This window comes from Notolepis coatsorum (genome assembly GCF_963971535.1).
Source record: "Notolepis coatsorum genome assembly, chromosome: 8".
NCBI lineage: Eukaryota > Metazoa > Chordata > Actinopteri > Aulopiformes > Paralepididae > Notolepis > Notolepis coatsorum.
In genome coordinates this window covers 17,009,387-17,297,744 of record NC_140172.1, presented here as the reverse complement: position 1 = coordinate 17,297,744, position 288,358 = coordinate 17,009,387, and the positions used below count along the sequence as shown (strand labels likewise).

Below are 288,358 nucleotides of genomic sequence, written 5' to 3'. Positions count from 1 at the left end.
CTGACTGGGGCTTTGTCTCCATAGGTTGCTTCTAGCACTCGGAACAGGGCGTCCGGTTGCTGGTGCTCCTCTTCCAACATGAACCTCACCGTCTGCTTGGCCTCGCCCTTCAGGTGTAGTTTTAATAATTTAACACTCAGTAGGGAGCTTAGAGATAGGTCTAAAATGTTAAAAGACAGAGCTAGTGTTTACCAATGTTAGGACATAGGGTCCAATGGTGTCCCAGACCTCTTAAAAACGAGGGGGGAGAACATCAGTGGGAGAGCCAGTTGGCTTCATTTGAGCAATAATCTTCTTCAGACAGGGGAGTGACATTGGCTCAAAATGACTAAAAACTAGAGCAGTTTACAGGAATAGATGGGTCATAAGAAGGAGGTAAAATACAGGAGTAGTTGCAATCTTGTCAACAAAGACATTTTAAAACACTTCACATATTTGTCCCATCAGTCCTGTTCGCTTAAGAAATCTAATCAAACACTTCCTGCCTTGTCCACTCCCTCCACACTCCAATATGTCCTTCAAACCTGCTCCTGTCAACCCTGCTCTTTCCATTCCCTCAATCATGTCTCCCCTTTCTGATGAATATGTCTTGCACTTAACCACTACATGCTCCACTGACTCCTCTACCTGACAAGTCACATAACCCTGTTGGATGCTTCCCCATCATTTTAAGAGTCCCTTTCAACGTACTGTGCCCTATTCTTAACCTTGTCATCACAACCTCCTCTTCCCTATTTCCTCCCCTGATTCTCACACTACCCACTCTGTTTTGAACTATATGTAATTGTCTTCCCCTAGTCTCCTGATCCCACTGCAGCTGCCACTCATTATTCACCCAGGCCGGGTGATCAGATCATGCACAGGGGCCTATGAGGCCACCGTCCACCTGGAGAAGGCGGGGAACTATGTGAGGATGCTGTTTGTGGACTACAGCTCAGGGTTCAACACCATAGTCCCCGCCAGACTCGACACCAAGCTCAGGGAACTAGGAGTCAACCCCAGTCTGTGTGACTGGATCCTGGACTTCCTGTCGGATCGACGCCAGGTGGTGAGGATGGGCCCTCACACCTCCGCCCCCCTGACTCTCAACAGCCCCCCCCCCCCAGGGCTGCATCCTGAGCCCTCTCCTCTACTCACTATACACCTATGACTGCGTAGCCACGCACAGCTCCAACACAGTGATTACATTTGCCGATTTGCAGTGATAGGCCGAATCACCAAGAGTGATGAAATGGCCTACAGGAGAGAGGTTGACAACCTGGCAAATTGGTGCCAGGAGAACAACCTCTCCCCCAATGTGGAAAAAACAAAGAGCTGGTCATAGACTACAGAAGAGGGGGAGAGAAGCTGGTCATAGACTACAGGAGAGGGGGAGAGAAGCTGGTCATAGACTACAGGAGAGGAGGAGAGAAGCTGGTCATAGACTACAGGAGAGGGGGAGAGAAGCTGGTCATAGACTACAGGAGAGGGGGAGAGAAGAATAGAATAAAATAGAATACAAATGGGATAAAATATACAGTAAATAAATACAGTAAAAATATACTGAAGTCTACCGTAGGTGTAATATTGCACAGTGCTGTTTCAAAACTAAGAGTCCAGGAAGATGGTAACTGTCACTCTGTGCTCACTGATGCAGTGAGGCACAGTGATGCACTGTATAGTCTGATGGCTGTTGGAATGAAGGACTTCCTGTGCCGTTCAGTGCTGCATTTAGGTAGTGTGAGCCTGGCACTGAACATGCTCCTCCTGTCAGCCAAGTCTGTGTATAGTGGGTGGGAGGGGTTTTCCCTGATGGCCTGGAGCTTATGTAACCGGTCTTATTTGACATGCCCCGAGTGGGAGTTGAACCCCGGTCTCCCACGCCGCGGGCGGCATCACAGACCACTATACCAAGAGGTGAATTCACTCCTTAGTAATGGGTCTGGATGCCTCTGGGGAGTGAGTTTACTTGCAGTACCGCTTAACGTCCACAGCCACTTCACTATACACAGTCCATCGTGACTGTGGATAGACACCTCTGTTACACTTAGCAAGGCTCCTCCTCTCCGCCACCCTCACTAGGGAGTCCAGCTCCACCCCAACCACGCTACTGGCCTTCCTGACCAGCTTATCCAGCCTGTTTGTGTCCCCTGCTCTCAGTCCGCTGCCCCAGCAGGTCACAGCGTACAAGAAGGCGCCCGCCACCACCGACTCATAGAACATCCTCAACATCCTTGTACAGACATTGAAGGATCTCAGCCTTCTGAGGAAGTAGAGTCGGCTCTGGCCCTTCTTGTACAGTGCCTCTGCGTGTTTTGACCCGTTCAGTTTGTTGTCGATGTGCACACCGAGGTATTTGTACTCCTCAACCATGTCTACATCGACTTCCCTGATGGAAACGACTTCCCCTGAAGAAGCTGGTCATAGACTACAAGAGAAGCTGGTCATAGACTACAGGAGAGGGGGAGAGAAGCTGGTCATAGACTACAGGAGAGGGGGAGAGAAGCTGGTCATAGACTACAGGAGAGGGGGAGAGAAGCTGGTCATAGACTACAGGAGAGGGGGAGAGAAGCTGGTCATAGACTACAGGAGAGGAGGAGAGAAGCTGGTCATAGACTACAGGAGAGGATAAGAGAAGCTGGTCATAGACTACAGGAGAGGGGGAGAGAAGCTGGTCATAGACTACAGGAGAGGGGGAGAGAAGCTGGTCATAGACTACAGGAGAGGAGGAGAGAAGCTGGTCATAGACTACAGGAGAGGATAAGAGAAGCTGGTCATAGACTACAGGAGAGGGGGAGAGAAGCTGGTCATAGACTACAGGAGAGGGGGAGAGAATCTGGTCATAGACTACAGGAGAGGAGGAGAGAAGCTGGTCATAGACTACAGGAGAGGGGGAGAGAAGCTGGTCATAGACTACAGGAGAGGAGGAGAGAATCTGGTCATAGACTAGAGGAGAGGTGGAGAGAAGCTGGTCATAGACTACAGGAAAGGAGGAGAGAATCTGGTCATAGACTACAGGAGAGGGGGAGAGAAGCTGGTCATAGACTACAAGAGAGGGGGAGAGAAGCTGGTCATAGACTACAGGAGAGGAGGAGAGAAGCTGGTCATAAACTACAGGAGAGGAGGAGAGAAGATGGTCATAGACTACAGGAGAGGGGGAGAGAAGCTGGTCATAGACTACAAGAGAGGAGGAGAAGCTGGTCATAGACTACAAGAGAGGAGGAGAGAAGCTGGTCATAGACTACAGGAGAGAAGCTGGTCATAGAATACAGGAAAGAAGGAGAGAATCTGGTCATAGACTACAGGAGAGGGGGAGAGAAGCTGGTCATAGACTACAAGAGAGGGGGAGAGAAGCTGGTCATAGACTACAGGAGAGGAGGAGAGAAGCTGGTCATAAACTACAGGAGAGCTCTGCCGCGGCATTATGCAGCCATAATCCCCCCTGTTTTAACATCGACGGTTAGCTCAACTCGTTCGCCGCCTTGCTCTGGAGCCTGTGGTGCGTTGGTGACAAGTTCGAATCACTTCAATTTTTTTTTTTTTTTTTTTTTTACATTTACTTAATTTATCATCTCTCTATAATCTATATAAACGTGCATTCTTTCGCCGGTTAAGTTTAGGCATTCTTTCGGAGTTGGTTAAGGTTAGGGTTAAGTTTAGGCATTCTTTCGGAGTTGGTTAAGGTTAGGGTTAAGTTTAGGCATTCAAGTTCAAGTTCAAGTTCTTTAATAGTTGTCATACAGAAGTACAGAATACTTTCATACAAAATGCTTCTTACTGTTACGCTCCAGAGACTGTGCTAGACAAGATAGTATCAAATAACATAATAACATAATATAGCATGAATTTAGAAGAAGAAAATGAGGTCACAGTGTTCGGTATAGACATATGTACAATGTTCTGAGTTACCATATAATATACAATACACAATACTATGCAGTGTACTAATGTACAGTACTATCTAGTGCAAAGCAGAAATGGGATGAGGTACAATTTTAGGTACAATTTACAGTAAGGTGTACGAGTTGTAGTGCAATCCTTCATCCATAAATATAAAGTGTGGGGAGTGGGTGCTACAGTGTGTTTGTTTAAAGTGGGTGTGTGCTATAAGTGTGTGGAGTGGGTGCTACAGTGTGTTTGTTTAAAGTGAGTGTGTGCATGTGGATGTGTGTGCTATGTGCGTTTGGTGGTTGTTGTTGTGTAGTGTTCATTCATTGTTCGTTTAGCAGCCTGATGGCCTGGGGATAGAAGCTTCTTCTGAGTCTTTCTGTGCTCGCCTTGAGACTCCTGTATCGCTTGCCTGACGGCAGCAGTTCAAAGAGGCAGTTGTTCGGGTGACTGGAGTCTTTAATGATTCTCTTAGCCTTGCCCTTGCAACGCTTGTAGTAAATGTTCTGGAGGGTGGGGAGCCCCCCTCCAATTGTGCGTTCGGCTGAACGTGTCACTCTTTGTAGTCTGCTTTGGTCTTGTGCAGTGCTATTCCCAAACCAGGAGGTGATGTTGCCGGTCAAGATGCTCTCTATTGTACATGAGTAGAAGTTCTTAAGGATCTTCTGGCTGACTTGGAACTTCCTTAGGCGCCTGAGGAAGTAGAGGCGTTGTCGTGCCTTCTTCACAACACTGTTAATGTGTGTGGTCCATGTCAAGTCCTCGGATATGTAGGCTCCGAGGTACTTAAAGCTGTTGACTCTCTCAACCGGCATTCTTTCGGAGTTGGTTAAGATTAGGGTTAAGTTTAGGCATTCTTTCGGAGTTGGTTAAGGTTAAGTTTAGGCATTCTTTCGGAGTTGGTTAAGGTTAGGGTTAAGTTTAGGCATTCTTTCGGAGTTGGTTAAGGTTAGGGTTAAGTTTAGGCATTCTTTCTGAGTTGGTTAAGGTTAGAGTTTGTCGCAGAGCATGGCAATAGAATGCCTGTCTGTCTTTCTTGACGCGGAGGCAGCAGCCTATTTCCACTCTACCGCGGTCACATGGGCGTCGTGGCCAATCAGAGAAACACGAAGCACTCTTGGGCTGGGATTAATATAGACGCGCACCGGACCCCATCACCATAGACGGGGCTGCAGTGGAGAAGCATCCATCTGCAGAACGTCAGCCCCAGCACTCTCAGTCCCCGCGCTGTCAGGCCCCACGCTGTCAGGCCCCTCAGGAATTTGGGTCACGAGACCATCACAGGCCCACTCAGCAGCGCCACCCACCCAATGGCTGAATTGCCAATGGCTGAATTGGAGTATTGCACTGTGCGGGTTTGATAGATTGATTGAAAACTTTATTAACAGATTGCAGAATGGGTAGAGTACAGCTCAATACATACAATTGTTAAGGGGATGCAGACCAGAGAAAGACTTTCATCTTGTTTACATCAGGGTCCCCCATTTTCAATTCATCATAACATATATGACACACACGACATACAGATAGACAGTACTGCTACATCTATACATTTATGACATACCAGATTTGCAAATACAGTACTGTTTGTGATACAACAAGTGTCCAGAAAAGAGTGTATATACATTTGACGTAGAAACTGTACATTGGAGGAGGTTGGGTAGGTGGGGTGGGGTTGGGTGGGTGGGGTGGTGGGGGACTGTACATTGGAGGTGGGGGGGGGGCGGTTGGGTAAGGGGTGGGTGGGGGACACTGTACATTGCAGATCCGCAGGCAGATCCGCGATGCGTTTATTTAAACTTTATTTAACAGATTGCAGAATGGGTACAGTACAGTAAAAAACTACCTGTGGGTTGTCCAGCTTTGACAAATCGCAAATGCAGTTACTGGTAAGATACCGACACACATCCCAATGCTTTTGTCCTCCAGACACACGCCGTTCCAAATATTATTAAAGATATTTCCATTACTCCAAATCAAGAAAAAACAAATGAATACAAATAGACATAGTGGCAGTGTAACGATCAGATCCTAACCCAACCCCCTCCAATGTACAGTAAATGTCCTAACCCAATAATACACAAGACCCTCTTCTTGGGACCAAGTAAGGTTTTGTCGATAATCCAATGTACAGTTACCCCCCCCCCACCCAACCACCTCCAATGTACAGTTTGTCCCCCCCACCTACCCAACCCCCCCCTACACCCCACCTCCTCCAATGTACAGTTTCTTCGTCAAATGTATATACTCTCTTTTTTAGACTTTTTGTATCACAAACAGTACTGTATTTGTAAATCTGATGTCATAAATGTATAGTACTGTCTATCTGTATTTCATGTATGTCATATGTTATGATGAATTGAAAATGGGGGACCCTGATGTAAACAAACTTTGTTTGTACGAGGAAGTCTGAGGTAAGCGACAGCTGTGATTGGAGGATCAAGAAAAGTGGGCAGGGTTTTGAGACAGGTCCATTGTGTGTATTGAGCTGTACCGTACTGTACCCATTTTGCAATCTGTTAATAAAGTTTTCAGTCAATCAATCAATCAAACCCGCACAGTGCAATACTCCAATTCAGCCATTGGGTGGGTGGCGCTGCTGAGCGGGCAAATTCCTGAGGGGCCTGACAGCGCGGGGACTGAGAGTGCTGAGGCTGACGTTCTGCAGATGGATACTATTGCTGCAGTGGAGAGAGTGAGCAGCGGAGAGAGTCAGCAGCTTTAAGTTTCTCTGTGTCCACATCACTGACAAACTCACCTGGGAAGTCCACACTAATCATGTGGTAAAGAAGGCCCAACAACGCCTTTACCACCAGAGGTTGAAGAAGTTCGGCATGACACCCAAGATCCTGAAGGCGTTCTACAGGGGGACAACAGAGCGCATCCTGACGGGGTGCATCACCGCCTGGAGGGGGAACTGCACCTACCTCAACCTCAAAGCGCTGAGCAGAGTCATGAGGACAGCAGAGTAGTGAGGACAGCACAAAAGATCTGTGGATGTGAGCTTCCCTCCGTCCAGGACATCTATTAAAAAAGCCTGGTAAATTATCAAGGACCTTAATCATCCCAACCATGGACTGTTCTAGCTGATGTGGTCGGGAAAGCGCTACCGCAGCCACACAGCCAGAACCAACCGGCTTCCCCCAAGCCATCAGACTCATCAACAGAGCCCATTGACACGCTCATCTTTATTTTAGTCATATTTTATTATTATCTATGCTAATTTTATTGTATTTATATTATTGGAAGCTGCTATGGTCGAGGGACCACAACAATATAATTTCACTCTTTGCTGTAAGGTACTGAAAATATGTGACAATAAACAAATCTGAATCTGACACGCTGTTGCTCTCGTTCACGTCTGTGTAATAAATGAGAAGCAGGCAGCACGTTCCCCCTATAGGTAGTTCCTAGCAAGGCAAATATAATCGAGCACCCATCATTGATCACTTCTCAGACCCAAGTAATAGAGAACAGCATGAATGGCAATAAATCGTTTGAAAATAATATACTTTACACATTAAATAATAATAAATAATAAATACGATTTTCACAAGCCTTTATTTACTTCAATTGTATACATAATATTATCCCAAACCTGGAAGTAGATTTTGATTGGGATGCAGTCTGGGAAAATGTTCGGCTATCATCACGCAACCCAGATCACCAACAGATTAATCTTAACTTTGTTCATAGGACTTACCTGACCCCTACACGATTGCACCTAATGGGTCTCAGACCGGACTCTCGATGCTCCTCATGTTCAAACGATGCTATTGGTACATATATGCATATGTATTGGGAATGCCCTCCTGTCAAGACTTTCTGGGAAAATGTCACCACTCAATTATCAGAATTTTTGTCTCGGACCATACAGACACTGCCTTCTGTATTGTTGTTGAATGATGTTTCTCAGTTATCGATCTCTGTACATGTAAAGAGACAATTTTGGCGGGTCTTACGGCTGCCAAAAAGTTGATAGCGTCACGCTGGATTCAACAATGTGATAAATCGATGTGATTTATCTAGAGATATCCACTGCACGAATTTTAGGTGTTAATGAAGCCAGCATAGCAGTCTGGGTAGCTGTGGTGGATAAGATAAAGGAACGCATATACATTTGGAATTTTCTGATGTTGAATGAAGTAGTGGATGTATAGTCCAAGTGGGGGTCCTGAGGGGGGGGCGAGCAAGAGCCCATGTATTGTATTTATTATTTGTATGTCTTTTAATCTTTTAATCTACTTTCATTCTGATTTAATTACTGGACTGTCATTATTGTTATTATTATTTGTGTTATTGTCCTGTGATTTATCGTTGATTATAAGATAAGATAAGATATTCCTTTATTGATCCCCTTGGGGAAATTCAGGCATCATAGCAGCATGGGGGGGAGGGGGGAGGGGTACAGGTAGTAAAACAACACAGTATACAGGTAGTAAAAGACAACACAGGCAGTGTAAACAATTTGATCAATATGGTCAATATAATTTACTATCTGACTAGCTGAGGAATATTCACATTATTCACAGTGTCACATGAGGTGCAGTATGCAAGAGGTAGTGTTATAATAATTTACTATCTACTGAGTATCCATTAATCAAAGTACCAGGGTAGTCTACTTTGTCCCCCTTGGGTTCCTATAAGTCCCAGGTCAATGTCTGGTAGCAGTCGCTGTCGCTGCCCCCTGTTGTGGGGCCTGGAGGCTGCTAGTCGCTGCCCACTGTTGTGGAGCCTGATGGCCGCTGGTATGAAGGACTATTACTGTTACTGTATTGTTTGTCTTGTTTCATGTAAAAAAAGGGAAAATAAAAAACATTTGTTAAAAAAAAAAAAAAAATGTATACATAATATAACATGTTTTATTTTAAATAAAATAAAGTTTTTCCTCAAATTTTTACCCATTCACACACCGATGGCGGAGGCAACAATGCAAGGTGCCAACCTGCTCATCGGGAGCAATTAGGGGTTAAGTGTCTTGTTCAAGGACACTTTGACACACTGCCCGGGAACCTCCGGATTACCAGACGACTGCTCTACCTCCCGAGCCACTGCCTCCCCAAATTATTAGCATATCATACGTTCTAATGTGTTTGGATCAATTCACTTTTTAATTCAAGATGTCGATTTTATTTCAAATATTGTACAATTTCCATCATGAAAAGGTTTTACTATCCATCTATGAATGGCAATAAATCGTTTGAAAATAATATACTTCTTACACATTAAATAATAGATTATAATAAATAAGTTATATTTATAAGACATCCAGCTAGAAAACACATTTCAGTCACTACCTGACGAGCCTCCATCACCAGGAGGACGGGGCTCAGATGTCGGTCCCACTAGAGCAGCGGTTCTCAACAGGGTTTAAGTTTATTTGGATCCCCATTAGCCACAGCAGTGCTGGGGCTATTCTTCCTGGGGTCCATAACACATAAAATACAGTTACAGACTTATACACTCACAACATTTACATGTCATACAGACAATTAAAACAACAATAAAAACCCTTATACATTCATAACATTTACATGTCATACAGACAATTAAAACAACAATAAAAACCCTTATACACTCACAACATTTACATGTCATACAGACAATTAAAACAACAATAAAAACCCTAATCAGATTCATAATACAATATAAAAATATATACTCCTTATGAATGTATTCATAATACAATACAATAATACCTACTCATAATTAATTCATAATACAATACAGCATAATATTTGACATACATTATCTATGTTCATATCAGCCAATTATACAATATTTTAATAATATATCCCTATCAGACACATGCCTTTTCATCCATATATACCTATCTCTTTATCAGACACATACATTTTCATTTACGTACACACTATCTATTAGGGAATGTCAATTTCTTTGGTTGAAAATGTTGTTTTACCACGATTTTGAAACGACATTTACTATTCTCCTGCTTAACATGTCTGGGAAGAGAGTTCCATTCCTGCATACCACGGAACATGACAGTTCGCTTCATTGCATTCGACCTCACTTTTGGAAGTGTAAAACCTCGTGCAGAAGCATGTCTGGTGGAATGGTTGTGTCTGTCAAGACTTATTGATAAATTGTTATATAAAATTGAGGGGATCTTTGTAACAAGAATATTCCTAGTGAATACAAGGAGTGAGCAGAGTAATTTATGTTTGACAAGTAACCAAGTTAAACAACTGTGCATCGCTGCAACATTAGTTCTGTACTCACAGCGAAGCGCTATACGTGCTGCTTTGTTTTGTACCATTTGTAATTTTTTCAGTTTATTCGTCATTACATTCGACCATACTGCAGGACAATAGTCAAGATTTGACAAAACCAGAGCTTGAATTACCTGTTTGATAGAATTTAGTGGTAACAAATGAGCACATCTTTTAACAACAGAAATCCCTCTTCCCATTTTCACTACTATATTGTTTATATGGTGTGACCATGACAATTTACTGTCTAATGTTACCCCTAGGAGTTTAGTCTCCTGGACTTGATTAATTACCACATCACTTATCAAAAGTTTCAAGACTGGGTTCGTTCTTAGAGTATGGTTTGAACCGAAAATGATGCTACTTGTCTTTAATATGTTTAGAACTAGTTTGTTATTCTTTATCCATTCCATCACTGATTGCAACTCTGCCTTTAGGACCGTATTTAATTCATTGGCTGTTGAGGCTGATGTGTAAATCGTTGAATCATCCGCATACATAGAAATATAGGACTTATTTAGGACAAGAGGCATGTCATTTGTAAATATGGTGTAGAGCAGGGGTGGCCAACCAGTCAGAGACTAAGAGCCACAAAAAAATGACTGTGGTACCACAAAGAGCCACACCATATACCAGCGTTTCTCAACCTTTTTTTTCAGTCACGGCACCCTTCATGTGTTTATAGGTCTCACCCTCTGGCCTCTGAAGTTGCTAATGTCTTTTTTATTTGGGCCTCACAGGGTTAAAAGTACCCTGTGAGACCCACGGTTGCAAAATTACAAAATCACTTGTAGCCATTTAAAAAAATAATGTTTATTTAAAAAATGTTAAAGGGGAACTATTTTACTATTTCTTTCACTATTTGGGCACTTTTACACAATTCCTGTGAGTCTATGGAACACCTAGGTTTTTTTCAAAAAAAATGCATTGTTTTGTATTTCTAATCAAGTACTAAAAACCGCATTTTTCTACCTCAAGATCTTAAGCCGTTTTGAGGCTGGGCTCCAACCACTGTGTGGCCTGGTGCCAACTGCCACATCAACTGCCACATTATTATGCAGCTGAGAAATCTCTGACATCACAGATATGCACATTTTCAGATGACTCAGTTCAGTGAGGGTGAATATTGTGAGAGGAGAATTGGAAGAATTCGCCAATATGAGAATTAGAGACATATATCCTATTAATATAAGTCCACATAGCTAAGAAACAATGGTAAACACTGAAAAAAGCCGTTTATAAGATAGTTCCCCTTTAAGCACATGTATAGTCAATTGGTCCTGTTGTTGTGATAGTAAATGTGTTTATATGTCCCACCCTCTGGCCTCTGAAGTTGCTAATTTCTTTTTAATTTGGGCCTCACAGGGTTAACCTCTTAAGCCCGAGATATACAGTAAAAGTGTATATTTTCAGCATTATGTTTGTTTACCAATTATTTGAACTGTTATTAGTGAAATATAAGATTATAGAAATCTCAGGGCATTGAGTCGGAAACCGGCGCATATTGACAGGAGGAAGTGGCACAGCCAAAAGTGAGTGTAGTCTTTTGAAGGAAGAGACTCAGGGCTTTCAAATTTCGAAAAACTACCCTACCCAGCTCACACCAGCCCCTGTCAATCATCTGACTTCTGGATTTACTTTTTAATTTCTCTTATTTTTTGGGATTATCTCCCACAAACCTGAACGTTATTGCCATAAAACAGAACGCAGTTAGTTTCTCTACCTTTCTGTGAACGTCTTGCAAAAAACGGTGTTGCAATATGATGAAAAATGGTGGAGAAATTTACATTATAAAAAAGATGGCAGAATTCAGTACTGTATCTACAAAACCTTCTGTTTAATCATCTTCCCTTTATTCATTTGCTTAGATTTTTCAGGTCTGGTCAATTTTAGCATGGTGTTATTTACAGTCAAAGATAATTTTTTTTTTTAAATAGAATTGATATTCTCCTTTGGTTCATTACAATTTACTCAAGCCTAGTAACAGACACACTATTTCTGACACTGATCCATATATGTCCCTAGATTCAGATACCAAGAACATGCAAATGGACCATTTAAAAAAAAATTGTAAATGTTTATTCTACGTCCTTATGGAATGAGTGACATAAAAAAAAAAAAAGTAAAAAAAAATAAAAAAAGTAAAAAAAAATAAAAAAAAGCTTTTTTTTTATGGATGGAAGAGCCGCACATTGACGGGCAAAGAGCCGCATGCGGCTCGCGAGCCGTGGGTTGGCCACCCCTGGTGTAGAGCAAAGGCCCAAGGCAACTTCCTTGGGGTACTCCACACCTTACCGTTTTAACTTCTGAGTAACTCCAATTAAAAAAAACTATTTGTTTCCGGTTTGCTAAATAAGTTTGCATCCAAGATAGTGCATATGAGGAGAAACCGTAACATTCAAGTTTTTTAAGTAAGAATTTGTGATCTATGATGTCGAATGCTGCAGTAAAATCAAGCAAGATAGCTCCAACCATTTTTTTTTTATCTATCTCTTTCAGCCAATCATCCGTCATTTGGGTTAATGCAGTCGCTGTTGAATGTCCTTCACGATATGCATGTTGAAAATCAGTGGTCAATGTGTTAAAAGAAAAGTAGCTTTTAATCTGTTCACTTACTATTCTTTCCATCAGTTTACTTAAAACTGGCAGTAAACTTATGGGACGACTATTAGATCCTGAGAATGGCAATTTCAAATTTTTTGGCAGTGGTATTACTTTGGCAGTTTTCCACTGTTGCGGATACAAACATTTACTAAAGGATTGATTTATAATATGACAGATAGCAGGGGCAATTAAATCAGGGACCAATTTCAGAAGTTTCCCGTCAAGACCGTCAACACCTGGTGGTTTGTTTTTAGTGGTACTTAACATATGTTCTACATTACTTATAGTCACACTATCAAAATTAAATTGACAATTTTTATCTTTCATTATTTTATTCTTTATTAATAAATAAGATTTTTCATTATCTATTGTTTGCATATTATTCCTTAAATTATCTACTTTTCCAATAAAATAATTGTTAATATGATTAGCAATCTCAACTGGTTTGGTGAGGAATTTTCCTTCCGTTTCTAGAAAGGATGGGGTAGGTTTCTTATTCCTGCCCATTATTTCATTTAGAGTATTCCATAATAATTTACTGTCATTTTTATATAATTAAACCTATTTTCATAATACAATTTCTTCTTCTTTTTATTACATTTTGTAACATTTCTTAATTTACAATATACCTCCCAGTCTGATTTATAACCTGATGTATTTGCTATTAATTTAGCTCGATTACGTTCTATCATATATTCTTTTAGTTCATCATCCAACCATGGTGTTCTGACGCTTCCGACGGTAAACTTTCTCAATGGTGCATGTTTGTCAACAAGTGGCATAAAAATGGTATCAAATTCCCAGAGATTTTTCAGGATCTTTTTCCCTCAACACCTTTGACCAACATAGATTTTCAACATCCTTCACAAAGCTGTCTTGATTAAACATTTTATACAATCTTTTGTAAATAATTTTAGGTCCCAGTTTTGGCATTTTAGTCTTCCTTACAATAGCAATTAAGTTATGGTCGCTACAACCAACAGTTACAGATACCGCCTTGGAACATAGCTCTGCATTGTTAGTAAAAATGTGATCAAGGGGTTCTGCGGCACACAGGGGTGCCGCGAGATGCCTGGGAATGTTTCTTTAAAAATATAGAATGACAACGGTCTTATTTTGAAAATCCTGTAGCGGGTCTCATTTCTGCCCAAGCGCAGCTCCAGCTATAATAACTAGGCTCCGACAGCTAGCAACGTTCAGTTCATTATGATACTCTTATTTTGAAAATCCGTGGTGTCGTGACTCATATCCGCTCTACAGCACACAGCCAATAGGATGCATCTCCACACAGCAGTAGCATCTCAGTCAGTCAGTAGCAGTAGCGTCTGCAACACGCACATTGCAACAGAGCAAGGATAGTGTTTTCGCGACCCAAAATAAATCCCTGCTGTTTTATTCCGCAACGGGTCAAATGCATATAACATGCTTTGCAATCCTTGCCATTCCTTTATGACCACGTCGTGTTTAAGACCGGAATTAACGCTCCTTTAGCATAAGCTAACAACAAGCTAAAACCCTGTTCAGAGCGACACAGCAGAGTGGGGACTGGGAAGGAGGGGGGGCATTCTCCCTCTGTGTGTGCGTTTGAAAAGATATGATGAAGTCATCAGACGAGTATATTATATTGATAGTAAATGTACTGAGGGTGGACAGACCGATGATGTTGATATTTAAACATAAAAAATACAATATATAATAAATGTATGCATGATCATCATGCAACATAAAACAATTGCAGGAACGGTTTGGGAGAGGAATGGGTTTTAGGTTGTGTGTTCCAAAAAATTTACTTAAAGTTTAAAGCTCAATATATCAAAACGTGGCACTTTATAGTGAACAGGAGGTCTATTTGTATTAAAAACAATACATAGTTTTTCATTTAAATGTCTGGAAGAGCTAAACAATTTTTTTAATGTAATTCCTTACACGTAACGTGTCTGGCTGTGTGACGTCAACTTGTCAGCATGAAAATGACAGCCAAACATGGCACTGCAACTAAATAACACAAATACAATAGGCACATTTGTGACTGTTACAAATATAACACGTTTTATACTTGTGCTACAAGATTTTGGCCTGTGCTACAAAACTATCAACCTCTGTAGCACCAGTGCTATGTGCAAAAAAGTTAACGTACAGCCCTGCAACTAAACAAATAGTCTATCTAGTGCTTCATGAGTATACAATAATTGCCTAATCTAATAACATGAACTAAAAAAAAATCAATCACACGTTTCGTAAAGTTATTATAGAAACTTCACCAACTTAACGTCCGCGGCAGGCGTCATTACTTTTACCAACAGATTTTCCAACGCATTTCCAGAGCAGTCGCATTCGTCTTGCAAAGTGGCTATCGCAATCGTCGTCATGATAATAATCACTAAATGCATTCAGTGCTGGATCTAATCAAATGGATTTATCGAGAGACGTTATGGAAAGTTCAAGACCGGACCACACAGCTTCTGAAAAGTGCTAATTACACGCTTCCGACGGCGATGGTCTACTCGCAGAACAAGTGAGTGTATCAGCCGCTGTGTTATGATTATGATACAAAATGTAAATGATGAATGAATGAAAACTGTATTTAACAGATAAACAGTAAAAGGCACTCTGCAGGGATGTGATGTCATAATCAATCGTCACCTCACTAGAATAATATTTCCGTGAACCGCATAGCTGAATTTTCACACAAAATGGACACGTTTTTAACTCGTCCATCGAAACAGGTTACAGTTACCAATTCAGTACCTTCCAGTACCAATTCGACCGCTGAGATTGCCCCAGTCAAACAGTGCAGCTGCAATGTTGTGTTCTCATGCTAAAACAGACTGTTCTCATGTTGTGTTCTCATGCTAAACCAGACTGTTATCATGTTGTGATCCTTTTCTGTATTTAAAAAAAAAAAAACATGATTTTCTGTTTGAGAAATGGTCACACTATTGCTATATTTATTTATACATTTAGACCTGAAACGCCTGCTAATAATGCATTATATAGCCTGCATATACACACAAATGTGTTTCCCAGTTTCAATGGGTTAAATAAACGTTATTTTGAAAGCAAGCACTTTTGTCATCATTGTAGCAAAAAAGACAGGACCGGAAAAGTCTTTATCGTATGTAGGGGTGCCCTGGAATATTTTATTGGACACAGGGGTGCCTTGGCAGCAGAAAGGTTGAACCCCTGCACTAGAGGACATGAGCAGGACGCGTCTATACTTCCCGCAAGCAAGTTGTCCTTTTGCGCGATCTGATTGGCCACTGACGTTTCTGGTCATGTGACATGTGCGCCAATCGTGGGACAGCAAGTTCTGCCACCGGTTAAGCTTAGGCACTCTTTTGAAGTTGGTTTAGGTTAGAGTTTGTCTTAGAGCAGGCCGATAGAACACCAGCCCTGATTCCAAACTCAACTTCGAAAGAGTCGCCTAAACTTAACCAGTGATAAACTAGGCGTTAGGTCGTTTGCAGGCTGTTTGACCCGGAAATAGGCGCAGAACTTGCCGTCCCACGATTGGCGCACATGTCACATGACCAGAAACGTCAGTGGCCAGAGCAACACGGAAGGACAACTTGCTTGTGGGAAGTATAGACGTGAGCAGGACAGAGGAGCAGCAGCAGCAGGACCAGACTCACTGGAGGAAGCGGCTGATACTGATGTGACGTTCAAGAACCATCTGGTTCTTTTGAACGGCTGTCTCCACCAATCACAAGTTAGAGATCCCCTCCCCCCAGGAATGCATGTAATACAGGGGTTCTCAAACTTATACCACGACCCCATTTTATTTAGGAATTTTTTTTGGTGACCCCACACTTAACACATTGGACGCCAGAGGGTGCTATGAGCATTGGGCTGTTGCATTCCAGCGCTTTGTTCAATGAGGAGAATGCCGTGTTTGCAGTGCTAAAAACTATATAAAATATTATAGCTATGGATCCAATAACGTTGTCGATTGTCAGTACGTTTCTTCCAGTCAACATGCAAAAAACTATTTTTTCATCCGCACATTTCCGTTTTATACCGTGGTGAATGAGTAGTTTGGGTGATTCTGAGTAATCCCAGGAAAAGACACGAAAACAGCCCTTTAGTGAAATCCAGTTATCACGTTGTAATTTTTCACCCGATTATCGAATCATCCCGAAATCGCTAGATTATTGGTATTATCCTTCCTCATGCAAGCATAAAATGTGGTTTAGAGCGGGGCGCCCATCCGTGCCGTGATGATGACAAACAGGACACAGCACACACACATTCCACACAGACAGGCTTCAATGGCGGGATCAAAATATCGGATCAACAAGATTGGTAATATATAGTCCTTACCTCGTCTCTGATGTAATGCAAAAAATTATCCAATTATCTGATCGCCATTCCAAGTACTGGTCGCGGCAGTCCGTCCCACGTTATCCGGCATTGCATATGAACGAGGGGGGGCAGCCTAGTTGATGCATCGTTGTATGCGCTAGTCTTGCCGGATAATTTTGTCGCCGCCCACACAGCTCGGCCCAGAAAACAAACTACATCGTTTCAAATAGAGTGCAATCTGCGATCTCAGACACTCGGAACAGCCCGCCAGATGAATTATGAATGGCAAAAGCGAATAAAAGAAATTATTAAAACCCGAGATATCTCGGGTTTGGCGCCCAGCGCATGGCGAGTTACCCCGAGACATCTCGGGTCTGGCGCCGAATGTGTTAATGTATTGCGTAATTTCAACATGGAATATCAAAATAAAAGCACACGTTGTTGAACTTGATCATGCATATTTATTAGAAAATTTTATTACAGCACTGTTATCAATGGAATGAATGAATATCATCAACAAAAGCAACAGAATTGTTTCTGTATACACATTTATAAAAATGTTTCAAGAATAAAATAAAAAAAAAATACTTAATGGGAAGGGTGTGCTTGTATAGTTGAACATGATATGCGGCAACAGATTTAAAAAAAAAGAAATTATCATTGTTGCACTTAGAATAGATGAAGCCTTTCATACAAAATAGGTTAAAATGTAATATTTTATTTTCATACTTCTTAGTTAGTTACTTCTAAGTTCTAAGATCAATTCACACCTTCCCACTTATCTTGCGGTTTACAATTCATCCATATTATTAAATGGTAAATGGCTGCATTTATATAGCGCTTTTATCCAATCGCTTTTTTTTTATTCTCACATTTTTACCTATTCACTCACAAAAAAGGACATCTATTCCTTTAATAGAATACCAATGAAGACAATACATGGAACATTACTCTAAAACAGTGGTTCTCAAACTTTTTACACCAAGTACCACCTGAGAACGTAGCTGGCTCTCCAAGTACCACCATATGACCGGCGTTAAAATACAGTCTATTCAGCTATGCACAGTTCACGCAGGAGGGAAATGTTTTCCTAATACCATTATTTATTGTTAACTTTTGTCAGACACAGCCACAATGTACAAAGGGATAGCACTAGAACTAGCAAACGCTTCCACACAACTCATACAATGCAAGGGGCATTGAGAACATAATAACTAACATTCTCACATAGCAAGTGAGAAAATTAAGAACTGTATTTCAGCAAATGTACTTAATTCTCTCTCTCTCTCACACACAGCAAGCAATTGTCCGTCATTCTCACACACACACAATTATTTTGTTACAAAAACTTAATTTCCTGCATTCTGGTGCAGGAATTTCTGAATTTTTACCCTTTAAATGCCAGTATTTGTGATGGGCATCAGAGATTATTGTAAAAAAGAATAGAAAACACATTCAATACATTTGAATGTTTACCCTTTAAATGCCAGTTTGTGTGATGGCATCACAAATTATTGTTAAAAAAACACAAAAAGTAAAATATTTTCAATATATCAAATGCAAAGTACATTTTTCTGGGGGGGGGATTATTACAGGCTAGGCATGCGTCAATGATTAGCAGCAACACAGATTTTGATGGATTTTTTGTAATGTCAGATTTAACACCAACTCTTTTCAGAAAAGTGGGAGTATTTCATTTTTTATCTGACATTACAAAATATCTAAAAAGATAAATAGTTATGATCAGGGCTGAAGTTGAATTAAAGATGTATGACTGTTTAGACTGCACTACTCTCTGTCACAGTGATCTCCTGGTTGTTCCCCACTTAGGTTATCTAACTATCGCGCCACCGCAACCAGAAACACTGGCCTGGCCTGCTTCTAAGTTCAGTGGCCTGACTGCAAAAAAAAAAAAAAAAAAAATGTTTTAGCTTTTTTGTAAATGTTTTCAAGTACCACCAGCAGTACCACTAGTGGTACGCGTACCACAGTTTGAGAACCACTGCTCTAAAATAAACACTTCTTGTGTAGTACTAGGAATGTTGACAATGTGTGACATTGGATAAAAAAAATAAACACTAGCATCTACATAAATATATAAAAATCCATACGAGAAGCAGTTTTCCCCTCCAGTGTGTACAAAGTGTGTTTGTTAACCATCTTGGCTTTTGGCTGGTCACCCCATACTGAGGTCAGAAAGTTCCTATGATCCCAGTATTCAAAACACCAGAACAATGGTGTTATATTTTATATTTATTAACTTGACCTTCTCTCCCCAGCAACCTCCTGCAAAGCCTCACCTTCCCTCCTCTTTCTACCTTTTTTACCCCACCCTCCAATCTCATTTTCTGCAGCCCAAATGCATCCCCTTGCCCCACTTTCCCTTTTATGTCTCCGTCTGTTTGTGTATTGTATGTTTGTTTTTGTTTTGCTGCCATTTTGGCCAGACTTGCTGGAAAAAGAGATCATTGATGTCAAGTGACTACCTGGTAAAATAAAGGTTAAATAAATGTGTGTTCACTCTTATACCATGACATATCGCCCCAGGAACATCCACACCGTCTGTCTCACTCCTCAGAGCGACAGAAACACAACTGTGGTCGTCGTCAATGAAAACCGTGTCTATGTTAGTACTGCTTCTCTCTCACAGAGGCTTCTGTGCAGGTCAAAAGCTCTTGGTAGTAGTTTTTCATTTAAAAAGAACGCCAAATATTACTACCACTATTATTGTTATGATTGTTGATGGACTGATAGCTGTAATGACGAATCTTCTCTCTCAAGTGAATTTTCTCATGTTTTCTGAAACATGCTAATGTACTGAATCTCTTATCACACAAACCACAATGATGTGGCTTCTCTCCTGTGTGGATTATCTGGTGTGATTTCAGATGACAGATGAGTAAAGCTCTTCTCACACTAGTCACAGGAGTAGGGCTTCTCTCCTGTGTGAATTCTCTGGTGTGATTTCAGACCACCCAGTCGACTAAAGCTCTTCTCACACTGGTCACAGAAGTAGGGCTTCTCTCCTGTGTGAATTCTCTGGTGTGTTTTCAGAGTAACCAGATGAGTAAAGCTCTTCTCACACTGGTCACATGAGTAGGGCTTCTCTCCTGTGTGAATTCTCTGGTGTGATTTAAGGTGACAGAGTTGACTAAAGCTCTTCTCACACTGGTCACAGGAGTAGGGCTTCTCTCCTGTGTGAATTCTCTGGTGTGTTTTCAGAGCAGACCGTTGACTAAAGCCATGGCCACACTGGTCACAGGAGTAGGGCTTCTCTCCTGTGTGAATTCTCTGGTGTGTTTTCAGATGACCCAGTTGACTAAAGCTCTTCTCACACTGGTCACATGAGTAGGGCTTCTCTCCTGTGTGAATTCTCTGGTGTGATTTCAGACCACCCAGATGAGTAAAGCTCCTCACACACTGGTCACAGAAGTAGGGCTTCTCTCCTGTGTGAATTCTCTGGTGTGATTTCAGACCACCCAGTCGACTAAAGCTCATCTCACACTGGTCACAGAAGTAGGGCTTCTCTCCTGTGTGAATTCTCTGGTGCATTTTCAGATCAGACTGTACACTAAAGCCCTGTCCACACTGGTCACAGACGTAGGGCTTCTCTCCTGTGTGGATCATCTGGTGTGTTTTCAGAGTACCCAGATGAGTAAAGCTCTTCTCACACTGGTCACAGAAGTAGGGCTTCTCTCCTGTGTGAATTCTCTGGTGTCTTTTCAGACTACTCAGTTGACTAAAGCCCTGTCCACACTGGTCACAGACGTAGGGCTTCTCTCCTGTGTGGATCATCTGGTGTGTTTTCAGAGTACTCAGATGAGTAAAGCTCTTCTCACACTGGTCACAGGAGTAGGGTTTCTCTGCTGTGTGAATTCTCCTCTGGTGTTTTTGCAGATCAGACATACACCTAAAGCTCTTCTCACACTGGTCACAGGAGTAGGGCTTCTCCCCTGTATGAATTCTCTGGTGTGTTTTAAGAGTAGACCGATGACTAAAGCTCTTTCCACACTGGTCACAGGAGTAGGGCTTCTCCCCTGTGTGAATTCTCTGGTGTGATCGCATATGACGTTGCTCATTAAAGCCCTGTCCACACTGGTCACAGGAGTAACGCTTCTCTCCTGTGTGAATTATCTGGTGTAATTTAAGATGAGACTGTTGCCTAAAGCTCTTCTCACACTGGTCACAGGAGTAGGGCTTCTCTCCTGTGTGAATGCGTTGGTGTTTATTGAGATTCATCTTTGAACTGAAGCTTTTTCCACACTGGTCACAGCAGAGACCTTTTCTTCCATCAAAGCCTCTTGGTTTCTTCTCAGGCCTGACAAGACGGATATCTGGATGGAGAAGAGTGTCAGGAGAGATTGTGATTTTATTCAGATTTCCATGTAAGAGGTTTATAATGGTACATAGCTGGGTTTTATAGTTTAAGAACAGTGTATTCCAGAGTCGTCTACAGTTCTAGACTTAAACCACTTTGTTTCAAGCACCAGTTAGTCAACAGTTTCTGGAGCAGGAGTGGTTACATCATGGCTATGGTTAAGGTCAGTTTAACTTAGTCCGGGACTAAAGTCCAGATTTAAGTGTCACCTTATGGATCAAATTTTATATCAAGCTATATGAAATATATCTAATCTCAGTAACAATATATATCACGATATAGTATGTTTTCTGTAAATTGGATGAAACATTTGTCTTAGGGATGCCCCGATCACGTTTTTTGCCACCGATAACCGATCGTCGTGAGCCATATCGGCCGATACCGATACCGAACGTTTGATAAAAAATTCTCTTTTAATTATTTTATATAATTTCTCTCTTTTCTTTTTAATAAAATATATATATTATATAATTAGACTTGTACTTGTATTATCTGCGAGACATCGCCACCACGCAACAAGCTCCACTGTGTGTGTACTCGAGTAGCCTCCAGCTACGGCCAGGATTCTCCGGAGCTGCAGCTGGACCCTATACTCGAGTAGCCTCGAGCTACGGCAAGGATTCTCCTGCGCTGCAGCTGGACCCTATTGATATAACGTTACTGTGCTTTGGTCATATCACATTCAACATGCCCTCAGCTCGAATACGCGTCGAATCAGTGTTATAAGACATTGATATCAGGAGCTATCTGTAGCTACTGCTAGCCGGATATATAACGTTAATATTTAGTTCAATGGGACATTTCGTTTTGAACAGTGAACTAACTTGCACTAACGGGAGCTAACAGGTATCATACACGTCTCTACTAGACTATTGCTGGAGCATTTGTTGATATCAGTAGCTAGCCGGCTAGATACCGTTCGGTTAGACAATGCCTCATGATGTATTAAACTAAAAGTGAATAGTTGACTGGGTCATTTTGTAACGTTAGCTCAGGGAGACGCCGTCCTCCCGTCCCACTAGACTAGACCCGTGTTTACATGCGTGCGGGAGGGGCTGGAGGGATGAGCAGACGCCGCCACCCGGTGTCTGAGACAGAACTCAGCGAATGAGATCGGTTTTGACGATCGGCAAAAATAAAGCATTATCCCCGATCGCATATTTATACTGATTATCGGCCGATAACGATCGGGGCATCCCTAATTTGTCTACAAAATAAGCATATAATTCAGGACTACTATTCGGGGAGGCTGCGGAGAGCTTCATGACGGCGGTGCATAAACTCTCACAACACTAACTTTGGGGTGTTGCGGGAGGAGTTAATCCGGGACCGCATTATTGTCAGGATAAAAGACGTGGCTCTTTCAGAGAAACTGCAGCTAGACTCTGAGGAGGACGTGGCAGATTCACCCAATCAAAAGACCCTCTGATTGGTTTAGCTCCGAAGGGTCTCTTCCGCCTTGTACATTCTCTGCTTCGAAGTGGTTATGCTTTGGTCCTCTTTCGAAGTGGGTTATGCTTAGAGTTATGGTTAGCCCTAACTACTGAAGAGTCACTTTAACAGAAAGCAGGGCCAGCCCTGTTACATTTGGTGCCCTAGGTGAATTTTTATTACATTTATTTGAATAGGGACAATGCACATTATCCAACAGTAATGAGACAAAGTACCACCATTATATGGGTACTTAATAAGGGAGGGGCCTCTCCGTGGCTCCGTGCTGCTGAAGCGCGCAGCCACACAGACCAAGCTCTGCGCTCATCATGGCGGAGAGAACTAAACGAAAGTCTGGGTACACTTTACGAAAGTCGATGCCGACAACGCATGTTGCCACAAGTGCAATAAAACATTTGCAAGTATGGGTGGCAATACAAGCAATTTGTCAAAACATCTGTTGTCAAAACATAACATTAGTCTGCAGAAATGTGCCGTTTTCGACTGCTTTGCTCGCAGTCTTCCATCTCCATGCACATCCACTGCAGCAGGTAAGCCAAGATAATACGGAGTTAGCTAGGCTAATAACGAATTATTACAAATAGGCTAATAAATAAAATATAATTGCTTAGCTAATTGTTTAGCTACAAATATATTTGAAAGATGACAACTTTGTATAGATCGTCACAGCCACCATGTCCCAGCCCATCCCTCCTCCCTCTACCACCACCGGTCCCAGCCAAGCCAAGTCCCTTCACCCTAGCAGCTAGGAAGGATGACAGAGGAAAGGGTGAACGAGTGTCACAGGGCTGTGACCCAGTTTGTTGTCAAAGGCCTGCACCCTTGGATGGCCAGATAATATTGATATTTAAAGTGGCGGTTCTAGACCCTTTTTAGGGGGGCTAAATGTAATCTCAGCCCCCCTAATATTGGGGGAGAAAGTATTAAAAAAAATCTATTTACAATTAAATTGTTATTTTTATTCTTGTATTATTATTGTAGTAATGTTTTGGGGTTGTGTGCGTGTCACTCTAGTTGTATGGTCTGACGCTTGTAACGCACCAGGGGCACGTGCAGGTTTCGTGCGAGAACAGCTTGTGTGGCCGTCCACACCGAGTCAGACTTCAGAGCGGGCAGAAGCGCACGGATTTAGTCTATTATGTGAAGTAAGTCCCCGTTTGAAGATTTTTTGAAGATTTCCAGTGTTCCATCGTCCATTTTGCATGTATAACCCGTTATCTCATTAATTAGAATTAATTTTAGAATGATGAAATCAGTGCGACTGTACTCCTGAAAAAGTATAGCAGGGCTTTTTTTGCACATAGCACTGGTGCTACAGAGGTTAATAGTTTTGTAGCACAGGCCAAAATCTTGTAGCACGAGTATAAAATGTGTTATATTTGTTAACAGTCACAAATGTGCAGTCACAAATGTGCCTATTGTATTTGTGTTGTTATTTAGTTGCAGTGCCATGTTTGGTCACTAAGTGGTGCTCCATTGTTTGTACCCGAGGCTTAATTTGATTTAACCTGAGCCAGTGACTTCCTCACTTCCTGTTCCACCTGACGTCCCGACAGCAGCGTCAAGCGTCAGCTTGTTATAGTAGTTTCTCTAGTCACAATGTGGCTAGTAGTTGTTTTAATATAGTAGTGTATATTGAATAATGCCGTATGACCAAACATCATATGGCCATAGTCCTTATTGTATATTTTTGTAAATAATAAATGGGTTTGTGCCAAATCCCAAAAGCGACAATGTCTGTTAACCTCTTTAACCTGCACCCCCAAAATTGGCCATTTTAGTTTTCGTTTTTGAGGACTGCATACTTTCTTTGCAAACCAAAACAAACTTTATACTTATAGCACATGCATGAGCCTGGTCTCTTTTGAAAGAGGGCATTCTGAAATTTCTGATTCCAGAAAGATAATTCACTTTTAGTTCATTCACTCATTCAGCGCCAGCGATTACCCCCATCCCTGTAGTCAATGGGCCACGCTTTAAAAGATGGGCATTTTCACTGTGCGTCACGATGTTTGCAGAGCTACATCTATATTCTCATTCTCGCTCATTTGACAGTCACTATCTCTCGTCCAACATGTAAAAAAATAATTGTTAATTTCTCTCATGTATACGTTTGCGTGTTATCCCATGGTGAATATTTTATAGTTTCTTAGTGATCTGGGCTAATTCCTGGAAGCAGAGTTATGGAGCGCTATGTGCATTTTGCGAAAGTCGTTTGCATCTCCTACGTAGGAAGGCACTGATCTGCCACCGCCCGCCCACAATCAACTGTGATACGTTGAAATTATGATCAAAACGGAGCGAGTGGAAATAATGCGGAAGCGGTTTCCCTGTCAGACAGCACTTCCTAAAAAGAGAGGGAGAGAGAGAGAGACAGATGACTGGCTCATATGGTGAGTCTCGGAGCGATCTCTCCTCTGTCCCTGCTTTTTACACACGCGCTCTCGTCTCTCTGTCTGTGTCTGTCCAAAAGGTATCTGCCAGTGCAGGTGGGTGACTGTCATTCAAAGCGCATTGCGAGTATGGGTGGAGCCCAGCCAAAAACAGCTTGGAACCTGGAAGGGCAGAAAGTGGTCCACCAAAGTACTTGATTAAAAATACATAGAAATACATTTTATTGAAAAAAACCTTACAGACGTGTTCCAGACTCACAGGAAGTGTAAAATTTACCAAATAGTGAAAACAAATTGCTAAATAGTTCCCCTTTAACTCTTTCAGTGCCAGCAGGGGGCGCACAATTTAGTGCTTGAATGCCCACCATCCACTTCAATGTTAGCGTTAAAAACGCCTAATCTATATTTTTAATTATGGCTATGTGTCTAATCTGCCCGTCACTTATCAATGACTCGTTTTCCAGTGAACATTGTCAAAGCGGATTGTTTTTTTATCGGTTCATTCTTGTTTTATAGCATCTTGAAAAGCCCTCGTATAAGGAAAATATAAAGATTCCATGATAAGACATTTACTGGAATATTCTAGAATACACAAAAACGTAGTAATTTTTCGGCCTATTTATGAATCGTTTTCAAATAAATGCTAGATTATCGATAGTATATGTGTACGTATGCACGCTATATAGGCAATCTGATATGATATATTTCCTGATCGCTCACACAGCCAAATCACCTTTTAAAAGTGTTAATTGTGGTGTTGCTCGTCTTGGCTAGGGCGCTCTTGTAAAAAATTAAAAAAAAAAGATCTCAATGTGAATAATTTTTTTTAAATAAAGGTTAAATAATTTAATATATATATTAAGAATGGGTATGTATGTTTTATAAAGTATGTAACATTTTGTTTTTATTATTAACACATTGGACGCCAGACCGAGTATAGTCGGGTTAACTCTCCGCCGCTTGAGTGCCAATCACAAGTATAGTTGGGTTTTAATCGTTATTTCTTTTATTAGCGATATCCATTCATTTTCATCCATCCAACCTGATGTCATCGTTGGGAATGGGTCCGAGCTCACAAAAGGGCAAATACCGTAGCCTATCGTCTCCCGGATGGTATTGCACATCATTGGATTGGATTGGCTGGGGATGTGCATCAAAAAAAAAAAGTCCATTCCAGGTTTTCCTTCTCGGGCATGCAGTATCGTTATACCACATTGACTGGGGACACCGACCAGCGTGGATTATGCGTTTTGGATATATAACGTTGGATCAATAAACACGATCAATATTTGGAATGGCGATCAGGAATTGGATTAATCTTTTTGCAGGACATCAGATTGAGGTAAGGACTCCATGTTACCAATCTTGGGTTAATCAGATGTTTCTTTCACAGCGATCACAACGTATCTGTGTGTGCGTGCCGTTGGCGGCGACCAAGGCACGGATAAGTGATTTGTCAGCCCGCTTCTGTATCGTGCATGAGGACACATAATATCGATAATCTAGCATTTATTTGAAAACGAAATCAAGCGACAAATGACGTGTTTAGTGGATTCCACTAAAACGATATTATCGTGTCTTTTCCTGGAATTACACAGAAGCACCCAAACTATATTCATATTCAAAACTGTATAAAACGGAAATGTACCGATGGAAAAAACAATGCATTTTGTACATGTTGACTGCAAGCAACTCATTGATAAGCGACTGGTGTATTAGACCCATAACCATAATTTAAGATATATTTTAAGCACTCGCAAATATCCCCGTCCTCCCATTGATTAAAGCGGTGGCCATCTAGACCTATATCAGGCATATAGCTCCGGCGCTGAATGTGTTAAGATTTATTAAATAATTTAAATTGTTATGGAAAAAGTATCAAAGCCTTTTTTGTACAGCCTATTTGATGTGTTTTTAAAATCAGGATTTAGCAGTCGTTTACATTACTGTATATATCCAGAATTTCTCTTTTCATTGAAGCATCATGGGACATATTTTTTCCTTATGCTTTAATGGGACAAGGGTCCATTTAGTAGTAATGGGGAATTGGAAATGGCTGGAAATTTATATGGCTGGAAATTATTGATGGGCCATTTATTTGTGATATAATGCAAATCTTATATAATAAAAAGATTAGCATTTCATGTGAGGTTTAAAATAAAGTTAGATTTATTGGAATATGGAGATTTTCTTAAGATTAATCACAGTATTATGTCACCTTGAAAATGGTAATGAGAATCATGGAAAATATGCATAAAAACAATTGGGGATATAGTTTGAACGATCACCTCGTCTTTGCATGATTTATTTCAAGCATCTGTATGAACACTGAAGATGGATGTACCCTTTAGAGCCTTACCTCCTCCTTCATTCACAGTTCCTTTAAGTCCTGGTGTTTTAATGCAGTCCACCAAGCAGACAGATGGTTCCTTTAGTCCCAACAGAGAGAGGTGACTGCAAGACGCCATCTCCTCCACTGTACTGGATATCAGTGTGGCGGCTGTGGCCTAAAAATACCAGATAAAAAACAGTAACAATAAGAGTCTTAGAGTCTTGTGGTCATAGTTCTGACCTGCAGAAGTTTTAATCACCCACAGCAGAAAAAGGCCTGCCTAATTTTCTATGCTTCAAGACCCAGCATTTAGTGACTACGTCACACTGAGACTAGTTCAACACATCATGTCACTCTGAAGCATTTAGTGACTACATCACACTGAGACTAGTTCAACACATCATGTCACTCTGAAGCATTTAGTGACTACTTAAAGAGTCCAAATATCCAAACTATCCCTTTAACTCACAAGTCAGACAAGTGGTTGGCCATGCCAAGTTTCCCCACATGCTGGGGTACAAGATGGGCCAAACAGAGTATTATGCTGCTTGGAGTTTAATCAAATCACATGCTCTCTTGGTGTCAGATTTTAGCATTGGGGGAAATCCCCCCCCAAACGCGTTACCCCGGTTTAGCCTGGCATGGCCCGATACCCGTATCAATGCATCCCTGGAAGACAATAGTTCACTAGGTCCAACTTTGAATTTGTTCATAACATATTCACTTATGCTCAACCAATGTATTAGAGTATACACTTTGGTTGGATTGTAATAAGGGGTTAATTTGGAAATTATTTTGATACTGATATCAAATACTACTTTTTTTGACAGCAACCAGAGAGGTCGCCATTTCGCAGCAGCAACAGGTTCCCAGCACTTTTGCAAACATTTGCTTGTTTCTATCACAAAAAAACATTCTGAGAGAAATCAAACATCTTACTATCAGACTGGATTTGTCAGTGGATGAAACCATCGATGATTTAGAAGCGTTTATTGACGTGTTTTATGATATGTCGGCTAAAAAGGCCGCTGGACGGGAAATAAAACGCAGCAGGAATCAGATGGGCTCTAGCGATAGAGTATCCACTTCTTCTTGCAGAATTAAAAGTAATGCGTGAGTCTATGTCAACTATGCAAAAACAGCTGGAGAAGTTGGATCTTTTAAAAAAGCTAAGTGACGACATGGAGGAGTTAAAGGAATCGGTGGAATTCAATAACTCCCTAATTGGAAGTCCTAAAGAAGGACAACGCTTCTCTCAGGGCTGACGTTATTAGACTACAGAAAGTCACAATCGAGCTCCAAGAAGACAACTATAAAACAGCAAATGATGTCCTGGATCTTCAGAACCGAAGCATGAGACAATATAATTATACATGGGCTTCCTGAACAAAGTGGTGAAGAAAGGGGAGGTAAGGGAGCTTACATAAAGTCGGAGCAGATCGTTCGGTCTTTCTTGGTGGACAGTCTCAAGATGACAAAGCCAGACGCAGACGCAATCCGCTTCTGCAGAGTGCACCGTCTTGGGCAATCCAAGCCTGGGGTCCAGAAGTCTCGTCCCATAGTGGCGATGGTAACTGAGTCCAGAATGAAGCACACCATCATGGAGAGAGGCAGAGAGTTGAAAGGCTCTACCTTCTCGATCACTGATCAATATCCATCGGAGATCATGAGGAGACGACGTTTACTACATCCAATCATGACGGACGCCAGAAACAGCAATAAAAAGACCCGTCTGTTCATCGATAAACTCTTCATCGATGGACAGATGTATCGCAACTCCGACATCACATATTGGCTGACGGGCGGTGATGAAAAAGCACAGGCTGGACGCTAACGTGTTTCACTGCAGTAAACAATGGCGCAGGATTGTGATGATACACACACGCGACTATGGTTGCTAAGGTAACAGTGTCACACTCTGTTAATCTGCCAAAAAAGGGTATGTTACTTGCTCATTTGAATGTGTGTAGTCTGAGGAACAAGATGCATGAATTATGACACTTGGTAGAATCAAATAATATACACATACTTGCTATCACAGAAACACACCTGGACTCATCTTTTGGTGATTTAGAGGTTGCAATGCATGGTTACAATCTGTTCAGAAAGGATAGAGATAAGAATGGTGGCGGAGTTCTGATTTATGTACAGAATCATATTCCAGCTAAAGTACGATACGACTTAATGAAAAATGAAATAGAAGCCTTATGGTTACAAATACAATTGCCACATTTAAAACCCATATTAATTGGATGCTGTTACAGGCCACCAAGTGCCAATTCAAATTATCTACATGGTATATGTGAAATGTTAGAAAACACAGCTGATTGTAATAGTGAAATATATTTCATGGGAGACCTGAATATCAATGCCTTCAATGAGAAATGCCCCATGTGGAACAAGATTGCATTAGCTGCCAACATGTGTAATATGACTGAGGTAATGACATCACCAACTAGAATGGCCACAAATAAACATGGGGCCATTACAACAACCTGCATTGATCATATATATACTAACAGGCCAGAGCTCTGCACTAAAGTGTTGTCACTTACAGTTGGTTTTAGTGATCATAACCTAGTAGCCATTGTACAGAAGACTAAAATACCTAAAGCTGGCTCCAAGAAAAATTATAGAAGGTCTTATAAGGGGTTTAATCCAGCACAATTTGTGGAGGAGGTAAAGAATAAGCAATGGTCTGATGTTTGCCATGAAGAAAACCCAGAAAAAGCACTGGGAGAATTTATGAAGTATTTCATGGGGATAGCCGATCAGCATGCTCCAATGAGAAAATGGTCGGCACGGTCAAATTGTGCACCGTGGTTGAATAATGAGATGAGAAGTCTGAAGTCCAACGAGATGATGCAAAAAAAAAAAACGCAAATAGAACAGGCAATCCATGTGACAAACAACATTACTGTAAACTAAGAAACGCGGTAACAAAATTGAATAAATGTAGAAAGAAGGAATACTACCGGTACATGCAGAAAATCAGTGATTCTAAAAATGATGGAAAAAAATTATGGAGAACGTTAAATAACATAATGGGGAGGAACTCAAACATGCATCCTTCCTTTATAGAAACAGAGGGTAAATTCCTTACCAAGCCAGCAGATATTGCAAATCATTTTAATGATTACTTTACAAATAAAGTAGACAAGCTGAGAAACGCCATGGGTGCAGTCAATGACAGTGTCACATAACATTAGGGGTGGACGGTATAAACGGTATACGGTATAAACGGTATGAATTTGCTCTACGGTATGGATTTTGAGTATACCGTGTAACCGGTAGTGCAGCTCTAAAATAGCAATGACGTCATGTAACCACAGCGCGACTATTTCACTGGCATTTGCCCCTAAAAATAGATAGAATTAGTCATAGATAATAGATATGTGCGAACTGGAAAAAGTTATTTAGGAGGCTTCGCGCAGTGGGCGTGCCAGCCCCTACCGCACGCATGTAAACACGGGTCTAGTAGTCTAGTGGGACGGGACACGGGAGCTGTCGGCGTCTCCCTGAGCTAACGTTAGCTTAGCTACCGTTACAAAATGACCCAGTCAACTATTCACTTTTAGTTTAATACATGATGGGGCATTGTCTAACCGAACGGTATCTAGTCGGCCAGCTACCGATAGCTCCTGACATCAACAAACGCCCCACAAAGTCTAGTACTAGAGACGTGTATGCTACCTGTTAGCTCACGTTAACACAAGTTAGTTCACCGTTCAAAACGAAATGTCCCATTGAACTAAATAATTCACTGAGGCGTTGTATTAACGTTATATATGCAGTAGCTACAGATAGCTCATGATATCAATGTCTTATAACACTGATTCGATGCGTATTCGAGCTGAGGGCTTGCTAACGTTATAATACCAATACAATAGGGTCCAGGTGCAGCGCCGGAGAATCCTGGCCGTAGCTCTGCTCGAGGCTACTCGAGTATAGGTCCAGGTGCAGCTCCGGAGAATTCTGGCTGTAGCTGGAGGCTACTAGAGTACATACAGACAGTGGAGCTTGTTGCGTGGTGGCGATGTCTCGCAGATAATACCAGTACAAGTCTAATTATATAATATATATATTTTATAAAAAAAAAAAATTATATAAAATAAAAAATAAAAATTTATCAAAAACGATGATACCGTGATATATACCGTTACCGTCTATGCTTCAAATTATACCGTGATATAAATTTTAGACCATACCGTCCACCCCTACATAACATCATTAAAGATTGTATCATGAAGGAGAGGCAGTGCATGTTTGAGTTCCACCATGTTAGAGGAAAATGTTGAAAATATGCTTTTACACCTGTCTGATGATAAATCTCCTGGTATTGACAACTTGGATGGTAAACTGCTCAAAATGACTGCCAAATACATATCTAAGCCATTAAGTCACATCTTCAATAAATGTCTAGAGCAAGGTGTGTGCCCTGAGATCTGGAAGGAAGCCAAGGTTATCCCATTACCTAAGGACAAAAGAAAAACCTTTGCTGGTTCCAATAGTCGACCCATAAGTCTCCTCCCAGTGTTAAGTAAAATAATAGAAAAAAAATTGTATACACCCAAATTCAAGACTACTTTTTAAGTAATAGTCTGATAACGAATTACCAACATGCATATAGAGATGGTCACTCTACAAGCACAGCACTTGCCCAAATGACCGATGAATGGTTTAAGAGCATGGATGATAGGTTTGTTGGAGCTGTGATGTTAGACTTTAGCGCAGCTTTCGATGTGATCGATCATAGTCTGCTGCTGATGAACAAACTCAAATGCTATGGCTTTGGCTCTGTTGCTATGTGTTGGATGGAGACCTACCTGACTAGGAGAAGCCAGAAAGTATTTTTCCAATGGGAGCTTTTCTGAAAGTAAGGTGTTGCAGTGTGGGGTCCCACAGGGAAGTTCGCTTGGGCCTTTGCTATACTCAATATTCGCAAACGACCTCCCTTATGTATTAAATAAATCTAGGGTAATCATGTATGCTGACGATTCGACAATGTACAGTACAGCATCAACATGTAGTGAGCACACTCACACTCTCTTCCCAGGAGCAGTCGCATTTTTATCTCCTCTCCCTCCTCCAGAGAAACACCTCAAGGCCTCTCTCTTATCGGTTTGGAGACGTCCGTACCAGCCCTTACAGCTCGTTTCACCGGAGCCTAGATCTGCACTCGCTGGAAACGCTCAGACGTTTTGACCTTTTTCTTCTTTCTTTTTTACAACAGAATCCTCAACTCAACTCGACTTTTGACCGTAATATGGATCTAATAAGCTGGGCTTTTACAGCGATTGATCGCATATTCTCTACAAGGAAGCAGAATGCGGATGACCCATTATGCCCTCTTGGGAGCTATCAGGCGGGATACACCATAAATTCATACGGGACCTGGCTCGCAATATGCTTTTTCCCGCTGGAGATAAACGACGTTGAGGACGTATATCTTCTAATTGTCATGCTGCTCGGCCTGGGCTCCGTCAGCTGCTGGATCTGGTACTGCCTGAAGCTAATTCGGAAGAAGTTGATTTCCCTGGCCAGGGATCTGGCCGGGATCAAGGAAAACCTAATGGAACTGTTTAAGAAAATCGCTGACCTAAGTACCCTGCGCGGTGATGAACAATTGAGCTCCAAGACCATGTTGGAAAGAGGCGAACTCTACCACGTAGACGAACAGTCATGCTTGAAGACAATTCTTGAGAGACTTGCTTCTAACCATGCAGAGGAACTTTCGCGGTCACAGGCCATACTGGATATCACGTCGGAAATTAGGGACGTGAAAATAAAGATGCCACCGTACCGTAATAGGGGATACGACGATGGTGACGATGATTAGACAAAATTGACCTGATTCTGACTGATATCTCCTGGGGAGAAGTTTCTTTTTGGAGCTGCCCATCTCTGTCTTTCCTGCATCACAAGTAAGTATTCGGATGTCCATCTCTTCCAAAACAGCTCTGCGATATACTGTACTTGCTTCCATTTTCTTCTGATGTACAGGTCACTCTTTTCAAAGAGTCCTGGGGGAAATATGGGTTTTCCTTTCAGCAGGAGAATATGGTTTGGGGTGAGGGCCTCAAGGTCATTAGGGTCATCAGACACTTTTGTGAGGGGTCTATCGTTTAGTATCGCCTCTACTTCACAAAACAGTGTCTGCAGGCCTTCATCATCCAAAACCTGCTGTCCAAGAACAGAGGTCAGTATACTCCTTACTGATCGAATGAGACGCTCCCAAACGCCACCTTGGTGTGAGGCTGTTGGCGTATTAAAGCTCCACTTAATTCCATCCTGAATTAAGGCATCCTGGATCCTTGCATTATTCAAAGCAGCAAGACTTTGCTTCAATTCTTTGTTTGCTCCAACAAAATTTGTGCCGTTATCAGATCTTAAATTTGACACAGGGCCTCTTCTGCATATGAATCTCCGCAAGGCGTTAATGCAAGAGTCTGTGTCAAGTGAATGTGCCACCTCCAGGTGTATTGCACGGCTGGTCAGACAAGTGAAAATCACTCCATACCTTTTTAGAAGGCTTCTTCCTCTTTTCACTTCTATGGGCCCAAAATAATCAACTCCCACTTTAGTAAAAGGAGCCTTGTCTGGCACAACTCGCTCTTCAGGCAGGTCTGCCATCTTCTGTTCCCCAAGTTTTCCTCTGTGCCGTCTACACACCATGCACTCTGTAATAGTCTTCCTTGCAGCTGAATTGGCATTGATTATCCAATACCTCTGTCGAAGTCTGTACAACATGTGGTTCCTCCCAGCGTGTCCTAGTTGTTGATGGATATGACGTAAAATGAGCTGGGAGACATGCAGGTCTTTGGAAAGAATGACAGGGTGCTTGGTTTCTGATGGTAATGCAGACCTGTTCAAACGACCACCAACTCTGAGGATGTTGTCCTCCAGTATGGGGTCTAGTTTGTACAGTGGGCTGTCCTTGGAGACGATATTTAAGCCATGTTTGAGGGAGGCAATTTCACTCTTGAACCTGTGTTTCTGAACAAAACGAATTATTGCCTTTTCTGCTTCATCACAATCGTCTGGAGTCAAATGTTTTCCACAGAGTGTGGCTTTGAAGATCTTGAGTTTCTGTTCAACTGTACTTTTCACTCCAGCATCTTTGTCATCTTCGGTAGCTTTAAGTTCCTTTCTTTTTTTACTCAGAAGCAACAGAAGTCCTTTAAGTTCAAGGAACCAGGCAACAGATGTTTTAAGCTTCTTCCAAGATGAGAAGTAGCTGATGAGATGGTCTGTTGGATTTTCTGAATCCTTAACAATGGCATTCACTGCCGCTTCTCTTTTGACCTCCGGGTCATCAATGGGAATCACTGAATCCATTTCCAGTGTAGGCCACTCATTTTCAGGCAAATACAGGAAATCTGGGCCTTTAATCCATTTTCCGTGTGTGAGAAATTCTTCAGCTCTCAATCCACGTGATGCTTCATCAGCAGGATTGACCTTGGAGCCCACATACTTCCACTGGTCAACATCTGTAGCTTCTCTGATTACAGTGACTCTGTTGGCAACAAACGTATGAAAACGTCTGGTTTCATTGGAGATGTATTTGATGACAGTTGTGCTATCGGTCCAAAACACTGACTTCTCCAGTGGCCACTGTAGTTCCCTTTGAAGCATGCCATCCATTCGGACAGCAAGGACTGCTGCTGTGAGTTCCAAACGAGGAATGGTGATGTGCTTCAGAGGTGCAACTCTGGCCTTTCCGGCAAGAAATGAAACATGCACCTTATCGTCTCTATCTTTATCCTTCAGTCTCAGGTACGATACTGTACCATAACCAGCTTCACTGGCATCAGCAAAATTATGAATTTGTGCTGTCACAGATGTTTCAAAGTTCAGGGTTTTGATACAGCGTTCCACCTTGAATACACTCATCCTTTGGAGGTCGCTCAGCCAATCAGACCACTGTTTGGAGAAGGAGGGGGAAATGTGTTCATCCCACTTCAGGTTTTGCCGGCAAAGCTCCTGCAACAGTAACTTGGCTGGCATTGTAAAAGGAGCCAAAAATCCTATAGGGTCATACAGAGAGCTGACCACCGACAAGCTACCTCTCCTGGTTTGTGGGCGTGGCTGTAATGAAGTCCTAAAGCTGAACTGGTCGGACTCAACGCACCATTGCAGTCCAAGTGCTCTTTCCATAGGCAGGTGATCTTTGTCCAAATCCAGCTCTTTCATCTCTGCTGCTCTGATGTCACCTGGGATCGATGACAAAACATAACGGCTGGTTGTCACCCATTTTTGAAGGCTGAATCCTCCCTGACTACAGAGCAGAGTCAAATCCTTTACAAGCTTAATTGCATCTCCCTCCGAGGATGTAGACTTCAGGCAGTCGTCTACATAAAAGTTGTGATTGACTGTTTTGATCACTTCAGGAGGGAAGTGAGTTGCATTGTCCTCTGCAGTTCGCCTCAAGGCGTAATTGGCGCAACTGGGGGACGAAACAGCTCCAAACAAATGTACCCTCATTCGATATTCCCTTGGTTCCTGGTCAGTGTTGCCCTGAGGCCACCAAAGAAAGCGAAGAAAGTTCACATGTTTATCAGGCACCCGCACCTGATGAAACATGGCCTTGATGTCAGCCATGATTGCGACAGGCTCTTTCCTGAAGCGAATGAGGACCCCCATAAGAGTGTTGGTGAGATCGGGGCCCTGCAAGAGCTGACAGTTCAGAGATGTTCCTTTGAATGAGGCTCCACAGTCATATACAACCCTCAGATTTCCTTTGGTGGGGTGATGTACTCCATGGTGGGGAATGTACCACACTTTTCCCTCATCTTGTTCCAGCTGTTCAATGGGTACAACTTCAGCATAACCTTGAACCAGCATATCATTGATAAATGAGGTGTACTCCTCTTTAAACTTGATGTTCTTTTCAAATTTCCTTTTCAGGCCTTGAAGTCGCTGCTCTGCAACACAGCGATTATTTGGCAAGACCGGTTCCTCTTCTCTGAAAGGTAAGTCAATGTAATAATGTCCATCTTTCAACTCTGTTGTTCTTCTCATTATCTTCATGAATTGAATGTCCTCCCTTGACATTTCCAATGACCCCTCTGATGTTTTTTCATTAAAATCATGGTTGTATTGCTTCATGAGCATTTCTTCCAGATGTTCCACACATATTCGATTTGTTGTGACAACAGAGCAGCCAGTCTTAACTCTGCTGTTACTTCCACTCCTAAGTGGTCCATTTATGACCCAGCCGACTCTTGTTCTGACTGCATATGGTCCTTCACCTTGGCTGTTGATCAGCTCCCATGGTTCCATTACTTTTGCTGCATCAGTTCCGATGAGCAAATCCACATCTGCATTCAAGTCGTGCAGCTTTATGTTACTCAAGTAAGACCATTTTTCCACATCATCCTGACGTGGAATGTTCACACGTGACACTGGCATAGCTCTTTGGGTTAAGACATTGGGCAATTCAATAAAATCCTCCTTATCTATGCCAGACACTTCCAAGTGAGACAATACATTGGTGCTCACAATTTTCTCTTGCCCCATTGTTCGTAATAGAATATTGGCTGGCTTGCCACTTAGCCCCAGTCTCTTTGCCAGGTTATGAGTGCAAAAAGTACTGGAACTTCCGGGATCCAAGAATGCATATGTCTGCACAACTCTGTCAGTCACTTGGCTTTTCACTTGAACTGCAACAATCGAAAACACAGCATTGTCCTCATCTCCGGCCCCTATACGGCCACATGTTTGAGACTGAACAGATGTTACACTCAGATGGCTCACAGGCTCTTCTGCCTTATTAAAAGGTGTACTTATACCCTTCTGCTCAATGTGTAGGACTGATGGATGCTTTTGCTGACACACACTGCAATCCAATCGACTCCTGCAGTCTTTGCTTATGTGTCCCACTTTCAAGCAACCAAAACAAATTCCATGCTCCTTTATGAAATGGATTTTGTCCTTTTGTATCTTTAACTTAAACTGTGAGCATTTTTCAAGTGAGTGGCTTGTTCGTTGGCAGAATAAACAGCATTTGATGTGACTTTGGGCAGAGAAGGACTTGATCTTACTATCCATGTACCTTTTGTTGTTTCCTTCTTTCATTGCAGTGACACTGGTGGCAAAGGTGCTCTGTTTCCTTTGCCTTGGTTGACTGTCAATGGGGGGTTTGTTGCGGCTGGTACATTTTGAATCCTGAATATTTCCAAACAGTGGATCAGAGACAATTCTAACTTGTTTTTCAACAAAGTTCACAAGGTCAATAAATAGTGCTCTGTAACCACGTTGCTCCTGCAAATCACATGCGACGTTCCTCCATTTCTCCCTCAGCTTATAAGGAAGCTTCATCACAATGTTCCTGAGGTTTGATGGCATGTCCAACTCATTCATTTGCATGATTCTCTGTGTTAAATTAGAGCATTCTCGCAAGAACAGAGAAAATGATTGTAATGACTTTACATCTTCATCTTTAACCAGAGGCCAGCTATCAATTTTGTCCATATAAGCAGAAGCAATTTTGTATTCATTTCCAAAATGTTCAGCAAGCAGGGATTTAGCGCGTTGATATCCCTGAACAGAGGGTAGGTGCTGACAGCTTTTCACCAGGTATCTTGGTTGTCCCCTGGTGTACTGCTCTAAAAAGTGTAAACAATCACTTGCATTGTCGGTTTTAACCTCAACACAATTTTCAAAGGATCTGATGAAGGAATGATACTGAAGAGGATCACCATCAAATATGGCTATATTTCTCACTGGTAGAGAAGAAGCCAAATTTTGCTGTACCAACATTGTAGTGATGTCAGTTTGGCGTTGCATGATATTCACAATGTCATTTTGGGTGTCATTATTGCATGCCATATTCAGGGAGGATGCTCGTCCTGTCTGTTGAGCATCATGAACCACTTGTGTTGGTGCCTGAGTGTATAGTGGTCTGAGGTCCGTCTGTAATACTGCCATTTGTTTAGGCCTGACAGTCTGTGATGCATCTTTAAACCCGATGGTCTGTGATGGTCCTTTGGGCCTTACAGTGACAGCCTGGGCCTCGGGATGAAATTCACTTTGCATGTTATTTCCCTGCGGGACAAATTGACCAGCTTGAGGATTGAGTTGGCCTGTCATTCTTTGAGCTATATTCCTGTCCAGATACGAGTTCATTCCATCCGACCTTTTAGAGTTACATTTTGAATTGGTTTCCAGCACATTGATTTTCGCATTGGCTGCAGCTAGGTCAGTTTCCAGAGCAAACTGTTCCTTTTCCTTCCTTAGTTCCTCCTGCTTTGCCCTTAGTTCCTCCTGCTTTGCCTCCAACTCATGTTTCCTTTTTAAGGCTTTCATCCGCTCTAGTAGTGATGCTTTGTCAGCCTCCGCCTTTAGCCTGGTAGACGCGGTGGATGATGTCTTTGATACACTGGAGTGTGGCTTTTGTTGCTTTTCATTTGTACATGAAATGTTAGAGGCACTGTCCTCGGGATTGATATCATCAATAACAACACTTTGTTTAGATTGAGCCTCATCATCATCTTCATTTGTTTCAACAACATCATTAGTTTCATTGTCAATATTTGCATTTGATTCCACCTGAGGGTGCCCAGCAGCAGACAACCAAACCCTTACATCCTCTGTGAAATTACAAAATGTCATTATTGTTGCATTGAAACATGTATTTTGCCTTTTAACCTCTTCCTCAGGCAAATCCATATTTATGAAAGACTCATGCATGTCCTTAGCGTCCTCATAACAATTGATGAAGTTACTCAAATGAGCTTGTACATAGTTCACATGGTCAGTAGATTTCAGCAAGGTACGTATTGGTTCAATGTATTTCTTGGCCCGTTTGATTTTTGCAGACCTCTTTTCTTGGCATGTTTGCATGTAAAATGCCAACCCTTTTGCGGTAAACTTGATGCCCCGTTTTACAGAGGGCTTGGGCGGAGCAACATTCTCCACACTTGCAACGTTTGAACCAACCACAGGCGTTGTCTCATATGTCCCAACCAGCTGCTCCATACTGTCTGATTGGTTCATACAGCCAACTTCACGTCGGAGATTTATGAATGAATGTCTTTACAATGAAGTTCAACAACTCCCAATATTCATCAACATCATTTAGCGTCGCGAGACAATAATTCAGTCACTCCAATAAGTTTGCCTTTTTCCAATAAAGCTGAAGGATTATTCTTCACATACCAATGATGTTGTTTTGTTCGAGTGCGACATCCCGTGTGGTCCTCCGTTCTCCGATCGTGTCTTTAACAGGTTGATCCAAGGCAATTCAAGCTTCACAAAAGTCACTGATCATAGTCTTCGATCTCCAGACCAAACGCTGGAGCGCCAGCATCCATGTCCTCTGATGAATGATCCTCCGTTTGAGCGTGGTGTTTCCATGTCCAAAACGTCCAACGGCAAAAATCCAAAACAACAATAAAAAGTGTCCGCTTCAATAAGGAACGGTTTTTACTTTATGTAGTGGCTATTTGTCAACAACAACTAATAAAAACTAAAAAGCCACTGAAGCACCAGGGCAGCGAATCTCACGCAGATCAGGAAGTCCATTGTCCAGACAGCATTTGACAGTTTTGTGGCGTTTATTGTCTGTTAATCAAAGAATACAGAAAAATTATGTTTGATTCTATATGATCTCCTGACGCTGGTAAAAACCATATACCTTCCCTGATGCCCACTGTGCTATTGCCTCTAATTACCTAAATACACCCAGCTGTGCTTCCCAATTGCCCAGAACCCCTTCAAAGTAAAAGCATTTAGCTGCGACTCATAATAACTTAAATAATATGGCCGTAAACAAATTGATACTACAAAATCACATAACAAATAAATGTAAAAATAGTTAATAGCTCCCACACTGACCATATGCGGCATTTCTGCCTCGAGCTGCATTTTATCACCCCCCCCCCCTCCCCCTTCCCACACCCTCCTTATCCTTTCTGCTGTGGAACGAACCGAGGCCAAGGTCAACGCGGAGGAGTTGACTCTCCGGCGATGTGTGATTTCTGGGAAAGAGGAGACAAACTGTACTGTCTGGAAGCGATAAGATTGATGAGGCCCCCCCTACCCCCCCCCCCACCACACATCCCCCCCCGCCCCACCCCCCCCCCCATCCGCCCCTGTTGTCGTAACTCAACTGGCGCCATACGCCGTGGCAGGCTGCCTCTGATGCGCGTCGGTGGGGGCCCCCTTGACTGCTCCACAACCAAATTCCTTACCCGAATCTCCAATGCCCCCCCCCCCCCCTCCACTCCGCCCCCCCTCCAGTTCACCAGGCGCGATCCACTGTGTTTCTACATGGTGGAATGCAGCCGACTATCGCATACAGTGTCTCAGGCCTCCTGTAATGATGACATGTGTCAACAAATGTACATGTCTGTTGAATTTATGCTGTGCCATTGTTACTGTAAAAATGTAATGATTGTGTTGTTGTTAACATCATTAATGAGACGTTGAGCTGTATGTGTGTGTCACGAATTTCCCCAAGGGGATTAATAAAGGAATATCTTATCTTATCTTATCTTATCTTATCTTAAACAATATACTTGGAATAGAGCTTAAAGCCATAACAGACTGGGTTAAAAATAACAAACTGGTACTCAACATTGCAAAAACAAAAGGTATTCGGATCGAGGCACATATTAAGCAGCGATCCACAATTAAGCCTGACTCTGGCTGGTCAGCCAGTGGAACAGGTAAAAGAGGCTAAGTTGCTTGGCATGGTTCTTGACTCAGGTTTAAAGTGGACAAAGCAAATTGACAGTATAATAACAAAAATAGGAAGGAGCATAGCTGTGACAAGAAAATGCACAAAGTATCTAACACCAACCACTTTGAAAGTCATCCAGGCTCTGGTTGTCACATCTTGAGTACTGTCCCGTCATATAGTCATCAGCAGCAAAAACACAAATACAAAAACTACAAATAGCTCAAAATAAGGCTGCAAGGCTAGCCCTCCACTGTTCAAAGCGCACTAACATTGGAGCTATGCATAGACAATTATCATGGCTTACAGTTGAGAAACGTCTGCAATCCCGTCTCATTACTTTTCTCAGAAATGATCAAGTTGTCAAAAGACCACAGTATTTTTATGATCATATAGTTTACATAAGAGAAGAACATGACCATAGACAAGCTACGTCAGGCCATCTAATGGCACCTAAACCGAGAACAAATCTACTAAAATCTTCTGTGACTTACAGAGCTATAATGGAATGGAACTCATTGCCAAGCTACTTAGCTGAAATAGAATCCAAGGTTACCTTTAAGAGGAAGTTAAAGTGCCATCTGCTGATGAGCATGCACTGAGTCATTATGGCAAAGAGGTGTTGGTTGTGTTTAAGTTGATGGCAGTGAGTGCTGCTCAGGAAGCACTATTTGTTTGATTTGAGTTATTTTCACGTTGGTTGTGTTTAAGTTGATGGCGGTGAGTGCTGCTCAGGAAGCACTATTTGTTTGATTTTAGTTTTGTTATTTTAGTTATTTTATTTGAATGCTTTTTTAACTGATGTTGATAGTGATGTACTGTAATTGATGATGTGACTGATGTTGATATTGATGTAATGTATTGATGTTGATGATGATGTAATGTATGTATTGATGTAATGTAATGTATTGAATACTGTTGTACATTTGTGCGTGCCGGACCCCAGGAAGAATAGCTTTTACCTAGTGCAAAAGCTAATGGGGATCCTAAATAAACATAAACACATAAATAGATGTCATATCACATTGTAACTGGTATTGGAAAACTCAATACCATAATAATGTCAAAAGTAGCAAAAGAGTCTACCCAAAAATAGTAGATTCCTGAACTCCTACAGTCCAAGGTCGCTTTCACACCTGAACTCTTTGGTCCACCTTAATCGAGCCCTGGTTCATTTCCTCTGATAGTCCGGTTGGTTTTGGGTGGTGTGAAAGCTCATTCGAACTCTGGTGTGAATCAAACAAGTGAACTACGATGTAGCTCTGTAGCAAAAATGGCCAATATGTGCTCACTCCTATCATTGGAGTGGATGCATCAACTCTGCTCAACTCCAATGGTAGGTATCTCCAGAAACCCTGAAGTCCTGCATCCACTAGTCAAACCTAAGAAATATATGTGCTGTATTTTGTTCATCCACTAGTCAAACCTAAAAAAAGATATGTGCTGTATTTTGTTCATCCACTAGTCCAGTGCTTCTCAAACTTTTTCTGTCAGGCCCCCCTTTGGCGGACCAAAATATCTTGGGGCCCCCCCGCCCCAACAAAATAGTCATGAAATGGGCCATGTTTAAATTTATTGAAATAACACCAATATCGTGACCTTTCAAATTGACAACACCTTCCCTCGCGAGAGCCACCTTGCCTCGCTGTGAAACAGCACTGCAGAATGGTCAGCTCCCATCTCCTCACACAGCGCAGAGAACAGGCGCGCTTTCAGGGGTCGGGTTTTGATGAAATTTACCACGTTTATAACTTCTGTCAAAACCTCATTCAGCTCAGGGCTAAGCTGTCTTGACGCTGGCGCCTTTCTGTGAATTTACAGTGCGTCCATTGCGCGTTTGGCGAGACCCCCATGATGAGCGCCTGTAGCCCCCTCCTTTTCCCTGCCATGGCCTGCGCACCGTCAGAGCAAAAGCCCACACAGTTCTCCCATTTCAGTCCATGTTCTGTCAGGTAACTGTCAATAATTTTGAAGAGCTCATCAGCTGTCGCTCTGTTTTTGACATATTTGCAAAACAGCAGATCTTCACTCAGTGACTGGGAATTTACAAAGCGAACATAGGAAATAAGCAAACAAACTTAGTCTTTATTTCTGTCAGTCTTTGACAAGGCAACACGCATGTCATCCTCAAGGCTCAACTTGGCCCTATATTTTGTTTTCAGAGCAGTCATGGATGAAAAGCCAGCTTAACTGCTGCATCATGAGATACTTGGTACTCAGCACCACACTCTGAAACTAGCTCTCCAGGTGGTATCAGATGAGATTTCAATGAGTTCTTCCAAGAGTTTGGATGGAGATGTGTCAGGAAGCTTTGTCTCAATGTTGTCTGTAAAGTTTTTTTTTTTATCGAGAGTAACTTGGTGATCCTTTTCTGTGTTTTATTAAATAATGATTTTCAGATTTTGAGAAATGGTCAAACTTATCCAAATATGGTATTTTCATGGAGAACAGTGCAGCTGCAACAGATAGCACTTTAGTGATAATTTTCTGTAATAAAAAAAAATTTAATCTCAAGGCCCCCCCTGTCATGCCTCTGCGCCCCCCACTTTGAGAAACACTGCACTAGTCAAACCTAGAACATAAATGTGCTGTATCTTGTTCATCCACTAGTCAAACCTAAGAGATATCTGGTGATATGAGATGTTGTTCATATAGCCCAACCCTAAGCATAACAACTGAAGCATAATACCACCTCAGAGAGCATATGGTGTTGGCTAGGACCGGCTATGTGGTCATCTTTGTCTGCAGCCAGTGAAACAGCTCGGACACGTTTGTTGGGGCCGTCACTGAGGTCATTCTTTCCCTGGGACATCTTCACTGGACACGGCTCTGTAAAAAAAAATCATAATTTAAAGCAGATGAAACATTTCAGTTAGGTTAGGTTGTACTATAGTTATAGCAATTGTACACTAGAAATGTAGTAATGTCATTACTTTTGCAAATGTATGTAATTTCATAAAGTCTGTAAAAAGAAGTTTAAGGTTTCTCTGCTCCCAATTTGTCTCTTGCTCGTCTTTTCCACATGCTTGTTTTGATTCTGTATGTGTGTGGAGGGGGGGGGGGGGCAAATACATTTGTATGCTCCTCTCTTACACATCTTTGTAAACAAACTACTGCTTTCTAGCGCTGCCTACTTAGAGTCGCTTGCCTGTCTGCATGTTTTGTTTTCAGTATTTTATTGACAAATAAGCATCTTCATCTTTGCTGGCAGTGTACTCGTCTAATTTGACGTCATTTTAGTATCCTCCTGATGATCCAACGTGATCCTGAAGTGTAAACAGAGTCAGACAGTCAACGTCCGCTTTTGGCGTTAGCTTGCTGCTCCCCTGGCTACAAAAGCCATCCTAGCCATCTAATATTACAACTAGGGCTGTCAAAATTAATGCTTTAACTCTGGAGATTAATTTAAATTCTTTAAAGCGTTAAAGAAAATGTATCTAGATTAATCTATGGAGTGAAACATTTTCAATATAATATAAGAAAGAGGTCTAGCTGAGTCAATGTTGATGGTTGTTGAACATTTGTATTTCACAGGAGATAAACTGTATTAAAAGAAAGCTATTAAAATAGTATTTGAATCTAAATATACTGCGTGTTGATTTTACATTAATTGCATGATTTTACTCAAGTAAATATCTGTTACAAGCTTCGGTCTTAAGTAGAAAAATGCGATTTTTTTTATGTAGATTAATTGCAGAAAATTGAGAGATTAGTTAAATTGTTTTAATCTATTGACAGCACTAATTACAACTAATGTTAGCTAAATACTAGGGGTGGGGGGGGAAATCGATACGTAGTAGAATCGCGATACTTTGCGTGGCGATACTGTATCGATACAGGGACGCCAAGTATCGATATTTAATAATTCATAAAAAAATTGTAAGTTGCATTGTTCATTTCAATACCTGTAATAGTACAGTAGTCCACACACACATGGAATATGACTGTAATACAAACAGTTCAGTTTGTCAGGTACATGCAACACAGATTACAGTGTTTACATCTGTCTGCTTGAGAAAATACCATGTTCTGCAATAAAAATTATTGAAGTGAGATGAACAGACTGTTGTTTCTAGAGCTGAAATGGAAATGATCATCCATGCTTTTATTTCATCACGCCTGGACTATTGCAATTAAATTTTTACGTGTCTGGATAAATCTGTGCTAAACCGCTTGCAAATCATTTCAAAATGCAGCGGCAAGGCTTTTAACTGGGACAAGTAGGCGTGCCCACATCACCCCCATTTTATCCACTCTACATTGGCTCCCCATTAATTATCGTGTCCATTTTAAAATTCTTGTTTTAACTTTTAAAGCCCTCCAAGCAGGGAGCGAAATTAACTTTTTGACTCACCGGCCAGTGGCGGGTAGATGGGAAGAGTCTACCCGCCAAGCATATTTCTTACCCGCCAATATATATTTTATATATACAATTTTTTTTTAAATAAAATATATATTATATAATCATACTTGTAGTTGTATTATCTGCGAGACATCGCCACCACGCAATAAGTCAAAATGCTTGCTATCTGCAAACAGCTCCACTGTCTGTTTTGGCTGTGTTGCTCTTCTAGAAAAATAATCCTTTCAGGGTTGCCTATTGAAATACTGTACACTTTCCTACTGTACACTTTCCTGATTAATTGAAATGGGGGACCCTGATGTAAACAAGACGAAAGTCTTTCTCTGGTCTGCATCCCCTTAACAATTGTGTGTATTGAGCTGTACTGTATTGTACCCATTCTGCAATCTGTTAATAAAGTTTTCAATCAATCAATCAATCACACCTCCAGTACAGAAACATTGTTTGAGTTTGCGTGTCAGGTAGACCATTGATTGACAGTCGAGTCTGCCAATTACATCACATCGCTTGCACTCCGGTGCTGCAGCTGGACCCATTGCCCACCTCTGCTGTTGATAACGCTAGCCAAGTTATTATACACACAGATACACAGTGGGCCAGTGACTTTGGTGTAGGGGTGTAACAATGCATCGATCCTAAGGGGGAAATTCAACTGCATCGATTTGAAAATGTTAGAATAGATTATCGCAATTTTAATGTGTACACGTTATGTTATTGTCATGTCCGTTACAGCCAACACACCGACATACGCTACTGCATCAACGTTATGATTAACAAAGCAAGGCATTCGTTTTGTTGCATTAACGTTATATTACTATTGCTATCGATAAATCTAGGCGTTCTAAAATCTATTGCTATTGGTAAGAGAGACTATAATAAGTTGGTGTCTCGGAAAACGAGAGCCCTGATCGCGGAGTTTCAGGAAGTAAACAAGAAAAATGAGAGCTTCCGATTGGTCATTTGCTTTATTTCCCATGAAACCAGTCACTTCACTCTACTGTGATTGGACCGTTGGCTTGAGTGCAATGTGGGACTTGTAGTTTTTTAACGATCTCGCAGCGGAGGAAAAAAAAGACGAGAGAGGCTATAATCTGTATTCGCACAGCGTGCGCGTAATTGATTTTTACCGTTCGCATACAAATATTTTTAGGGGCCTGCTTATGAACTACACGTCTACACGCCACACGGCGGGCAGCCCTCTAAGTGTCATGCGCCAAAGGTAAAAACAGACCGCCCCTGGCGGGCGGCGGGCTTTAGTTTCGGTCCCTACCTCCAAGGTAAATCCCCTGTGTACATTTTTTATTTACTGCGCCCCTACTCCCCCAGTCGTGCACTTAGGTCCTCCCACCAAAATCTCCTGGTTGTCCCACAGTTCATAGCGATCGAATGAATCGAAACTGAATGTGGCATCGCCAAAGAAGAAATCCCTTCCAATAAGTTTAAGCCGCTAATTTTGCTCTGCAAGAAGAACGGAGCGGGTCCATCTTATGACAACCACGTCCGATGTGGAGAGATAAGAGACCATAGCCGATTAAATTAAGTCTGATCTGGCAGTGATGATTGACGGGGACACTTCTAACGTTCAGCCATGCATTAGGCGAGTAGCCCACTATTGCGACGTTTCAATACTGTCTACTTAAATTTCCCTCCGGGGATCAATAAAGTCAACCTATCTATCTAATAATGAGACAATATGCAAATAAGATAATACTAATAATAGTCACGGTTCCCCATATGAAAGTGGCTTGCAACTTACTGCTGGTAAAATCACTGTTTATTTCTCGTTTTGCATAGTATTACATTCCTCTTCTATAAACAATCAAAGTCCTACCGTAAGAGCCTCATACAGGTCAATTAAACCTTTTTGATTAGAGTCTTTCCTTCGGGCTAAGTTGAACTGAACATTTCACTGTCAAAAGCGCAAACTTAAACAAGGTTGCGTCGCAACACGGTTTTCAAAATAAAGGTCACATATACAAATACCGTAGTAGGCCTCTCAATTCTTATAAAAAAAAGTCCCGGATATACATAAACATTAATTGGCATAGATCTCGGCCCAACACATTGATCACTTTAGGCACACCCTGAAACCAGTAATATCACAAATATGAAGCGGGTAATTACCCATAAAAATAATAAACCTTTCATGGGGTTATTTACAATAATAATAATAATTCATTTTATTTATAAAGCACTTTTCATTGTGAAACAAAAGGTATGCAGAGTTTCTTGTCCTGATGATTAATGCAATGGTGTGTGTTGTGGTGATGTCATTCAAGGAGCACTACAAGCGCGCACACAGTTTGTTGTTTTTGTTCCATTAGTGATTTACACACTCTCAGGGGGCTCTCTCACTAACCATTCAGGGTCGAATCACAGCCCGATCGCACCAGAAAAGGGTGTGTTCGTCCTACTGAGAAACAAACCTGGACCGCTGGAATAGGTGGTCTCTGGTGCGCGCCAGTGGGAGCGGGGGGCGTGGTGTACAAGCTTGTACCAAAACACGGGAGAGGCTTGCTGTATCAACTTGCTGACACACAGACACAACGTCATTACTGTAATGCTTTCAAGCTTGCTTGAATTTTGGGCAGATAAAAACATACAGCAACAACTGGACAATACCCACAAAAACTATATTTATGGGCAATTTGGCGAGTTCAGAGAACTTCAGACCTCAACCAAACAAGCATGTTGAGCCTCACGGCTCAGTGGATGAAAACATGAAGCCATGTTACAAGCACAAGACTTCCTAGCCCCTTCCGTGACTGCGATGTACAAGGCAGGGGCTTTTGAATATGCAGTCACTCGCAGCTCCATAGTAGCCACTAGCCAGAAACTAACTTTTTGGCTTACCAGCCAACTGGCGAGTATCTGATTTTTTTTACCAGCTGTTGTGAAGGATCAGATTAAACCGAATATATATATTTATTTATGGATATATATTGAATAGTATTTGTATATCGTTTGATATCCCTTGTATATTCCTTGTACATATACACGGAATATCCCTTTAGTCTACTAGCCCATAATAGTTCATTCTCTTATTGGACAGGGACCTGGCGCCAGGGACAACCCCCTTGGAGCCAAGTTCAATGGTACCGACGAAACATGTCCCTACTAGCCCCGGCTCTGCGCAGGAATACGGCTACCGAAAAGAGAGTGGCACTATTTGTTCACTGTGCATATAAATATGGCGCAAGAAATGTAGAAGTCCTCTTATCCCTTAGTCCTTTACCCTTCTACCCAACTAAGTAACAGAACGTGAAGCCTCACCCCACGATACCGCGTGCGGTGTAGTATGGCCTGTTTGGCCTTAGAATAGCATTGAGACCTCGTGCAAATTAATAGCTGAATTGTCAGAGTTTGGCACCGTATTTCTATTAAGTAATAATAGTCTATTATGTATGGTGCATCGTGCGGTTATAGTTCTAAAGTGAGCAGCACCCCCATCGCTTCCTCGTGTTATCTAGAGTCTTAACCAGGTTGGGCAGACCACACGTGGTGCTTTCATCCGAGGAGTTCTAGGCGAGGACCGAGTGGACCTGTACATTGGATTACCTACCCGACGACTGCTGAGCCCTATGCGGCATGGAATATATATTTGCTTTGGTACTTTGATTTGTGGAGCGGATAATCGCCAACACCGGGTGAGTGTTGGATCTACCCCGAGAGGAGTCAAGGTGAGACGGCGCTCAGACCAGACTGAGGTCGCCTCGCTTCTTCTTCACTGTGGAGCTACAGCTACAGCTACAGCCTACAAGAGAGCCAAGGTGTATTCATCTGTGGATCAAGATTCTACTGCACTGTCTTCTGTACGTGAAGTCTCCCTAGACATCGTTGACCAGACGGGATACTGCCGACGGCTCTCCTACCCCCCCTACCGGCTTACGACCGGGAGGACCCCTACAGTATATCCAGCTATAATCATTAAGTGTGCCATCGTTATAATTCCCTAAGAGCCAGGTTGTATACTTGCTTCCTGCGTAACCAGAGATTGGACATTCAGCGTTGATTTGCCTACGAGTACTCATTTGCCTTACAAGTGCATTCAAATCATAAACGTAATAGTGAATGTTATATGTACCTTTTGCTATATATTAAATATTTGATTATTACCTTTGTGTGGACCCGATTTCATTGTGGGAAAGTGTTCATCATATTTAGATATCGTGTACTGTATGGCCAGTAGTTAAAGTACATAAAGCGGTAGTGGTTTAATGATACCATACTTATCAATACAGTCAGGGAATTGTACCCCTCAGTTACACCAGCCAAACAGATTTTTTACCAGACAAAAAAAATCGCCAATTGTGATAATTACTTCTTTGTATGTCTTCGTCTAAATTGATTTTCAATCATAGTAAAATAATCACACCGTGTCTCTACTCTTTAAAATATTTATTAGCATAAAACATTAATCTCTACTCTTCACAATATTAGCATAAAACATATTAACATGAAAGAGGTATCTATTCTGGACTGGGTTGGGCTGAACTGGGCAGTGAAAGATGCTGGGTTGGACTGGGTTGGGCAGTGAAAGAAAAAAACCGAAGTATGTTGTGAAGTGTATAGATAGATGTGAAATGTATAGATGTAGCAGTAGTAGGCCTGCCACGATAACACATTTTGCTGGGCGATTAATTGCCCCCGAAAATATCGCGATAAGCGATATTATTGCGACCGGTTAGAGAATTTTTTTTTGGAGAAATTTATTTCCCAAAACTTTTATTTTGAAGCCCACCGCTTCGTCTTTTCCGGTGTTTAAGACTTTTATTTTGAAGCCCACCGACCGGACCGGAAGTATTGTTGTGATTATTTCAGGTACTTTTTGGGTACCAGAAAAGTCACGTGAAACACTGCAGACCACTGAATAGAGACGCGTCTCTAGGATTTCATAATCATTATGTTTGCAGCAGGCACAAGTGCAATAAACAAAGGATACAGTCACTGTGTATTCTGCCTCATTTATTGATTAAACAAAACCGACATCAACACAATTTGCCACCGAGCGGAGAGTTTAGTCTCGCAAAAAGATCGCTGACTTGTTAAGGCTTGTTGTTAGGTTAGGTGCTAATGTTGTGCTAGCGTTTTAGCATGGCTATCGTACATAGCGTGATCAATATAACTCGCTATTGATTGTTTGTATGAGTAACGTTAATGCTAGTAGAATAGACACAACGTGAGGTAATCACCATCCATTTTAAACCGGTTATTACCTAATGCTAACGTTAGCAAATAGACGCGACTGGTAACGTTACAGCTTGTTAGCCTAATGCTCGTTAACGTTAGCTAACGTTAGCGTTAGCAGAATAGACACAACGAGGGTCTCGTTAATGTTGTTGTTGATTGATTGAAAACTGTGTTTACTCTGTTTGTATGAGTAACGTTAATGCTAGTAGAATAGACACAATGTGCTGTGCTCTGTAGTAAAGCCAGCGGCCCGCCTCCCAACACGGACAGTGACTGACAAGGGGCACTGGGTCCGCCTCATTAAAACAAACGCGCAAATAGCAATTAATCGCGCCCGTCAAAATCATTGCATTCATTTTAATTATCGCGGCAATTAATCGATTTATTGCTTATCGCGGCAGGCCTAAGCAGTAGTCTATCTGTATGTCATATGTTATGATGAATTGAAAATGGGGGACCCTGATGTAGAGCCATATGGAATCCGCGATCACGGAATCGCGGACGGAATCGCGGAATTGAGCAATAAAAATGGAATCCACTATTAAAAAAAAAAAAAAAAAAAAAAAAAAAAAAATTTACTTTTTTTTTTATGTTGTGGAACTTGTACAGCACTTTGTTCAACTTTGTCAGTGCTGTAAAGTTTAAACCTTTTAAAATCTTAGACAAACAAAACACTTTGCTTTCATGAAATATTGTAAGCCGTCATTTGAGGCTTTATAAAAGCAGCACAATGAACACAAATCTGTCAGTGCCGAGTCCGTCATCTTAAATAACAAACAGCATTGCTTGTTGTAGTTAACACTTTGGTTGCCTTGGGTTAAATTAATGATATACCATAGATTGCCAGCGCTATTTGTCTATGGAGAAAGTCCCCTTCTTTGCAGGGCTATAACTTTTTAAATTCTATTGCTACATTGCCATTATTAGGGCCCATTCAAAGTCCTATATGTATTGTTCATTGTGTAGCAACGTTAAACTTTTTCATTCACATATTCATAGTAAAGTATGGTCTAATGTATAAGTATGTTTTCATCTCTTTCTGCAGCTTTCTCCAGAATGTGATATATAGCCCCAAATGCATTATATTGATGATGAAATACAGTTTGATGGCAATCAGCGCGATATAAAAAATTCCAACTAGACGTACTTCTAGAAGTTACTACACGTCATCTGATGTTGACCGGATGGGCGAGGGGGCGTTTATAATTCCGTGGGCAGCGTTATACCAATCATCTAATGTGGGTCAAATGTTGATAAAAGCAGTTAGTATCGAAGATGGTAACGTTACACGCTGAAACTCACCCCAGTCTCCGCGCGCCGTTGGGCGATCATCGTCGAGTAGAAATTTTATCATTATGGGATATATTATTACCCCGTCCATCTCCAGCTTGTATAATGGTATATACGTCCAAATCATGTTGTTTATCGAGTTATTGGCAATCGATCGCTATGTAGAGTGACGAGCTAGAGTGCCGGAACGTATACCGAGTGCCCGGAAGTAATAGGGCCGACCAGCAAAACCTCTACTGCGCTTCCTGTTAAGCGGTTGCGCCGATCGGCCACCAGATGGCGCTCCTGAACCGCCAGAGAGCTCAGTGGGTCCTGCTGGTGGACCTCAGGCCAGCGGAGGGGGATTATGAATCCGATCACAGATTTTTGAAATATTGATATAAGGACGCTGTACAGCGTCCCCCGGCAACTTTAGCATGGCCAGGAAAGACGTCTAAAGACGTGTCCCGGCAGTCAAAGTGTTAACAAAGAGAGGCAGAGTTGATTTTGCAAAAATATATATAATTTTTTTTTTTTTTTAAATAATCAAATTTTATTTTCATATTCGAATCCCATGCCCATCGAACGAAGCTTCGAAGCTTCAAAGTATTTAAGACGGCCCTATTAAATGGACTGTTATATCTTATTAAATTGTGGACATTTATTAATTCCCACTATTTCTGGTGGTAACATGAGCGTACAAAGCAAAATACAGAATTCTGAAATATTAAAACGGAAAAAACGGAATTTGGAAAAAAATTAAATGGAATTTGGAAAAAAATAAAACGGATTTCATATGGCTCTACCTGATGTAAACAAGACGAAAGTCTTTCTCTGGGCTGCATCCCCTTAACAATTGTGTGTATTGAGCCGTACTGTATTGTACCCATTCTGCAATCTGTTAATAAAGTTTTCAATCAATCACTCGCCAAACGTAAAAAATACTCGCATTTGGCGAGTAAAGTGGCCTAATTTCCTCCCCTGTTGGGGTGGGTCCGAAATATATCAGATAAAAAAAAAACTGGCTTGCACATCGCAGTCACGGAAGGGGCTAAAGACTTCCCTGGCTCGCATTAGGCCTGGCAACTTGCCATTGCTATGTCTACCAGCGTTTCCGTTAGCCGGTAATTACCGGTTTTTGACCGGCAAAATCTGTTGAAGTCCGACATATTTAATCTCTCCGGTCATAATGTCCGGTGAAAATAATTCCCTCTAAACACAATTAGATTATTTGAATTGTATTAAAATAGGCTAAAATTAAATAGCCTATGCGATGAACGAAACAAACAATCATTAAGCAGCCGGTCTAATAATGACATTGTCTTGTCAGCGCGAGCTGGCTGCTGATATATTTGCGAGAAGCATCCATCTGCCGGCCGGCAGGGTGCAGTACTCCAATTCAGCCATTGGCAATTCAGCTGTTGGGTGGGGGCGCTGCTGAGCGGTTTCCAGACCGGACCTAAAAACACTGCTGCTCCATGCTTCACGTAAATATATCAGCAGCCAGCTCGCGCTGACAACAGAATGTCATTATTAGACCGGCTGCTTGGTGAAGCAACGATGAAACAAATGATTGTTTCGTTCATCGCATAGGCTATTTAATTTTAGCCTATTTTAATACAATTCAAATAATCAAATTGTGTTTAGAGGGAATTATTTTCACCGGACATTATGACCAGCACCAAGTCGTTGGGAGGTGGAGATATAAATCACGCAAACCCACGATAATGTTCAGTTCTTCGCTTGATATAATTAATATAAATGTCCAATATAACGGAATTCGTTAGCTCATAAAAATGTGATTATAACAGACTGCTGTTTATTAAGGTCGGGCAGACTGCCCACCGACACCTCAAGTCGGCAGCAGCACGAAGTCTCGAGGGACTTATTTTATTTGGAATATATTAATGACTGTATATACGCAAAAGTAGCCTAGTTTTAAGTTAAAATATTATAAATGCCTTGATGATGTCATTCTTTATATAGGCATATCAATTGTTTTTAAGCTCAATAAACTCTGACCGGAATTTATCCCATTTGTCCGGTAGATTGAAATCTACCGGACACTCAGACCTGCAAAAAAAAATTCTAACGGAAACCCTGATGTCTACTATACATTGGTTTCTTGTTCGAATTAATTTATTTCTATAGACCAGTGGTGCCCAACCAGTCGACCGTGATCGACCGGTAGATCAATGACATGCAATATAATTGATGCAAGCAATGGGCTAATGTTAGCTGCTAACTAGTAATAAATAGGCTAAGCGTTAGCTATTAACCCTGGAAAACGCTCAAAGCGGACTCCACGACACCAGTTCCATTCGTGAGAAAAGGGGGGTGGGTTATATTGACGACGCTTGACAACAGAGGTTCAAATATAACTTCATATTTATTGGTTATTTGTTTCTTTATATCAGCATCCAGTTTCCACCACCCTGTGTTAAAACTCTTCCTGTGTTGACGTTAGAGCGTGACATCATTGCCTACGGCAAGCTTACATGCTCAAAAGGCAAACCCGGAGCGCACCAAGACTGCAGTGTGTACACAAACTAGAGCGGGGAGAGGGAGGGGGGAAGTTCGCACCCAAGGACGGAGCGGAGCTGGTTCGACCCCGAATGGCAATGAGAAAGCACCCTCAGTTGGTTCAGTATAAAAGATACAAACCTGAAAACAAAAGCACTTAAATGTTAAATAAAAGGACCACAGTAATGAGGCAGGAGGAACGAATTAGTTTGCACTATAATGGTAAAATTGTTATTTAAAAATGTGCCCCTAAAAGATTGTCTGGGCCCCTAAATTTCTCATTTAGGGGCAAGTGTGCCCCTAGTGAAAAAGCTTAGCGTACAGCCCTGCAGGATGTTGTTCCTCTTGAGGTAGGGTATCAGCTGACTGAGGACAGCCTTTTCCAGGACTTTTGAAAGGAATGGCAGTTTGGCGATGGGCCGGTAATTATTGAGAGTGGGGTCTAAGCTGGTTTTTTTGAGGAGAGGATGGTCACAATCCACAAGGGTAGTGTAAGATGTCTGGTAGTGTAAGACAGTAGGGCATAAAAAAAAAGATTGTTTGTTTCCTGTTGGTTGTCAGTTAAGGCATGGGTAGGTAGGGAATTTATTTAATTTTATTCTTTCCCACGGCGACTATGGATAGGGAATTTCTTTATTTAATTAAAATGTTCACAACAACATGGATGCATGTACTCTGCCAGCATGTTTAATATCCATAATACTAAAGGTTTGACTAAGATTTCTACAGGGTATCTGCAGGTTTAGCCCAGTAATGCCACAAATACCAATTTCACGATAACAAAATGGCAAAAATCATGGGTACTCTCAGTACACTCATTCAAGGGTACTACGACTATGCCTGCACCTCATGGTACCAAAGCAACTCAAAGGCACTAAAAACAAGATTACAAACATCACAAAACAAACTGGTCAGACTACTGCTTAACCTCACTCCTAGGCCTGCCGCGATAAGCAATAAATCGATTAATTGCCGCGATAATTAAAATTAATGCAATGATTTTGACGGGCGCGATTAATTGCTATTTGCGCGTTTGTTTTAATGAGGCGGAACCAGTGCCCCTTGTCAGTCACTGTCCGTGTTGGGAGGCGGGCCGCTGGCTTTACTACAGAGCAGAGAGCACAGCATAGGAGCTCCGTGGGGCAACACCACATAGCTTAACTACATTTCTCAATAGTGTTGCTCCTTTTAACCAAGTAGCGTTATTTGTAGTGTAACGTTAGCGTTTTAACGTTAGTAGAAGTTAGTTGTTCACCAACAATCTCAACATTTGTTTTATCATTAGCTCATGTCGATCTACTAGTAGCATCAGCAAGCTAACGTTAGCTGGCCCCAGTCCACTAGCAGCATGTCGATCTACCAGCAGCATCAGCAAGCTAACGTTAGCTGGCTCCAGTCCACTAGCAGCATGTCGAAGTAGTAGTAGCATCAGCAAGCTAACGTTAGCTGGCCCCAGTCCACTAGCAGCATGTCGAAGTAGTAGTAGCATCAGCAAGCTAACGTTAGCTGGCCCCAGTCCACCAGCAGCATCAGCAAGCTAGGATAATAACAACAATACTTCCGGTCCGGTCGGTGGGCTTCAAAATAAAAGTCTAAACACCGGAAAAGACGGAGCGGTGGGCTTCAAAATAAAAGTTTTGGGAAATAAATTTCTCAAAAAAAAATTCTCTAACCGGTCGCAATAATATCGCTTATCGCGATATTTTCGGGGGCAATTAATCGCCCAGCAAAATTTGTTATCGTGGCAGGCCTACAGTCACTCCTAAAACCCACTTTACCCCTGCCCACATTCAAAACCGCTCTTAAAGAGCACCTACGGAGGGGAGCTCCAGTAGCTCACCGCGTACCTCGAGTGCTATTTCGGCGCCGGGGACAACCGTGCTCGTCACGGATCTGGGGTTTAGCGAGTTCGAATCCCGGACTGCAGCCGTGCCTTTCCCAGAGTGTCTTCCCCCCCATCTGTACCCCCATTCAGCCTGTTTCTGTCGGTCATCCTTGACCAGAGTAAATGCGATAAACGCAAAAAAGAGCCAGCGGAATGGCCAAAGTTTAAAAAAAAAAAAAAGCACCTACGGGAGGCTGCAATTCGAAACTGGCCACCGTAAAAGTCCAAAGCCCCCCCCCCCCCCCTAATGTACAGTCTCATCCCCATCATATATATAATATTTTCTGTTAGGATCTCTGGGTAACAGTACTGTATATTATTTGCATATCGTATATGTCACAAATGTAACAGTACTACAGTATATACCTGTATGTCATGTATGTGCCTATGCCATAAATGTCATGATGTCATGTATGTTTTTACTGTATTTATTTCTGTATATTTTATTTAATTTTTATTCTATTTTACTCTACTCTTATCCTAGGCAACTTGATTGATTTGTGTTATTATTCTAATTCGTGATGTGTCCTGTCTAAATGTTTAAATGTTGAGCGATTTGCAGTGTCAAATTTCCCACAGGATAATAAAAGTATTTCTATTCCATCTATTCCATGTTGTGTATGTCAATATGAATTGAAAATGGGGGACCCTGATGTAAACAAGACAAACGTCTTTCTCTGGGCCCCGTTCCCCGGACCTGGCTAACTGAGTTAGCCGGATAATTTTCAGCATAGCTTGACTTAAGCCAGACCTTTCTGTTCCCCGAAGTCGGATTTTCTAAATCACCATGGTAACAGATCAGAACATTTGAACCTGGTCCGGAGCAGGGTTAAGTTCAGTTAGCTGGATGAACCATGGCCACGCCCTCTCAAAGAAATGCCAGCTCGCTTCCTGAAATATTTCTCACAGTCTAGATCCCATTATACCATTCTGAATTATGTTTGTGCTTCGTTTTCCTAGAGGGGGCTTTGTATATGTATAATAATAGAACTAAATGCTGATAAATCATATTCAGCCTATAGATTTACTTTGTCCTAAATAAAATAATGCACGTCATATACGGCGCTCGGAGTCGCGATACACGCTGCATGTGGTTATTTTAATAACGGCGCATTGCAAATGTGACTCCCGCGGGGATATTTTTAATGAATGAAACTAGGGATGCACAGATATGAAAATTGGCCGCCGATACCGATAGTTCAACTAACACTATCGGCCGATACCGATATTTGTATATTTGTATATAAGTATTTGTAATTTTTTTTTTTTTTTTATATATATATTTTTTTAATGAAACTACTGTATATTTGTATGTGTGTTTGTATTTGTAGGCCTCTTTACTTACTTAAAAAAAGGAAACATCAAGAAATATGTTTATGGTATCACTATCTCTCTCCCAGTATCGTCTTGCGGCCTGCAGAGGGATACTATTTTCTCAACCAGAGCTTCCAACCAATGCAATGGAACCATTCTTGCGGCCTGCAGCGGGATACTATTCTCTCAACCAGAGCTTTCAACCAATGCAATGGAACCATTTTGATTGACAGTCGATTCGGCCAATTTAACGCCACACCGCTAGCACCCACCTCCTGCTGTCCTTACCACCAATCGGCAAGCGTTTATACATTTTTCTACTTCCGGGCATGCCGCCATTGTTTGCGAGAGCAGAAGAACACACTTAACGTAGCTACGTTAGCTGCCCGGCCCGGCGCCCGCCGACCGGCGCTCCACGCATGACCAAATGAGACATAATGATTTTACTGCAACAAATGTTATAATAAAACAAAGCCTTTCTATACATTTGTCTGGTTGAAAACTTTATTAACAGATTGCAGAATGTGTAGTTGGGTACGGAATGAGCAACGGAATGGAACCGAGCTATGAACGGACTAACGGAGTAATGCCTCGTTTACTGCGGGTAAATAATATGCTTGTTATTGAACGTGTAACACTTCATTTTAACAGCAGATACTTTCTTAAATGCCATCTTCCAGAGAGAGGGTGTTGACGGGGAGTTGTGTTATTAATAGCATTGAACAGCTAACCGAAAGCTAGCGTTAACTATTGTTAAAGGTTTAGCCATAACGTTACCTTGGCTAAAGTTGGGGCTATTAATAATGCAGCAATAATGGCTGCAGACCTGCAAGCAAAGTACAGCAAGTTGACAAAGGAGTATTCCAACGCAAATCACATTTTCACCAGTAACGTTGGTCTTGCATCTCCCGGTAGCTAATGAACGGACTCGGAGTAATGCCTTGCTGCTATGGGTAATAATAATATGCTGATGTTATTGTCCGTGTAACACTAACTATATAACGCTAATGCCACAAAACGAATGCCTTGTTAATCATAAGTACTAGTTACTTTGATGCAGTAGCTCAGGGGTGGCCAACCCGCGGCTCGCGAGCCGCATGCGGCTCTTTGCCCGTCAATGTGCGGCTCTTCCATCCATAAAAAAAAATTAATTTTTTATTTTATTTTTTTTTTACTTTTTTTTTTTATGTCACTCATTCCATAAGGACGTAGAATAAACATTTACAATTTTTTTTTAAATGGTCCATTTGCATGTTCTTGGTATCTGAATCTAGGGACATATATGGATCAGTGTCAGAAATAGTGTGTCTGTTACTAGGCTTGAGTAAATTGTAATGAACCAAAAGGAGAATATCAATTCTATTTAAAAAAAAATATATCTTTGACTGTAAATAACACCATGCTAAAATTGACCAGACCTGAAAAATCTAAGCAAATGAATAAAGGGAAGATGATTAAACAGAAGGTTTTGTAGATACAGTACTGAATTCTGCCATCTTTTTTATAATGTAAATTTCTCCACCATTTTTCATCATAATTGCAACACCGTTTTTTGCAAGACGTTCACAGAAAGGTAGAGAAACTAACTGCGTTCTGTTTTATGGCAATAACGTTCAGGTTTGTGGGAGATAATGCCAAAAAATAAGAGAAATTAAAAAGTAAATCCAGAAGTCAGATGATTGACAGGGGCTGGTGTGAGCTGGGTAGGGTAGTTTTTCGAAAGACTACACTCACTTTTGGCTGTGCCACTTCCTCCTGTCAATATGCGCCGTTTTACGACTCAATGCCCTGAGATTGCTATAATCTTATATTTCACTAATAACAGTTAAAATAATTGGTAAACAAACATAATGCTGAAAATATACACTTTTACTGTATATCTCGGGCTTAAGAGGTTAACCCTGTGAGGCCCAAATTAAAAAGAAATTAGCAACTTCAGAGGCCAGAGGGTGGGACATATAAACACATTTACTATCAAATAGCATTGTGAGGCTGAACAACAGGACCAATTGACTATACATGTGCTTAAAGGGGAACTATCTTATAAATGGCTTTTTTCAGTGTTTACCATTGTTTCTTAGCTATGTGGACTTATATTAATAGGATATATGTCTCTAATTCTCATATTGGCGAATTCTTCCAATTCTCCTCTCACAATATTCACCCTCACTGAACTGAGTCATCTGAAAATGTGCATATCTGTGATGTCAGAGATTTCTCAGCTGCATAATAATGTGGCAGTTGATGTGGCAGTTGGCACCAGGCCACAGTGGTTGGAGCCCAGCCTCAAAACGGCTTAAGATCTTGAGGTAGAAAAATGCGGTTTTTAGTACTTGATTAGAAATACAAAACAATGCATTTTTTTTGAAAAAAAAACCTAGGTGTTCCATAGACTCACAGGAATTGTGTAAAAGTGCCCAAATAGTGAAAGAAATAGTAAATAGTAGTATAATAGTTAATAGTTCCCCTTTAAAAAAATTTAAATAAACATTTTTTTTTTTAAATGGCTAAAAGTGATTTTGTAATTTTGCAACCGTGGGTCTCACAGGGTACTTTTAACCCTGTGAGGCCCAAATAAAAAAGACATTAGCAACTTCAGAGGCCAGAGGGTGAGACCTATAAACACATGAAGGGTGCCGTGACTGAAATAAAAGGTTGAGAAACGCTGGTATATGGTGTGGCTCTTTGTGGTACCACAGTCATTTTTTTGTGGCTCTTAGTCTCTGACTGGTTGGCCACCCCTGCAGTAGCTTGTGTGTGTGGGGAACGGCGGGCGTTGTGCAGGTAGGTCGCGAGTGAACTTTTTTTTTTTGCCTTTTGACGCTACACAAATTGATGGGTATTTATCGGCGACTGCTATCGGCACATTTGAGCTTATCGGCCGCTAGGCCGATAGCAGTCAACAAGGCACTTATCGGCCGTTTGGCTCTGATTAGTTTCATATATTCTCCGCTGTAGATTTGCTTAACGGAGCGCCCGGATTGTGTTTCATTCAAGCATAAAATTGAAGTGTCTATGCGTGGATTGTGGTCTTTGTGGATTATGAATTACGAGGAATCTGAGGATTGTTGAATTGTATCATCACTCACACGTTATTGTGATATTGTAACTGGGATTAAAATGTCTGATGAGATGTGCTGTTTGACGGATTTGAGCAATTGAATGAGCCGTTGACGTCACATTAATGCATTTGAGAATAAAGAGATAAAACTTCATTCAAAAGAAAAATATTCGAAATACGGGTCTCTTGTATTGATGGATACACAATGGATATATCCCGTCTGGCACAGTGGTGCAACGGCTAGTGCTCACTCCTGTCAAGCGGACGACCCTAGTTTGAAACCCCGCGTTTCCAATATAATTTTTTTGGAATATAATATTAATGACTATACGCAAAAGTAGCCTAGTTTTAAGTTAAAATATTATAAATCTACATGCATTGAGGATGTCATTCTTTATATAGCTCTCAAAGTGCACCAAATTGAAGCATTTACATTGCAAAAAGAAAAAAATAAATTAGAAAAGAGGGGGATTCGAACGCGGGTCGTCCGCGTGAGAGGCATAAAGACCATCCATCAGACCACGGTGCCAGACAAATAAAACATCCACCATACATCCATCAATGGATAAGAGAGCCGTATCCTTATTCTGAAAGGGTTGAACTAATTATTTTCGCTAGCAAGATCTCATTTGATTATTCAACCCATAAACCTACTGCCAGCAGGCACGTTTAAAGAAATATAATCTGATTGATTGGGGTAATGAGGGACTTAAAATTAGCCTATAGATAATGCATTTAACTTGTCTGCGAGGCTATTGAGCCGTACAGCATTGTACCCATTCTGCAATCTGTTAATAAAGTTTTAAATCAATCAATCAATCAATGCTGTTAGAAAATCAGGATTCTTTTTTTGCAAAACAGAAATTATTAAAAGTCAGTACTCCACACACAATGCATAATGAAACTAACAGTCAAGGTGGCTAAAATTACATGCAAGTACAGAAACCAGACCAAAAAAAAAAGTCTATAATAATATTTTACCGTATACAGTGTATATCCAACGAAATTAACAATTATACAAATGCCTTATACAGGATATACCCCTAATACCCATTTTCTAAAACCCTACACACATATGCTCCAGCTCGAACCCCCCCCCTCCCGGACCCCTCGTTGGATAGTACCTCCATTATCCCTCACTCCTAACCAGACACTACCATTATAAGCTAGCTTTTATTCTCTCCACCACTTCTAACCACATTGACATTTTGGATTCGTTGAGACCCAGAATTCTTGCTGTAGATATTTCTTGATAAATCACATCGAGATATGTAAGAGACCAAACTTTCCGGCACATTTTTTCCGGTTGAAACCAGCGTGATGCGATCAGTTTTTTAGCTACTGTGATACCCGATAAAACCAATCTCTTTAGCTGTGGATTTACTGCAAACTCAAAAACATCATTCAAAAGCAATACAGAGGGGTGTACTGGTATATTCCAAGATACGAGTTTTGATAATTGATGAGTCACATCTTTCCAGAATGCCTTAACTGGTGGGCAGTCCCAATACATGTGCATAAATGTCCCTTCGTCTCCATTTGTACATTGGGAGCATTTTTTGTCTTGTTTCAGGCCCATTCTGTTCAGTCTTATAGGAGTCAAGTATGTCCTGTGAATATAGTTAAGATTGATTTGTTGATGGTCCGGGTTCCTTGATGTAAGACGGACATTTGCCCATGCTTCTTGCCAATCAAAGTCACTTTCCAGGTCTGGTATATCCCTCCTCCAGACAGTGTCTAGTTGGAGGGTTTCATACGAGGACGTTAGTAATTGATAATAAAAACCTGATACAAAACCTCTCAATGTTTCTCTTTCATAGAAGAATTTGTGGTATCTGTGGTGTTCAACTGGTATGTCTAATGGAACACCGTGAGACCTCAAACATAGGCGTAACTGTATGTAAAAAAGCCATGTGGACTCGGTGAGGTTAAACTTTGTGCATATTTCTCCATAACTACAAAAGCCCTGGTTATTAAAAATATCCCCTAATGAGTGTATGCCTTGCTCTTCCCATATAGGGAATCTTATAGGACGTTTTTCCATTAAGAGTGCATTGTTATTGAATATGGGAGTGTGATTATGCCATTTTTGAGGGTTAGGATATTTTTTTTGTGTTTCCCGCCATGTTCGGATTGCATGGGTAATTATGGGGCCAAATTTCCGCTCACAGTGCTTGATTGGAAGTTTAGTGTGTGCTATGTCCTTCAGTCTCTGTGGGGCTACTATGTTTTCTTCCAATTCTCTCCAGGATACCAAAGCCTGGGGATCAAACCATATTGTCAATGGTCTTAATGTGTAAGCCTTAAAATATTGGAAAAAATCTGGAACTGCCATGCCACCGTCTGCTTTATTTCTCAGTGCAGTGGATCTTTTTATGCGAGGTGGTTTGTTATTCCAAATAAATTTGTATGTGGAGGAGTGTAATCTTTCCCAGTAGCCCTCTGGAGGGGGTAACGGTAGCATTGAGCTGATGAAGTTGATTCTTGGTAATACATCCATCTTAACTATTGATCAGGATTTCTGCTATCGACACCTGCTGTCTTTTCAACTGAAGCGGCCGCGCGCAATTATCCTGAGTCTCAAGTCTGGTTCGAATGAACGAGACTGAATCAGCGTTCGAGGAACAGGAAAATCCCGGATTCAAACATCGGGTTAATTGAATCTGGATGATGGGACTCTTGATCGACTTAGTTAAACCAGGTACGGGGAATAGGGCCCTGGTCTGCATCCCCTTATTATTGTGTGTATTGAGCTGTACTGTATTGTACACATTCTGCAATCTGTTAAATAAAGTTTTCATTCATCCAGTTGTTTTGTTTTTGTGGTTTGGTTGAATGAATACTTTATTTAACAGATTTCAGAATGGGTACAATACAGTACAGCTCAATACACACAATAATAAGGGGATGCAGACCAGAGAAAGACGTTTGTCTTGTTTACATCAGGGTCCCCCATTTTCAATTCATAGCGACATTTATGACATGCACAACATACATGACATTTATGGCATAGGGACATACATGACACAGGTATATATTACGGTTACATTTGTGACATATATGATATGCAAATATACAGTACTGTTACCCATAGATCCTAACATACCGTAATTCCTCTAATAGTAACCCTGGCTTGTATTTGTTTCAACTGTAGCGGGTACCAGGCTTGTATTAGGAGGAGGCCTGTATAAGAGGGAGGCCTATATTTCAAATTTTCAAACGGATCATAATGAATAAATCAACATTTTGTGTCAGTTTGAACCCAGTAAAATGTACTGGGTTCATTTATTGAAACCAAGTACTGTATGAAATAGTAAACAGTGCAATTACAGGTGGTCACTGGTCATTTCAAAGTTTTCAAAGTGAAATCAAGTAACTAGCTCAGTATGCAGCTCAGTATATTAGTAACCCGGCTTGTATTAGGAGGCCGGCTTATAATTGCTTAGCTCAAGAGCGCACCCGACCATTAATAGAGACCCGGCTTGTATTTGAGACCCGGTTACTATTAGAGGAATTACGGTATTATATATATATATATATATATATATATATATATATATATATATATACACATATACATATGATGGGGAGGAGACTGTACATTAGGAGGGGGTAGGTGGGTGGTAGAAAATAAATACATAGGGTGGGGTGAAGCTAGGGGTGGACGGTATAAACGGTATAAATTTGCTCTACGGTATGGATTTTGACTATACCTTGTAACCGGTAGAGCAGCTCTAAAATAGCAATGACGTCATGCAACCACAGCGCGACTATTTCACTCTCATTTGCCCCTAAAAATAGATAGAACTAGTCATAGATAATAGATATGTGCAAACTGGAAAAAGTTATTTAGGAGGCTTCGCAGTGGGCGTGTCAACACGCAATTGTCATTTCATAATAAACACATATCACCGCTGCGCACAGCAAGTTTCAATTTCAGTTCCTGGCATTTTTAACCAGTGGAGAAAGGTAAGATATTTCCCTATCGTTTTTCTTATATGAATTATTCTACGTTAATAAAACATACCTGGTGATCAACTACAGTTTGCTGTGAACATTATGATGTGTAGTGTTCTGACGGCTGGGCAGCGCGAGCTGGATGTTGGATTTTGCGAGAAGCATATGCAGCTGCAGAGCCGCAGAATCCACCATAACCCACCCATCTGTACCGGCACTGTGCAGTACTCCAATTCAGCCATTGGCAATTCAGCTGTTGGGTGGGGGGCGCTGTTGAGCGGTCCCCAGATAGAGCCTTAAAACAGCTGAATCTGCTGCGACATACTCTTTGCAAATAAGTCGTTGCGAGGTGGAGAGAGTCATCACGCAAACCCACGATAATGTTGCCATCTCTCTCTGCCAAATTTCTCAGTTCTTCGCTTGATATAATTAATACAAATGTCCAATATAACGGAATTCGTTAGCTCATAAAAATGTGATTATAACAGACTGCTGTTTATTAATGTCGGGCGACTGCCCACAGACACCCATTTGATTTAAAGTCGGCAGCAGCACGGAGTCTCGGGACTTATTTTATTTGGAATATAATGACTGTATACACAAAAGTAGCCTAGTTTTAAAGGAAAACTCCAACATTTTGGGAAATTAGCTTATTTAACATCTTCCCTGGAGTTAGACAAGAAGATACATACCTTTTTTGTCTCTGTGCATGCATTTAGCTTTGGGAACAGTCGCTCCGTTAGCGTAGCTTAGCTTCATCACTGGAAGTGGGGGAGATCCGGAGACAGACGTTCCCTTACACTGTATACAGTCACAAAATACACTCCAAATACAACCCCAAAACGTTCATGTAAACATGTTGTGACCTGTGTATTCACCACGTGGAGAAATAAAAAATAACCCCAACCCTAACCCTTCCATAATGTCCTTCTCAAGTATTGTCCAAAGCGGTTACACTTTGAATATCCAGCAATGCAGGCACGCACAATGTTGGCCATCATGGATCATAATGAGAACCACGAGAAAAAAGCGTGAACAGGCACAAACAGCAGCGGGTAAGTACTATACAGAAAAACACTCCTCTTACCCAGAGGTGTTTGAGTTTTCAGCCATAGAAATGTCGGTAAGATTATATATATTAGGGCTGGGCGATATGGCCTAAATATGATATCACGATATTTTCTGACCTTTTGGCGATACACGATACACATCACGATGTTTTTCTTTTTTACCCCAAACAATTCATTATGAGGCTTACCAAGACAGTATTTGATTTTGCAAGCTAACATTAAAGACAAAATAAAATACCCATGCATTTAGCATTTTTATATTATATATTAGATTTAGATTATTAGATTATATATTGCATATATTTAGCAATGAGATATTATATGATTTAGATATGAAATATGATGAATTGAAAATGGGGGAACCTGATGTAAACAAGACTAAAGTCTTTCTCTGGTCTGCATCCCCTTAACAATTGTATGTATTGAGCTGTACTGTACCCATTCTGCAATATGTTAATAAAGTTTTAAATCAATCAATCAATCAATCAATCAATCAATCAATCAATCAATAGCATTTTAATGAAACTACTGTATATATGTATGTCTCTAAATGTTTTGATGAATTGAAAATGGAGGACCCTTATGTAAAAAAGTCGAAAGTCTTTTTCTGGTCTTCATCCTCCTGTACTGTATTGTACCCATTCTGCAACCCTTTAACAAAGTCTTCACTCGTTCATTCTGACGGAAACATATAATTTTGATTGACAGTCGAGTCTGCCAATTACGTCACAGCGCTTGCACCCGCCCTGCTGTTCTTAGCACCAATCGGCAAGCTCCTAGTTTTTTACTTCCTGAATGTCCTGTGGCTGAACAACGTCAACAAAGCTACTAACGTTAGCTCCCCGCGGCCGTCGAGTAGGAGACCAGTGCTCAACACAGGATGACTAAATGAGGCATAATGATTTTACTACAACGAATGTTATAATAAAAGCCTTTCCATACATCTGTCTGATTGAAAACTTTATTAACAGACCGCGGAATGGGCATATCTCAGCACGGGCTGAGATATGAACGAGTAACGTGTGGACAGATTGACGCGACACAATCCTCTTGGGCAAAACATCACGATATCCACGATACGTTGAAAAAGTGTATCGTTAATGAACTGTACCCGATATTTATATAATATCGTCATATCGCCCAGCCCTACATTATATAGTATATAATTTCTGGCCTAGACGACATACAGTATCATAACTGACCCCATTTGTTAGGGTTAGGGTAAGAGGAGTGTTTTTCTGTATAGTACTTACCCGCTGCTGTTTGTGCCTGTTCACGCTTTGTCTCGTGGTTCTCATTATGATCCATGATGGCCAACATTGTGCGTGCCTGCATCGCTGGATATTCAAAGTGTAACCGCTTTGGACAATACTTGAGAAGGACATTATGGAAGGGTTAGGGTTATTTTTTTATTTCTCCACGTTTTTGTGACTGTATACAGTGTAAGGGAACGTCAGGCTCCGGATCTCCCCCACTTCCAGTGATGAAGCTAAGCTACGCTAACGGAGCGACTGTTCCCAAAGCTAAATGCACGCACAGAAACAAAAAAGGTATGCATCTTCTTGTCTAACTCCAGGGAAGATGTTAAATAAGCTAATTTCCCAAAATGTTGGAGTTTTCCTTTAAGTTAAAATATTATAAATCTACATGCCTTGAGGATGTCATTATTTATATAGCCTGCCTATCAGGCAAAACAAATCATTCTAACGGAAACACTGATACCGTGATATATACCGTTACCATCTATGCTTCAAATTATACCGTGATATAAATTTTAGACCATACCGTCCACCCCTAGGTGAAGCTCTCACTCTCATCGAACATCAACACAAACGTGTCCTTGTTTACATCCGTGAAGAGATTTTTTGGATGCAAGAAGCCAATCCAAACCTGGCTATGTAGGACGTTTTGTCTTTGGCGCATGTTAATGTCTTAGCGATTTCCGAGTCAGGGAACATAGCACGGAATACCTCTCCTAGTCCATCATTGCCAGTGTAGGACTGGTGCTTTGCGACTGTTGAGAAACCACAGTACCTCAGCTTTATCGCTTCCGCTTCGCCTTGCTAACGTTAGCTAGACTCCGTTGCTGAAATAGTTCCCGGCCAACATAAGGACCTCTGTTGGTTCCGCCCCATTCCGGTCTGCGTGATGCTACAACACGGTCAATAAAAAGTCCGGACTTTATCTCCCGTTAACCGTTTTTCCCCAGATTTCATAATAAAACATAAGATGACATGGCATTTTATCTTTCCTGTCTATGGCATTTTTAAGACTTCTGAAAATGGATTTAAGACATTTTAAGACAAACTAAGGCCTTAATTATTGATAAACTAATTTAAGACTTTAAGATTTTTTAAGGATCCGCGGACACCCTGTTTCTATGAAACGTTTTTTTTCTTTTTTTTATATATAATTTTTTTTTTAAACTCATAAAATATATTGGGTTGCACCTAAATCGGCAGGGTCGGTCGGCAACCGGAAACAAACAATATTTTTTGTTATGCCAATAACATTCAGTTTTGAGGTAGATAATCCACGCCCCAAAAAAGGGGGTAAATGGCGGTGCAGAGCTTTTAGCGTCTATAATCGCCTGTAACCAAATACATTTCAGAACCATCTCTTGTTTCTACGCTTCATAATTATATTTCCCAGTCTAAATGAGAAATAATTCATACACATTATGAAAGCCAAGGTGTTTTATTGTGTTGCCATTCTCTCCATTTAACATTGGAGCCCCCGTCATCCCCAAATGACGTCACTGCCATGGAAACTGCGGACAGAGCAAAATAGCCACTCCCACATTGTAGTCCTTTTACGTTGAGGAAATACAGCCGGACTTAGTTAACAATAATTAAATTTACAAGTTGTATTAAGTTTTGCAAATAAGGAAACCGATAGAACATTTCAAAGCACTCAAATGCAATATTTCAATTTTTACCTATATTTTCTGAAACGCGCGCCATTTTTGCGTTTTCTGAGGAATGTTCATTGCCGACACAATCCGACCTAGACCGTGGCGGGTCACATTTATTATGTATGTCGCACTGTACAGCCCTGGTATGGTCCGACGCTTGAAACGCACCAGGGTCATGCGCGGGTTTCATGCGAGAACAGCTCGCATGGCCGTCCACACCGAGTCCAACTTCAGAGCGGGCGGAAGCGCAAAGATTTACATTGGAACAGCTGTAAATGCCTAGGGCTAGATCCACAAAGAATGGATTGCACGGTGCTAGTTGCACCCTACTTACAATTCATTATGAATTGAAAATGGGGGACCCTGGTGTAAACAAGACGAAAGTCTTTCTCTGGTCTGCATCCCCTTAACAATTGTGTGTATTGAGCCTTACTGTATTGTACCCATTCTGCAATCTGTTAATACAATTTTCTTTTATTAACAGATTGTAGAATGGGTAGAATGTTTTTGGGTTAGAAATGTTTTTTTTCCCTCAAACTAAATCCTCAATTTGAATAAAGTGATTAAATGAGTCTTTTTCTTTTATTAAATCAACTTTCTGAATATAACTCAGTTTCGTCAACATAAATAATCCAATAAGGACACGGTTGGTATGAAAGTGATGGTGACGTCTTATAGTATAATATTAGTGTAGCCTAATCTTTAACTACAACTGTGAAGAAAACCCCCATTGGTTTAAACAGATTGAATAGACACGACAACAAAAAGATTAAAAATAAAAAAAAAATTGAATGTCAACATTATGATCGAAGCTTCAAAGCATTCGGTACAGCCCTACTGCTCTGCTCTGAATTTAGGGCTTAATGGGGAATTTCTTAGCTTTTTTGACAACGTTAACACCGAAGCAGCCAGACGCTTGGACATTTCTGTGTGTTGTGAAGCTGTGTGGAAGTGACGTACACGCTGTAGCGTGCCCGGTCATGTTTGCTTTGCACCAAACGTTCCATCTTCTCCCGAAAACCTAATTTCAGTCCAGATTAGGGCAAACTCTGCAATATTCCAAGTTTTACAGTTGATTCCATTTGTATTGGTAAATTCCACGATTCTGTGAACACGGATTTACTGCATGACGGATCGCTACATTATAATTATTACAGAGATGGATTGCCGGTAGTAGCCTGTGGACCTCATTGGTTAAATATATATATGGCAGCAATAACTTAACCTGTTGCACCCAACGAAAATGGCATCTGGTCATAAATCAATATTTTTCAGAGTGTTGCATACATTTTGAGATTTTAATATCAAATGTTTTCAAGTATTAACATCACTAACATGTCACAAAAGCATGTAGAATGTATATTATCATCAATAAGTTAGTTTAGCAATTAGGGGTGGGACGATACATCGATCCAGATCGATACATCGATGTAATTATCAACAATCGAATCGGATCGATGCGATGTAATAAGATCGATTCATATCGATACTCTTATTTTGAAAATCCTGTGGCGAGTCTCATATCCGCCCAAGAACAACAGCAGTAGCTCCGTGTGTGTAGATGTTACAGCATAGCATTCTCCCTTTCTGTGTGTGTGTGTGTGCGCGCGTCTTTGGAAAGACCAGATGAGGTCAGAGGAGTTTGATGTTTAAATGTTATTTAAACATAAACAATATAATACATAATAAATGTAGGCCTATACATGATCATGCAACATCAACAAATTGTTGTAGGAACGGTTTGGGAGAGGGAGGTTGTGAGTTTTGAGTTCCAAAAAATTTAGCTTAAAGTTTAAAGCTCAATATATAAAAACGTGGCACTTTACAGTTAACAGGAGGTATATTTGTATTAAAAACAATAGATTGATTTTCCTTTAAATGTCTGGAAGAGCTCAAAAATACAAATGTCAAATGATATTTTCATTACCTTTTTTTTGTTTATCTAAATGTTACTGATTGTGTTAAATGGGCATATGATATCATCTCATATCGATCGCAGGCACCTGAATCTAATCGTATCGTATTGTATCGTGAGAGACTTTGTGATATCGGCAAATATCGTATCGTTGTCCAAAGAATCGATATCGTATCGTATCATGATGAAACTGGTGATTCCCACCCCTATTAGCAATAGGTTAAAACTGCCTTTAGATAGATTTGGAATTTTTCCAAACTACACTTCCTGAAAGATTATATGGGGTTCAAGGTTCAGAGCTATGTATGAATTATTTCAATAACTGTTATTCGGGATAAGCCACAAAAGGTAACGTTTGACAAATTTTAAAACAGTTAGTTTCTCTTCCCTATTGTTAACATGTAGGAACAATTAGATCTGAAATTAGTTTCTAAACGGTTGCACTGTGGGGAAAGTTTGGTCATTATCATCATGGTGTTATTCACTGTCAAAGAAATCATAATTCATATTCTCCTTTGTTTCATCACAATTTAAGCAAGCCTAGTAATAGACACAATATTTCTGACACTGAATACATTCCCTGAGGTCCATAGATGTCCCTAGATACCAAGAATATGCAAATGGCCCTTGTAGAAGTGGAGCAATATTCCATTTACCTAGGTATATATTTTTTAGGCAAAAATATTCCACTGGTGGAACAGGTTAAGGCTTCGTCAAAGTCAAAGATTTTATTTGCCATGTATGGACGAATCCACATTGGAATACAGGTACAGAGCAAACACTGCGTGTCTACAACTAATCCAATACAGGAGCAGAGTAGAAACAGTACAGGAAAAATATGTAAAAACACAGACAGTATAAAAGGACAAATGCTAAAATTGATATCAACATCCCCTAAAAGTGCATATAGTTAAGTGCATAGTGGCACAAATTACAGTAAAAGTGCATATAATCAAAGTGCATGATGCACAGACACACAAAAACAGCACTTCCACAGAGGATTTCTGCTTGTGCAATAAATGTATCGTCAGTATCACATATTCTCTTATAACGAAGTATTTGGCTACAAGGAAGACTGTTCTTCAAGGCTGGGGTGTGATAACTGGAATAATGCAAGAACGAGTTACGGTCTGTCTCCTTTTTAAAAACCTCTGTGTAATGAGATGCCATCTGGGGCTTTCTTGATCAGAACATCGAGGAAGGGTAAATGATGCATATCAAACTTCAATGTAAACTTTATCGTTCTTCTACAGGTGTTCAGGTACTCGAGGAAGGCAAAAAGATCAGATGCTGAACCACACCAAATAAAAAACAGATAGTCAATATAGCGCATATAAGATTTGACACATTTCTCAAACGGGTTATTATTAAAGATATGATCTACTTCATATTTGGACATATAAAGATTGGCTCCACAATCCATCCACATCTATAGCAGATACCATAACACAAATATACAGTAGTTTCATAAAAAAAATTACAAAAAGAAAATATTACAAAAAAAATAAAATATTTAAAAAATATTTTTTAAAAAATGTGCCACAAATATCGGTATCGGTGGCAAATTTTCATATCGGTGCATCCCTATTAGTAACAGTTTCGATTTTTATTTAAAGATAACGAGAGAGGGAGAGAGCATTTAGTAACGTTACATTTTCAACAAGATTGCTGCTATTTAACACTTTAAGTGCCGAAAACGTGTTTAGGCGTCCTTCCCCGCCATGCTCAAGTTGCAGAGGACGCCGTAACTCGTCTTTAATATCAATATTTCAAAAATCTGTGATCGGAATCATATTTTCCATCCGCAGCCTTCACACACAGTTCTGAGCTCCTCTCAAACCTCTAGCGGTTCAAGAGCGCCATCTGGTGGCCGATCGGTGCAATCGCCAAAGAGGAAGTTACTAGGACGATGTGCTATTCACCCATATTACTTCCGGGCACTCTCTATAGGTCCCGGGACTCGATCTCGACACAATACATAGCGATCCGTTGCCAATAACTCGATAAACAACATGATTTGGACGTATATACTATTATACAACCTGGAAATAGATAGCGTATTTCTACATCCCATAATAGGAATATTTCAGTTCCACGCTCATCGTCCAACGGCGCGAGGAAGATACGGTAAGATTCAGCGTTATTTTTGAACATGTTCGATATAAACTGCTCTGATGATCATATCACCCACACTAGATGAATGATATAACCCTGCCCACGGAATTATAAACGATCCCCCGCCCATCCGGTCATCATCAGATGATACGTAGAAACTTCTAGAAGTACGTCCAATTGAAATTTTTGATCTCGCACAGATTCCTACCAAACTGTATTTCATCATCAATATAATGCATTTGGGGCTATAAATCACATTCTGGAGAAAGCTGCAGAAAGAGATGAAAACATACTTATACTTTAGACCATATTTTACTATGAATATGTGAATGAAAAAGTTTAACGTTGCTACACAATGAACAATACATATAGGACCTTGAATGGGCCCTAATAATGGCAATTTAGCAATAGAATTTAAAAAGTTATAGCCCTGCAAAGAAGGGGAACTTTTCCATAGACAAATAGAGCTGGCAAGGGATGGTATATCATGAATTTAGCCTTAGGCAATCAAAGTGTTAAACACTTCATGGAAACGGGGTAACGTTAACCTTATGGCGACTGTAGTATTGTATGACCTCGACATAACGTTTAAACGTTAACCCATTATAAAGGTGGCCAGCTAAGCTAACGGAGGAACGACTAGCAGTAGCTAACGTTAGCTAATAGCTGTAACGTTACTAACAACGAATCAGCTGTTGATATTATGCGCCATCAGTAGACAACGTATCATGTATTAAACTAGAGTTAATGGTTTAATGCTTCAGTCAGTGACGTTGAAAGAGCAGCTGTCACGAACCTCTTTCATTTCTTTATGGAGATCCACGTTGGCACTGCTCTAACACCGCTTGCAAATGGGCATCATGGAATTTTTAGCTTGTCCTTCGTTGTTTACTTCAAACCCGAAGTACCTCCAAACAGCACTTCTGCTGTTTTCTGGTGTAGTGTGGGTGGGCTCGGCGTGACGTTACTCCGTTTCCATGAAGTAATTATCAAGGTGGCCAGCTAGCTAGCATAAGCTAACAGAGCTAACGGACTAGCTAACGTTAGCTAATAGCTTTGTTTACAAACTGAAGACAGGTCTGACGCGTCTGTGAGGGGGAGGAGGCTGCAGCAGCTTGTATCTGTTAGTCTCTGAGGAGGAGGAGGACAGCAGCGTGTCTGTCTGTCAACAACTTGCGGGAGCAAGCCAGCTGGTATCGATACTGCAGAAAGTATCGGTACTTCGGGAAATGAGTATCGAAACCATTTTAAATATTCAGTATCGGTATCGATACTTCGTTATTTTTGACAACACTAGTAGCTTGTGTGTGTGTGGGGGCGGCATTGTGCAGGTCGCTTTGACTAGGGATGGGTACCGAATTCGGTACTTTTGAGGTACCGAACCGAAACACGTCGGTACTACCGAGTATCGAATCAAGTGAGAAACCAAAAAAATAAAAACTCTCTTCTTTTCATGTCAACGTTCACACGCACAATATATGCTTACCAAGGATTTGACTTGATTCAACAACAAAGCAGTCGGAGCAATGACAAGCCGAAAACTGTCGAAATTGTAGTTATTTGAAGTTTGGATTTTCTTGAGACTAAAGTACCGAAAAAAGGTACCGTTGGGTACCGGTATCGATTCACAGGTACCGGTTCAAATGTGAAAGGTACCCATCCCTAGCTTTGACTGAACCTTTTTTTTGCCTTTTGACGAGACACAAATTGATGGATATTTATCGGCTACTGCCATCTACACATCTGAGCTTATCGGCCGATACCGATACCCGACCGATACATCGGTGCACCCCTACTTGACGGTACTTCACAGCACTGTCGTAAGACCACCGTGCAGTCTTAAGGCACAGTAAGTGAACACCGTTGTGATGCTTAGCCAGATGCGTTTTTTTTGTAGCCGCATTTTGCGGAGACGCTCTCTGATTGGCCACTGACTGACGCTCTCCGATTGGCCACTGACATGTGCGCCCAATCGCGTGACGAGCTGTGTCTTTGCCCATTTCCGCCTTGAACAGCAGCAAACTACCTAACGCCTAGTTTATCACTGGTTAAGCTTAGGCGACTCTTTCGAAGTTGGTTAAGGTTAGAGTTTGGAATCAGGGCTGGTGTTCTATCGCCCTGCTCTAAGACAAACTCCAACCTTAACCAACTTCAAAAGAGTGCCTAAGCTTAACCGGTAGGGATGCACAGATATGAAAATTGGCCACCGATACCAATTGTTCAACTAACACAATCGGCCGATACCGATACTGATACTTGTGGCAAAAAATAAGTATTTGTAATTTTTTTTAATATTTTTTTTTTAATTTTAATTTTTTTAATGAAACTACTGTATATTTGTATAGTATGTTTGTATTTGTAGGCCTCTTTACTTACTTAAAAAAGGGAAACATCAAGAAATATGTTTATGGTATTAATTCCACCATGCCATGTATCACTATCCCTCTCCCAGTATCGTCTGGCGGCCTGCAGATGGATACTATTCTCTCAACCAGAGCTTTCAACCAATGCAATAGAACCATTTTGATTGACAGTCGATTCGGCCAATTACGCCAGACCGCTAGCACCCACCTCCTGCTGTTCTTACCACCAATCGGCAAGCGTTTATTCATTTTCTACTTCTGGGCATGCCGCCATTGATCTGCTTGCGAGAACCACAACAAGCTAATATGTTAGCTGCCCGCCGGCGCCGACCAGCGCGCTCCACAGGATGACCAAACGAGACAATGATTTTACTGCAACAAATGTTATAATAAAACAAAGCCTTTCTATACATTTGTCTGGTTGAAAACTTTATTAACAGATTGCAGAATGGGTAGTTGGGTACGGAATGAGCAACGGAATGGAACTGAGCTATGAACGGAGTAATGCCTTGCTTGCTTGCTATCAGCGGGTAAATAATATGCTGATGTTATTGAACGTGTAACACTAACTATATAACGTTAATGCCACAAAACGAATGTTTGTGTCATTTTAACAGCAGATACTTTCTTAACACTATGGTCGCCAAAAACGCCTTACCACGTCATTCCCCGCCATGCTCATTCTGCCAAAGACGCCGTACCACGTCTTTGATATCAATATTTCAAAAATCTGTGATCGCAATCATATTTCTCCCCCGGAGACTTGAGATCTACTGTTGATCCCCTCTCAACTCTCCAACGGTTCAAGAGCGCCATCTGGTGGCCGATCGGCGGATCGCCCAAACCGGAAACAGGAAACTGAAACTGGTGCTCATTCCAATTCGGTCCGATCACTCGCTAATAGTCCCAGGACTCGAGCTAGACACAATGGATAGCAATCCGTTACCAATAACTCGATAAACAACATGATTTGGACGTATATACTATTATACAACCTGGAGATGGATCGCATATTTCTACATCCCATAATAGGAATATTTCTGCTCCACGCTCATCGCCCAACGCTACGAGGAAGCTACGGTAAGTTTCAGCGTTATTTTTTAACGTGTTCGATACAAACTGCTCTAATGATCATATCACCCACACTAGATGAATCATCTAACGTTGGCCACGGAATTATAAACGACCCCCCCCCCATCCGGTCAACATCAGATGATAAGTAGTAACTTCTGTTTTCAACACAGTTACATTTTTTCAGGAACACTGTCTTTTCGTCTCAACCTGTTTTCTTATACAAACAAATTGTCAGATGCAGTCAGGTTCATTCTTATTTTACTAGGTCAGCTGATGGACAGATTATGTTACCACGTCCAAAATCAAAATGCTTTAAAGAGGACTGTTGTTTATCGTGCCATCAATCATTGGAATAACTGCCCACTGAACATAAGTAAATTGAATAGTAAAGTGTCTTTCAAATACCACCTGAGAATGCACTACTTAAATATGTGAGCAAAATATTCTGATGTTGATAATGATGTCTACAATGTTTTACTGTTTTTAGATTATCATTGTTAATTGTGATTGTCATATGCATCTCATGTTGTTATGTTTTGTGTTTTCTGTTGTCTTTCTATGTGGACCCCAGGAAGACTAGCTCGCTAATGGGGATCCTTTTAAACAATAGAAGCACGTCCATTTGACATTTTTTATCTCGCGCAGATTGCTATCAAACTGTATTTGATCATCAATATAATGCATTTAGGGCTATGAATCACGTTCTGGAGAATGCTGCAGAAAACGATAAAAACATGTATACTTAGCCAGGGTTCGAAATTAACGGGGGCTTGGGGCATAATGCCCTTGAAAATGGACAAAATGCCCTCGAAAATCAGTTAAGGGGGGCACAAAATGCCCCCGACAGTTTACAATTATATATATATATTTATCCGGTAATGGAGCGTCTGTGTGTCGTACGGTTCAGATGACGCGCAAATAAAAAAAAACTTCATTTGGCGGAGCCGGGAGAGGGGGGCACTGGCTGCAGGCAGCAGCAGCACTAGCACTGCAGCCAGGTGCTAGTCAGTTTGTGTAAATGGCAAGCACAATATAAATCAATCTTCATTACGACTTTAAAAACATAGCCATTAACATTACATAGGCCTACACACATCTTGCCATAGCGTTAGCAGTTTGTACTACACAACGCATGTTGAACTATGGTAGCACTAGCCCCAGCTAATAGTCAACGAAATGTTACCGTAGTTAGTGCTACTAGCTAGCAGCCTAGCAGAGGAGGAAATGAGAGTCTGAGAGGCGGGGTGTTTAAAGACAATGATAGGCGTTTATTCAACATCCAAGAAGGCTAACATACAACTGTGTTTTACTAACTCCAACCGGGACTATTGCTGCTTTCGTGCTGCTTGTTGATGTTATGAACTCCAAGTCCTAACGTTACCGGAGCTGAAGGTGCCACACGCTAAAATGTCCGTGGGGACCCGGCGCCAACCCATAGATAGTTCCAACTCAACGAATTACGTAATCCACCACAGTTGCACTCAATATTTAAATAATGTTAGGCTAAATAAATGTAGACAGATACATAATAATTTCAAGCAGAAAACGAATCTTTCCATTAAGAACTGACAATCAGGGAATTTAAACATGGTTGACATTGTTTTTTTGTGTTTATATTAAAGAAAGGAAAGTCTAGTGCTGGCTGAGCATATTGTTTGTTTGCATTAAGTTAATACTTTGACAAATGTAGCCTATATTTTTCAGTCAGTTCGGTCTTTGTGTGCCAAACATTATTTAAGGCTGTAAACACTGTAAACTAGGCCTGCCACGATAACACATTTTGCTGGGCGATTAATTGCCCCCGAAAATATCGCGATAAGCGATATTATTGCGACCGGTTAGAGCATTTTTTTTTTGGAGAAATTTATTTCCCAAAACGTTTATTTTGAAGCCCACCGCTCCGTCTTTTCCGGTGTTTTAGACTTTTATTTTGAAGCCCACCGACCGGACCGGAAGTATTGTTGCGATTATCAGGTACTTTGGGTACCAGAAAAGTCACGTGAAACACTGCAGACCACTGATTGGTCAGAATAGAGACGCGTCTCTAGGATTTCATAATCATTATGTTTGCAGCAGGCACAAGTGCAATAAACAAAGGATACAGTCACTGTGTATTCTGCCTCATTTATTGATTAAACAAAACCGACATCAACACAATTTGCCACCGAGCGGAGAGTTTAGTCTCGCAAAAAGATCGCTGACTTGTTAAGGCTTGTTGTTAGGTTAGGTGCTAATGTTGTGCTAGCGTTTTAGCATGGCTATCGTACATAGCGTGATCAATATAACTCGCTATTGATTGTTTGTATGAGTAACGTTAATGCTAGTAGAATACACAACGTGAGGTAATCACCATCCATTTTAAACCGGTTATTACCTAATGCTAACGTTAGCAAATAGACGCGACTGGTAACGTTACAGCTAACGTTAACGCTTGTAGAATAGACACAATGAGAGGTAACGTTAGCGTTAGCAGAATAGACACAACGAGGGTCTCGTTAATGTTGTTATTGATTGATTGATTGAAAACTGTGTTTACTCTGTTTGTATGAGTAACGTTAGTAGAATAGACACAATGAGGGGTAACGTTAGCCCCACGGAGCTCCGGTGCTGTGCTCTGTAGTAAAGCCAGCGGCCCGCCTCCCAACACGGACAGTGACTGACAAGGGGCACTGGGTCCGCCTCATTAAAACAAACGCGCAAATAGCAATTAATCGCGCCCGTCAAAATCATTGCATTCATTTTAATTATCGCGGCAATTAATCGATTTATTGCTTATCGCGGCAGGCCTACTGTAAACCTTTTTTATATGTGAATGAGAAGAAATGAGAAGCATGTTTAGATTTGAGTGTTATTTTAGTTTTTTATAAAAATGTATGTATATCGAACCGAACCGAAAACCGTGACCCCAAAACCGTGATACGAACCGAACCGTCCATTGTGAACCGTCCCACACCTACCGTTTATCATAAAAATGCAGTGCCCCCGAAATACAAAAAAAAGCCCTGAAAATCAATTAAGGTGGGCAAAAAAAGCCCTTGAAAAAAAAAGTTAATTTCTAACCCTGCTTTAGACCGTATTTTAGTATGAATATGTGAATGAAAAAGTATAACGTTGCTACACCCTGAACAATAGATACTTGACGTTGAATGGGCCATAGTAATGTCAATTTAGCAATACAATTTAAAAAGTTATAGCCCTGCAAAGAAGGGGAACTTCTCCATAGACAAATAGAGCTGGCGTGGGATGGTTTATTGTGAATATAAGCCTGGTGACCAAAGTGTTAAATGCCATCTTCCCGAGAGAGGGGTGTTGACGGGGAGCTGTGATAGGTTCGCTTGGTTGTGTTATTAATAGCATTGAACAGCTAACCGAAAGCTAGCGTTAAAGGTTTAGCCATAACGTTACCTTGGCTAAAGTTGGGGCTATTCATAATCCAGCAATAATGGCTGCAGACCTGCAAGCAAAGTACAGCAAGTTGGCAAAGGAGTATTCCAACGTAAATCACATTTTCACCAGTAACGTTAGTCTTCTATCTCCCAGTAGCTCATGCTAGCTAACCTAGCTCATGTTAGCGTCGTCGCTGAGCGACCACCTCGCGTACACAATTAATGACATGTTGCGGACAGCCATATCGGTGACAATGTTTAGCTTTTAGTGCCAAATGATAAGAGTCTGAAGCAGAGTCTCAAAAGAGAATGTTGAATATTTAGTAGTAGGGATGCACCGATATGAAAATTGGCCACCGATACCGATACCGATTGTTCAACTAACACTATCGGCCGATACCGATACCGATATTTGTATATTTGTATATAAGTATTTGTAAAAAAAAATTATTTTCTTTTTATTTTTTTATTTTTTTTAATGAAACTACTGTATATTTTTATGTGTATGTTTGTATTTGTAGGCCTCTTTACTTACTTAAAAAAAGGAAACATCAAGAAATATGTTTATGGTATCACTATCTCTCTCCCAGTATCGTCTTGCGGCCTGCAGAGGGATACTATTTTCTCAACCAGAGCTTTCAACCAATGCAATGGAACCATTCTTGCGGCCTGCAGCGGGATACTATTCTCTCAACCAGAGCTTTCAACCAATGCAATGGAACCATTTTGATTGACAGTCGATTCGGCCAATTACGCCACACCGCTAGCACCCACCTCCTGCTGTCCTTACCGCCAATCGGCAAGCGTTTATAAATTTTTCTACTTTCGGGCATGCCGCCATTGTTCTGTTTGCGAGAGCAGAACACACTTAACGTAGCTACGTTAGCTGCCCGGCCCGCCGACCGGCACTCCACAGCATGACTAAATGAGACATAATGATTTTACTGCAACAGATGTTATAATAAAACAAAGCCTTTCTATACATTTGTCTGGTTGAAAACTTTATTAACAGATTGCAGAATGTAGGGGTGGACGGTATGGTCTAAAATGTATATCACGGTATAATTTGAAGCATAGACGGTAACGGTATATATCACGGTATCATCGTTTTTGATAAAAAAAAAAAATTATTTTATATAATTTTTTTTATTTTTTTTTATAAAATATATATATTATATAATTAGACTTGTACTGGTATTATCTGCGAGACATCGCCACCACGCAACAAGCTCCACTGTCTGTGTGTACTCTAGTAGCCTCCAGCTACGGCCAGGATTCTCCGGAGCTGCACCTGGACCTATACTCGAGTAGCCTCGAGCAGAGCTACGGCCAGGATTCTCCGGCGCTGCACCTGGACCCTATTGTATTGGTATTATAACGTTAGCAAGCCCTCAGCTCGAATACGCATCGAATCAGTGTTATAAGACATTGATATCATGAGCTATCTGTAGCTACTGCATATATAACGTTAATACAACGCCTCAGTGAATTATTTAGTTCAATGGGACATTTCGTTTTGAACGGTGAACTAACTTGCGTTAACGTGAGCTAACAGGTAGCATACACGTCTCTAGTACTAGACTTTGTGGAGCGTTTGTTGATGTCAGGAGCTATCGGTAGCTGGCCGACTAGATACCGTTCGGTTAGACAATGCCCCATCATGTATTAAACTAAAAGTGAATAGTTGACTGGGTCATTTTGTAACGGTAGCTAAGCTAACGTTAGCTCAGGGAGACGCCGACAGCTCCCGTGTCCCGTCCCACTAGACTACTAGACCCGTGTTTACATGCGTGCGGTAGGGGCTGGCACGCCCACTGCGCGAAGGCTCCTAAATAACTTTTTCCAGTTCGCACATATCTATTATCTATGACTAATTCTATCTATTTTTAGGGGCAAATGCGAGTGAAATAGTCGCGCTGTGGTTACATGACGTCATTGCTATTTTAGAGCTGCACTACCGGTTACACGGTATACTCAAAATCCATACCGTAGAGCAAATTCATACCGTTTATACCGTATACCGTCCACCCCTAGCAGAATGTGTAGTTGGGTACGGAATGAGCAACGGAATGGAACCGAGCTATGAACGGACTAACGGAGTAATGTCTTGTTTACTGCTATCGTCGGTTAAATAATATGCTTGTTATTGAACGTGTAACACCAACTATATAACGTTAATGCCACAAAACGTATGTTTGTGTCATTTAACAGCAGATACTTTCTTAAATGCCATCTTCCCGAGAGAGGGTGTTGACGGGGAGTTGTGTTATTAATAGCATTGAACAGCTAACCGAAAGCTAGTGTTAACTATTGTTAAAGGTTTAGCCATAACGTTACCTTGGCTAAAGTTGGGGCTATTCATAATGCAGCAATAATGGCTGCATACCTGCAAGCAAAGTACAGCAAGTTGGCAAAGGAGTATTCCAACGCAAATCACATTTTCACCAGTAACGTTAGTCTTGCATCTCCCGGTAGCTAATGAACGGACTCGGAGTAATGCCTTGCTGCTATGGGTAATAATAATATGCTGATGTTATTGTCCGTGTAACACTAACTATATAACGTTAATGCCACAAAACGAATGCCTTGTTAATCATAAGTAGTTACTTTGATGCAGTAGCTTGTGTGTGTGGGGGACGGCGGGCGTTGTGCAGGTAGGTCGCAAGTGATTTTTTTTTTTTTGCCTTTTGACGCTACACAAATTGATGGGTATTTATCGGCGACTGCTATCGGCACATTTGAGCTTATCGGCCGATACCGATACCCGACCGATATATCGGTGCACCCCTATTTAGTAGTAACTTTGATGCAGTAGCTTGTGTGTGTGTGGGGGGGACTGGGGGCGGCGCCGTTGGCAGGACGCGACTGAATTTATCGGCTACTGCCATCGGCACATTCGAGCTTATCGGCCGATACCGATACCCGACCGATACATCGGTGCACCCCTATTAGTGTTGTCAAAAATATCGAAGTATCGATACATATCGATACTGAATATTTAAAAAGGCTTCGATACTCATTTCCCGAAGTACCGATACTTTCTGCAGTATCGGTACCACTGCTGGCGAGTGTTCTACCGCAAGTTGTTGACGCGCTGTTCAGAGCGCTCAGCGCGCTTGCCCCCCGGCTCCTCCGAGTCCAGCCCTCCCCCTCACAGAGTCACAGAGCCGTCTTCTTCAGTTAGTAAACAAACATTTTAGCTGAAGATGGTAAATGCAGAGCCTCCGCAACTTGTGCTTGTGGATAAAGAAAGCAGCAGAAGTGCTGTTTGGAGGTACTTCGGGTTTCAAGTAAACAACGAAGGACAAGCTACAAATGCCCCAATGCTATTTGCAAGCGGTGTTAATAGCAGTGCCAGCGCCGATCTCCATAAAGAAATGAAAGAGGTTCGTGACAGCTGCTCTTTCAACGTCACTGTGACTGAAGCATTAAACCATTAACTCTAGTTTAATACATGATACGTTGTCTACTGATGGCGCATAATATCAACAGCTGCTTCGTTGTAACGTTACAGCTACCAGCTAAAGTTAGCCCCCTTAGCTTAGCTTGCCCGTTTCCACCAAGTGTTTAAATAGCAGCAATCTTGTTGAAAATGTAACATTACTAAAATTCTCCGAGCATAGCCTCTCTCTCTCCATCTATCGCTACCTCTCTCTCTCGCTCTCTCTCTCTCTCTCTATCTACCGCTACCTCTCTCTATCTACCGCTACCTCTCTCTCTCTCTCTATCTACCGCTACCTCTCTCTCTCTCTCTCTCTACCGATACCTCTCTCTCGCTTGCTCTCGTTATCTTTAAATAAAAACTGTTACTAACTGTTCAGTTTGTGAGGTACATGCAACACAGATTACAGTGTTTACATCTGTCTGCTTGAGAAAATACCATGTTCTGCATTTGCAATAAAAATGATTGAAGTGAGATGAACAGTTATTTTTAAATGTGTGATCTAAAGATAAACAAAGGGTTTTAAAAGTGTTATATTTATCTTCTCTTAGTACCAGACTCGAAGCTGAGGAGAATCAACCAGCAACAAAAGCTAAATTTGTTAAAAAAAAAATACAAAAAAAATATATATATATATATATTTTTTTTGGTATCGAAATGGTATCGAAGTATCGATACTTTTCAAGGTATCGTATCGAAGTCGAAATTCCAGTATCGTGACAACACTAACCCCTATTAACCGGTGTAGAAACAGGCGTCACACGATTGGGCGCTCATGTCACATGAAGTGGCCAATCAGAGAGCGTCTCCGCAAAATGTGACTACGAAAAAAACACAACGCTACCCAGATGAATCACAACATTGACGCGGCTTGACAACCGAGGTTCAAAGTTAACTTGATTGAAAACTTTATTAACAGATTGCAGAATGGGTACAATACAGTACGGCGCGTGGCGCCATTAGGTGCGTGCAATCCCAGTTGATTTCAATAACGCACCACTGCATACGACATAAGATAGACAGTACTGCTAAATCTATACATTTCACATCTATCTATACACTTCACAACATACTTAGGTTTTTTTCTTTCACTGCCCAACCCAGTCCAGCCCAGCATCTTTCAATGCCCAGTTCACCCCAACCCAGTCAAGAATAGATCCCTCTTTCATGTTAATGTTTTATGCTAATATTGTGAAGAGTAGAGACAGTAATGAATGTTTTATGCTAATAAATATTTTAAAGAGTAGAGACACGATGTGATTATTACTATGATTGAAAATCAATTTAGACGAAGACATACAAAGAAGTAATTATCACAATTAGCGATTTATTTTTGGCTGGTAAAAAAAAATCAGATACTCGCCAGTTGGCTGGTAAGCCAAAAAGTTTGTTTCCTCCCCTGGCCCCAGTTAAGCTAACACTAGCCACAGTTAAGCTAACACTAGCCCCAGTTAAGCTAACACTAGCCCCAGTTAAGCTAACACTAGCCCCAGTTAAGCTAACTCTAGGCCCAGTTAAGCTAACACTAGCCACAGTTAAGGTAACACTAGCCACAGTTAAGCTAACTCTAGCCCCAGTTAAGCTAACACAAGCCCCATTTAAGGTAACAATAGCCCCATTTAAGGTAACAATAGCCCCAGTTAAGCTAACACTAGCACCAGTTAAGCTAACACCAGCCCCAGTTAAGGTAACACTAGGCCCAGCTAAGCTAACACTAGCCCCAGCTAAGCTAACACTAGCCCCAGCTAAGCTAACACTAGCCCCAGTTAAGCTAACACTAGGCCCAGCTAAGCTAATACTAGCCCCAGCTAAGCTAACACTAGCCCCAGTTAAGCTAACACTAGGCCCAGCTAAGCTAACACTAGCCTCAGCTAAGCTAACACTAGCCCCAGTTAAGGTAACACTAGCCCCAGTTAAGGTAACACTAGCCACAGTTAAGCTAATACTAGGCCCAGTTAAGCTAACACTAGCCCCAGATACAGCGGTACCAGCTAAGAAAATACTAGCTCCAGCAGGAAAACTACCGAAATATACCAGATATCGAAAACAAATAGCATCCCCAACAAAACAGGATCAGTTGAAACGAGAGAGAGAGCTAATGGCTGGTTGTGCTAACTAGGCTAACATCAACCACCACGACGATAAGCAGCAGCTGTGGACGCTGCTAATAACAACACAGTAAGAGGAGAACTCCCCTCAAACACTCTCTACATGCAGCTAGAAAACACATGTCAGTCACTACCTGACGAGCCTCCATCACCAGGAGGACGGGGCTCAGATGTCGGTCCCACGCCGAGCAGCAGCAGCAGACCAGACTGACTCAGTGCAGGAACCGCGCTTAGTGATGGGTCGGTCATGAGCGACTCGTTCATACGAGCCGATTCATTGCCGTGAGCGTGAGTCGAATCGCTCACGTCTGGCAATGAGTCGGTTCACGCCCCCCCACCCCCGGCACGCACAACAGACACACACAATGAACTCAACGGATATCGTCGATCGGGGGCTCACCTAGAGTCTGACACGTTTCATAAATTGACAGACATTGACACAGACAACTGAATGAATAGCATACTTATTTGTTTGTATAGGAGCAGGCATGCGTTGTTCATGGGACGGGGTCCCACGGTGTGGGACTTTGATTGATTGATTGAAAAGTTTATTAACAGATTGCAGAATGGGTACAGTACAATACGGCTCAATACATACAATTGTTAAGGGGATGCAGACCAGAGAAAGACTTTCGTCTTGTTTACATCAGGGTCCCCCATTTTCAATTCATCATAACATATATGACATACATGACATACAGATAGACAGTACTGCTACATCTATACATTTATGACATATCAGATTTGCAAATACAGTACTGTTTGTGATACAAAAGTGTCCAGAAAAGGAGTGTATATACATTTGGCATAGAAACTGTACATTGGAGGAGGTTGGTTGGGTGGGGTGGGGTTGGGTGGTTGGGTGAGGGCTGTACATTGGAGGTGGGGGGGGGGGGGGGGGTTGGGAAGGGGACACACACACATTTTACACTGTACATTGGAATATTGACAAAGCCTTACTTGGTCATTTACTGTACAACTAGGTTAGGACATTTGTAGGGGCCAGTTTCGAATTGCAGTCTCACGTAGGTGTTTTTTGAGAGTGTTTTTGAAGGTGGGTAGTGATTCACATTCCTTTACAGCTTTAGGTAGGGCGTTCTACATTGATGTGGCATAATTGCGAAACGTGTTTAGTCCCTTGTTTGAGCCGAATCTGGGTTTTACATGATTTGTGGAGCTCCCTCTGGTGTTGTGATCGTGGTATTCACTGACCTTTGGGAAGTATTTTGACATGTACATGGGTACCTTGGTCGCGTAGTGTATCTTGTAGACCAGGCCCATTGCAAGTTGCTGTACTCTGTCGTCTACTCTAAGCGTCTACACTCGCTATTTGCATATCAATAGCTCCGGTCGTCAGGTGTGTTAAATACGTTCTCAGACACATTCACACCTAACCTTGTTGTGAAGACGTGTTACATTCCATTCGTAGAGGCAATTAGGCACTGTCTTTAGTCTGTGCCCAAGCGAGGGGACATTAAATGCGCATTCGCGGGAGCGCGCGCACGCGCAGGGAGCGCGCGTGCACGTGGTGCGTGTCACCCCAGATGATTTCAATAACGCACCACTGTATAGGAGTCGAGTGGCGCTAATGAGTGTCTTTTGTCGAACAACAGTAGTCTATGAATAATAGGCAGTGTTGCAGTGCTGGTATAACTCGGTATAACGGCGTTATACCTCGCTCACTGAGGCTGAAGTACGCGCAATCGCTTTTTACATGGCATTATCCAACCGGACTCCGGCTATGCTAACGTAACGTGATGCAAATATGCAATTGATCACTTGGCATGCTAACTGGGAGCATCACCTTGATACAAGCATTCCACCTTGCTTCTCCATCAAATGGCTTAATGAAGTCCTGAACTCAACGGATATCGTCGATGAATGAATGAATGAATGAAAACTTTATTTAACAGATTGCAGAATGGGTACAATACAGTACGGCTCAATACATACAATTGTTAAGGGGATGCAGACCTGAGAAAGACGTTTGTCTTGTTTCCATCAGGGTCCCCCATTTTCAATTCATATAGACATTTATGACATACATGACATTTATGGCATAGGGACATTATATAGGTATTTAGTACTGATACATTTGTGACATAAGCGGTATTCAAATATACAGTACTGTTACCCCTAGATCCTGAAAGAGTATATAAATATGATGGGGAGGGGACTGTACATTAGGAGGGGGTGGGTGGGTGGGAGGGAAATATACATACGGCGGGGAGGGAATATATACATGCGGTGGGGAGGAGACTGTCTATTAGGAGGTGGTGGGGGTTTTGGGCATTTACGGTGGCCAGTTTCGAATTGCAGCCTCCCGTAGGTGCTCTTTAAGAGCGGTTTTGAATGTGGGCAGGGATTCACATTCCTTTACAGCTTTGGGTAGGGCGTTCCACATTGTTGTGGCATAATTGCGAAACGTGTTTAGTCCCTTGTTTGAGCCGAATCTGGGTTTAACATGATTTGTTGAGCTTCCTCTGGTGTAGTGGTTGTGGTATTCACTGACCTTTGGGAAGTATTTTGACATGTACATGGGCACCCCGGTCGTATAGTGTATCTTGTAGACCAGGCCCATTGCAAGTTGCTGTACTCTGTCGTCTACTCTAAGCCATCCTAGGTTGTCAAAGTGGGCAGGGGTGAGGTGGGTTCTGGGGTTCAGGTCAAGTAGTAGTCTGACCAGTGTGTTTTGTGATGTTTGTAATTTTGTTTTAAGCGCCTTTGAGGTGCTTTGGTACCATGAGGTGCACGCATAGTCATAGTACCCTTGAATGAGTGCTCCTGCCAGAGTCTTCAGGGTATTCTTGTTTACCAGAGAGGAGATCCGGTACAAGAATCTAGTTCGTTGGTTGACTTTTTTTATTACATTGGATGCCATTTTGTCACAGGAAAGATTTGCCTCTAGGATGGAACCCAGGTAGGTAATTTCGTCTTTCCTTGTGACAATATTGTCACCCACTGTGACTGAGAAGCCGTCGGTCTTGCTGAGTTTGTTATTTGAACCGAAGAGAATGGACTCTGTTTTGCCCATGTGTAATGATAGTTTGTTATCAGCGAGCCATATGCAGATTTTGCCTAGTTCCGTGCTGAGGGTTTTGCCTAGTTCCGTGCTGAGGGGCCGATCGGGGGCTCAAAGTCTGACACGTTTCTATGAGAAACTGAATGAATAGTAGTACTATACCTATTGACAGACATTGACACAGACAACTGAATGAATAGCATACTTATTTGGTTGTATAGGAGTCGAGTGGCGCTAATGAGTGTATTTTGTTAAACAACAGTAGCCTATGAATAGGCTATGCTAACGTAACGTGATGCAAATATGCAATTGATCACCCTCGTCCTAGAACTGCTTTAAAACGGTCTTTTATTTATAGGTGCATAACACTCTGGATTGATTGATTGATTGATTGATTGATTGATTTGCAGTGTCAAATTTCCCTCTGGATAATAAAGGTATTTATATTCTATTCTAAACAATCAAGCGTTACATTCTTTACATTATTTGGCAGTGGTTATTTAGGCTGCATTTTAAAGCTCACATATCTGAATTAGACACTGCTATGGGGTTAAACTCATGTGTTTATGTGTTTACCGTCTAGCCCAGGGGTGGCCAACCAGTCAGAGACTAAGAGCCACAAAAAAATTACTGTGGTACCACAAAGAGCCACACCATATACCAGCGTTTCTCAACCTTTTTTTTCAGTCACGGCACCCTTCATGTGTTTATAGGTCTCACCCTCTGGCCTCTGAAGTTGCTAATGTCTTTTTTATTTGGGCCTCACAGGGTTAAAAGTACCCTGTGAGACCCACGGTTGCAAAATTACAAAATCACTTTTAGCCATTTAAAAAAATAATGTTTATTTAAAAATTTTTAAAGGGGAACTATTTTACTATTTCTTTCACTATTTGGGCACTTTTACACAATTCCTGTGAGTCTATGGAACACCTAGGTTTTTTTCAAAAAAAATACATTGTTTTGTATTTCTAATCAAGTACTAAAAACCGCATTTTTCTACCTTAAGATCTTAAGCCGTTTTGAGGCTGGGCTCCAACCACTGTGTGGCCTGGTGCCAACTGCCACATCAACTGCCACATTATTATGCAGCTGAGAAATCTCTGACATCACAGATATGCACATTTTCAGATGACTCAGTTCAGTGAGGGTGAATATTGTGAGAGGAGAATTGGAAGAATTCGCCAATATGAGAATTAGAGACATATATCCTATTAATATAAGTCCACATAGCTAAGAAACAATGGTAAACACTGAAAAAAGCCATTTATAAGATAGTTCCCCTTTAAGCACATGTATAGTCAATTGGTCCTGTTGTTCAGCCTCACAATGCTATTTGATAGTAAATGTGTTTATATGTCCCACCCTCTGGCCTCTGAAGTTGCTAATTTCTTTTTAATTTGGGCCTCACAGGGTTAACCTCTTAAGCCCGAGATATACAGTAAAAGTGTATATTTTCAGCATTATGTTTGTTTACCAATTATTTGAACTGTTATTAGTGAAATATAAGATTATAGAAATCTCAGGGCATTGAGTCGGAAACCGGCGCATATTGACAGGAGGAAGTGGCACAGCCAAAAGTGAGTGTAGTCTTTTGAAGGAAGAGACTCAGGGCTTTCAAATTTCGAAAAACTACCCTACCCAGCTCACACCAGCCCCTGTCAATCATCTGACTTCTGGATTTACTTTTTAATTTCTCTTATTTTTTGGGATTATCTCCCACAAACCTGAACGTTATTGCCATAAAACAGAACGCAGTTAGTTTCTCTACCTTTCTGTGAACGTCTTGCAAAAAACGGTGTTGCAATATGATGAAAAATGGTGGAGAAATTTACATTATAAAAAAGATGGCAGAATTCAGTACTGTATCTACAAAACCTTCTGTTTAATCATCTTCCCTTTATTCATTTGCTTAGATTTTTCAGGTCTGGTCAATTTTAGCATGGTGTTATTTACAGTCAAAGATAATTTTTTTTTTTAAATAGAATTGATATTCTCCTTTGGTTCATTACAATTTACTCAAGCCTAGTAACAGACACACTATTTCTGACACTGATCCATATATGTCCCTAGATTCAGATACCAAGAACATGCAAATGGACCATTTAAAAAAAAATTGTAAATGTTTATTCTACGTCCTTATGGAATGAGTGACATAAAAAAAAAAAGTAAAAAAAAAAAAAAAAAAAGGTAAAAAAATAATAATTTTTTTTTTTTTTTTTTTTATTTATTTTTTATTTTTTTTATGGATGGAAGAGCCGCACATTGACGGGCAAAGAGCCGCATGCGGCTCGCGAGCCGCGGGTTGGCCACCCCTGGTCTAGCCCATAATAAGCCCACATGGACCTTAGTGTTCATTGTTATGATGAATTGAAAATGGGGGACCCTGATGTAAACAAGACGAAAGTATTTCTCTGGTTTGATTGATTGATTGAAAACTTTATTAACAGATTGCAGTAACTTCAAATACAATGTTGTTTTCCCTCCAGCTTTCATAACTTAACCTAGCCATTTTGAAAATGAAATTTAACACCTGAATATATTGGAATGATGATGATCCAAATAAAATGGCTAGGTTAAGTTATGAAAGCTGGAGGGAAAACAACATTGTATTTGAAGTTACTGCCCTTTGCCTGTACATTACCTGTATAATTATTTAAGGGAACTGTGCAGCAGAGTGCAGTATCTGCTTTTTGGGGGTTAATTAAAATAATTAAGTCATATTTTTGTATGCCTAAAGATTACTTCATTAATACATGTTAAATCTGGGTACTATCATCTATCTACCTATAACACATTTGGATGGCAAGTCAAAACACTTTAAAGCCATTTTTCTCAGTTTCACTTTTTTGAAGTTACTGCGGTCTGCCTTGACAGGGCAGTATGGGTTTTTGCCTATTAGCCTACAAGTTCTCATTTTGTATCTTTAAAAATGGATATTTATTGTATGTTTTTAGTTAATTGTTTTGTTTTTTATTTCTATTTATAGCGTCTGTGAAAGGGTTTGTCATGATTCTAAATCAAAACTAATTTATTTGCCACAAAAACACAGCCTATTGACAGACATTCCATTCCAAATGTCCCAGACATTCCATTCCAAATGGCCCTGGCTGGCATCAGTGATCAGCGCACTATTCAGTACATGCACAATGCATGGGGTAATGAATTGCCGATCGTTTGGACCCTTTACAGTAAACTCAATAAATACTGAGCCCTGCAGTCAGTGTCCACCACTTGAACACTTCACTTACTGAGTGTTACTGTTGCAAGAAGGAACTTGATTTTGCAATTCCAACATGATGAGTCTATCTCTATCGAACAGAAAGAGGAGTTCTGTCTGGGTTCACTTCAAGGAAGGAGCAGCAGGCAATGCAATATGTATTATGTGCAAGAAGAGCCTTTCATACAAGAATGGGTCTACAACTAACCTTTCCAGGCATCTAAAACTGGTGCATCTGTGTGTCCTAAAACTGGCGGAAGCAAGAATGCAAGAACACATCCAGGAAACTGAGAAAAGATCCAGTGAGAGTGCCTCTTCGCCTCCAGTCAGCATGGAGGTTGATGGTGCCACTGCCAGGCCTGCTGCAGCGGCTGCAGACGGTACAGTTAAGAAGCCGAAAGCCTTTCAAACAAATCTCACAAACTTTGTGGCAAGGCCTTTCGATGAACTGGTGCAGAGAAAGGGTGACGATTTTATGGCAGAAGTCATTGCATCTGGTTTCAGACCATTTACGCTTTGTGAAGACAAGGCATTTCGTCGGTATACAAGGTATTTGAACTCCGGCTACTCCCTGCCAAGCCGGAAAACAATGTCAAAGAAGATCATTCCTGACCTGTACCAGAGGAAAAAAGCCACAGTTCAAGACCTTGTGGACAAAGCTGAAGCAGTGTGTCTAACTACAGACTGTTGGACCTCCAGAACAACCATGTCATTTATGGCAGTTACGTGTCACTTCATCGATGAGAAATTTAAGAATGTCTCCTACCTGTTGGAGTGTTTTGAGATGACAGATAGACACACAGCTGAGAACCTGGGAAAAGAACTGGTGCGCATTGCAAACGAGTGGAACATTAAGGAGAAAGTTGTTGCCTGTGTTTCCGACAATGCTGCAAACATAAAGAAAGCCATCGAGGATTGGACACCGTGGAGCTATTTGCCCTGCTTTGCTCACACTTTGAACCTCATTGTGAATAATGGCATTGCTGTGATTAAACCGACAGTGCTCAAGGTCAAGGCCATTGCTGAGTACATGCACAAGAGCTCCATTGCAGCAAATCAACTGAAGGAAGCACAGAAGATGTTGGGACACACAGAACTACGTCTCAAGCAAGACTGTCCTACTCGGTGGCAGTCCGCGCTACTGATTCAACGGTTCAAGAACAATGCGGTTATTTTGAACCAAGGGAACGTGGCATGTGGCTGCTGCCCCGGATACCATAGTTTTTTCGCGACAGCGCTACCTACCGTATTGGAAGACTGATTGATTGATTGATTGAAAACTTTATTAACAGATTGCAGAATGGGTACAGTACAGTACAGCTCAATACATACAATTGTTAAGGGGATGCATACCAGAGAAAGACTTTCGTCTTGTTTACATCAGGGTCCCCCATTTTCAATTCATCGTAACATATATGACATACATGACATACAGATAGACAGTACTGCTACATCTATACATTTATGACATACCAGATTTGCAAATACAGTACTGTTTGTGATACAAAAAGAGTCCAGAAAAAAAAGTATATACATTTGACGTAGAAACTGTACATTGGATTGGGTAGGTGGGGGGGGGGGGGGGGGCTGTACATTGGAGGTGGTTGGGTGGGGGGGGGGGGAGGTTGGGTAGGAGTGGGGTACACTGTACAACTGTACAAACAAAACTGTACATTGGAATATTGACAAGACCATACTTGGTAATTTACTGTACATTGGAGGGGGTTGTGTTCGGACATTTACAGTGGCCAGTTTAGAATTGCAGTCTCCCTTAGGTGTTTTTTGAGAGTGTTTTTGAAAGTGGGTAGTGATTCACATTCCTTTACAGCTTTGGGTAGGGCGTTCCACATTGATGTTGCATAATTGCGAAACGTGTTTAGTCCCTTGTTTGAGCCGAATCTGGGTTTAACATGATTTGTGGAGCTCCCTCTGGTGTTGTGATCGTGGTATTCACTGACCTTTGGGAAGTATTTTGACATGTACATGGGTACCTTGGTCGTGTAGTGTATCTTGTAGACCAGGCCCATTGCAAGTTGCTGTACTCTGTCGTCTACTCTAAGCCATCCTAGGTTGTCAAAGTGGGCAGGGGTGAGGTGGGTTCTAGGAGTAAGGTCAAGCAGTAGTCTGACCAGTTTGTTTTGAGATGTTTGTAATTTTGTTTTTAGCGCCTTTGAGGTGCTTTGGTACCATGAGGTACAAGCATAGTCTTGGTACCCTTGAATGAGTGCTCCTGCCAGAGTCTTCAGGGTATTCCTGTTTACCAGTGGGTACAAGAATCGAGTTCGTTGGTTGACTTTTTTTATTACATTGGATGCCATTTTGTCACAGGAAAGATTTGCCTCTAGGATGGAACCCAGGTAGGTAATATCTTCTTTCCTTGTGACAATATTGTCACCCACTGTAACTGAGAAGCCGTCGGTCTTGCTGAGTTTGTTATTTGAACCGAAGAGAATGGACTCTGTTTTGCCCATGTGTAATGATAGTTTGTTATCAGCGAGCCATATGCAGATTTTGCCTAGTTCTGAGCTGAGGGTTTTTTCAACCTGTAACTTGTTCTTGTCAGAGACCAGCAGGGCTGAGTCGTCCGCAAACAGGAACAAGTTGCAGTCACAAGCTGACGACATGTCATTTGCATAAATTAGGAACAGTAGCAAACCTAGTATGCTTCCTTGTGGAACACCACAGCTTACTGTGAGGGGGGGGACCAAGGGCCGTGTTACCATGGACGACAATCAGAGTGTTTGAGTACCTTGAATGTGAATTTGACGTTTTATTTGTTTAACGTTAACAACCATTCCGAGGTGCGTAGAAGTTCAACGACCAAGGCAAACGTTCACAAACTATTTCAAACGTTAGATTTGTGTTCGCCGCAAACCTTTGTTCAAGTTCAAGTTTTGTTTTATTTGTCACATATAAAGTACTAGAACCTTTGCTTTATCTCTTGGAATCTGAAGGGTGCCAACCAGCCTGTAAAAATGAATAAAGTAATGAATCATCTAAAGCAACTCAGGGGTGACATTTTCTTTTTGCAGGAAACTCATCTTCGGTCGACAGAGGTTCATCGAATCAAGCGCCCCTGGATAGGGAATATATTTCATTCTAAATTCTCAGCTAGAGCAAGAGGTGCTGCCATCCTTATAAATAAAAATATCCCCTTCTAGTTATCAAATTTTATTGAAGACCCTAATGGACGATTTGTGATTATTTCAGGTAGGCTATGTGGTACACCTGTGATTATGGCATGTGTCTATGCACCTAACTGGGATGATGACAAATATCCAATTTCTTCTCCTCCTTTCCCAAGGTAGATGACCACTATTTAATTATCGGTGGTGACTTTAATCTGGTACAGGACCCCACCTTAGATAGGTCGTCGTCCAACCCCCACTTCATATCCAAATCAGCTAAAATTCTCAACACATATAAAAATAGTTTAGGTTTATTCGACCCCTGGAGAGCTAAACCACATTCAAATAAAGCTTTTTCTTTTTTCTCACATGTACACCACTCTTATTCGCGTATTGACTTCTTCCTTTTGGACAACCGCTACCTGTCAGATGTACATTCCTGTGAGTACCACAGTATTGTGATCTCAGACCACGCCCCCACCTCAGTCGATATTACCTTTTCTAGATATGTTCCCCCTTTCCGACAATGGAGGCTCAACTCATCAATGTTGGCCCAAACTCCTTTCAATAAATTTCTTGAGGTACAGATTTCCTTATTTATAGACACCAATGACTTTCCCGAAATCTCTAGGTGCACCTTATGGAAAACCTTTAAGGCATATATGTGGGGTCAAGCAATTTCTTTTATCTCCATCTTAAATAAAACAGAAAGAACTGAACTGACTGCAACCGCAGAACATATAGCTAGGGTTGATAGCCTTTACGCCTCAGCCCCTACCCCGGCCCTTTATAAAGAACGTCTTCAACTCCAATCTAAATTCAATTTACTGACCACAAATAAAACGCAGAAGCAGCTATTCTTGACCAAACAGCGGTTCTTTGAATTTGGTGACAAGGCGGGGAGACTGCTTGCTCACCAAGCACGTGCCACATCCCTATCTAGACTGATCCGCGAGATCCGATCCACGACGGGTGATGTTATTTTAGACCCTGTAGAGATTAATAAGACGTTCCTTGCCTTTTATTCAGAACTGTATACCTCACAGTGTTCTTCAGACATATGGGAAGGGGACAACCCTCTAGAGGAGATTGCCTTCCCCAATATTGATCAAGACCTAGCTAAGGCACTGGGCGGTCCGATTAAGATTACAGAAGTACTGGAAGCAATTACGTCTCTACAGAATGGTAAAACACAGGGCCCAGATGGGTTCACCATGGAATTTTTTAAGTCATTCTCTACACCCATCACTCCAATTCTCCAGGAAATGTATAACGAGTCCTTTTCGAAGGGTCGCATGCCCCCAACTATGTCTGAGGCCTCGATCTCTCTCCTGCTCAAGAAAGACAAGCCATCGAACCACTGGCCATCTGGTTAAGACAAGAAGAGAGGTTTGAAGGCATCACACGGGTCGGAAAAGTTCATAAACTGTCCCTATATGCAGACGACCTCCTGCTGTATATATCTAACCCGACCGCCTCTCTCCCTATAATTCTTAATATACTGGACAAGTTCGGGTTCTACTCAGGCTATAAGCTAAACCTTCATAAAAGCGAACTCTTTCCAATCAACTCCTCAGCCAAAAAAATACCCCGGACTTTCTTCCCCTTTAAGTATACAACAGATGGATTCAGATATCTAGGGGTTAACATCACCAACTCAATCCAAACAATGTTCTCGAAAAACTTCTCACCTCTTCTTGAAAAGTGCAAACTAGACTTCAACAGGTGGACATGTCTTCCACTGTCTCTAGTGGGTAGAGTCAATTTAATTAAAATGGTAGTGCTACCAAAGTTTTTATATCTCTTCACCCATATCCCAGTCCTCATTAAGAAGTCGTTCTTTAAAACACTTGACCGATTAATAAGCTCCTTCCTCTGGGGATCCCACGGATGAGGAGATCAATACTACAACTCCCCAAAGAGCTAGGGGGACTGGCACTGCCTAACTTCCAGCACTACTACTGGGCGTGTAACATACACAAACTTTTATATTGGATGAGGGGCACGACACACAACTTAGGCCCGGTGTGGGTCGACATGGAACTCTCTTCCTCTAGATCAGGGGTCTCAAACTTGCGGCCCACGGGCCATTTGCGGCCCGCAGGATGATATTTTGCGGCTCCCTACTTGACATCAAAGTTTAGTGTTAGTGCGGCCCGCGCGCAACCTTTTGCCGACCCGTTGCGCGAGTTGGCCGTTTTATTTATTTTATCACTTGTAGGCTACCATAGCGCAGGCTCATGGCAGCAACGTTAGTGGTTGAAACGTGATTCCGGAGTGATACCAAGTGGAAGGAAATATATCCTGTCATCAGTGCGTATAGCAGGTATCCTCGAAATTCTCCCCTATCTCCTCTGCAAGCCCCTGTCCGGCTGCACTGCTCCAACTGTCTGTGTCTGTCTACTGCTTTGGTCCAATTATATTCAGCGTCCCGTCACCATTCCCCCCCCCCCCCCCCCCACAGTCTGCGAATCAGAGGCAGAGTAGGGCGGGTCTTCACGGAATGCATGTTGTCTCTTTCAACGGGTCGGAGTCAGAGCGAGAGTTGACAACGCATCTACAGTAGTCTAATCTGCAGGTACTGTAGCTAGTAGCATAGTTTTGCCAGCAGGCAGCTAGTAGAAAAATATGGCATGTTCAATTTGGCCAGTAAAATAAAAGTAAACAGTGAAAATCGCTGCAATTCAAAGGTGAATGGTCAATGGACTGAAAAATGCATTCATCCTCCCTCCAACCAGCACAATGTGCCAAGAAACGGTAGCTCTTGTGAAGAGTGGCAATTTGAAACGCATTTTGAAACGCCAATACGAAACAAAACACAGTTATTTTGATGCAACCTTTCAGCACTAAGAACCACAAAAATAAATGGAATGAAATCATCATATCAAGCTGCAAGCAGAATTATTGTTAAAGTTATGTCACAACGATAAAAAGCAACCAAGTCCTCACTCAGTGGCATGGGTGTTGGCTAAACACAAGAAGCCATTCTCTGATGCATACATAATAAAATAATGTATGACTGAAGTGATGGAGACCATGTTTGAAGGCAAACAAAAGCAAATCCTCCTCAGATAGCACAGCAACCAGAATAACTGAAATACTGGCTGATGATTTCATTAAACAGCTTTGTGATAGAATAAAAAAAATGCACAGTGCATTTCCATAGCTGTGGATGAGTCCACTGACACCACTGAGAATGCTCAGTTGCTGGTGTTTGTGAGGTTTTATGATGAGGCAAAGGGGTAGTTTGTTGATGTATTAATACATTTTTGGAATACTTGAAACACTTTTTTTGTGGAATATTTGATGCGGCCCAGCCTCACCCAGACTCTACCTCCAGCGGCCCCCAGGTAAATTGAGTTTGAGACCCCTGCTCTAGATACTCTCTTCGCTCTCTGCTGTGCTCCCAACTCCCTATGTCGGTTACTGGACTCTCTGCAAACCCAATGGTGGTCGACTCCACAAAAATTTGGATTCAAATCAGGAAAAGCCTCGGCCTCCATAGGGCCTCTGACCTCTCCCCCATTTTTAACAATAATTTATTCCTGCCCTCTTGCACTGATTCTTCCTTTCAAGTCTGGTTTGACAAAGGGATAACCACTTTTAATGATCTCTATGACCAAGGGACTTTCATGTCTTTTCCAGACCTCGTAAAGAAATTCGACCTTCCCAAATCCCACCTGTTTCGTTTCTTCCCAATTAGGCACTTCACACAGAACTAGAACCCCAAATTCCCTAGTCGGCCCCCTGAAACCCTTATAGATTCACTAATGGTTCTTAACCCGGAAAAAAAAACGGCTAATCTCCAACATCTACAACCTGATTAGCTCCGCTACGGATACCCCAGGAACCGGCCCTAAGAACTCGTGGGAGCGGGAGCTGGGAATTGAACTGTCTGATGAGTATTGGAGTTGGGCATTGGACTGTGTCCACTCATCTTCCATCTGTGCGAGACACGGCCTCACACAGTGCAAGGTTATACACAAAGTCCACTACACAAACTCAAGACTCTCTCGAATGTATCCCAACATCTCTGACGCATGTAATAGATGCAAACAATCCCCTGCCGATCACACCCACATGTTCTGGTCCTGCCCCAGCCTTGCCACATTCTGGTCTGAAATTTTTGAAACTATCGGCACAGCCTACAACCTTACTATCACCCCTGATCCTCTTGTGGCCTTGTTCGGTGTTCCTCTGCAACCTCTACCCTCCAAAATGTCACATTCTGTTCTTGCCTTCTCCACTTTATTGGCCAGGCAACTTATTCTTTTTAAGTGGAAACATACTCAACCTCCATCTCACAATAGGTGGGTTAAGGAACTACTATTATCTATTAATCTTGAAAAGCTCAGATTCTCCCTCAAAGGCCCTACTGGCTCCCTGAATACCTTTGAGAAGACTTGGAGACCCCTTTTAAAGCACATAGAATCCTTGACATCCCTGCCTGGTTGTGACGACTGAGTCCCCCCCCCCCCTCTGTTTTTTTTCCCTATTTTTATTTTATTTCTTAAAATGTTTTGTCTTTTCATCTCAGTTATATTAGTATCATAGGTTTTATTTTTATTTTTTACTTTTATTTTTCTGTCACATATTTCTTTATTTTTTTTTATTTTGTATTTTCGTGTATTATATGTATGTTTGTTGTCGCTCTTCGTGGGGGTGGGGTGGGGTTAGGGGATAGGAAAGGGAAATGGGGAAAAAATGGAAGATGTATAATATGTATAACTGTCTGCATAATTTTGAAAACTCTTCCAATAAATAAAGTTATTAAAAAAAAAAAAATGTTATCAGTGAGATTCAAGTATCTTACTGGGTGCATTGACCCTTTAACTCGTCCTCTTTACAGGAGAACATCAGTAGTTCAGGTATCTTATTGGGTGAATTTACCCTTTAACTCTCCCTCTTACAGGAGAAATATCAGTGGTTCAAGTATCTTACTGGGTGCATTTACCCTTTAACTCTCCTTTCTTACAGGAGAAATATCAGTACCCATATATACAATGTGCATCAATCAAATACAAAATACAATATCAAAATACAAAAGGTGAAACGGGGTCAAAAGCCCTTGGAAGTCCTTGTGCTCTCGTTCAATCAGTTCATATCATAGAAAAGGATATGATGGTCCTTGGAAGTTCTTGTGACTCAAGTTCAATTAGTTCATTACAGGCTGTTGAGGCAACAGGGTGTTGAGGCAACAGGGGTAATCAGATCAGGCGGGGGTATAGCCTTGATTTAGATCTGAGGTTCAGTGGGTTGGCTCGCCATCTTGGGTCGGTCCGGCACACTGCCTCGTCCCGCGTGGGCACACGTGATGAGTGGTGGTCGGTCGGGACTCCTGGGAACTCTTCCCGGGGGTGGAAGGGGTGCTAGAAAAACCTGGCCTGCGTTATACAGGCATTCAGAAAATAAAAGCTATTTACCATCTTTCATTGCTTCATCATCTTTTCATTGCTTTTAGAATGAATAATCAATCAGGCTACTTTTAGCTATGCTAAGCTAAAGTAGGCTACCTTATCACAGCACGTGAGAATATCCATCTGTCTTATGCTAAGTTAGACTAAAGTGCACTAGCATATGCGAACGTTCCATATTAAACTCAAAAGCAGTCAAAATGTATATAGACCATGTTCTTATCATACAACATATCAATACAATTAAGTACTTCTGAAATGGTTTCTTTCTAGTTTTCATTTAACCAAATTGAGCAAGGAGCTTCGCTAGCATGACTCAGGATGAAGCTACATTATTAGCTGATTAGCATTGAGCTAGCGATTTTGTACATTCGACAATGAACAGCACAATATTGATGAAACTCACCAAAACCGCTTCCGGAAGCGGTATGCTCTTTAACTGCAACAACTTCTTCGGTTTTGTAACTGGGGGAATCTGTTATGAGTGTTTGATAACTATTTTGTGGCGCTAGTTCATTTCAGTATCCAGCAGCATTCAGCTGCGTCAGTCTCCGTCAATCTATAATCTCATCTGTATGGCAAGGCTCACCTGCCGTAAGGCAAGTCGTGGGCTGTTGTGACACCTATCTCGCGTCATGAGGTAATTTAAAGGGGCAGTGAGGCAATTCAAAGGATTTGGTCAAAACATTGCTAATCTCATATGAATCTACATATGACCCAATAACATTAACTATTTATGTTCTTACACAATAGCATTAACTATTTATGTTCTTATTCAATGGCATTAACTATTTATGTTCCTTTAACTAAATAGTTATGAATCTGAAACCTGGGTTACATCCTCCCCTTCTTTCCTAATGCACGTCCCTGTGCATGTTATCCCAGGACTACATTATCTCAGTCCTATGGGGTTCTTGGGAGTTGGGGTCATCTAAAGAGTCTGCGATTACTGAGCTTAGACTCTGGAATAATGACTGGATTATCGTTACTAGTGGGTTCCCTAGTCTGGGATAAATCAGAACTTTTGGAGGTTCTCTATGTCTTGTCGACCTTCTTGGGTGTTCATCTCTGACATCTCTTTCCTTTTCTTTTTCCACATCATCTTGGACATTCTCCTGTCCATCTCTGACATCTCTTTCCTCTTCTCTTTCCACATTGTCTTGGACATTCTCCTGTCCATCTGGTTCGGTTTCCGGTTCATTCATATTAGTATTGTTCTCCTCTGAACTCATAACTGGTAAGGTCTCTTCAGGTAGGTTGTTCTCGTCTGCGTCTCTTGCTAGTAGGGTTTCCTCTTCCTGATCCATGTCAGGTAAGTCATTTCCCCGATCCGCTGTATCTGGGTCAGGTAAACTGCCTTCAGTAGGTCTCACTGCGGATGGGATATTCTTGTTCAGTGTCGTTGGGTCAGCAGTTGTCCCTGGAGCTCCCTCAGGAAAAATGACTGCATCTGAGGGGTCTCGACAGTGGACACTGGGAGGGGTTGTGTTTCTGTGTTTCTTGTGTCAGATTTGATGGGTTCAGGATTTGATTGTACTCCTGAGGTTTCCACCACTAGACCTCCATGGTTATAATGATAAGTGAGATCAAGATAGTCATCATCTGGGTCTTCTCCCTCTGATTCATTCAAGCTTTCTTCTCTTGGGCTCTGTCGAGTTATTGGTCGCTTAGGTTTGTCTTTTACAGTAGGTCCATCTTCCACAGGGGTCGTAGGAAGGAATCCGCAAGGTAGCAGTAGGTCTCGGTGGAGCGTTCGTAGTGGACCATCTCTGGTTTCAGGTCTCACTACATAGACTGGGACATTTCCAGTTTGTTTCACTACAATGTAGATATCTGCTTCCCACCGGTCTGCTAGCTTGTGCTTGCCTCTGATGTGGACGTTTCTGACGAGAACCCTGTCACCTTCCTGCAGGGTAGACTCAACAACTTGTTTGTCGAATCTTGCTTTGTTACGGTCCGCCGTTTTCTTTGCATTTTCTGTAGCTACTCTGTAACTTGCTTCAAGGTAGGATCTCAGACTGCAGACGTACTGCGAGTGTGAGCCTGGCTGGTAGTTGACAGGTAAGTTGAAGGCTATGTCCACAGGCAATCTTGGCTGTCGCCCGAACATCAGCTCACACGGGGTGAATCCAGTAGTGTCGTTCTTAGTACAGTTGTAGGCGTGTACTAGAGGTTTGACGTAGTCTCGCCAATGGCTTTTCTTCTGATTCTCCAGGGTGCCCAGCATATTAAGCAGGGTCTTGTTGAAGCGTTCAACTGGGTTTCCCCTTGGATGGTACAGGGTGGTTCGTATCTTTTTGATGCCGGCTAGCTCACACAGCTCTTTAATTGTGCGGGACTGGAAATTCGCACCTTGGTCGCTGTGGAGCTTCTCCGGGATACCATAGTGGACAATGAAGTGGTCCCACAGGCATTTAGCGACCATCCACACTTTTTGATTTGCGGTAGGGATCGCTATTGCGTATTTCGTAAAGTGGTCCATAATGACCAAGATGTCTTTTGTGTTGCTGGAGTCTGGTTCCAAGCTGAGAATGTCCATGCACAGCAACTCGAGTGGTCGTGTGGCTGTGATGTTCACCAACGGGGCAGCTTTCTCTTGTGGAACTTTAGGCTGTACACATTGGTTGCAGGTCCTGATCTTTGTTTCTACTTCAGGTGACATTTTGGGCCAATAGAATAGCTTTCGGATGAAGTCTAGGGTTTGGTCCACGCCCATGTGGCCCATGTCATCGTGAAGGCTCTTTAAGACCATAGGTCTCAGGTCTTCAGGCAGCACAAGTTGATGGTGGGTCTGTGCGCTCTCTTGTCTCTTCCGGTACAGGACTCCGTCCAATACTTCTAACCGGTTCCACTCTCTTAGTAGAAGGTAAAGTTCAGGTATTTCCTTTCCGAGTGTCGGTGGAGGTTTCTCCCCTGACTCCACAAGCTGTAGTACTTGACGGATACAGGTGTCGGCTCTTTGCTTTTCTCTCATTTTGGCTGGAGTTATCAGCAGAACGACGAGTAGGCCACCCAGCTGATGATCTCCTTGGAAGCTGTCTGGGATTGCACTTGGGTGGAGGTCAAGTGATACCACCGATGCAATGCTGGATGGTGTCTCTTTAGAGCCGTTGTCGATCACTTCGCGAACTAAGTGTCTTTCACAGATGGCTCTAATGATGTCATCACTCATGCTTGCGTGCTCTGGTTCAGAGAGGTGTCTTTTCTTTCCATCTCTTTTCTCGATATTGGGTCATCAGCTGGTCTGCTGTGTGGTCGTCTGGACAGCCCATCAGCATCTTCATTCTGTTTTCCAGCTCTGTATTGCAGCTGGAAATCGAAGGTTGATAGATCGGATAACCATCTGTAGCTTGTGGCATCAAGCTTAGCAGTGGTAAGGACATATGTCAGTGGGTTTCTATCAGTGACAGCGAGAAATGGTCTTCCGTAGAGGTAATCCTGGAACTTCTCAGTTACCGACCATTTTAAGGCAAGGAACTCCGATTTATGGGCAGGATACTTGGTTTCACATCTTAACAATCCGCGGCTTGCATAAGCGATGACACGCTTCTGTCCTTGCTGCTCCTGGCAGAGGGCGGTGCCGAGACCTAGTGTGCTTGCATCTGTGTGCAATATGTAGGACTGCTTGTGGTCGGCGAAACCGAGAACAGGTGGAGTTGTCAGCCTTTCTATGATAGCGTCGAAAGCTGTCTGGCAAGCGGGGGTCCATCTGTCATCGAAGGGATATTTAGGGTCGTGATACTTCTCGGCGTTCACTGTAGCTTTTCCGTGCTTCTTCGTTGTAGGGTATCCGGCAGTAAGTGTGTTGAGTGGTTTCACTATCTTTGAATAGTCTTTGACGAATCTACGATAGTAACCGCAGAATCCTAGAAATGCTCTCAGTTCTTTCAGTTTGGTTGGCTTTGGCCAGGTTTTGAGTGCGGTTGTTTTTTCTGGGTCCGTTTCGACTCCTTTCTCAGACACTATGTGGCCTAGATACCTTACGGAGGTCTGGAAGAATTTGCACTTTTCAGGTGATAGTTTTAGCCCATACTCTTTCAGATGGCTCAGGACTCGCATGAGCCTCTCCTCGTGTTCCTCTAGTGTTGAAGAGAAAATGATTAGATCGTCCAGGAAGACGAGGGCTTGCTTCAAGTTCAGTTCTCCCACACACCGCTCCATAAGCCTCTGGAACGTGCTTGGGGCATTTGTTACTCCTTGAGGCATCCTTGTTTTATTTGTCACATATAAAGTACATTATTACAGTGAAATGCTTGGTTCTGTATGAGCCCCCTGACAATAGAATAGAATAGAATAGAAATACTTGTATTATCCCGTGGGAAATTTGACACTGCAAATCGCTCAACATTTAAACATTTAGACAGAACAGGTCACAAATTAGAATAATAAAACAAATCAATGTGCTTCATACAGTAAAAAAGTTCAAAGAATAAAGTCCAAACACTATACAAAGTATACAATAAATTAAAGTACAACCTATAAGTAGTACAAAATGCAAGCTATGAAGTACAAAATGCAAACTTTAAAAAAATGCAAGCTTTAAACATGTTTTCAATTAGGTTGGGGTGTAGTGCAAATCTTTCTGTAATAAATTGATTTAAAAGAAATATGGTGTAGTGTTAAAAAGTGTTTAAAGTGTCTAAAGTGAATGTTAAAGTGTTTGTAAAGAGTGTTTGTTTAAAGTGAGTGTGTGCATGTGGATGTGTGTGCAATGAATGTAGATGGATGGGTTAGTGTTGCATAGATTCATTGAGCATCATGATGGCCTGGGGATAGAAGCTCCTTTTGAGTCTCTCTGTACTGGCCATGAGACTCTGGTAGCGCTTGCCTGACCGCAACAGTGCAAAGAGGCAGTTGTTTTGGTGGCTAGAGTCTTTGACTATTCTCTTAGCCTTGGCCCTGCAAGGCCTGGTGTAAATGTCTTGGAGAGTGGGAAGCCCACCTCCAATTGTGTGTTTGGCTGATCGAGCCACTCTCTGCAGTCTGCTGCGGTCGTGTGCGGTGCTATTCCAAAACCAGGAGGGGATGATACCAGTCAGGATGCTCTCTATTGTGCATGACTAGAAGTTATTTAAGATCTTCTGACTCACTTTGAACTTCCTTTGGTGCCTAAGGAAGTAGAGGCGCTGCCGTGCCTTCTTCACTACACTGTCTGTGTGTGGTCCATGTCAAGTCCTCGGATATGTGAACTCCGAGGTACTTGAAATTGTTCACTCTCTCGACCGGTGCCCCATAGATGCTGAGGGGGCTGTAGTCCTTTGCCCTTGACCTCCTAAAATCCACAATCCGTTCAGGGAGAGGCTGTTATCCTGGCACCACAGCGCCATGTTCTTTTTGTCGTTTGCAGAGATCATCCCCTAACTCAGACCCCCCCATCCAATCCAATTGTCTCCCACCTGGACACACCCACTCCCAGACCTATATATAGACCATCATTTTCCCTTGTGAGAAGAGCCCGTTTAGGGACCCCCCCCCACCACAGCTGTGTCATCAGCAAACTTGATGATTGTGTTGCTGTTGTGCTTTGCCACACTCATGCGTGTAAAGTGAGTAGAGGAGGGGGCTCAGAACACAGCCCTGGGGGGCACCTGTGTTGAGAGTGATGGATGAGGAGGAGCAGTTACCTGCTCTCACCACCTGGGGTCTCCCTGTCAGGAAGTCCAAGACCCACTGGCAGAGGTCGTAGTTCAAGCCCAGGTCTCTGAGCTTGACAACGAGCTTGGAGGGGACGCGTGTAGCTTATTGCCAGCGGAAGAGTGCAATAATGCGCCTTTCCTTTCGCCCCGCTCAGACAAATGCATGTAGTACATTGCAACACAACGCAGCATTTCCGCGGCTGTCTTTAACTAGCAGGACGCTAGTGGGCTAGTCGCTCAAATATATATCGTTTTATATATAATTGTACCAACACAGATATTAGGCAGTACACACATTGTCCTGCAATACATGTACAGTGAATGCACAGCTACATTCGCCATATATTTCTATCGCTGCTGCGGTCTACAGTGAAATGCAATATTATTATTATTGTAAAGATCATTACAATTATTATTTTGTGCACGTTGTGCAAATTGAGAGGCTGTGCTCTTTGCACACAACCCTCGTACACTTGTAACATTGCCTCTCCAGGCTGCGATTGTAATGATAATCTTTACAATAATAATAATAATATTGCATTTCACTGTAGACCGCAGCAGCAATAGAAATATATGGCGAATGTAGCTGTGCATTCACTGTACATGTATTGCAGGACAATGTGTGTACTGCCTAATATCTGTGTTGGTACAATTATATATAAAACGATATATATTTTAGCGTCCTGCTAGTTAAAGACAGCCGAGGTTGAGTAGTTTCTTCTGATATCACTTTCAAACTCCAAGTGATTCGTTGCAATGTACGCGGAAATGCTGCGTTGTGTTGCAATGTACTACATGCATTTGTCTGAGCGGGGCGAAAGGAAAGGCGCATTACCGTACTGGCGTGCGGTGACGAATGCGGAAGCATTCTTGCACTCTTCCGCTGGCAATAAGCTACACACGGAGGGGACTATGGTGTTGAATGCTGAACTGTAGTCAAGAAATAGCATTCTCACACATCCCCTGGCTCTTGTCCAGGTGGCGTGTATATTTTCCCTAACGGACTTTCACTTCCGCGTTCGGGTTCCGCAATCTGATTGGCCACTGACGTTTCTCTCAAAGCCAATCGCGTTACGCCTAGATCTCACTGGTTAAGCTTGGCGACTCTTTCGAAGTTGGTTAGGGTTAGGGTTAGTTGGTTATGGTTAGGGTTAAGGTTAGGGTTAGGGTTAGTTGGTTAAGGTTAGGGTTAGGGTTAGTTGGTTAAGGTTAGGGTTAAGGTTAGGGTTAGGGTTAGGGTAACAGCCTGATGGTGCGATTCTTAGGAATAACGCAATTGGCTTTGAGAGAAACGTCAGTGGCCAATCAGATCGCGGAACCCGCACGCGGAAGTGAAAGTCTGTTAGGGAAAATATACACGCGTCCAGGTGTGATGCTGCCGTGTGCAGCACATGGGCTATGGACCTGTTGGGGTGGTATGCAAATTGCAGGGGGTCCAGGGTGTTGGGGAGGGAGAAACAGATGTAGCCCTTCACTAGCTTCTCAAAGCAGTTTTGCAAAAAGATGAATTATACTGAATTATATATTCATAATTATATAATATACTATATCATTATATCATTATATTATATATTTATACTGAATTATACTGACCAGAACAAACAGCTCTGTGACTTGTTTTAACATGATGAATTAAAAATAAGAGTCTTTTAAGAGGAATTGTTGGCACACATGAGTTGTTGTTGCCAACAACAAGAGGACCTTATCTGACCACGTTACATCCCAATGACTTTGCTTCCCCAGTGCTTCCCCAGTGCCCCCCCCTCCTAATGGACAGTCTCCTCCCCACCGTATGTATATATTTCCTCCCACCCACTCACCCCCCCCTAATGTACAGTCTCCTCCCCATCATATGTATATATTTTCTGTTAGGATCTCTGGGTAACAGTAGGCCTACTGTATATTTGCATATCGTATATGTCACAAATGTAACAGTACTACACAGTAAATTCCGCAGAGTACATTTTACTCAAACTGAGTACATTTTACTTAAACTGAGTAAAGTTTTAGTCAGTTTGAGTAAAATGTACTCAGTTTGAGTAAAATTTACTCTGCGGAATTTACTGTGTATATACCTGTATGTCATGTATGTTGTGTATGTCATAAATGTCACTATGAATTGAAAATGCGGGACCCTGATGTAAACAAGACGAACGTCTTTCTCTGGTCTGCATCCCCTTAACAATTGTGTGTATTGAGCCGTACTGTATTGTACCCATTCTACAATCTGTTAAATAAAGTTCTGTATCATAGTTGGTTCCGCTCGGCGTCACTCATGCACTGTCCTCGCACACGTGCACGCGCACTGAATAAAGACCACAATGTACCTTTAATCCCAATATTTGTCTGACCACACCCCTATCAGCTCACCTACATAAGCAGGTGTGTGGTCACCTGCTCTCCTCCTTTCTCGCTTTCACCACAAGGAAGTGCCTCGGTAGATCCCCACTTGACATGATGTAATGGTAGAGAAGAGTTGGAAAACAAGCGATACGTTGACATCATATCTTTATTTTCTCTCTCACTATATTCGGGAAAATATGGCGATATTGTCTTCGTACTGGAGTGTCTGGAAGATGATGATCATTCTAAAAATCCTCCACCGGTTTTCGTATTGGGAGTTCGCGCCGCTACATGCTTTCCAACTGCAATCCTTGCTGTGTGCTGGTTGCGGTAAAGGCACAGCTGGACTGTAGGACGCGCCGCTGTTGTGAGAAGCGGTGGGTTCCAGGTTTGGTGAGTTATGTTTTTGCTGGCGAGCTCCACTTGTCTGTTAGTGCTATGGGGGCTAGTTGACAATGTTTATGAAAACCGGCCCCAGACTAGGGTCTTTTGTTCAGCCTCTTAGGCGACGGCGGAAGACCTTGGTCTGAAGCCCATTATAATTAACTAGTGAGCCACGACCAATAACACTGGTGATCCCTGTGTTTTCTGGACGAGTGGATGTTTTCTCTGTCACCGTGAGGCCCCTTCTGTCATATACAAATGAGAGTATTCCCTCACGAGGAAATATGGGCATGGATGTTCGTTAGCGGAAGATCTGTGTTCAAGTCAGCTACATCCCATGGGAATTGTGCTGGCCCTGCCGGGTGTTGGTAAAATCACCGTTGTAAAACTGTGTTAACATTTCGTTTCTCTTCTCTCTTAAACAGTGAGGAGGGTTTCAGAACGGCGGCCTGTCTGAGTGATTGTTATATCATTGTGTATGAGTTCAGGTGATAGCTGCTTAGCTTACGTGCTAGTGGTGGCCTACTGTTAGCCAGTCAGCTGTTAGCTGCGGCGCTAGCCTGTTGTGATCACTAGGCTAGGAAACGTTAGCTTGCGTGCTAGTCGTGGCCTACCTGGGCTAGGCTAGGAAACGTTAGCTTGCTGCTATCGGCCGAGGCCCAGCGCGGGGTGGCTCCGGCCCCTCGTGCGCCGCCGCGGTTCCCAACTCCCCTCTCCCTCACGGGAAGAGGCGGGGGGGATTCGAAGTCTCCCCTCTGGTCGCGTGCGTCGTTCGCTCTGCGTCTCGCGGGCAGGGGCGGTAGCGCCCGACGGTTAGAGCGGCCGTTAGCTTAATGCTACACTGTTGAACGTGCTTTGATTATAACATGTTTAAACACTCTTGACTACGACGTCATCTTTGACAGAGGATGTTCGTCGAACCTGCCCTGAGCCAGGACGGCAAGGACTGCGTCAACAAGGGGGACCGTAGCGACGGGATGGAGCGGCGACGCTGCCCAGGTCGACAACACAGAACGGCTGTGTTTACTACGGTGCCTTGTTAGAGGCTGCAGTTTCGCTTGATCTGCGCTCAAGGTAGGCAAGGTCTGACCAGACCTTGAGCACTTCTTCTTGCATTCCCTTCTAAATGTTTTGTAAATAACGATGTTTTCCAAAACGAGTGTTGCTGCACTACATTTAGGATACGATGCGAGTTATGTGTGAATTGTCTTGTCACTGGTATTTAGCTTCTCCATGCAAATCGGGTTGTTTGTTACAGATGTGAAAATGATCTGGTTTGTTGTGTTGAGAAACATCATGTGTGTTTATGTACTGTGTACTCACAACTAAGGGGGTTAAACTAACCTATAAAGCTATGCTTAGTGACATATGAGTAAAGAATGATTCTTTTCTCAGCCTGTAATGACAATGAACAGTGTGTTCACATATTAACAGGTTTACCTGTTCAACTGGCCGTATTAAGGGTAAAGTAGGAGGGTTGTGTTTTTCCCCCCAGTTCCCTGGGGACTTCTTCATCCTCCTCTCAGACATGTTGTTACACTACATTGTGTCACTGTGTGGTAGGGATACGATGTAACCCTTAGCTTGATTGCTGATGTTGTGCTAAAACTGCTTGAGAAACTCTATTTTCCTAAAAGAAAAGATTGTTTGGTCGCTTTTCGTGTGTGCTTAGCAAGGCCTGTGGCCGATACTAATCGAGAATTATGTATTCTCTCATTATGAAAAACGGCGTTCCTCTGTAGAGTGTTTTTGCCATTTTTTGTAGGTGATGATGGGTTGTGTGTGTCATGTGACCTACAACTGGATTGGGCTGGCCACAGAAGCACATGTGTAAGTTTGGTACCGGGGCTCTTGGAGAGCCCTCTCTATTCTGTGTTTTTTCCTTAGTAAAAATCAGATAGCAGGTTAGCACATGCGCTGTGTTAAGCTGTTAGATGCTTCATGGAGCTGACTATGACTGTGTCATACTCTCTTTTTGTCATTCCATCGTATCATGGGTAAAGGGGTGAACTGGTAACCTTTCCTCCCCCTTTTTTCTGTTGGTCAGGGGTAAACCCACCTGGCCTTCAAGGTTCCTGTCACGTTGCGTTTCGGCACGTTACAGGGTAGGGGGGGGGGGGGGGAGGGAGTTTCCTGGTCCCACGCCCTGGAATATTGGGCGTGTGCACCGCAGAAATTCCCTCGCCATAGAGTACGTCACCGTGCGCGTCTCTGTTGGTAGGACTTCCGTGTGCTGTTCAGGTCCATATGATGGATCTGTTTAAAACGGGGGGTGGTCAGGGCTCCTCCTCACGAAGCTCCTATTCGGGCCTTCTGTGAGTTGGGACTCTCCTTCCATGTGAGGGAGCCTCCTCAGAGTACAGAGCCTCCTCCTCAGATTGATAAGGTGGGTGGAACCTCAAGAAGGAGTCCTACTCTATTGTGTGTGTATTCGATTCAATTCGATTATTGAGTGTGTATGGGTTCAGTGCCTCCTCCCCGGAGAGCCCTAAGACCAAACTTTTACATGGCTCAAGGTGCAATATATTCTTTTCAATCTGTACAGCTCGCGTGGGAAGTCTCTCTGGGGATTTCCGTCTCCTCTCTATGGGAGGGTGGTGGAATGTAAAAATGTAAAAAAAAAATTACCCCCGGCCGTGTAGACTGGGATACATACTGTTGGTGCTTTCTTCTTTTCTTTTAAAAAGAGTTGGAGTTAGGAAGTATCACACCCCTCTTGTCGTTCCCCTGGGCGCCTTGGGGATTCAATGACGGGTCTAAATAGCCTGTTCATTGATGTGGTTGTGTCCCGACGCATGCATAGTGCTAGCTCGGGGTGTTCTGTAATCAGGCGACTGACTGGCACGCCTTGGTTGCTTGGGGTTAAAACGGCGTTTTTATAAAGCAACTGGGATGGAGGTTTTTCCTCTTCCGACGCCCTGTTTTGGTTGTCGACGGATTCTCGTTCATATCTGGGGGATGATGACGGAATGGATCTGAACATATGTAGAGGGGTCTCACGCCCTGGGGGTGGGCCACCGGGCGCGGTTCGCCCCGAACGTCTGGGTGGCGCCTTCTTTTCATGTTTAAGATCAACACGCATATCTGCCCCTTCTCCTGGAGTAGGCATGTCGGCGTGGTTAGGGCACGGGACTGGCTCTGGTCACGCTGGTCTGGATCAGTTGAACCCGTTGTCCGCCGGGGATGCAGATCTGCTGTTCTGGTACCCTGAGGGACTTGGGCTTTTTTCAGGGGGAAAAATGCCAGGTCGGTCCGGGTGTCACAGGGTTAAGCGCTATGGAGACCCTGGTTGGGTACATTTGTTACTCAGCACTGTCGTAATGGCTTACGGCCATGCCGACCTGTACACGCTCGATCTCGTCAGATCTCGGCCGCTACACAGGTTGGTCCTGGTTAGTACTTGGTTGGGAGACCGCCTGGGAATACCAAGTACGGTGTGCTTGGGGCTGGTTCTCCATTCTTTTTCGCTCCTCTCTCACGCATGGCGAAGAGAGCCCTGTTGGGGTGGTCTTTGATCTCCTCTGGTGACCCTGTGCTTCCCGTATCGCCGGGCCCGGTCCGAAGTAATGTTTCGTCGACCCGTAGGCCTGGGTTAACCCTTTTTTGAAAACTGAAACACTTGTACTGCGGTATAGCCGGTGTATACCTGCAGGTGTGTTTTGGAGTTTTTTCTTGAGGGGTTATAGGAACAACCACCGCATTGGGTAACACCAAGGTGGTTGATTCCCTGGTGTGTTGGAGCAGTGTCAACTCCCGGGTTCACCGGTTGAGGGTGCCCCTGCACGTTCATGACGTGTGCCAATCGTGTCAGCCTTCTCTGCCTCAACCCCTCTGGATGGGTTTTTTTTTTTTAAATGGAGGCTTGGTCATGCAACAACGCCAGCATACGCCCCTTCCGCCGGGGCGGCTGTGTTCAGCTGTCCTCTCTGGCGCCTGTCTCGTCCGCAGTCTCCAGGCTAGGGTTAACAGTCTGTTGCCTGGTTTTTCCCCGGTGCGCTGCCTGCTTCCGTTGGTTAACCTTTTTTGTGTGCTTACGGCCATGCTGACTGCCTGTTCTGCAGGGTCAGTGTGCCAGGCGGTGTACTATTGGGGGGACAGGGCCCGCTCGGCTGAGGGGCCTTTGTCCGAATACGCTGGCGATGTGGGGGGCGGGGTCACTAAGTGCCCACCTGGTGGTGTCTTGATGCTGGCATCATGGACTTCTCCGGGCCCCCATTCCAGGGGGTCCAGTCCCTTTGGTGGGTCTGGGCCTTCCTTCGCGCTCCGCTGCTACGGCCTTGCCACGGGGTTGGGTTTGCCCTTGACCCCGTGATTCTGGGGGCAGTAACGAGGTTGTTCCCTCCGTTCGTTCCCGGGTGGCATGCGGGTTGTGCGTGTGTGTAGTCGTGGGGTCAGGCCACGGTCTGCTCACCCTGTGCGTTGAGTTGCTTGAGTGCCTCTTCGCACGGTCGGGTCCGTCGCCCTCCCGGGAAACCTCCAATAGGGGGGGTGCCCTCCATTAGGGAGGGTCGGGGGGGCTCGGCCCTCCCAGTTCTGATGGTTGTGGGGGGCCTTCAGCGGGGTGTATTTGTCGGCCGGTGGCTCCGCTCGGCCTCCCTATGTGCATGAGTGACGCCGAGCGGAACCGACTATGATACAGAACGTTAGGTTATGACTATAACCAAGTTCTGTTAATAGTGGTGACGCTCGGCATCCGATGCCGCTGCAGCCCTTGATCTCACCTTGTGGTGAAAGCTTGGGAAGGAGGAGAGCAGGTGACCACACACCTGCTTATGTAGGTGAGCTGATAGGGGTGTGGTCAGACAAATATTGGGATTAAAGGTACATTGTGGTCTTTATTCAGTGCGCGTGCACGTGTGCGAGGACAGTGCATGAGTGACGCCGAGCGTCACCACTATTAACAGAACTTGGTTATAGTCATAACCTAACGATTTCATTCATTCATTCATTCATTCATTCATTCATTCATTCATTCATTCATTCATTCATTCATTCATTCATTCATTCATGCTTGTTTGTCCATCTTGTTTCATTCCTCCAGTCAAGAATACCAGTAAGCCACCATTTGTCAATGCCGTTCCTGCCCCTCCATTGGTGGATTACCTTTCCGAACCTCTCCCGATTGGTTGATGGGTTTCGGGATCCCAGCACCCAACCCTGGATCACCACACCCTTCATAAACCCTAGCAGATCATTTCTCTCGCTCTCTCTTGCATGTGATTCGGCCTCTGTTGTGGTTTGGGCCTTTTGTTTGTTACTGTTATTTGGTCTTTGTTGACCTGTTGTTTAGGGACCATAGAGCTGGAGTTATTTGACGTATTTGACTTTGATTGTTTTTGCTTTACATTTAGTTGGAAATTGTTTTCTGTTCTTCCATATCTTTGTATTATATGACTAATGTGTGTTTTTCTCATTTTCAGGAAGCACAGATGGGGTGAGCCGCCATTTCATTTGAGTATTGTTTTCTCCTGTTTTTGTTAGTTAATGGTTTAGGTTACTGAATGTATTTTCCTTTACCATGGGTTTGGTTGGTTTGTTTTGAGATAGTGGTGTTTGTTGTTTTGGCCGTGGCTCACCCTTGAGTTACTGTGCTTCCTGTTATGTTAATAAATATCCTTTTTGTTTACAAACCTGGTCATCATTTCTGTCAACCAATTTTTATGTTACAGCCCTTTACCCTTAGACCTCAGGGATCGTAACAGACCACATCCTCGCTGGTGTCAGTATTCAGGGGTCGTAACAGACCACATCCTCGCTGGTGTCAGTATTCAGGGGTCGTAACAGACCTGGCTGGTGTCAGTATTCAGGGGTCGTAACAGACCTGGCTGGTGTCAGTATTCAGGGGTCGTAACAGACCTCGCTGGTGTCAGTATTCAGGGGTCGTAACAGACCTGGCTGGTGTCAGTATTCAGGGGTCGTAACAGACCTCGCTGGTGTCAGTATTCAGGGGAGCGTAACAGACCTGGCTGGTGTCAGTATTCAGGGGTCGTAACAGACCTGGCTGGTGTCAGTATTCAGGGGTCGTAACAGACCTCGCTGGTGTCAGTATTCAGGGGTCGTAACAGACCTTGCCTGTGTCAGTATTCAGGGGTCGTAACAGACCTGGCTGGTGTCAGTATTCAGGGGTCGTAACAGACCTGGCTGGTGTCAGTATTCAGGGGTCGTAACAGACCTGGCTGGTGTCGGTATTCAGGGGTCGTAACAGACCTCGCTGGTGTCAGTATTCAGGGGTCGTAACAGACCTGGCTGGTGTCAGTATTCAGGGGTCGTAACAGACCTGGCTGGTGTCAGTATTCAGGGGTTGTAACAGACCTCGCTGGTGTCAGTATTCAGGGGTCGTAACAGACCTGGCTGGTGTCAGTATTCAGGGGTCGTAACAGACCTCGCTGGTGTCAGTATTCAGGGGTCGTAACAGACCTCGCTGGTGTCAGTATTCAGGGGTCGTAACAGACCTCGCTGGTGTCAGTATTCAGGGGTCGTAACAGACCTCGCTGGTGTCAGTATTCAGGGGTCGTAACAGACCTCGCTGGTGTCAGTATTCAGGGGTCGTAACAGACCTGGCTGGTGTCAGTATTCAGGGTTGCTAATGGCGTCCGGGGGTTCCAGGGGGTCCCCAACTAAATAATTTAATTCACTAGAAATGAATCCCAATGAATGACAATTAAGATCGTATAGGATTCACTCACGCTGTTATCTGCCCTACAGTAGAGACGGTTATGGACTCATTCTGGACAGAATCACATCTAACTACAGTCTTCTCAGATGGTCCCTGGGATAAAATCCTATCACTATGTACCAATATGGTGGTTCTTGACATGCTGAGACTAGAGAACCACTGTACATTTACAGTGTAAACCAACAAGCCTTGCTATAACATCTCCGCTCCATTAGGTGTCACTGTAGCACTCATTATTGGATTCCATTTTCAACACAACTCAAGTATGTGATGGGACCTATGGATGGGACTTGTCTTGTAGTGTTTCTCTGTATCCAGTAGAAGAACTGTAAACACCATGCAGGACACACATCTCAGCCATCACACAACTGAAGAGTGGACCTTGTAACTGGAGACACAGAGGACCTTGCTGATGGACGCTGGTTGACTGGTCAACATGTTATCATTTTTGTAGGTTCTATTTTGACGTTTTCCTTGTTAGGTTATGGTTAGGTTAAGGACTAGGAGTGTTAAGGTTAGGCTATAGACGAGGAGTGTTAAGGTTAGGTTAAGGACTAGGAGTGTTAAGGTTAGGCTATGGACAAGGTTAGGTTATAGACAAGGAGTGTTATGGTTAGGCTATGGAGAAGGTTAGGTTATGGACAAGGAGTGTTAAGGTTAGGCTATGGACACGGTTAGGTTATAGACAAGGAGTGTTATGGTTAGGCTATGGACAAGGTTAGGTTATGGACAAGGAGTGTTAAGGTTAGGCTATGGACACGGTTAGGTTATAGACAAGGAGTGTTATGGTTAGGCTATGGACAAGGTTAGGTTATGGACAACAAGTGGTAATGTTAGGCTATAGACAAGGAGTGTATAGTGGCAATTTACAAAATAAATAGATTTCTTACTTGCCACTTCCGCTCCGGGAATAACCTAGTCTATAAGAGTTTGATCCATCCGTTTGGCTGTATACAATGAATCCATAATTTATTTCCGATCTGCATAACAAACAAAACTCTCATAATCATCTTAACTGGCTCCCAGTGGAAAAACGGGTTATTCATATTAAGTTGGGCCTTACCTGTTGAATCTAGAGGGTGTATGTATGGTTGTAACTAACTGTAACTGTCCTCTACTGCTCCCATGACTGCATATATATCTGTGTCCACTGGAGGGCACTATAGGCGGAGCTTCTACAGTCTACGCCAGGTTGGGAGTATATAAGACTTGGCTCCCTCCTATTTTTTATTCTTCCCACAAATGCCTCTCCCGGAGGCGTGTAGCTTATTCCCAGCGGAAGAGTGCGTCGCGTGCTTCCGCGTTTTCCCTGATTGGCTGCGACGCCCATGTGACCGCGGCAGCACGAGAGAGCGGCAGTGCGGAAATAGGCTGCATCCTCCACGTCAAGAAAGACAGACAGGCATTCTCTGTGACAAACCCTAACCTTAACCAACTCCGAAATAATGCCTAACCTTAACCCTCCCTAACCTTAACTTAACCCTAACCTTAACCAACTCCGAAATAATGCCTAACCTTAACTTAACCCTAACCTTAACCAACTCCGAAAGAATGCCTAACCTTAACCCTCCCTAACCTTAACCAACTCCGAAAGAATGCCTAACCTTAACCCTCCCTAACCTTAACCAACTCCGAAAGAATGCCTAAACTTAACCAGCGGAAGAATGCACGTTTATAGCGAGAGATGATAAACGTAAAAAAAAAAAAAAAAAAAAAAAAAAAAAAAAAAAAAAAATTGAAGTGATTTGAACTTGTGACCAACCGCACCACAGGCTCCACAGCACAGTGGCATACCAGTTGAGCTAAGCGTCGAATGAAAATCATCTGGGATTACGGCTACATACTGCCGCAAGCTCTGCCGCTCCGCTCTGCGGCTGCCGCGCTACCGCGGGGCGTGTCGCAGCCAATCAGGGAAAACGCGGAAGCACTCGGCAGCACTCTTCGGCTGGGAATAAAGAATAGGCCTCCCGGAGAGGAGCACACATGAGCTGTGGTGGTCTGAGTCAATGTGAATAAAACACTGCCAGCAGAGCAAGGCCACAGACGGAAACCATGCCTCATATACATATTATTGTCGCCCCATAGCCATTTCTGTTAACATTACCCATAAAATAATGTACAATAGGGTCTCCTCATATTTATCAAATTATTTTATGTGCTTTAGGGACACCAACTCCTATGCAACCAGGGGCAGTTTAACTTTAATTCCAATTTCAAGAGCTCAATGGGGGGGAAATACCTTTCGGTACCTTTTGCAGCCTGTGAGTGGATTAAACTGCCAGTGTCCATAAAAAGTATTGACTCAGAAAGAAAAAAGATATGAAGAAATGGCTTAGTCACACAGGATAATGATATATGCAGGTGTGCTGTAGACATTGTGTTTGTTTGTGTTATTGCATTTTCTATATTCATATTTATTTTCACAATGCTTGGAAATTGTATTTATATGTCTTATTTGTGCATCTTGTCCATTGTCCATTGTGAGGACCACAATGGAAGTAAACCGTAAGGTTTTATTATGTTTTAATCATCGACGATTTTAGATTATGTGATGGCTGTACATGTTGTGTACCGGTATTGTATGTAATTTTAGATTGTCAAATAAATTCAATCAATCAATCATCTCATAATGCAGTAGAAAAGGTGTTTTGCTTTCCAGGTCCTCCTCTCCCACCCAAGCCACCACCCTTTATCAAGGTAAACCATACAGGTGAATAGCTCAGGTACGTCTCTTAAAGGGGAAGTACACATTGTTTAAAATCATAGGAATTACAATAACCATAATCAGTGTAAATCATATCATGACTTGTCAATCAAATAATCAATCATCAGTTTTCATATTTCATAAACTCTGCATTTTTATAATTCATAGTTCAAATGATTTCATGATACAAACTCAAAGATGAAATAACAAAAAAAAGCCTCCTACAGAGTGTTAAGGTTAGGTTATGGACAAGGTTAGGTTATGGACAAGTAGTATTATGGTTAGGCTATGGGGGTGTCCCCCAGGGCTCGGTCCTAGGACCCTCTCCTTCCCTCCCTCAGATATCCACGTCTCTGAGCGGATCTCGCCCTGTCTATCTGACATCTCCGCCTGGATGATGACCAACCACCTCAAACTGAACCTAAGCAAAACAGAATTGCTACACCTGCCGGCCAAATCCTCCCCCATGACTGACCTTTCCATCACAGTCGAGAATGCAGCTGTGACCGCGTCCCCGACCGCCAAGAACCTTGGTGTTGTCCTCGACGACCAGTTGAACTTCTCTGCTCACATCGCAGCGACAACCAGAACCTGCAGATTCTTCCTGAGCAACGTCAGAAGGATCCGCCCCTTCCTGACAAAAGAAGCCACCCAACTCCTCGTCCAATCAACAGTCATCTCCCGCCTCGACTACTGCAACGCACTGCTTGCTGGCCTCCCGGCCACTGCCACCAAGCCTCTTCAACTAATTCAGAACGCAGCGGCCCGCCTGATCTCAAACCTACCGAAGTCGGCCCATGTCACCCCACTTCTTAGGGACCTGCACTGGCTCCCCATTGCTGCATGAATCCGCTTCAAGGCCCTCAACCTAGCATACCGTGTGGCGAAGGGAACCGTTCCCGCCTACCTCCGGTCAATGGTCTCTAACTACACACCCTCAAGACCCCTACGCTCTGCATCTTCTGGCTGCCTCAGACCTACTCCTATCCAAGCTCCGGGAGGGTCATCAAAGAGAAGTCGCCTATTCTCAGTCCTTGCCCCACAATGGTGGAATGAACTACCCACCCCAGTTAGGACAGCTGAAACCCGTCCAATCTTTCGCCGTCGTCTAAAGACGCACTTCTTCAACCATTATCTGGAAAAAAATTAAAGAAATAAAAAAATTAAACCCTAACTAACCTTACTGTCATGCACTTGTCCTAATAACTAACCTACACTGTAGCACGCAACACTTTGATGAACATTGTTACTCAGCTGATACCCTTCCTGATGACTTGTCATACAGAACTTGTAAGTCGCTTTGGATAAAAGCGTCAGCTAAATGACTAAATGTAAATGTAAATGTATGGACAATGTTAGGCTATGGACAAAGAGTGTTACGGTTAGGTTATGGACAAAGAGTGTTATGGTTAGGTTATGGTTAGGTTAAAGACTAGGAGTGTGGTTCAGTAGAATCAGGAAGTGTCGGGGGCAGCGTGAGCCTCCCACGCGTTACTCCTCGCCACTGAGAGATCGAGCTGCGCAGGTGAAAAGATGCGACTGCTGTTACCTCAAGTACCGGAGGGGACTTGTGCTATGTATGACTTAGTCCACATTGCAGCCGGCTTGTGGGAGGCAAAAAACAGCGTTCGTGACAGGGGAGGGTTGAATTGGATGATACGAAATTGGGATGGGAGAAAATATAGAAAATGGGAGAAAAAGTGGATAAAAAAAAAAAAAATACTAGGAGTGTGGTTATGGTTAGGTTATGGACAAGGTTAGGTTATGGACAACAAGTGTTAAGGTTAGGTTATGGACAAAGAGTGTTATGGTTAGGTTATGGTTAGGTTAAGGACTAGGAGTGTTATGGTTAGGTTATGGACAAGGTTAGGTTATGGACAAAGAGTGTTATGGTTAGGTTATGGTTAGGTTAAGGACTAGGAGTGTTATGGTTAGGTTATGGACAAAGAGTGTTAAGGTTAGGTTATGGACAAGGTTAGGTTATGGACAAAGAGTGTTATGGTTAGGTTATGGTTAGGTTATAGACAAGGAGTGTTATGGTTAGGTTATGGACAAGGTTAGGTTAAGGACTAGGAGTGTTATGGTTAGGTTATGGACAAGGTTAGGTTAAGGACTAGGAGTGTTATGGTTAGGTTATGGACAAGGACCACGCTGTGTGTCAAGGTGAAGAACTCCTGCATCGGGTCATCAATGGAAAACACTGCAGGAAGCAGGTAAATGGTAAATGGTGCATTTACAGAACAGCTTTTATCCAAAGCTTTACAATTTGTTCCTCACATTTCACCCATTCACTCACACATTCACACAGATGAGGCGACCATGCAAGGTGCCAACCTGCACATCGGGAGCAATTAGGGGTTAAGTGCCTTGCTCAAGGACACTTTGACATGCTGCCCGGGAGGAGTGGGAATTGAACCAGAGAGGAGGGACACTGGTACAGAGACTGTCCACAAAGAGACCTCAAAGAGGGGGGGGGGGGGGGGGGGGGGTCACGGCAGAGAGGAGGGACTCCACCTTGTTTCCAGACATATGCAGACTCCCTTGTACTACCAGATATGTGAAGGCCACCTACCCTAGGAATACATATCTGTGTACTATTCTCATTCGGCAGCACTCCAGGACCAGAAAGCCACTGTTGTACTCTGTAACTGTGTTTGTTCTTACTGGCCAGTAACTTCAAATACACTTCTAGTCTACCTCTGACCTCTGACTTCTGACCAACCATCAGTCTCAGCCAGACTCTTGTTTTCAACTTGGCTCCATCGGCCGGTGGTTTGCCCTGTGAGCTTCACATGTGATTATCACTTATTGATGGAGGTGGATAATCTTCCTGTCAGTCACCACTGGTCTCTTCACATGTAGATCTGTAGATAAGGATGATGTTATAGAAGCAGACAGCAATCTGAGTCCATTGAGCCTCCTGAACAGGCCATTGCAGTTTGCTTTATGAGCTTTAGCAGGTGAAAAGTAATTCAGTACCTGGCTTTCAATTTGACCTCTTTCAGCTTCTTTTGACCATTTAAGATAACTACTTAGAGTCACTTTAACAGAAAGCAGGGTCAGCCCTGTTAATTAACACTTTGAGTGCCACGGACGCGTTTTTTCGTTAGTTCATGCCGCCAGTTGAGTGCCACCAATCACTGCCGGCGGGACAAAACCTCATAACTCCAAAACCCCAACTTTTCAGGAGATGAAAAAAAAAACACAGATTTGAGGGTGAATAGAGTTACGAGGTTTAGACAGATGATCGGTTTAATGCTTTCCCATTGTTTAAACTTTGTAAAACCCACATACACATATGGAGGATGATCTACGGAGTCAGTTTAATTTAGTCCGGGACTAAAGCCCCTTTAGTCTCAGGTTAGGACAGATTTAAGTGTCACCTTATGGATCAAATGTTATATCAAGCTATAGGAAATCTCATATCTAATCTCAGTAACAATATATATCACGATATAGTATGTTTTCTGTAAATTGGATGAAACATTTGTGTTATGGTTTGTAACCGACCCCAATCGCACAACACAAGACAGGCATGATGGTTTGCCAAGAAACAGATATTTATTGAACAACAGGGAAATACAGGGAAAAGGGCACTGTCCCTTTAAGGGAGAAAACACAAATACAGGAATCTAATATGAGGGGAAGGAAAGGTGCCTTTAAGAGGCGGGCAGGAAGGGAACACAATGGGAAGGTAAGGGAACGCCTTGGGACAGGTTAAGGGAACGCCTTGGGACAGAGGACTAGAGACTAGGTAAACCAGGGACAAGGAGAACTAGGGAGAGAGGACTAGGGACTAGGAGAGCTAGGGATAGAGGACTAGGGATAGAGGACTAGGGACTAGGAGAACTAGGGATAGCGGACTAGGGACTAGGAGAACTAGGGATAGCGGACTAGGGACTAGGAGAACTAGGGATAGAGGGCTAGGGACTAGGAGAACTAGGGATAGCGGACTAGGGACTAGGAGAACTAGGGAAAAAGGACTAGGGACTAGGAGAGTTAGGGAACAGGAGAAACGGGGACTAGGGGAACTAGGGACAAAGAACTAGGTGGAACTAGAAGGGGAGAACTTGGGACCAGGAACTAGGTGGAACTAGAAAGGGGAGAACTAGGGAACAGAGGGGACTGAGGCCCGCGGAGGCGGGCTGGGAAACAGGGAGGAACTGGGAGGACTGGTGGAAATCATCTGGGCCGCTCTGCAGGACAGAGGAGAGAGTTAATGCACAAAAGGGAAAAAACAGAGCAGGTGCAGAACAGTCCAAATAACAAAGTGAACAAAGTAATAATATCTTCGTGTGACAAACACACAGGGGGAGATGTAAAGTCCAAAGATACTATTCTAAGTGAGAACCAAAAACAGAGGCATTACGCTGGGAGATGAAATGTCCAAACTAACTAACAGAGGCAATACGCTGGGAGATGAAATGTCCAAACTAACTAACAGAGGCAATACGCTGGGAGAGTGACATCACAATCAAAACTCACCCAGGCGTATGCGTAAAGGTACAGGAACAGCAGCGGGAACGGGGGCAAGGACACTACGCTGGGTGAGTGACATCACAATCAAAACTCACCCAGGCGTATGCGTAATGGTACGGGGACAGCAGCGGGAACGGGGGCAAAAGGCATTACGCTGAGTGAGTGACATCACAATCAAAACCCACCCAGACGTATGCGTAAAGGTAAAGGGACATCAACGGGGCGAGGGCATCGCCACCGGGTGGCTGGCTGTCCGAGCCGAGGAACAGAGCGCTGGGACAACGGCGGTGACGAGGGCATCGTCCACCGGGTAGCCGCTGTCGGAGCCGAGGAACAGAGTGCGCGCCACACCTTGGTGTGCGCGTCGGAACAGTGGCGGTGGCGAGGATGTCGTCCACCGGGTAGCCGCTGTCGGAGCGAGGAACAGAGTGCTGGAACAGTGGCGGTGACGAGGGCATCGTCCACCGGGTAGCCGCTGTCGGAGCCGAGGAACAGAGTGCGCGCCACACCTTGGTGTGCGCGTCGGAACAGGGAGCTGGAACAGTGGCGGTGACGAGGGCATCGTCCACCGGGTAGCCGCTGCCGGAGCCGAGGAACAGAGTGCGCGCCACACCTTGGTGTGCGCGTCGGAAACAGGGAGCTGGAACAGTGGCGGTGACGAGGGCATCGTCCACCGGGTAGCCGCTGCCGGAGCCGAGGAACAGAGTGCGCGCCACACCTTGGTGTGCGCGTCGGAAACAGGGAGCTGGTACAGTGGCGGTGGCGAGGATGTCGTCCACCGGGTAGCCACTGTCGGAGCCGAGGAACAGAGTGGCGCGCCACACCTTGGTGTGCGCGTCGGAACAGAGAGACGCCTCGGGGTGCGTCTGCGAGGAGGAGTGTGCCAAGCACGAAGGTCTGGAAGATGCGCGTCAGTGCGCTGGTACGGAGGAGCGTGCCAAGCTCGAGGGTCCGGGAGATGCGCGTCAGAGCGCTGGTACGGAGGAGCGTGCCAAGCTCGAGGGTTCTTGGAAGATGCGCGTTGCGCGCTGGTCTGGAGAGCGTGCCAAGCTCGAGCGTCCTTGGAAGATGCGCGTTGCGCGCTGGTCTGGAGAGCGTGCCAAGCTCGAGCGTCCTTGGAAGATGCGCGTAGCGCGCTGAGGACTGGAGAGCGTCTGCGCTGGTCTGGATGTGCGTCAGGACGAACAGCTGCGCGGGGGTCTGCAGTGGAACGCTGGGGTGCCTCCCGTGGAAGTACAGGGAGCGCAGACCAGTCTCCCCCACAGGCAACGGCGACAGCTGGCGAAGGCTGGAGCAAACATCTCGACGCCGGAGAATGGAACAGCATAGGCAGACAGAGGATCTCCCGAAAGAGTCTAGATGTTTAGAGAATATGACTCGGCAAGTATACAACACGACCCCACGCCAAAACGAGGGGAAGCGCCCTGGTATTTAAAGCCCACGGGGGGACTAATTAGCCTGCCACCACAGGTGCGAGAGATAATAGAATATCGAACAGGTGTGGCCACTAAGGGTAAGGAACGAGAGGGTGGGGGCTAGAGAGAGTGAGTGAGAAGGGAAACTAAACAGTATAGACGGGAAATAAACAGTATAGGCTTAAAGAAACAGAGAAAAGGTAGTGAGCAGCGGGCAAAACCTCACAGTATCCCCCCCTCCAACGGGAGCCACCCGGCGACCCAAAACAAATACAGACAGAGTGGCAGGGGGCAAAACAAGAGGTACTGGCCAAGCCAGCAGGGGAAGCCACCACAAGAGTGGGGCTAGCAAAAGAAACAGGGTCGCCGAGGGGTAACTAGGGTGGCAGAGGGGCAACTGGGGGAACTGGTCTAGAGGAACTGGGTCTAGAGAACTGGTCTAGAGGAACTGGGTCTAGAGAACTGGACTAGAGCAACTGGTCTAGAGGAACTGAGGGGCGAGCAGGGTAGCTAAGGGGTAACCATGGAAGCACCGGGAAAGGGCTAGCAGAGGGAAGGTTAGCTGCCAGGGCACTGATAGCTACAGGGCCTATGCTAGCTGTACTGCTACATCAACATAGAGGCTGCGCAAGCTGCCGGAGCCAGGCTAGCAGAGGGAAAGGGTAGCTGCCAGGGCACTGATAGCTACAGGGCCTATGCTAGCTGTACTGCTACATCAACATAGAGGCTGCGCTAGCTGCCGGAGCTAGGCTGGCAGACAGGGCTGGACCAGCATGAGAGCACAAGCTAGCTGGAAGGACAGTCCTAGCTGTGTGAGAAAAACTGACCTTGCTAGCTGAAAGGGCAGTCCTAGCAGTGGGATAAACTACACAAAAAAGTGGAGGCCATGCAGAGGGACCGGGTTAGCTGCTTGGGCCTGGCTAGCTACAGGGCCTATGCCTGCTGCAAGGCTGCATTAACATAGAGGCTGTGCTAACAGCCGGGGCCAAGCTAGCAGACCGGGGCTCTGCTGAGGGACTGGGTTAGCTGCCAGGGCATGGCTAGCTACAGGGGGGTCAAACAGGGCAAAACGGGAAGCTAACAGAGGAGCTAACCGGGGAGACTAACAAGCTAAACAGGGGAGTAACAGGCTAACAAGGGAGCTAAACAGGACTAACAGGGAAGCTAACAGGGCTAACAGGGGAGCTAGAGGGAACAAGAAAAAAAAAGGCAAACTCAACATACACCGTCTGTGCTGGCTGGGGTCGTCGATTTGGTGGGGTCGTACTGTTATGGTTTGTAACCGACCCCAATCGCACAACACAAGACAGGCATGATGGTTTGCCAAGAAACAGATATTTATTGAACAACAGGGAAATACAGGGAAAAGGGCACTGTCCCTTTAAGGGAGAAAACACAAATACAGGAATCTAATATGAGGGGAAGGAAAGGTGCCTTTAAGAGGCGGGCAGGAAGGGAACACAATGGGAAGGTAAGGGAACGCCTTGGGACAGGTTAAGGGAACGCCTTGGGACAGAGGACTAGAGACTAGGTAAACCAGGGACAAGGAGAACTAGGGAGAGAGGACTAGGGACTAGGAGAGCTAGGGATAGAGGACTAGGGATAGAGGACTAGGGACTAGGAGAACTAGGGATAGCGGACTAGGGACTAGGAGAACTAGGGATAGCGGACTAGGGACTAGGAGAACTAGGGATAGAGGGCTAGGGACTAGGAGAACTAGGGATAGCGGACTAGGGACTAGGAGAACTAGGGAAAAAGGACTAGGGACTAGGAGAGTTAGGGAACAGGAGAAACGGGGACTAGGGGAACTAGGGACAAAGAACTAGGTGGAACTAGAAGGGGAGAACTTGGGACCAGGAACTAGGTGGAACTAGAAAGGGGAGAACTAGGGAACAGAGGGGACTGAGGCCCGCGGAGGCGGGCTGGGAAACAGGGAGGAACTGGGAGGACTGGTGGAAATCATCTGGGCCGCTCTGCAGGACAGAGGAGAGAGTTAATGCACAAAAGGGAAAAAACAGAGCAGGTGCAGAACAGTCCAAATAACAAAGTGAACAAAGTAATAATATCTTCGTGTGACAAACACACAGGGGGAGATGTAAAGTCCAAAGATACTATTCTAAGTGAGAACCAAAAACAGAGGCATTACGCTGGGAGATGAAATGTCCAAACTAACTAACAGAGGCAATACGCTGGGAGATGAAATGTCCAAACTAACTAACAGAGGCAATACGCTGGGAGAGTGACATCACAATCAAAACTCACCCAGGCGTATGCGTAAAGGTACAGGAACAGCAGCGGGAACGGGGGCAAGGACACTACGCTGGGTGAGTGACATCACAATCAAAACTCACCCAGGCGTATGCGTAATGGTACGGGGACAGCAGCGGGAACGGGGGCAAAAGGCATTACGCTGAGTGAGTGACATCACAATCAAAACCCACCCAGACGTATGCGTAAAGGTAAAGGGACATCAACGGGGCGAGGGCATCGCCACCGGGTGGCTGGCTGTCCGAGCCGAGGAACAGAGCGCTGGGACAACGGCGGTGACGAGGGCATCGTCCACCGGGTAGCCGCTGTCGGAGCCGAGGAACAGAGTGCGCGCCACACCTTGGTGTGCGCGTCGGAACAGTGGCGGTGGCGAGGATGTCGTCCACCGGGTAGCCGCTGTCGGAGCGAGGAACAGAGTGCTGGAACAGTGGCGGTGACGAGGGCATCGTCCACCGGGTAGCCGCTGTCGGAGCCGAGGAACAGAGTGCGCGCCACACCTTGGTGTGCGCGTCGGAACAGGGAGCTGGAACAGTGGCGGTGACGAGGGCATCGTCCACCGGGTAGCCGCTGCCGGAGCCGAGGAACAGAGTGCGCGCCACACCTTGGTGTGCGCGTCGGAAACAGGGAGCTGGAACAGTGGCGGTGACGAGGGCATCGTCCACCGGGTAGCCGCTGCCGGAGCCGAGGAACAGAGTGCGCGCCACACCTTGGTGTGTGCGTCGGAAACAGGGAGCTGGTACAGTGGCGGTGGCGAGGATGTCGTCCACCGGGTAGCCACTGTCGGAGCCGAGGAACAGAGTGGCGCGCCACACCTTGGTGTGCGCGTCGGAACAGAGAGACGCCTCGGGGTGCGTCTGCGAGGAGGAGTGTGCCAAGCACGAAGGTCTGGAAGATGCGCGTCAGTGCGCTGGTACGGAGGAGCGTGCCAAGCTCGAGGGTCCGGGAGATGCGCGTCAGAGCGCTGGTACGGAGGAGCGTGCCAAGCTCGAGGGTTCTTGGAAGATGCGCGTTGCGCGCTGGTCTGGAGAGCGTGCCAAGCTCGAGCGTCCTTGGAAGATGCGCGTTGCGCGCTGGTCTGGAGAGCGTGCCAAGCTCGAGCGTCCTTGGAAGATGCGCGTAGCGCGCTGAGGACTGGAGAGCGTCTGCGCTGGTCTGGATGTGCGTCAGGACGAACAGCTGCGCGGGGGTCTGCAGTGGAACGCTGGGGTGCCTCCCGTGGAAGTACAGGGAGCGCAGACCAGTCTCCCCCACAGGCAACGGCGACAGCTGGCGAAGGCTGGAACAAACATCTCGACGCCGGAGAATGGAACAGCATAGGCAGACAGAGGATCTCCCGAAAGAGTCTAGATGTTTAGAGAATATGACTCGGCAAGTATACAACACGACCCCACGCCAAAACGAGGGGAAGCGCCCTGGTATTTAAAGCCCACGGGGGGACTAATTAGCCTGCCACCACAGGTGCGAGAGATAATAGAATATCGAACAGGTGTGGCCACTAAGGGTAAGGAACGAGAGGGTGGGGGCTAGAGAGAGTGAGTGAGAAGGGAAACTAAACAGTATAGACGGGAAATAAACAGTATAGGCTTAAAGAAACAGAGAAAAGGTAGTGAGCAGCGGGCAAAACCTCACAATTTGTCTACAAAATAAGCATATAATTCAGGACTACTATTTAATAATCCTGAGTGTAAAGGGACATCCACTACAGTTTAATGTACGTAAACAAGAGCCCGGGGAGGCTGCGGATAGCTTCATGACGGCGATGCATAAACTCTCAGAACACTAACTTTGGGGTGTTGCAGGAGGAGTTAATCCGGGACCGCATTATTATCGGGATAAAAGACGTGGCTCTTTCAGAGAAACTGCAGCTAGACTCCGAGGAGGACGTGGCAGATTCACCCAATCAGAGCTAACGTCAGTTTCAACTGTGGCGAGGAGGCGTGGTAGCCTCTGTTTGCAAAGACGCTCTCTGATTGGCTAGCCCGCGTACAGCGAACGAAGAAAATACCCTCTGATTGGTTTAGCTCCGAAGGGTCTCTTCCGCCTTGTACATTCTCTGCTTCGAAGTGGTTATGCTTTGGTCCTCTTTCGAAGTGGGTTATGCTTAGAGTTATGGTTAGGGTTAGCCCTAACTACTTAAGAGTCACTTTAACAGAAAGCAGGGCCAGCCCTGTTACATTTGGTGCCCTAGGTGAGTTTTTATTACATTTATTTGAATAGGGACAATGCACATTATTCAACAGTAATGAGACAAAGTACCACCACTGTAAATATGCCAGTGTTAGCTGGGTAGCTAGTTTTCAACTGCAGTCCCTAGGCAAGATGTTAAATGCCAGGTAAAAACAGAATAGAGAGACACATTTTAAGAGCATACTTCCATAAGTTATAATATAGTATAGTATTTTAATTAGAGCTGGGCCGTTAAAAAATGTACGCCGTTAATCTATTTTCAAACTTGGGTCTCCTCTCCTCTCTCTGTCTGCACGAGAAGCGAGCCGCAGCGACTCACTCACACTCCCAGAAAATACACATACGGGTACTTAATAAGGGAGGGGCCTCTCCGTGGCTCCGTGCTGCTGAAGCGCGCAGCCACATAGACCAAGCTCTGCGCTCATCATGGCGGAGAGAACTAAACGAAAGTCTGGGTACACTTTACGAAAGTCGATGCCGACAACGCACGTTGCCACAAGTGCAATAAAACATTTGCAAGTATGGGTGGCAATACAAGCAATTTGTCAAAACATCTGTTGTCAAAACATAACATTAGTCTGCAGAAATGCGCCGTTTTCGACTGCTTTGCTCGCAGTGTTCCATCTCCATGCACGTCCACTGCAGGTAAACCAAGATAATACGAATTATTACGAATAGGCTAATAAATAAAATATAATTGCTTAGCTAATTGTTTAGCTACAAATATATTTGAAAGATGACAATTTTTTTTTTTTTTTATTATTGCAAAACTAAATTATTAAAAGTCAGTACTCAACACACAATGCATAATGAAACTAACAATTAAGGTGGCTAAAATGACATGCAAGTACAGAAACAGAAAACAAAAAAAAGTATATAATAATATTTTACCGTATACAGTGTATATCCAACGAAATTACCAATTATACCAATGTCTTATACAGGATATACCCCTAATACCTATTATCTAAAACCCTACACACATATGCTCCAGCTCGAACCCCCCCCTCCCGGACCCCTCCTTGGATAGTACCTCCATTATCCCACACTCCTAACCAGACACTACCATTATAAGCTAGCTTTTATTCTCTCCACCACTTCTAACCACATTGACATTTTGGATTCGTTGAGACCCAGAATTCTTGCTGTAGATATTTCTTGATAAATCACATCGAGATATGTAAGAAACCAAACCTTCCGGCACATTTTTTCCGGTTGAAACCAGCGTGATGCGATCAGTTTTTTAGCTACTGTGATACCCGATAAAACCAATCTCTTTAGCTGTGGATTTACTGCAAACTCAAAAACATCATTCAATAGTAATACAGAGGGGTGTACTGGTATATTCCAAGATACGAGTTTTGATAATTGATGGGTCACATCTTTCCAGAATGCCTTAACTGGTGGGCAGTCCCAATACATGTGCATAAATGTCCCTTCGTCTCCATTTGTACATTGGGAGCATTTTGAGTCTTGTTTAAGACCCATTCTGTTCAGTCTTATAGGAGTCAAGTATGTCCTGTGAATATAGTTAAGATTGATTTGTTGATGGTCCAGGTTCCTTGATGTAAGACGGACATTTGCCCATGCTCCTTGCCAATCAAAGTCATTTTCCAGGTCTGGTATATCCTTCCTCCAGACAGAGTCTAGTTGGAGGGTTTCATACGAGGACGTTAGTAATTGATAATAAAAACCTGATACAAAACCTCTCGATGTCTCTCTTTCATAGAAGAATTTGTGGTATCTGTGGTGTTCAACTGGTATGTCTAATGGAACACCGTGAGACCTCAAACATAGCCGTAACTGTAAGTAAAAAAGCCATGTGGACTCTTTGTTGTTAAAAACATCCCCTAATGAGTGTATGCCTTGCTCTTCCCATATAGGGAATCTTATAGGACGTTTTTCAATTAAGAGTGCATTGTTATTGAATAAGGGAGTGTGATTGTGCAATTTTTGTGGGTTAGGATATTTTTTTTGTGTTTCACGCCATATCCGGATCGCATGGGTAATTATGGGGCCAAATTTCCGCTCACAGTGCTTGATTGGTAGTTTAGTGTGTGCTATGTCCTTCAGTCTATGTGGGGCTACTATGTTTTCTTCCAATTTTCTCCAGGATACTAATGCTTGGGGATCAAACCATATTGTCAATGGTCTTAATGTGTACGCCTTAAAATATTGGAAAAAATCTGGAACTGCCATGCCACCGTCTGCTTTATTTCTCTGTGCGGTGGATCTTTTTATACGTGGTGGTTTGTTATTCCAAATAAATTTGTATGTGGAGGAGTGTAATCTTTTCCAGTAACCCTCTGGAGGGGGTAACGGTAGCATTGAACTGATGAAGTTGATTCTAGGTAGTACATCCATCTTAACTATTGATACCCTGTACTGAGTTTTTAAGTTTTGCCCACCTGTCCAGGTCGTCTTTGATTTTGTTCTGTATTTTTGTGTAATTGTGCTTCACCGTTTGTCTTATGGTGGGAAATATTTCCACACCCAAGCATCTAAAATGTTTTACCATAGGTATCTCACCTGGGAGGGTTGTATCTTTTTTTGCATGGGTGTTAAGTGGAAGGAAAGCCGACTTCGGCCAATTTATTTTAAATCCCGATAAATCAACAAAGTTCTCAATCAACTTGAGTAGATGAGGCAATGTGGTGTTGGGGCTTTGCATGAACAATATTACGTTGTCCGTATATAAACAAATTTTATGTTGTGTGCCCTTGATTACGATTGGTTCTATGGATTGGGATTGTCTTATATATTGTGCTAAAGGCTCTAATGATAGATCGAATAGTCCGGGACTAAGAGGGCAACCCTGTCTGGCTGAGCGTGATACCGGAAAGATTTTGGAGATGAATGTACCTGTTGTAATCATGGCCGATGGGTCTTTGTATAATACTTTAATCATATCAATGAATCCTTTTCCTAACCCCATCCTTTCTAATACTGCCCATAGATACGACCATTCCAGCCTGTCAAAGGCTTTCATAGCATCCAGGGACAGCATCGCCTTAGGTAGGTGTCGTCCTTGTCTGCATCAAGTACGTGCAGTATTCGTCTTATGTTATCAGTGATCAGGCGACCTCTTATGAAGCCAGTTTGGTCCGGATGAACTAAAGACGTCATATGCTTTTGTAATCTGATGGCTAATACCTTAGAGTACAGTTTGACATCGGTTCCGAGGAGGCTTAAGGGTCTGTAACTACCGCACTCGGTGGGGTCTTTGTCTTTTTTGAGAAGGACTGAAATGAGTGCAATATTGTCGTTTTTATGGAAGCTCCCCTCCTTGACTGAGTATAAGATCATATTTAGTAATAAGGGTCCAATTATGTCCCAACAAGAAAGGTACATTTCTGATGGGATACCGTCTCTTCCAGGAGCCTTACCATTTTGCATTTCGGATATGGCCTTCTTGAGTTCCTCTAGTGTGATCGGTGTTTCTAACTGTTTAGCGTCATCCTCTGAAAGTTTAGGGAGAATAATTTGATTAAGATATGTGTCCATTTTGTTTTGATCGAAGGTCGTTTCTGATTTATATAAGTCGGAGTAGAATTCTTTGAATGTATCGTTTATTATTTTGGGGTCTGTTTCAAGTACTTGTTGTGCTCTAATGGTGGTTATATCTGCAAATTTTGCATTAATTCTTAATCGCATGGCTAATAGGTGACTAGGTTTAGAACCTTGGGAGTACTGCTGTTGTCTTGTGCTGCGTATTTGCATTTCCGATTGTTGTCTGTATATGGCATTGATCTCTGTTTTTAGTACGTTAACTTGATTTTCTAGTCTAGTTGAGTTGTTGTATTTTAAAGAATTAAATAACGTTGAGTAAAGCGTTTCCATTTCAGACAGTTTTGTGCATTGATTCTTGCGCATTATGGAGGAAAATCTATCAGTGAAATACTTGATCATACCCTTTACCGACATCCATATTATTCAGGGGTCTTGCACCGAGTTTGCATTCTCCCGTAGGAATACTATGAGAGCTTCTTTGAGTTGTGTAATGAATTCCTTGTTATTAAGCAGCATCAAATTAAAAAGCCATCTTGGGGCCCGGGAAGATAGTATACCAAATGTTGCTTTTAGGAGTAAATAACAGTGATCTGTGCATTGGGTATCATTTCCACTTCATATTTATCAAATAGTCTCGGGGATGCAAAGACATAATCAATTCTGGATAATGTGTTATGTCTCGCCGATCGACAAGAGTACTTTCGGGTTGTGGGATTAAGTGAACGCCATAAATCATTTACACCTGTAATCTTTGACCAATCTTTTAATGCTTTAGATGATTTTTTTTGTTCGCTGGAAAAGGCGAGGTAATATTTGTCCATCCTTGGATTCCAAATGGCATTAAAATCCGCACCTATTATAAATGAGTAATCAGGATGGTTTAACATTTCATCGGTTAGTGTGGTGAAGAAACCCTCTTCGTACAAATTTGGGGCATATACCGCTGCCAACGCTATTTTCCTGTTATTGTGTACAATCCTAGCTATAGTTATACGCCCATCCGCATCCGACCATACCCCCTTTAATTCAATATTTAACTTACGTCTGACGACTATGGCTACACCTCGAGTTCTCGTACCAAAAGAAGAGTGACTAATATTATGATATGTGTTATCCGCTAACGTATCTATGTCTTCCTCTAAAATGTGCGTTTCGCTTAGTAGAGCCACGTCCACATGTTCTTTTTTCATCAGTGTGAGCACGCTTTTGCGTTTGTGTTGTTTGTTTATCCCACCAGTGTTCCATATCATTATATTCAAACTAGCCATAATCTATACATGTTTTTGTGTAGTTTTTGGTAATGCTTCTGGAGTGCGAAGCTACAATAGATGTACATCCAATTATTGAGGTCCCGTTGAGAGCCTAGCTTAAAAACATATATATATTAGAGCTGGGCATAGATTAATTTTTTTAATCTAGATTAATCTACCTGCAATCCTGGAATTAATCTAGATTAATCTAGATTAAAATGGCTCAAAAAAAAGTGCCGAAGGTGTTCAAAATAGGTGTGTTCTACCCAAATAATGACCAGAGGAGGAGATTTATCTTCTCCTCTTCATCTGAGGAGTCACTAGCTGTTATATCTCCTTGTTCAACAGCATGAACATGTCTCTTCTTTTTGTAATTTCCAGTGTTTCTTTTAAAACCAGATTTATCATAATTTTCTGTGCCCTTCCTTTGATGCCATTAACATTGTTACACTGATATTGACATCATATGTATATACTCTGTCAGGATCTAGGGGTAACAGTACTGTATATTTGAATACCGCTTATGTCACAAATGTATCAGTACTAAATACCTATATGTCCCTATGCCATAAATGTCATGTATGTTGTGTATGTCATAAATGTCTATATGAATTGAAAATGGGGGACCCTGATGGAAACAAGACAAACGTCTTTCTCAGGTCTGCATCCCCTTAACAATTGTATGTATTGAGCCGTACTGTATTGTACCCATTCTGCAATCTGTTAAATAAAGTTTTCATTCATTCATTCATTCACAGCTCTCTCCAGTGTCAAATCACTCTCTGTCAGTAGTTTCTTCTGTGAACCTTCATTTCTTAATCCACAGACAAACCTGTCTCTCAATGTGTCTTTTAGTGAATCTCTAAATTCACAATGCTGCTGACTGGTTGCTCACACACAGACTGCTGCAGAAGCAGGTTTCTCAACAAATTCAGTGCAAGCTCAGTGTAACAGTTCCATGAATGAATGAATGAATGAATGAATGAATGAATGAATGAATGAATGAATGAATGAATGAATGAATGAATGAATGAATGAATGAATGAATGAATGAATGAATGAATGAATGAATGAATGAATGAATGAATGAAAACGTTATTTAACAGATTGCAGAATGGGTACAATACAGTACGGCTCAATACATACAATTGTTAAGGGGATGCAGACCAGAGAAAGACGTTTGTCTTGTTTACATCAGGGTCCCCCATTTTCATTTATTTGCTCCACATTGTCATTAGCCCCTTTCATGACTGTGATGCACTGAGTGAATCCACAGTCACTTGCTCCTCAATAGGAAACCAACCTTGATTTACCATGAAGGACTGGTTCTGGCCGAACCGTTCGTTATACAAGAATCACAGAGAAATTACAAAGGTACTCACAGTTGCACGAGGATTTCGGACAGAGATAAGGGATGGTGCGCATGCGCTGTGATCACCCAACCGCGGAAATAATGCTGTTTTGAGCAGTTTATAAAAATTATTTAAAATGTTTATTAGCAACGCAGAGCTTTCAAACCATCCCGTATCTCTGTCCGAAACCCTTGTGCAACTGTGAGCACCTTTGAAACGTCTCTGTGATTCTTGTATAACGAACGGTTCAGCCAGAACCAGTCCTTCATGGTAAATCTAGGTTAGTTTCCTATTGAGGAGCAAGTGACTGTGGATTCACTCCGTGCATCACAGTCACGAGAGGGGCTACATTGTCATCAAACGGTCCAATATTTCCAATAACCCAAGCCATTTCTGTTGTAAACACTCACGATAGTCCAGTCGATCCTTCCTTTAGTGTGTAAAGTGGATTTCCTCCTCTTGTAGATGTTTTCAAGTGCCGCCAGAGTAACGTGAGCTAACATGCTAACATCAGGGTCTCCCATTTTTATTTCATATTGCTCCAGATTGTCATCAAACGGTCCAATATTTCCAATAACCCAAGCCATTTCTGTTGTAAACACTCACGATAGTCCAGTCGATCCTTCCTTTAGTGTGTAAAGTGGATTTCCTCCTCTTGTAGATGTTTTCAAGTGCCGCCAGAGTAACGTGAGCTAACATGCTAACTCGCTAAGCTAACGTTAATAATGGAAACAAAGCTCTCAACGGACTTCTTCTTTCTTGCATTGTGCAGATTCAGACGTCCTCATCGCCGAATTGTGTTATATCCTGAGGACTTCTTAACCTCACCTGTATAACAATGATTACCGGACCACTACTTTAGTTTAACACATTATTCTGACTACAGCTCCGGTAGTGCAATCACTTCCTGGTACCACAGCTGGGAACTACGGCAAGTATTTAAGGACAATACAGACCCAACGTTAAGAAAAAGATTAACGGCGTCAATTATATTATCGCGCGATACTAGTCTCGCGATAACGCAGCACGTTAACGCCGTTAACGGCCCAGCTCTAATATATATACAAATAAAAATCCCCTTTTTTCCCCTCACCCAGAGAGTCGTACAGGCCTGTGTTCCAAAAACACATCCTCCGCATATGACTCCCTCCCTTAGGCCACCGGATTGCCCAAACTGAGCTTTGTAATCCTAATCTTCCTATGCTAATTGCCATAGGATCTAACATTTTCATTCTAATTCAATAGAATGTTGCTTTTGGTCTTGCGCCTTCCCTTACTGTAATGAAATATTATGAAAAATGAAAAAAAATAATAATACACTTTCATCGATATATTCATTTGAACCTTCTACTAACTTATGTAGGAAACATCAGAAAATATAATGCATTACGAATCATATTATACACATTATGCCTTGGTGTAGCCGGCATGCATATCATCTGCTACTTTTGTTGAGCCCGGATAAAGTCATTCTAATACTGATATACACAGAGAAAGAGAGAGATGAGAAGGCTTATCTGTTGATAGACAGTGTTTCGCTCTGCCTTGGGGGTTCTGCTCCATGTAGATTCCAGTATTCCTCGGCTTCTTTAGGCGTGTGTAATCCTACCCTACGGCCGTCACTGCCCACAATCGATAATAGCGCCGGGTATACTAGCCTTGGTTTGAGGCCAGACTTGAACAATTTCTGCATCACCTCCTTGTAGGGGAAACGCTGAGCGATGGCCTCTTTGCAAAGATCCTCGTAGATAAATATTGGGTTTTCACCATGTTTCAGCTTTCCCCTTTGGTTGCGAGCAATTTTGATGATGTCATCTCTTATTGCCGTCTTGCGCAGAGTAACAATGATGACTCTTGGTCCGTTGCTTCTTTGATCCCGAGTACCGATTCTGTAAGCTTGGTCCACTATCGGCTCTGTGTTTAGAAAGTTGTTACCCAAAATCTCTGATAGCACTGTTGGAAACTTGTCGTCTGCGCAATTGATTGATTCATCAAGTCCTACAATGCGGATGTTATTTCGCTTGTAGTAGCGTTGGGTTTCGAGTAGCCTCTCCATCGCTTCATCTTTAACTTCTTGTATTTTCCTCCGGCATGCCTCTTACGCCCTTTTTATCTCCTTTGTTACCTCTGTCATACCAACGTTGATGATGTTCTCGTTCTCTTTGACTGCCCGTGTAATTTCTGTCACCGTATTCTCCACTGTCGTGATTCGCATGGACTGTACAGCGACCGCTCTCATAACCTCTTCGAGTTTAGCATCGATGTGTTCGAATTTAGTATCGATGTGTGCAACGTGTAATTTGAAAGCGACCATCTGTTCTTTCATCAGGATAGTCAGTGAGTTGAAGTCGGGTTGTGTAATTGCACTGCTTGTGTCAGTTGATGATATGGGTGCAGTGAGGGAACCGATGGATTTGTTTGCTATTATCTTCTCAAAATCACCTGCTTTATCTCTCACGGTACTTTTTCCTGTCGTTCCTATTATGTTGTCATCTATTGTCTCCCTCTCGGGGCCAGTAGTCGTTGGTCCCGGTGTATTCTCCTCTATATTCCCCACGTCGGGGCTTGTCACCGACGGATCTGCCGCAGCGTCGCCTGTTATTTTTCTTGAACGTGTTTCAATCTGCGCCGTTGGAATTGCTGTTTCTTGTTTCTTTCCACTCTTTTTCTTATCCTTATCCATGTTGTCTTTTGATATAGTTAGTAGAAGGTCTTATCAATACATACGATGTGGTTTAATCTCTTTTGGTATTGTCCAAATAAGGTTTTTAAACTAAATTAACGTTAACGGGAGCGGAGCTATAACCAAATGCGTGCGCTACATATTGCGCTTAACCGGAACCCCAGATGACAACTTTTATAAAAAGATGACAACTTTTTATAGATCGTCACAGCCACCATGTCCCAGCCCATCCCTCCTCCCTCTACCACCACCGGTCCCAGCCAAGCCAAGTCCCTTCACCCTAGCAGCTAGGAATGATGACAGAGGATAGGGGGGACGAGTGTCACAGGGCTGTGACCCAGTTTGTTGTCAAAGGCCTGCACCCTTGGATGGCCAGATAATGTTGATATTTAAAGTGGCGGTTCTAGACCCTTTTTAGGGGGGCTAAATGTAATCTCAGTCCCCCTAATATTGGGGGAGAAAGTATTAAAAAAATGTATTTACAATTAAATTGTTATTTTTATTCTTGTATTATCAGGGCTGTACGTAAACTTTTTTTGCACATAGCACTGGTGCTACAGAGGTTGATAGTTTTGTAGCACAGGCCAAAATCCTGTAGCACGAGTATAAAACGTCTCTAAAATCTCTAAAAACAACCACAAGTAGTGCAGTTCATTACTTAAATATGTATGTGACTGGCAAGGGACATGAATCTTGCAGGGCACACAAAATCCAAACTTTAACAAGAAATGCTTTCAGACAAATTCTCTCTTTATTTGCCCATAATGCATGTAAAACTAAAAAAAACAAGGACATAACCATATAACCGATATGAAGCAGTCCGAGACCAGGCAGCGCTGGTGTGGACTCAGATTACAGGGAAAGCTAGAAACCAACCTAGAAACCAACATAACAAATAGATATAATGCATACAAACACCTGTACATATTTGTGGAACCAAATAAATAAATAAATAATAATAATTATTATTATAATTATTCAAGTGTGTGTGTGTGTGTGTGTGTGTGTGTGTGTGTGTGTGTGTGTGTGTGTGTGTGTGTGTGTGTGTGTGTGTGTGTGTGTGTGCGTGTGTGTGTGTGTGTGTGTGTGTGTGTGTGTGTGTGTGTGTGTGTGTGTGTGTGTGTGTGTGTGTGTGCACTGCACACATGTCACAGTTCCAGCATCATGTCTGCTGGCCACTTTTTCAGATCCACACACACACCATTGCATTACAGTTTTTCTCAATTGCTTTGGTGCATTTCTCTGATCAGAATTAAAGTTCTCATAACTGTTAGTGCATTTCTCAAAACAATTAGTACAAACTGCAAAACCTAGTTGATAACCTGCAGAAGCGTGTCACTTGCTCAAAATGGATAGTTCATTCCTCAAAAGCAAGTATTCATGTCAATGAAAGTGTCACTGTCATCAAAATGAAAAGTCCTGACACCATTGTTTATGAACAAGATAGTCAAATGGCTTTGTCATGTTTTCATTATGACAGATCACTCTGTAAGTGTTTTCCAATGCAAAAAAGTCAGATATTGGTGACACTACCTGAAAATGCTCAAGACAGCACTATACACTATGTGCACAGCCATTTGAAATCTACAGTTACACATTACTGTACACACTGTACACATTGTAATATTCCCTCCTTGTTGGTCTGGGACATCAATGGTTGCTCTCTGTCCAATGGGATTTCTTCCACGCGGTCTACCTTTTGCCAGATTGAAACCCGCCTCATCAACGTATAATGTGTGCAGCGGTTCCCTGGTACACGCTTTATCCCAGAAGAGAGAGAGACAGGGCCGGACTGGGGAAATAATTCATACCGGGAGATATAGCGCGAAATATATCCCCAGTCAGGCCACTTTTTAAGCGGGGGGTCTGGGGGTCCCCCACCAGGAACATTTTAGTTACAAATACTTAATTTCCTGCATTCTGGTGCATTTTAGTGCATGCAAATCACAAACTAATGAGCCAACAATTGCTTAGTACAATGTACTGTTATGAACCTCAAATAAAACCAAAGGTACATATCATTAAGGAGGGAGACGACACAAGGACTATAACGTTGTTGTACCCATGTACATGTCAAAATACTTCCCAAAGGTCAGTGAATACCACGATCACAACACCAGAGGGAGCTCCACAAATCATGTTAAACCCAGATTCGGCTCAAACAAGGGACTAAACACGTTTCGCAATTATGCCACATCAATGTGGAACACCCTACCCAAAGCTGAATGAATGAATGAATGAATGAAAACTTTATTTAACAGATTGCAGAATGGGTACAATACAGTACGGCTCAATACATACAATTGTTAAGGGGATGAAGACCTGAGAAAGACGTTTGTCTTGTTTCCATCAGGGTCCCCCATTTTCAATTCATATAGACATTTATGACATACACAACATACATGACATTTATGGCATAGGGACATATGCAGGGAGCGAAATTAACTTTTTGACTCACCGGCCAGTGGCGGGTAGATGGGATGAGTCTACCCGCCAAGCATATTTCTTACCTGCCAAATTTTTTTTGATTAAAAAAATATATATATATATTTTATATAACATTTTTTTTTTTATAAAATATATATTATATAATCATACTTGTAGTTGTATTATCTGCGAGACATCGCCACCACGCAATAAGTCAAAATGCTTGCTATCTGCAAACAGCTCCACTGTCTGTGTGTATACTTGAGTAGCCTCCAGCTCCAGCAAGGATTCTCCGGCCCTGCAGCTAGACCCTATATTCAGCTAGACCCTACATTCAGCATGCAAGGATTCTCCGGCGATGCAGCTGGACCCTATTTATAACGTTACGGTTCTATTGTCAAATCACATTCAACATGCCCTCAGCTAGAATACGCATTCAATCAATGTTATAAGACATTGATATCAGGAGCTATCTGTAGCTACTGCTAGCCCGGTAGATAACGTTAAGACAATTTAGTTTACTGGGACAGATGGATCTAACGTGAGCTAGCTAAGCTAGCTAACGAGGGAACGGAGGTATTATGCACTCGAGTCGACTATTGCTGGAGCATTTGTTGATATCAGCAGCTATCAGTAGCTAGCCAGCTAGATACCGTTAGACAATGCCTCGTCATGTATTAAACTAAACATGAATAGTTGACTGGGTCATTGTTTAAACAGTAACGGTAGCTCATGGAGGTCCGATATAGACTAGAGCAGACTGCCCGCATATTGCAATGGTGGCGTTTCAGGAAGTAAACAAGCCAAATGAGAGCTTCCGATTGGTCATTTGCTTTCTTTCTCATGAAACCAGTCACGTCACTCTACTGTGATTGGACTGTTGACTTGAGTGCAATGTGGGACTTGTAGTTTTTTAACGATCTCGCGGCGGAGAAAAAAAAGACGAGAGCGGCTATAATCTGTACTCGCACAAGAGTATCGTTATGAACTACACGTCTACACACCACACGGCGGGCAGCCCTCTAAGTGTCAAGCGCCAAAGGTAAAAACGGGGGGCTTTAGTTTCGGTCCCTGCATATAGGTATTTAGTACTGATACATTTGTGACATAAGCGGTATTCAAATATACAGTACTGTTACCCCTAGATCCTGACAGAGTATATACATATGATGGGGAGGGGGGACTGTACATTAGGAGGGGGTGGGTGGGTGGGAGGGAAATATACATACGGCGGGGAGGGAATATATACATGCGGTGGGGAGGAGACTGTCTATTAGGAGGTGGTGGGAATGTGAATCCCTACCCACTTTAAAAAACACTCTAAAAAAACACCTACGGGAGACTGCAATTCTTAACTGGCTCCTACAAATGTCCTAACCTAGTTGTACAGTAAATTACCAAGTATGGCTTTGTCAGTATTCCAATGTACAGTGTACAATGTGTGTGTCCCCTACCCAACCCCCCCCCCCCCCCACCTCCAATGTACAGCCCCCACCCACCCACCCAACCCCACCCCACCCACCCAACCTCCTCCAATGTACAGTTTCTACGTCAAATGTATATACACTTTTTCTGGACACTTTTGTATCACAAACAGTACTGTATTTGCAAATCTGATATGTCATAAGTGTATAGATGTAGCAGTACTGTCTATCTGTATGTCATGTATGTCTTATATGTTATGATGAATTGAAAATGGGGGACCCTGATGTAAACAAGACAAAAGTCTTTCTCTGGTCTGCATCCCCTTAACAATTGTATGTATTGAGCTGTACTGTACTGTACCCATTCTGCAATCTGTTAATAAACTTTTCAATCAATCAATCAATCAAGCTAACATCCACATGTTTATTTTTCTCACTGACTAACCTGCTGGTCCCTTGACTTTGGGCTTGGTGCAAGAAAACATTTGATAAATGTTCCCGGATTTAGCAGCATCTCCTGATGCAAGGGCCTTTCTTTTGTTTGATTTCTCCCTCTCTGATCCACCCTTTCTCTTTCTTCCACTGTCCATCTTGACATCAATGTTACTTTCGCTCTATCTCTCTCCCGAGTCCCCACTTCACTACCTGGCTCAGTGTAACCTCGTTCCCAGCTTTATCTCGTGAGAGTGCCATCTCTGCCATTCCATTCGCCGTCTCCGCTGTCAATCAGTTGTATGGCCTGGTCCCGCCTCCACCAATCACATGCGGCAGCACGGCTCCATTTGTGTGTGTGTGAGAATGCTCCGCGAGAGGGAGAGAGTCAGACACTTCTCCAACTCTGTCGCAGACAGTGAAATCCTGGTTGTTCCCCACCCACCTATTATCTAACTATCGCACCGCCGCAACTAGAAACAATGGCGTCTAAGTTCAGTGGCCTGACTGTGGGCAAAACATATTATAATAATAATAATAAAAAAAATATATATATATATATAATTTATTTATTTTTTTATCTGTCCAGGTCAGGCCACCGGGAAAACTCCCGGTGCTCCCGATGGCCAGTCCGGGCCTGGAGAGAGAGAGATAAAAACTATAAACTTTTCCTGTGTAACATAATGCATTTTGGACAACATATTGTACAGTATGAACTGTCATGTAAGTGTACTGCATGGCACTACACAAAGTAACCAGTTTACAGCACTGAACATTAGAGTATGCATAGAACACATAAATGTTTTACTTGTGCATACTGGTGGCAGATCTCCTTCACTCTGTTCCAGTCAAATGGCTACTCATTTGTCAATTGTACTACAATTGTTTCATGCACATTTAATTTCCACTGAGCACTGTCAATTGTAGCGATTGAAACGGATTCAATATTCCCAAAGATATTGTCATCCTCTATACAGTGGTTCCCAAAGTCGGGGTCGCGACCCAAAGGTGGGCCGCGAGCAGCCACGGGTGGGCCGCGAGATGATTTAAAAAAAATAAAATAAAAAAAATAAAAAATAAAAAAAAACTTTTTATTTTTTATTTTTTTTTATTTATTTTTTGTCAGGCCACTGAACTTAGAAGCAGGCCAGGACAGTGTTTCTAGTTGTATTCTAAAATTCTATTCTATTGTATTCTAAAATGTGACTATATGGTTTTATATTAACTTAATAAATAAACAAAAACGAAAAATCTACTTATTTCAACGAACATTTCAAACTAAATAACAGATTATGCACATAAAACGCTGAAAACAACCGAAGCAACAATAGTATTTTAATGAGGCTATTATTATTATCATTATTATTTTGCAACAAGTTAGCCCTCTCATAAATAGCACATATAAATGAATAACTAACTTGAACTAACTTAATAGGATTGAAGTGATATTTGGCTTAAAAAATCGGTCGCCTGGCAAAAAAAAAAAAAAGAAAAGGCCCGACGATGTGCATTGGGCCGCGGCTCTCTGACGCCTTATTTTCTGGGCCCTGGCCTGAAAAGTTTGGGAACCCCTGCAGTCTATAACAGCGCTTTGTATCTCTGTCAACCTTATGGCATTGTTTGCAATCACCATTGCACAAATGGCTTCCTCTTGTTGCGAAGTAAAAAGGGGCCCTCTTCCACCTCTGCGAGGTTGTCTTGCAATCCTATGTGGTGCAGAGTAAAATTACAGTAATGTACAGCAAACATGAGATATACATCTTTACAGTAACCCATATTACTGTAGTGTACAATAACAGTGCTTCCCACTTGTAAAATAATGCAGTACAGTACCATACTGTAAATATGGCAAATATTTACTGTAACACTACAGTACACTACAATACAGTAAATCTGTGCTGCAGTAAAGCTGTCTAAATGTAAAATGTAAAAAGTGACAAGTTCTTGTCCCACTGCAAGCTTCATGTATGACACAATGGCAGTAGTGCAGTGCAGATTGTTTAGTGCTGAATCACTGTCCAGTATACACACCTGCTCTCCCGACGAAATGTTTGAATACAGTAATTTAATTTACAGTGGTTCTCTCAACATTTGGCTGCACCCTTTGACCAGCCTCAGCCATTGTGAGGCCGTGATTGATACATTTTGACAACTAGTTCAACATTTTTGTATGTAATGACTCAATCAATGAAATGAGGACTATTCGTTTTATAGGGAATGACTATTCAGCAGTCATAAGTATAGTTAATTTTGACTGACATGACATAAGCAAATGATAATGTTATAAAACAGCAGAGAATTGTATGAAAGCAATTGATGCATGTCCAAAAGCATTTGCAATTTGTTCGGAGGAATGAAAACTGCTACTATGATGTGCACAAATGACAAAATGTTGTGGAGGTTGAACTAACAGTTATGAGAACTTTAATTCTGATCAGAGAAATGCACCAAAGCAATTGAGAAAAACTGTAATCAGAAGTACAAGGAACTCTGCATGAATGAAAAGTGCTTTATTTTTTTTATTGATCTTTTCCCCCCTCCTTTTTCCTCCGATTTTTCTCCCATCCCAATGTTAGTTGTTATGCCAATTCCCAATCCCCTTCCTGGTCGCTGCGCACTTACCCCCCACAGTCGGTCTGGGAGAGTGGAGGCTATCACATGCTTCCTCCGACACACGTCTAGCCAATCAACCGCTTCTTTTCACCTGGCAGCGCGGACTCTCACTGAGAGGGTGTAACGTGTGGAAGGATCACACTACCAGGCGCCCCGACCTAACTGTAGGAGTCGCTGTTTACAACGACCCGGACCCACCCAGCCAGCTTCCCCACCCTCTAATACTGCCAATTGTATTAGTGTGAACGGCCAGCCAAGCTGGTGACAACGCCGGAGCTGTGAGCTGGATTAGAACAGGCGAATCCAGCGTCTCCGGTGTTGGTGACAAACGCAATCTCCGCTACGCCACCTGACCGCATAAAAAGTGCTTTATAAATCAAATGAATTATTATTATTATTACCTTATTTGCATATTGTCTCGTTATTAGATAGATAGATAGATAGATAGATAGATAGATAGATAGATAGATAGATAGATAGATAGATAGATAGATAGATAGATAGATAGATAGATAGATAGATAGATAGATAGATAGATAGATAGATAGATAGATAGATAGATAGATAGATAGATAGATAGATAGATAGATAGATAGATAGATAGATAGATAGATAGATAGATAGATAGATAGATAGATAGATAGATAGATAGATAGATAGATAGATAGATAGATAGATAGATAGATAATTAATACTTTATTGATCCCGGAGGGGAATTTAAGTAGCCATACGATGGAGTTATATCGGCTCCGTTCTTTTTACAGAGTAAAATTAGCGGCTTAAATTTAGTGAACAGCATTTCTTCCTTGGCGATGCAATATGCCACATCTTAAGCTTTACCTCATCCGCTCTGGTTGCCTGTTTACTCAGCGAGTGCAAGAGGGTGCCCGCTCAGGAGTTTGTTTAGCGTTGAAGGCATCCTGGGCAAGAATATGTCGATGGGACGTATTGTGTTTATTAATGTTATCCCTTTTTAGGATATTGTTACCCACGACATAGGGATTCTCTGATCGGATCTTCTCCGGAGCCTCCCGGCACCAGTGACAGAATAATAGCTGCGCTTCCTCATAAAAAATTAGCCACGGAAAATCATTGTTCCACTCTGCGTTATATCCAGGCATGCGTTGTTCATGGGACGGGGTAGCACGGTGTGTAACCTCACTCGCTATTTGCATATCAATAGCTCCGGTCGTCAGGTGTGTTAAATACGTTCTCAGACACATTCACACCTAACCTTGTTGTGAAGACGTGTTACATTCCATTCGTAGAGGCAATTAGGCACTGTCTTTAGTCTGTGCCCAAGCGAGGGGACATTAAATGCGCATTCGCGGGAGCGCGCGCACGCGCCGGGAGCGCGCGTGCACGTGGTGCGTGTCACCCCAGATGATTTCAATAACGCACCACTGGTTATATCTGTACATTTGTTAATCTTCTCCTTTTGTCTCGTTTCTATTAACGGTGGTCCCTCTCGGGCTCGTTTGGGGTTTTGATCTTGTACTTCTTTTGTTGGATTTAATACCTTAAAAAAGCGCTTCATTTTGTCGAAGTCACTCAGTCAGTGTACATTGAGCTTGCGACTCGCTGGCATATTGTTCGCTAGGAATTATGGGATTTGGTGTTTGATATATGGACTCTACGCAGACGGGACATTGTTTTTAATCGCACGAGACTACAACTACCAAGTGGATAGCGTGGCGCCGTGGCCCATTCAACCTAATAGTCACTCTTTTCTTTTTTTTGCGCCACACACGGGCCATCGCACCAGTGCTACTGAAGTCAATCCATTCATCGCACAGACGGACGTCAGTGTAGCACGTGCGCAGTGGTGCAGTCGTAATATGGGAACTGCCCAAACGCATACATGTTCCCTCGGTTGCGCACAGAACAGATGATTATTATGCATAAATGTTTTAAATGTAATTGTAGTTACAATTTCTTTAATTGAATTAACTTAAACTAGAAAAGTAAATACAAACTAAATTAACAATGTAACTTAGAGTTAGTTTACAGAATGACAGTTTCCTTCAGAGACTGAAGCACAACATAATGTCTCATCCTTCCAGTCGGGACCACAGATCAGGCAACCCCCCACCAGCTCTTCTTGTTGTTATGCTATCGGTATCCTATTATTATGCAAAGTCTAGGTGATAAGTGCCGGCCGGCGCGACGAGTGCAGTGACAATTGTGAACGCATTTTTGTGTGTGCGTGTACATCCGCCCGCACTTCTGCCTCAGTGATCTACTACAACGGTGTGTAACCGCGTGTGTGCACGACTGCATCGCTGCACGTGCAACATATATATCGCACTGTACAGCCCTGATTTATTATTGTTGTAATGTTCTGGGGTTGTGTGCTTGTCACTCTAGTTGTATGGTCCGACGCTTGAAACGCACCAGGGGCACGTGCAGGTTTCGTGCGAGAACAGCTTGTGTGGCCGTCCACACCTTCAGAGCGGGCGGAAGCGCACGGATTACATTGGAACAGCTGTAAATGCCTAGTCTATTATGTGAAGTCAGTTCCCGTTTGAAGATTTTTTTAAGATTTCCAGTGTTCCATTGTCCATTTTGCATGTATAACCTGTTATCTCATTAATTAGAATTTATTTTAGTATGATGAAATCAGTGCGGCTGTACTCCTGAAAAAGTATACGTACGTTAACTTTTTTTGCACATAGCACTGGTGCTACAGAGGTTAATAGTTTTGTAGCACAGGCCAAAATCTTGTAGCACGAGTATAAAACGTGTTGTAACAGTCACAAATGTGCCTATTGCATTTGTGTTGTTATTTAGTTGCAGTGCCATGTTTGGTCACTAAGTGATGCTCCATTGTTTGTACCTGAGGCTTAATTTGATTTAACCTGAGCCAGTGACTTCCTCACTTCCTGTTCCACCTGACGTCCGACAGCAGCGTCAAGCGTCAGCTTGTTATAGTGGTTTCTCTAGTCACGATGTGGCTAGTAGTTGTTTTAATATAGTTGTGTATATTGAATAATGCCGTATGACCAAACATCATATGGCCATAGTCCTTATTGTATATTTTTGTAAATAATAAATGGGTTTGTGCCAAATCCCAAAAGCGACAATGTCTGTTAACCTCTTAACCTGCGCCCCCAAAATTGGCCATTTTAGTTTTAGTTTTTGAGGACTGCATACTTTTTTTGCAAACCAAAACAACATACTTTATACTTGCATGAGCCTGGTCTCTTTTGAAAGAGGACATTCTGAAGTTTCTGATTCCAGAAAGAGAATTCACTTTTAGTTCATTCACTCATTCAGCGCCAGCGATTATCCCCATCCCTGTAGTCAATGGGCCACGCTTTAAAAGATGGGCATTTTCACACACGTCGCCAACAAACAACAACATTGGACTCACGCTGATCAAATAAAAAAAAGAAACATACTTTTTCGGACTGATCATCTGAGCTCCTCTCCAGTTAAATCCAAATAATTCTCTGCCATTGTTGTAATATGTCATCTGTTCTCTAGTATTTAGTCTTGTGCAGTTAAATCCTCTCTAGAAGGGAAAGTGAAACTTACCAAGCCTATAAATTGTTAAAGGGGCAGTAGGCAATTAATTTACTCTGGATGCCTGAACACAGAATGACACCAGAATCACTGACTACCATGGCAAGCCTATAGAAAATTATTCTATTTAATAATAATAATTATTATAATAATGACCATAAATATAATATTTAAAAAAAAGTTATTAAAATTTTTTATTATTTTAATAATAATAATTATAAATATTTTTTTTCTGTTGTACCAAACTCGTACCGAACCGTGACCCCAATACCGAGGTACGTACCGAACCGTGGCTTCTGTGTATACCATTACACCCCTAATCTATTGTGTTTGTATTTGTATGATCCACTATATAAACATAGTAATTATAATATCTACATATACATGGCATTTTATTGGAGGCTAGTCTCACTTTGTCCCACACAGCAACATTAAAATAGTTTTGATTTGTGTATGTTGTTTATGTAAAACATTTACTTGAAAGTAACGCAATAGTTACTTTCTGAAGTAACTAGTTACTTTTATAATTTGTAACTGAGTAAGTAATTTAGTTACTTTTTGGAAGAAGACGTTTGCGTGTTATCCCATGGTGAATATTGTATAGTTTCAGAGTGATCTGGCTAATTCCTGGAAGCAGAGTTATGGAGCGCTATGTGCATTTTGCGAAAGTCGTTTGCGTCTCCTACGTAGGAAGGCGCTGATCTGCCACCGCCCGCCCACAATCAACTGTGATACGTTGAAATTATGATCAAAACGGAGCGAGTGGAAATAATGCGGAAGCGGTTTCCCTGTCAGACAGCACTTCCTAAAAAGAGAGGGAGAGAGAGAGAGAGATGACTGGCTCATATGGTGAGAGTCTCGGAGCAATCTCTCCTCTCTGTCCCTGCTTTTTACACACACGCGATTCGAGCCGCTCACACACGCTCTCGTCTGTCTGTCTGTTCCAAAGGTATCTGCCAGTGCAGGTGGGTGACTGTCATTCAAAGCGCATTGTGAGTATGGGTGGAACCCAGCCAAAAACAGCTTGGAATCTGGAAGGGCAGAAAGTGGTCCACCAAAGTACTTGATTAAAAATACATAGAAATACATTTTATTGAAAAAAACTTACAGCTGTGTTCCATAGACTGACAGGAATTGTGTCAAATTGACCAAATAGTGAAAAAAAGGGCTAAATAGTTCCCCTTTAATTATTTTAGAACATTATTTTATTTATTTATTATTATTACTCTTTTGTGTTTCATTTTCTGTGAATATTGCTTTTATTATGTACTGTTGACATTTGTACAATCGTCATTTCTGTAATTGAGGGAAACTTCAGAAGCTTAAGATTTTTAAATAAAGGTTGAAATGAAACATCTGCAACCTTTTAAAAGTGTTAATTGTGGTGTTGTCCGTCTTGGCTATATTTATATATATATATATATATATATATATATATATATATATATATATATATATATATATATATATATATATATATATATATATATATATATTGGAATAATCTTTTAAATAAAGGTTAAATAATTTAATATATATATTAAGGATGGGTATGTATGTTTTATAAAGTATGTACACTTTTTCTTTTATTATTAACACATTGGATGCCAGACCGAGTATAGTCGGGTTAACTCGCCGACGCTTGAGCGCCAATCACGAGTATAGTCGGGTTTTAATCGTTATTTCTTTTATTAGCGATATCCATTTTCATCCATCCTGATGTTATCGTTGGGAATGGGTCCGAGCTCGCAAAAGGGCAAATACCGTAGCCTATCGTCTCCCGGATGGTATTGCACATCATTGGATTGGATTGGCTGGGGATGTGCATCAAAAATAAAAAGTCCAGTCCAGGTTTTCCTTCTCGGGCATGCAGTATATTATACCACATTGACTGGGGACACTCTGAGCAGCGTGGATTATGTGTTTTGGATATATAACGTTGGATCAATAAACGCAATCAATATTTGGAATGGCGATCAGGAATTGGATTAATCTTTTTGCAGGACATCAGATTGAGGTAATGACTCCATGTTACCAATCTTGGGTTAATCAGATGTTTCTTTCACAGCGATCACAACGTGTCTGTGTGTGTGCGTGCGTGCCATTGGCGCCGACCAAGGCACGGATAAGCGATTTTTCAGCCCGCTTCTGTATCGTGCATGAGGACACATATAATATCGATAATCTAGTGTTTATTTGAAAACGATTCATAAATCAAGCGACAAATGACGTGTTTAGTGTATTCCACTAAAACGCTATTATTGTATCTTTTCCTGGAATTACACAGAAGCACCCAAACTATATTCATATTCAAAGCGGTATAAAACTGAAATGTACAGATGAAAAAACTATCCGTTTTGTACATTTTGACTGCAAGCAACTCATTGATAAGCGACGGGTGTATTAGACCCATAGCCATAATTTAAGATATATTTTAAGCACTCGCAAATATCCCCGTCCTCCCATTGATTAAAGCGGTGGCCATCTAGACCTATATCGGGCATATAGCTCCGGCGCTGAATGTGTTAAGATTTATAAAATAATAAAAATTGTTATGAACAAAGTATCAACGCCTTTTTTGTACAGCCTATTTCATGTATTTTTAAATCAGGATTTAGCAGTCGTTTACATTACTGTATATATATCCAGAATTTCTCTTTTCATTGAAGCATCATGGGACATATATTTTTTCCTTATGCTTTAATGGGACAAGGGTCCATTTAGTAGTAATGGGGAATTGGAAATGGCTGGAAATTGAAATGGCTGGAAATGATTGATGGGCCATTTATTTGTGATACAATGCAAATCTTATATAAAAAAAAGATTTGCATTTCATGTGAGGTTTAAAATAAAGTTAGATTTATTGGAATATGGAGATTTTCTTCAGATTCATCACAGTATTATGTCACCTTGAAAATGATGGTAATGAGAATCATGGAAAAACATGCATAAAAACAATTGGGGATATAGTTTGAACGATCGCCTCGTCTTTGCATGATTTATTTCAAGCATCTGTATGAACACTGAAGATGGATGTACCCTTTAGAGCCTTACCTCCTCCTTCATTCACAGTTCCTTTGTTAGGAGTAACGCGATTGGCTTTGAGAGAAACGTCAGTGGCCAATCAGATCGCGGAACCCGCACGTGAAAGTGAAAGTCCGTTAGGGAAAATATACACGCGTCCAGGTGGAGTCTATGCCTTCAACAACGCTGTTCGGTTTCCGGGTTCCTCTGATTGGCCACTAAGCCCACGTGACCCTACGCTAGCACGCCCCCCTTATCGCCGCCAGTTATCGCTTACGCCCACGCATGAGCCGCGACAAGCCCCTTCAATGACAGAGCTCTCATATTTGCGAATGCATAAACTATATCTTAAATTATGGCTATGTGTCTAATATGGCCGTCGCTTATCAATGACTTGTTTTGTTTACATCAGGGTGAACGCAAATATGAGAGCCAGCAATACGCAGCTCCAGTTAACCTAATTTATACCGTAATGAATCATTAAAAAAATATACCGTTAACTGGAATATGTTGTTTCTTTACACATATGTTGGATTATGTAATTGGTTTGTCATGACAAACCAATAAAAAATCGCTACTTTACATCAGGGTGAACGCTGTTACGCTGCCACCACCCACTTCAATGACAGAGCTCTCATATTTGCGAATGCATAAACTATATCTTAAATTATGGCTATGTGTCTAATATGGCCGTCGCTTATCAATTGACAGAGCTCTCATATTTGCGAATGCAACAGCGTTCACCCTGATGTAAACAAAACAAGTCATTGATAAGCGACGGCCATATTAGACACATAGCCATAATTTAAGATATAGTTTATGCATTCGCAAATATGAGAGCTCTGTCATTGAAGTGGGTGGTGGCAGCGATAAGGGGGGCGGGCAAGCGTAGGGTCACATGGGCTTAGTGGCCAATCAGAGGAACCCGGAAACCGAACAGCGTTGTAGAAGGCATAGACGCGTCCAGGTGTGATGCTGCCGTGGACCTGTTGGGGCGGTATGCAAATTGCAGGGGGTCCAGGGTGTTGGGGAGGGAGGAACAGATGTAGCCCTTCACTAGCTTCTCAAAGCAGTTTTGCAAAAAAGATGAATTATACTGAATTATATATTCATAATTATATTATATACTATATAATTATATATTTATATTATATATTTATACTGAATTATACTGACCAGAACAAACAGCTCTGTGACTTGTTTTAACATGATGAATGAGTCTTTTAAGAGGAATTGTTGGCACACATGAGTTGTTGTTGCCAACAACAAGAGGACCTTATCTGACCACGTTACATCCCAATGACTTTGCTTCCCCAGTGCCCCCCACCCCCTCCTAATACAGTCTCCTCCCCACCGTATGTATATATTTTCTCACACCCACTCACCCCCCCCCCCCAATGTACAGTCTCCTCCCCATCGTATATATTTTCTATTAGGATCTCTGGGTAACAGTACTGTATATTTGCATATCATATATGTCACAAATGTAACAGTACTATATACCTGTATGTCATGTATGTCCCTATGTCATGATGTCATGTATGTTGTGTATGTCATAAATGTCACTATGAATTGAAAATGGGGGACCCTGATGTAAACAAGACTACGTCTTTCTCTGGTCTGCATCCCCTTAACAATTGTGTGTATTGAGCCATACTGTATTGTACCCACTCTACAATCTGTTAAATAAAGATTTCATTCATTCATTCATGCTTGTTTGTCCATCTTGTTTCATTCCTCCAGTCAAGAATACCAGTAAGCCACCATTCGTCAATGCCGTTCCTGCCCCTCCATTGGTGGATTACCTTTCCAAACCTCACCCGATTGGTCGATGGGTTTCGGGATCCCAGCACCCAACCCTGGATCACCACACCCTTCATAAACCCTGGCAGATAATTTATCTCGCTCTCTCTTGCATGTTATTCAGCCTCTGTTGTGGTTTGGGCCTTTTGTTTGTTACTGTTATTTGGTCTTTGTTGACCTGTTGTTTAGGGACCATAGAGCTGGAGTTATTTGACGTATTTGACTTTGATTGTTTTTGCTTTACATTTAGTTGGCAATTGTTTTCCGTTCTTCCATATCTTTGTATTATATGACTAATGTGTGTTTTTCTAGTTTTCAGGAAGCACAGATGGGGTGAGCCGCCATTTCATTTGAGTATTGTTTTCTCCTGTTTTTGTTAGTTAATGGTTTAGGTTACTGAATGTATTTTCCTTTACCATGGCCCTATTCCCCGTACCTGGTTCAACTAAGTCGATCAAAAGTCCCATTATCCAGATTCAATTAACCCGATGTTTGAATCCGGGATTTCCCTGTTCCTCGAACGCTGATTCAGTCTCGTTCATTCAAACCAGACTTGATGCTCAGGATAAGTGCGCGCGGCCGCTTCAGTTGAAAAGACAGCAGGTGTCGATCGCAGAAATCCTGATTTTCTAACGGCATTGATTGATTGATTGTTTTGCAACTTTATTAACAAGATTGCAGAATGGGTACAATACAGTACGGCTCAATAGCCTCACAGACAAGTTAAATGCATAATCTATAGGCACATTTTAAGTCCCTCATTACCCCAATCAATCAGATTATATTTATTTAAATGCAACTGCTGGCAATAGGCTTAATGGAATGAATAATCGAATGAGATCTTGCTAGCGAAAATAATTATTTCAACTCAAGCCCAAAGATAAAGAGTATATCTAATTGATACGAATTAATAGATACTTATGAGGATATCTGTACTGTATGCACTTAGGTATCATGTAATATAATAAATACATCGTTCCTAAAGTTTTCAGGCCGCAACCCCCGAAATAACGGTGTCAGAGAGCCGCGACCCCCACTATTATATAGAGGTGGTTGAAACATGCAAACGTTCACACGCACACATATGCATTGGAGGCTTTTAACACTCACAATAACTAATATTTTACATTTCAAAAGCATTTATTTGACCAGTTTAATGTATTTAAATTGTTTTTAATTATAGGCCTATTTCACACATTCTATGAAATCAATACATTCTGGAAATCATCTCGCGAAAACATTATTCAGAATGGTATAATGGGATCAAAGAGCACCTACGGGAGGCTGCAATTAGAAACTGGCCCCCGTAAATGTCCAAACACCCCCTCCCAATGTACAGTTTCCTCCCCCTCGTATATACATTTTCTGTTAGGATCTCTGTTTAACAGTACTATATATTTGCATATCTTGTATGTCACAAATGTAACAGTACTGTATATCTGTATGTCATGATATATCTGTATATCTGTATGTCATGTATGTCATAAATGTCATTATGAATTGAAAATGGGGGACCCTGATGTAAACAAGATGAAAGTCTTTCTCTGGGTCTGCATCCCCTTAACAATTGTGTGTATTGAGCCGTACTGTATTGTACCCCATTCTGCAATCTGTAAGTTTCCAATCAATCAATCAATCTCTGAGGAAGGGAGCTGCCATTTCGTTCCGAGGGAGTGGCCAGGGCCCCGTTCCTCGTACCTGGATAACTGAGTTAGCCGGATAACTTTAACTGGATAACTGAGTTAGCCGGACTTTCCGGTTCCCCGTACCTGGATTTTCCAAATCACCATGACAACAGATCCAAAAGTTTGAGCCTGGTCGAAAGCAGAGTTTAAGTTCAAGTTAGCCTGAACCATCGCCACGCCCCCGCAAAGAAGTGACAGCCCGTTTCCTGAAATTATTCCCACAGTCTACGATCTGCATTATACCATTCTGAATTACGTTTTTGTGCTCCATTCTTCCAGAGGGGGCTTTTGAAATGTAAAATAGACCCAAAATGCTGATACTAAATTCACTTTGTCCTAAATAATGCACGTTATATATACCGTGGCGCTCGCTCGTGCGATGTACACATTATGTGGTTATTTTAATTGTAACTGGGATTAAGATGTCTGATGAGATGCGCTGTTTGACGGATTTGAGAAATTGAATGAGCCGTTGACGTCACATTAATGAATGAGGATAAAGAGATATAACTTCATTCAAAACAAAGAATATTCTAAACACGGGTCTCTCGTTCATTAATGTATAAACAATGAATTTATCCCATCTGGCACAGTGGCTCAGCGGTAGTCCTCAATCCTGGCAACCCGGCGACCGGGGTTTGAAACCCCGTCTTTCCAATATAAATTTTTGGAATATAATATTAATGATTATACGCAAAGGTAGCATAGTTTTAAGTTAAAATATTATAAATCTACATGCATTGAGGATGTCATTCTTTATATAGCTCTCAACGTGCACCAAATTGAATTATTCCTATATTGCAAAAAGAAGGAGATGACTGGGTCTCGAACCCCGGTCGTCTGCGTGAAAGTCAAAAGAACAACCCGTTAGACCACAGAGAAGATAAGTAAAAGATCGACCATACATCAATCAATGGGTAAGGGAGCCGTATCGTTATTATGTATAACAGTTTAACTAATTATTTTCGCTAGCAAGATCTCATTTGATTATTCAATCCAGCAGGCAAGTTTAAAGAAATATAATCTGATTGATTGAGGTAATGAGGGACTTGAAATTAGCCTATAGATAACGCATTTAACTTGTCGGCGAGGCGATTGAGCCGTACTGCAATATGTTAATAAAGTTCTAAATCAATTAATCAATCAATGCCGCTAGAGAATCAGATTCTCTGCTATCGATACGTGCTGGCTTTTCAACTGAAGCGGCCGCGCGCATTTAGCCTGGGTCGCAAGTCTGGCTTGAGTTAACGAGACTGAATCCACCTTCGAGGAACAGGAAAATCCCGGCTTCAAACATCGGGTTAACTGAAGCTGGATAATGACATCTTGATCGACTTAGTTGAACCAGGTACAAGAAACAGGGTCCAGCTTATATCCAGCTAACTCAACTAAACCTGCTCTGGAGCAGGTTCAAACTTTTCAATCTGTTGCCATAGCGACTTAGAAAATCCGACGTCGGGGAAGGGAAATGTCTGGCTTAAGTCAAGCTATGCTGAAAATTATCCGGCTAACTCAGTTAGCCAGGTACGGGGAATAGGGCCCATGGGTTTGGTTGGTTTGTTTTGAGATAGTGGTGTTTGTTGTTTTGGCCTTGGCTCACCCTTACCTGTGCTTCCTGTTATGTTAATAAATATCCTTTTTGTTTACAAACCTGGTCATCATTTCTGTCAACCAATTTCTATGTTACAGCCCTTTACCCTTAGACCTCAGGGATCGTAACAGACCACATCCTCGCTGGTGTCAGTATTCAGGGGTCGTAACAGACCTCACTGGTGTCAGTATTCAGGGGTCGTAACAGACCTGGCTGGTGTCGGTATTCAGGGGTCGTAACAGACCTCGCTGGTGTCAGTATTCAGGGGTCGTAACAGACCTGGCTGGTGTCAGTATTCAGGGGTCGTAACAGACCTCGCTGGTGTCAGTATTCAGGGGTCGTAACAGACCACATCCTGGCTGGTATCAGTATTCAGTGTTGCTTGTTTGTGTGTTTTACAGCTTATCAAAATGGCGTCCGGGGGTTCCAGGGGGTCCCCAACTAAATAATTTAATTCACTAGAAATGAATCCCAATGGATGACAATTACGATCGTATAGGATTCACTCACGCTGTTATCTGCCCTACAGTAGAGACGGTTATGGACCCATTCTGGACAGAATCACATCTAGCTACAGTCTTCTCAGATGGCCCCTGGGATAAAATCCTATCACTATGTACCAATATGGTGGTTCCTGACATGCTGAGACTAGAGAACCACTGTACATTTACAGTGTAAACCAACAAGCCTTGCTATAACATCTCCACTCCAATAGGTGTCACTGTAGCACTAATTATTGGATTCCATTTTCAACACAACTCAAGCATGTGATGGGACCTATGGATGGGACTTGTCTTGTAGTGTTTCTCTGTATCCAGTAGAAGAACGGTAAACACCATGCAGGACACACATCTCAGCCATCACACAACTGAAGAGTGGACCTTGTAACTGGAGACACAGAGGACCTTGCTGATGGACGCTGGTGGTGGCCACAGATCTCCTAGTCAACATGTTATCATTTTTGTAGGTTCTATTTTGACGTTTACCTTGTTAGGTTATGGTTAGGTTAAGGACTAGGAGTGTTAAGGTTAGGCTATAGACAAGGAGTGTTAAGGTTAGGCTATGGACAAGGTTAGATTATAGACAAGGAGTGTTATGGTTAGGCTATGGACAAGGTTAGGTTATGGACAACGAGTGTTAAGGTTAGGCTATGGACAAGGTTAGGTTATAGACAAGGAGTGTTATGGTTAGGCTATGGACATGGAACATTTTTCTTACTTGCCACTTCCACTAAGGGAATAACCTAGTCTATAAGAGTTTGATCCATCCGTTTGGCTGTATACAATGAATCCATAATTTATTTGATCTGCATAAGAAACAAAACTCTCATAATCATCTTAACTGGCTCCCAGTGGAAAAACGGGTTATTCAAATTAAGTTGGGCCTTACCCATAAAATACTGTACAATTGGGTCTCCTCATATTTATCAAATTATTTTATGTGCTTTAGGGACACCCACTCCTATGCAACCAGGGGCAGTTTAACTTTAATTGCAATTTCAAGAGCTCAATGGGGGGGAAATACCTTTCGGTACCTTTTGCAGCCTGTGAGTGGATTAAACTGCCAGTGTCCATAAAAAGTATTGACTCAGAAAGAAAAAAGATATGAAGAAATGGCTTAGTCACACAGGATAATGATATATGCAGGTGTGCTGTAGACATTGTGTTTGTTTGTGTTATTGCATTTTCTTTATTAATTCTTAATGCTTGGAAATTGTATTTATACGTCTTATTTGTGCATAGTGCATACTACAGTAGTCATCTATGGAGGTAAACCGTAAGGTTTTATTGTGTTTTAATCATCGAAGATTTTAGATTATATGTGACCGCGACCAGTGAGCGTGCCTACAACTCTGCATCCTGAGTTCCTTAAAAAGAGGATTTTTTTTTTTTTTGTTAATTTCATTTCTTTTTTTTTAATATATATACTTACAGTTCGAGGGTTGAAGAACATATTTAGTATAACAGCGAACATATATAATAACTCTAATTGTAATAAATCTGTGTTTAAAAATGGCTGTTTAAGACAGAGTCTGTTCCTCTGCAACGGATCCCTGTTGGGGGCTGGCCCATTTTTGCATGTGAAAGGCTGCTGTTTGGGAGGTACGCCTACACTGTGTTTATATTCACAGAACCTGTTGCTTGCTGCTCAGATAACATTCACCGTTAACATGGCCGCACAAAGATTATCAGATGCTCTTAATAGAGGAAGAGATGGAATGATTATAGACTCCTCGAAGTTAATGAGTGACCACATAACGGACTACGTTCACAGTGACGACGATGACGGTAGTGAGCGGCTAGCTGTATCATCCAACGACGAGGAAACAGAAGGAGCAGGCGTCATTGTCCCAGATGCAATCGAATCTTCCGACGGTGAGGCAGACGATGAGGGAGACGGAGACATTTGCGTTGAAACGGTAGCATTGGGCTTTTGGCTGTACATGTTGTGTACCGGTATTGTATGTAATTTTAGATTGTCAAATAAATTCAATCAATCAATCATCTCATAATGCAGTAGAAAAAGTGTTTTGCTTTCCCGGTCCTCCTCTCACACCCAAGCCACCACCATTTATCAAGGTAAACCATACAGGTGAATAGCTCAGGTAGGTCTCTTAAAGGGGAAGTACACATATTGTTTAAAATCATAGGAATTACAATAACCATAATCAGTGTAAATCATATCATGACTTGTCAATCAAATAATCAATCATCAGTTTTCATATTTCATAAACTCTGCATTTTTATAATTCATAGTTCAAATGATTTCATGATACAAACTCAAAGATGAAATAACAAAAAAAAAAGCCTCCTACAGAGTGTTAAGATTAGGTTATGGACAAGGTTAGGTTATGGACAAGGTTAGGTTATGGACAAGAAGCCACCCAACTCCTCGTCCAAGCAACAGTCATCTCCCGCCTCGACTACTGCAACGCACTGCTTGCTGGCCTCCCGGCCACTGCCACCAAGCCTCTTCAACTCATTCAGAACACAGCGGCCCGCCTGATCTCAAACCTACCGAAGTCGGCCCATGTCACCCCACTTCTTAGGGACCTGCACTGGCTCCCCATTGCTGCACAAATCCGCTTCAAGGCCCTCGACCTAGCATACCGTGTGGCATGGGCGGAGTTTATGGGGGTGCAGGGGGTGCATTGCACCCCCTGGTGGCCGGGGGTGAAATTGCCTTTTTTTTTTTTTTTTTTCAAGATTATTTTTATTTTAATAAAATTATAATAATTGTGAGAAACAAATCTGAATTCTATTATGTTTTGTTTTACAATACATTCATTTTATAGTAGTAATCATGTCACATTATAAGGCGAACCTTCTGTAGTGTGGCAGTGAAAGGGTTAACGGCAACGCGCGGCCAGCAGCAGCAGCAGCAGCGCGATACAAAGCCACTTATTCTGAGATGATAATTAATGTATCTGGATAACCAATGCACGAATTTTGTCGAGGCAGGTAGCGTTATTTCGGGAAAATTGATATCTATAGCCTGGTATATTTTTCGTCCACGAAAAATGGAGGCTGTAATAATTATTATTGCTCGAGAGTCTCTATGAATAATAATAATTAGAGCCTAAGTCAGTTAAAAATGATCCCCCGTAGTGCTGTGTGTGTGAGTGTGTGTGTGCTGCTGTACTACCTAAATAAAATAAAAAATTAAGGGTTAGGGCATTGTAAAAACGCTAAAATAATAAAATAAAGGTCAAAAAAAATCGGCGCGCCCGCTGCGCGTGCGCGCGGGTATAGTTCGCCAAGCAGTCGCACCCCCTGGCGTCAAGTTCAAACTCCGCCTATGCCGTGTGGCGAAGGGAACCGCTCCCGCCTACCTCCGGTCAATGGTCTCTAACTACACACCCTCAAGACCCCTACACTCTGCATCTTCTGGCCGCCTCAGACCTACTCCTATCCAAGCTCCGGGAGGGTCATCAAAGAGAAGTCGCCTATTCTCAGTCCTTGCCCCACAATGGTGGAATGAACTACCCACCCCAGTTAGGACAGCTGAAACCCATCCAATCTTTCGCCGTCGTCTAAAGACGCACTTCTTCAACCATTATCTGAAAAAGAAAATTAAAGAAATTAAATAATCTAACCCTAACTAACCTTACTGTCATGCACTTGTCCTAATAAACTAACCTACACTGTAGCACGCAACACTGAACATTGTTACTCAGCTGATAGAGTTGTACCCTTCCTGATGACATGTCGTACAGAACTTGTAAGTCGCTTTGGATAAAAGAGTCAGCTAAATGACTAAATGTAAATGTATGGACATGGTTAGGCTATGGACATGGTTAGGTTATAGACTAGGAGTGTTAAGGTTAGGTTATGGACAAGGTTAGGTTAAGGACTAGGAGTGTTATGGTTAGGTTATGGACAAGGTTAGGTTATAGACTAGGAGTGTTAAGGTTAGGTTATGGACAAGGTTAGGTTAAGGACTAGGAGTGTTAAGGTTAGGTTAAGGACTAGGAGTGTTATGGTTAGGTTATGGACAAGGTTAGGTTAAGGACTAGGAGTGTTATGGTTAGGTTATGGACAAGGACCACGCTGTGTGTCAAGGTGAACAACTCCTGCATCGGGTCATCAATGGAAAACACTGCAGGAAGCAGGTAAATGGTAAATGGTGCATTTACAGAACAGCTTTTATCCAAAGCTTTACAATTTGTTCCTCACATTTTACCCATTCACTCACACATTCACACAGATGAGGCGACCATGCAAGGTGCCAACCTGCACATCGGGAGCAATTAGGGGTTAAGTGCTTTGCTCAAGGACACTTCAACATGCTGCCCGGGAGGAGTGGGAAGTGAACCAGCAAGTTCCAAGTGCCAAAGGATAAGAGTCTGAGGCGGAGTCTCAAAAAAGAATGTTGAATATTTATTTTGCATCGAAAATCACAAGATGAACGTTCTATCTGCTACTAGCTTACAGACTGGGTAGCGAGTGCAACACTGTCTAATGTCCGTGCGGATCATTGGAGTAGGGTATATCTGCAGTGCCGCAACCCCATACTCATTGATTAATGATACTAATACTAATCTATACAATCACCTGTTGTTGAATAAATACCATGACTTTCTAGTTATTACTAAAAAACAGTATATATAAAACAGTATCTGTAATAAAAAAAAAAAAAAAAAATTGAATTTATATAATATATATATATATATATTTTTTTTTTATGTATGCACTGGTATCGGATCAGTATCGGTAATAGCCGATACCCAAAGCTTAGGTATCGGAATCGGATCGGGAAGGAAAAAATGGTATCGGAAAATCTCTAGTTACAGTGGAAGCAGCTACTAAGCAGGCGGTGGCTGTGACGTCTGTAAACAAGGAGTGTAACTGAGGGGTACAATTCCCTGACTGTATTGTTAGATATGATACTTACTACCACTACCTCTTGTACTTTAGACTCTGGCCACCCAGTACTAGGTATAAATAATTATGATAAACACTCCCACCTGATGAAACGGATCCAACACAAATGTACCAAGTCGAAAGTCTGCGTTTAATAATAATACATAGCAAAAGGTATGTACAACGATCACTTAATTACATTTATGATTTGAAATAGTATGCACTTTTATGGCAAATGAGTATTCGTAGGTAGATCAATATCGAATGTCCAATCTCTGATTGCGCAGGAAGCAAATATACAACCTGGAATATTTAGGGAACAATAGCAATGATACTTGAATGATTATATAGCTGGATACACTAGGGGAAGGTTCCGACTGCTTGTAGGACAGCTGGAGGGGGGGGGGGTAGAGTCTGGCTGTATCCCGTCTGGCCGAGGGTATCCTGGGAGAGCCCACAGTCGTGCGACCCGGTGCCCAGCGATCCTCGATCTGGTCAGATGAAAGCAGTTGGACTCTCTGTGGCCGGCGTCCTCCGGTCCACGATGGAGAGACGTGAGGCGACCTCGCCGTGTAGAGCGTCTTCTCACCTGTCGTCCTCTCCGGGGGGGGTATTTCCAACACACCGCAGTGTTGGCCTTTATCCATAGAATAATCAAAGTACTCAAAGCATAATCCAAGCCGGGGAAGGCTCGCCGTCGTCGGTAGAATAATCCAATATACAGGTCCACTCGCTCTTTGGCCTGGAGCTCCTCGGGTGCAGCTTCACGTGGGGTCAACCACCCTGGATAAGCGTCCAGCTGATGCCCGAAACGATGGGGGTGCTGATTACTATAGAACTCTTACCGCACGAGGCACTACATATGAATAGACTATTATTAGCTTAATAGAATACGTCCAACTCGACGATATAGTGCCAAATATGACTATTCAAATATTAATATACACGATGTCTCAATGCCGATACTGGGCCGAATTGGCCTTACTGCCCACACGTGGTTCGCGGGGAGGCTTTTGCGTCTGTCACTCTGTTGGAGGGTAAGGAACTGGACTAAAGGAAAGCTCTACTTTAATAGCGCAGTATATATACGCACTATGAACAAATAGTACCATTAGTGGTGCGGTAGACATATTCCTACGCGGAACTAGGACTTGTCCATACATGTTGAGCGGTACGATTGAACCTGGTCTGAGGGGTATGGCGACCTGGCACCAAGGTCTCGTCCAATGGTAGAATGGAGACTATTATGGGATGTTCAGTAGACTAGAAGGGATATTCAATGCATATTGTACAAGGAATATACAAGGGATATCAGGGGATATACAAATACAATTAAATATATATATATAAATAAATATATATATTCGGTTTAATCTGATCCTTCAGAACAAGGAGAGTTGATGCGCGAGGCTGCAAAAAAGACGACTGTCATAAAACCAAAACACACCGCAGTTTTAAATTATTTTACATTACTATTTTGTTACCCTGCCATGAGGCGGACATACCTCTCAGACCTCGCAAATGTCACTCGCCCAATAGCCTCCAGCTGCAACCGCGGAGCGAGCAGCGTCCTGTCTCTCAAGTCGCTGAGTGATGACTGCTTGGCGCCGCCCCGGTATAAAAGAAAATGCCCTTTTTCATGATATTTGGCGCCTCTGATTGGCTCAATTTTGTTTCAATCTGTATGCATCTACAAATCATATTATACCAGGTAGCCAATTCCGTCAGACTGCGAATCAAATTGACGGATCTCCCCAATCAAATTGACGGTAATCCGTCTGGAGACGGAACGCTTTAATGCCTGGGTTTATCTATGTGCAGGTGAATTGACAGGTTTGACATTTCCCTGAATCTTCTCTCTCAAGTGAATTTTCTCATGTTTTCTGAAACATGCTAATGTACTGAATCTCTTATCACACAAACCACAATGATGTGGCTTCTCTCCTGTGTGAATTATCTGGTGTGATTTCAGACTCTCCAGTTGACTAAAGCTCTTTCCACACTGGTCACAGAAGGAGGGCTTCTCTCCTGTGTGAATTCTCTGGTGTGTTTTTAGACTCTCCAGTCGACTAAAGCTCTCACACTGGTCACAGGAGTAGGGCTTCTCTCCTGTGTGAATTCTCTGGTGTTTTTTTTCAGACTCTCCAGTCGACTAAAGCTCTTCTCACACTGGTCACAGGAGTAGGGCTTCTCTCCCCTGTGAATTATCTGGTGTGAATGCATATGATGTTGCTGAATAAAGCCCTGTCCTCACTGGTCACAGGAGTAGGGCTTCTCTCCTGTGTGAATTATCTGGTGTGTTTTAAGACTACTCCGGTGACTAAAGCTCTTCTCACACTGGTCACAGGAGTAGGGCTTCTTTCCTGTGTGAATTCTCTGGTGTCTTTTCAGATTACCCAGATGACTAAAGCTCTTCTCACACTGGTCACAAAAGTAGGGCTTCCATCCTGTGTGAACGCTCTGGTGTGTTTTAAGACTACTCAGGTGACTAAAGCTCTTCTCACACTGGTCACATGAATAGGGCTTCTCTCCTGTGTGAATTCTCTGGTGTGATTTAAGACTACTCAGGTCACTAAAGCTCTTCTCACACTGGTCACAAAAGTAGGGCTTCCATCCTGTGTGAATTCTCTGGTGTGTTTGCAGATCATATCCCCGACTAAAGCTCTTCTCACACTGGTCACAGGAGTAGGGCTTCTCTCCTGTGTGAATTCTCTGGTGTTTTTTAAGACTAGACCGTTCCCTAAAGCTCATCCCACACTGGTCACAGGAGTAGGGCTTCTCTCCTGTGTGAATTCTCTGGTGTGTTTTAAGACTACTCAGGTGACTAAAGCTCTTCTCACACTGGTCACATGAATAGGGCTTCTCTCCTGTGTGAATTCTCTGGTGTGATTTAAGACTACTCAGGTCACTAAAGCTCTTCTCACACTGGTCACAAAAGTAGGGCTTCCATCCTGTGTGAATTCTCTGGTGTGTTTGCAGATAATGTCCCTGACTAAAGCTCTTCTCACACTGGTCACAGGAGTAGGGCTTCTCTCCTGTGTGAATTCTCTGGTGTCTTTTAAGACTAGACCGTTGCCTAAAGCTCTTCCCACACTGGTCACAGGAGTAGGGCTTCTCTCCTGTATGAATTCTCTGGTGTGATTCAAGATGAGACCGTAGACTAAAGCCCTGTCCACACTGGTCACAGGAGTAGGGCTTCTTTCCTGTGTGAATTCTCTGGTGTGATTTAAGATTAGACTGTGTCCTAAAGCTCGTCCCACACTGGTCACAGGAGTAGGGCTTCTCTCCTGTGTGAATTATCTGGTGTTTTTTAAGACTAGACCGTTCCCTAAAGCTCTTCCCACACTGGTCACAGGAGTAGGGCTTCTCTCCTGTGTGAATTCTCTGGTGTTTTTTAAGACTAGACCGTTCCCTAAAGCTCTTCCCACACTGGTCACAGGAGTAGGGCTTCTCTCCTGTGTGAATTATCTGGTGTTTTTTAAGACTAGACCGTTCCCTAAAGCTCTTCCCACACTGGTCACAGGAGTAGGGCTTCTCTCCTGTGTGAATTCTCTGGTGTTTTTTAAGACTAGACCGTTCCCTAAAGCTCTTCCCACACTGGTCACAGGAGTAGGGCTTCTCTCCTGTGTGGGGCTTCTCTCCTGTGTGAATTATCTGGTGCGATTTAAGATGAGACCATTGACTAAAGCCCTGTCCACACTGGTCACAGGAGTAGGGCTTCTTTCCTGTGTGAATTCTCTGGTGTCTTTTCAGATTACCCAGATGACTAAAGCCCTGTCCACACTGGTCACAGGAGTAGGGCTTCTCTCCTGTGTGAATTATCTGGTGCGATTTAAGATGAGACCGTTGACTAAAGCTCTTCTCACACTGGTCACAGGAGTAGGGCTTCTCTCTTGTGTGAATGCGTTGGTGTTTATCGAGATTGCTCTTTAAACTGAAGCTTTTTCCACACTGGTCACAGCAGAGACCTTTTCTTCCATCCAAGCCTCTTGGTTTCTTCTCAGGCCTGACAGGACAGATATCTGGATGGAGAAGAGTGTCAGAGGAAGGAGAAATTGTGATTTTATTCAGCTTTAGTTTCTATGTAAGAGGTTTATAATGGTACATAGCTGGGTTTTATAGTTTAAGAACAGTGTAGTCCAGAGTAGTCTACAGTTCTAGACTTAAACCACTTTGTTTCAAGCACCAGTTAGTCAACAGTTTCTGGAGCAGGAGTGGTTACATCATGGTCATGGTTAAGGTCAGTTTAATTTAGTCCGGGACTAAAGCCCCTTTAGTCTCAGGTTATGACAGATTTAAGTGTCACCTTATGGATCAAATGTTATATCAAGCTATAGGAAATATCATATCTAATCTCAGTAACAATATATATCATGATATAGTATGTTTTCTGTAAATTGGATGAAACATTTGTCTACAAAATAAGCATATAATTCAGGACTACTATTTAATAATCCTGAGTGTAAAGGGACATCCAGAACGGGAGACAGAGCGGGGGGGGAATATTCGGCAAAGGAAGCCGGGTCATATACATGATCATGCAACATTAAAAAATGGTTGTAGGAACGGTTTGAGGGAGGTAGGGAGGGGTTTTAGTTTGTGTGGTGTGATAACAATGTTGAAATTGAGAAGTTTAGACTTTAGTTTAGTTTAACAGAAATAACATTTTGTTATAATGAAAGTACCTAAAAAAGGTACAGTCTGGTACCGGTATCGATTCCCAGGTACTGGTTCAAATGTGAAAGGTACCCAACCCTAATTCCTATTGTACATGAGTAGGGTGAGTAACCTACATGCCATTACCGCTTTTTATCCATCGACTCATTATAGCTACTTTATTCAGGGCTCGAAATTGCGACCGAATTGGTCGCATATGCGACCAAAATTGTATCTGTGCGACATCAAAATATAATTGGGAGCATTCGTGCGAGTGCAAATAATTGTTCTAGTGCAACCATATTGTGATGCTCTTATTTTGAAAATCCTGCGGAGAGTCGTATCCGCTCGGCTCACAGCACAGCAGTAGCGTCTGGAACACGGACATTGCAACAGAGCAAGGCTAGTGTGCCTATTTTGCGACCCAAAACAAGTCCCTGCTGTTTTATTCCACAACGTGTCAAATGCATCTAACATGCTTTGCAATCCTCGCCGTTCCTTTATGCCCACGTTGCGTTAAATACCGAAATGAATGTTACGTTAGTGTAAGCTAACCCTGATCAGAGTGATAGACTGAGAGAACAGCAGAGGGGACTGGGGAAGGGGGGGCAGGCATTCTCCCTGTGTGTGTGTGTGTGCGCGTTTGGAAAGACCAGATGAAGTATAGTATATTTATAGTAAATGTAGTGAGGATGGACAGATAATGTTGATATTTAAACATAAAAAATACAATACATAATAAATGTATTCATGATCATCATGCAACATAAAACAATTGCAGGAACTGTTTGGGAGAGGAAGGGGTTTTAGGTTGCGTGTTGTGTTACACTATAAAAACGAACTGGATAGTTAATAAATTATATAATAAATATTGTAAAATCATTAAGTCTGCTATAAGCTATTCTCCCTCTCTCTTGTGTGTGTATACATTTACTATAGGCTACTCTTTGACATGGATTAGGCTAATTAGCTTTAACAATCCTGATTCCTGAGCCCATTTTATTCAAAAGGAAGATATTGATTTAAAAATGTGTATGTATACTAGGGGTGTAACGGTACACAAAAACCACGGTACGGTATGTACCTCGGTTTTGAAGTCAAGGTACGGTTTTCGGTACAGTGGGGGAAAGTTTGGCTTTCCATGTTCCACTCAGGGGTGATGTAGTGTGCAGTAACTAATTGTACTTGTAGGGCTGTCAATGAATATTCTATATTGAAATTAATAATCGACTTGTTAAAAAAAAAGATTTATAATAATAATAAAATTATGAAAAAAGCAGCCCCCGGTTTGCGGTCGTTAGTGGTTAACAATACATACCGTTGTATTCATTCGGTACACTACACAGCCGTTCGGTATGGTACAGTACTAGGGCTGCAACGATTAGTCGACATAATCGACAACGTCGATTATAAAAAAATCGTCTACGAGGAATTGTTGCGTCGATTAGTTGTTAAAAAAGAAATAAAAAATAATATTATTATTATTATATATATATTTTTTTGCACTACCTATCTCTGTGAAAGTGGCTTCTCAGCTCTGGTCCAGCAGAAGACTTCTTAGCTTAACATAACAGACCGACAGTAAGTTTGGGGGAACTAATGGGATAACTGGGGATGTTGTTTGGTCCTGACAAGTCTCAAAGTCTGGGGTGATGGTAGACAAAGCAACTCTGAGGTCATGCTCAATGTCCAATCTGTTCCTCTGCTCTGTCTTCAGCTGGACCAGAGCTGAGAAGCCACGTTCACAAAGATAGGTACAGTAGTGCAAATTTTTTTTTTAAATAAAAAAAAATGTAATATAATTTTTTTTGATTAGTCGACTAATCGAAAAAATAATCGACAGATTAGTCGACTACCAAAATAGTCATTAGTTGCAGCCCTATACGGTACACACTGAAACGGTTCGGTACGGATACATGTACCTTTACACCCCTAATAGTATACATTTGAATAGTATCTCCTGTGATGGCACAAGCACTACCATAGCAGTGGAGAGATAACACACAATACATATAACATCCCTGTTTTTAAGCATTTAGCTACAGGCATGGATACATTGTATGTAATGATAAATAATGTCATAGTAATGGGCGGGTGTTATATTATTTTCAAGATAATAAAGTAGCTATAATGAGTCAATAGATCCACACTACACAGCATTTATAGACATAAATAAACTTCATGGCTCATCTCCTACTCTGGCTTTCAGTAGGTGGTGTCAAAGAGGCAACTACCCATGTGACCTGAGGATACTAGTAAAACCTTTTTAAATATTCAATTGCAAATAGGGCTGCACGATTAATCGTAAAAAGAAATTGCGATCTCGATTCATACATCTATGCAATCTAATTTCTATATGACGATTCTGATGTATTTGCATTTGCGTCAAAATGGATATCAGTTGCATTAAAACACTCGCTCCTATTCCCCTATGCATTCACGTCATGCTGCATTCACGTGTTGACTTATTTGCTTCGGAAAAATGCCAGTTGCGATATCAATCAGACTTACACGATGTAAAGCAAAACATGCTATTAATTCAACATTTACGTTACACACGTTGCCATCATTGCGTCTGATAACCAGTGGCGGCTGGTGAAAAATATTCTAAGTGGGGCGGTGCCATATTCAATCAGTTTCAATAACTATAGTATATAACCAGACCTGCAAACTGATGAAAAAGGTGAGTAAACCAAACTCCTGTAGGAGTTTGTGGGCATTGTCCCCCAGAAGAAAATCGTTGTGATTTTAACATGTAAACGAAGGACTCGGAGAAGAAAATAAAGGGAAAAGACAACATGTATCCGGGTCCGACAGCACTCCAATTACATGTTCATATCATAACGCAGAGGCTGAGGCCATGTTTAGACAGAAACGCTCACGGGTGAATCCGTAAAAATATTTTTTCGGATGTGCCTTTTGTTCATACGGCAACGCCGTTTTTGCGGGGAGAATCCGCAAAAAAGTTAAACCACCTTTGCGCTATCATCTGAACAGTCAAACCGCATAAAACTATGACGAAAGGGTTCTCAAGGCTCTCGTCGCGTACTGCTTACGTCAGAGGCATGCGCCAGTAGCCTAGAAGCGTAAACATAGCGAACAAGCATGTCTGATTCTATCCACGGAGATCACCTGAAGGCTACATTGGCAGTACTTTTAAATACACAAGAATCAGTCCAGCGGCTATCACAACTAGTGACTGGAGCCACTGTCTGTGAGTGACTCTGCTTTGGTCCAATCACATTCCCCCACCCACAGTCTGCGAATCAGAGACAGAGTAGGGCGGGTCTTCACAGCATGCCTGGTTGTCTCAACGACCTGAGGCAGTGTAACATATGGGTTAGCGGGGCTCCATCGTCTCGAGTCGACTACACTTTTACAGCCTTGTCTGCAAGAAGAATTCCCTCCCAAAACACTAGTCTAAACGCAAAATTAAAAGTGAGATCGCACGACGACTTCTGCGGTTTCTGTTGAGACTCTCTCCGTCTAAACATGGCCTGAGACTTTTTTTTTGCTGCCGGTAGAACATCGCTTACGAATTGGAAGGGCCGTCGCGTGTGTCGCGCTAACCCTTCGAGAAGCTTTGTGGTCGAGGCTTGAACTTTCCATAAATGTGTCTCTATAAATCCATTTAGTTAGATCCAGCACTGAATGTATCTTGTGATTATTATCAATTTACGACGACGACGACAACAATTCAACAATTAGCATTAGTTATTTCCTGGTTGGCGTGATTCCGGCGTGATGTCAAATGAATGCCACACGCTCAGCCTAGTGTGACTTACGTATGATGAAAGCTTGCACTAAAACAACCCATAGAAATGCATTAGAGGTTGTGGTGTTTAAAAAAAGAAAATTGCCAACACGTAAATGTACGAGAGGACTGAGGGGCGATCGGCAGCCAGAGAGAAGTCGCCCATGGAGTGTCAGACAATGATTCTGAGATTCATTCTAGAACTAAATTAGATACTGCAGCGGACTATGGACTATGATATTATTATATTTATCATTTTGTAAAAGATTATATGTAACAGAAAGCTACTGGGAGAGTGATGTATGACATCAAAAGAGCAAAGTAATTTATTGCGCCCTCTGCCGTTTAAACAATATACAAAACAAAAACTAAAATATTTTGAAAGGAGAGCTCTATAACATTACATTATTTCAAATAATCACGTTAAAATTCATTACTGCTGAAGCAATAACACCAAAGTTTATTCATAAACTTTACATTCTAGCTTTTTTATGTTCAGCAGCATTTAAGTTGATCACTTTGATTAAGTGTTCTAAAATAAGAGAGAAGAGACTTGAGTTATTTTGTGTGTTACAAGAGACTTAAGTTTAAGTCCAGCACTTTCATTATGTTATGTTTAAGTTTAAGTCAAGCACTTTTATACGTTATGTCAGGGTTAGAAATAAACTTTTTTTTTCTGGGCTCCCCCCCCCCCCCCTTAACTCATTCAGAGCCACGCCCATATGACCAAATTAGGCCTTTCCGTGCCAGCACTTTAGTCAATGGGAGGATGGGGAAATTTGCGAACGCATAAACTATATCTTAAATTATGGCTATGGGTCTAATACACCCGTCGTTTATCCAGGGTTTCCCATTAATTACCTAGACTGTGGCGGCCCTATTTTTTTTTATACTATTTTTTTTAAATATAAAGTTTGCCAATAGGGATGTATCAGTAGTATTGGCAGTGGTAGTAGTCGTAATAGTAATCAACTATATTTTTTTATTTTCTAAAAAATAAACCAGTTCAACACAGGTAACCACTTTTGCTTCATTTCTTTGATGGCTCAAATGTATGCTCTAGTCCAGTGGTTCCCAAACCTCTCCTCGAGACACCCCAGCCGTTCCATGTATTTGTTAAATTCCACCACCAGCACACCTTGATTCAACTAATAAAGGGCTAGTTAAGTTGAATCAGGTGTGCTGGTGGTGGAATTTAACAAATACATTGAACGGCTGGGGTGCTTCGAGGAGAGGATTGGGAAGCACTAGTCTAGTCGATTTTGTGTTTTGAGCACAAAGTTCATCATAGATCTAGCCTCTTTATTTTGCTCTCAAAGTGCACCAGATTGATGCATTTAACTTTAAAATTTACAAAATAAAAAAAAGTTACGGGTCGGCGGTTCACCCCCCATAGTCTCTGAAAATCCTGTGGGAAACACTGCTCATCAATGACTTGCTTGCAGTCAACATGTACGAAACGGATTGTTTTTTCATGGTACATTTCCGTTTTATAACATTTTGAATACAAGTATAGTTTGAGATTTCGAGTAATTCCAGAAAAATCTGCGATAATAGCCCTTTAGTGGAATACACAAAACAAGTTGTCGTTTTTCGCCTGATTTATGAACACGCTAGATTATCGATAGTATATGTGTCCTTATGCATGCTAGAGAAGCGGGCTGAAAAATAAGTATCCATGCCTTGGTCAGCGCAAACACACGCTCCGATGGCGGAGAAAAAAACATCTGATTAACCCAAGACTAGTCCTTACCTCACATCAATGTTCTGCAAGAAGATGAATCCAATTCCTGATCGCCATTCCAAATATTAATCGCATTTATTGATCCAACGTTATAGTCCAAAACACATAATCGACCCTGCTCCCAGCCTTGCCAGTGAATGTGGTAACACGATACTGCTTGCCCGAGAAGGGAAACCCCGGACCGGAGTTTTTTTTTCTGGTACACAGTCCCAGCCAATCCAATTATGTGCAATACCATCCGGGAGACGATAGGCGGCGGTATTTACCCTTTGCGAGCTCAGACCCATTCCCAATGATAACGTCAGGCTGGATGGATGAAAAATGTATGGATATCTCTAATAAAAGAAATAACGATTAAAACCCGAGTATACTTGTGATTGGCACGGAACGCATGGCGAGTTAACCCGACTAAACTCATGGTTGGCACTGAATGGGTTAAATGATTTTCGGGGGCTTTTTTAGTATTTCGGGGGCACTGAATCTTTATGATGAAAATTAACATAAAAATTATAAAACATTGTCGACACTTACCATATGCCATTTTGTGGCTGCGGCTGTCTTGGTGGCGCAAAGCACTGTACTTTTTTTACAGTCTTGGTCCCTATGTTTGATAACGTGTCTCCATATATAGGGCTCTACGCTAACCTTTTTCCCAAGGAGCACATGTGCTCCTAAATAAAATGTAAAAAAAAATGTAGGAGCACAAAGAAATTTAGGAGCAGTGAAAATTTTTCAAGTAACAGTTTATTAACAAACTATGTATTACATGAATATTATACTGTGTGTGTGCATACTTGAGGAGGACGCCATAGCCCATGTGCTGCACACAGCAGCATCACATCTGGACAAGAGGAAGGGGAACTATGTGAGAATGCTGTTCATCGACTACAGCTCAGCATTCAATACCATAGTCCCCTCCAAACTCATAGCCAAGCTCAGGGACCTGGGCTTGAACTATGACCTGTGCCAGTGGGTCCTGGACTTCCTGACGGGCAGACCCCAGGTGGTAAGAGCCGGCAACTGCACCTCCTCATCCATCACGCTCAACATAGGGGCCCCCCAGGGCTGTGTTCTGAGCCCCCTCCTCTACTCCCTGTACACACATGACTGCGTAGCACAGCGGAACAACAACACCATCATCAAATTTGCTGATGACACAGTAGTGGTGGGCCTGATCTCTGCCAACGACGAAAGGGCCTACCTGGAAGAGGTAGAGAACCTGTCACAGTGGTGTCAGGAGAACTGCCTCTCCCTGAACGTCAGCAAAACAAAAGAGATGATTGTGGACTTCAGGAGGTCGGGGGTCAAGGACTACAGCCCCCTCAGCATCGACGGGGCACCAGTTGAGAGAGTGAACAGTTTCAAGTACCTCGGAGCCCACATATCCGAGGACTTGACATGGACCACACACATTGACAGTGTTGTGAAGAAGGCACGACAACGCCTCTACTTCCTCAGGCGCCTAAGGAAGTTCCAAGTCAGTCAGAAGATCCTTAGGAACTTCTACTCATGTACAATAGAGAGCATCCTGACCGGCAACATCACCTCCTGGTTTGGGAATAGCACTGCACAAGACCGTAGCAGACTACAAAGAGTGACACGTTCAGCCGAACGCACAATTAGAGGGGGGCTTCCCACCCTCCAGAACATTTACAACAAGCGGTGCAAGGGGAAGGCTAAGAGAATTATTAAGGACTCGAGCCACCCGAACAACTGCCTCTTTGAACTGCTGCCGTCAGGCAAGCGATACCGGAGTCTTATGGCGAGCACAGAAAGACTCAGAAGGAGCTTCTATCCCCAGGCCATCAGGCTGCTAAACGAACAATAATCGCTAAACGAACAATAATCACTATGCAACAACCATCAAATGCACACAGCACACACACCCACACGCACACACACACTCACTCAAACAAACAACACACTGCAGCACCCACTCTCCACACTTTAGATCACACAAACACACTTACACTTTATATTTATTGATAAAGGATTTGCACTACAACTCGTACACCTACTGTGAATTGTACCTAAACTGCACCTCGTCCATTTATGCCTTGCACTATATAGTATTGTATATTAGTACACTGCACAGTATTGTATATTGTATGGTAACTACGTCTACGAACATTGTACATATGTCTAAACTGAACACTGTGACCTCTTTTTTTTCTTCTAATTTTTACTATGTTTTTATTTCATACTTATCTTGTCATGCACAGTCTCTGGAGCGCAACAGTAAGAAGCATTTTGTACAAAAGTATTCTGTACTTCTGTATGACAACTATTAAAGAAACTTGAAACTTGAAACTTGAAACTAAGGGCCAAACATCTGTGCAAATAGCACATACCACCAAAATCACACATTGGCCCATGCCTACTAGACGCAAAGGATATCGGTTGTCAAGCTGCTTTTGTATGTTAGTGTTGTCACGATAAACATTTTGACTTTGATACAGATAGGAAAGGTAATGGAATATATTATTAGATGACAGAAGATGGAAAATTCTTTATACAATTATTTAATTCATTATAATTGAAACGCTATTGAATAATAGTTCATTAATTAATAGTTAATGCAATTATTCTGTTCCAGCTACTGAGCTATAATTGATACTATAGCTACTGTGCATTAATATCTTCCTTTTGAATGAAATAGGTTCAGGAGAGAGAGATGGAGGGGGAGAGAGAGCGAGACACACACACAGATATTCTCAGCTCCCCCCCTTCCCTCACTATGCGTTATATTGATGGGTGATAACGCTAGCGAAGTTAGCACACGCACACTGTGGGCCAGCCAGTGACTTTGGTGGTGTGTGTGCTATTGCACAGATGTGTGTCCCGTTCCCGTTTGCACACGTACACTGTCCGTGTACGTTTTGATAGTTCTTTCTCCTCGTCTCTCTTTTGCTTCATGGCTGGCTGAATTTTTAGCGTTTGTCTGAATGTATAACTTGCCTATGCCGGTACTGTGACTTTCTTTTCCAGCGCGTACTGTGTTATCGTTTCCTTTCTCTCGCATGTAACCAGTTGCGTCACCACAGGAAACTCTACTGCGATTCGAACGTTTATGCGGCTTGTGGAACTTGTAGTTTTTGAACGATTAGCAGCGGAGCAAAAAAAGCACTACCTACAGAGTTTGTAACCTTCACTCGTCTCGCACACTATGCGAGTAAATAATTTTTCCGGTTCGCACACGCATATTTTTAAGGGGCAAATGCGAGTGAAATGTTCGCACTGTAGAGCATATATACTGTATAATTATATATATATTTAGTAAACTGTCTGGGGGCTTTTTTGCCCCCCTTTACTGATTTTCGAGGGCATTTGGTCAATTTTCGAGGGCATTTTGCCCCAAGCCCCCGTTAATTTTTAACCCTGCGTTATGTTGTCTGTTAAGAAAGAGTGCAATAAATGTTTTTATTGAACAAATTATTGTGCGAGAGAATCGTGATCTCAATTCTTAGGGAGAATCGTGCAGCCCTAATTGCAAATAGAATCAATTGTTTTTTTATGGTAAATTAAATCGTTTAGATTAACCGACTAATCAATTAAATAATCGACAGATTAAAATCGATAACAAAATAATCGTTAGTGACGGCCCTACAATTTACTCAAGCATAGTAACAGACACAATATAAAATAATTTGTTCTTAATTGCTTGCCTGGGTAAATAAAGGGTAAGAAAAGAAAAACGTTCCGTTTCTGAAAATATGGCTAGGGCTTAATAACAGGTTAAGTCTCCACCTTATGGATCAAATCTTATATCATGCTATGGGAAATTTCATATCTCAGTAACGATATGTATCACAATATAGTAACATTTCTGTAAATTTGATGAAACATTAGTCTACAAAACAACCACATAATCCATGACTACTTTTTAATAAACCTGAGAGTAAACTAAATAAAGATTAAGGCACTTTGTCTTTTCTCCTTTTATTTGGAAGCAACATTGAACAGAACGTGACGCTCATCCGTTTCTTACAGACGCAGAACGAGAACCATATACTGAATACCTCTTCACCTACGACTACAGTTGGATACCGTTCACATTTGAACCGATACCGGTACCAGTACTGGGGAATCGATACCGGTACCTTTTTTTTGTACTTACTCCCTCTGTAATAACAAAAATGTTATTTCAGTTGTAAAACTAAAGTATAAACTTCTAAATAAAAGGTCAACATTGTTATCACACCAAACAAACTAAAACCCCTGCCTACCTAGTCCGGCAGTGGCTACTAGGGGTGGGACGATACATCGATCCAGATAGATACATCAATCTAATTATCAATGATCAAATAGGATCGATGCAACGTAAAAAGATCGATTCATATCGATACTCTTATTTAGAAATCCCATGGCAAGTCTCATTTACGCACAAGCGCAGCTCCGGCAGCTGGATTTGCACGAGAACAAACCATCTGGCAGCAACAACAGCACATGAAATACCTGTGTGTGAAGACTAGGGATGGGTACCGAATTCGGTTCTTTTGAGGTACCGAACCGAAACACGTCGGTACCCCACCAGACTGGTGGACAAGCTGATCGAGCTAGGTCTGAGCTCCGCCCTGAGCGCCTGGGTACTGGACTTTCTGAGCGAAAGACCCCAGGCGGTCAGGGTGGGGGGTCAGACCTCCAACACCATCACCCTGAGCATCGGGTCCCCCCAGGGCTGTGTTCTGAGCCCCCTGCTGTACTCACTCTACACACACGACTGTGTGGCCAAGTTCAGCTCCAACTCCATAGTGAAGTTCGCAGATGACACAGTGGTGGTGGGGCTGATCTCGGACAACGACGAGAAGGCCTACCGGGAGGAGGTGGAGGTACTGGAACGCTGGTGCCAGGACAACAGCCTGCTCCTGAACATTGGCAAAACCAAGGAACTGATCGTGGATTATAGGAGAGGACAGCAGGAGACACACACACCACTGATGATAAACGGGGCTACCGTGGACAGGGTGAGCAGCTTCAAGTACCTGGGGGTCCACATCTCAGAGGACCTGACATGGTCAACACACATAGGCACAGTAGTAAAGAAGGCGAAACAGCGTCTCTACCACCTGAGGCAGTTAAGGAAGTTCAGAGTATCGGGGAAGATACTCCAGTCCTTCTACTCAGGAGCTGTAGAGAGCATCCTGACCGGAAACATCACTGCCTGGTATGGAAACAGCACGGCACAGGACAAGAAGGCCCTACAGAAAGTGGTGCGCTCAGCCGAGCGTACCACGGGTATTGCACTACCCCCCCTGCAGGTTCTATACAACAAGAGGTGCAAATCCAGAGCCTGCAGGATAATGAAAGACCCTCACCACCCCAATAACAGCCTGTTTCAGCTGCTGAGGTCAGGCAGACGCCTGCAAATCCCAGCTACTAGGAAAGAGCGGCTTAGGCTCAGCTTCTTCCCCCAGGCCATCAGAGCCATGAACAATGTACATTGAGTGCTCAGAACATTGAACTGTCCACACACAAGCACACATGAACACACACACGACACGCACACTGTGCACGCTCACACACGAGCAGCCACTTAACACTTTAACATGAGCGGGCACACACTCATGTCGCACACACGCACACTTATGGCCAAAGGAAAGGACACTTTAAATTAGAATAACAGGAACAGTGTATTGCACTACCAAAGCTAACTAGCATGTCACACATGCGCTGTAAATAACTATGTACAGATACCGAGATGTCACTCCATGTTACCTGCTATCTGTCACTGCACAATGTTGTTTCATCTTTTGATTCTATTATATGTACCACTGTATTGCACATCGTTGCGGGCAAGACCACCCGCATTTCATTGTATACCTGTATGCCGTGACAATTAAAACTCTTGACTTGACTACCGAGTATCGATTCAAGTGAGATACCAAAAAAAAAAAAAACGTCAACGTTCACACGCACAATATATGCTTACCTAGGATTTGACTTGATTCAACAAAGCAGTTGGAGCAATGGCAAGCCGAAAACGGTCGAAATTGTAGTTATTTGAAGTTAGGATTTTTTTTTCACAACTGAGGTAGGTAAATACATTTTTTTCAGACTAAAGTACCGAAAAAAGGTACCGTTGGGTACCGGTATCGATTCACAGGTACCGGTACCGTATCGGTTCAAATGTGAAAGGTACCCATCCCTAGTGAAGACGTTACAGCAGGGCTCCAGAGTGCGCCTATTTGGTCATATTTTGCGACCCAAAATAAGTCCCTGCTTTTTTTTGTATCCACTTTTTTCTCCCCATTTTTTTTTTTTCTCCCATCCCAATTTCGTATTTCCAATTCTTCCCTCCCCTGTCTTGAACGTTACTAGACTATGCCTCCCACTGGTCGGCTGTAGTGAGGATAGAAGCCTTGCATCACGTGTCCCCTCCGGTACACGAGGAGGCAGCCTGTCGCATCTTTTCACCGCAGCAGCTCGAACTCTGTGGCGAGGAGTAACGCGTGGGAGGCTCACGCTGCCCCCGATACTTCCTGTTTCCTTCCGCCGCACCGGCGTCACCCAACCGACCTGAAGGAGTCGCTGTCCACAACCTCCAATCCACACCCACCGGCTTTCCCACCCTCTAACACTGCCAATTGTGTTAGTATGACGGCCGGCCAAGCCGGTAGCAAAGCCGAGAGCTGGGCTCGATACCAGCATCTCCTGCGTTAGTGGCGAGCGCCTTGCCCACTGCACCACTCAGCCGCCCTAATAAGTCCCTGCTTTTTTGTTCGCAACAGGTTCAATGAGTCTAGCATGCTTTGCATTCTTGTATGCTTAGTCGCCGTAAAAACCTAAATTAACGTTAGCTGCTACTGCTAGCGCTAACTAAGCTAACCCTGCTCACAGGCAGAGAAAATAGCGGAGCAATAGTAGGGAAAGGGGGGGTGAGCCAGTCTCTCGCTCTGTTCAATGATTTTAAGTAGCAAGACGTTACACTTTAAAAACAAACTGGATAGTTGATAAACATTTAACTTATATTCAAAAACCATTAAGTCTGCTATAAGCCATTATCCTTTTCTCTGTGTGTGTGCGTTCGTGTCCCAGACCAGATGAGGTCAGAGGAGTTCGATAGTATTTACTGAGGATGGCCAGATAATGTTGATATTTAAAGTGGCGGTTCTAGACCCTTTTTAGGGGGGCTAAATGTAATCTCAGCCACCCTAATATTGGGGGAGAAAGTATTAAAAAAAAGATTATTTACAATTAAATTGTTATTTTTATTCTTGTATTATTATTGTTGTAATTTTCTGGGGTTGTGTGCGTGTCACTCTAGTTGTATGGTCTGACGCTTGAAACGCACCAGGGGCACGTGCAGGTTTCGTGCGAGAACAGCTTGTGTGGCCGTCCACACCGAGTCCGACTTCAGAGCGGGCGGAAGCGCACGGATTTACATTGGAACAGCTGTAAATGCCTAGTCTATTATGTGAAGTCAGTCCCCGTTTGAAGATTTGTTTAAGATTTCCAGTGTTCCATTGTCCACTTTGCATGTATAACCTGTTATCTCATTAATTAGAATTAATTTATTAAAATTTATTAAAATTTATTAATTTTAGAACGATGAAATCAGTGCGACTGTACTCCTGAAAAAGTATAGCAGGGCTGTACGTTAACTTTTTTTTGCACATAGCACTGGTGCTACAGAGGTTAATAGTTTTGTAGCACAGGCCAAAATCGTGTAGCACGAGTATAAAACGTGTTATATTTGTAACAGTCACAAATGTGCCTATTGCATTTGTGTTGTTATTTAGTTGCAGTGCCATGTTTGGTCACCAAGTGGTGCTCCATTGTTTGTACCTGAGGCTTAATTTGATTTAACCTGAGCCAGTGACTTCCTCACTTCCTGTTCCACCTGACGTCCGACAGCTGCGTCAAGCGTCAGCTTGTTATAGTAGTTTCTCTAGTCACGATGTGGCTAGTAGTTGTTTTAATATAGTTGTTGTTACGAAGGATCAGATTAAACCGAATATATATATTTATTACTTGATATATATTGCATAGTATTTGTATATCGTCTGATATCCCTTGTGTATTCTTTGTACATATACACGGAATATCCCTTTTACCTAGTACAGACCATAATATTTCGTTCTCCTATTGGACAGCGATCCCCTAGGCGCCACGGCCATACCCCCAAGGTCTAGTTCAAAGTCACCGCCAAAGACATGCCTGGACATAAACGGCTCTGCGCAAGAATACGAGACAGAAATAAGGCTGGTACTAGATTGTTCACCTAACGTATAAATACGGCGCAGGTGAATACAGAAGTATGTTACCCAATAAGTTGAAGCCTCACACCACGATACAACGTGCTGTGAAGTGGGCCCGTTTTGCCCCGAAATAGAGCCTTGAGACCGCGTGCGAATTAATAGCTGAAGTATCAGAGTTTAACGCTGTACCGTCGAGTTCGACCTATTCTATTATTCAGTAATAGTCTATTTAAGTATAGTGTATCGTGCGGCTACCGTTCTACAGTGACCAGCATTACCAACGCTTCCTCGTACCTAGCTAGTGCGCTTATCCAGGCTGGGCGGCTTAACCTGGTGCCGTCATCCGAGGAGCCCTAGACGAGGACCGTGTGGATATGTACACTGGATAACCTACCCGACGACTACAGAGCCCTTTTCGGCTGGATTATATTTGCTTTGGTCCTGTATCTGATGGAGCGGAGAATCGTCTACACCCACAACTGTGTGGGATTTACCCTGTGAGGAGCATCGTCGAGCCCGCCTCTAGGACGCCTGAGGCTGGTTAGCTTTCCTTCATGCTGCACTGCATACCGGAGAATAGCTGTTGTTCGTCTGCGGATCAAGAGATTATTGCACTGTCTCCTGTACCTGGAGTCTCCTTATTCTTCGTTGACCCAGACTTTCGTTACCGACAAATCCTCTCCCCTGCTGGCCTACAACCGGAGGGACCCTACTAGTATCTCCCGCTGCCCTACTAGTGTACCATAGATATAATTCCTATGATACAGGTGGTATTCATTATCTCCTGCGTAATATTCTAATGGACTTACGCTCTTGACCTATTCATGCACATTCTTCGCCTTACAAGCGCGACTCTAATTCTCAAGTAATGTAAGATAATCTTCGTGCTGCTAATAAATATTATTCTAACCAAGATTTGTTGTGGAACCGTGTCATTGTGGAGGTGTTCATCTCATATACCTGTGTACTGTATGGCCAGTAGTAATGTACATAAGACAGTAGTGGTTTAATGATACCATACTTATTCAATACAGTCAGGGAATTGTACCCCTCAGTTACAATTGGTCCTTCGAGCCGGAGGGTAACTAGCGTAATATTAATTTAATATTAATATTGACATGGCCAATGATGAACACTCCACAAACGGTTCTCCTAAGCTAGATCGCCCGCAGCGCAGACGGCAACCACCTCATTACCTAGAGGACTACGCTGCCAGTCTACTACCTAGCTTTATACAGACGTTAAACGCGGAAAAAGCGGATAGTAAAAGTATGCCAAACCCTACCGACCAGGCGACCCCGCCAGTAGAGACCCTAGTGGGTTCTAACGTAACTGACCAAGCTCACGGGGGGGACCAGGAGGGACCTGACATGACTTTACCCCCCGCCAACGTCGACGAGGCAGTCCCCGGAGAGCTCCAGGATAAAGAAAGCCCTCCAGGGACGGAGCCCGACCCACCACCAGAAGAGACGCGCACCCAGGAGATGGACCTCCTCGGAGCGCGACAGGAGAACGGATCTCCAACGAGCACTGCCAGAAGCCGATCACCTCCATCAGTGTCTTCCCCCAGCGAGGCGGACAAGATGCTGGCGCAGGCCTTTATCGCCACCCTGGCAGCCTCCACTGAACGCGATCGACTCCAAGCACAGACGCTTAGCGAGCGCGAACATTCTTCCATGGAACAAGAGCGCCTCCGCGCGCAACACCAAAGTGAGCGCGAACACTCTACCATGGAAAGAGACCGCCTGCAGGCTCAACAACTAAGTGAGCGCGAACAATCTGCAGACCAAAGAGAACGCTTCCACGCGCAACTCCAAGCGCAAGCCCTTAGTGAACGCGAACACTCTGCGATCGAGCGAGAGCGCTTCCAGGCGCAGCAACGGAGTGATGACGACCGCATACGCCTAGAGACTAGACGCCTCCAGACGGAAGAGAATATGGAAAGAGACCGCGCCGAAGCCCAGCGCGCCGCCGCCGATGCACAGCGCGGAGCCGCCAATGCACAGCGCGACGCAGCCCAAGCCCAGCGCGAAGCAGAGCGCGACCTCGCTCACATCAAGCGTGAAGCCGAGCGCGACCGATTACAAGCGCAGATAATGGAGCAACTGATTGCCAGGGTAACCCCCCCTCCCTCCGCACGGAGCTCCAGGGCCTCGTCAAGACAAGGGTCTAGGGCACCCTCCCCTACCCGATCAAGCGACCCTGAGCCCGGCCAACAGAGAGAGCCTATACCCCTCTCCGAACCCCTTACCCGACCGGTCCATGTGAGACCCAGCAACAGGGAAGAACCGGCCTACGCAGCTGAGAGACTAAATAGAAGATTACAGGATCTAGATGACCTGGCAGAGGAAGAAGAAGAGGGAGAGGAGGAAAGTCAAGCCCAACAGCAGCATCGTACTCCACAGGACCAGGAGGTCCAGTACAGCCCAGACTTTACCCCCGCGGCTCTGCGCTACAGACCCCCGACTCAATTCACGGGTGAGCTTGACGCACGACCAGCCCCGAGTAACAGCACCTGGGTACGCGGGCCTTGGTACCCGACAGGTACCAGCCCACCACGACAAGTAAGAGGAGACTCGCCTAGGAGGCCTCTCCTCCAACGCTCACCGATGTGCCAGCCATCCATGGCATCGTACCTTGGCACACCGACGTTCCCGGACTTCACACACGAGAACAGAGCACAGTACACAGAGCTACGAATGTGCTTAGAGACAATGATGTCCGATGTACCAGATGAACCGTACAAGTATGCTATCCTACTCAAGCACCTGAAGGTGCCCAGAGCGCACAATATAGCGCTGGCATATTCCACCTCTACTACCCCATACACCGCGGCTCTAGCAGCCCTCGACCAACGTTATGGACGCATATGGGACTACGTAATACAAGAGATAAGGAATATTGACCGTCTACCCCCAGCCACAGACAATCGCGCATTAGATGACCTGTCTATCAAGGTACAATCCCTGGTAGGGATGCTGGGGGCACAAAAGGAAAAGGGTATGCACGAACTGTACGCAAACTCTAATGTTGAGAGGATATTAGAGAAGCTTCCGCCCGCCCGACAAGAGCGCTTCAGGTGGCAAAGAGACCACCGTGATCCTAACGGTCCCGAGCCATCCCTCCTAGACCTAGCCGACTTCCTGGCGAGAGAAGTCAACAGCCTACGATTGGATACGTTCGTGCGGAGCGCGCCAAGCTCCAGAGAGGGACCTAGGAGAGCAAACGATGGCCGCAGGCTGGTGACCGTCATGCACCAAGCCGAATCAGTACCGAGCAACAAGAACCACAGTACCCCCTCGATGAAAGAGAAGTGGAAGATTGTATGCCCGTACTGCGAAAAGGAACACTGGCTGTCACACTGTGACACGTTCAAGAAGATGACCGCCGACGAGGTGAGTCAATGGATAAAGTCCAACCGCCGCTGTTACCGATGTGCGCGCAGTCACATGGCAGCCGAGTGCCGCTTAAAGAAGAGGTGTAGTCGATGTGACGGAGCCCACTTGGATGTTTTACATGACAGTAACAGAAGAAAGCCTGCACCCTCAAGCAGCACAAAGGCAAGTGTTATGTACATTGACCCCGCCAGCAGCGGGGGCGCCCGGGTGCTCTTGAAGGTGGTCCGCGTAACATTGAGTTACGAGAACAATGTCATGGACACCTACGCCGTCCTTGACGACGGGTCAGAGAAGACCCTTCTCCTCGCGTCCGCTGCGGCCCAGCTGGGGCTGCGGGGGAGCGAAGAAACGATGACGATTCGGACAATAAGAAGAGACCTGAAGACGATCAAGGGCGAGAACGTCTCCTTCACTATCGCAGCAAGCGGGCAGCCAGAGAGACGGTATAGGATCACTAACGCTTTCACCAGCCAAGACATAGGCCTGTCGCAGTACACCTACCCCATCGCCAAGCTGATGGATAAATATGTGCACCTGCGTCAACTACCTATACCGCTCATAGACGGTGCCACCCCGACCCTGCTGATAGGATCCGACCATGCACACCTCATCGTCCCGATGGACCGGGTCCACACTGGGCCCAGAGGCTGTCCAGCAGCAGTCGAGACCCGCCTAGGATGGACACTACAAGACCCCCTCTCTAGGTCTCCCAACCGAACAGCAGCCACTCGCTGCCTCCACTCCAGAGTGACAGAAGAAGACACCACCCTCCTACAGCACGTTGAGAGGCTATGGACACTAGAGACAATGCCCTTTAAGAACGAAAAGAAACACATTCGTTCCAAGGAAGACATTTATGCTATAGCCCTCCTCGAGCAGGGGACAAAGAGAGTCAAAGTCAACGGAGTGATGAGATACGCAACTCCACTCCTGAGGCGAGAGGGTATGCCTACCTTCCACGCCCCAAAAGAAGCGACCGAGCGGTATCTATCGAACACAGAGCGGCGCCTAGCCAGAGACCCCGCTCAAGCTACTGTGTACCGCGCTGAGATTGACAAGCTAATCACAGCGGGACACAAAGAAAATTGACATTAAAGAGGCCGATCAGACGACCGAATCATGGTACGTGCCGCACCACAAAGTCCACCACAACGGCAAGGATCGGATTGTGTTTAACTGCAGCTACCAGATCGGATCACAAAATCTGAATAAAGAGCTCTTGCCCGGCCCAACACTCGGCCCCTCTCTACTAGGCGTGTTGCTACGTTTCCGCCAGGACAAGGTGGCCATCAGCGGCGACATCAAAGGGATGTTCCTGCAGGTGCGATTAGTGGAAGAGGACAAGCCTCTGCTGCGGTTCTTATGGAGAGAGAGGATCGGGGATGAGCAACCATCCATCTATCAATGGGAAGTCCTCCCTTTCGGAACCACATGCAGCCCATGCTGTGCTACGTTCGCACTGCAAAAACACGTCGCAGAAGACCCAGCAGCTGATGAAGAGGTCCGACAAAGTGTAGGAAATAGTTTCTACATGGACAACTGTCTGCAAAGCGTCTCGACGCCAGAAGAAGCCGAGGCCCTCCTACTCAAGCTCCGCGCCTCCCTGATCAAAGGCGGCTTTGATCTCCGGCAGTGGGCCAGCAGCGACCCTCAAGTACTGCGCAGCCTCTCCCCAGAGGACAAGGCAGCGAGCAGCGAGACCTGGATGGCGACCATCCCAGGAGAAGCCCAAGAAATGACATTAGGACTAGTCTGGCGCTTCAAAACAGACTCGCTCCATTATAAACACACACCCCTGACCAATGAGCAGGGAAGGTCGACTTCACTACCGACCACAAGACGGAGTGTATACAGAACACTCGCCAGACAATATGACCCGTTGGGATGTATTCTACCTTACACCACCAGGGCAAAGATGATTGTGCGAGCGCTATGGGACAAGGACCAGGGCTGGGACGATCCCATACCCGAACACCTTGCCTCCACATGGAGAGAGTGGGAGACAGAACTCAGCTCGCTCCCAGGTGTCAACATACGCCGCAGCTACTTCCCACCCACAGTGAGGCCGGAGACGTGTCAGATGGACCTGCACGTCTTCAGCGACGCCTCCGAAGTAGCCTACGGTTCGGTGGCCTACTTGCGGGCCCGAGAGGAGGGAGGAGAAATACATACTGCCTTCATCCTGGCTCGCTCAAGAATAGCCCCCCGCAAGGAACAATCTATCCTGCGTCTAGAGCTCTGCGCAGCCCTAGCAGGAGCGCAACTCGCCACGTTAATCCAACGTGAACTCACCATCCCGGTGCAAAGAACAATCCTGTGGTCAGACTCCATGACCGTACTCACATGGATCCAGTCCGATTCGTGTAGATACAAGGTCTTCGTGGGAGTCAGAATCACAGAGATCCAAGAGTTAACAGAAGCAGCATGCTGGAGGTATGTGGACACAAAACAGAACCCAGCTGACGTCATCACACAGGGAATGTCCCTGGATGACCTCACCCGTCACAATCTCTATAGTGACGGTCCCGAGTTCCTCAAGCTCCCGGAAGAAGAGTGGCCTACACCCACCCCACGGGAGGCGAGTGAAGAGGAGGCAGAGAAGAAGAAATCTATGTTCTGTGGGTTGACACACACTCGTCCCCACAGATCCCAACATAGACGACTGCCTCACCCTTGAGAGTGCGCAGTTAAAGACATTCCTGTGGCACCACCCAGAGGTTCCGTCCACTACTGACATTACTGCAGCTAACTACGAAGAAGCAGAACTCCTTCTGCTACAGCGAGCCCAAAGAGACTCGTTCCCCGACGAGCTAGACTGTCTGCAGGGATCAAAGCCAGTCCCGTCAGACAGCAGACTGCTCCACTTAGCCCCTGAGAGCGACGCCCATAATCTCATCAGAGTGGGTGGTCGTCTGAGGAGAGCCCCAGACTTAACGGATGACGTCAAGTACCCGATAGTCTTAAACAGCCGACACAAGGTCACAGAGCTCATCATAAAGAAATACGACGAGGACGTGCACCACGCCGGGGCAGAGAGAGTCTTCGCGGAGATCAGACGTCGCTATTGGATACTGCAAGGAAGAGAAGAAGTACGACGCTTCCAGCGGACTTGTCTAGACTGTCGTAAATGGCGAGCACAGCCCAGTATGCCCCGGATGGCTGACCTACCCCCCTGTCGCATCCGACTCGGCGACAAGCCTTTTCACTCCACTGGTATGGACTGTTTTGGCCCGCTGTATGTAAAGAAAGGAAGAGGGACGGAGAAGCGGTGGGGTATTGTATTCAAATGCATGACCACCCGAGCGATACACATAGAACTCCTTCCAACCATGAGTACGGACTCATTCCTTATGGCCTTCCGGAGATTCACATCGCGGAAAGGAAAACAGTCTATATTATTGTCTGATCACGGGACAAACTTCAAAGGCGGAGAAATAGAGCTGAGAGAGAGCTTCCAAGCTATGGGCCCAGAACTTAAGACCCACCTCGCTCCATCTCAGATTGACTTCCAGTTTAACCCCCCGAATGCACCTCACTTCGGTGGAACTTGGGAACGAGAAGTACGTTCAATAAAGACAGCCCTGTACGCCGTGCTTGGGGCCCAGACCGTGGCGGAGGAAGTCCTAACGACAGTCCTCACGGAGATCGAGGGAGTATTGAACTCAAAGCCCCTCGGTTACGTCTCAAGTGACGTAGCAGATGTCGACCCAGTCACCCCCAACACTCTCTTGATGGGGCGGCTGGACCCCGCGCTACCACAGACAGTGTACAGGCCTGAAGAAGCGAATGGACGAAGGATGTGGAGGTACAGTCAAGTATTGGCTGACAAGTTTTGGAACAGTTTCCTCCTCCACTATCTACCGTCTCTACAGACCCGCCAGAAATGGGTGAAAGAAAGAGACAATTTGACCGAAGGTACAGTCGTCATGATTATCGACCAGTCACTACCCCGAGCTATGTGGCCGGCCGGCCGCGTAAGCAAAGTGATCACTGGTGCCGACGGAAAGGTCAGAGCGGCAGAAGTGCTCGTCCAAGGGCGGACATACACCCGACCCGTGGCGAGGCTGATAGAGTTGCCAAGGCTCCCAGACTCTCTTGATGACGACCATGACCCCCTGACTTTGTGAACTGCCCTACCCTCACAACGGACATTGAGTAGTGGACAGTGCGGTTAATCTGTCTCTGCTTATCTAATTAGGTGCGGACTAATTAGGAGGCGGCTGTTACGAAGGATCAGATTAAACCGAATATATATATTTATTACTTGATATATATTGCATAGTATTTGTATATCGTCTGATATCCCTTGTGTATTCTTTGTACATATACACGGAATATCCCTTTTACCTAGTACAGACCATAATATTTCGTTCTCCTATTGGACAGCAATCCCCTAGGCGCCACGGCCATACCCCCAAGGTCTAGTTCAAAGTCACCGCCAAAGACATGCCTGGACATGACCGGCTCTGCGCAAGAATACGAGACAGAAATAAGGCTGGTACTAGATTGTTCACCTAACGTATAAATACGGCGCAGGTGAATACAGAAGTATGTTACCCAATAAGTTGAAGCCTCACACCACGATACAACGTGCTGTGAAGTGGGCCCGTTTTGCCCCGAAATAGAGCCTTGAGACCGCGTGCGAATTAATAGCTGAAGTATCAGAGTTTAACGCTGTACCGTCGAGTTCGACCTATTCTATTATTCAGTAATAGTCTATTTAAGTATAGTGTATCGTGCGGCTACCGTTCTACAGTGACCAGCATTACCAGCGCTTCCTCGTACCTAGCTAGTGCGCTTATCCAGGCTGGGCGGCTTAACCTGGTGCCGTCATCCGAGGAGCCCTAGACGAGGACCGTGTGGATATGTACACTGGATAACCTACCCGACGACTACAGAGCCCTTTTCGGCTGGATTATATTTGCTTTGGTCCTGTATCTGATGGAGCGGAGAATCGTCTACACCCACAACTGTGTGGGATTTACCCTGTGAGGAGCATTGTCGAGCCCGCCTCTAGGACGCCTGAGGCTGGTTAGCTTTCCTTCATGCTGCACTGCATACCGGAGAATAGCTGTTGTTCGTCTGTGGATCAAGAGATTATTGCACCGTCTCCTGTACCTGGAGTCTCCTTATTCTTCGTTGACCCAGACTTTCGTTACCGACAAATCCTCTCCCCTGCTGGCCTACAACCGGAGGGACCCTACTAGTATCTCCCGCTGCCCTACTAGTGTACCATAGATATAATTCCTATGATACAGGTGGTATTCATTATCTCCTGCGTAATATTCTAATGGACTTACGCTCTTGACCTATTCATGCACATTCTTCGCCTTACAAGCGCGACTCTAATTCTCAAGTAATGTAAGATAATCTTCGTGCTGCTAATAAATATTATTCTAACCAAGATTTGTTGTGGAAGTGTTCATCTCATATACCTGTGTACTGTATGGCCAGTAGTAATGTACATAAGACAGTAGTGGTTTAATGATACCATACTTATTCAATACAGTCAGGGAATTGTACCCCTCAGTTACAGTTGTGTATATTGAATAATGCCGTATGACCAAACATCATATGGCCATAGTCCTTATTGTATATTTTTGTAAATAATAAATGGGTTTGTGCCAAATCCCAAAAGCGACAATGTCTGTTAACCTCTTAACCTGCACCCTCAAAATTGGCCATTTTAGTTTTAGTTTTTGAGGACTGCATACTTTTTTTGCAAACCAAAACAACATACTTTATACTTATAGCACATGCATGAGCCTGGTCTCTTTTGAAAGAGGACATTCTGAAGTTTCTGATTCCAGAAAGAGAATTCACTTTTAGTTCATTCACTCATTCAGCGCCAGCGATTACCCCCATCCCTGTAGTCAATGGGCCACGCTTTAAAAGATGGGCATTTTCACTGTGCGTCACGATGTTTGCAGAGCTATATCTATATTCTATATTATAGCAATGGAGACACTATGGCTCATTTGACAGTCATTATCTCTCGTCCAACATGTAAAAAAAATTGTTAATTTCTCTCATGTATACGTTTGCGTGTTATCCCATGGTGAATATTGTATAGTTTCAGAGTGATCTGGGCTAATTCCTGGAAGCAGAGTTATGGAGCGTTATGTGCATTTTGCGAAAGTCGTTCGCGTCTCCTACGTAGGAAGGCGCTGATCTGCCACCGCCCGCCCACAATCAACTGTGATACGTTGAAATTATGATCAAAACGGAGCGAGTGGAAATAATGCAGAAGCGGTTTCCCTGTCAGACAGCACTTCCTAACAAGAGAGGGAGAGAGAGAGAGAGAGAGAGAGAGACAGGAAGTCATGCACAAGATGAGCTCCTGATTTAATATCTAACTTGTGATTGTTAAGAGAGAGATAAACATTTTGGACAAGATAAATACCATCACAAAGAAGGCTGTTATATTATATATATATATACACATGTAGCTGGGAACCTCAGTGTGTGTCTATTTAGCTAACTTTGACCTGCTAGCTAGCTAACAGTACTGGCTAACTAGCTAGCTCCAACCTACACAGGCTGTTTCCTACACCTTGAGTCTCAGCCTCCAAACCAAAAGAAAATAATAACACACTGCAAAGAGCAAATCGATTTTTATATCAAACCAGGTAGGAAATATAACTGTAAGCTATAAAGCTGAAATGAATGTACTTTATATTGTTAGCTACTAGCTTAAAAAGATCGTTTTTGCTAGCTAGAAGACTGCTTCTATAGCATATTTAGCTAGGAAACCTCAGGATAGGTTTACATATCCACCATAAATAAGGCTGCTATATCTGTATAGATCATATTTAGCTGGACAACCTCAGGGTGGGCTAGCTAGAAAAAGATCGTTTTTGCTAGCTAGAAGACTGTTTCTATAGCATATTTAGCTAGGAAACGTCAGGATAGGTTTACATATCCACCATAAATAAGGCTGCTATATCTGTATAGATCATATTTAGCTGGACAACCTCAGGGTGGGCTAGCTAGAAAAAGATCGTTTTTGCTAGCTAGAAGACTGTTTCTATAGCATATTTAGCTAGGAAACCCCCAGGATAGGTTTACATATCCACCATAAATAAGGCTGCTATATCTGTATAGATCATATTTAGCTGGACAACCTCAGGGTGGGCTAGCTAGAAAAAGATCGTTTTTGCTAGCTAGAAGACTGTTTCTATAGCATATTTAGCTAGGAAACCCCCAGGATAGGTTTACATATCCACCATAAATAAGGCTGCTATATCTGTATAGATCATATTTAGCTGGACAACCTCAGGGTGGGCTTATCTATCAAACTTGGATTTGCTACACAGTCTTTTCCTACACTGAGCCCCAGCCTCAACTTAAATATATATATATATATATATATATATATATATATATATATATATATATATATATATATATATATATATATAAAATAATAGTACAGTGAAAAGAGCAAAGCTATTTTCTAAAGAATAATTTTATTTATCTTTATTTTCTTATCTTATTTAATTTTTTTATTATTAGCTAGTTCAACATCCCATATTTGTTTATCCAGTTGCTATAGCAACATGGACACTGAGACAGCAGCACGGACAGCGGCAGGCCTTTTCCTTCCCTGTTTTTTTGAATATCCAGAAGAGATCAAATCAGAGAACGGGAGAATACAGTTCAGACATAGAGTACAACGAGAATACCCAGAGACTCTATATGCTGACCGCTCTAAAACCACTGGTGTTATTACCAACCTGCTCTTCTTCACCGAGCATGACATTGCATGGCATACAGCCACATCAAAGCACTACAGCTTCGTAATCAAGAGAGGGATCTGCAAGGGAAGACAACTTCAGATCTTTGAGGATGAAGACAAGGACCAGAGAGAAGGTTCCTGACTGTCAACTTTTACCAAAATGGTACGGTCATGGTGCAAGGTAACGAAGCTGCCCTTGGCTCCTTTGGACAGGACTTCCCCACTCTGAAGAAGGGGGCAGCATCTAGAAAGGACACAGGAAGCACTCCGAGCTCTTCCATCACCACAGGCACCCCGACAACAGAGAGCCATCCCCTATTCCTGGTCATAACAACCAGCACCCAGACCACCACACCGTCAGCCTCCTGAGAGACAGACTGGCTCTACTAGAGGTGGAGATCACTGAGCTGAGAGAACAGCAGCTCTCCACCAGCCCCACACCACACCCTGACCTCCAGCAGTGGAAGCACCAGCTGGAGTCTGCTACACAGGAGCTGAAGGAACAGATCTCCAGCGTGCAGAAGGACAACCTGGCCCTCACCACAGAACTTAGGGAAACAAAGGACAACATGGAGCGGGAAATAATGCAGGTGAGAAACGAGATGTCAAAGGAAATATCAGCCATCATGGTGAAGCTGATGTCTACCAGTACAGAACAGCCACAACCCCTCACCCCTCCCAACCCTCCCACCACTGAGCCCCCACCACCCAGCGAGGATGCAGCCGAGAGAGGCCTTCAAGCCCCCAGGGCCCCCTCTTCCCTTAACCCACCCACCACCGAGCCCCCACCACCCAGCGAGGATGCAGCCGAGAGAGGCCTTCTAGCCCCCCGGGCCCCCTCCTCCCACAACCCACCCACCACGAGCCCCCACCACCCAGCGAGGATGCAGCCGAGAGAGACCTTCTAGCCCCCCGGGCCCCCTCCTCCCACAACCCACCCACCACCGAGCCCCCACCACCCAGTGAGGAGGCAGCCGAGAGAGGCTCTCAAGCCCCCCAGGCCCCCTCCTCCCCCAGCATCTCACACAGTCAGCCCACCACCCTGAACAAGGACACTGAGGTTGCTATCCTAATAGACTCAAACGGCAAGTTCATCCAAGAACAAAAACTTTTCCCAAACACAAAAGTGTCCAAAATCTGGTGCCCCACATTAGAGGATGCACTGCAGATCCTTGTGCACCCCGAGTTTGACACACCAGGCCATATTATCATCCACACTGGCACCAACAACCTGCGGGAGGAACGGGAAAAGGTTGGTAGTCTGGTCACCAGAGTAGCAGAGAAAGCAGTTGCGACCTTCCCAGAATCACGCATCACCATCTCAACCTTGCTACCCCGCAAAAACTTTCACCCCAAGACCATCAATAGGGTGAACGCTGACATCACAAGAGGATGTGCCTCACTCCCAAATGTACACGTTGCACATCATATATCCATAACGCCTGATCACCTGTACGACTACACCCACTTAAAAAAGCAGGCAGTGGGCATGTTTACAAAAACACTAAAAGATGTGGCACTGGGCCGTCAAAGCATCCATCTTACACCAGCCAGAGGACCTCCCAGGGACCCCCACTACGCCTCAGACCCCACCAGGAGCCAAATACCTCCCAGGGACCCCCACTACGCCCCAGACCCCACCAGGAGCCAAAGACCTCCCAGGGACCCCCACTACACCTCAGACCCCACCAGGAGCCAAAGACCTCCCAGACATCCATCCAGACCCAGCGCACCCCACAGACCCCACGCTTCACCAGAACATCACCAGCTCCAGCACCACAACCAGACTGGCCCTGGCTACTACCCCTCAACAAACCAGAGACTCTACCAGAACCAAGAGCCTGGCCCTCGGCCCCTTCCCAGCCCACAGCATGGAGAACCACACCAGGCCCCACGCAGCTACGCAGAGGCCCTCCAAGGAAGAGTGAACTCTGAAGGAATGAGTGAGATTAAACAGCTCCTCCAGTACATCTGCACTAAGCTGAACTAGTCTCATAATACACGCACACACACACACACACACACACACTACTCGCATTTACGCACTACTTAATTAAGACAACATTTGTTAGTTAAAAAGAAAAGCTAGTAAAAAGCTGAATTAGTATTGATACTTTATACTGTTGAAAGAATATTTTACATATTGTTCAAAATGCATCAGCTCTAACAATGTTCTCAATAACCAAACACACACATTTACAAAATACAGTACCTCTCTTGACAATCCAGTAGTTACTGTTTTATCTGTTCTACTGTTCTACTGTACCTGTGCCATCTCTCTCGTATAATGAAATCCCTTTCAGTTTGCATGTGGAACATCCAGGGCCTGAAGTCTTCAACCTTTGGGCTGAAGAGTTTAGCCCCGGAACTCAAAACAAACCTTAAAGATGTCGACATCATTATTCTACAGGAGACATGGTGTAAAGCTGACACTGTCACCCACTGCCCCAACGATTATAGAGAAATAATAGTACCATCTCAGAAACACAGCAACATTAATAGAGGTAGAGGATCAGGAGGATTAATCATTTGGTATAAATCCGACCTACATCATCAAATTGACGCCCTAAAAATGGGCAAATATTACATATGGTTAAAACTAAAGAAAGAGCTCCTATTAACAGAAAAGGATTTGTTTATTTGTGCAATATATATCCCCCCCTCCGAATCCCCATACTTCTCAGAGGACATTTTCCCTACCCTTGAGACAGAGACATGCCATTTCCAGGCCCAGGGAAATGTGCTCATCTGTGGGGACACCAACGCACGCACAGGACCACTTGCTGACCTCACAGATCCACAAGGAGACATTTACATCTCAAACGAAAATGTCTCTCACACTTTCACTCTCCCCCACAGGAGCAATAGTGACCAGGTCATCAACAGGAGTGGAAGAGATCTCCTGCAGCTCTGTCAGAGCCTCAGTCTGTACTTTGTCAACGGTAGGGTTCGGGGGGACAGCCTAGGTAGATTCACCTACTGCTCACCTCTTGGCCACAGTACTGTAGATTATATGATCACAGACCTTGACCCTTCCTCCCTCAGCTCATTCACTGTGAAACCACTAACCCCTCTGTCTGATCACAGCCAAATTACCCTGTTTATTAAAAGATCAGACACAACAATGGCACAAACACAAAACAGTAAGCTGTACAATATCAGGAATTCATACAGATGGGACCAAAACAGTGCAGAACAATACCAGAAAGCAACTCATACCCCAATAATCCAAACACTTTTGGATAACTTTCTGGACTCCACATACTCACAGTAAAGAAAGCCTCAACCTAGCAGTAAACAATATTAACAATATATACAGACAAACAGCAAAGGAGGCACAACTGAAATGTACTACAAACAAACCAAAAACTGCAACAAAAAACAGCTGGTTTGATACAGATTGTAAAATCATTAGGAAAAAAATTAGAATGCTATCAAATCAAAAACACAGAGACCCCAATAATGCTGATGTACGCATTCTCTACTGTGAGACCCTAAAACTGTACAAACGTACTCTCAGAACCAAAAAACAACAATATGACAAACAGCAACTGACACTAATTGAGGAGGCAATCAATACAAACAACTTTTGGCAACATTGGAAACACATAAACAAACCACAAAAACAGGAATTGGCTATACAGAACAGTGATATATGGACAACCCATTTTAAAACACTATACCACACTGTTCAAATTGATGGAAACACAGAACAATCTCAAATTCTTGATAAATTGACTAAATTGGAGCTTGCCATAAAAGACAATCAAAACCCATTAGACTCCCCAATTATTGAGCAGGAACTGCTTAAGAAACTACAAACTCTTAAATCAAAAAAGGTTTGTGGACCTGATGGCATCTTGAATGAGATGATGAAAAATATGAACAAGAAATTCCAATTGGCTATATTAAAACTATTCAATTTGGTCCTGAGTGTAGGATATTTTCCTGACACCTGGAATCACGGACTCATAACCCCAATCTATAAAAGCGGATATTATGAATACCAGACTTTTAAACTTCCTTACCAAGCACAATGTCTTGAGTAAAAGCCAAATTGGATTTATACCAAAACACCGCACAACCGATCATATTTACACCCTACATACCCTAATTGATAAACATATAAACCAAAATAAAACCAAAATATATGCCTGTTTTATTGACTTCCAAAAGGCTTTTGATTCTATTTGGCATACAGGACTGTTCTATAAAGTTATAGAGAGTGGTGTAGGGGGTAAAACATATGATATTATTAAATCAATGTACTCTGGTAATATGTGCAGTGTAAAAATTGGCAAAAAAAGAACAGAATTCTTTACCCAAGGGCGAGGCGTTCGTCAGGGCTGCAACCTCAGCCCGGCACTCTTCAATATCTATATTAATGAATTGGCTAATATACTAGAAAAGTCCTCTGCCCCCGGTGTAAGTCTCCACAATCGGGAAGTGAAATGCCTGCTCTTTGCAGATGACCTGGTTGTGTTGTCCCCCACAGCAGACGGCCTACAGCAGAGCCTGGACCTGCTAGAGCATTACTGTCAGACCTGGGCCTTGGCAGTAAACCCCAAAAAGACCAAAATAATGATATTCCAAAAAAGATCCAGATCTCAGGACGTCCTACCAAAGTTCTCAATTGGTACAAAACATGTAGAGTACTGCACACATTACACCTATTTAGGCCTAAAACTAAGTTCAACTGGACATTTTAAGGAAGCAGTCAATGAGCTGAGAGGGAAAGCACGCCGGGCTTTCTACGCCATAAAAAGAAATATACAAACAGAAATACCAATTCGAATCTGGTTAAAATTAATTGAATGTGTTATTGAACAAATTGCACTCTATGGCAGTGAGGTGTGGGGTCCACTTACAAAACAAGACTTTACCCAATGGGACAAACACCCCATTGAGACCCTGCATGCAGAGTTCTGTAAGATTATCCTACATGTCCAGAGGAAAACTACAAACAATGCATGCAGGGCAGAATTAGGCCGTTACCCACTAATACTAAAAATACAAAAAAGAGCAATTAACTTTTGGACACACCTAAAACGAAGTGACCCCCTCTCGTACCATTATCAAGCCCTGCAGTGCCAAGAGCTGAGGAGCATCAGGAACCCCCTTACCCAGCTGGTCCTGAGGCTGAGTCCACAAACCTGCTCTCTTAACACACCTCAGGAACAGAACACGTCACCAATCAGAATAAATCAAATTGCTACACAGCTAAAACAAAACTACATCACCTATTGGAAAACACAAACAAAAGCACAGAGCAAAATGCAGTGCTATCTGGCTCTAAATCGACAGTACACCATAGCAGATTACTTGAGCATGGTGACTGATCAACAACTAAAAAGAACCTTGACAAAATACAGACTGAGTGAGCACAGCCTCGCTGTTGAAAAGGGGAGGCACAGGAAAACCTGGCTCCCTGCAGAGCAAAGGCTATGCAGTCATTGCATCCTCAGTGAGCCTGAAACTGAGTTGCACTTCCTCACCAAATGTGAAAAATATAAAGATATTAGAGAAACGCATTTTAAAAAATTTGAACTAATAACAAAAGGTTTTCTTGCACTACCAGATACAGGAAAACTACCAGTCCTACTAGGGGAGGACTCAACAAGCTGTGAGCTAGCAGCAGCCTATGTTGCTGCCTGCCACAAACTGAGGGACAGTGAGTGACAGTCACCTGACATGTTTATGCCGTAATATTTTATGTTCTATTTTATGATGAACATTTTTGTATATACTATGACATTAATATGTGTTTTGTAATCCATGCTTATGTTATCAACCATTTGCTTTGGCAACATGTACAAGCTGCGTCATGCCAATAAAGCCACTTGAATTGAATTGAATTGAGAGAGAGAGAGAGAGAAAGAGAGAGAGAGACAGATGACTGGCTCATATGGTGAGAGTCTCGGAGCGATCTCTCCTCTCTGTCCCTGCTTTTTACACACACGCTCTCGTCTGTCTGTCTGTCTGTCTGTCTGTCTGTCTGTCTGTCCCAAAGGTATCTGCCAGTGCAGGTGGGTGACTGTCATTCAAAGCGCATTGTGAGTATGGGTGGAGCCCAGCCAAAAACAGCTTGGAATCTGGAAGGGCAGAAAGTGGTCCACCAAAGTACTTGATTAAAAATACATAAAAATTAGGGATGCCCCGATACCGATCACCGATCGTCTTGAGCCATATCGGCCGATACCGATCCGATAGACAGTTTTTGATAATTTTTTTTTAATTTTATATAATTTTTTTTTAAATTGTTTTAATAAAATATATATATATTATATAATTTTTTTTTTGTATCCACTTTTTCTCCCATTTTCTATTTTTCTCCCATCCCAATTTCGTATCATCCAATTCAACCCTCCCCTGTCTCGAACGCTGTTTCTTGCCTCCCACAAGCCGGCTGCAATGTGGACTAAGTCATACATAGCACGAGTCCCCTCCGATACTCGAGGTAACAGCAGTCGCATCTTTTCACCTGCGCTGCGCGATCTTTCAGCGTCAGGGGTCTGCGCTTTGGAGGGGCACCGCCCCCATCGCTTCCTGATTCTGCTGCGCAGGCGCACCAACCGACCTGTAGGAGTCGCTGTGCACAACGCCCAATCCCCACCCATCAGTTTCCCACCCCCTAATACTGCCAATGTGTATTAGTACGGACGACCAGCTAAACTGAAAGCAATGTGGAGCGCTGGGCTCGAACAGGCGAACCCAGCGTCTCCAGTATTTGTGGTGAGCGCCTTGCCCACTGCACCACATAGCCGCCCCATATATTATATAATTAGAGTTGTACTTGTAGTTGTATTATCTGCGAGACATCGCCACCACGCAACAAGTCAAAATGCTCGCTATCTGCAAACAGCTCCACTGTCTGTGTGTACTCGAGTAGCCTCCAGCTACGGCCAGGATTCTCCGGCGCTGCAGCTGCACTCTACTGGTATAAATCACATTCAGCATGCCCTCAGCCCGAATACGCATCGAATCAATGTTATAAGACATTGATATCAGGAGCTATCTGTAGCTACTGCTAGCCGGCTAGATAACGTTAAGACAACGCCTCAGTGAACTATTTAGTTTAGAGCTAACGTGAGCTAACGTGAGCTACCGAGTCAACGGAGGTAACTTATCATGCACTTGACTATTGCTGGAGCATTTGTTGATATCAGCAGCTAGCTATCAGTAGCTAGCCAGCTAGATAACGTTAGACAATGCCTCATGTAGTCACTGGGTCATTTAGTTTAAACAGTAACGTTAGGTAGCCAACGGCTCGGTAGGTAGCCAACATTAGCTCACGTCGCATGCACTACTAGAGCAGACTGTTGCCGGAGGCAGCCTCTTGTTTACATGGGTGCAGGAGGGGCAGGAGGAGAAGGAGGAGCCGTACGCTGCAAGCAGCTCTGTGAGAGAGAAGAGCGAGTGAGAACTTCGCAGAGAATTGGATCATGTTTTCCGTGTCATCGATCGGTTTTGACGATCGGCGAAAATAAAGCATTATCACTGATCACCGATCGCATATTTATACTGATTATCGGCCGATAACGATCGGTGGCCGATCGATCGGGGCATCCCTAATAAAATGAATTTTATTGAAAAAACCTTACAGATGTGTTCCATAGACTCACAGGAATTGTGTAAAATTTACCAAATAGTGAAACAAATTTGCGAAATAGTTCCCCTTTAACTCTTTCAGTGCCAGCAGGGGGCGCACGATTTAGTGCTTGAATGCCCACCATCCACTTCAATGTTAGCGTTAAAAACGCCTAATCTATATTTAAAATTATGGCTATGTGTCTAATCTGCCCGTCGCTTATCAATGACTCATTTTCCAGTCAACATTGTCGAAGCGGATTGTTTTTTTATCGGTTCATTCTCGTTTTATAGCATCTTGAAAAGCCCTCGTTTTCAAGGAAAATAAAAATATTCCATGATAAACGGAATATTCTAGAATACACAAAAACGTTGTCATTTTTCAGCCTATTTATGAATCGTTTTCAAATAAACGCTAGATTATTTATTGATAGTATAATATATCATATCAGATTGCCTATATGGCGTGCATACGTACACATATTATGTCTACGTATGCACGCCATATAGGCAATCTGATATGATATATTTCCTGATCGCTCACACAGCCAAACAGCCACATCACACATAGGGGAAAAGCTTATATCTCAGTGAAAACAGGTCTGATTATCCTAAGACTGGTAAAATAGATTCCTTACCTGAGATCAGATATTATCCAAAAAGATTATTCCAATTCCTGATCGCCATTCCAAAAATCGATCGCTTTTATTGATCCAACGCTACATACTGTAAACACATATTCAACGCTGTTCTGATGGTCCACAATGAATCCGAAAGGGTGCATTACCATCTGGGAGACGATAGGGGGCGGTTTTTTCACATCTGAGATCCTACAGGGGCTGCATACCCACGGTAGACTCGGTTGATGAAATATGAATTCAGATCGCTAATAAAAAAATAAAACGATATTTGTAAAAATAATAATAATCGTGGTGGGCATTCAGGCATTGGGCTGATAAATCACGTTTTGGGCATTCAAAGAGTTAATTATTTTAAAACATTATTTTTTTATTTATTATTATTACTCTTTTGTGTTTCATTTTCTGTGAATATTGCTTTTATTATGTACTGTTGACATTTGTACATTAGTCATTTCTGTAATTGAGGGAAACTTCAAAAGCTTAAGATTTTTAAATAAAGGTTGAAATGAAACATCTGCAACCTTTTAAAAGTGTTAATTGTGGTTTTGCCCGTGTTGGCTTGGCAAAAGATCTCAATGTGAATAATTTTTTAAATAAAGGTTAAATAATTTAATATATATATTAAGGATGGGTATGTATGTTTTATAAAGTATGTACACCTTTTTTTTTATTATTAACACATTGGACGCCAGACCGAGTATAGTCGGGTTAACTCGCCGACACTTGAGCGCCAATCGTGAGTATAGTCGGGTTTTAATCGTTATTTCTTTTATTAGCGATATCCATTCATTTTCATCCATCCAACCTGATGTTATCGTTGGGAATGGGTCCGAGCTCGCAAAAGGGCAAATACCGCAGCCTATCGTCTCCCGGATGGTATTGCACATAATTGGATTGGATTGGCTGGGGATGTGCATAAAAAAAAATAGTCCAGTCCAGGTTTTCCTTCTCGGGCATGCAGTATCGTTATACCACATTGACTGGGGACACTGAGCAGCGTGGATTATGCGTTTTGGATATATAACGTTGGATCAATAAACGCGATCAATATTTGGAATGGCGATCAGGAATTGGATTAATCTTTTTGCAGGACATCAGATTGAGGTAAGGACTCCATGTTACCAATCTTGGGTTAATCAGATGTTTCTTTCACAGCGATCACAACGTGTCTGTGTGTGTGCGTGCCGTTGGGGCCGACCAAGGCACGGATAAGCGATTTGTCAGCCCGCTTCTGTATCGTGTATTGATTAAAGCGGTGGCCATCTAGACCTATATCGGGCATATAGCTCCGGCGCTGAATGTGTTAAGATTTATAAAATAATTTAAATTGTTATGGAAAAAGTATCAAAGCCTTTTTTGTACAGCCTATTTGATGTATTTTTAAATCAGGATTTAGCAGTCCTTTACATTACTGTATATATATCCAGAATTTCTCTTTTCATTGAAGCATCATGGGACATAGCTTTTTTCATTATGCTTTAATGGGACAAGGGTCAATTTAGTAGTAATGGGGAATTGGAAATGGCTGGAAATTGAAATGGCTGGAAATTATTGATGGGCCATGTATTTGTGATATAATGCAAATCTTATATAATAAAAAGATTTGCATTTCCTGTGAGGTTTAAAATAAAGTTAGATTTATTGGAATATGGAGATTTTCTTCAGATTCATCACAGTATTATGTCACCTTGAAAATGATGGTAATGAGAATCATGGAAAAACATGCATAAAAACAATTGGGGATATAGTTTGAACGATCGCCTCGTCTTTGCATGATTTATTTCAAGCATCTGTATGAACACTGAAGATGGATGTACCCTTTAGAGCCTTACCTCCTCCTTCATTCACAGTTCCTTTAAGTCCTGGTGTTTTAATGCAGTCTACCAAGCAGACAGATAGTTCCTTTAGTCCCAACAGAGAGAGGTGACTGCACGACGCCATCTCCTCCACTGTACTGGATATCAGTGTGGCTGTGGCCTAAAAATACCAGATAAAAAACAGTAACAATAAGAGTCTTACAGAGTCTTGTGGTCAGAGTTCTGACCTGGCAGAAGTTTTAATCACCCACAGCAGAAAAAAAGCCTGCCTAATTTTCTATGCTTCAAGACCCAGCATTTAGTGACTACGTCACACTGAGACTAGTTCAACACATCATGTCACTCTGAAGCATTTAGTGACTACTTAAAGAGTCCAAAAATCCAAACTATCCCTTTATCACATGCTCTCTTGGTGTCAGATTTTAGCATTGCGGGAAATCCCCCCCCAAACGCGTTACCCCGTTTTAGCCTGGCATGGCCCGATACCCGTATCAATGCATCCCTGGAAGACAATCGTTCACTAGGTCAAACTTTGAATTTGTTCATAACATATTCACTTATGCTCAACCAATGTATTGGAGTATACACTTTGGTTGGATTGTAATAAGGGGTTAATTTGGAAATTATTTTGATACTGATATCAAATAGATGTCATATCACATTGTAACTGGTATTGGAAAACTCAATACCATAATAATGTCAAAAATAGCAAAAGAGTCTACCCAAAAAGAGTAGATTCCTGAACTCCTACAGTCTACGGTCGCTTTCACACCTGAGCTCTTTGGTCCACCTTAATCGAACCCTGGTTCGTTTCCTCGGATAGTCCGGTTGGTTTTGGGTGGTGTGAAAGCTCATTCGAACTCTGGTGTGGACCAAACAAGTGAACTCTGATGTAGCTCTGTAGCAAAAATGGCCAATATGTGCTCACTTCTATCATTGGAGTGGATGCATCAACTCTGCTTGACTCCAATGGTAGGTATCTCCAGAAACCCTGAAGTCCTGCAGCCACTAGTCAAACCTAAGAAATATATGTGCTGTATTTTGTTCATCCACTAGTCAAACCTAAAAAAAGATATCTGCTGTATTTTGTTCATCCACTAGTCAAACCTAAGAAACATGTGCTGTATTTTGTTCATCCACTAGTCAAACCTAAAATAAGATATGTGCTGTATTTTGTTCATCCACTAGTCAAACCTAGAACCAAAATGTGCTGTATCTTGTTCATCCACTAATCAAACCAAAGAGATATCTGGTGATATGAGATGTTGTTCATATAGCCCAACCCTAAGCATAACAACTGCATAATACCACCTCAGAGAGCATATGGTGTTGGCTAGGACCGGCTATGTGGTCATCTTTCTTGTCTGCAGCCAGTGAAACAGCTCGGACACGTTTGTTGGGGCCGTCACTGAGGTCATTCTTTCCCTGGGACATCTTCACTGGACACAGCTCTGTAAAGTCCATACAGACTAAATCATAATTTAAAGCAGATGAAACATTTCAGTTAGGTTAGGCTGTACTATAGTTATAGCAATTGTACACTAGAAATGTAGTAATGTCATTACTTTTGCAAAAATATGTAATTTCATAAAGTCTATAAAAAGAAGTTTAAGGTTTCTCTGCTCCCAATTTGTCTCTTGCTCGTCTTGTCCATATGCTTGTTTTGATTCTGTATGTGTGTGGGGGGGGGGGGGTGGGGGGGCAAATAAATGTGTATGCTCCTCTCTTACACATCTTTGTAAACAAACTACTGCTTTCTAGCGCTGCCTCTTTAGAGTTGCTTGCCTGTCTGCATGTTTTGTTTTCAGTATTTTATTGACAAATAAGCATCTTCATCTTTGCTGGCAGTGATGCTGAAGTGTAAACAGAGTCAGACAGTCAATGTCCGCTTTTGGCGTTAGCTTGCTGCTCCCTTGGCTAGAAAAGCCATCCTAGCCATCTAATATTACAACTAGGGCTGTCAAAATTAATGCTTTAACTCTGGAGATTAATTAAAATTCTTTAAAGCGTTACATTTTTTTTATCTAGATTAACCTATGGAGTGAAACATTTTCAATATAATATAAGAAAGAGGTCTAGCTGAGTCAATGTTGATGGTTGTTGAACATTTGTATTTCACAGGAGATAAACTGTATTAAAAGAAAGCCATTAAAATAGTATTTGAATCTAAATATACTGCGTGTTGATTTTACATTAATTCCATGATTTTACTCAAGTAAATATCTGTTACAAGCTTCGGTCTTAAGTAGAAAAATGCGATTTTTAATCTAGATTAATTGCAGAAAATTGTGAGATTAATTAGTTAAATTGTTTTAATCTATTGACAGCACTAATTACAACTAATGTTAGCTAAATACTAGGGGTGGGGGGAAAATCGATACGTAGTAGTATCGCGATACTTTGCGTGGCGATACTGTATCGATACAGGGACGCCAAGTATCGATATTTAATAATTCATAAAAAAAAAAGATTTTGGAAGTTGCATTGTTCATTTCAATACCTGTAATAGTACAGTAGTCCACACACACATGGAATATGACCGTAATACAAAGAGTTCAGTTTGTCAGGTACATGCAACACAGATTACAGTGTTTACATCTGTCTGCTTGAGAAAATACCATGTTCTGCAATAAAAATGATTGAAGTGAAATTTATTTGTTGTTTCTAGAGCTGAAATGGAAATGATCATCCATGCTTTTATTTCATCACGCCTGGACTATTGCAATAAAATGTTTACCTGTCTGGATAAATCTGTGCTAAAGCGCTTGCAAATCATTCAAAATGCAGCGGCAAAGCTTTTAACTGGGACAAGTAGGCGTGCCCACATCACCCCCATTTTATCCACTCTACATTGGCTCCCCATTAATTATAGTGTCCATTTTAAAATTCTTGTTTTAACTTTTAAAGCCCTCCAAGGTAAATCCCCTGTGTACATTTTTTATTTACTGCGTCCCTACTCCCCCAGTAGTGCACTTAGGTCCTCCCACCAAAATCTCCTGGTTGTCCGATGGTCCCATAGTTCCTAGCGAACAATCGAATCGAAACTGAATGTGGCATCGCCAAAGAAGAAATCCCTTCCAATAAGTTTAAGCCGCTAATTTTGCTCTGCAAGAAGAACGGAGCAGGTCCATCTTATGACAACGACGTCTGATGTGGAGAGATGATAAGAGACCATAGCCGATTAAATTAAGTCTGATCTGGCAGTGATGATTGACGGGGACACTTCTAACGTTCAGCCATGCATTAGGTGAGTAGCCCACTATTAGGACGTTTCAATACTGTCTAGTGTCTACTTAAATTTCCCTCCGGGGATCAATAAAGTATCAACCTATCTAATAATGAGACAATATGCAAATAAGATAATACTAATAATAGTCACGGTTCCCCGTATGAAAGTGGCTTGCAACTTACTGCTGGTAAAATCACTGTTTATTTCTCGTTTTGCATAGTATTACATTCCTCTTCTATAAACAATCAAAGTCCTACCGTAAGAGCCTCATACGGGTCAATTAAACCTTTTTGATTAGAGTCTTTCCTTCGAGCTAAGTTGAACTGAACATTTCACTGTCAAAAGCGCAAACTTAAACAAGGTTGCGTCGCAACACGGTTTTCAAAATAAAGGTCACATATACAAATACCATAGTAGGCCTCTCAATTCTTGTAAAAAAAAGTCCCGGATATACATAAACATTAATTGGCATTGATCACTTTAGGCACACCCTGAAACCAGTAACATCACAAATATGAAGCGGGTAATTACCCATAAAAATAATAAACCTTTCATGGGGTTATTTACAATAATAATAATTAATTTGATTTATAAAGCACTTTTCATTGTGAAACAAAGGTATGCAGAGTTTCTTGTCCTGGGCATTCAAGGAGGTAAAAAGGAATTAAGCTTGGGCAGTGAAAGTGTTAATGGGGAATTTCTTAGCTTTTTTGACAACGTTAACACCGAAGCAGCCAGACGCTTGGACATTTCTGTGTGTTGTGAAGCAGTGTGGAAGTGACGTACACACGGTAGCGTCCCCGGTCATGTTTGCTTTGCACCAAACGTTCCATCTTCTCCCGAAAACCTAATTTCAGTCCAGATTAGGGCAAACTCTGCAATATTCCAAGTTTTACAGTCGATTCCATTTTTATTGGTAAATTCCACGATTCCGTGAACAAGGATTTCATATGGCTCTACCTACATTACTGGATGACGGATCGCTACATTATTATTATTATTACAGAGATGTATTGCCGGTAGTAGCCTGTGGACCTCATTGGTTAAATATATATATGGCAGCAATAACTTAACCTGTTGCACCCAACGAAAATGGCATCTGGTCATAAATCAATCTTTTTCAGAGTGTTGCATACATTTTGAGATTTTAATATCAAACGTTTTCAAGTATTAACATCACTAACATGTCACAAAAGCATGTAGAATGTATATTATCATCAATAAGTTAGTTTAGCAATAGGTTAAAACTGCCTTTAGATAGATTTAACTTTTAGATTTGGTGAAGTCTAGTCGCGAGGGCGACCATTTTGGAAAATTTGAACCGTGGGAATTGTAGTCTTTTTGCAGCCATTTGTAGAGGGGGTGCATAGCTGTCAATCAGCGTTGAAATTTTTCCGAACTACACTTCCTGGAAGATTATATGGGGTTCAAGGTTCAGAGCTCTGTATGAATTATTTCAATAACTGTTATTATTCGGGATAAGCCACAAAAGGTAAAGATTGACACATTTTAAAACAGTTAGTTTCTCTTCCCTATTGTTAACATGTAGGAACAATTAGATCGGAAATTAGTTTCCAAACGGTTGCACTGTGGGGAAAATTAAAAAGTACAGTAGATTACAGTAGATTTCATTATCTGTTCTTATGCATGCCTGGTGATACTAAATCCAAATTGAACTCGGTCATTTGAAAGACAATATATTTATATATATATAAATGTGCGAATTGGCTATAATACAGGGTTTGTACACCTTTTCCAAGGCAAAATGCAAGCACTTTTCAAGCATTTCAAGGTGCATTTTCAAGATTTTCCAGCATCTTATGCGGCTGTGGTAAATTAAATATTTACTCAAAATGATTATTTAATTTCTTCCATCACATTAAATCAGATGTTATTGTGCTATAAATAACCAAAATGATGTAGACTTGGCATCATATATAATACATTATATTAACTTGTCAACCTACCTCGGGCAGCAACAGAATCCAGCAGCAGTCGTGATCTGCTTTCGCGGTGCAGCGAGAACACTGGGGTCAGCAGCTGGTTCAGGCGGTTCTTCAGCAGCTGGGCCAGGCGGTTCCTCAGCTGCTGCTCCCGGCGGTACCTCAGCTGCTGCTGCTGGGCCAGGCGGTTCCTCAGCTGCTGCTCCTGGCGGTACCTCAGCTGCTGCTGCTGGGCCAGGCGGTTCCTCAGCTGCTGCTCCCGGCGGTACCTCAGCTGCTGCTGCCGGGACAGGTGGTTCCTCAGCTGCTGCTCCCGGCGGTACCTCAGCTGCTGCTGCTGGGCCAGGCGGTTCCTCAGCTGCTGCTGCTGGGCCAGGCGGTTCCTCAGCTGCTGCTCCGGGGACAGACCCTGAACCACGGCCTCCCACTCTGGTAGGACCTGCTGCTGCTGACCCTGGACCATCGCCTCTGCTAGGAGGGAGGGAGGGGGAGAGAGAGGGAGAGGGGGAGGGAGAGGGAAGAGGGAGAGGAGAGGGGGAGGGGAAGGGAGAGGGGGAAGGAGGGGGAGAGAGAGGGGAAGGGAGGAGAGAGGGAAAAGGAGGGGGAGGGGGGAGGGAGGGGAAGGGAGAGGAGAGGGGGAGGGAGAGGGGGAGGAGGGAGGGGGACAAGTTTTCGTGTTTTGAAATACATGGAAGGGAATTAGCTAACATTAGGCTAGGCTACATGCTGCCTATTTCAAAACACTGCGGTGAAAAACAGAGTCCGGTAAACACAAGTTTGTAATTCCAATAGTGTATTCTGCCTGTTACTTGACTATTTCGATTATTGAAGTGGTATTTTTATAACGAACATTTACAGAGACAGGTGTGGAGCACATGTAGTCTCGAACTTAGTAGTACCTGGCGAGCCAGGCCGAGACACGTTAATAACATCCATGGCTCATTGGCTCACCTTTCATGTGGCTCGAAAGTACAGACTCCCCCATGGTAAAAATCTGCAAGTCCTTTCTGCATATTTTGCACACGGCTACTCTGTTCTCCTCTTTTTAACCATGAATTATATTTTATATCTCCAAGCCAGAGCTCATTAAAACGGCAGCCTCCCGGCATGTTGGCCACACACACACGCGTGCGCTGATCTCAGATGGCACAGGTAAAAAAAAAAGAAAAAAAAACACTACGGGTCGAGCCCAGCCACATTTCATTTTGCGTGAAAGGCGAATGCAATTAGGCTCGCTCGAGTCGCTCCGACTTATTTTATTTCTTTATCTAAAAACCAAACTATTCAGTCATAGCGATTTATTATGAAATGCAATAACAATTTCAATAACTTTCCAGCACTTTATACACAATTCAAGCACATTTAAAACCTTGAAAATAGCACATTGAAATACAAGCATTTTCAAGGATTTCCAGCACCCGTACGAACCCTGTATAATAAGGTAATTTATAAGCATCATATTCTATAATAATATTTCAAATTGCATTGGTCCGGATGAGAGAATTCAGTACTGTATCTACAGAACCTTCAGTTTAATCATCTTCCCTTTAGTAATTTCCTTAGCTTTTTTTTTTTTTACACATGATCTCAAGAGGGTACTGAACGAGATCAGTGGCAGTTTTATAAGTTTGGTCATTATTATCATGGTGTTATTCACTGTCAAAGATGCAAATAAAGATCATAATTCATATTCTCCTTTGTTTCATCACAATTTAAGCAAGCCTAGTAATAGACACAATATTTCTGACACTCAATACATTCCCTGAGGTCCATAGATGTCCCTAGATACCAAGAATATGCAAATGAGCCTTGTAGAAGTGGAGCAATATTCCATTTACCTAGGTATATATTTTAGGCGAAAATATTCCACGGGTGGAACAGGTTAAGGCTTCGTCAAAGTCAAAGATTTTATTTGCCATGTATGGACGAATCCACATTGGAATACAGGTACAGAGCACACTGTGTGTCTACAACTAATCCAATACAGGAGCAGAATAGAAACAGTACAGGACAAATATGTAAAAACACAGTATAAAAGGACAAATGCTAAAATTGATATCAACATCCCCTAAAAGTGCATATAGTTAAGTGCATAGTGGAACAAATTACAGTAAAAGTGCATATAATCAAAGTGCATGATGCACAGACACACAAAAACAGCACTTCCACAAAACTGACTAATAACACTAATAAACACACCAAAACAAAATAGGATAAAATACAAAACTAGCCTTTGGAGTCATTCAGGCTGTGCACAGCACTGGGGAAGAAGCTCTTAGTAAACCGAGAGGTAGAGCATGTGATAGAGCGGTAACGTCTGCCCGAGGGGAGGGGGACAAAGAGGCCTGCGGCTGGGTGACCAGAGGGGTCGTTGATAATGCCAGAGGCACGGGAAAGCAGCCTGGCACCATAGATATCTTCTAGAGCTGGCAGGCTAAGCCCGATTGTCTTGCGTGCGAGACGCACAATTCTGTTCAGAGATTTCTTCTCCTGGTCTGTGATGTTACCAAACCATATAGTACAGGAGGAAGTAAGAACGCTCTCGATCACACAGCGATAGAAGTTGTGTAGAATCACCCTGTTATTTGTGAACTCTTTCAGTTTCCTGAGAAAGTGCATCGTAGCTTGCTAACTGATGCACTTTAATATTTTAGTGAAATTAACGTCAGTGTTCCTTATCCTGAGATAGAATTGGGCCTTATGTAATATTAACAGTAATGTTACATGCATGGACAGCGAATTGAAGCATGATTTGAACAAACCTTCACTCACTGGACATGTTTTTCTCCCCCATAGATCGATATACAAAAAATGCTCAGAGAGTAAGGTCAACATGATGTTACCTGCTGACTGCACTGCCCACAGCAACCCAATATACAATTAAAATAATGTTATAATATACATCTCTACCTCTTATTATATTATAAATACCATCTTTGGTTGTTATGTTAACACTTTGAGTGCCAGCCACAAGAAATCTTGTTATTTCATGTCATGCGTTGAGTGCCAATGACGAGAAATCGTTATTTAATAGTTATTGCTTTTATTAGTGATATCCATAAATTTTTCATCAATCTAGCCTCACTTTACCATTGGGACTGTCTATGAGCTCGAACAGGGAAAATACCAGCCCCTATATTCTCCCGGATGGTAATGCACCCATTGGATTGGACTCAATGAAAATGTATGAGAAAAAAATAATCCGGATTCCACATTTTACCTCTCAGGCATGTAACCCGAGCCGATCGGATTCATTGTGGACCCTCAGAACAGCGTGGAATGTGTTTAGAGTACCTAAGGCAGGGGTGCACAACCTTTTTTGAACCAACATCTACTTTTTAATTTACCACCTAGCCGAGAGCTACCAGCCAAAATTGTATATTGTAAGCCGTCATTTGAGGCTTTATAAAAGCAGCATAATGAACACAAATCTGTCAGTGCCGAGTCCGACCTCATCTTAAATACCAAACAGCATTGCTTGTTGTAGTTAACAAAGAGAGGCAGAGTTGATTTTGCAAAAAAAAATTATTAATCTAATTTTATTAATCGAGATCTACTTGAAATCAGCCTGCGATCTACCTGTCGATCGCGATCGACTGGTTGGGCACCACTGACCTAAGGCATAAAAAAAATAATGGTTTGTTTCCGGTTGCCGACCGACCCTGCCGATTTAGGTGCGACCCAATATATTTTATGAGTTTTTAAAAAAATTATAAAAGATTTAAATTATTTTTTAATAATAATAAAGTTTCATAGAAATCTTAGTCAAACCTTTAGTATTATGGATATTAAACATGCTGGCAGAGTACATGCATCCATGTTGCTGTGAACATTTTAATTAAATAAAGAAATTCCCTATCCATAGTCGCCGTGGGAAAGAATAAAATAAAAAAATGTATAAAATAAATTCCCTACCTATCCATGGCCTTAACTGACAACCAACAGGAAACAAACAATATTTTTTGTTATGCCTAACGTTGGATCAATAAACGCGATCGATATTTGGAATGGCGATCAGGAATTGGAATAATCTTTTTGGAGAACATCCAGGGCACGAAATTGGAGCCCGCAACCCGCCATTGGCGGGCAGATTTTCGGTTTGGCGAGTGACACTGAGAGGTCTGTCCGCCACATGGCGGGTAGGGAATGGGATGGGGATCGAAAACAAATTGTCCGATTCCTGGAATTGCATGCCTCCGTGACTATCGATTCCTCTTATCGCTGCCAGGTTTTTCCTACAGTTGCGCATAACGTTAGCGCCACGCATGTAGCCATGGCAGACTAGTTGATTCCTTAAGGGCTCGAAATTGCCTGAGTTTTGGTCATATGCTCCCGCTGTTTGGCTGCTTCTATGTGCAGTGACAACTACTCCAATGTTTTAGAACCTAGTCATTGATTTAATTCAGGGTAATTTAAGATTAGCCGCGGAGCTAACGCTAGCTAATCAAGCTCACAGAGATATAACAGCTGACAGCAGGTAGTACAGGTACAAATAAAATAAAAAAATGGTGTGGGGGCTGTTGTGTAAACCTTGTACTCTTTAGTTCACATATAATAAGAGACGAAGAGCGTGTGATCACGTTGACTGTTTGTTTACTAGTAAGTCAGGAAGTACCGTGCAACATACAAACATGTCCGTGTAGCAACACGAGCCAATACCTTACAGGACAGGGGCGAGCGGGGACCGGGGAGGGAGCTCCTGTGTGTGTGAGCGCGCGGAAAAGACCAGATTACATGAGTTTGATAGTATTTACTGAGGATTGCCAGATAATGTTGATATTTAAATGTTAAAAAAATTATACAAAATAAATTTACATGATCATGCAACATAAAACAATTGTTGTAGGAACGGTTTGGGAGAGGGAGGTAGGGAGGGTTTTTCGATTGTGTGTTGTAAAGTTTAGACTTCAGAGAGAGAGAGTACAAATTTTACTCTGGCCTCTTTAAGTGTGTATTCTTCAACGTAATAGCTTATCTACTTGAAATGTACAGAAAAAAATGTATATATGAGACACAAAAATGCGTATTTTAATCGATTGACAGCACTACTTCTTACACATTAAATAATAATAAATAAGATTTTCACAAGCGTTTATTTACTTCAATTGTATACATAATATAACGTGTTTTATTTTAAATAAAATAAAGTTTTTCCTCACACCGATGGCGAAGGCAACCATGCAAGGTGCCAACCTGCTCATCGGGAGCAATTAGGGGTTAAGTGTCTTGTTCAAGGACACTTTGACACACTGCCCGGGAGGAGAGGGAATCGAACAGTGAACCTCCAGATTACCAGATGACTGCTCAACCTCCCGAGCCACTGTCGCCCCAAATTATTAGCATATCATACATTCTAATGTGTTTGGATCAATTCACTTTTTAATTCAAGATGTAGATTTTATTTAAAATATTGTACAACTCCATCATGAAAAGGTTTTACTATCCATCTATGAATGGCAATAAATCGTTTGAAAATAATATAAGTCTTACACATTAAATAATAGATAATAATAAATAAGATATATATCTTCTTGTATATTTTCACAAGCCTTTGTTTACTTAAATTGTATACATAATATGAAATGTATCTTTTCGCATTACTCTCTTTTTCATGTCCACTGAAGACATCTAGAAAACACATTTCAATCACTACCTGACGAGCCTACATCACCAGGAGGACGGGGCTCGGATGTCGGTCCCATTAGAGGACATGAGCAGCACAGAGGAGCAGCAGCAGCAGCAGGACCAGACTCACTGTAGGAAGCACGATACTGATGTGACGTTCAAAAACCATCCGGTTCTTTTGAGCGGCTCTTTGGTACGGACAAAGGGAACAGAGTTGGTGGGAGCCAACAGAGGCCTGTCTCCACCAATCACAAGTTAGAGATCCCCTCCCCCCAGGAATGCATGTAATCCAGGGGTTCTCAAACTTTTTTGACCCCATTTTATTTAGGATTTACTTTTGGCGACCCCACACTTAACACATTGGACGCCAGAGGGCGCTATGGGCATTGGGCCGTTGCGTGCCAGCGCTTTGTTCAATGAGGAGAATGCCGTGTTTGCAGTGCTGAAAACTATATAAATTATAGCTATGGATCCAATAACGTTGTCGATTGTCAGTAAGTTTCTTCCAGTCAACATGCAAAAAACAGATAATTCTTTCATCCGTACATTTCCGTTTTATACCGTGGTGAATGAGTAGTTTGGGTGATTCTGAGTAATCCCAGGAAAAGACACGAAAACAGCCCTTTAGTGAAATCCAGTTATCACGTTGTAATTTTTCACCCGATTATCGAATCATCCTGAAATCGCTAATTATCGGTATTATCTTTCTCACGCAAGCATAAAATGTGGTTTAGAGCGTGGCGCCTCATCCGTGCCGTGATGATGACAAACGGGACACAGCACACACACAGACAGGCTTCAATCGCGGGATCAAAATATCGGATCAACACAAGATTGGTAATATATAGTCCTTACCTCGTCTCGGATGTAATGCAAAAAAAATAATCCAATTATCTGATCGCCATTCCAAGTACTGGTCGCGGCAGTCCATCCCACGTTATCCGGCATTGCATATGAACGAGGGGGGGGGGGGGGGGGGGGGCAGCCTAGTTGATGCATCGTTGTAAGCGCTCGTCTTGCCGGGGGAATTTTGGCCCCGCCCGCACGGCTCAGCCCAGAAAACAAACTACATAGTTTCAAATGGAGTGAAATAGCGGCTGCATCAGGGTTTCCCATCAATGACCTAGACCAGACCTGGGCATTGTACGGCCCGCGGGCCGATTCTGACCGGCCCGCGAAAGATTACATAATATTTTTATATATATATATATATATATATATATATATATATTTTTGTACTTTTTTCTTTTCATGTAAACGTTCACACGCACAATATATGCTTAGGAGACATGCTCAGAAGATGTTGGTTCTCTTTGGATCCACCTACACCTGAACAGACATTCTCAGTCATGACGTTTACCAAGTCCAGGTACAGATCCTCTCTCACTGATGAACATCTGGCAGCTGTGCTTCGCATCTCCACCTCAGACATGCAACCTGACTTTGATGGACTTGTTAAAGCTCAACAGAGACTGGATTTCTCACACTGAATGAAAAAAAAAAGAACTGAAGACTAAAATGTGGAAATATAACAAGTGAAATGGGACACTTGATATTTTTTTTTATTTTTTTTGCACAGTTCTGAAAACATTAAATGTTTAATATAGGCATGTAAAGTAAAAAAGGCTACAAAACTGGGACACTTTTCTTTACACAGTTCAGTGACATGTCTCGTTTATTTTTGCTATAAGATGATGTGATGTCTTTAGAAAGCTAAGAAAATCATTGTTTCAATAGTATATGAAACTCAAAATGCCCTTTGTTATTAATGTTTCACATTTTGTTTATCATTTTGGAAATAAATTCTATTTGAATAAATGATATTTTTGAAAGCTAACCTCATCTTTTAATTGCCAAATAATAACATACACTCTTACCAGGGGTCAAAACAATGCCATTTACTGTTTTTATATAGAAATAAAATGTATATTATGCATAATTGAGTTTGGAATTTTGCCCCGGCCCCGCAAACATATTTTCAGTTGCTCATTCGGCCCCCTGGGAAAAATAATTGCCCACCCCTGACCTAGACTGTGGCAGCCCGCCAGTCGAATTAGTCCTGCCACAGTTGTATAATGAACCAAACACATTTATTTTTATTTTTTACAAATCTTTTTTTTTATATAAAGTTGCCAATAGGGATGTATCAGTAGTATTGGCAGCGGTAGTAGTCGTAATAGTAATCCACTATATTTTTTTATTTTCTAAAAAATAAACCAGTTGAACACAGGTAAACACTTTTGCTTCATTTCTTTGATGGCTCAAATGTATCCTCTAGTTCAGTGCTTCCCAATCCTCTCCTCGAAGCACCCCAGCCGTTCCATGTATTTGTTAAATTCCACCACCAGCACACCTTGATTCAACTAATAAAGGGCTAGTTAAGTTGAATCAGGTGTGCTGGTGGTGGAATTTAACAAATACATTGAACGGCTGGGGTGCTTCGAGGATAGGATTGGGAAGCACTAGTCTAGTCGATTTTGTGTTTTGAGCACAAAGTTCATCATAGATTCTAGCCTCTTTATTTTGCTCTCAAAGTGCACCAGATTGATGCATTTAACTTTAAAATGATGTACAAAAAAAACATTTCCGGGGGGGGGGGGGGATATCGCGAGATATCGCGGGTCTGGCGCCGAATGCATTAATGTATCGCGTAATTTCAACGTGGAATATGAAAATAAAAGCACACATTGTTGAACTTGATCATGCATATTTATTAGAAAATGAAATTACAGCACTATGTTATCAATGAAATTAATGAATATCATCAACAAAAGCAACGGAATTGTTTCTGTATACACATTTATAAAATATTTTCAAAAAACAAAAAAAATACTTAATGGGAAGGGTGTGCTTGTATAGTTGAACAGTTCCATGATACGCGGCAACAAATAAAAAAAATTGTCATTGTTGCACTTAGATGAAGCCTTTCATACAAAGTAGGTTCAAATGTAATATTTAATTTTCATACTTCTTAGTTAGTTGCTTCTAAGAGATCAACTCACACATTCCCACTTATCTTGACAATTACAATTCATCCATATTATTAAATGGTAAATGGCTGCATTTATATAGCGCTTTTATCCAAATCGCTTAAAAAAATTAATTCTCACATTTTTACCTATTCACTCACAAAAAAGGACATCCATTCCTTTAATATAATACCAATAGGGATGCCCCGATCGATCGGCCACCGATCGTTATCGGCCGATATTCAGTATAAATATGCAATCGGTGATCGGTGATGTTTTATTTTCACCGATCGTAAACCCGATCTCACTCGCTGTCGCTGAGTTCTGTCTCAGACACCGGTGGTGCAGCGTCTGCTCTCGAGTCCAGCCCCTCCCGCACGCATGTAAACACGGGTCTAGTCTAGTGAGACACGGGAGGACGGCGTGTCGGCGTCTCCCTGAGCTAACGTTAGCTTAGCTACCGTTACAAAATGACCCAGTCAACTATTCACTTTTAGTTTAATACATGATGAGGCATTGTCTAACCGAACGGTATCTAGCCGGCCAGCTACCGATAGCTCCTGACATCAACAAACGCTCTAGCAAGTATAGTAGGTAGGTATGATACCTGTTAGCTGTTAGCGCAAGTTAGTTCACTGTTAAAAACGAAATGTCCCATTGAACTAAATAATTCACTGAGGCGTTGTATTAACGTTATATATCCGGCTAGCACAGGGGTCAGCAACCTTTACTATCAAAAGAGCCACTTTTCCCCCGTCCCATAAAATAAAATGCTCAGGGAGCCGCACAACCTATTTACCCTTAAAATGAAGATAACAGTGTATAACGTTTTATATATCCCCAAGCATACCCCACATTTAGCATAAAACGCCTGACAATTGCATACCCAAAGTAATTTGCGATTTATTATATTATAAAGCAACAAAAAGAAAAATTTTGACTTTTTAATTGCTGTTTTTACCTGTTATAACAAAGGAAAACCTCAAACTCTTATGAAGAGGAGAAAAAATACTGGCTGTGTAGACCTATTTTTTTTATAAAACACATAAGGAGACAAAACACTGGTGTCTGTAGACCGACTTTGAAATAAAACCCTGAACTATTCAGGTATATTTGAGTCCTTCCCTTATTTGTGGAACATTTATAAAATAGAAAGTAGTCCACTTTGAAAAAAGAATACCATGTGTAGACCTACTTTGAAATAAAACACAGAAAAGGAGAAAAAACACTGGCATCTGTAGACCTACTTTGAAATAAAACCCTGAACTACAGTATGCAGCTCTATTAGAGTCCTTCCCTTATTTGTGGAAAATCTATCAAATAAAAAGTTAATTTTTCATTGTTCGCAAATTTCGCACCACATATCAGGCATACAGGTAAGCCTTTTGTTGACTAAATATCTTAGTTGATGAAATAGTTTTTCATTTCAGTGTCACAGTATGACATCGATCTCCAAAATAAGAAAAATAAATAAATAAAAAAGTTAAAAAAAAAAAGGCCGCAGGTTGCCGACCCCTGGGCTAGCAGTAGCTACAGATAGCTCCTGATATCAATGTCTTATAACACTGATTCGATGCGTATTCGAGCTGAGGGCTTGCTGAGCACAGTTAACACTTTGGTTGCCTAAGGTTAAATTAATGATATACCATAGATTGCCAGCGCTATTTGTCTATGGAGAAAGTCCCCTTCTTTGCAGGGCTATAACTTTTTAAATTCTATTGCTACATTGCCATTATTAGGGCCCATTCAAAGTCCTATATGTATTGTTCATTGTGTAGCAACGTTAAACTTTTTCATTCACATATTCATAGTAAAGTATGGTCTAATGTATAAGTATGTTTTCATCTCTTTCTGCAGCTTTCTCCAGAACGTGATATATAGCCCCAAATGCATTATATTGATGATGAAATACAGTTTGATGGCAATCAGCGCGATATAAAAAATTCCAACTAGACGTACTTCTAGAAGTTACTACACGTCATCTGATGTTGACCGGATGGGCGAGGGGGCGTTTATAATTCCGTGGGCAGCGTTATACCAATCATCTAATGTGGGTCAAATGTTGATAATATCAGTTATTATCGAAGACGGTAACGTTACACGCTGAAACTCACCCCAGTCTCCGCGCGCCGTTGGGCGATCATCGTCGAGTAGAAATTTTATCATTATGGGATATATTATTACCCGGTCCATCTCCAGCTTGTATAATGGTATATACGTCCAAATCATGTTGTTTATCGAGTTATTGGCAATCGATCGCTATGTAGAGTGACGAGCTAGAGTCACGGGACATGTACCGAGTGGCCGGAAGCAATACGGACGTCTAGCAAAACCTCTAGTGCGCTTCCTGTTAAGCGCTTGCGCCGATCGGCCACCAGATGGCGCTCCTGAAAAAACAGTTACACAGTTCAGTGACATGTCTCGTTTATTTTTGCTATAAGATGATGTGATGTCTTTAGAAAGCTAAGAAAATCATTGTTTCAATAGTATATGAAACTCAAAATGCCCTTTGTTATTAATGTTTCACATTTTGTTTATCATTTTGGAAATAAATTCTATTTGAATAAATGATATTTTTGAAAGCTAACCTCATCTTTTAATTGCCAAATAATAACATGCACTCTTACCAGGGGTCAAAACAATGCAATTTACTGTTTTTATATAGAAATAAAATGTATATTATGCATAATTGAGTTTGGAATTTTGCCCCGGCCCCGCAAACATATTTTCAGTTGCTCATTCGGCCCCCTGGGAAAAATAATTGCCCACCCCTGACCTAGACTGTGGCAGCCCGCCAGTCGAATTAGTCCCGCCACAGTTGTATAATGAACCAAACACATTTTTTTTATTTTTTTTTTACAAATCTTTTTTTTTATATAAAGTTGCCAATAGGGATGTATCAGTAGTATTGGCAGCGGTAGTAGTCGTAATAGTAATCCACTATATTTTTTTATTTTCTAAAAAATAAACCAGTTGAACACAGGTAAACACTTTTGCTTCATTTCTTTGATGGCTCAAATGTATCCTCTAGTTCAGTGCTTCCCAATCCTCTCCTCGAAGCACCCCAGCCGTTCCATGTATTTGTTAAATTCCACCACCAGCACACCTTGATTCAACTAATAAAGGGCTAGTTAAGTTGAATCAGGTGTGCTGGTGGTGGAATTTAACAAATACATTGAACGGCTGGGGTGCTTCGAGGATAGGATTGGGAAGCACTAGTCTAGTCGATTTTGTGTTTTGAGCACAAAGTTCATCATAGATTCTAGCCTCTTTATTTTGCTCTCAAAGTGCACCAGATTGATGCATTTAACTTTAAAATGATGTACAAAAAAAACATTTCCGGGGGGGGGGGGATATCGCGAGATATCGCGGGTCTGGCGCCGAATGCATTAATGTATCGCGTAATTTCAACGTGGAATATGAAAATAAAAGCACACATTGTTGAACTTGATCATGCATATTTATTAGAAAATGAAATTACAGCACTATGTTATCAATGAAATTAATGAATATCATCAACAAAAGCAACGGAATTGTTTCTGTATACACATTTATAAAATATTTTCAAAAAACAAAAAAAATACTTAATGGGAAGGGTGTGCTTGTATAGTTGAACAGTTCCATGATACGCGGCAACAAATAAAAAAAATTGTCATTGTTGCACTTAGATGAAGCCTTTCATACAAAGTAGGTTCAAATGTAATATTTAATTTTCATACTTCTTAGTTAGTTGCTTCTAAGAGATCAACTCACACATTCCCACTTATCTTGACAATTACAATTCATCCATATTATTAAATGGTAAATGGCTGCATTTATATAGCGCTTTTATCCAAATCGCTTAAAAAAATTAATTCTCACATTTTTACCTATTCACTCACAAAAAAGGACATCCATTCCTTTAATATAATACCAATAGGGATGCCCCGATCGATCGGCCACCGATCGTTATCGGCCGATATTCAGTATAAATATGCAATCGGTGATCGGTGATGTTTTATTTTCACCGATCGTAAACCCGATCTCACTCGCTGTCGCTGAGTTCTGTCTCAGACACCGGTGGTGCAGCGTCTGCTCTCGAGTCCAGCCCCTCCCGCACGCATGTAAACACGGGTCTAGTCTAGTGAGACACGGGAGGACGGCGTGTCGGCGTCTCCCTGAGCTAACGTTAGCTTAGCTACCGTTACAAAATGACCCAGTCAACTATTCACTTTTAGTTTAATACATGATGAGGCATTGTCTAACCGAACGGTATCTAGCCGGCCAGCTACCGATAGCTCCTGACATCAACAAACGCTCTAGCAAGTATAGTAGGTAGGTATGATACCTGTTAGCTGTTAGCGCAAGTTAGTTCACTGTTAAAAACGAAATGTCCCATTGAACTAAATAATTCACTGAGGCGTTGTATTAACGTTATATATCCGGCTAGCACAGGGGTCAGCAACCTTTACTATCAAAAGAGCCACTTTTCCCCCGTCCCATAAAATAAAATGCTCAGGGAGCCGCACAACCTATTTACCCTTAAAATGAAGATAACAGTGTATAACGTTTTATATATCCCCAAGCATACCCCACATTTAGCATAAAACGCCTGACAATTGCATACCCAAAGTAATTTGCGATTTATTATATTATAAAGCAACAAAAAGAAAAATTTTGACTTTTTAATTGCTGTTTTTACCTGTTATAACAAAGGAAAACCTCAAACTCTTATGAAGAGGAGAAAAAATACTGGCTGTGTAGACCTATTTTTTTTATAAAACACATAAGGAGACAAAACACTGGTGTCTGTAGACCGACTTTGAAATAAAACCCTGAACTATTCAGGTATATTTGAGTCCTTCCCTTATTTGTGGAACATTTATAAAATAGAAAGTAGTCCACTTTGAAAAAAGAATACCATGTGTAGACCTACTTTGAAATAAAACACAGAAAAGGAGAAAAAACACTGGCATCTGTAGACCTACTTTGAAATAAAACCCTGAACTACAGTATGCAGCTCTATTAGAGTCCTTCCCTTATTTGTGGAAAATCTATCAAATAAAAAGTTAATTTTTCATTGTTCGCAAATTTCGCACCACATATCAGGCATACAGGTAAGCCTTTTGTTGACTAAATATCTTAGTTGATGAAATAGTTTTTCATTTCAGTGTCACAGTATGACATCGATCTCCAAAATAAGAAAAATAAATAAATAAAAAAGTTAAAAAAAAAAAGGCCGCAGGTTGCCGACCCCTGGGCTAGCAGTAGCTACAGATAGCTCCTGATATCAATGTCTTATAACACTGATTCGATGCGTATTCGAGCTGAGGGCTTGCTGAGCACAGTTAACACTTTGGTTGCCTAAGGTTAAATTAATGATATACCATAGATTGCCAGCGCTATTTGTCTATGGAGAAAGTCCCCTTCTTTGCAGGGCTATAACTTTTTAAATTCTATTGCTACATTGCCATTATTAGGGCCCATTCAAAGTCCTATATGTATTGTTCATTGTGTAGCAACGTTAAACTTTTTCATTCACATATTCATAGTAAAGTATGGTCTAATGTATAAGTATGTTTTCATCTCTTTCTGCAGCTTTCTCCAGAACGTGATATATAGCCCCAAATGCATTATATTGATGATGAAATACAGTTTGATGGCAATCAGCGCGATATAAAAAATTCCAACTAGACGTACTTCTAGAAGTTACTACACGTCATCTGATGTTGACCGGATGGGCGAGGGGGCGTTTATAATTCCGTGGGCAGCGTTATACCAATCATCTAATGTGGGTCAAATGTTGATAATATCAGTTATTATCGAAGACGGTAACGTTACACGCTGAAACTCACCCCAGTCTCCGCGCGCCGTTGGGCGATCATCGTCGAGTAGAAATTTTATCATTATGGGATATATTATTACCCGGTCCATCTCCAGCTTGTATAATGGTATATACGTCCAAATCATGTTGTTTATCGAGTTATTGGCAATCGATCGCTATGTAGAGTGACGAGCTAGAGTCACGGGACATGTACCGAGTGGCCGGAAGCAATACGGACGTCTAGCAAAACCTCTAGTGCGCTTCCTGTTAAGCGCTTGCGCCGATCGGCCACCAGATGGCGCTCCTGAAAAAACAGTTACACAGTTCAGTGACATGTCTCGTTTATTTTTGCTATAAGATGATGTGATGTCTTTAGAAAGCTAAGAAAATCATTGTTTCAATAGTATATGAAACTCAAAATGCCCTTTGTTATTAATGTTTCACATTTTGTTTATCATTTTGGAAATAAATTCTATTTGAATAAATGATATTTTTGAAAGCTAACCTCATCTTTTAATTGCCAAATAATAACATGCACTCTTACCAGGGGTCAAAACAATGCCATTTACTGTTTTTATATAGAAATAAAATGTATATTATGCATAATTGAGTTTGGAATTTTGCCCCGGCCCCGCAAACATATTTTCAGTTGCTCATTCGGCCCCCTGGGAAAAATAATTGCCCACCCCTGACCTAGACTGTGGCAGCCCGCCAGTCGAATTAGTCCCGCCACAGTTGTATAATGAACCAAACACATTTTTTTTATTTTTTTTTTACAAATCTTTTTTTTTATATAAAGTTGCCAATAGGGATGTATCAGTAGTATTGGCAGCGGTAGTAGTCGTAATAGTAATCCACTATATTTTTTTATTTTCTAAAAAATAAACCAGTTGAACACAGGTAAACACTTTTGCTTCATTTCTTTGATGGCTCAAATGTATCCTCTAGTTCAGTGCTTCCCAATCCTCTCCTCGAAGCACCCCAGCCGTTCCATGTATTTGTTAAATTCCACCACCAGCACACCTTGATTCAACTAATAAAGGGCTAGTTAAGTTGAATCAGGTGTGCTGGTGGTGGAATTTAACAAATACATTGAACGGCTGGGGTGCTTCGAGGATAGGATTGGGAAGCACTAGTCTAGTCGATTTTGTGTTTTGAGCACAAAGTTCATCATAGATTCTAGCCTCTTTATTTTGCTCTCAAAGTGCACCAGATTGACGCATTTAACTTTAAAATGATGTACAAAAAAAACATTTCCGGGGGGGGGGGGATATCGCGAGATATCGCGGGTCTGGCGCCGAATGCATTAATGTATCGCGTAATTTCAACGTGGAATATGAAAATAAAAGCACACATTGTTGAACTTGATCATGCATATTTATTAGAAAATGAAATTACAGCACTATGTTATCAATGAAATTAATGAATATCATCAACAAAAGCAACGGAATTGTTTCTGTATACACATTTATAAAATATTTTCAAAAAACAAAAAAAATACTTAATGGGAAGGGTGTGCTTGTATAGTTGAACAGTTCCATGATACGCGGCAACAAATAAAAAAAATTGTCATTGTTGCACTTAGATGAAGCCTTTCATACAAAGTAGGTTCAAATGTAATATTTAATTTTCATACTTCTTAGTTAGTTGCTTCTAAGAGATCAACTCACACATTCCCACTTATCTTGACAATTACAATTCATCCATATTATTAAATGGTAAATGGCTGCATTTATATAGCGCTTTTATCCAAATCGCTTAAAAAAATTAATTCTCACATTTTTACCTATTCACTCACAAAAAAGGACATCCATTCCTTTAATATAATACCAATAGGGATGCCCCGATCGATCGGCCACCGATCGTTATCGGCCGATATTCAGTATAAATATGCAATCGGTGATCGGTGATGTTTTATTTTCACCGATCGTAAACCCGATCTCACTCGCTGTCGCTGAGTTCTGTCTCAGACACCGGTGGTGCAGCGTCTGCTCTCGAGTCCAGCCCCTCCCGCACGCATGTAAACACGGGTCTAGTCTAGTGAGACACGGGAGGACGGCGTGTGGGCGTCTCCCTGAGCTAACGTTAGCTTAGCTACCGTTACAAAATGACCCAGTCAACTATTCACTTTTAGTTTAATACATGATGAGGCATTGTCTAACCGAACGGTATCTAGCCGGCCAGCTACCGATAGCTCCTGACATCAACAAACGCTCTAGCAAGTATAGTAGGTAGGTATGATACCTGTTAGCTGTTAGCGCAAGTTAGTTCACTGTTAAAAACGAAATGTCCCATTGAACTAAATAATTCACTGAGGCGTTGTATTAACGTTATATATCCGGCTAGCACAGGGGTCAGCAACCTTTACTATCAAAAGAGCCACTTTTCCCCCGTCCCATAAAATAAAATGCTCAGGGAGCCGCACAACCTATTTACCCTTAAAATGAAGATAACAGTGTATAACGTTTTATATATCCCCAAGCATACCCCACATTTAGCATAAAACGCCTGACAATTGCATACCCAAAGTAATTTGCGATTTATTATATTATAAAGCAACAAAAAGAAAAATTTTGACTTTTTAATTGCTGTTTTTACCTGTTATAACAAAGGAAAACCTCAAACTCTTATGAAGAGGAGAAAAAATACTGGCTGTGTAGACCTATTTTTTTTATAAAACACATAAGGAGACAAAACACTGGTGTCTGTAGACCGACTTTGAAATAAAACCCTGAACTATTCAGGTATATTTGAGTCCTTCCCTTATTTGTGGAACATTTATAAAATAGAAAGTAGTCCACTTTGAAAAAAGAATACCATGTGTAGACCTACTTTGAAATAAAACACAGAAAAGGAGAAAAAACACTGGCATCTGTAGACCTACTTTGAAATAAAACCCTGAACTACAGTATGCAGCTCTATTAGAGTCCTTCCCTTATTTGTGGAAAATCTATCAAATAAAAAGTTAATTTTTCATTGTTCGCAAATTTCGCACCACATATCAGGCATACAGGTAAGCCTTTTGTTGACTAAATATCTTAGTTGATGAAATAGTTTTTCATTTCAGTGTCACAGTATGACATCGATCTCCAAAATAAGAAAAATAAATAAATAAAAAAGTTAAAAAAAAAAAGGCCGCAGGTTGCCGACCCCTGGGCTAGCAGTAGCTACAGATAGCTCCTGATATCAATGTCTTATAACACTGATTCGATGCGTATTCGAGCTGAGGGCTTGCTGAGCACAGTTAACACTTTGGTTGCCTAAGGTTAAATTAATGATATACCATAGATTGCCAGCGCTATTTGTCTATGGAGAAAGTCCCCTTCTTTGCAGGGCTATAACTTTTTAAATTCTATTGCTACATTGCCATTATTAGGGCCCATTCAAAGTCCTATATGTATTGTTCATTGTGTAGCAACGTTAAACTTTTTCATTCACATATTCATAGTAAAGTATGGTATAAGTATGTTTTCATCTCTTTCTGCAGCTTTCTCCAGAACGTGATATATAGCCCCAAATGCATTATATTGATGATGAAATACAGTTTGATGGCAATCAGCGCGATATAAAAAATTCCAACTAGACGTACTTCTAGAAGTTACTACACGTCATCTGATGTTGACCGGATGGGCGAGGGGGCGTTTATAATTCCGTGGGCAGCGTTATACCAATCATCTAAGGGCCCGCGTCCACCTAGCGCATATTTAGGACCGCACGCGTCTGTTTTCAATGTATTACAATGGGGAGGGAGCGCATGCGGCCCCATGCGGCCGCCTCTAGGAAGTGCGCTGCCGTCGGCTTCTTTTTTCAGCGCCTTTATGCGGCCGCACAAGCCAGAGAGTTGAAACTGGCTGAACTTTTCTAGAGCGGTGCGCCGAGCGCATATTCAAACAACCAATCACAGCCAGTCATCTACCACTCTGCTTGTAACCTGACACCGGAGCTGCCTGCCTGTCTGGCTGTCTCCACACAGACCATTGAGATCCGCGACAAAACTAATAATAATAACTACACGAATACACTACTAAAAAGCTAATAAAAAGCAAAGGGCGAACTGTGGTGTCAGGCAATAACTATATATATAATTAATATACAATAAAGTTATTCAAATATGCTATAATATGTGCAAAACCGCGGCATGGCTGTAGATTTCTTTCTGTCATCTACAAGATGCGCGTCAAGCCAGCTCTGCCGGCGCACTCCCAGCATGTTTCACGGAGAAATATGCGCTAGGTGGACGCGGGCCCTAATGTGGGTCAAATGTTGATAATATCAGTTATTATCGAAGACGGTAACGTTACACGCTGAAACTCACCCCAGTCTCCGCGCGCCGTTGGGCGATCATCGTCGAGTAGAAATTTTATCATTATGGGATATATTATTACCCGGTCCATCTCCAGCTTGTATAATGGTATATACGTCCAAATCATGTTGTTTATCGAGTTATTGGCAATCGATCGCTATGTAGAGTGACGAGCTAGAGTCACGGGACATGTACCGAGTGGCCGGAAGCAATACGGACGTCTAGCAAAACCTCTAGTGCGCTTCCTGTTAAGCGCTTGCGCCGATCGGCCACCAGATGGCGCTCCTGAACCGCCAGAGAGCTCAGTGGGTCCTGCTGGTGAATCTCAGGCCAGCGGAGGGACATTATGAATCCGATCGCAGATTTTTGAAATATTGATATAAAGACGACGTACAGCGTCCCCCGGCAACTTTAGCATGGCCAGCAAAGACGTCTAAAGACGCCCCCTGGCAGTCAAAGTGTTAAGTAACGTTATACCAATAGGGTCCAGGTGCAGCGCCGGAGAATCCTGGCCGTAGCTCGAGGCTACTCGAGTATAGGTCCAGCTGCAGCTCCGGAGAATCCTGGCTGTAGCTGGAGGCTACTAGAGTACACACAGACAGTGGAGCTTGTTGCGTGGTGGCGATGTCTCGCAGATAATACAAGTACAAGTCTAATTATATAATATATATATTTTATAAAAAAATAAAAAATAAAAAAAAATAAAATAAATTTTAATTTCTTTTAATCAAAAACGATCGGTATCGGATCGGTATCGGCCGATATGGCTCACGACGATCGGTAACGGTGGCAAAAAACGTGATCGGGGCATCCCTAAATACCAATGAAGACAATACATGGAACATTACTCTAAAATAAACACTTCTTGTGTAGTACTAGGAATTTTGACAATATGTGTGACATTGGATAAAAAAAAAACACTAGTATCTACATTAATATATAAAAATCCATACGAGAAGCAGTTTTCCCCTCCAGTGTGTACAAAGTGTGTTTGTTAACCATCTCGGCTTTTGGCTGGTCACCCCATACTGAGGTCAGAAAGTTCCTATGATCCCAGTATTTAAAACACCAGAACAATGTGGTGTTATATTTTATATTTATTAACTTGACCTTCCCTCCCCAGCAACCTCCTGCAAAGCCTCACCTTCCCTCCTCTTTCTACCTTTTTTACCCTACCCTCCAATCTCATTCAATCTTGTTTTCTGCAGCCCAAATGCATCCCCTTGCCCCACTTTCCCTTCTATGTCTCCGTCTGTGTTTGTGTATTGTATGTTTGTTTTTGTTTTGCTGCCATTTTGGCCAGGGCCCCATTCCTCGTACCTGGCTAACTGAGTTAGCCGGATCATTTTCAGGATATCTCGACTTAAGCCAGACCTTTCCGTTCCCCGACGTCGGATTTTCTAAATCGCTATGGCAACAGATCAGAAAGTTTGAACCTGCTCCAGCTCAGAGTTAAGTTCAGTTAGCTCAATAACCTGCATGGCCACACCCTCGCAAAGAAATCCCAGCTCGCTTCCTGAAAGAATTCTCAGTCTAGATCTCATTATACCATTCTGAATTATGTTTTTGTGCTTCGTTTTTCTAGAGGGGGCTTTTGAAATGTAAAATAATATACCTAAATGCAGATAATAAATCATATTCAGCCTATAGATTTACTTTGTCCTAAATCATGCGCGTCATATTTATACGGATATGGCGCTAGCGCGTCCCAACACACAAGTGGTTATTTTAATAACACGGAGCATTGCAAATGTGAATCCCGCTGGGATATTTTTAATGAATGAAACCCATCGGGCGTTTGGCTCTGATTAGTTTCATATTCTCGGCTGTGGATGTATTTGCTTAACGGAGCGCCCGGATAGTGTTTCATTCAAGCATAAATTGAAGCGACTTTATGCGTGGACTGTGGATTATGAATTACGAGTTATCTGAATCTGTGGATTGTTTAATTGTATCACTGTCACTCACATGTTATTGTGATATTATAACTGGGATTAAAATGTCTGATGAGATGCGCTGTTTAACGGATTTGAGAAATTGAGTGAGCTGTTGACATTAATGAATTTGAGAAAATGCATCTCTGTTCAAGCACTGTTAGTGTTATCTGATGATGAACATGAGGTGTCACTGGTATAAACCAAAGGTTAATGAATTCAATGCATGTATGGATGGTGTCCGAAACTGATTAAAACCCGATTAATAGTGAAACTGTATAGGCTCCCTCCAAGCCTCTCTGATACGTTATTTCGGGGGTCGCGCCTTGAAAACTTTGGGAACCATGTAATTATATATAAAGTACATGATACCTAAGCCGAGCGCATACAGTACAGATATCCTCATAAGTATCTATTAATTCGTATCAATTAGATACTCTTTGGGCTTGTTTGTATCTACTTATTCTGAAAGAGTTGAACTAATTATTTTCGCTAGCAAGATCTCATTCGATTATTCATTCCATTAAGCCTACTGCCAGCAGGCACATTTAAAGAAATATAATCCGATTGATTGGGGTAATGAGGGACTTGAAATTAGCCTATAGATATGCATTTAACCGAGGGCAGCTACGTGGCACAGTGGGCAAGGCGCTCGCCACATGTTTGAGCCCAGCTCTCCACATTGATTTCAGTTTAGCTGGTTGTCCGCACTAATACACATTGGCAGTATTAGGGGGAGGGAAACTGAAGGGTGGGGATCGGGCGTTGTGGACAGCGACTCCTACAGGTCAGTTGGTGCGCCTGCGCAGTAGAATCAGGAAGCGACGGGGGTGGGGGCCCTCCAAAGCCCAGACCCCCTACGCTGAAAGCCTGCGGTCTTTTCAGGTGAGGCGGCAGTGCGCAATTATCCTGAGTATCGAGTCTGGTTCGAATGAACGAGACTGAATCAGCCTTCGAGGAACAGGGAAAGCCTGGATTCAAACATCGGGTTAATTGTTGTATCTGGATAATGGGACTTTTGATCGACTTAGTTGAACCAGGTACGGGGAATAGGGCCCAGGTCTTGCTGAGAAAAAGAGATCATTGATGTCAAGTACCTGGTAAAATAAAGGTAAAATAAATGTGTGTTCACTCTTATACCATGACATATCGTCCCAGGAACATCCACACAGTCTGTCTCACTCCTCAGAGCGACAGAAACACAACTGTTGTCGTCAATGAAAACAGTGTCTATGTTAGTACTGCTTCTCTCTCACAGAGGCTTCTGTGCAGGTCAAAAGCTCTTGGTAGTAGTTTTTCATTTCAAAAGAACGGCCAAATATTACTACCACTATTATTGTTATGATTGTTGATGGACTGATAGCTGTAATGACGTACTGAAGCGTTTCCCACACTGGAAATAATCTACTGGAAAACTACTATCACAATAGTAGACATTCTTCCCTGTGTGTTGTGTATCATCAGTTTGGATGGTTTTAAATTCCTGCTACATTAGTTAAAATGGTACCTATTTTCCATGTGAAGTTTTCCCCACAGTGGTATAGTTTCTCTCCTGTGTGAATGACGATATAATTTCAGGAGCATCAAGTGAATTTTCTCGAAACATGCTAATGTACTGAATCTCTTATCACACAAACCACAATGATGTGGATTATCTGGTGTGATTTCAGATGACAGTTGCCTAAAGCTCTTCTCACACTGGTCACAGAAGTAGGGCTTCTCTCCTCTGTGGATTATCTGGTGTGATTTCAGACCACCCAGATGAGTAAAGCTCTTCTCACACTGGTCACAGAAGTAGGGCTTCTCTCCTGTGTGAATACTGGTGTGATTTAAGATTAAACAGATGACTAAAGCTCTTCTCACACTGGTCACAGGAATAGGGCTTCTCTCCTGTGTGAATTCTCTGGTGTCTTTTCAGATCAGACAGTTGACCAAAGCTCTTCTCACACTGGTCACAAAAGTAGGGCTTCTCTCCCGTGTGAATTCTCTGGTGTGATTTCAGACTACTAAATTGACTAAAGCTCTTCTCACACTGGTCACAAAAGTAGGGCTTCCATCCTGTGTGAATCATCTGGTGTGTTGTCAGACTACTCAATTGACTAAAGCTCTTCTCACACTGGTCACAGGAGTAGGGTTTCTCTGCTGTGTGAATTCTCTGGTGTTTTTGCAGATCAGACGTACACCTAAAGCTCTTCTCACACTGGTCACAGGAGTAGGGCTTCTCCCCTGTGTGAATCATGTGGTGTTTTTTTAGATTAGACCGTTGACTAAAGCTCTTCTCACACTGGTCACAGGAGTAGGGCTTCTCCCCTGTGTGAATTCTCTGGTGTGAACGCATATGACGTTGCTCATTAAAGCCCTGTCCACACTGGTCACAGGAGTAGGGCTTCTCTCCTGTGTGAATTATCTGGTGTAATTTAAGATGAGACCGTTGCCTAAAGCTCTTCTCACACTGGTCACAGGAGTAGGGCTTCTCTCCTGTGTGAATGCGTTGGTGTTTATTGAGATTAATCTTTGAACTGAAGCTTTTTCCACACTGGTCACAGCAGAGACCTTTTCTTCCATCAAAGCCTCTTGGTTTCTTCTCAGGCCTGACAAGACAGATATCTGGATGGAGAAGAGTGTCAGGAGAGATTGTGATTTTATTCAGATTTCCATGTAAGAGGTTTATAATGGTACATAGCTGGGTTTTATAGTTTAAGAACAGTGTATTCCAGAGTCGTCTACAGTTCTAGACTTAAACCACTTTGTTTCAAGCACCAGTTAGTCAACAGTTTCTGGAGCAGGAGTGGTTACATCATGGCTATGGTTAAGGTCAGTTTAACTTAGTCCGGGACTAAAGTCCAGATTTAAGTGTCACCTTATGGATCAAATTTTATATCAAGCTATATGAAATATATCTAATCTCAGTAACAATATATATCACGATATAGTATGTTTTCTGTAAATTGGATGAAACATTTGTCTTAGGGATGCCCCGATCACGTTTTTTGCCACCGATACCGATCGTCGTGAGCCATATCGGCCGATACCGAACGTTTTTTATTACATTTTTTTTATTATTTTATATATATTTTTTTTAATAAAATATATATATTATATAATTAGACTTGTACTTGTATTATCTGCGAGACATCGCCACCACGCAACAAGCTCCACGGTCTGTGTGTATTCGAGTAGCCTCCAGCTACGGCCAGGATTCTCCGGAGCTGCAGCTGGCCCTATACTAGAGTAGCCTCGAGCTACGGCAAGGATTCTCCTGCGCTGCAGCTGGACCCTATTGATATAACATTACTGTGCTTTGGTCATATCACATTCAACATGCCCTCAGCTCGAATACGCGTCGAATCAGTGTTATAAGACATTGATATCAGGAGCTATCTGTAGCTACTGCTAGCCGGATATATAACGTTAATATTTAGTATATTTTAGTTCAATGGGACATTTCGTTTTGAACAGTGAACTAACGCGTATCATACACGTCTCTACTAGACTATTACGTTAATATTTAGTATATTTTAGTTCAATGGGACATTTCGTTTTGAACAGTGAACTAACAGGTATCATACACGTCTCTACTAGACTATTGCTGGAGCATTTGTTGATATCAGTAGCTAGCCGGCTAGATACCGTTCGGTTAGACAATGCCTCATCGTGTATTAAACTAAAAGTGAATAGTTGACTGGGTCATTTTGTAACGTTAGCTCAGGGAGACACCGTCCTCCCGTCCCACTAGACTAGACTCGTGTTTACATGCGTGCGGGAGGGGCTGGAGGGATGAGCAGACGCCGCACCACCCGGTGTCTGAAACAGAACTCAGCGAATGAGATCGGTTTTAACGATCGGCGAAAATAAAGCATTATCACCGATCGCATATTTATACTGATTATCGGCCGATAACGATCGGGGCATCCCTAATTTGTCTACAAAATAAGCATATAATTCAGGACTACTATTCGGGGAGGCTGCGGAGAGCTTCATGACGGCGGTGCATAGACTCTCACAACACTAACTTTGGGGTGTTGCGGGAGGAGTTAATCCGGGACCGCATTATTGTCAGGATAAAAGACGTGGCTCTTTCAGAGAAACTGCAGCTAGACTCTGAGGAGGATGTGGCAGATTCACCCAATCAAAAGACCCTCTGATTGGTTTAGCTCCGAAGGGTCTCTTCCGCCTTGTACATTCTCTGCTTCGAAGTGGTTATGCTTTGGTCCTCTTTCGAAGTGGGTTATGCTTAGAGTTATGGTTAGCCCTAACTACTGAAGAGTCACTTTAACAGAAAGCAGGGCCAGCCCTGTTACATTTGGTGCCCTAGGTGAATTTTTATTACATTTATTTGAATAGGGACAATGCACATTATCCAACAGTAATGAGACAAAGTACCACCATTATACGGGTACTTAATAAGGGAGGGGCCTCTCCGTGGCTCCGTGCTGCTGAAGCGCGCAGCCACACAGACCAAGCTCTGCGCTCATCATGGCGGAGAGAACTAAACGAAAGTCTGGGTACACTTTACGAAAGTCGATGCCGACAACGCATGTTGCCACAAGTGCAATAAAACATTTGCAAGTATGGGTGGCAATACAAGCAATTTGTCAAAACATAACATTAGTCTGCAGAAATGCGCCGTTTTCGACTGCTTTGCTCGCAGTGTTCCATCTCCATGCACATCCACTGCAGCAGGTAAGCCAAGATAATACGGAGTTAGCTAGGCTAATAACGAATTATTACGAATAGGCTAATAAATAAAATATAATTGCTTAGCTAATTGTTTAGCTACAAATATATTTGAAAGATGACAACTTTTTATAGATCGTCACAGCCACCATGTCCCAGCCCACCCCTCCTCCCTCTACCACCACCGGTCCCAGCCAAGCCAAGTCCCTTCACCCTAGCAGCTAGGAAGGATGACAGAGCATAGGGTGAACGAGTGTCACAGGGCTGTGACCCAGTTTGTTGTCAAAGGCCTGCACCCTTGGATGGCCAGATATTGATATTTAAAGTGGCGGTTCTAGACCCTTTTTAGGGGGGCTAAATGTAATCTCAGCCCCCCTAATATTGGGGGAGAAAGTATTAAAAATAATCTATTTACAATTAAATTGTTATTTTTATTCTTGTATTATTATTGTAGTAATGTTTTGGGGTTGTGTGCGTGTCACTCTAGTTGTATGGTCTGACGCTTGAAACACACCAGGGGCACGTGCAGGTTTCGTGCGAGAACAGCTTGTGTGGCCGTCCCAGGGTATCTGCAGGTTTAGCCCAGTCAGATTTAAGACTTTTTAATACTTTTTAATGCCACTCAGAATGAAATTTAATACCAATTTCACAATAACAAAAATCACACAACGACACCAATTAGTTTAAGTTTAGGGACACATTGGTCCAAAGATGTTTATTAAAACATAAAGGAGTAACTGGATTGGATGAAACGAAGGAGTGACAAACATAAATATCTCTCCGTTTCTCTTTATGTCAGAAGTCACCTCGCTGGCAGACTGCCGTCCCGCTCTCCCTCTCTCATGTCAGAAGTCACCTCGCTGGCAGACTGCCGTCCCGCTCTCCCTCTCTCATGTCAGAAGTCACCTCGCTGGCAGACTGCCGTCCCTCTCTCTCTCCCGTCTCTCTCTCTCTCATGTCAGAAGTCACCTCACTGGCAGACTGCCGTCCCTCTCTTTCTATGTCTCTCTCTCTTCAGGGGTTTTGCTGCCACTTCCTCCATTAGAACAGATTAGATTAGATTCAAATGTATTGCCATTAAAAAGCACTTAGTAGTTGTACAGTACAACGAAAAGAAGTTTGGCCTTCAACCAGAGTGCAACTGTAACAGTAAAGTGCAAAAGTAATATACAATGTGCAGGTGATTAAACTGGGTATATAGCATATATTCATTAGTACTACTATTGAGTAATAGTGCTAAGCAGATGCATGTACAGAGCTGTATTAGAGTAGTATTAATTAATGTGTACAGTGATACAGGTATAAAGACACTAAGACACCCACCCACCCTCTCCTAATGGACAGTCTCCTCCCCACCGTATGTATTTTCTCCCACCCACCCCCTCCTAATGTACAGTCTCCTCCCCATCATATGTATATATTTTCTGTTAGGATCTCTGGGTAACAGTACTGTATATTTGCATATTGTATATGTCACAAATGTAACAGTACTATATATACCTGTATGTCATGTATGTCCCTATGTCATAAATGTCATGATGTCACATACAGTATGTTCAGTTGTGTATGTCATAAATGTCACTATGAATTGAAAATCCCCTTAACAATTGTGTATTGAGCCGTACTGTATTGTACCCATTCTGCAATCTGTTAATAAAGTTCTCATTCATTTAAGTCGTACTAGCCAGCCAGCAGCGTAACTAAGAGTAAGTAAGATACATGTACAGATATAGAATTAATAGGTTGAATGTAGTGATGCACCGATGTGAAAATTGTGGCCGATACCGATAACCGATATTAATATTGCTGTTCTGGCCGATACCGATATTTACCGATGTCGATATCTCTGTATAGAAAACACTTTTTTATGATAATCAAATAAAGAGCTATTTTCCAAAACGCATAATTTTTTTTACTTTTGTAACTTATTTTCAGAAATGACTGATATTTTGAAACGATTTAAGGCCAAAACATGTAAAAAGAAGAAAAAAAAGATAAAAAAAAAAAAAAAAATTATAAATATCGGCCCTATCTTGATATCGGACCGATACCGATGTGTAAAAAAACGGCCATATCGGCCGATATTATATCGGCGGCCGATATATCGTGCATCACTAGTTGAATGAATGAATGAAAACTTTATTTAACAATATTGCAGAATGGGTACAATACAGTACAGCTCAATACACAATTGTTAAGGGGATGCAGACCAAAGAAAGACGTTTGTCTCGTTTACATCAGGGTCCCCCATTTTCAATTAATAGTGACATTTATGACATATACACAACAAGTTGCCGGTAGTCCTACTGTACCTGAGATGGCGCAGCTGAGGTGGAGGCTGCAGGGGCCGAAAAGAAACGCGAAATACTAGTTTGCAGGCGGGTTTTGTTAATAGAGGTATGCTTAGAACTCAGCATGTGCGACTCGACTGCTTTCACTCCCACCGTCCCCAGTTTAAAATCTTGTTTTGCTGCGTTTGCAGCAGGCTTCGCTGCTAACGTTACGTTAGCCCCTTTCGTGACTGATGCACGGCCAAAGCATATTGGCGTGCATCAGTCACGAAAGGGGCTACATTAGCTATAGACTGTTGCTGAAATAGTTCCATGATGCAAACACTGGGTTGTCGAGCCAGTTCTCGTAAAATGTGCACTTTCCCATAACTAAACGCAACGTTAGTGCTTGCTAACGTTAGCTATAGACTCCGTTGCTGAAATAGTTCCCGACAAACATACCTCTGTTGGTTCCGCCCCATTCCGGTGAACACCGGTCTGCGTAAATAAAAAGTCCGACTTTATCTCCCGTTAACCGTTTTTCCCCAGATTTCATAATGAAACATAAGATGCCATGGCATTTTATCTTTCCTGTCTATGGCATTTTTTAAGACCTCTGAAAGATGGATTTAAGACATTTTAAGACAAATTAAGGCCTTAATAGTTGATAAACACATTTAAGACTTTTTAAGGATCCGCGGACACCCTGTCTTGGCTAGGGCGCTCTTGTAAAAAAAAAAAAAAAAAAGATCTCAATGTGAATAATTTTTTTAAATAAAGGTTAAATAATTTAATATATATATTAAGAATGGGTATGTATGTTTTATAAAGTATGTACACTTTTTTTTTTTATTATTAACACATTGGACGCCAGACCGAGTATAGTCGGGTTAACTCTCCGCCGCTTGAGTGCCAATCACAAGTATAGTTGGGTTTTAATCGTTATTTCTTTTATTAGCGATATCCATTCATTTTCATCCATCCAACCTGATGTTATCGTTGGGAATGGGTCCGAGCTCGCAAAAGGGCAAATACCGTAGCTGGGGATGTGCATCAAAAAAAAAATCCATTCCAGGTTTTCCTTCTCGGGCATGCAGTATCGTTATACCACATTGACTGGGGACACTGAGCAGCGTGGATTATGAGTTTTGGATATATAACGTTGGATCAATAAACACGATCAATATTTGGAATGGCGATCAGGAATTGGATTAATCTTTTTGCAGGACATCAGATTGAGGTAAGGACTCCATGTTACCAATCTTGGGTTAATCAGATGTTTCTTTCACAGCGATCACAACGTGTCTGTGTGTGCGTGCCGTTGGCGGCGACCAAGGCACGGATAAGCGATTGGTCAGCCCGCTTCTGTATCGTGCATGAGGACACATATCGATAATCTAGCGTTTATTTGAAAACGAAATCAAGCGCCAAATGACGTGTTTAGTGGATTCCACTAAAACGATATTATCGTGTCTTTTCCTGGAATTACACAGAAGCACCCAAACTATATTCATATTCAAAACTGTATCAAACGGAAATGTACCGATGGAAAAAACAATCCGTTTTGTACATGTTGACTGCAAGCAACTCATTGATGATATGGGTGTATTAGACCCATAATTTAAGATATATTTTAAGCACTCGCAAATATCCCCGTCCTCCCATTGATTAAAGCGGTGGCCATCTAGACCTATATCAGGCATATAGCTCCGGCGCTGAATGCGTTAAGATTTATTAAATAATTAAAATTGTTATGGAAAAAGTATCAAAGCCTTTTTTGTACAGCCTATTTGATGCGTTTTTAAATCAGGATTTAGCAGTCCTTTACATTACTGTATATATATCCAGAATTTCTCTTTTCATTGAAGCATCATGGGACATATTTTTTCCTTATGCTTTAATGGGACAAGGGTCCATTTAGTAGTAATGGGGAATTGGAAATGGCTGGAAATTTAAATGGCTGGAAATGATTGATGGGCCATTTATTTGTGATATAATGCAAATCTTATATAATAAAAAGATGTGAGGTTTAAAATAAAGTTCAATTTATTGGAATATGGAGATTTTCTTCAGATTCATCACAGTATTATGTCACCTTGAAAATGATGGTAATGAGAATCATGGAAAAATATGCATAAAAACAATTGGGGATATAGTTTGAACGATCGCCTCGTCTTTGCATGATTTATTTCAAGCATCTGTATGAACACTGAAGATGGATGTACCCTTTAGAGCCTTACCTCCTCCTTCATTCACAGTTCCTTTAAGTCCTGGTGTTTTAATGCAGTCCACCAAGCAGACAGATGGTTCCTTTAGTCCCAACAGAGAGAGGTGACTGCAAGACGCCATCTCCTCCACTGTACTGGATATCAGTGTGGCGGCTGTGGCCTAAAAATACCAGATAAAAAACAGTAACAATAAGAGTCTTACAGAGTCTTGTGGTCAGAGTTCTGACCTGCAGAAGTTTTAATCACCCACAGCAGAAAAAAGCCTGCCTAATTTTCTATGCTTCAAGACCCAGCATTTAGTGACTACGTCACACTGAGATTAGTTCAACACATCATGTCACTCTGAAGCATTTAGTGACTACATCACACTGAGACTAGTTCAACACATCATGTCACTCTGAAGCATTTAGTGACTACTTAAAGAGTCCAAATATCCAAACTATCCCTTTAACTCACAAGTCAGACAAGTGTTTGGCCATGCCAAGTTTCCCCACATGCTGGGGTACAAGATGGGCCAAACAGTATTATGCTGCTTGGAGTTTAATCAAATCACATGCTCTCTTGGTGTCAGATTTTAGCATTGGGGGAAATCCCCCCCAAATGCGTTACCCCGGTTTAGCCTGGCATGGCCCGATACCCGTATCAATGCATCCCTGGAAGACAATCGTTCACTAGGTCAAACTTTGAATTCATAACATATTCACTTATGCTCAGGGATTAAAGCAAAAAAAAATCTCCTGACTGAACTTTTTTTCTGGCCAAGTCATATTCTTATTTTAACCTCCACTGTATTTTTAATTTTTTTTAATAGCGTTAGCGTTTTAAGGGAGCCTACTTGTAGAGCCTACTGTCCTGACTGACTATAGACCCTACTGTTGTGGTTGTTGTGCCAGACAGGGAGGCTGTGTGCTGGAGAGCGTGAATGCAAGTGTGACGTACGTGGGTTGGTCATTATCATTATTACTGTATTTGGAAGACCATGTGAACATCAGATTAGTATCATTTGTATGTGTGTGTGTGTGTGTGTGTGAACATGAGAGCTAATGATATCTCTTCTTCTCTTCCTGTCAGGTGCTGCCCGTCCCTATACTGAAGGGTGCTGATTGCCTAATGAGGGACAGCTGATGGCAATCACATCAAGAGGGACGGGTGCACAAGTAGCTGACAGCACACACACGTCGGGGCGCCTCATTGTGTCACTTGCTGGTGATCACGGTGTCGGAGGTTGCCTGTGGTTGCCACTGTGGTGGAACTGTGTTTAATTTGCCCTTGTTGTATTGTATTTGGCCTTGTCTCCATAACTGTATGGGACTGTGTTCGTCCTGTTCACACTGGTAGGTATCTGTGCTAGCGTTGCTACCAGGTAACATATAGAGATATATATATATAGATTGGCCTCTGTGTTAATTGACACACTCATGGGGGAGCATGTCTATATTATTGGCCTTATCATTTAATCCCTAGTGTTGTCTGTTTGTCCATTTATATCTACCTTGTTTGTTCTCCCCTTACCTTTTTCCCTTTGTGTGATCTAGGGTTGAAATCCCCTAATAACATCCCCTTTTCCCCTTTTGGGGAACAGGCCGTGGGTTGGAAGCCCCACAACTAATAAATACAATTTAAGCATGTCAGGTGAGATAAGATAGCGTTTTCTAATTGGTAAGTTAGTGTGGTTCCATTGTCCGTGCTACACAGTTTGATTGATGTAAACCATTGTTGTATGTGATACTCTTGAACTAATCTGTTTTTTCTGCCACATAGGTAACAGGGGGATCGCCTACTTGGTTAGCGGGTGGGGGGCACGCGTCGTAATTCCGGTGGAGTGCGCAATGAAATCGGTAAGCGACTGAAGATATGTGTAGCCTCATCCCGGCAGGGGAGTAGTTTAGCTGGGGTATGCTAGAGTGACGTGGGTGATCCTAGTTAGGTGGTTAGACCAGCATTTATTGTTTTCATAGATGGTAGATGTGGGCAGTAAATCAGAGTGGTTGAATTGTATACTACGGAATGTAATGATTAAATGTGTTACGCACGGATATTGTGGAGTAGGTGAGGGGGTATTTTCTTGTCACCTGTGATTCGTTTATTATTATTGTGTTATTTTGCGTAGGTTATTTGTGGTGTAGTCATATTCTGTAGGGACTATGGCTGGGGCGGCTTTTACTTTGGATTTGTTTGTGGCGGATCCTACGAGGGATCAGATTGATGACTGCACGAAAGCTGAATTGTGTGGGGTCGCCAAGCATTATGGCATTACGGTCCAAAGTTCAAAAAGTAAAGAGGAGGTGAAAGCAATTGTGCTCGCTGGGTTGGTTGATAGGGAGATATTAAGTTCGCCCGTAGCCGGGGGAAATGACTCGGAGGACGTCACGCATGACGAGGCGTCTGGTGAGTCCAGTGAGGGAACAGGTGGTGCTATACAGGAACGGAGGGGTAGCGGTGCCAAGGCTGAGGAGATTGACAGTGATAATTCTGTACACTCAGGACGTGCCTCTGTTTCAGAGGAAAGAGCTGCTATGCGTGACAAGGAAGAGAGAAGGGAGGAGAGAGACAGACAGGAGAGAAAAGAGGAGAGAGACAGACAGGAGAGAAAAGAGGAGAGAGACAGAGAAGAGAGGAAGGAGGAGAGAGACAGAGATAGAGAGTCTGGAAAGAGAGAGAAGGGAGGAGAGAGTGCTCCAGGGGGAGAAAGAGGAGAAGGATAGAGAGCTCCAGATTACAATAAGGAGGATGGAGTTGGAGAGTGGTGGCTCTTCTTCTCCCTCATCTGAAGGTTACCAGGGCATTTTTAATATTGGGCAGCATATTTCTATGGTTCCTTTTTTTCGAGAGTCTGAGGTGGAAACATATTTTTCTAATTTTGAGCGGGTAGCGTGGGCTTCGCATTGGCCGAAGGACCAGTGGGCACTATTATTGCAATATAGGCTCACGGGTAGGGCTCAGGACGCATGCCAGTTATTATCGAAGGAGGACAGCATGGTATATGAGAAAGTGAAGGGTGCTGTCTTGCGCGTATATGAACTGGTGCCGGAAGCGTATAGGCAACGGTTTAGGGCACTAAGTAAAGCTCCCTCGCAAACACATGTGGTATTTTCCCATGAACAACGGACGATGTTCACTCGTTGGTGTGAAGCATGTAAGGTGGATGGGGTCGAGGCTTTGAGCGAGTTAATCCTCATTGAACAATTAAAAAAATGTGTGCCCGAACACATGATAGTACATTTAGAGGAGCGAAAGGTTTCTACCCTCCAGGAAGCTGCAGTTTTGTGTGACGAGTTAGCAATGATCCACAAAAATGTTTCTGTACGAAATGATGTGTATGTAGGAGGTGACGAGCGACCATTTCGACCTCGCTCACCGCCGTCTAGGAGGGCCATTGTGTGTAGTTATTGTAAAAAGATGGGTCATTTGGTGGCGGACTGTTACGCATCGAAAAATCAGCAAGATGCTGATGTGTATGTAGGAGGGGGCGCGTTTTCTCCGTCTGAGTCGCCGTATCGGGGAGGTGACGAGCGGACATTCCGACCACGCTCACCGCCGTCTGAAAAGGCCATCTTGGTGTGTCATTATTGTAAGAAAGAAGGGCATTTTATGAGGGACTGTCATGCGCTAAGGGATCGACAGGAGACCAGGGAGTCAGCCCAGGAACCGAAAGGGGTGGGGTTGATTGGTACGGTGTCATGTCCTGACCAGCATAGCTCTTTTGAGCCCTTTTTGTTTGATGGTTATGTGTCCCTGTCGGGTAAAGTTGGGGACTACCAACGGGTGAGAATACTCCGTGATACAGGAGCCTCTCAATCGTTCATCCTGGCTGATGTATTACCATTGGATGTGGACTCCTGTCGGTCGAGCGAATTGGTGAGAGGTATTGACATGGGGTGTGTGCGCGTGCCGTTGCATAAGGTGCATGTACAGTCTGCACTGATCACAGGTTGCTTTCCGGTCGCGGTTCGCCCATGTTTTCCCGTAAAGGGCGTGGATTTCGTCATGGGGAATGATATCGCTGGGGGTAAGGTCGTCCCTGTGTTGGAGGTTGGAGACGCTCCATTTACTAACTTATTGTGTGATGCATTGATTGATAATCACCCCAATGTCCCTTCTATTTGTGCTGTCCCTAGGGCACAGGAGCGGAAGCGAGACCAAGGTCTAGCGTTGGGTGACTCTGTCTGTGGTGAGTTTCGCAAATTGGCGGTGACGCAGCATTTTGAGGCGGGGGATGAGGTGTTTATTGTGCTGCCCACGCCTAGTACGGTGCTCACTGCCCGGTTCTCAGGACCTTATGTGGTAAGAGGAAAGGTGTCTGCCACTAAGTATATGTTGCATACGCTCGGGCGGCGGAGGAGGACACGCTGGTGTCATGTGAATAGGCTAATGAAAAGTCCTGCCCGCGTCTCGTCGGAGTTGAGATGTGACAGGACTGTTGTTTCACATGCTGTGTTGTGTTCTAATGTGCCTTACAGGACGCACGGTGTTGATGTTGGGAGTGCGAACACCATTGAGCAATTCGCGTATGGTTGACTACAGTATACCGTCATGGCCTCGGTATGAGGAATGTGCCAGCCACGTCCGACGGCTGATGCATCTGGTATTGGGTGAGGTGGTGGTTGACCGTGTGGGCCCAAAATAGGGGCATGTGGCCTATATGGAGTGTGATTTCTATTTATTTTTGTTCCGTTGGTGCTAATCAGATGTTGGTTGATAAAAAGTGATAATGTTTTGCTAACCCTGCGGGTTCGCTCTTATGGGGGGAGGTGTGACGTACGTGGGTTGGTCATTATCATTATTACTGTATTTGGAAGACCATGTGAACATCAGATTAGTATCATTTGTATGTGTGTGTGAACATGAGAGCTAATGATATCTCTTCTTCTCTTCCTGTCAGGTGCTGCCCGTCCCTATACTGAAGGGTGCTGATTGCCTAATGAGGGACAGCTGATGGCAATCACATCAAGAGGGACGGGTGCACAAGTAGCTGACAGCACACACACGTCGGGGCGCCTCATTGTGTCACTTGCTGGTGATCACGGTGTCGGAGGTTGCCTGTGGTTGCCACTGTGGTGGAACTGTGTTTCATTTGCCCTTGTTGTATTGTATTTGGCCTTGTCTCCATAACTGTATGGGACTGTGTGTTCGTCCTGTTCACACTGGTAGGTATCTGTGCTAGCGTTGCTACCAGGTAACATATAGAGATATGTGAGATATGATTTGTCCATTTATATCTACCTTGTTTGTTCTCCCCTTACCTTTTTCCCTTTGTGTGATCTAGGGTTGAAATCCCCTAATAACATCCCCGTTTCCCCTTTTGGGGAACAGGCCGTGGGTTGGAAGCCCCACACCTAATAAATACAATTTACCATTTGAAAACGTCTTTGTTTACTATCTGCCTACCCGGGACTGTTTTGAAAAGCATTTTCTACTGAGGGGGTTGTTTCTGCTCATGTACCACCTGCCCAGTTACTATCCTGTATAGTCGTTAGACCTCTGTACATGACAGCAAGTCTTGTGGCTAGCTTCTGATTGATGGCGAGATAGCACCCTTTTCCCATTACTTTGAACCATGAACTAAACGGCTTGTTATCATACAAACAAGGGACTAAACAAGTTTCACAATTATGGTACAACAACAATGGACAGTCTCCTCCCCACCGTTTGTATATCTTTTTTACCACCCACCCCCTCCTAATGCACAGTCTCCTCCTCATCATATGTATATATTTACTGTTAGGATCTCTGGGTAACAGTACTGTATATTTGCATATCGTATATGTGACAAATGTAACAGTACTATTACTATATACCTGTAAGGCATGCATGTCATAAATGTCATGATGTCATGTATGTTGTGTATGTCATAAGTGTCACTATGAATTGAAAATGGGGGACCCTGATGATGTAAACAAGACAAACGCCTTTCTCTGGCCTGCATCCCCTTAACAATTGTGTGTATTGCTACTGGATTTACAAGATCCAGAGTGAATGAATGAATGAAAACTTTATTTAATACACGAGACCCTCTTCTTGGGACCAAGTAAGGTTGTCAATAATCCAATGTACAGTTACAACCCCCCCATCGCACCTCCAATGTACAGTTTCTTCGTCAAATGTATATACTCTTTTTAGACTATTTTTGTATCACAAACAATAGGCTACTGTATTTGTAAATCTGGTATGTCATAAATGTATAGATGTAGCAGTATTGTCTATCTGTATGTCATGTGTGTCATATATGTTATGATGAATTGAAAATGGGGGACCCTGATGTAAACAAGACGAAAGTCTCTCTCTGGTCTGCATCCCCTTAACAATTGTGTGTATTGAGCTGTACTGTATTGTACCCATTCTGCAATCTGTTAATAACAATCAATCAATATTTAACAGATAGCAGAATGGGTACAATACAGTACAGCTCAATACACACAATTGTTAAGGGGATGCAGACCAGAGAAAGACGTTCGTCTTGTTTACATCAGGGTCCCCCATTTTCAATTCATAGTGACATACATGACATACTACAGGAGATAGTAATGTTACATTTGTGACATATGATATGCAAATATACAGTACCGTTACCCAGAGATCTCCCGGACAAATGGTAGAAGACGTTTATTGAGCTTAAAAACAATTGTTAATGCAAATAACGTTCTGATTAACAAAGGCATTCGTTTTGTGGCATTAACGTTACCTAGATTTATCAACATTCATACATTTATCATACACGGAGGCGCAAGCTCACACACGCAACACCACCACCACCACCAACACACTGGTTGAACTTGTCGCGTAAATAACGTTCTGATTAACAAAAGGCATTCGTTTTGTGGCATTCACGTTACCTAGATTTATCAATAGCAATAGTAATATATATGTTTCTTTAGACTAGAATAAGTCAAATGAACTTACTGTCTCGGAAAAGTTGCCGCATGTTGATGAGTCCAGTTTACTCTCGAGTAGAGCTAGAGAGCAATGGCGGAGTTTCAGAAACTCAAAACGAAAAATGGCCGCTTCCCATTGGTGCCGAGCACAGCGGAGGCGGGTGAAAGGAGTAGGGGGTATCTGCAGAGCCGCAGAGCCAAATGACTGTTTGGTGCCGCCGCGGTAGGGGAAAAAATGATATTTGACGCCTCTGATTGGCTCAGGTTAAAATCCGTCACGACTCCGAATCAAATGACGGAATCTCCAAATCAAATGGAGGGATATCCGTCCCAAGACGGAACGCTTTAATGCCTGTATGCTCAACCAATGTATTAGAGTATACACTTTGGTTGGATTGTAATAAGGGGTTAATTTGGAAATTATTTTGATACTGATATCAAATAGATGTCATATCACATTGTAACTGGTATTGGAAAACTCAATACCATAATAATGTCAAAAGTAGCAAAATAGTCTACCCAAAAATAGTAGATTCCTGAACTCCTACAGTCCAAGGTCGCTTTCACACCTGAACTCTTTGGTCCACCTTAATCGAGCCCTGGTTCATTTCCTCGGATAGTCCGGTTGGTTTTGGGTGGTGTGAAAGCTCATTCGAACTCTGGTGTCGACCAAACAAGTGAACTACGATGTAGCTCTGTAGCAAAAATGGCCAATATGTGCTCACTTCTATCATTGGAGTAGATGCATCAACTCTGCTCAACTCCAATGGTAGGTATCTCCAGAAACCCTGAAGTCCTGCATCCACTAGTCAAACCTAAGAAATATATGTGCTGTATTTTGTTCATCCACTAGTCAAACCTAAAAAAAAGATATGTGCTGTATTTTGTTCATCCACTAGTCAAACCTAAGAAACATGTGCTGTATTTTGTTCATCCACTAGTCAAACCTAAAATAAGATATGTGCTGCATTTTGTTCATCCACTAGTCCAGTGCTTCTCAAACTTTTTCTGTCAGGCCCCCCTTTGGCGGACCAAAATATCTTGCCCCCCCCCCCCCCCCCCCAACAAAATAGTCATGAAATGGGCCATGTTTAAATGTATTGAAATAACACCAATATCGTGACCTTTCAAATTGACAACACCTTCCCTCGCGAGAGCCACCTTGCCTCGCTGTGAAACAGCACTGCAGAATGGTCAGCTCCCATCTCCTCACACAGCGCAGAGAACAGGCGGGCTTTCAGGGGTCGGGTTTTGATGAAATTTACCACGTTTATAACTTCTGTCAAAACCTCATTCAGCTCAGGGCTAAGCTGTCTTGACGCTGGCGCCTTTCTGTGAATTTACAGTGCGTCCATTGCGCGTTTGGCGAGACCCCCTGGATGAGCGCCTGTAGCCCCCTCCTTTTCCCTGCCATGGCCTGCGCACCGTCAGAGCAAAAGCCCACACAGTTCTCCCATTTCAGTCCATGTTCTGTCAGGTAACTGTCAATAATTTTGAAGAGCTCATCAGCTGTCGCTCTGTTTTTGACATATTTGCAAAACAGCAGATCTTCACTCAGTGAACATAGGAAATAAGCAAACAAACAGTCTTTATTTTCTGTCAGTCTTTGACAAGGCAACACGCATGTCATCCTCAAGGCTCAACTTGGCCCTATATTTTGTTTTCAGAGCCGTCATGGATGAAAAGCCAGCTTCACACAGATATGTGGTGCTGAATGGTATCAACACCTTAACTGCTGCATCATGAGATACTTGGTACTCAGCACCACACTCTGAAACTAGCTCTCCAGGTGGTATCAGATGAGATTTCAATGAGTTCTTCCAAGAGTTTGGATGGAGATGCGTCAGGAAGCTTTGTCTCAATGTTGTCTGTAAAGTTTTTTTTTTATCGAGAGTAACTTGGTGATCCTTTTCTGTGTTTTATTAAATAATGATTTTCAGATTTTGAGAAATGGTCAAACTTATCCAAATACGGTATGGTATTTTCATGGAGAACAGTGCAGCTGCAACAGATAGCACTTTAGTGATAATTTTCTGTAATAATAATAAAAAAAAAAAAAAAACATCTCAAGGCCCCCCCTGTCATGCCTCTGCGCCCCCCACTTTGAGAAACACTGCACTAGTCAAACCTAGAACATAAATGTGCTGCATCTTGTTCATCCACTAGTCAAACCTAAGAGATATCTGGTGATATGAGATGTTGTTCATATAGCCCAACCCTAAGCATAACAACTGAAGCATAATACCACCTCAGAGAGCATATGGTGTTGGCTAGGACCGGCTATGTGGTCATCTTTGTCTGCAGCCAGTGAAACAGCTCGGACACGTTTGTTGGGGCCGTCACTGAGGTCATTCTTTCCCTGGGACATCTTCACTGGACACAGCTCTGTAAAAAAAATCATAATTTAAAGCAGATGAAACATTTCAGTTAGGTTAGGCTGTACTATAGTTATAGAAATTGTACACTAGAAATGTAGTAATGTCATTACTTTTGCAAATATATGTAATTTCATAAAGTCTGTAAAAAGAAGTTTAAGGTTTCTCTGCTCCCAATTTGTCTCTTGCTCGTCTTTTCCACATGCTTGTTTTGATTCTGTATGTGTGTGGAGGGGGGGCAAATACATTTGTATGCTCCTCTCTTACACATCTTTGTAAACAAACTACTGCTTTCTAGCGCTGCCTACTTAGAGTCGCTTGCCTGTCTGCATGTTTTGTTTTCAGTATTTTATTGACAAATAAGCATCTTCATCTTTGCTGGCAGTGTACTCGTCTAATTTGACGTCATTTTAGTATCCTCCTGATGATCTAACGTGATCCTGAAGTGTAAACAGAGTCAGACAGTCAACGTCCGCTTTTGGCGTTAGCTTGCTGCTCCCCTGGCTACAAAAGCCATCCTAGCCATCTAATATTACAACTAGGGCTGTCAAAATTAATGCTTTAACTCTGGAGATTAATTTAAATTCTTTAAAGCGTTAAAGAAAATGTATCTAGATTAATCTATGGAGTGAAACATTTTCAATATAATATAAGAAAGAGGTCTAGCTGAGTCAATGTTGATGGTTGTTGAACATTTGTATTTCACAGGAGATAAACTGTATTCAAAGAAAGCAATTAAAATAGTATTTGAATCTAAATATACTGTGTGTTGATTTTACATTAATTGCATGATTTTACTCAAGTAAATATCTGTTACAAGCTTCGGTCTTAAGTCGAAAAATTTGATTTTTTGTATCTAGATTAATTGCAGAAAATTGAGAGATTAATTAGTTAAATTGTTTTAATCTATTGACAGCACTAATTACAACTAATATCAGCTAAATACTAGGGGTGGGGGGGGAAATCGATACGTAGTAGTATCGCGTGGCGATACTGTATCAATACAGGGACACCAAGTATCGATATTTAATAATTCATAAAAAAAGATTTTGGAAGTTGCATTGTTCATTTCAATACCTGTAATAGTACAGTAGTCCACACACACATGGAATATGACTAATACAAACAGTTCAGTTTGTCAGGTACATGCAACACAGATTACAGTGTTTACATCTGTCTGCTTGAGAAAATACCATGTTCTGCAATAAAAATTATTGAAGTGAGATGAACAGACTGTTGTTTCTAGAGCTGAAATGGAAATGATCATCCATGCTTTTATTTCATCACGCCTGGACTATTGCAATTAAATTTGTACCCGTCTGGATAAATCTGTGCTAAACCGCTTGCAAATCATTCAAAATGCAGCGGCAAGGCTTTTAACTGGGACAAGTAGGCGTGCCCACATCACCCCCATTGTATCCACTCTACATTGGCTCCCCATTAATTATCGTGTCCATTTTAAAATTCTTGTTTTAACTTTTAAAGCCCTCCAAGGTAAATCCCCTGTGTACATTTTTTATTTACTGCGCCCCTACTCCCCCAGTCGTGCACTTAGGTCCTCCCACCAAAATCTCCTGGTTGTCCCAGAGTTCCTAGCGATCAATTGAATCGAAACTGAATGTGGCATCGCCAAAGAAGAAATCCCTTCCAATAAGTTTAAGCCGCTAATTTTGCTCTGCAAGAAGAACGGAGCGGGTCCATCTTATGACAACCATGTCCGATGTGGAGAGATGATAAGAGACGATAGCCGATTAAATTAAGTCTGATCTGGCAGTGATGATTGACGGGGACACTTCTAACATTCAGCCATGCATTAGGTGAGTAGCCCACTATTAGGACGTTTCAATACTGTACTTAAATTTCCCTCCGGTAGGCCTGCCGCGATAAGCAATAAATCGATTAATCAGCGCGATAATTAAAATGAATGCAATAATTTTGACGGGCGCGATTAATTGCTATTTGCGCGTTTGTTTTAATGAGGCGGAACCAGTACCCCTCGTCAGTCACTCACTGTGTGGGGGGCCGCTGGCCTTACTACAGAGCACAGCACAGGAGCTCCGTGGGGCAACGCCACATAGCTTAACTACATTTCTCAATAGTGTTGCTCCTTTTAACCAAGTAGCGTTATTTGTAGTGTAACGTTAGCTATTTTTAGACCCAAGTAGTTACTCGCTACTGCCCGGAGAAACTGAACTACTAAATAAAGATTAAAGATCTAGCGTTCGTTGATGCTCACTCAATGCTAACAACATTAGCTAAATAGCTAACAAACTAAATACAACGTATAGCATAGCTACAACACAGAATAACGTTAATACAATTACATGCATCATTGTTTACAATGAACGGGTGGTCAAAGGACTGGACACGGGGACAAGTTAAACATAAATTAATTTATTATAACACAGTTGCGCTCTCGTGCCTACGCACCACGGCTATTCTATTATATACGGCTTTGACGCTTCCTCCTCATCGTTGATTGCCTGTAGTAGCTGCATCTAACGTTAGTAGCCAACGTTAAAACTAACCTAAAGTTAGTTGTTCACCAACAATCTATCTCAACATTTGTTTTATCATTAGCTCAAAAACACAGAACCGGACGAGACAAGTTGGCTGCTAGGATAACAACAACAATACTTCCGCTTCGGTCGGTGGGCTTCAAAATAAAAGTCTAAAACACCGGAAAAGACGGAGCGGTGGGCTTCAAAATAAAAGTCTAAAACACCGGAAAATACGTTTATTTTGTACAGCGTTTTCCTCCACGAGTACTCGAGTACATCATGTGATCAATCGATCTGGATTATTTTTGCCCATCCCTAGTTTATCTTGTGCTGAAGTCTCCATTCCAATAGAGATAGTATATATTTTGGTGTTTATTTGATTATTGTTTCACTGCCTTTTTATTTATTACGTTTCCAGTTTTCCTCACAGTTTATTAACATTTTGTACATGGTACCGCGGCGCAAGGTACATTAATAATACATGTACATGTTAAAAGGATGACACAAAAAGCCAGACAGAGGGCTTGTTTCCAGTTTCAGTTTGTTTTATAATAAACAATCAAACTGAGCATTTTTTTATTTAGGATATTTAAAATGTCTTCCAATGTTAAATAAAAGTTTATTGCACTTTGAAACGGTGTCCTTGCATTATTATGCTATTATCATAATATTAGTGAATTTTTTAAAGAAAATTGAGAACTTTTGGGAAATACATTTCTAAAAAAAAAAATTCTCTAACCGGTCGCAATAATATCGCTTATCGCGATATTTTCGGGGGCAATTAATCGCCCAGCAAAATGTGTTATCGTGGCAGGCCTACCCTCCGGGGATCAATAAAGTCAACCTATCTAATAATGAGACAATATGCAAATAAGATAATACTAATAATAGTCACGGTTCCCCGCATCACTGCTGTTTTTTATAATAATAAAGTACCCTCCTCTCGTTGGGCTTGCGGCTCTGCAGATATACCCTACTCCTCTATCGAGGTTCCAAGCGACCCTATTGGGTACCAGAAAAGTCACGTGAAACATTGCAGACCACCGATTGGTCAGAAGTGAGACGCGTCACACGTTGGAGCGTCCTGCAGTTTTTTACGTCCTGAATGTCAGCCATTGATCAGAGCTCATCACAATACGGCTAATAACGTTAGCTTTAGCTCCCCGCCGGAGTGGACTACCATCGCTCCTCAGGAGTACTAAACGAGACAATGATTTTACTGTCTGCAACGAATGTTATAATAAAAGCCCTTCGTTCTATACACTTGTCTGATTGAAAACTTTATTAACAGACCGCAGAATGGGACAACTCAGCACGCTCTGAGCAAAGAAAGGAACTGAGATATGAATTGAGTATTGCTTGCCTTGATATGGTCCGGTAAATACGCTGATGTTATTGAACGTATAACTATATAATGTTAATGCCACAAAACGAATGCCTTTATTATAAAGTAGTAACTTTATAGTAATAATAATAAGAAAGGGTCGGGGGGGTAACCACCCCTGCCCGCGACACCGAGTGAACGGCGCACGACCAGAGGGGAAACTTCGAATCAGTGTTTCACTTTCAATAACTAATGCGTGCTTGCCGAATCCCAAACAATATTCATGCTGCAAAGTCATCCTCTAAAGATAGACATTTAGACTAGAGGCAGGCTATATGCTATAGAGTAGACTACTACTATAAAAAAAAAAAAATGCATTCAAACTTTTTTTTTGAATTTTTTGTGTGCGTGCGGTAATAACCGCGGCGGTAGGAAATATTTAGCAAATTTGTGTGGTAAGGAAAACATCAATACCGCGGCAGCTCTAGTTCTAACTAGAAATTATTTTAGATTCCAAGATAAATACTATTTGCAAAACATAGGCCTCAGCATGGGCTCTCCAGCCGCTGTGAACCTAGCCAATCTTTATATGTCCAAATATGAAGTAGATCATATCTTTAATAATAACCCGCTTGAGAAATGTGTCAAATCTTATATGCGCTATATTGACGATCTGTTTTTTTATTTGGTCTGGTTCAGCATCTGATCTTTTTGCCTTCCTTGAGTACCTGAACACCTGTAGAAGAACAATAAAGTTTACATTGAAGTTTGATATGCATAATTTACCCTTCCTCGATGTTCTGATCAAGAAAGCCCCTAATGGCATCTCATTACACACAGAGGTTTTTTAAAAAGGAGACAGACCGTAACTCGTTCTTGCATTATTCCAGTTATCACACCCCAGCCTTGAAGAACAGTCTTCCTTATAGCCAAATACTTCGTTATAAGAGAATATGTGATACTGACAATAGATTTATTGCACAAGCAGAAATCCTCCGTGGCAGTTTCCACGAGAGAGGTTACAGTGCCGATTTGACACTCAAAGCCCTGAACAAAACCAAACATATGGACAGGGCCACGTTGTTCACCCCCAGAAAGAAAGATAAAACAGACAAAGTATCTTTTGTGTCTACTTACAGCCCTATCACGAGAGACACACAGAGTATTGTCAATAAACATTGGCATATTCTGCAGTCCGACCCTCTTATAGGGACAGCGTTTCAGCATTCGCCTAACTATTTTTATAAGAGACAAGCGAATTTATCTAATCTCCTAGTCAAAACTGATTTGCCCTTAAAGAAACCTTCTCATTTTATGTCCAATATCCCAGATGGGAATTTTCCCTGCCAATCCTGTGTACAGTGCCAGGGCATGATTAAAGATAAATTTTTCGCACATCCTAAAACGGGGGAAAATATACCAGTCAAAGGACGGATTACGTGTAATTCGTCTAATCTGGTGTATTTGCTAAAATGTCCTTGTAATTTTTCTTATGTGGGCAAAACAACGAGAGCCTTTAAATCAAGAATCAGTGAACACAAATGTGCTGTGAGAAATTCAGATGTCAAGTCGTCGGTAGCTCGACATTTCTCTAAGTGTAAACATACCGTCAACGATCTCAAATATATGAGACTAGAGTTAGTACTCAGGCCAGCGCGAGGTGGAGACAGACACAAGTTGCTGTTGCAACGTGAATGTTATTATATCCACCTGTTCAATTGCATCAAACCTAGAGGAATGAATGAAGAGAACGTTTTAACCCGTTTCGTCTAACCTCCAAAAAATTGTTGTTTGTTGCTAAACAAGAGGCATGTTTCACAAGGATGCCCAATGTATAATTTGAAACTATTTAATTAAATATGTAAAGGGCTCAATTAGCCGTAGAAATAAATGGGCATGTTATATGTTATAATATCAAGTTTCTGGTAATTTTGTTTTGTATTGTTTATAATATAGATTGTTAGATATATCTATCTATATATATATATATATATATATATATATATATATATATATATATACAGGGAGCGAAATTAACTTTTTGACTCACCGGCCAGTGGCGGGTAGATGGGAAGAATCTACCCGCCAAGCAGATTTCTTACCTGCCAACTTTTTTTTGATAAAAAAAGAATGTATTATTATTTTATATTAAAAAATTTTTTTAATAAAAATATATATATTATATAATCATACTTGTAGTTGTATTATCTGCGAGACATCGCCACCTCGCTGTCTGCAAACAGCTCCACTGTCTGTGTGTATACTCTAGTGGCCTCCAGCAAGGATTCTCCGGCGCTACAGCTGGACCCTAAACTCTTACATTCAGCATGAAAGGATTCTCCTACCCTGCACCTGGACCCTAGTCAGCAGCGCTGCAGCCCTCATGCGATGTAACTGGACACTTGCAGTTGTTTATGTCGGGAGCTATCAGAAGCTAGCCAGCTGGATAACCAGGGGAGGAAATTAGGCCACTTTACTCGCCAAATGCGAGTATTTTTTACGTTTGGCGAGTGATTCATGAAGACCACTCGCCAGTCTGGCGAGAATACAAAAAAAAAACATTCTGCAATCACTGCACTGGCAAACGGTGCGCGTCTTCTTGAGTGCTCGCTTTAGTTGACAGTGCCACGAGAGCACTGCACAAGACCACCCGCGGACATATAATGTTTAATAAAAGTTCGCGCAGTACTGGCCAACCCGCGGACATATAATGATAAAAGTCCTGCGTTACTAGGCTAGCCATCAGGAGCACTCTCAAACGGATAACATTAAACACAGCAGAAGATGGAAAACAGACAGACTGACCAACGGGGAACTGCATCCAACCCTAGTACAACCCTCGAGTATAAGTTACTAAGGACACATTTAAATCACAGAGGTGTAATGTTAGTCTACTGGAACTGTATACAGTGGTTAGCTTCTAGTTTTAGCGATAGCTGCTTGCTAGCTAACGTTAGCCCCGTGTGCTCAAAGCAGCCAGCTAGGTGTATCTGTTAGGACTATAATGTTTCCAAAAAAGCACCACTACGACGTAAGGTTAGAAATTTTATTTCATGCTCAAAAGCCCCTGGCTTGCACATCGCAGTCACGAAAGGGGCTAGCTAAGCTCAACCAGTGCACTGTGTACAACAGCACACCAACCCAACTGACGTTACCACAACACTTGACGGTACTTCACAGCACTGTCGTAAGACCACCGTGCTGTCTTAAAGGCACAGTGTGCCTACCCAGATGCATACACAACATTGACGAGGCTTGACAACCGAGGTTCAAAGTTAACTTGATTGATTGATTGAAAACTTTATTAACAGATTGCAGAATGGGTACAATACAGTACGGCTCAATACACACAATTGTTAAGGGGATGCAGCCCAGAGAAAGACTTTCGTCTTGTTTACATCAGGGTCCCCCATTTTCAATTCATCATAACATATGACATACAGATAGACTACTGCTACATCTATACATTTCACATCTATCTATACACTTCACAACATACTTCGGTTTTTTTCTTTCACTGCCCAACCCAGTCCAACCCAGCATCTTTCACTGCCCAGTTCAGCCCAACCCAGTCCAGAATAGATACCTCTTTCATGTTAATATATTTTATGCTAATATTGTGAAGAGTAGAGATTAATGTTTTATGCTAATAAATATTTTAAAGAGGATTTGACTTGATTCAACAACAAAGCAGTCGGAGCAATGACAAGCCGAAAACTGTCGAAATTGTAGTTATTTGAAGTTTGGATTTTTTTTTACGACTGAGGTAGGTAAATAAAATTGACAGTTTTCGGCTTGTCATTGCTCCGACTGCTTTGTTGTTGAATCAAGTCAAATCCTAGGTAAGCATATATTGTGCGTGTGAACGTTGACATGAAGAAAAAAGTAAAAAAAAAAAAAAACGGTTTCTCACTTGATTCGATACTCGGTAGTACCGACGTGTTTCGGTTCGGTACCTCAAAAGTACCGAATTCGGTACCCATCCCTAATAATTACTTCTTTGTATGTCTTCGTCTAAATAGATTTTCAATCATAGTAAAATAATCACACCGTGTCTCTACTCTTTAAAATATTTATTAGCATAAAACATTAATCTCTACTCTTCACAATATTAGCATAAAACATATTAACATGAAAGAGGTATCTATTCTGGACTGGGTTGGGCTGAACTGGGCAGTGAAAGATGCTGGGTTGGACTGGGTTGGGCAGTGAAAGAAAAAAACCGAAGTATGTTGTGAAGTGTATAGATAGATGTGAAATGTATAGATGTAGCAGTAGTCTATCTGTATGTCATATGTTATGATGAATTGAAAATGGGGGACCCTGATGTAAACAAGACGAAAGTCTTTCTCTGGGCTGCATCCCCTTAACAATTGTGTTATCGAAATTGTAGTTATTTGAAGTTTGGATTTTTTTTTACGACTGAGGTAGGTAAATAAAATTGACAGTTTTCGGCTTGTCATTGCTCCGACTGCTTTGTTGTTGAATCAAGTCAAATCCTAGGTAAGCATATATTGTGCGTGTGAACGTTGACATGAAAAGAAAAAAGTAAAAAAAAAAATAATAATAATAATAAAAAAAAAATTTAATAAAATTTTTTTTTTAAATTATTTTTTAAAGTACCGAAAAAAGGTACCGTTGGGTACCAGTATCGATTCACAGGTACCGGTACCGGTATCGGTTCAAATGTGAAAGGTACCCATCCCTAGTAATTATCACAATTAGCGATTTTTTTTGTCTGGTAAAAAATCTGTTTGGCTGGTAAAAAAAATCAGATACTCGCCAGTTGGCTGGTAAGCCAAAAAGTTAGTTTCCTCCCCTGTGGATAACGTTACACAATGCCTCATGTATTAAACTAAAAGTGAATAGTTGACTGGGTCATTTTGTAACAGTAGCTAACATCAGCTCACAGAGGTCTCTCTGACTAGAGTAGACTAACATCAGTCACGGTGACTGTGTGTTTACATGCAGCATACAGAAACAGGTAGGGGAGGTTTAGGAGCAGCAATGCGCTCAGACAGCGAGTGAGAACTCCGCTCAGAATTGAATCATGATTTTCGGTTTTCACATGACCATTTGATTGGCCGCCACACGGCGGTCAGTCCTCTAAGTGGGAGGCGCCAAACGTAAAAACTGCCCGCAAATGGCGGGCGGCGCTCTCTAGTTTCGGTCCCTGTATATATATAATTTATGATTGGACTCTACTTTGATAGGTCATCCCTTTGGTCACATTGCACCGGCACACCTGCGTTGTGATGTCATTTCCTGCCGTGTCATGTCATGTAATTACCTGCCAGGTGTATTTAACTACCATCTTGATTGTATTTCCATTGCTAGCCATATCACTGAAGAAGGACATTGTCCGAAACATGTCTGCTATCTATTCAGGCTGCCATTAAAAACATTGAAACTGAGAGTGCTGGTCTGACTATTATTTTAGCCATGGCAACAAATAAAAATAATAAAATGAATAAATAAAATATTAAATAAATAGGCTACACGTCTCTTTTTGTGTTACAAATTGTGCTCACCGATATGAACATAGGCCTCTTTACTAGAGATGTTCCGATACCATTTTTCCCTTTCCGATCCGATTCCGATACCTAAGCTTTGGGTATCGGCCGATACCGATATTTATCCGATACCAGTGCATAAAATTTTTTTTTTTTTAATTATATAAATTATACTTTTTTTTTTTTTTTTTTTTTAGATACTGTTATACTGTTTTTTTTAGTAATAACTAGAACGTATGGTATTTATTCAACAACAGGTGATTGTATAGATTTGTATTAGTATCATTAATCAATGAGTATGGGCTGCAGCACTGCAGATATACCCTACTCCAATGATCCACACGGACATTAAACGGTGTTGCACTCGCTACTCAGTGGCTCTGCAGATATACCCTATTCAGTCTGTAAGCTAGTGGCAGATAGACCGTTCATGTTGTGATTTTTGATGCAAAATAAATATTCAACATTCTCTTTTGAAACTCCGCCTCAGACTCTTATCCTTTGGCACTTGCTGTACTTTGCTTGCAGGTCTGCAGCCATTATTGCTGGATTATGTGAATAGCACCAACTTTAGACACGGTAACGTTATCAAGCTAAGCTAACTGACCTAGCTCGCCTTCCCGCATCGACATTAAGATAACGTTAGTAATAGTCAGCTAACGCTAGTCCGTAGCTACTTAACTTAAATACAATTCACCGTGGGTGCATTATTGTTGATAGACGGTCACGGACAGTGTTAGGTCCTGGAGAAAGGACAGGCGATCATCTGATTTGATGTAACGTTAAAAGCGGATGTTGTTCCAACTAGCTATCTTTCCAGCTAATGCTATCATAACACCAGCCAAACACATCCCGATTCCCGTCCGAGCTCCCCGTCACACCGCACTGTCGGGGACAATGGAATTTAAGAAAGTGTATCTGCTGTTAAAATGACACAGCATCACACTTTAAAACATGTTCATTTTATAATCCTCACTCTCCGCAGGACTCGGCAGGAGATAAATTACATCATGGGATCGGAGGCTAGAATTTACGTGTACTCGCCGATACCGATACTAGCATTTTAGGCAGTATCGGCGGCATTTCCGATACTAGTATCGGTATCGGAACAACTCTACTCTTTACTTACTTAAAAAAAGGAAACATCAAGAAATATGTTTATGGTATTAATTCCACCATGCCATGTAGCACTATATCTCTCCCAGTATGGTCTGCAGCTGGATACTATTGTCTCAACCAGAGCTCTCAACCAATGCAATGCAACAGAACAATTTTGATTGACAGTCGATTCTGCCAATTACGTCACACCGCTTGCTAGGGCTGGACGATATAACGATAACGATAAATATCGCGATATATTTTAATAATCGATATCGAATATCGGAATTAAAAAAATCTGTTCTCTTTTTTTTACTTTTTTTTTACCTGCAACAGGGCAGTTTTAAAACCAGAGACAGTGGACAAACTTGTCTTTCTTGCCTGCAACTTAAAGTAATGGCTTTGCTTGTCCAAATGACAATACTGACCAAATTGAGATTTATTTCTCTCTTGTCCCATTTATTTTGTTTGCTTTCTAATTTAAAATACAGTTTGAAACCGTCTGTACACAGTAGGCTATGTGTGCTAGCAGAACTAGACTCCAGTCACGAGTCACGGTGCACATGTGCGGTGGTTTTAGGGCTGGGCGATATGGAAAAAAATCATATCGCGATAACAATATGATAATGTTATCATATTTCTCGATATCGATAATTATCGAATTGTTATAAGTATTTAAAAAACATTATTTTTTTTTTTTAACAACAGATGTATGTTTATTTTGCAGCAATTCTTTGTCTTTGCCGCCATCTTTAGTGTTACATCCCCTCACACTCCAGTTCTCAGGCTGCAGCTGGTTTAAAAGCGAAAGTAAACCGGCTTCTCTGCTGGCTGTGGCTCCAGGGGAGTTGAACAGTTCTGGCTCTGCTCGTTTATTTTCGATCTTTTGGCGCTTTTTTGGTGGACAAACCACCGCACATGTGCACCGTGACTCGTGACTGGAGTCTAGCTCTGCTAGCACACATAGCCTACTGTGTACAGACGGTTTCAAACTGTATTTTAAATTAGAAAGCAAACAAAATAAATGGACAAAAGAAAAATAAATCTCAATTTGGTCAGTATTGTCATTTGGACAAGCAAAGCCATTACTTTAAGTTGCAGGCAAGAAAGACAAGTCTGTCCACCACCTCTGGTTTTAAAACGGCCCTGTTGCAGGTCACAAAAAAAAGATATATATATATTAAAAAAAAAAAAAAAAAAAAAACGATTTTTTTTTTATTTCGATATTCTATATCGATTATTAAAATATATCGCGATATTTATAGTTATCGTTATATCGCCCAGCCCTAGGTGGTTTATCCACCAAAAAAAGCGCTGAAAGATCGAAAATAAACTAGCAGAGCCAGAACTGTTCAACTCCCCTGGAGCCACAGCCAGCAGAGAAGCCGGTTTACTTTCGCTTTTAAACCAGCTGCAGCCTGAGAACTGGAGTGTGAGGGGAGGTAACACTAAAGATGAGGTAACACTAAAGATGGGGGCAATGACAAAGAATTGCTGCAAAATAAAACTGTTTAATAAAAAAATATAAAATGTTTTATAAAAAAAAGAGAAAAAAAAATGTTTTGATGTAATGTATCGAGAAATATGATATCATATCGTTATCGCGATATGATTTTTTTCCATATCGCCCAGCCCTACCGCTTGCACCCGCCTCTGCTGTACCACCAATCGGCAAGCGCGTATTCGTTTTTTACTTCCTGGATTGCCGCCATTGATCTGCAGCGAGAGATCAACAAACCAATGCGCTAATAACGTTAGCTCCCCGCTGGCCACGAGTAGATTACCAGCGCTCCGCAGGATGACCAAACGAGGCATAATGATTTTACTGCAACAAATGTTATAATAAAACAAAGCTTTTCTATACATTTGTCTGATTGAAAACTTTATTAACAGATTGCAGAATGGGTACAACTCTGTACAGGCTCTGAGCAACGGAAGGAACTGAGCTATGAATTGAGTAATGCTTGCTACTTGCTATGTTCGGGTAAATAATATGCTGATGTTATTGAACGTGTAACACTAACTATATAACGTTAATGCCACAAAACGAATGCCTTTGTTAATCATAAGTAGTAACTTTGATGCAGTAGCTTGTAGTGTTGTCACGATACTGGAATTTCGACTTAGATACGATTAGAGTTGTTCCGATACCGATACCAGTATCGGAAAAGCCGCCGATACTGGCTAAAATGCTGGTATCGGTATCGGCGAGTACCCTCTAATGCTGCGCTCCGATACCATATGACGTAATTTATCAACAACACTGGTCTGTTGAGTAAGCATTATAAAACAAACGTGTGCTTAATCGATTAAAGTGTCAATGCCATTTGTCATTTTAACAGCAGATACTTTCTTAAATGTCATCGTCCCGACAGAGCGGTGTTGACGGGGAGCTCATGGGTTCGCTTGGTGGCTGGTGTTATTAGCATTGAACAGCTAACCGAAAGCTAGCTTTAACATTACCTTGGCTAAAGTTGGGGCTATTCATATAATCCAGCAATAATGGCTGCAGACCTGCAAGCAAAGTACAGCAAGTTGGCAAAGGAGTATTCCAAGTTAAATCACAATGTCACCAGTAACATTACAGTCTTCTATGGTCTTCCCATATACCGGTAGCTCATGCTAGCTAACGGTAACGTCGTCATTGCACAATTGCACGTCGCGTACACAATTAATGACATGTTGCGGACAGCCATATCGGCGACAATGTTTAGCTTTTAGTGCCAAATGATAAGAGTCTGAGGCGGAGTCTCAAAAGAGAATGTTGAATATTTATTGTGCAAAAATCACAACAGATCCGACTGCTACTGAACGGAGCCTTGTAGACAGACTGAGTAGGGTATATCTGCAGAGCCAGTGGGTAGCGAGTGCAGCAACGTATAATGTCCGTGTGGATCATTGGAGTAGGGTATATCTGCAGTGCTGAAGCCCCATACTCATTGATTAATGATACTAATACAAATCTATACAATCACCTGTTGTTGAATAAATACCATTACTTTCTAGTTATGACTAAAAAACAGTATATATAAAACAGTATTTGTTAAAAAAAAAAAAAAAACATTATATTTATAAAAAATTTATATAATATCGTTTTGTATGCACTGGTATCGGATAAGTATCGGTATCGGCCGATACCCAAAGCTTAGGTATCGGAATCGGATCGGAAAGGAAAAAATTGTATCGGAACATCTCTAGATACGATACCTTGAAAAGTATCGATACTTCGATACCAAATTTTTTTTTCTTCTTTTTTTTAAACAAATTTAGCTTTTGTTGCTGGTTGATTCTCCTCAGCTTCTCTCTGGTACTATAAGAGAAGATAAATATAACACTTTTAAAACCCTTTGTTTATCTTTAGATCACACATTTAAAAATAACTGTTCATCTCACTTCAATAATTTGTTATTGCAGATGCAGAACATGGTATTTTCTCAAGCAGACAGATGTAAACACTGTAATCTGTGTTGCATGTACCTGACAAACTGAACTGTTTGTATTACAGTTAGTAACTAGGGGTGCACCGATGTATCGGTCGGGTATCGGTATCGGCCGATAAGTGCCTTGTTGACTGCAATCGGCCTATCGGCCGATAAGCTCGAATGTGCCGATGGCAGTAGCCGATAAATATCCATCAATTTGTGTAGCGTCAAGACAAAAAAAAGTTCACTTGCGACCTGCACAACTAGGGCTGGGCGATATAACGATAGCGATAAATATCGCGATATATTTTAATAATCGATATCGAATATCGAAATAAAAAAAAAAATGAAAAATCGTTTTTTTTTTTTTTTTTTTTTACCTGCAACAGGGCAGTTTTAAAACCAGAGACAGTGGACAGACTTGTCTTTCTTGCCTGCAACTTAAAGTAATGGCTTTGCTTGTCCAAATGACAATACTGACCAAATTCAGATTTCTTTTTCTCTTGTTCATTTATTTTGTTTGCTTTCCAATTTAAAATACATTTTGAAACCGTCTGTACACAGTAGGCTATGTGTGCTAGCAGAACTAGACTCCAGTCACGAGTCACGGTGCACATGTGCGGTGGTTTGTCCACCAAAAAAGCACCAAAAGATCGAAAATAAACTAGCAGAGCCAGAACTGTTCAACTCCTTTGGAGCCACAGCCAGCAGAGAAGCTGGTTTACTTTAGCTTTTAAACCAGCTGCAGCCTGAGAACTGGAGTGTGAGGGGATGTAACACTAAAGATGGCGGCAATGACAAAGAATTGCTGCAAAATAAACATACATCTGTTTAAAAAAAAAAAAAAAAATAATAATAATACTTATAACAATTCGATAATTATCGATATCGAGAAATAAAATAAAATTATCATATCGTTATCGCGATATGATTTTTTTCCATATCGCCCAGCCCTATGCACAACGCTGTCCCCAGTCGCCCCCACACACACACAAGCTACTGCATCAAAGTTACTACTTATGATTAACAAGGCATTCGTTTTGTGGCATTAACGTTATATAGTTAGTAGGGCTGCAACGATTAGTCGACATAAAAACGATAAAAAAATCGTTGACGAGAAATTGTTGCGTCGATTAGTCATTACAAAAAAAAATAAAAACTTTATTTAATTTTTTGCACTACCTATCTTTGTGAGAGTGGCTTCTCAGGGTTCCAGACAACATCATAACATGATGATCCCATAGCAAATTTTGGACATTGAAAACATTGTTCCCCTGCAGGAGATGATGATCAGACTAGACACAATACATTACACACGCACTCCTCTCACTCACACACAGCGATCAGAGTAAGACACACACACTCCTCTCACTCACACACAGCGATCAGAGTAAGACACACACACATACACACTCCTCTCACTCACAGCGATCAGAGTAAGACACACACACATTCACACTCCTCTCTCTCACACACAGCGATCAGAGTAAGACACACACATTCACACTCCTCTCACTCACACACAGCGATCAGAGTAAGACACACACACATACACAAATTACACAGTACACACCTCTCACTCACACAGCGATCAGAGTAAGACACACACACAAATTACACAGTACACACACTCCTCTCACTCACACAGCGATCAGAGTAAGACACACACACATACACGGACTCCTCTCACACACAGCAAACAAAAGTTATTTAAAGTACACTTCCACTTTAATTTGTATTATTTAATTTATTTATCTTGTTATGAGTGATTGCTGTATTGTTCTTCAAATACATTTTCATTTAAAGTGGCTTAAAGATCCAAATTCAAATGTTTCATGAGTCATTATTTTAATTTGCTATGGGATCATCATGTTATGATGTTGTTGTTTGGTCCTGACAAGAGTCTCAAAGTCTGGGGTGATGGTAGACAAGCAACTCTGAGGTCATGCTCAATGTCCAATCTGTTCCTCTGCTCTGTCTTCAGCTGGACCAGAGCTGAGAAGCCACTTTCACAAAGATAGGTAATTTAAAAAAAAAATAAAAAATTTGTTTACATTGGTTTTCGATTAGTCGACTAATCGAAAAAAATAATCTGCAGATTAGTCGACTACCAAATTAGTCATTAGTTGCAGCCCTAATAGTTAGTGTTACACGTTCAATAACATCAGCATATTATTTACCCGAACGTAGCAAGCGTTCATATTAGCTCAGTTTAGGCCTGCCACGATAACAAATTTTGCTGGGCGATTAATTGCCCCCGAAAATATCGCGATAAGCGATATTATTGCGACCGGTTAGAGAATTTTTTTTTTGGAGAAATTTATTTCCCAAAACTTTTATTTTGAAGCCCACCGCTCCGTCTTTTCCGGTGTTTAAGACTTTTATTTTGAAGCCCACCGACCGGACCGGAAGTATTGTTGTGATAACTTTTTGGGTACCAGAAAAGTCACGTGAAACACTGCAGACCACTGAATAGAGACGCGTCTCTAGGATTTCATAATCATTATGTTTGCAGCAGGCACAAGTGCAATAAACAAAGGATAGAGTCACTGTGTATTCTGCCTCATTTATTGATTAAACAAAACCGACATCAACACAATTTGCCACCGAGCGGAGAGTTTAGTCTCGCAAAAAGATCGCTGACTTGTTAAGGCTTGTTGTTAGGTTAGGTGCTAATGTTGTGCTAGCGTTTTAGCATGGCTATCGTACATAGCGTGATCAATATAACTCGCTATTGATTGTTTGTATGAGTAACGTTAATGCTAGTAGAATAGACACAACGTGAGGTAATCACCATCCATTTTAAACCGGTTATTACCTAATGCTAACGTTAGCAAATAGACGCGACTGGTAACGTTACAGCTTGTTAGCCTAATGCTCGTTAACGTTAGCATAGACAGCCTAGCTAACGTTAACGCTTGTAGAATAGACACAATGAGAGGTAACGTTAGCGTTAGCAGAATAGACACAACGAGGGTCTCGTTAATGTTGTTATTGATTGATTGATTGAAAACTGTTTACTCTGTTTGTATGAGTAACACGGACAGTGACTGACAAGGGGCACTGGGTCCGCCTCATTAAAACAAACGCGCAAATAGCAATTAATCGCGCCCGTCAAAATCATTGCATTAATTTTAATTATCACGGCAATTAATCGATTTATTGCTTATCGCGGCAGGCCTAGCTCAGTTCATTCCGTTGCTCACAGAGCCCTGAGTTTTACCCATTCTGCAATCTGTTAATAACGTTTTCAATCAGACACATATAGAAAGGCTTTGTTTTATTATAACATTAGTTGCAGTAAAATCATTATGCCTCATTTAAGTCATCCTGCGGAGCTAAAAGCTAAACGTCAGCCATTGTTGTTGTAGAAAAGCTCTCGTCAAAATCAATGGCGGACAAAAGCGGAAGTAAAAAATTTATACGCGCTTGCCGATTGGTGGTAACAGCAGAGGCGGGTGCAAGCGGTGTGTGACGTAATTGGCAGAATCGACTGTCAATCAAAATTTCATTGGTTGAGACAATAGTATCTAGCTGCAGCCCAGCAGGTAGACTATGCTGGGAGAACTAGTATCTAGCTGCAGCCCTGCAGAACATACTGGCAGAGAGATAGTGCTATTTCTGTTTCCTTTTTTTAAGTAAGTAAAGAGGCCTATGTTCATATCGGTGAGCACAATTTGTAACACAAATATACAGTAGTTTCATAAAAGAATAAAAAAAAAATATTTGCCACAAATATCGGTATCGGTATCGGCCGATTGTGTTAGTTGAACAATCGGTATCGGTATCGGTGGCAAATTTTCATATCTGTGCATCCCTATTAGTAACAGTTTCGATTTTTATTTAAAGATAACGAGAGAGGGAGAGAGAGAGAGCATTTAGTAACGTTACATTTTCAACAAGATTGCTGCTATTTAAACACTTCATGGAAACGGGGTAACGTTAACCTTATGGCGACTGTAGTATTGTATGACCTCGACATAACGTTTAAACGTTAACCCGTTTCCATGCAGTAATTATAAAAGGTGGCCAGCTAAGCTAACGGAGCTAACGGAGGAACGACTAGCAGTAGCTAACGTTAGCTAATAGCTGTAACGTTACTAACAACGAATCAGCTGTTGATATTATGCGCCATCAGTAGACAACGTATCATGTATTAAACTAGAGTTAATGGTTTTAATGCTTCACTCAGTGACGTTGAAAGAGCAGCTGTCACGAACCTCTTTCATTTCTTTATGGAGATCCACGTTGGCACTGCTCTAACACCGCTTGCAAATGGGCATCGTGGAATCTTTAGCTTGTCCTTCGTTGTTTACTTCAAACTAGGGCTGCAACTAATGACTAATTTGGTAGTCGACTAATCTGCCGATTATTTTTTCGATTAGTCGACTAATCGAAAACCAATGTAAACAACAACAAAAAAAAACTAAAAAAAAATGATTTTTTTTTTTTTTTTTTAATTACCTATCTTTGTGAAAGTGGCTTCTCAGCTCTGGTCCAGCTGAAGACCGAGCAGAGGAACAGATTGGACATTGAGCATGACCTCAGAGTTGCTTGTCTACCATCACCCCAGACTTTGAGACTCTTGTCAGGACCAAACAACAACATCATAACATGATGATCCCATAGCAAATTAAAATAATGACTCATGAAACATTTGAATTTGGATCTTTAAGCCACTTTAAATGAAAATGTATTTGAAGAACAATACAGCAATCACTCATAACAAGATAAATAAATTAAATACAAATTAAAGTGGAAGTGTACTTTAAATAACTTTTGTTTGCTGTGTGTGAGAGGAGTCCGTGTGTGTGTGTGTATGTGTGTGTGTCTTACTCTGATCGCTGTGTGAGTGAGAGGAGTGTGTGTACTGTGTAATTTGTGTGTGTGTCTTACTCTGATCGCTGTGTGAGTGAGAGGTGTGTACTGTGTAATTTGTGTATGTGTGTGTGTCTTACTCTGATCGCTGTGTGTGAGTGAGAGGAGTGTGAATGTGTGTGTGTCTTACTCCGATCGCTGTGTGTGAGAGAGAGGAGTGTGAATGTGTGTGTGTCTTACTCTGATCGCTGTGTGTGAGTGAGAGGAGTGTGTATGTGTGTGTGTCTTACTCTGATCGCTGTGTGTGAGTGAGAGGAGTGTGTATGTGTGTGTCTTACTCTGATCGCTGTGTGTGAGTGAGAGGAGTGCGTGTGTCAGGGTTCGAAATTAACGGGGGCTTGGGGCATAATGCCCTTGAAAATGGACAAAATGCCCTCGAAAATCAGTTAAGGAGGGCACTTAATGCCCCCGACAGTTTACTAATTATATATATATATTTATCCGGTAATGGAGCGTCTGTGGGAGTACGGTTCAGATGACGCGCAAATAAAAAAAAATCATTTGGCGGAGCCGGTGTTCTGCACTGGCTGCAGCCAGCTGCCAGGTGCTAGTCAGTTTGTGTAAAAATGCCACGCACAATATAAATCAATCTTCATTACGACTTTAAAAACATAGCCATTAACATTACATATGCCTACACACATCTTGCCATAGCGTTAGGAGTTTGTAAACACAACGCACGTTTTAACTATGGTAGCCCGACGCAGCCCGCAAGCTAATACTGTAGTCAATGAAATGTCACCGTAGCTACTAGCTGCTACTGTAGCAGAGGAGGAAATGAGAGTCTGAGAGGCGGGGTGTTTAAAGACAATGATAGGCGTTTATTCAACATCCAAGAAGGCTAACATACAACTGTGTTTTACTAACTCCAACCGGGACTATTGCCGCTTTTCCACTGCATGTTGATGTTAGAACGTCTCCTCCTAACGTTACCGGAGCTGATAACATTGTCTGCGGTGGTGGTCCGTGACGCTAAAATGTCCGTGGGGACCCGGCGCCAACCCATAGATAGTTCCAACTCACCGAATTACGTAATCCACCACAGTTGCACTCAATATTTAAATAATGTTAGTCTAAATAAATGTAGACAGAAACATAATAATTTCAAGCAGAAAACGAATCTTTCCATTAAGAACTGACAATCAGGGAATTTAAACATGGTTGACATTGTTTTTGTGTGTTTATATTAAAGAAAGGAAAGTCTAGTGCTGGCTGAGCATATTGTTTGTTTGCACTAAGTTAATACTTTGACAAATGTAGCCTATATTTTTCAGTCAGTTCGGTCTTTGTGTGCCAAACATTATTTAAGGCTGTAAACACTGTAAACCTTTTATTTTATTTTTAATAAATGAGAAGCATGTTTAGATTTGAGTGTTACATTTTTTTTTAATAAAAATTAACATATATCGAACTGAAAACCGTGACCCCAAAATCGTGATACGAACCAAACCGTCCCATTTTGTGAACCGTCCCACCCCTACCGTTTATCATAAAAATGCAGTGCCCCCGAAATACAAAAAAAAAGCCCCCGAAAATCAATTAAGGGGGGCAAAAAAAGCCCTTGAAAAAAAATGTTAATTTCTAACCCTGGCGTGTGTAATGTATTGTGTGTCTAGTCTGATCATCATCTCCTGCAGGGGAACAATGTTTTCAATGTCCAAAATTTGCTATGGGATCATCTAGGGATGCCCCGATCGATCGGCCACCGATCGTTATGGGCCGATAATCAGTATAAATATGCGATCGGGGAATTCCGATAATGAGTCATATTCGCCGATCGCGGAAACTGATCAAGTGGATATCTCACTCGCTTGTATCAGACGCACAGGACCTGCAAACTGCTCCTCCTCCCTAGCCCCGCCCGCCCCCGTGTAGAGTTTGTAAACAAAGAGGTGCGGCTCCTCTGCTCGAGTCTGTAGTGCATTCGACCTGCGCTAACGTTAGCTACCTAGCTATCGTTACTGTTTAAACAAAATTACCCAGTCAACTATTCACGTTTAGTAGGCATTGTCTAACGGTATTTAGCCGGCTAGCTACCGATAGCTCCTGATATCAACAAATGATCCAGAAAATCTAGTAGTCCATGTTCATGCCTCCGGTAGCTTGCGTTAGCTTGCGTTAGCTGACGTTAGTTTACTGTTCAAAACGAAATGTCCCATTGAACTAAAGTTCTGTCTTAACGTCATCTAGCCGGCTAGCAGTAGCTACAGATAGCTCTTGATATCAATGTCTTATAACATTGATTTAATGCGTATTCGAGCTGAGGGCTTGCTGAATGTGAAATGACCAAAGCATAACGTTACCAATAGGGTCCCGCTGCAGCGCCGGAGAATCCTTTTTGGAGAGTACACACAGACAGTGGAGCTGTTTGCAGATAGCGAGCATTTTGACTTGTTGCGTGGTGGCGATGTCTCGCAGATAATACAAGTACAAGTCTAATTATATAATATATATATTTTATTAAAAAAAAAAAAAAAACGTTTTATATAACATAATTTTTAATTTCTTTTTAATCAAAAACGATCGGTATCGGATCGGTATCGGCCGATATGGCTCACGACGATCGGTGATCGGTATCGGTGGCAAAAAACGTGATCGGGGCATCCCTAGGATCATCATGTTATGATGTTGTCTGGAACCCTGAGAAGCCACTCTCACAAAGATAGGTATTGCACAAAAAAAAAAAAAAAAATTAAATATTTTTTTTTAAATGACTAATCGACGCAACAATTTCTTGTCGCCGATTTTTTATAGTCGACATCGTCGATTATGTCGACTAATCGTTGCAGCCCTACTTCAAACCCGAAGTACCTCCAAACAGCACTTCTGCTGTTTTCTGGTGTAGTGTGGGTGGGCTCGGCGTGACGTTACTCCGTTTCCATGAAGTAATTATAAGGTGGCCAGCTAGCTAGCATAAGCTAACGGAGCTAACGGACTAGCTAACGTTAGCTAATAGCTTTGTTTACAAATGGAAGACAGGTCTGACGCGTCTGTGAGGGGGAGGAGGCTGCAGCAGCTTGTGTCTGTTAGTCTCTGAGGAGGAGGAGGACAGCAGCGTGTCTGTCTGTCAACAACTTGCGGGAGCAAGCCAGCTGGTATCGATACTGCAGAAAGTATCGGTACTTCGGGAAATGAGTATCGAAACCATTTTAAATATTCAGTATCGGTATGTATCGATACTTCGTTATTTTTGACAACACTAGTAACTTGTGTGTGTGTGGGGGCGGCGTTGTGCAGGTCGCTTTGACTGAACCTTTTTTTTGCCTTTTGACGCGACACAAATTGATGGATATTTATCGGCTACTGCCATCTGCACATCCGAGCTTATCGGCCGATACAGATACCCGACCGATACATCGGTGCACCCCTACTTGACGGTACTTCCCAGCACTGTCGTAAGATCACCGTGCAGTCTTAAGGCACAGTAAGTGAACACCGTTGTGATGCTTAGCCAGATGAGTTTTTTTTTCGTAGCCGCATTTTGCGGAGACGCTCTCTGATTGGCCACTGACTGACGCTCTCCGATTGGCCACAGACATGTGCGCCCAATCGCGTGACGAGCTGTGTCTTTGCCCATTTCCGCCTTGAACAGCAGCAAACTACCTAACGCCTAGTTTATCACTGGTTAAGCTTAGGCGACTTTCGAAGTTGGTTAAGGTTAGAGTTTGGAATCAGGGCTGGTGTTCCATCGCCCTGCTCTAAGACAAACTCCAACCTTAACCAACTTCAAAAGAGTGCCTAAGCTTAACCGGTAGGGATGCACCGATATGAAAATTGGCCACCAATACCGATTGTTCAACTAACACAATCGGCCGATACCGATACTTGTGGCAAAAAATAAGTATTTGTAATTTTTTTTAATGAAACTACTGTATATTTGTATGTGTATGTTTGTATTTGTAGGCCTCTTTACTTACTTAAAAAAAGGAAACATCAAGAAATATGTTTATGGTATTAATTCCACCATGCCATGTATCACTATCCCTCAGCTCTCCCAGTATCGTCTGGCGGCCTGCAGATGGTTACTATTCTCTCAACCAGAGCTTTCAACCAATGCAATAGAACCATTTTGATTGACAGTCGATTCTGCCAATTACGCCACACCGCCGCTAGCACCCACCTCCTGCTGTTCTTACCACCAATCGGCAAGCGTTTACTCATTTTCTACTTCCGGGCATGCCGCCATTGATCCGCTTGCGAGAACCACAACAAGCTAATACGTTAGCTGCCCGCCGGCGCCGACCAGCGCGCTCCACAGGATGACCAAACGAGACAATGATTTTACTGCAACAAATGTTATAATAAAACAAAGCCTTTCTATACATTTGTCTGGTTGAAAACTTTATTAACAGATTGCAGAATGGGTAGTTGGGTACGGAATGAGCAACGGAATGGAACTGAGCTATGAACGGAGTAATGCCTTGCTTGTTGCTATCAGCGGGTAAATAATATGCTGATGTTATTGAACGTGTAACACTAACTATATAACGTTAATGCCACAAAACGAATGTTTGTGTCATTTTAACAGCAGATACTTTCTTAAATGCCATCTTCCCGAGAGAGGGGTGTTGACGCGGAGCTGTGATGGGTTCGCTTGGTTGTGTTATTAATAGCATTGAACAGCTAACCGAAAGCTAGAGTTAATGGTTTAGCCATAACGTTACCTTGGCTAAAGTTGGGGCTATTCATAATCCAGCAATAATGGCTGCAGACCTGCAAGCAAAGTACAGCAAGTTGGCAAAGGAGTATTCCAACGTAAATCACATTTTCACCAGTAACGTTAGTCTTCTATCTCCCGGTAGCTCATGCTAGCTAACCTAGCTCATGTTAGTGTTGTCACTGAGCGACCACCTCGCGTACACAATTAATGATATGTTGCGGACAGCCATATCGGTGACAATGTTTAGCTTTTAGTGCCAAATGATAAGAGTCTGAAGCAGAGTCTCAAAAGAGAATGTTGAATATTTAGTAGTGACTTTGATGCAGTAGCTTGTGTGTGTGTGGGGGAGGCGCCATTGGCAGGACGCGACTGAATTTATCGGCTACTGCCATCGGCACATTCGAGCTTATCGGCCGATACCGATACCCGACCGATACATCGGTGCACCCCTATTAACCGGTGTAGAAACAGGCGTCACACGATTGGGCACACATGTCACATGAAGTGGCCAATCAGAGAGAGTCTCCGCAAAATGCGGCTACGAAAAAGAAAAAAAACGCTACCCAGATGCATCACAACATTGACGCGGCTTGACAACCGAGGTGCAAAGTTAACTTGATTGAAAACTTTATTAACAGATTGCAGAATGGGTACAATACAGTACGGCTCAATACACACAATTGTTAAGGGGATGCAGACCAGAGAAAGACTTTAGTCTTGTTTACATCAGGGTCCCACATTTTCAATTAATCATAACATATGACATACGACCAGGCATGCGTTATTCATGGGACGGGGGTGCACTACGTGCAAGCCCAGATAAGTACTCGCTATTTGCATATCAATATAGCGCCGGTCGTCAGGTGTGTTAAATAGGTTCTCAGATACATTCACACCTAACTTGTTGTGAATGACGTGTTACATTCCATTCGTAGAGGCAATTAGGCACCGTCTGTAGTCTGTGCTCAAGCGAGGGGACCTTAATGCGCATTCGCGGGAGCGCACGTGGCTCCATTAGGTGCGTGCAATCCCAGTTGATTTCAATAACGCACCACTGCATACGACATAAGATAGACAGTATACACTTCGGTTTTTTCTTTCACTGCCCAGTTCAGCCCAACCCAGTCGAGAATAGATCCCTCTTTCATGTTAATGTTTTATGCTAATATTGTGAAGAGTAGAGACAGTAATTAATGTTTTATGCTAATAAATATTTTAAAGAGTAGAGACACGATGTGATTATTACTATGATTGAAAATCAATTTAGGCAAAGACATACAAAGAAGTAGGGGTGTAACGGTACGCGGATACGTACTGTACCGCGTCAATGTGGTCCTCCGGTACAGTACGGGCTGTGCACCGTACGATTGCAACGGTGCGGAACCTTTTTTTGCGGAACTTAAATGCCCCCGGCCCCACGTAATTTATCAACAACACTGCGGTCTGCTGTGAGCATTATAAAACAAACGTGTGTTTAACCGACCGTGAATTAAAGTGTCAATGCCGTTTGTCATTTTAACAGCAGATACTTTCTTAAATGCCATCGTCCCAACAGAGCAGTGTGACGGGGAGCTCTGATGGGTTCGCTTGCTGGTGTTAGCATTAGCTGAAGAGCTAGTTTTAGCTTAACGTTACCTTGGCTAAAGTTGGGACTATTCATAATCCAGCAATAATGGCTGCAGACCTGCAAGCAAAGTACAGCAAGTTGGCAAAGGAGTATTCCAACGTAAATCACATTTTCACCAGTAAAGTTACAGTCTTTCCATCTGCCGGTAGCTCCATGCTAGCTAACCTAGCTCACGTTAGCGTCGTCACTGAACCACCTCATGTACACAATTAATGACATGTTGCGGACAGCCATATCGGTGACAATGTTTAGCTTTTAGTGCCAAATGATAAGAGTCTGAGGCGGAGTCTCAAAAGAGAATGTTGAATATTTATTGTGCAAAAATCACAACAGATCCTCTCCAACGGAGCCTTGTAGACTGAGTAGGGTATATCTGCAGAGCCACTTGGTAACGAGTGCAACACCGTGTAATGTCCGTGTGGATCGTTGGAGTAGGGTATATCTGCAGTGCTGCAGCCCCATACTCAGTGTATAGATTTGTATTAGTATCAGTGTATAGATTTGTATTAGTATCATAATCAATCACCTGTTGTTGAATAAATACCATTACTTTCTAGTTATTACTAAAAAACAGTATATATAAAACAGTATAAAAAAAAAGTATAATTTATATAATTTAATTAAACATTTTTTTTTTAATCTACAAGATACTAGGGCTGCACGATTAATCGTTTTTTTTATCGAAATCGCGATTTGACATGATGCAATTATCAAACCGAGAAGCCTGCGATTAGACGCATGGCGAGTCTGATGCAACATTTTTTTTTTTTTTTTTTGCTTGACTGTCAGTCATGCTCACCAATCAGAAGTGCTGTGCTCTACGTGTACCAGTCATTGCTCACCAATCGGAATTAGCCCAAGGTAACTAGTATACGCCCAACAACAACAGCAGCACGTGACACACCCATGCGTGAAGACGTTAATTTACAGTAGCTGGCTAGCGGCGATTTTCATGTGGGATTAATGGCTTCAACGGAGCCAGAAGAAACGTTGGACATTCTCGTTCCGAAGAAAAGTAGCACTTCGGTTGTATGGAAGTATTTTGGCTTCAAGACGACAGATGTGGAACAAAAGAAGGTATTGTGCAGTTTGTCGTGGAACGGTTGCTACCTCGCGAGGAAACACCACAAACCTGTATCAGCACTTGAAAACGCACCACAGGCACTTATACGTCGAGTGCGCGACCAGAAACAAGGTAAATGAACGTCCTCAAGCAGCCCAGTCTAACGTTAAGCAAACAAATGTTGATGAGTCGTTTGCGGCTGTTACTCCGTATGAAAAGGGCGCACGGAGGCACAGTGAGATAACTAATGCCATAACGCACTACCTCGCTAAGGACATGGTGTCTATCAGGGGAGGAAATTAGGCCACTTTACTCGCCAATTGCGAGTATTTTTTACGTTTGGCGAGTAATTCATGAAGAGCACTCGCCAGTCTGGCGAGTACTAGTAATTACAAAACAAAACAAAAAAATCATTCTGCAATCTGCTGATTCGCTCACTGACACAAACCGAACTCTGACTCCCCCCTTGATTCCTCCCATTTGCGCCACATAATAATCAGACCATAACCAATGAACATCATCGTTGTACAGATGCGCTCTAAGCTCCTCCAATGAACACTCGTTTTCTAGAAGATGACGCCCATCTAGGGGAAGTGGACATACCACTGCGCGCAGACCTACTAACTCCTGCCACCGGCAGCCGGCTTGACAACGTAGACAAACTTACAAAAACACATGAGTGGATGAAAATAATTGCATGTAGAGTCGTCGCTTTCGGATATCGGTGCGGTCTGACATGGGGGCGAACAACAGCACGCGACGCGTCTCCTTCGAGTCGGATGAGAATGACAAGTCAACCCGCATTTCATTGTATACCTGTATGCCGTGACAATTAAAACTCTTGACTTGACTTGACTTGACTAGCTACCTAGCATGTAACAAGCTACCATAACGGGCATTCAACATAGTGGACGACTATACTGAGCGGCTTTGCTTAAATGCAGCCGAGTGACATTTTATTATTACCGGGTTTCCCAGCATATCACCACTCGCCCATATGCCCTTCACAACGGTGATGTTGTCATATTTGGCATTCAGAACACACCTGCTGAACCCCTAGCGTTGTCGATTCGGTTCCAATGTATTGTCATCTTACAGCACAAGTACAGTACAACCAGAATACATTTGGCATACAACCAGAGTGCAAATGTAACAAGTCAAGTTCAAGTTGTTTTATTTAGCTATTACATTACAGTGAAATGCTTGGTTCTTTCACTGCCCAACCCAGTATTGATTGATTGATTGAAAACTTTATTAACAGATTGCAGAATGGGTACAATACAGTACAGCTCAATACACACAATTGTTAAGGGGATGCAGACCAGATAAGGACTTTAGTCTTGTTTACATCAGGGTCCCCCATTTCAGTCCTGTTTGCTTAATGCCTTGTCCACTTCCTCCACACTCCAATATGTTATGATGAATTAAAAATGGGGGACCCTGATGTAAACAAGACGAAAGTCTTTCTCTGGTCTGCATCCCCTTAACAATTGTATGTATTGAACTGTACTGTACCCATTCTGCAATCTGTTAATAAACGTTTCAATCAATCAATCCCTTCAACCCTGCTCCTGTCAAACCTGCTCTTTCCATTCCCTCCATCATGTCCCCCCTTTCTGATGAATATTTCCTGCACTTAAGAGTCAGACACACATTCCTAGTAGTTGAGCTGTGATGAATGAAAACTTTATTTAACAGATTGCAGAATGGGTACAGTACAGTACGGCTCAATACATGCAATTGTTAAGGGGATGCAGACCAGAGAAAGACTTTCGTCTTGTTTACATCAGGGTCCCCCATTTTCAATTCATTTTCAATTCATCATTCAGTATAACCTAGACCAGCCCAACCCAGCATCTTTCACTGCCCAGTTCAGCCCAACCCAGTCCAGAATAGTTCCCTCTTTCATGTTAATATGTGATTTAATGATGTAATATTTTGAAGAGTAGAGACAGTGTGATTAATTTACTATGATTGAAAATCAATTTAGACGAAGACGTACAAAGAAGTAATTATCACAATTAGCGATTTTTTTTGTCTGGTAAAAAATCTATTTGGCTGGTAAAAAAAATCAGATACCCGCCAGTTGGCTGGTAAGCCAAAAAGTTAGTTTCCTCCCCTGGTGTCTATTAACACTGTGAGCAACGTGGGGTTTAAAAAACTAATCCATACGCTGGATAAACGATATTCGATTCCCTCCTGCACGTACTTTGGTCAGGTGGCCATCCCAGATCTGTATGCTGAATGTCAGGAAAAAATTGCGACGGAGCTGAAAACTATCGAATACTATGCTACAACAACCGACCTGTGGTCGAGCAGGACGACCGAGCCGTATCTCAGTCTGACCGTGCACTTCATAAATAACCAATTTGAGTTGAAGAGTAACTGCCTGCAAACGGCCTACTTTCCTGATGACCACACGGGAGAGAATATTGCCCATGGACTAAGAGAGTCCTTGTCCAGCTGGGGTCTGGATGAAGATTATCAGACGTGCATCACCACTGATAATGGATCGAATGTTATCAAAGCGGCGGCACTGAATCATTGGATAAGGCTTCAGTGCTTTGGACACAGGCTGCATCTTGCAATAGGTACGTGAATGGGAAGTCACCCTTCCTCTCTTCTTTCCCTCTCTCCCTCCTCCCAATTCTCTCTCTACCCACCTCTCAGTTTCATAATTTTATTGTTATTACATTTAGCTAGCCTCATAGAGGCTCATACTCATAGCATAATAGCCTAAGTCATATTTTAACATTTGCTGGAAGCACATGTCTTTTATTGATATTGTAACAGTAAGTTCAACCAGATGTGTGAACATTAGGGCTGTCTTAAATGCTTCGAAGCTTCGAACGTTCGATTCGATGGCACAAGCTTCGAACATTAAAAAAAAATCGGAGTAAAAAAAAAAAAAAAAAAAAAAAAAAAAAAAATCTTTTTCAAAAAATGAACATTTTTTTTTTTTACTTCGATTTGTGTGTGTGTGTAGGTGTGTGTGTGTGTGTGTGTGTGTGTGTGTGTGAACTACCCATCCCAGTTAGGACAGCCGAATCCCGTCCAATCTTTCGCCGTCGACTAAAGACTCACTTCTTCAACCATTATCTGAAATGATAAAAAAAAAAAAAATCTAACCGTGACTAACCTTACTGTCATGCACTTGTCCTAATAAACTAACCTACACTGTAACACGCAACACGTTGATGAACATTGTTACTCAGCTGATAGAGTTGTACCCTTCTTGCGGTCTTGTCGTACAGAACTTGTAAGTCGCTTTGGATAAAAGCGTCAGCTAAATGACTAAATGTAAGTGTGTGTGTGTGTGTGTGTGTGTAGGTGTGTGTGTAGGTGTGTGTGTGTGTGTGTGTGTGTGTGTGCGCGCACACACACACACCTTGTAGAATTCCACACATAAGAAAGAAAGATACTGGGATGAATAAACAAAATAGGAAATAAAATGTAGAAATGCATGCAATACATAAATAAATATGAATCTCCATATATGAAATATAACATTTAGATAAGGTGCTACTGAGATATTTTGGTGAGTTCTTTGTTTTTTTGTGGAAGTTGCCCTTCTTAAAAATGCATGAACATTCACTGATAATTGGTCTGTAGTGGAGTCTACAAGGTCTACATTGCCGGACCATGTAGAATCCGGACCTTGTAGACTGACATAATTCTGTGCATAGTTTAGTCTACTTCATTCATCTTAAACATTCTTGATTTGGGGGATTGGTAGTTCCCATGAAATCTGAAGTTGTTCAAACGACAACAGCGATCCACCTTGAATTAAATCACACAGCCGAGTGAAACCTTGTTGGATGCGTCAGTCACGAAAGGGGCTACTTAATTAATTAATCCAACCCACTTTATTTATAGAGCACATTTAAAAACAACAACGTTTACGAAAGTGCTGTACAAGTCCCACAACATAAGATATATATATATATAAAAAAAGAAAAAAAAATTAAATATATATATATATATTTTTTTTGAAGCTCCGAATTAAAATCGAAGCTCGGCCCCGAAGCTTCGATTGCCAAAAAAAGCTTCGAAGGTCAGCCCGTTTGCAAAAAGGCACAACAGCGATTGCATAACAAATAAAAGTGACTTAGGCAGAATGCCATGACTTAGTCAGACATTATTTCTCGTACATACATTTATAAATACAAACATAACATTACCAACGTTGTTTTACTTTCCTAAACATAACCCAAGTTGTGTTACTTACTTGTCTAACCAAGTTTTTTTTTGTGTGTGTTCGATACAGCTGTTATCTTTAGGATGTGTGTGTTTGATACAGCGGTTATGATTATGGTGTTTGTTATAAAGTCTGTATGTTTACTTAGGGTACATTTGTTATAAAGCGGTTATGTTTAAGGGGAGACACTACAGGTGAATAGGGTAAAAAATTTAACTAATAGATATCACAATGAAACTTCCCCAGTTGATTACTTATATTAAGACAAGACTTTTTTGTATTACAAGTTTTCTGAAATTGTATGTTTAAATATGCAAATGAGGCATTATCTACTTAAATATGCACAAATTTGCATATAATTCCAGGACAGAAATCTGAACATTGGATGAAGCCATTTTCAAAATTATAGTTTCATTTTGTTGACATATTAGAGCCAAAGGTTATTACAGAGGGGATTTTGGATATCTCTTTTTATCACTCCATAAATCAGAAAATTCTCCATTCAGTCCATTTTTATGGTAAAATTCCATATTTCGCCATGTTTTTTTGAATAAAATGTGATATAAATCAGGGTATGAATGCGATATCAACAAACCCTTCTGTAAATACCTTCAGAACATAGATATGAATAGAACTGGAAGGTTTGGTGTATGCGAGTGCTACTGAAGTGGAGATTTCTGACTCAGAGTATGAGGAAAAACTCTTAGAACTCATTTTTGGGAAAACGCCTTCAAAGTTCTGTATTGTAAAATGCCACACTTTTTTTTTTTTAAACAGATATTTACAAACACAATACCTAATCAAACCATTAGTAATAGACAACCTAAACACATGCCTGATAACTGAATAATAATAATAATAATGATGTTATTGAACTGAACAGAACTACACACAGGCTACAAACAGTGTAGTACCCCCTAATAGGCAAAAAATATTTGAATAGATATCACTATGAAACTTTCCCAGTTTGTTATGTACATATAAACTAAGAAAAAATATATTGCAAGTTTTCAGAATTTTATGTTTATATATGCAAATGAGGCACTTCCCCATTAAATATGTGCACATTTATGGATGCAATAAGGCAAAATGAAGTAAAATAAACAACTAAATGTGTGTTATTGACGTTTTATTGTCACTAGTTTCATAGAAGACATGTTTAGGAAGCAAAATATAACAAAATCTCAAAATCAACAAAAAAAGTATATTTGCCTATTCACCTACAGTGTCTCGCCTTAACAGGCTTTAACAGCCGTTTCCTCTTCAATCTGTTGCCTGGTGTCTAATGCCACTTCTCTTATTTCTAGTCAAAACAAATCTCTTTACACTTCAAATAAAAAGCAAATATTAATTTGAAAATGAGCTTGAAACAAGTGAAAAATTACTAAAAACAAGTTGTCTTATTTTAGGTGTAAAGAGATTTGTTTAGATAAATACTGTATGTAGTCAAAGAGATGACTAAGGCAGATAGTGATTTTGGACTGCAATAAGCATTCTGATAGGCTGAGGACATAGGCAATAAGTAGGGATGCCCCGATCACGTTTTTTGCCACCGATAACCGATCGTCGTGAGTCATATCGGCCGATACCGATCCGATACCGATCGTTTTTGATTAAAAAGAAATTAAAAATTATTTTATATAAGTTTTTTTTTTTTTTTTTTATATAAAATATATATATTATATAATTAGACTTGTACTTGTATTGAGACATCGCCACCACGCAACAAGTCAAAATGCTCGCTATCTGCAAACAGCTACACTGTCTGTGTGTACTCTAGTAGCCCTAGCTCCAAAAAGGATTCTCCGGCGCTGCAGCGGGACCCTATTGCATTGGTAACGTTATGCTTTGGTCATTTCACATTCAGCAAGCCCTCAGCTCGAATACGCATTCAATCAATGTTATAAGACATTGATATCAGGAGCTATCTGTAGCTACTGCTAGCCGGCTAGATGACGTTAAGACAACTATTTAGTTCAATCGGACATTTAGTTTTGAACCGTGAACTAACGTCAGCTAACGCAAGCTAACGGAGATATCAACATGGGCTACTAGACTTCCTGGGGCATTTGTTGATATCCGGAGCTATCAGTAGCTAGCCGGCTAAATACCGTTAGACAATGCCTACTAAAAGTGAATAGTTGACTGGGTAATTTTGTTTAAACAGTAACGATAGCTAGGTAGCTAACGTTAGCTCAGGTCGAATGCACTATCTAGACTCAGCAGAGGAGGTCCGCCTCCTCTGTGTTTACAAACTCTACACGGGTACGGGCGGGGCTAGGGAGGAGGAGCAGTTTGCAGGTCCTGTGCGTCTGAGACAAGCGAGTGAGATATCCACTTGATCAGTTTCCGCGATCGGCGAATATGACTAATTATCGGAATTCCCCGATCGCATATTTATACTGATTATCGGCCGATAATGATCGGTGGCCGATCGATCGGGGCATCCCTAGCAATAAGACAGGGTGTTAGCAGCGTTAGACAGATATCACAATTTGGCCAAAATATGACTTAGGCAATTATCAGGGAGCCAAATAAACTTTGACTCACCGGCCAGTGGCGGGTAGATGGGAAGAATCTACCCGCCAAGCATATTTCTTACCTGCCAACTTTTTTTTTAATAAAATATATATATTATATAATCATACTTGTGATCGCCACCTCGCTGTCTGCAAACAGCTCCACTGTCTGTGTGTATACTCGAGTGGCCTCCAGCTCCAGCAAGGATTCTCCGGGGGTGCAGCTGGACCCTAAACGCTACATTCAGCATGCAAAAGGATTCTCCTGAGCTACAGCTGGACCCTATTCAGCAGCCCTCACTCATGCGATGTAAACCAGGGACTCGAATACGCATGTTGTTGTTGTAGGACATTGATGCCAGGAGCTATCGTTTACTGCGACATTTCGTAGTGACTAGTTACCTAGCCAACGGAGGTATTATGCACTGGCCTATTGCTGGAGGATTTGTTGATGTCTGGAGCTATCAGTAGCTAGCCGGCTGGATAACGTTACACAATGCCTCATGTATTAAACTAAGTGAATAGTTGACTGGGTCATTTTGTAACGGTAGCTAACGTTATCTCACGAAGGTCCCACACTGACTAGACTAACGTCACGGTGACTCGGAGGCAATAGCCTCTGTTTACATGCAGGCATACAGGGGTAGGAGCAGCAGCAGCAGTGCTAACTAACGTCACGGTGACTCGGAGGCAATAGCCTCTGTTTACATGCAGGCATACAGAAACAGGTGGGGAGGGGGTAGCAGCAGCAGCAGCAGCAGTGCGCGGTGCGCGCTTCATGTCTGTGCTGAGACAGCGAGTGAGAACTCTGCTAAAGAATTGGATCATGATTTTCGGTTTTCACATGACTATTTGATTCCCCGCCACACGGCGCTCAGACGTCTCAGTGGGAGGGGCCAAACGTAAAAACTGAGCGCAAATGGCGGGTGGCGCTCTCTAGTTTCGTCCCTGCAATTATGCTATGAGGCTAATGATTTTCAATATGAAAAATAATAATTTAAATAATTTTCTCTGAAAATTGCTCTGAAAGAGAAGACAGTGGCAGGGCGTATAGATCGGGCAACAGGACTCTAAGTCTCTGGTTTGCCATTTCTCTCACAGTTGGAAGAAGAAGGCAGCACTGACTCGGCGAGAGCTGCATCTGCCGGAGCACTCTTTGATCACAGAGTGTCCAACAAGATGGGGCTCGAGGCAGAAGATGATCGAGAGGGTGTTGGAGCAGAGACAGGCCTTGTCTCAGGTTCTCTCTGAAGACAGGAAGACGCGTCACCTGGTCCCCAGTTGGCAGGACATAGATGTCCTTGAATCAATCAACAACGCCCTGCGTCCTCTCCAGGAGTTCACAGATGCCCTCTCTGGTGAAGCGTATGTAAGCGTGTCATACCTGAAGCCAGTCCTGCATCTCCTGAAAACATCAACTCTGGCTGAAGATGACGAGGACACAACCCTTACCAAGGAGATAAAGTCAACGGTCCTTGGCTACATGGAGGATAAATACAGAGACCGAGTCACACAGGTAGGGATAGGAATTGATAAGATTTCAACTGTTTTGTCTCTGAGAGATCATTGTTGCAATTAGAAAAACATGCCTGCATTCATTGATGAAAGGAATTGATAAGCTTGGAGGCATACAGTGTTGATTCTCTTAGTAAAACCATTATCTAATGTTTCACAGGAGCTTCTGGACATCGCTTCGTTCATTGATCCAAGATTCAAGACAGTCTACATCAGTGCAGAGAAGGTCCCAGACACCAAAGCAAGAGTGAAGATCGAAATGGAACAGGTGGCACGAAAGGTAACTTGTTTTTATGTGCAGTTTAGTCAACACAAGATGCCACGTGCAATGATATTGTATTTAGATTTAATTCATTGGCAATTGTTTTAATGTTTACATAAAATGCCCAATTGCTCAGAATTACATTGTTGCCAAACTTAACACCTCTCATCTCTATGCTCATCTCTGTGTTTTGCAGGAGAAGAGGGCTCAGGCTTCTAGCACCACAGAGGCCATGCTTCAAAGTGCAGCAGAGGCAGAGCCATCCACTGCGAAGAAGGCAAAGCGGTCATTGGGCAGCTTCTTTAAGAGCACCGCTGCTGCTGTGCCCCCGACCAACGCTTCATCCGCTGTGCAGTTGGAGGGTGCCATAGAAGCGGAGGTGAACACCTACCTAATGACTCCCACCATCGATGCAGAGGAAGACCCCCTGGTCTGGTGGAGGGTACACCATGTTAGCTTTCCGATGCTGAGCAAGCTGGCTCGCAAATTCCTGTGTATACCAGCCACGAGTTCCCCATCGGAAAGAGTGTTCAGTGCTGGAGGCAACGTGGTCACGTGTCAGCGCGCATGTCTGAAACCAGCAAAGGTTGACATGCTGGTTCTCTTGACAAAATCTGTAAAGACCAAAACTTTTATTTGTTCTGCACTTTTATCTATTTCAAGAGATTTGCATAAAGGTCCTATTATTTTTTTATTATCCCTTTACTTAAAGGAACATTTTGGGAAATTAGCTCACCGTCTTCTCCAGAGAGAGATAAGAAGATAGATACCAGTTTCCTCTGTGCGTTCAGTAGAAAGCGGTCTGGCTGCACCTTAGCCTAGCTTAGCACAATGAATGTAAGCGGACAGTACAGGTTAGCCTTCGGGGGAGAGCTGTTAGTTGGACAATGCCTAGGCTAACCAGCACTGTCCGCTTCCATTCATTGTGCTAAGCTAGGCTAAGGTGCAGCCAGACCGCTTTCTACTGAACGCACAGAGGAAACTGGTATCTATCTTCTTATCTCTCTCTGGAGAAGACAGTGAGCTAATTCCCTAGCGTGTTCCTTTAACTTGATTGCATGTGCAATATTTAGTTGCAGCTCCTGAGCCACAAGTGAATAACCTTGTTTATAGAAAGGTCTTATTTTATTTTCATATTCTAATTGTTCAATTTGTTTGACACTTCAAGTGTGACTGATTTGAGAGTCGTGTCTAAGAGAAACAAAATGGCAGCTGCTTAAAAAAAACACAAATAATATGTTGTTGCAATTAATATCTTTTAAACTCTCATCCTTGCATTATAATTAGAGCAGTTAATAGTTTGATGGTATCATGATAGACAGATCATCCAATCACCTGTCAAGTATTTTTGAAAGTCCCTGCCCTTTTCCAAACAGTTTCCAATTGAGCTTTTCTAGATGGTTGTGTGAAAAAAAACATCTGCCGGTATTCAGGTTAGTAATGCTCCCATCACATGTTTTAAATCTATTACAAGATGAATATTAAACGGAAGCTTAACTTTAAAGCAACCCAAGAGACATTTCATGCAAGTATCATTTAATGCAAGCCACATTTTACATTAAACCTCTGTTGGGCTGCTGTTTAAAAAATAATAATTTAATCGCATCGCAAATCGCAATATCCGTCAGAATAATCGCAATTCGATTATTTCCCATAATCGTGCAGCCCTACAAGATACACTACACGACCAAGGTACCCATGTACATGTCAAAATACTTCCCAAAGGTCAGTGAATACCACGATCACAACACCAGAGGGAGCTCCACAAATCATGTAAAACCCAGATTCGGCTCAAACAAGGGACTAAACACGTTTCGCAATTATGCCACAACAATGTGGAACGCCCTACCCAAAGCTGTAAAGGAATGTGAATTAGGGCTGGGCGATAAAACGATAACTATCGCGATAAATTATTTCCTCGAAATAAACATGAAACGTGGTCGCAAAGTTTCGATATATCGATTTTCCAAGCTTGGATATGAGCACGCACTAACAACCAATCAGTGAAGGAGATGGCCGAGAGCGAAGGAGACCCGGAAGGAGACCCAGAGGTAGGACTCACTCAACAACAAGGCTTGCTAGGCTAATTAGCTTGCACGGCGATGTTTTATATATTTACGTGCCGAGTATGTGTGTGGCGTGAATTCTGAGGCCACGTTTATAGTAGTGTGGGGTATACAGTAGGGGTGGACGGTATGGTCTAAAATTTATATCACGGTATACAGGCCTGTACACTGCGATGATATGATCGCGAATTGCCCCTTTAATTGGCCGTTGCGATTGGTAAATATTAGTGATGCACCGATGTGAAAATTGTGGCCGATACCGATAACCGATATTAATATTGCTGTTCTGGCCGATACCGATATTTACCGATGTCGATATCTCTGTATAGAAAACACTTTTTTATGATAATCAAATAAAGAGCTATTTTCCAAAACGCATATTTTTTTTTACTTTTGTAACTTATTTTCAGAAATGACTGATATTTTGAAACTATTTAAGGCCAAAACATGTAAAAAAAAAAAAAAAAAAAGAAAAAAAAAAAATATAAATATCGGCCCTATCTTGATATCGGACCGATACCGATGTGTAAAAAAACGGCCATATCGGCCGATATTATATCGGCGGCCGATATATCGTGCATCACTAGTAAATATTATCTGGGGGCGGGCTTGCAAGTAGTGCTTTCAAGCCTTGCATTCGCATTTCACTCCTAAATTATCCAAGGCGTGTGATGACGCCACTCACGCGAGCTGTCAGTGCGACACAATGTCGTGGTGCTATGAAAGAATCTGTCGGCAATGAATGAACTTACTGCGATCACAGATAGCCTGAGTGAAAAAAAAGATTTGCGTGTGGAGTGAATCTAGGTCACGCTATATACTTGGTACTTGTAGTCTATCGTGCGATTAAAGACCATGTCCCTATCTGCGTAGTCTATACATCCAACACCAAATCCCATAATTCCTAGCAAAACAAAACTGAATGTGGCCTCTCTTCCTTTCAATATGGACTATTGCATCGCCAAAGAAGCACCTCATTTCAATACATTTAAGATACAAATTTTGCTCTGCAAGAACAACGGAGTGGATATCAGTCCATCTTATGACAACCACGTCCGATGTGGAGAGATGATAAGATGATGATTGACGTGATGATGTGATGATTGATTGACGGGGACACGGACACTTCTAACGTTCAGGTTCAGGTTCAGCCATGCATTAGGTGAGTAGTAGTAGCCCACTATTAGGACGTGAAATACTGTCTACTTAAATTTATAAAATATCAACCTATCTATCTAATAATGAGACAATATGCAAATAAGATAATACTAATAATTGTCACGGTGTCCCCGTATATGAAATGAAAGTGGCTTGCAACTTTACTGGCTGTCACAAACTGTTTATTTCTCGTTTAGCATAGTATTACATTCCACTTCTATAAACAATCAAAGTCCTACCGTAAGAGCCTCATACGGGTCAATTAAACCTTTTTGATTAGTCTTTCCTTCGAGCTAAGTTGGACTGAACATTTCACTGTCAAAAGCGCAAATGTAAATAAGGTTGCGTCGCAACACGGTTTTCAAAATAAAGGTCACATATACAAATACCTCTCAATTCGTACTAAAAAAAGTCCCGGATATACATAAACATTAATTGGCATAGATCTCTATAAACGGCCCAACACATTGATCACTTTAGGCACACCCTGAAACCAGTAACATCACAAATATGAAGCAGGTAATTACCCATACAAATAATAAACCTTTCATGGGGTTATTTACAATAATAATTCATTTGATTTCTAAAGCACTTTTCATTGTGAAACAAATGTATGCAGAGTTTCTTGTCCTCCTGATTAATGCAATGGTGTGTGTGTGTTGTGGTGATCTCATTCAAGGAGCACTACACACACACAGTTTGTTGTTTTTGTTCTATTAGTGATTTACACACTTTCTCGGTTGGTTCATTATAAAAGATACAAACCTGAAAACAAACGCACTTAAATGTTAAATAAAAGGACCACAGTAATGAGGCAGGAGGAACATATTTTTTTAATAATGGTAAAATTGTTATTAAAAAATTTGCCCCTAAAAAATATTAAGTGTGCCCCTAGTGAAAAAGCTTAGCGTACAGCCCTGGTATAATTTGAAGCATAGACGGTAAGTATATATCACGGTATCATCGTTTTTGATAAAAAAAATTCTTTTATATAATATTTTTTTTTTTTTATAAAATATATATATTATATAATTAGACTTGTACTTGTATTATCTGCGAGACATCGCCACCACGCAAAAAGCTCCACTGTCTGTGTGTACTCTAGTAGCCTCCAGCTACGGCCAAGATTCTCCGGAGCTGCACCTGGACCTATACTCGAGTAGCCTCGAGCAGAGCTACGGCCAGGATTCTCCGGCGCTGCACCTGGACCCTATTGGCATAACGTTACTTAACTGTGCTCAGCAAGCCCTCAGCTCGAATACGCATCGAATCAGTGTTATAAGACATTGATATCAGGAGCTATCTGTAGCTACTGCTAGCCGGATATATAACGTTAATACAACGCCTCAGTGAATTATTTAGTTCAATGGGACATTTCGTTTTGAACGGTGAACTAACTTGCGCTAACGTGAGCTAACAGGTAGCATACACGTCTCTAACCCTAACACTCTACTAGACTTTGTGGAGCGTTTGTTGATGTCAGGAGCTATCGGTAGCTGGCCGACTAGATACCGTTCGGTTAGACAATGCCTCATCATGTATTAAACTAAAAGTGAATAGTTGACTGGGTCATTTTGTAACGGTAGCTAAGCTAACGTTAGCTCAGGGAGACGCCGCCGTCCTCCCACTAGACTACTAGACCCGTGTTAACATGCGTGCGGTAGGGGCTGGCACGCCCACTGCGCGAAGCCTCCTAAATAACTTTTTCCAGTTTGCACATATCTATTATCTATGACTAATTCTATCTATTTTTAGGGGCAAATGCGAGTGAAATAGTCGCGCTGTGGTTACATGACGTCATTGCTATTTTAGAGCTGCCCTACCGGTTACACGGTATAGTCAAAATCCATACCGTAGAGCAAATTCATACCGTTTATACCATATACCGTTTATACCGTCCACCCCTAGTATACAGTGGACGTCGTTTCAATATATTGTGGCGGAAGAGAGTATTTTAGTGTCATATTTATTACATTGTCTCATGAGATACTCCGCTTGTCGGCTAACTGCTAACGTGCGCGGACTGATGACGACATCAACTCGACTCGAGACATTGGCTTAGAAACAACAGGCTGGCTAGGATAACTAGCTTGCACGGCGATGTTTTATATATTTACGTGCCGAGTATGTGTGTGGCGTGAATTCTGAGGCCACGTTTATAGTAGTGTGGGGTATACAGTGGACGTCGTTTCAATATATTGTGGCGGAAGAGAGTATTTTAGTGTCATTTATTACATTGTCATGAGATATTCCGCTTGTCGGCTAACTGCTAACGTGCGCGGACTGATGACGACATCAACTCGACTCGAGACATTCGCAGCAGCATAAGAAGTTAATTAAACTTGACAGACATTATATCGACGATAATTATCGATATCGAATTATATGAAAATAATTGTATAATTTTATCGCGATAACGTTTTTAGTCATATCGCCCAGCCCTAATGTGAATCACTACCCACCTTCAAAAACACTCAAAGAACACCTACGGGAGACTGCAATTCAAAACTGGCCCCTACAAATGTCCTAACCCAGTTGTACAATAAAGACCAAGCATGGCTTTGTCAGTATTCCAATGTACCCAACCCCACCCAACCCCACCCCACCTACCCAACCTCCTCCAATGTACAGTTTCTATGTCAAATGTATGTCAGTATTCCAATGTACAGTGCCCCCCCCCCCCCACCTCCAATGTACAGCCCCACCCCACCTACCCAACCTCGCCCAATGCACAGTTTCTATGTCAAATGTATATACTCTTTTTCTGGATTTTTTTTAGTATCACAAACAGTACTGTATTTGAAAATCTGGTATGTCATAAATGTATAGATGTAGCAGTACTGGTCTATCTGTATGTCGTGTGTGTCATGATGAATTGAAAATAGGGGACCCTGATGGAAACAAGACGAAAGTCTTTCTCGGGTCTGCATCCTCTTAACAATTGTATGTATTGAGCTGTACTGTACCCATTCTGCAATCTGTTAAACTTTTCAATCAATCAGTTAAGCTAACACTAGCCTCAGCTAAGCTAACACTAGCCCCAGTTAAGGTAACACTAGCCACAGCTAAGCTAACACAAGCCACAGATGCAGCGGTACCAGCTAAGAAAATACTAGCTCCAGCAGGAAAACTACCGAAATATACCAGATATCGAAAACAAATAGCATCCCCAACAAAACAGGGTGAGTTGAAACGAGAGAGAGCTAATGGCTGGCTGTGCTAACTAGACTAACATCAACCACCAGGACGATAAGCAGCAGCTGTGGACGCTGCTAACAACACAGTAAGAGGAGAACTCCCCTCAAACACTCTCTACATGCAGCTAGAAAACACATGTCAGTCACTACCTGACGAGCCTCCATCACCAGGAGGACGGGGCTCAGATGTCGGTCCCACGCCGAGCAGCAGACCAGACTGACTCACTGCAGGAACCGCGCTACAGTCGCCGACGCTACTGGTTCAAGAACAATGCGGTTATTTTTAACCAAGGGAACGTGGCATGTGGCTGCTGCCCCGGATACCATAGTTTTTTCGCGACAGCGCCACCTACCGTATTGGAAGACCAAGGGCCGTGTTACCATGGACGACAATCAGAGTGTTTGAGTACCTTGAATGTGAATTTGACGTTTTATTTGTTTAACGTTAAAGGATAACTCCACTATTTTGGGAAATTAGCTTATTTAACATCTTCCCTGGAGTTAGACAAGAAGATGCATACCTTTTTTGTCTCTGTGCGTGCATTTTAGCTTTGGGAATAGATGCTCCGTTAGCATGAATTGAAAATGGGTGACCCTGATGTAAACAAGACGAAAGTCTTTCTCTGGTCTGCATCCCCTTAACAATTGTATGTATTGAGATGTACTGTACTGTACCCATTCTGCAATCTGTTAATAAACTTTTCAATCAATCAATCAAGCATAGCTTAGCTTCATCACTGGAAGTGAGGCAGGACAGTAGCCTTACAGTGCCTTACAGTGTATTGCAAGGTCTGACATTGACCAAACTTGATATGCATGACCTTGGTGGGCTCTAGGTCAACTCCTGAAAAGGGGGTCAATGTCAGACTTTGCAATCAAAAGTTAGGGGGCTAATAACCCTTGCCATAATTTCAGTGCGCCCCTAACTTTTGATTGCAAGGTCTGACATTGACCCCCTTTTCAGGAGTTGACCTAGAGCCCACCAAGGTCATGCATATCAAGTTTGGTCAATGTCAGACCTTGCATTACACTGTAAGGCACTGTAAGGCTACTGTCCTGCCTCACTTCCAGTGATGAAGCTAAGCTATGCTAACGGAGCATCTATTCCCAAAGCTAAAATGCACGCACAGAGACAAAAAAGGTATGCATCTTCTTGTCTAACTCCAGGGAAGATGTTAAATAAGCTAATTTCCCAAAATAGTGGAGTTATCCTTTAACAACCATTCCGAGGTGCGTAGAAGTTCAACGACCAAGGCAAACGTTCACAAACTATTTCAAACGTTAGATTTGTGTTCGCCGCAAACCTTTGTTCAAGTTCAAGTTTTGTTTTATTTGTCACATATGAAGTACATTATTACAGTGAAATGCTTGGTTCTGTATGAGCCCCCTGACAATGTGCTTCATACAGTAAAAAAGTTAAAAGAATAAAGTCCAAACACTATACAAAGTAAGTATACAATATACAAATTAAAGTACAACCTATAAGTAGTACAAAAAGCAAGCTATGACGTACAAAATGCAAACTTTAAAAATGCAATCTTTAAAAATGTTTTAAATTAGGTTGGGATGTAGTGCAAATCTTTCTGTAATAAATTGATTTAAAAAAATATGGTGTAGTGTTAAAAAGTGTTTAAAGTGTCTAAAGTGAATGTTAAAGGTGAGTGTTTGTTTAAAGTGAGTGTGTGCATGTGGCTGTGCGTGCAATGAATGTAGATGGATGGGTTAGTGTTGCATAGATTCATTGAGCATCATGATAACCGGGATGATGATGGCGCCGCCCCGTTCGGCTGCCTCTCTGTTCGCTCCGTCGAGACTGTGTTTACTTTTGTTAATATTTATAGTTTTTAGAGTTTTGTGCGTACCAACTGTTGGTGCATTTAATGTATATGACCGTCAGTCACTCATAGACATTGGATTACGGGAAACTTACCAACTGGATTACTCGCTGGATCAGCTTTCCGAACCACATCAATGGCCTGAAGAAATCCTCCGGAGATTAGGACCAGACCCTTTGTTCCCAGAGCCCAGGAAAAGACGACGAGGAAAGAGGGCTGGGATCCGAAACAGGCTGAGATCCAGACGCCATCGTACACCACTTCCCAGTATATTGCTAGCCAATGTACAATCAATAGACAATAAACTGGATGACATCCGAGCAAGGATTCAATATCAAAGAGACGTTAGGGACTGCAATGTCCTTTGCTTCACCGAAACATGGCTGACGCCGGAGGTTCCAGATCACGCGATTCAACCAGCGGATCACTTCTTTATCCATAGAAAGGATCGGTCACCATCAGAGTCCGGTAAACAACGTGGAGGGGGTATTGCCTTCATGTTTAACAAAAATTGGAGTGACCCAACGAACGTGAAGGAACTATCCAACCACTGCTCCCCAGAACTGGAATATATAACCATCAAGTGTCGTCCTTTCTTCCTCCCGAGGGAGTTAACGGCGATCGTCCTGGTCGGAGTGTATATTCCACCGCAAGCTGAAGCCAGCAACAAGGTTGCGCTCTCCAGACTACACGACGAGGTAAACAGAATCCAAGAGGCGAATGTTAACGCCGCCATTTTAGTTCTGGGAGATTTCAATAGCGCCAATCTGAGAAAGGTATTGCCCGACTTCTATCAGCATGTGACTTGCAACACCAGAGGCGGTAACATCCTAGATCACTGTTACACGCAATTTAAAGGTGGCTACAAGGCTCATTCTGATAGTGGCTTCGGTAAGTCAGATCACGCATACATTTTTCTTACACCGAAGTACAGACAGAAAATTAAAAGTACTCCCGTAGTCTCGCGAGAGGTGCAGAAATGGGATGTGACGTCAGAGGATACGATCCGGTCAGTGTT

General features: G+C 42.3%; 2 protein-coding genes across 2 annotated transcripts; both read right to left on the bottom strand.

The window, feature by feature from the left end:
* Positions 1–14,006: 14,006 nt before the first annotated feature.
* Positions 14,007–85,346, bottom strand: LOC311233349 (uncharacterized protein; the record flags this gene model as incomplete). The annotated part of the gene is made up of 5 exons (XM_084320324.1): positions 85,323–85,346; positions 43,932–44,068; positions 27,586–27,733; positions 20,339–21,337; positions 14,007–14,026 (listed from the first exon to the last, which is right to left on the bottom strand). Exons 2-5 carry the CDS (start codon positions 44,049–44,051, stop codon positions 14,007–14,009), a joined length of 1,287 nt encoding a protein of 428 aa, XP_084176450.1. The 5' UTR covers positions 44,052–44,068; positions 85,323–85,346.
* A 75,529-nt stretch (positions 85,347–160,875) lies between these two features.
* LOC311233810 (uncharacterized protein) lies at positions 160,876–285,739 on the bottom strand. The gene is made up of 7 exons (XM_084320834.1): positions 285,656–285,739; positions 244,378–244,514; positions 235,270–235,417; positions 205,473–205,919; positions 201,588–201,727; positions 200,292–200,436; positions 160,876–164,765 (listed from the first exon to the last, which is right to left on the bottom strand). The coding sequence occupies exons 2-7, from the start codon at positions 244,495–244,497 to the stop codon at positions 162,994–162,996; spliced, it is 2,772 nt and encodes a 923-aa protein (XP_084176960.1). The 5' UTR covers positions 244,498–244,514; positions 285,656–285,739; the 3' UTR covers positions 160,876–162,993.
* Positions 285,740–288,358: the final 2,619 nt, after the last annotated feature.

What these genes read in the sequence shown, in the direction of transcription:
- LOC311233810 (XM_084320834.1), bottom strand. Translation starts at nt 244,497, where the DNA reads ATGTCCCAGGGAAAGAATGACCTCAGTGACGGCCCCAACAAACGTGTC. An exon ending in AACACCATATGCTCTCTGAG is followed by an intron (nt 235,418 to 244,377) that starts GTGGTATTATGC and finishes TGGTATTTTTAG; the next exon opens with GCCACAGCCGCCACACTGAT. An exon ending in GGATTCTGTTGCTGCCCGAG is followed by an intron (nt 201,728 to 205,472) that starts GTAGGTTGACAA and finishes TGGACTTTACAG; the next exon opens with AGCTGTGTCCAGTGAAGATG.